This window comes from Poeciliopsis prolifica, unplaced genomic scaffold (assembly GCF_027474105.1).
Source record: "Poeciliopsis prolifica strain line A6 unplaced genomic scaffold, Auburn_PproV2 SCAFFOLD009, whole genome shotgun sequence".
NCBI lineage: Eukaryota > Metazoa > Chordata > Actinopteri > Cyprinodontiformes > Poeciliidae > Poeciliopsis > Poeciliopsis prolifica.
In genome coordinates, this window is record NW_026562384.1 from 12,979,265 (window position 1) to 13,233,776 (window position 254,512).

The 254,512-nt window shown below is 37.3% G+C and overlaps 2 protein-coding genes across 7 annotated transcripts; one reads left to right on the plus strand and one right to left on the minus strand.

Annotated features, from left to right (window-relative positions):
• Positions 1 to 31,043: 31,043 nt before the first annotated feature.
• On the minus strand, positions 31,044 to 64,029 carry tsc22d3 (TSC22 domain family, member 3). 2 transcript variants are annotated; one of them, XM_055034126.1, is made up of 3 exons: positions 63,343 to 64,029; positions 33,316 to 33,367; positions 31,044 to 32,732 (listed from the first exon to the last, which is right to left on the minus strand). In XM_055034126.1, exons 1-3 carry the CDS (start codon positions 63,681 to 63,683, stop codon positions 32,463 to 32,465), a joined length of 663 nt encoding a protein of 220 aa, XP_054890101.1. In that variant the 5' UTR covers positions 63,684 to 64,029; the 3' UTR covers positions 31,044 to 32,462. The 2 variants fall into 2 exon arrangements, with proteins under 2 accessions (XP_054890101.1, XP_054890102.1); XM_055034127.1 differs by lacking the exon at positions 63,343 to 64,029 and adding an exon at positions 33,693 to 34,063.
• Positions 64,030 to 79,756: 15,727 nt separating this feature from the next.
• On the plus strand, positions 79,757 to 220,504 carry mid2 (midline 2). Of its 5 annotated transcripts, XM_055034328.1 has the most exons (12): positions 79,757 to 80,216; positions 122,566 to 122,673; positions 152,203 to 153,083; positions 179,676 to 179,741; positions 181,106 to 181,201; positions 190,629 to 190,736; positions 195,465 to 195,613; positions 197,096 to 197,223; positions 197,949 to 198,092; positions 204,371 to 204,532; positions 216,284 to 216,491; positions 216,786 to 220,504. In XM_055034328.1, the coding sequence occupies exons 3-12, from the start codon at positions 152,259 to 152,261 to the stop codon at positions 217,201 to 217,203; spliced, it is 2,304 nt and encodes a 767-aa protein (XP_054890303.1). In that variant the 5' UTR covers positions 79,757 to 80,216; positions 122,566 to 122,673; positions 152,203 to 152,258; the 3' UTR covers positions 217,204 to 220,504. The 5 variants fall into 5 exon arrangements, with proteins under 5 accessions (XP_054890303.1, XP_054890302.1, XP_054890301.1 ...); XM_055034327.1 differs by lacking the exon at positions 122,566 to 122,673; XM_055034326.1 differs by lacking the exons at positions 79,757 to 80,216; positions 122,566 to 122,673 and adding an exon at positions 127,616 to 127,926.
• The last annotated feature ends 34,008 nt before the right edge of the window (positions 220,505 to 254,512 follow it).

A 254,512-nucleotide genomic window follows, 5' to 3' on the forward strand; every position in this document is an offset into this window, starting at 1 on the left:
TTACACCAGTTCTTCTGAATACCACTGCTGTTATTTCCTCAGGCATCTTTTTCTAATAATAGCTCATGCCTCTTCCCCTAAATAAAACGGCTACTAATGAAGAACAGATTTCCTCCTTTCCCACTCCCATACATCTTGTTAGCTGTTTGTTTTGTGCAGAGTCCTGCTGAGTAAGATAAAAGGAGGGGCTCTAAACACCAGTATTTTCCATTCACCTAAAGAGGAGTACTAAATAAATTCTCAACAAGACATTTATTATGTGAAACATTGCAGGTTTTCTGCAGAAAAAAACTATAGAGATGCTGAACAGATGTCTAGTCGGTGGTTCAAAGACCTTTTCATCTGGATGATAAAGGACGGAAGTGAACACGCTGCTTTGATATACATCAGCATTTCTTCATCTCTTCTGTAAATATGCTTTGAGGCTCACTTCCAATGAGCCCAGCTATTGTTAATTCTTCTCTACAAAGCTTTGACTTTTCTGGTCAAAATAAAACACTAGCTTCTTTTTGGTTTTAATATATATTTCTCATATTTTACTGTTTTGCAACCAGTTTACATTCTCCTATCTGAAATAAAAATCACTCACTACATTGAACTACAAATAAGGACATAAAATCTTTCAGAAGACAGGTTCTAGTAGTTCATACTAAACATTTCTGTGTCTTAAGGGATTTAGCTCTCAGAGGGAGATGAAACACAGCTTTGTTTCAAATCCTCACTGACTTGTTCACCTTGAACTATATGAATATTTGGATACAATTAAACACAGTATTTAAAGATTTAATCACAGAAGGTTTTCATCACAAAATAAAGTTTTGTGTGCAAGTCTTAGAAGGCAGTGTGGACAGAAAAGGGCAGACTCAAATATCCTTTAAAAAAATTCACAGATAACTAGAAGTGCTTCTTAAAGGTTGGGACCAACAGTGACATTTTAAACCCAAACAGTTTTAAAGATATTTGGCTCATAATTAATAAGCTTCAGTATCAACCTGCAGTATACACTGGCTTGCTGTGGGTTGTAGTTTTTTTTCTTCTTTTTTTTTTCCAGATTTAATTTTTATTGATTTTTCAATTTTTATTGAGCTACCTAAGTTTTGGGTTTTCTAAAGCCAGCAGTAATGACAGCAAATGAAACAGAATCATTTAGATGTCCCACTATTCAAAGTAATTCCTAAATAATGTGCTTGATAATGTATAAAGCACATTATCAAGCTCAGGAACGTTGAGATGAATTCACAGAAAAGTACCCACAATTCTAGCTTCTAACTTCTTTACAAAAAAAAAAAAACATCTGCAAAGTACAACTATTGGTCATTTTGCCTCTGATATTTCTTACCCTTTGAGGTTTGACTGACATAACACGGTCACTCTGTTTTTATTTATTTATTTTTTTTTATTCTTCAAATGGAAAAATGTGCTGCTAAACTTATTAAGGAAAAATATATATTTGTATGCAAATCGGTTTTCAAATAAAAGTTTGTTTGTATGCTTGGTGGAACGTATCTGTGTGCTGGGAATGAGCACCAGTTATCCATTCATTCAGTGATTCAAAGCTCTGTTAACAGGATTGGGGCTGGTCCAGCTCCAGTTCTGTTTGCCAATAGCCATCTGTCAAGGTGATTCAGCTGCCAAGTTGTCATGTCAAACATAAACTTGGGTACAGTGTGTCTCACACAGGACATTGGTCAGATTGTTAAAAGGTACCTCAATTTACAAAGTGAGAAACTTGGAAAATAAATCTTTCAGCATGTACTTTTCACCTGTGAACTGAAAGAAATCTCTGTGTCGCCTGACACAAGCTGTGTTATTAGTAGTAATCAATTGATGTGTTTGCTTTTGTTATTTAGTATTTTTCTTCCTTTTTTGTTCTTTCCCATAAATTAATTTAAATAGTCTTAGGCTTGAAATTAGCAAATTCATAATTAAAGGCTTTTCATTTTTCTAAGACATTTTTGTCTGACGGGAAGAATTGAATGTCGAGTAGATTAAGTCATAACTTTAATCCAACAGAGAATTTGGGAAAAGAGCCACAAATTAGGATGAATCGAGGCCTTTTCAGCTTCAAATACACCTCAAAACTATCACAGAAAGCATGCAAAAAGCTCATTTTCAATTATAAAAAAAGTTTAGTTGTGTACAGGGAAGAAAATAAAGAAATGTCCTCATATTGTTCAAAAAAAGATTTCCTTTTACCTTTAGGAGATGTGTGTCATTTCCCATCTGAAACAAACTCATTGGATTAATATAGATAACTTTGGATCTAAATTTGCCAAAGGTGTGAAAATTCTTGAGCATGTATAAATATTTTATTGTGCCTGGGCTTTAGTTTACAAGTCTAGCTAACAATAATGAGACTGCAATCTATTAGACATTTACTGCCACTAGTTAATGTTAAGTCATCAACCTTAAACAGTAAGGGTTTGTTGGGGTTTTTCATCACATTAACTACACCCAAGCGTTTTTTTTTTTTAAATATCTAAACGTCTACAAGTACTTGTTCCACTTTTAATTAATCCTGTCCTTTCATTTACAAAGTGTTGAGTTTGACCTACATTTTCAGCCATGGTTTGTCTCTTAAACACTCTGGCAGCTGCAACCAGCAACTAGAATCCAGACTGCAAGTTTTAGGTCCAACTTGGTGTTTTTGCCACAGTGGCAAACCAGAATACAGGGCATGAAAACCCATCATGCTGTATGTTAGTATAACACTTTTCTCTCTCTTTTTCATTTACACATGCACACAAACACATGTATGTCAGCAAGCTGGTGAATTGGTGGAAACGGGAACCCAAAAATAGAAGCACTTGAATGTCATAATTGGTTGATTCAGATAATGGAGGAAACATTGATGCCAGCGGTAAAACACGGCCATACTGTTGAGGTGAAGTCACTACTGGAAAAAAAAAATAAAAAAATAGAAACCCAAACCTTCCTCGTTCTTCAACAAATGCTTTTTTTTCTCCTTGACCTAAAAATAAAATTAAAACAGGCTGTGCTGCAGGAGGAAAAAATTTGATGTATAAATCTTCCATCCATCCATCGTTTGAACCCATTTATCCTTGCACGGGAACAGAAGCCTATCGTCAGTGGTCATTGGGCGAGTAGCCGGGTTCTGTAAACAGGTCACCTGGCCAAAAATCAGTCTTACCATTATATTTACAATTATGAAGTTTTTAAACTGGTAAACTATATTTATAGGACTTTATTTTTAGAGCTTTGTGAAATTGCATTCACATTTGTGTTTCAAAGTAAACAAACATCAAAGCTCATTTTATGGGTTGGGTGTTTTTGGAGCAGAAGTGTAAATTTCCCTCAGGGTGTACAAGGTGTACAACTTAAATGAACTGTTTAACATTCTTGTAGTGTATTTAGGTTGACTGCCTCACCTTACATACTGATGAAAAGGGTCGCTTTGGGTCTGAGGAGAGTGTGGAGCGAGCTCATGAATGAAACTCTTGTACCACGACATCTGAGTCAACAGTCGTTAACGACCCAATTGTGTTGCTTTAAGCGCCAAACATAGACACAGCATACATGACATAATGCGTTCAGTTTAGAAACTCCTCTTCTGGCTTAACCACAGTGACGACAGGGTGGCATGACATCTTCAACAGCAAATCATTTTGCATGGCTTGTGTTTTTCTACCGAGTTTGGTCGATGTGAGGAGGGCAGGGCAAGGCACTTTTTATTTTTGTGTGAAGCGGGTAAAAGAGGATCCTTGTCTTGTACTGATCAAGTCGTTTCCTGCAAAAATAACTTTTGATGCATTTGATTGAAATGAGAGTCAGATAGTTCTCACACTAGCTTTTTTTTTTTCCTCTTTGTCCGTTGTCAGTTTAGAAAGGCACATCTCGTTTCTGAGGCACTTATTTGCGTCATTTCCTCTTTTCACCCTGTTTCTATAAACTGACTGTCGCCATAGTAACCACGTAACGCTGCTAAGGACAACAAACTGCTTATGAGTAAAACTTGAAGAGTTTCAACAGAAGAGAAATGTTCCAGTTTGCACCCACTGAAAACAAACTTGCTTTTGCAAACAAACACGTCCGTCAGCTTCTCACATCTCTGCGAAATGAACTCAACGTTTTAACTGTTCAGCGTCCAGACGACCAGAATAGATTTAAGAGTACAGGGGAGGGGCTGTGGAGGATTTTAGCTGGAAAGGCTGTCTGGCTCCCTTCCTGATGGTGACTCAGACTGAGGGGGGTTTCCTCTGTCTGTCTATCCACCATGTGACTGCAGGGTTTGCTACTTCTACTAACCCTTTCTTTACATCCCACTTTTCTTTAACAATTTCATATGGACTGTTTTTGTCCTTATCTTTTCCTCTATCCCTCTGTGTGTCTACCTTATCCTTTCACTTCAGGGTGTGGAAGCAAAATGAGCATGTCCTTATAAGGTCAGGTTAGAGCGGCTGTGACAATAGGTGTGCTGTTGACAATTCCCTCTGTGATCGTGCTCTCCCTGGGGAGCAGAGTGCTAGGTATTTCCCCGAGCCTCCATCGGCAGATATCAGATATGAAGAGAAAGTAAACAGGATGCAGACTGAAAACAGCTGCTGGGCTCCCTGGGTTGTCATCAACTCCAGTTTTCAAGTTGTCTTCTGAAATTAAACAGTTTCCAAGATGTTTTGTCTGGTGGAACAGTCTGGAGGAAACTTGTTGAGGGAAAAAGTTCCCTCTCTCAGCAGGAAAAAACCTGTGTCTTTTAACACGCCATCATTGATTTTACTGCTCGACTCATGTTTGACTTGAGTTTCTTCAATTTGGGAAACAGAGTTTAATGTCTGAACGTCACTCTGTTTTAACCATGTGTGCTTTTCTCCCATGGGATTCTTTGATAAGAGTTTAGTGTGTTAAAAAATGCACTCTTATTTAACACAACAAAAGCGTATTTTTGACTTCAGTAATTACAGACCTGTTGCCTTAAGATCTAACATCATTAAAACCATGTTATTGGCACCTCTAATCAAGTGAGTCACTTTTAGGCCCCACTGCAGTTTGTGTTTTGCCTGAAGGTTGGAACCGAAGGGTCTATCATTTACCTGCTTTTGTAAGTGCACTCTGTGCTAGAGGTCAACATTCTTAGACTTCTCCTGTGAGTCTTGTGAGGCTTTATTGACACAATACCTTGCTATGTTAAAATGATGCAATATTCATCAACAAAATATTCACATACTGTCATCAAGTGACGTGAATAATTAGGTGAGTGACATCATGTATCAGACTCTGGTCATGAGGTTGGGCTGCAGTCACAGATGTAGATATACAGTATATATGTAAAAATGTTGTGTGATCAATTGTACTTTACCTTATTTGTGTATGCCTACATGCAAGTTGAAGTATTTCCATAACATTTCCACAAACTGACTCTTGACTCGCCTTCAGCAGTGGATTTTGCACGATGGATGTTTTCTGTTCTGAGGCACTGCTCCAGATGTAAAGTTAAATAACCAATCCTGTGTGGCTGCTATAAAAAAATTAAGCAAAACAAAAAAAAAAAACTGTTGCTATGGTTTCTTTTTCAAAATTCTTAATTATGATCCAGAGAGTTGTTAATAATTTATTCACCTAATTCTAAAAACTGTAAACAGTGAAAACAATGTATTCTTTCTTTCTTCACGTGAAGATGGGATAGATTTCAATTCAAATCCTGTCACCAGTCCATACTATGGAAATTGGATGAATGGAAGTACAACCTATATGATGAGGTAATCATTTCATTTATTTATTTTTTAATAGTGTTTTTGTTTTGAAAATATGACTGAGGTACAATAATATGACTAATACATGGTTTATCACCTTGACAACAGGAAAACAAGGTTCTTTAAAGCAGGAAGTGCAGTGTTTTGTTTTTTGTTTTGTTTTGTTTTGTTTTGTTTAGAAAACTTACTTCACTCATGCAAAAGAGGGATGTGTACTTTTTTCTCTTGCATAATTCTGAAATGGAGTTGGTTGTCATGCAGCTCAGTAGGTTGTGAAAAGCAGAGAGTTTGATGACGTTCTTCAGCACATTCACAATGTCTAAGTGTCTACAATCTGACTCATTCAGATTTTCTACAACAAAGGCTCATTTTTGAACCCTTCCAACAAAAAACCTCATGAAAATGTTTCAGTAGTTTTCTCCTTCAAGCTGAAATAAACATTATTTTTCTTCTAACATTTTAGTCATTCAGGATGTGCTTTAGGAAGTGTAATGTTCTCAAAATTTTGGCAAATTTCATGTAGAAGAGAATACATGTTAAAACCGGCTTCCAATGTTATTTTCAACAGTTGGAGGTGCATGTGTTTACATGTTGTCTCTCTGTTAACACTGTAGCAGTTTCTGTTTTGCCAGTTTGAGCAGCATAAAGCTGAATCTTAAAGTGAAATCTGACTTATAATCCATTATCTAATCTGATCAAGTTTCTGTTAATGACCAAAAGGTTTTTCTATTGGTGTTTGTTGAGTTTTAAATATATATATATATATGTATGAAAAATGTAAACACCAACACTAATTAGCTAATTAGCTACAAGCTAATTAGTGTTGTCATTACCCTCCATAATACAAAGCCTTTTGTAGGACCTTCTTCTTTGTTTAAGCCTAAATAAATCAGTCTTAATCCAGACACATGTTTCTGTTGTGACATAGATATTACAAAGCACAGATGGAGGTCTGCATTTTCCCTCAGGACAGTCCTTGATTCCCCTTAAGCGTCTTTCATCTGCTACTAAGGAGTAAAATGAAGTGCTAAGTTCTAGTGTGGATGAAAGGGGGTCTTAATATTTTTCTATAAATAGAAAAGTCACTGAGCAGGTTTGAGCGTTCTCTGAACATGATAGCACATTCTCCAACAGCTGATTGCACTTTCATGCTGTTCAATTCTATATTGTATAAAATGAGTAGTAAATTTAGCCCAGTTAGCCAGTTAATGCCATATGGAAAACAAAATGATGCCTCCATGGCAACTCATCTGGTCAGTAAAATAAAAATGTATCTGTTATATTTTGAGATTAATAAATTTATCTCATGACATTATGGCAGAAAGAAATGCAATACCTTTATCATTTACCTTTGGTACATTTTTTCTCTCTCTCTCAAAATAGGTCTGCACTAGCAGACGGCATAAGTCAAATCAATAAAACAGAAATAATAACGTATTCATAATATATTTGGAAAGGTGTTATGTGAAGTAACTTTAAAGACGCAAATGCTACAAACAAAAAAGGAGTAGCAGAAAGCAATGTGTCAAAAGAATAAGCAAGAAATCCAAACAGGAGAGGTGAGAATAAAAACACTTAAAAACACAGATGCAGCAGAAATGGGGTGGTTTGAAGCCGAGATCAGTGAAGAAATAAGGGTGCATGGAGTTTCTGTCTCAGGATGCAGAAGTGATATAATAATCGGGTGCTCCACTCACAGGAAGGATGCCAGTTTCTTGGAGATCGACCGTCTTGTACTTTTTTGTGGTAAACAAAGACGCCGCCTTCTATTTGCACAGTCACCTCTGGCCACCTTGTGTGTGTATACAGTTACCATAGAGTAATGTGGTGATGTTGGTAATCTGGGTTTATATGACTCATGCTGAAAGCAGCTCAGCCCATCCCTGTGCACCGACAGAGGCGGTATGAAAACGATTGATTCAGCCTCATTCTTTCAGTCACAGTTTCTAGTGTGACCCATGTTACTTAGCTACAGTTGTACTTTGCGGTTCAATACTGTTTTGCCTAAACTATGACGAGGCATGCCGATGATTCAGTTTTTTCTGGTATTTCATCATGGAATAAATACTGATTCCTGAATCTGCATAACAGAGACTAAACAACTGACAGATACTAAACAACACCAGAGCTGTGGATACACAGTGTTGCAAAAACAAACTGACCAGATCCTGAATATCAGCCAGCAGAGCTGAACAGGGTAAACAATGCCAGATGGCGCTGACAACACACCACCAGTGACAAGCATTGGGAACACTTTAAACAACGTTAGACGTGACTGGGGAATGTGCTCTGGAATACACAGGTCAACAAGTCACATTTTGTTCTTGTGCTTGCAAAGCTGCCTCCATGAGACTTTAAACACATGCTGCCGAGCTGTGCCAGCATGAGTCCACTTTTTCTTACTGTGTTTACCACCAGCTCTTGTTGGGCTGTCACTGTGCATCATTTCGAGGCAGAGGGCATGTGGTGTCTCATGTGTAAAACAAGTGGATTCACAGCAGGTGGTCTGTCTAATTTTATCCTCAGTACTGTCATTGGGGATTTGCTCAAAGGAAAGCTTTGACTTTGGTGCTTTATAATCATAAGATCTTTGCCTGATAAAGCTCTATAAAATGACTCATGCTGTTTTATGGTGTTTTATAAATGAAAAAATGGATCAAGCTGGTGATAAATAGCAAACAATATTAAGTAAGCTCCCAGGCAGGGTTGAGAAATAATTTAATCTCACTCAAAATAATTTTGGTTTTGTTTTCTAGTGAATCTATCCGAACAGTTTCCAATGAGGGAAGTTATTTTTGCGTTTGATTCATTATTATTCATTATTTGCATCCATGGATTCTTTTTATTTTGAATTAAAAAAAACACAACCAAATAATAATTTGAATTGTGTACTAGTTTGCAGTTTCTTTTTCTCTGTTGCCTTACTCATTCCTCAGATTGCACTACTTTATTAAAACCACTTTTGGCATCAACAATGAGTGTGAGATGGAGAACAGAAAAATGTAGCAACTTCTGGAAGCCGACCACTTAGCGTTCACCTAACAGCCTGTCATTCACTTTGTTTTGGTCCCATTACCCAACAACCCACATTTTCCTCCAAATCTGAAAGCACTTTAACTCCAGCCTAACTTCAAAACCTGTATTTTCTCCAGTCAAATGATCCCATTGTGTGTTTAGGGCTAGAGATCATCATGGTGTGTTTGCTTTACCATCTGTTTGCAGTCAGACACTCCACACACGCACACACAGGACGAAACCTGCTCAAGGACATGCACTTTGACAAGCGGGTCTGTTGCATAACTTAAGTGATCACTGAAGATGTTTATACTTACTGTAAGAAAATGATATTTTCCTTTGTTTGGAACCAATTTCTGTTCTAATTTTGTAAACCGGGACATTATTAAATTTTTTCAATACAAAGCTGCTATGAGCTTCAATGCTTCGTACTTGCTTGCAGGTCACTCCTTGTTATTACATCAGCTGCAGGATAAAAACTAATTATGGGATCCAGTCAGCATATAAACATTGTGATTAAAGAAACATTTGCTTATCAAAGTGCTAATGTGCTGAGACAAATTTACACAAACACATTGCATAGATGTTTAGAGAGCAACTGAGGCATGGATAAGACAGTGAATTGATTGGTAACTTAGTCGATTTATAGATTCAAATTACATTGATGCTAGTCATTACAATTAATTTTGCATGATTAGGACTGTAATTACTTCAGAATAGTTTGCCTGTTAAACATGCTTACAGATGAAAGAAGTGACTTTGTGTGAATATCAATTTAATACCCACTTTACTACACATGTACTAATTGTGGTAAAGAAAAAAAAACATTTTAGATTTTCAACACACATATTGTTCACCAGCAAAAAAAGTTGGAAATTCATTCTTAATATTTTCAGCATTTCTACCATGTAGTTTCATGCAATGTAATCTATTTTGTAAATAAATATTGGCAGATCTTCTAAAAAAGTTGAGAAAAAATTAAGATATTTGTTTAAAATAACATAAAATCAAACAAAAACTCTGATCTCATGTTTTTTTAGTCAAAAATGTCGTAAGCATGTCACAAAATCTTGACATTGCTAGTTTATTTGCACTCCGTCTAATCATCAACGTGTTCGTAGTATTCTTGTTTTCAAAGTCTACTATTTAGAAGTAATCAATCATAAAATGCTGTGTATGCTGACTGATGTTGCAAGAATGTTTGAACAACAAATGCTGATATATTAAATGACAAAGGTTTACTTTCAAAGGTTGGATGAGGATTGCTGATTCAACAAGTTATTAGTCCTGTTTCTCAGTGTGATATTTCAAACAAATACCTGGATAAGGAACTAAGGATCTAACAATTGTGTTTGTTCTTATGTCTGTGAATTATTGGAATATGTTTTTATGTTTTCTGTAACAGTCATCTTGAGAACCATGTGTAGTTGGTGCTTTTGCCTTTGACAATTTTGAGGTTAATATATGCAGTTTGTTCGCTTCTGTATGATTCTCTGCGCATAAGAGGAAAAATGGTGAGGCAAAAACACCAGGGGAAAATGTACTATCCTGGGACAAACACACACCCTGTTTTATTTTTTCTCCAGCTTCGTCCACACCCAGTTTCAGTGAGACACCAAAATGCAACATCTTTCTCAGGGTGAGGTATTAAGAGAATCATATGTAAATCCGGGATGAGTCCTTGTTTCCTTTCACTTTTCACGTCAACGCCGTCTGCAGTGTTTGTGTCAGAGCTTGCTTTCATCTCTATAGCAACAGCGGCAGAAGGAAGCCCATAATCAGAAGACAAAATCTGATGAAGAAATTCCTCCCATGTTCATGACAGAAACCCAGAATAGACGTTCTTGAGCCTGTGGGACTGGTTTGTACTTTTATGTGCTGAAAACGGAGGAGGCGATAGCTGTTGTATGATACACCACTGTTTGGATGGGGATTTATTCTACAGTTTTTCCCAGAGATTTAACTGAGAAACAAAGAAGTAAAAGAAGAAAATGGGTCATGCCCTGGTTAGCCGTAGAAATCCAACTCAGCATAGATGTGTCACCAGGAGTCCTGGCACAGCTTCTTTCAACAGAAAAGCTGGTCAAAGTCTTCTTGCATGCAGTGCCTGGTGGCTATTGTTCCAACTTTGTGTGCTGGTAAAACTAAAGTCTGGCGAAACCCTGATGCCCCCCAAAATAAACCTGTAATTCCATTTAGGCTCACTGAAAGATTATTACTGCATTAGAGTTATTATCAATAAAGCTTGCTTCAAATTGTGTTTACTCTTATGCATATGTTATGCAATAGGATTTGGGTTTATTTAATCTAATATAACCCTAAAGTATAGCTCAGAGCAGGATGATGTGTGCAGCTGTCTAAATATAGAGAGGGGCCTGAAGGAGTCTCTTTCTGAGTGCTGTTCCAGAGAGTCTGCATGAGATCTGTGTGGGAAATGATGAAAGAATTCAACAAGTTTTACATTATCATAAGTTATATGTGCATGCATGAGTTGGTCTTTGGTGAAGGAACAGTGTTTTTTTTTTTCTTTTCTCATTTTTTTTTTCAACAACACTTGCATTTAAGAGAAACAACTTTCTATGTTGTCATTATAAACATAAATGTGTGGAGTTTACTCATCTGAACAGGAAGCGTTTCCAGGAAAAGGCAGTGTTTTCGCAACAAACCCTCAAGGTAGACAGCTTATAAAACAAATGGCTAATTATGGAAAAGTAGCTCAAACCCAATTTTAAGTGTTGTTGAGGTGGCTGTAATGGCCTTTCAAACACCTTGTTAGAGAGTATGACAGGAGGAAATTCATGGTGGCCTCCACCAAAGAACTCAAATATAGATCATCACTGAATCTCTCAGTAGTATCACATTCAAAGACAAGATGCCAAATCAGCATAGAATTGATTCACCAGACGAATTCAACGCTGAATGGCGATCTGAAACCCCAGACCTAAATTCTACAGAATAAGAACCTCTGTGCTGAGTTGAAGACAAGGCACAGAGAACAAGACCAACACATTCCTCTGTAAGTGCCTGCTTGATTTCACATTTGTGGAAAATATTTCCTTTCTTAAAGAAAGGAACCTCTGAAATAATCAAAGGACCATCAAAAGCTAAGAGGGAACAGCAAAAACCTTGAGGTATGTGCAAATCTGTAAAGAAAAAGAAGAAAACATAAACTCACACTATCAGACAGGACAAATTTACCAAGGAATGGAAAATAAAACTATTTCATCGTACATATGTTATTATCCTGTATGTTTAAATCAACAAAAGCTTTATTGGTTTAAAATATGAGTAAATAGTTTGCATTTTACTGTCATAGGAGATTATTTGGGGGATTGTAAAGCCTGCAATTTGAAACAGTCAGTCTGTCATTCTTGTTTTGGACCACCAGCACTGAGAACATTTGCAACAAGTAGAATCAACTAGGAACTTAGAAAATGGTAGACTGTTGCTCGTCTCTGATTCTGCATAACTTATCAGATGTGCTCCACACCAGAAAGTGTTGAATGATCTTGTCTGCAATTAATTGTGCATTTTCTTTCATGAAGTGTGACATCATAATGAAAAACATGCATTTGGTGAACATGCTGCACTGCATACACTTTTACAGAATGATTTTGTTTTGGAAAAGATGAAGCAAAAAATAACAGTCTTTTTTTCTAAAGGCATATGAGACCAACAGTGTTTTATTTCTTAGTTGTTGTTTTTTTGTCTCCCACAGTCTGATTCCTGAAACCTCCTGAGGAGAAATAAAATGAAAACACAGCAAGACAACCTGATTTTAATGCTGTGTTTATTTGGCTATCAGGTAAAACAGTTGTGATATATTAAAGTATCTCTGCATCCCAATTTTGTTTTACTTGATTTACTCTATAAATTAGACCGTCACTGTTCTTTGGATGTACACTTAACTAGCACAACATGGAAAATCTTCTGCATGGCAAAAATTCAATGGTATAAATTTCTCTGTTGGAAGCGTTCCTCATTTCCACATTCAACAAACTAGTCTGAGTTGATTTGACTTTTGTGATATGGTGTGTTGCCATACTCAGTGTAGCCATCAGAGGATTGGTGCAATGTACTACTAAACAAATGAACATTGTCATCAAAAAAACTCATTTAAGTTGTGACTTTTAAATGAAGTTCAGTTGATCCTAAGGAAATATATCTTTACACATTGTAAAAACAAAGCATAGGATGGATCTATGCTTTGTTTTTTTCTTTGTTATTGTTGAATCCTCCTCAATTTCACAGCTTGGGGCTGATCATACCAGGCAAAGTCTTTCCAATATGTTAAGGTCCAGTTTTGTTGACCCCATGTGAATTCCAGTCTTGTTTTAATGAAGGTTTTGGTTTCTTGAAGGAAATAAAGTTGCTGGGCCATTCTAAACAGTAGAACGATTAACATGACAAGTTGTTTTACTTAATCTTGTTGACTGAAATCAGTTCATTTGTGATGTAAAATTGGTTCTGTTCGGTTTCCCACAGTGCTTCAGCAAGAGAATCTCACAATGTTCAAAGCATTTCTTCAAGCTTTTTCATTGGTCCCTTTTCTAAACTGTTTCTCGGAACAAAGCACTGTTATAACATTTATTAGTCTGTGACTCACTTTTGCCTACGCATTTAGACTGTTTTGCCCTAATTGACATCAGTGGCGCATCCCAAAGATGCTGCCTCAACCAATATAAACAATGACCCCCACTGTTGTATTATGAAAGCTCTCCTACATGGACTGAATTGGTAACATGCAATGACATTTTCCTCAAAGATGGCGTTCTCTGTTTCTGCACACTGTGGACCCACTTGTTTTCTAGGACAGTTCATCAAAATGATGTTCCCAGAGAAGTAGTTCTCATGAGGATTTCTTCCCTGCAGCTTTGTGTGTTTGTTTGATTCTAAATCTTATTTTAGATTAGTTATTTGGTGGATTGTGAAACGGTTTTAATGTGGATTAGAAATTGCAGCTTCAGTAAGACTGAGATCTAAGCTGCAAACAAATCCTCCACTCTACACACCCTGGATTCGAGGCTCATTAATTGCCTTTCTTTCGGTTCAGCAGCTGTTTTCATTGACTGGTTTTATGGGTATATAAATGGAATGCCTGTCAGTGTGTTTAGCGCTTTCAAACTTTGATAGTGGGGTGTCATATGTTAGCATCTGTTGTTTTACTCTCCTCAGCCAGTAAAGTAATTTAAAGAGAAATATAAAACTCTCTGTGGATTTTCTCTCGAATTAAATTGTAATGTTTCTGCTTTTTATGTGACATTTTTTAATGCAGCTACCACAGTAAATTTACTGCAAATGTCCTGCAGTGTACCTTTGAAATGAAAGCTAACTTTAGCTTTCTCTAATTAAAAACAAACTGAGAAGTCCTATATGAGAACAAAATAAACCACACTCCAGCGTGAACACATTTGTCTTGCTTACTTAAAGCTGCATTGGGAAAGATTAAATGTTGGGCAATAAATAATAGTTTTTTTTTTACCCATAAACTCCATCAAATTGCAAACTACATTTGAGCTCCTTGCAAAGAAGCACAAAACATCTTGAATAAAACACCGACAATAAAGATCAAGTCACAAAAGTTGTCTCATTAGTCTGAAGCAAAATTAATTTAATGTCTCATAATGGTCAGGCACACCTTAAGTGAACATGCTGTACATTTTGTAAGAACAACATATTTTACGTAATTCCAGTTGCTAGAGACATTACCTTGACACAGATTTCCTTCTTGATACACAAGAAGTATTTTGTTTACCTTTAATCTGTGGTCCTATTATGGATTTTTTTGCTTTGACAAAATAAAAATAAAATAATTGAACTGAATTAAACTTACTTGAGATGAAGTGAACCAAACTGACACACTCTATTGAGGAAACTAAAATGGGTCTTCATAGAATAAATTAGAATGGAATAGACTCAGTGGGAGTAAATTAAAATACACACTATATATAGTGTTTGGTTTTCCATTTCCATAAACAGCTTCATTGATGTATTTCTAGTTTTTCCTCCTCTCCAGGTGTAAAACTTGTAATCTCTTCTTAAGTGCAGCTGTCAACTTTAATGTTTTTCAAGTCTGCCACAAAATATATCATAAAAGTAAAATACAGCAACTCAAGTGGACAAAGAAATCAACATTAAATAACTAAAATCAAGACAAAATGGCTGTTAAGCAAATATATAAAAAGATTAATTCTGCTTAAGCCCAAACACAAAGCATTCCAGTACCTTTAAGAAAAGGAAGCAAATTAAAATGAATGTCTGTCCTGTGTGCAACTGCCCAGACGGGGTCTGATGCGACAAGAAATAAGCTGACATCTGCCCCAGTTGGATTATTTTTGTCTGATGGGCACTGTAGGCCAAGTATCAAGTCTTAATCTTAATCTTAAACATTCTTTCACATCTGAAAGAATGTTTGACCAGAACAAAAGAATAAAGGACAGAACAAAAAAATTTAAGAAAATTTAAAAATACCATATATTTATCTGCCCCCTTTTTGGTGGAAAACGTTTAATGATTCAAAACTCAAAACACTTCACTACATTGTATTTGCATACTTCCAACACACTTAACCCAATGAAGGTCAGCTAAAAATGATGTCTTCGCTATGGTTCACATGACCCAAAAAAACAAATTAAGAGAGGCAGAGATTAGATGGAGGTTAACATGCAACATGTGCATGAATATAGGTCAGTTCTTTCAACACCACAGACTCATGTGCCAAAATTCAGGACAAAATGTTAAAAGTTCTTCCAGGACTCCGGTTTGGATTCATAGTTTCTGGGGTTTACATATTAACAGTTAGACCCATCCAAATCAAGAGCAGAGTAATCTGGTTTTAGATAACGGAACAGCAACACAGTTGAAGTTGAACAAGATATCCACCAGGAAGGAGCAAATAATGGAAGGCAAAGGTAAATAACTCAGTTGTATTGATGCAGCTGAAAATGTTTGGAAAGAAATACCACAGGTCAAACCTGCAATATGCAAACCTGAAGTATTTTATCAGTACTAAGCATTGTATTTATAAATACTATTTGAAATGAAACATTTATATTTTGTTTGTTAAAGTTTGTCAGTAGAGGTGCAAGTTAGTAAAAGCATTTGAAAGAATGTGTGAAAAAAATCAGTTGACTGAATGATCTGAAAATCTGAATGATCTAAATGAATGTTAGTCAGAAAATAACTGTTCTCTTTACTGATCAAGAGTTCCAGGAAAACATTCATAGGAATGGAACAAACAAGCTAGAAAGAATGTGACGAAAGTTTTATCTCCCTCCTGTTTACCTTTAGACAGCTACTTTGAATGGACCTGTTTTTATGCTATTCACAACTTACTATATTTTGACACCAACAAATCACTTCAAAAGACATAACATTTGTATTGTTCTTCTCCTCTGACTCAAAACTATTGGACAACATATCCCACTTTCTTTTACTATAGGAACAGTCAATAAATGGAGTAGAAAATAATTTGAGCACCAAAGGCATGTGATTCTGGATGAAAACACATAAAAATATGTCTTTGAATGTGTGCAATTATTCCTTTTGGACTTAAGGGCACAATTTAGGGAGTAGCCTATTAATTATTTCCCTGCAGCTCCTCCAGAGTTTCCATGATGATCATGGCTGTTTTGCACAGAAGGGCACTGACTTGCTTGGTTTGTTGTGCCCTTTCAGATGATGAAACTGAACAGAGCTTTGTGAGACAATCACAACTTTTAATACTGTATCTTAACATTATTATGATTAGAAATTCTGCACATATTTATCCTTGGCATGTCTGCCTTTGTCTTCATGTTGTTCTATAATGTCCTCTAATAAACTGAATTCTGTTTTCAGTGGTTAGCTCCAGAAGTTATTTTTCAAAGATAAATGGATTATTTTGTGAATATATATTTTTTATTATTTTACTTAGCAATTACTTTATAATGTACTTTTCTTTCTTTTGGTCTAATTCATATGATTCTAATAAAATGTATTGCACTTGGGGATGTAGCATAAAATGGAAAAAAAAAAGATCAAGGGATGTGAATGCTGTTACATGGCAGTCAAAAAAGTCTGGACTGAAGGTTGACAAGTTTACAATAGGTTATTTTTTTCTCCTTTGCTACCTACTTTCTGAGGGACAAAGGTCAGTGGTTTCATCTTCTGATTCAGCACACAGCTGAGCCTCGGGGGCCTGGAGGCCTTTTCCCGGTGTTATAAGGGAGGCAACCCATTCTTCAGAAGTGAGCGATGCTTTGACAGCTGAGAGGAAATGACAGTGAAGTAGGTCGGTGATCCTTCCTTTCTGAGTTTCAGGCCCACAAGCCGAAGAAGAGAGAGTGAGTGTGTTTGTTTTGTCCGTAAGCCAGGACACAGCTTTCCCTCAGGAAACTCCTGAAAAATGCAGTGTCAGACCTGAATAGTGCTTTGTGTGTCCCACACCGCAGCTGAGGCAGCAGCAGGAAAAGCTAGAAGGATTTCAAGCCCTTTTCCTTGGTTTATTTGAATCTCTGTGACACCCAGAAAAACTATTGTTAGTAGACGGCTCAGGTAACAGGATATGACAGCGTTATGGAGCAGCTACAGCTTGGAGGGCACACTGATCTCAAAGTGTCCTGATTTGCACTTTTATTTCAGCACTTGATGTTGTCTTTTAGTAAATAAAGCCTTTAATTTTAGGGAATTGTCACAGCTACTTGAGTTTACGCAACAGACTCCAAGTCAGCAACTCATCAGAGTATTCACATTCACTTATGTTTTAATTTTCTATTTTATAGATAATCCAAGAATAAATGTTTTTCTTGGCTAATATGGGGCTCTGAGACAAAGAATTGGGAACTTATCCTTGACCTTGTTTGGCCATGTTAACCTTGCCCCCTAGGGAACAACTATTGTATTTTCCCATATGTTGTTTTCTCTCCACAGCCAACTGCTTCCTGTGTTTTCGCTCCAGACCTGAAGTGCTTTTTGCTCCGTCTTTTTGTGTAAAACAATCAGCCTGGACAATCAGTAACCAGAAAAACAAGTTGTTCCCTGTGCCTCACAGAAATTACAGAGTTTAAACTTTTCTCAATATCTTGATTATTCTATAAATTTTTACCATCGCACCATTTTGCAAAAAAAAAAGTATTTAAGTGAATTTAGGAAACCATGAAGTATCTTAACTATGTTTATTGTAGTGACTTACCCCTTGATTGCATGACTTCTAAAACTACAAACTTTCAATCAACTCCTGGAGGTGATAGAATGGTATTCCCCCATTTCTGACTTCAGTATCCATGGATAAACCTTTAGCATCAATAAATCACAAAGAATGAACAGCTGCAGAACACCACACTGGGTGTAACTCCTGTCAACTAAGAACAGGAAACTGAGGTTCACCAAAATTGGATACAAATGTCAACTCATCTCAAGCTGCTTTCTTGAACTTGACAATGACTTCACTGTACACCAAAGTATCTGAGAAATGACTCTCACACTGATGCTATTAAAAAGGTGTACCTAGTATTTTGGCCAGTAAGCATTGTAAACCTTTTTTAACTTCTCTTCATCTTTTCACACTTTTAGAAAGTCCTAAAAAAAACTTTTGCCATAAGTGAATCAAAAGAAGCAAAAAAAAAAAGGTTACAAATTAATCATTTTTGATGACCTTAATAATCTATTTTTTAAATAAATTAAATTACTATTCGTAGTTAGTCAGGGGAATCAGGGCAAAGTCAGCACAAGCTCTTTAGCACACACCCGATGTGTGTGTACACAAACCTTTGGCTGGAGAGTGTTGCGTGTGAAGACTGTTGAGTCTGCAGAGCGAGACAGTCTTTGCACTGATCTCTGTCTGCCTCAGAGTTATGCAACCCAGGCTTGGCTGCACCACATGCTGACTTTTGATTGGCTCTGCGGGAGTTGCTGATTTGAAGCCCTGCCCCCTAAAACGGTTTCTCTCTGGAGTCACTCTGACTGAGTGCAGGACTGTTCTCTATTTTAGAGCGGTCATGGTGGCATTTTGGCAGCTGGATCAAAGATGTTGAGCGACTAAACAAAATCGCTATTTTAGCTTGATGACGAAAGCAGGTGAAGTGAAAGAACAAAAACACATTGGAAAAAAAATCTCTACTATTAGACTAAGATATAGAAGGTCCAATAAGTCCTCAGCTATGCATCAACAAAAAAAAGATCACTTTATGATAGCTGATAAAATACATGAGACCATCAGAGATAAAATCTGCATTGAGTATTTCAAGTTGTATTTTTTTTTCTTTTTCTGAGGTAAACAAACCAGGAGCACCGATGCTTTTGGTTTTTCGAAGTTAAAGTTCATTTCAAGCATGCGATGCTTTCCATTATTAACACCCGAATGAGTCCCTACTAACAGTAGAAATCACATTACAGCACAGTCAGGCATAATTTATCATATGATCAAGTTAAATGTCACTGCTGCTTTAGCAGTAGTAATCTCAACCTAATGATCAAGAGAAATGTATTGTGAAAACTTTCTATGTACTTTCTACTTATAAAAAAAAATAAAATTCCCTTCTCACCCACCGCGGGTGGTTCATATCCTCTGAGCTCGGGTCCTCTACCAGAGGCCTGGGAGCTTGAGGGTTCTGCGCAGTATCTTGGCTGTGCCAAGGACTGCACATTTCTGGACTGAGATGTCTGATGTTGTTCCTGGGATCTTTTGTAGCCACTGCTCCAGTTTGGGGGTTACTGCCCCGAGGGCCCCGATGACCACAGGCACCACTGTGGTCTTCACCTTCCAGGCCCTCTCCAGTTCTTCCCTGAGGCCCTGGTATTTCTCCAGTTTCTCGTGCTCCTTTTTCCTGATGTTGCAGCGCTTGTTATTGCTACATCTACCACAATGGCTTTCCTCTGTTGTTTTTCCACTATGACAATGTCTGGTTGGTTCGCCATCACCATTTTGTCTGTCTGGATCTGGAAGTCCCACAGGATCTTAGCTCTGGCGTTCTCCCACCACCTTTGGGGGTGTTTCCCACTTTGATCTCGGGGTTTCCAGTCCATATTCTGCACAGATGTTTCTGTACACTATGCCTGCCACTTGGTTATGTCGCTCCATGTACGCTTTCCCTGCCAGTATCTTGCACCCTGCTGTGATGTGCTGGACTGTCTCAGGGGCCTCCTTACACAATAGCTATATATATATATATATATATATATATATATATATATATATATATATATATATATACAAATGACGATATACATATAGTCATAGTCATTTGAACAACAGCTTAATCCAAGCACATGATTAACACCGAGGGCAGTGACCTACCTGGCAGCACCCATGGTACAGTCTATCTGAGCAAATGTTGGCTGTGTTCCTGGATACATGTTTATGTGTTGATTTCTGGTGCTTCACAAAAGTCTGAGAATGCCACAAATGGAATATAGTAAAAGTCTTATACAATTTATTTTTTTCCCCCTTTGAATTTGTTTAAATAGTGATTTTGCTCCTTTTTTAAACATCAAATCTGCTGTTTTAAATGAGTCCACAGAGACGCAAAACAACTCCTTAACATGTATTTCAGTTTAAAATTACCTTAAACTCTATATCGTCTGGAAATGCTGATGTGGCATTTTGCAGGCTCAGGGAGGTTAAATGAGAATTCTGGGTTAAAAGGCTCAGTGATTATGAAGGAAGGTAAACATGTGGTTGGACAGCTAATCCACACAGGGTCATCTAGATCCAGCTTGCTTCCAACAAACACAGAGGTCTCTCAGGTGGTTGAGATTCAAATATTGGTTATCTTAATTCAGGCTTTCCCCGTAGTTTGTTTATATTTTTATAGTTTTTCATGAAGGATGCACATAAATGGATGTGATCAACTGTGCTTTTCATTTCACTGTCCACCATAATCATGCCGACTAAAAGCTTGTGAACTTGTTTTTGTCCCTGACCGGTTATCTGAGTGTGCTTGCTTAATCTGAATGTTTCTTTCACTTGAGAGCATGCAAACTAGATATAGGATACAAGTTCTGGCCTGCCATTGTTTGTCCAGTGCATTAAAGCAACACAAGAATGGTCATGTTGCAAGAACTTGTTTGCCGTATTTAAAATACTGACTGGTAATAATTTGGGAAAATGTACCTCAAGATTATAAATTAATCTTGAACGACTAATATCAATTTGTTTTTTAATCAGTAAGAATTTAAGGTTGGAACTACCATGCCACATACAAAACCTTTTGAAAGCAAGAAAAGAGGGCACTAGTTTTAATTTCTTGTTAATTTATTATAATTCACAATTGAGTCAAAATTACTTACTAGCTATTGGCAGTCAATAACATATTTGCATATTTCTATTTAATTCATCGATCTTCCTTGCTGAATTTTGGACATTCACATAAACCTAGTAGGTTTCTACCAGAAGATGATTTTGAAATGCCCAAAACTTTTGTAAGTTCTTTTGTCTTTACCATTTAAGAAAATAGTTTTCTTGTCATTGTGAGAGGGTAGCTCAAATTTTGTCTTGTTGGACCATAAATCTTTTTGAATAAATATTTTTGACTTGTCGTGCAAATTCAGTGCAGCTTGAAGGTTGTTGATTCTGGAGCAGGGCTTTTCTTCATGTTGATTTTGAACCAGCATTTTGGACAGTGGCACTGGTGTTCCAGTAGTCTCCAGCTTATGATCAGCATGAGCCTGAGAGGTTCTGTAATTCTTTCTGAATATTCAATCCATTTATTTAATCTTAGGGTAACAATTTGGAGCAAATGTTTGGAAACTTGGACACAACTGGGTGATCCCAAAACTGTCTTTGGACAAGACAGACTCAACTCACAGTGAAGTTTTGGAAAACCTAAGCCTCAACTGTGAAAGATTTGAGCCAAGAAAGTGAAGATGCAAGTCTGGAATAAAGCACATAGCCAATGGTTTTTGAATTAATCACTGCAAAATATATTTGATTTTATTGTGCTTAAGTGGTACATCAAATAATAACTTCAAACACTATAATGTACATGATCTCCAAATAAGGTTGACAGACAGACACAAAATCACATTACATTCAAATTGACATCAGCATTGCTTCTATTGTCTCTTGTCATGAAGGAATGTTTTAATCATATTAAGCTGTAATGAAGCTGGACAAGCCTACATTCTTGCTTTCTGCAATGCTTGCATGTCACCTAAAGCATTTGCCAGAAGAAAAAAAAAGAAGCTTTCTTCGCATGACAAGGCTGTGTTTTAAAATATTTGTTATGTACAGTGCAGCGCAGCATGTACGTACTTACTTTGTGCATCAAGATGTATGTCTGCAGTCTACAAACCTGTCAGTGTCCTCATAAACTGGGTATTGAGTGTACCGACAAGCTGTCATGAGCTCGGCCTTCTTTCCATCAGGGTGTCAGTTTTCTGAACACAAGCTGCAGGGAATGGTGTTTATAGACATGTCTCCCTTGCAAATTAGCAGTTTGAAGCAAATGATTCACAGATAAAAAGAGGCTGTAGACTCTCACATGACTCTGACATTAAATTGCGCTAATATTGTGAGATTAAAACATTGAAACCCAGGAGAAATCAATTTTGCAGAAATACTTGGATATGTACTCCTTTACACATACTCCACAGTCATTTTGATTGAGTTTTAGTTATTTTATGAAGACCATTAATAGGAAAACAATTCATATTTTCAAAGCTGGATGATACAACAATTATAAAACGTGGTGGTTCTGCACAGTTTTGCCTCAGGTAGTTGAAGATAAATGCACAACAATTTTAGATCTCTATTTGCCAAAATTATCTTAACCATGTATCCATCTTGTTTTACTTTGCACATATGCAGTCTTTCATTTTACGCAATCACATAAAATCCTCAAAACATATATTAAAGTTTGTAGTTTTAGTGTGAAAACGATTAAGGGTTGTAAATAGTTTTTCAAGGTAGAATTTTTTATTACTTTGTTTACACCAATACAGTCACCAGAGGAGCTTGTCACCTGATGAGAGACTTTATATGAAGGGTGTTTCTGTGATCCACAATTTCTCAGCTGGTTTTGTGTCTAGCAGTAAAATAACACTTTAATTGCTGTGCAAGATTACATGAAGCACCGCACCAAATGGTGCATTATGTCTTTATGTGTTTCAGCACACACTGCGTTGCGTGCGACTGCTTTTATTTGTGGCTCTGAATCATAAAATGTATTGTAATATAAAAGTAACTTAGCTATTTTTCTTTGCATTAAGGCTGGTCTGACTTGTATAGCATTATGACGGCTTATTTACCTATTGTAGATTACTGTTAATTCATCTAAATAAAGTGCTGAAAGCAAAAGATGTATCTCTGTCACATTCAATGACCTAAAAAAGTGAAAAGAACTACCTCCGAAATTGTTTTTAATCCATTGATCTACCAATAATCCTGGGCTTTCCTTTGACATCTCGTTTACTGTAATAATAATCCTACTAATTTTACCGTGAATTACAGTGAGTGAATGTTGGACATTGTCTATTGCCGCTTTCACCTGAAGAATCAATTATAAGGCATTAATCGTTGACGCAAATGCATAAAATAGGTCACAAAAATAGGACATCCCTGTTGGAAAACACAACACTGGGATGGGATAGTACAGAGCTCACCTGCACACAGGAGCCCTGAAAGATAAGTCATTCTGTTAGATGAAACCTGAATAAAATACACAAGTAATCCCCCCCAAACAAGATGTGCTTATATGTCAGTACAATGCTGGGTTTTTAAGTTTTTCAATAGTCACCACCATCAATATCTTTATCAATGACGAAATTTTGTGTCAAGTACTTTGGAATCCTCTGATTCTGTTCTGTTTGATAACGCACTATACAAATGCTGGCCACTAATTGTCACAATAAGCCGAGAAATATCGATCCCCACCACCCAGTGCACCTCGATTTAAAGACCAAAAAATATACATCATAGAAAATACTGCCATTTATTCAAAGTAGTAAAAGCTTTTTTTGTTTCTCATTGGGTCTTTGTTTTGTGGCACTGGCCTGCAGCTATGGATGATGTTGGTCTTTGTCTGCTAGTACAAAATTTTAATTGTAGGCATCAGAAAAATAAAGAGAGCGTGAACGGTCCTGCCCTGGCAATTAAGAAACCACTTATTTTGACTTGTTGTATAACAGTTACATAAGGTAGCGCCTTCAAATCTGGCCTGGATTTTTTTTTTTTTTGTTGTTGTTGTTGTTTTGTTTATTTTTGGGCTTTTTATCTCCTGTAAAAGCTGCTGAATTCCAGCAACAGTGCAAAGCATGCAAGCTTAGGGGGTGGCCTCTATTGTAATTGAATAAAATCATAGCCATAGCTGCCAATTGAGAAGCATAAAGATTTGGCTCACTGACAATGCTCTCTGATCTGCAATAGCTTTGCACAGCTGGGAACAGGTTAAACGGCTGTAAAGCAATCCTCATAAAGTTCACAAACCCGGAAAACCACAGGAAGGCAATAAACCATGGAAGAACATGATGTTCTGCCATCCAAAAGGAGCTCAAAGCATCCGACCTCCCAACACAATAGCAAGGTCAAGTGTGATTATTAGATCACACTTCAGATAAATTCAAAGAAACATTGTTCTTATTGTTTTTATGTAATCTTAATAAGTAATGTGGGTCCATGTTATGTAGAGTTAGTTGTTCATTAAAGCAATTTTTTTGTCTAATTCAATGTAAAAGTTGAGTATTATGCTAAAATACAATTATTTTGGCAAAATAAATAATGTAAAGTCAAACATACGAATCTGGAAAGTGTATGTATCACAATGTCAATGTCTGCTTGTTTGTTGGAATCCGAAAAAAAGAACAAAATAGCTACGTCTGTTTGTGTGTTATGATTTAGACATAGCTTATGCATACCAGGGTATGTGGTTTTCTCTGAAGAAGAGTCCAACTCTGCATTATGCCAGGTTTTGGTGTTACCAGGCAAGCTGCCTCCAATTCAGATGTAGGACATGTACTTGTTAAAGAAAGATGTCAGAGATGAGACGTCAGAGATGCAACGAGACATATTTTCTCTGTACAAAGAGTTCGTCTGCCTGTTTAACCGCTTTCTGTCTGGCACAGATCTACTCACTCAACACACATCCAATTACCAGTGAAAAACATTAACAGTAGCTGAGGCTTGTTTTGACACACATTTGAGTAACCTGAGGTGATTCACTTTTTTTTCTTTTTTTTTTTAAAGAGTTCCTAGAAAATCATCCTTAAGTCACGCAAGCATTTTAAGACAGTTGGCGATGGGGCAGACGGTGGTAGAAGTTCACCCCACAATCAGCGGGTTGCTGGTTTGATCCCCGCCCCTCCCACCGCTGTCTTAGTCAAGACAGTTCACCTGCTTTGCCTGATAATGATGGTCAGAGGCCCCGGTGGCACTGGTGCGCAGCAGTCTTGCCTCTATCAGACTGCCCCAGGGCAGCTGTGGCTACTATCCAGTAACTTACCACCATGAGTGTGTGTGTGAATGGGTGAATGACTATAGTGCTTTCTGACTCTTGTGCTTTGGGGTATTTTAGATTTGACAAGGTGTTATGCAAGTACAAAGCCATTTACCACTACTATGCCACATCTTGTATGAACTGCTGTTTTAAATTTTCTGAATTTTGCAGGTTAAGAAAATTCTGCAGAGGGGAAAAATGTGTAATCTTGAAAAGGGGGAATGCTGATTGTTTCTGCTGGGACTTTAGAGCTGCATCAGGGTTTGTTGCATAAAAATCAAACCCAGTGTATGAAAAGTGTTTCCAGAGAGAACAGTCATCTCACCTTGTAGACTGCTTTTTTTCTCAGCTCCTCCCAATTCAGACTAAAACTTTAAGTCTTACACAAAGAAAGCCTGTGCAAGATTGCTGTTTCAACATCTTCAACTTCCTCATCAGTTTTCTCAGGAGAATTTTCACATGTCACAGCAGCAATTCAAGATGAATGGATAATACCATAATTGCTGTTATATAAGTCAGTTCAGGACCCCAATGTTAAGTATAACACTTCTGTCTTTTGAATTCAAGTCATCATCAGTCACACCTTACGCTGTCATGCTTTGACAGGTTATAAATATCAAAAAGCTTTGCTGAAGACATCTTTCACATCTTCCTACCTTATTAGTGGCATGTTAGCGTGAAAAGAATTCATCGTTTCTAACATTTTACATAGGGTGGAAGAATTAAATTACATGTTACAATTTAAAAGGGAAGGAGCAATGGAGAAGATTCAGGACTGTGAATGAGCTAGTGACATTGTGCTTAACATGCATACATTTTCCTTAAATCTTACTTAATTTGACTACACATAATCAGTGAGGAAAATATTGTAAGATATACATCACTGCAGTAAAAGGCAGATTTATTTTGTCAGGGATTCTGACAGTATTGTCCGCATCCCTTTTTAGGGAACAAGATGTTCATTAGTTCTTGTGCTAATTAGCACTAATCCTATAGAAATTATTTTTTCTCCACGTTTACAAACTGTAAACCTTTCTCAAATTTTAGTCTTGTTACTTACCTCCAGCCCTCTGGCATCTTTACTTAGCTCAAAGGAGAAGAAACAGTTAAAAGATACTTACCAGACCGGTCCCATATTGGAAGCACAGCAGGAGGGGAGTTACATAATGCTTTACAACCCATGCCTCTGTCTTTATACACTGATTTAATTTTTGAAACCCTTATTATATTGCCATTATGTTGGGCTAAATGGAAGAAGTTTCCCATGTTTTATAATTGCATCACTTCTCACATCTGAAAATATATCTACCCTATCTAATTCACGTTATGCAACCATTTCTTTCTGGAACTTAAATATGCCATATTTGGAAGTGGGGGTTAGTGGAGGGTTTCGATTATGCATGTAGTCTTGCTGAGCAGTTGTTCCAGGAACAGAGGCATCAGTGTAAATTCAAAACCTATGACTCTTGACCTTTTGTCTATTTGTGTAAGATTTTCTGACCTGGCAGTGTTCCTCAAGAATCAGCATGGATACAACCAGCGGTGGGAAGAGTCCCACTCCCCCTCCCCATTCCCTTTAATTTACCCCACTATTAAATGGTCTCCCACCCCCAGTTCATCACTGCCAGATGATCTCAATGCTGAATGTCAATGTCACCTGTGCCTAATGATCCATAAAAAAAATTGATAACTATGAATGGCAACCTGTGAACTTTGTGCTTTTTAAGGCTTTTAAATCCAGGCTTTGCAGATTTCTTCAGGATTCTGATCGTACACAACAATGAGGAAGTTACTGTTTATGGAAATCTAGTTAAAAAATCTGCCCCATAGTCCTCTCATGTTCAAAATGGACATCACTTGTGATCTTTAAATGCCATTTAATCATGTTTGCAACTCATATCAGTGAGCTAATTTGAATACTCATGATTCAAGAGAGTTCAACATCCAAACTGTTGAACTTTTCTTGCATGAGAAACTGTGACTGATGCACAATTACACAGGAAAGTATTACATACATAACTAAAAGTGGGTAAATACTTCCATGACTCTTAGACCTACATAAAGTGAGAACCACTTGGAACAGATATCTGGATAAATTTGTTTAGAATTTGTTTTTTCTTTCCGTTTTTCAGGATTTGCTATGCCCCCCACATTGATGAAGAGTATCAATAAAGTTGTTGTGTATAAGCTTCTGCATCCTTGAAGATTTTGTGTGGGGGAGATCAAAAACCACATTACTTAACCATAACATAACTATGTTCAATCATTTGCGACTCTTCTGAGCAACATTTTCTAGAATTACTAGTTCATAGTGCCAGAAATGCACTGCACATTTTCAGTTGTAAAAGGTGTACCAATAAATACTTAGCAGCTGCTTTACTCTTTATTTTGACATTTTTAGCTAAACATGCAAGTTGGGAATGGAAAACAATCTGACCAAATGATTCCCCTGCATGCAAAGCCAACCACTTGGAGGCAGAGCCAGTCTTTCCCTGCACCAACCCCAAATTTCCATCTGAGACTGATGTGTATTCAGTATGCATGTGTGTGTACGTGTTGCATAACTTCAGTAATCCAGCAGAAAGTCCTCTTTTAGCTGTCTCGTTTCATGTGCCCTAAAACTTATATTCACAGTCATAAGTGAAGATTTGAGTTTCTGCACTTTTTAAGAGCATATTGGTTTGAGAGTTTAACTTACTAACAAAAGAATGCAATGTCTTCCAAAAGTATTCCCACCCCTTGATCTTGTCCATATGTTTGCACATTCCAGTCAGAAACATCTATTTATTTGAATTCAGCCGTCTTGACTCTATAAACTAAGGCATTCCCTTTTTGCTGCAGGTATAGAGGCAAGTCTTTTGGGGTCCCTTCTGTATTCATGACACTTCAAAAATGGTCGCCAGTTATTTTTTTATTATTATTATTTTTTTTTTGCAGAACAGTTTAAGCTTTGTCACGTTGGAGGGGAAGCTTTTCTAAACAAAATCTTTTAAGCCTTTATTCCAACCATCCTTGTTTGTTCTCAGATTTTCCTCCAGGATCACCCTCCATTTAGCTGCCTCCATCTTGACAAAAGAGCTCCCAAAGCATGATGCTGCCACTACCATGCTTTGATTGCTGATGTACGCTGATACTATTTGCCCGGAGCAACTTCTTGCACATGTTTCTTTTGTACCCTACATGGCTTATGACAAACTGCCAACAGAGCTTCTTAGAGCTTTCTTTCCATAATGACTTTTGTTCATCCACAAAGCCCAGACTTTTAAAGTACTAAACTGATTGTTTTTCTGTAAATAGATTCTTCCACCTGAGCTGTAGCTCTCTGGACCTTGTTTGGCTTCTATTCCAACTAATCTTCTGATCTGTCGTTGAAGGTGGACACACATTTTTCAGCAGATGTGCAGCAGTCTTGTCACCTTCATATCTCACAGTTCAGATTTTAAAAAATTGTAAAACCTTTTTTTTTTTTTTATCTTATACTTCTCAACTATGTGCCGCTTTGTGATGGTCTGTGTAGAATATCAAAATAATGCATTGATGTTTGTAGTTGTAATGTGACAAAAGGGGAAACTATTCACATGTTGTAAAGCCCTGTCAACAAGAAGATGTTCTAAACCAGGGTCCGAAAATCATATTCAATTTTGTCCACATTGAGATCGTGAGTGTCTCAAAGGAACAACTGTGGTAGAATGCATTAAAAAGGTAAACTAATAACTAAAATATTGTAACTTTCTCTGTATTCTCTCTTTATAGAATTTAACATTTAACATTGAAGTCATTTGACATTATACACATAAAAACTGATTTGATTTGACTGATAAAATAACATTTAAGCACAGTGTTGTGAAGTTTTATCAAGATTTAGTTTGCCATAAAGTCCAGAGGGCCACATAAATAGTTATGACGGCTGGATTTGCCCAGCAGGCTCTGAATTTGACACACGTTCTACACGCCACTTGGTACGATTTCTGATGAGTGTGAGAAAGTTTTCAATATTTTGGAAGGGACCATTGAATTTTGAATATTGTAGAACAAAGTTTGGGCTGATGAAGTTTTTAAGGATTTCTTTAGAGTACTTTTGCACCTCTATTTGGAGCTAGTTTTAAGAAGCTAAACTGAATTTCGCTCACCATTTACCTAATGTGTTTTCAAAAAAGCTGCAAACAGCTGTGAAACAGACATCATGGCTATGGTTAAGAGACATCTATTTTCTCAGCTGTATTTTTTGGTGTTATGTCACATATGAAGCATGCCTGGAAACTTGTCATCAATCAGTTGCAAATCAAAAGCCACTAAAATGAATCAGGAACACATTGTTTCGGAACCAGTCTTAAAATAGAACGAGAGCAAGCAAAGTACTAGCTGAAACCACAGTCCTAATTGTCTTCAGGCTTTTCCTGGCCCTCTATAGTTATTGGCATGCTGGCTCTAGAGCCAGATTGAATTTTTCCTTTGTGGTTGAAGCTGTTTTTGCTATTAACATGAGTCTGATTAAACTGGAGCACTGCTTTCTGTACATAACCCTGAAGCCTCTTTCATTGATAGACTGACCAGAAGTATTTTGTGTGAAACAGCCAATAAAGACCTGACTGTTTCCTCTTTTGTTAAATAATTAATGCAGCTCTCATTTAAAACTGCACACCCATCCTGAAAGCAGAGAATGCATTGATCTAGACCATCAGCTGCACAACCAATAAGTTATTCTGTCACAGAACACATAAAGAAGACCACGGATTTTAATCGGTGGTGATCTCAGGCCAAAAGTCACCATGTTTTCAGGAATAGATGGATACAAGTCTAGTGTTCGCATCAGGGAAGCCACAACATATCTGGTTACACACAGGCTGCCAGCTAAACTAAAAAGAAATAGCTACTAGTACAAAGTGTTTTTGCCCTCCTCTGCAGATTCCAGACCATACGCAAACTAGCCATTATTACTTCACTATCATTAGTGGTTGTGCTGTTTTTGACTTTTGGGCGGGGAAAACACTTACATAATGATTATAAACAAGGACAAAGAGTATGAAATGTGTCTTATTCAAGTCTGATGAGACGACTTCAAGTTACTTCAATCAGAGCTTGAAGTAATTTCCTCCTGCAAATTATTTTTGCAGGAGGAACCATATGGTGGTTAAAAGTATTCACACCCCTTGTACCTTTACATATTTTGTCAGAAACAGTTTTGTTTTGATATGTGAAGGATCAACACAAAGGAAACTTTGAGATGAACGAAAGTAACACATTCTTTCCAAATCGTTCAAATACAGAAAGGATGATGTGTCTTTTTTAATTGGGCACGCCAAATGTTATGAAGCTCACTGTCTTCTGAAACCACATAAAGATAATCTGCATATCATATAAAATCAGCATGAATGCAGTTGTTCAGTTTGTTCAATAGCAAACACCATTAAGACGAACCAGGAACACATTTGAAGTTTTCTGACATACATGGTATGTGTAGGATAAAACAAACACCCTGAAAACACCATGTCCAGCAACATAATGCTGTGGTTATGCTTTGGTTTATCAAGGGCAGGTGATGTAACCAAAGCAGATGGCAAGATGGATGGAGACTGGGAGAAAATAATGATAGAGGCTGTAAAAGACTTAAAATAGGCCCAAAGAAATTAACACAAGAAATTTCTTCTCTGATGTGCTTAGAAGTTTGTAAGCATTTTAAAATGTTTAAATGTTTTCTTCAAGATAAAGATTAGGGGGATTTCAGTGGATTTTACGTCTCACCCTATTAAGATTCCTCAAGCAAAAATGAGTAAAAATTTAAGCGTTAACTTACACCTAATTAGATATCATCATGATGACAAGACAAACTGAATACAATTTGTTAGCAGTTCAAAAATAATACATCATCTCATTATGATAGAATTATGAGCCAAAGACCGACAACATGATATATTATGTAAACATACGGTTTATTGCAACTGTGCAGTTGTATCCAAAAATCACAGTGGTCAACTGTTTCAGGGATACATTATAGCAACAAAATCGTAATTTTTACAAAACAAATAAAACAAAATTTAGCACTAGCTACGAAGAAGACTTCTCCCTGTGAAGTTTTACACATGGTCCTCATTTGGTTAGCTTTTGGTGCCGTGTGAAAATACGTCTTTGGTAGCTGGAAAAAAACGACAACAATAACCAAAGTCTTGTCAGAAATGCGATCATCGCTCACAGGCACTGTTGTCGTGCCATTGTTTTCAAGTTGCCATCTGAATAAGGAAAGAGACCATATACTGGACGGCACTACCTACAAACAAAAGGAGTGCATAGGCTGCTAGAAATGCAGCTGTCTGCTTCCAAACCATCCTAACATTATTTACCTCAGAGACATTTCATCTGTATGTACATTGTAGTTTTCCTGTGAGTTAAGCAAACAAAATGGCAGATATGGACGGACCTGTAACAAAGACAGCTTCTGAAAGCCTAGTACACTGCTCTTATTGTACAAAACAACTCATTTTTGTTCTGAATTTCACAAAAATAGAAGATATAGCAGAATTAATTTTACCCCCATAAGCAGCAAGCCCCGACAGCAAACAATACAAGTGTACATGTTTTATGAGATATTACAGTATTCTGTTAGTTTACTGCAGCAGTTCATCAGCTTAGATGGAGAACATTGCGTTGACCTCCACCTCTGTGGCCTTAGCTTATCCTGTGTATTTTCCTTGTTATGCTTAGGATGGACAGGAACATGGCAGCAATACACTGTCGGTAGATCAAAAGTCTGTATGTGTCTGAAATGTGTGGTTGGAAGTCCATTAAAGTATTTTGAGATGAGGTGAATCCACACCAATGGGACTTTTCTTGTTGAGACTTGGAGGACCGTCTCAGATGGGTCTCCTCTGGGTCATGAGGGAGTGAAGTCCCAGCACTTTCCAGGTTAGCGCTTGCAGGGCAAGCCCAATCAACACCTCTTTGCTCCTCCCCTTCCTCAACAGAGGAAAAAAGGACGGTGCTTTGCTGGAAGAGTTTGGCTAGGGAGGGAAATCCCCCACCCTCTGTCTAGGCTAGTCTGCCCTTTCTATGCTTAACACTCAGGCCTATGAAGAGCGACTACGACAAAGAGCTGGATGGTACACAGGATGGGCCTGACATAGCACCAGTTTTAGAGCGTCTCTAGTTCTGGTTTTGTGCTTATCAGTATCAACAGTTCATTTGAGTCCCATCAATCATTTACAGCACCGATGATTCTTCTTCGACATCCCGAAGGGGTCTCGGTGGTGGCGATTTAGTAACGCTTACGTTTTTAAAAACGAGGTCCACGACTTTTAAAGACAAAGTGGCTCTGCCCGCCCCAAGGCAGAGCCACTTATACAGCAGAGCCAGTGCTGTGGCTACAGCTCTGCTGCTGGTTCTTTTGCTGTGGTGCTGGGGTCACCCGGACGTTCTGATTATCCAAGAGCACATCTGTCGGGATGCGGGACTGGAACTTCTCCAGCTGCTCCGGACTGGCCAGGTTCTTAAGCAGATAGTTCTCCCTCTCAAGCTGGTTGTTCTTCTCTGCTAACTCCTTTATCTGCTCCTTGAGGATTTCCACTTCCTCACGCACCGCATACATCAAGTGGTTCTTGACAAGATCCTGTCATTTGAAAAACAAGAGATGGATCAGACTCAGAATAGGCATGGACAAGAAAATCTTGTAAGACAAATGAGTTTATCGCAGAACTGATGCATGCATTTGGTTCGCCTGTTGATTTTCTCCTCAGTTTTTCTGAAGGGTATTATTACAATTAAGTTTGCATATTATGAACCATGCCATTTCTAAGTATTGTTTTGTCTTTTCTCCCAGGACTCCTCTTCAACTCTGAGAGGAAAAACATGTCTGCACTTGTTGCTCACATCAGGGGATTCCCACTACTTTTATTCATAATTAGTTTTAGATATTATTTCTAGCAGACGCCAGTGATTCTAAATGTCGCAAATAATCATTCTAGGAAAAAGGTCACAAGCTTATTTACAGGGATAAACAGCCCATATGATGTGCTGAGTGAAATATCTGTTTACAAGTTATACCGAGGTCAGACTGATTGCACTGTAATGCTGTGTCCTGTATCAGGACACAGCATTATAGCCATTATAGTCTGTGCTAAAAGATGCATGAATCTACTGTATAACCTTTCTGAATGCATTAGCGTTGTGTTTGGTGTTCATTCTCTGCTTACCATGGCCTGCTCGATCTTGTTGTCAATGGCCACCACGCTAGCACCAGAGGCACTGCAGAAACAAGAAGAGAGAGCCATAAACACACTGATAACTTCACACGCACTGTTCCTTCCTGACGCAACACCTGACACAGTGGAACAAAAAGCTCCCAGAACAGAAAGGGAACGAGATCGTCGCCCTGCTGTTATCTGAGATGGCTGAGCGTGAAACTGCTCGAAGAAGTTTGTGACTCTTTTCAGTACAATGTAATAGACTCGTTGGATCGTCAGCAGCGCCACAGTTTGTAACGGAGAACAGTAACAGAGGGCGGCTAAGGGATTTACAACCAGCTCGCGTCGGTTCAGTTTCATTCAAGCACCAATCGACAAAAGTGTACCTGTTGTCAAGTTTGACCGAAACGACGTCTCCTCCGAGCAGCGAGGAGAAGAACGAGATGGAGAAGTTGTGCAGCTGGTAGACTGCCACCTCCATCGGAGTCTTAGCGAACATCTCCGTGCTCATGTTGAGGACCACACTCGTTTGGATGATGCTTCTCGCCACGATTGCGACTTGGTCGGTCACCGAAGTGAGTCAATAAGTGAGGATCCGGTTGGGAGGATTCGGCTCGTTTAGTTCGTCGAGTTAGTAGCGCTGCACTGACTCCTCTATGAAACCTTAGAGCTCAGTGCTGTGTCAGGGTTATAAGTCAAGCTTCGCCGGTTCGTTCGAGCGACTGTCTGTTGCTATTTCTGCACCCAGCCTGTATTTGTAAGACTGGGTCGTGACGCAAGCATAAATTATGCAAATTAGCTTTCAGGGCGGGAGGGAAGGAGGCAGAGCTTGTGTTGCCTTCCAGGACTGTCAGAAGAAAAAAAATCACTAATGAGCCATATTTTTGGGTTCTGATAAATACACCCCCTCCTCTGCTTTTACATAATGCAACAGGGTACACTTTGTTCTGCACGGTCCATCAAATGTCTAATTCACCACGATATCTTTTGATATGTGTATAAGCTGTTTTATGAGCATCTGTTCACAGTAGTTTTCCTTCTAATGATTGCTTAAAATGGAACAGGAACGAAATGACCACACATGATTGGATGTGAACTAGTTCAATGCTGCAGAAAGGTACTTTATAAGCATTTTTCACATTGGATAGTGGATATCTGGTGTATGTTTTATTTTTTACTCAGAAACTTCTCAGATGTTCTTGGAGAGCCAAATGATACAAGCATAATCTACTGCAATTTTCAAGTGTAATCAATGCATTATCTTATTTTATGCAACACGTCAGTTCTTACACAGAGCAACGGCTTTTTGTGAGAGACAAAATGACTACCTGGCGAATGACTCCTAATATGAGGCCTTGAACGCAGCATCTCAAGTGCCCCGCTGTTGAACTTCTGTTCTTTTTCAAACGCAGATGCATGCATTTAACCCACAGACCGAGATGTGCTCCACTTCTAACCAACCCAACATAACAAAATGAACTTTTGCATATGCGTAAACAATGTGCTGCTTTTGTAAACAAACGCTTGATTTGATCAAATGTTCCATGCACTGCGCAGTCGTCTTAATGAAATCTGATTCTCCCGTAAACCGGACAATAAAATAGAGTATTTGTTAGAAGTCCTTTAATGTTTTCGTAGATTAGATTTCTACTGATTTGCTCATGTGAGTTTCTTGTAATGGTGTTATTGATTCGCTGTGTGCAGAAATTGTTGTCAGTGTGATTCCTCAATGAGGAATTTGGTATTTGGTATAGTAATGACAATAACATGTTGTCCCCAGGCCTTGACCTACAAATTGTTTATCAAAAGGTCTTTTTCCATCCCAGCATGTGCACGCTTACACTTTATTTAGGTATTTTTTCATATCATTTGGGAAATTTCCTCAACTTAAGTCTGAAGTCGATTGCCCTCTAGTGGTAAGAAAGTAAGTTACACTATACAGTATAATGTATATAAATTGGCCCTCTTTTTTCCTTGTGGGTTTTTTCCAGTCATCCTTTGGCACCCAGTTTCAACCTGCTTTTCCTTCCTCGATTTTTAGAGCTATTAATACATTCACTTTATAATGTTTATATGTCACACTACTGGAATTATATTTCAACAAAAACATCAGGAATATTTTTAATGATGTAAATAAAGGTTATTATGTCTGCAATAATCAACCCTATAACGATGCAAACTACAAATAATCACTCAACAATCCCTGCTCCCTGTTGGATGACCTTCTGCACTTGTGGCAGCATTTTGAACTTGTTACTACATGTGACGCAATTGCACTAAGTCTCCTCCAAACAGTAATAAACAGATTATGGGCAGCAGTACATGCTGATAAAGCACACAAAATGTCAACATGTTATTTTTCACTGAGCAGCACCTGAATGTGTTGTAAGATGTGTTTATGATTGATGCAAAGTTTAACAGATTTTATGTCATTGCTTACAACCATTCAGCTGTCACTCTGTGTACGCTTTTGTTGGTGTACTTTAGTGCTACTGTATCAATTATAAGCCAGAAATATTTTTTGTTTTGGAACATCTCGAGGTCAAACATTTTGTTCTACTACACAAGGAAGAACACTCAAAGTTATTCAGTAACGTCTGTGGAATTTTTTATCTGAACTCTGAGAGCCTTCCATTTTCATTCATGTCCAATTGAACATAATCAGATTTTTAATACAATTATTTGATATTCTCTCAAATGAATCAGAAATAAAGCCCATATAGTCAGAAGAAAATGACTACATTTACAGAAATATGCATACCCTTTTAACTTATACATATAGAATGGAAAGAAAACAAACTCTGTTTTTAAATTTTGTCAACAAAAACTATTCCAAAAGAAGTGTTGTTTTATGTATTCCGCCTCCTGAATCAATATTTTGTCTCAAATTACAGCTGCAGAAACTGTACGCATCAAGAGGCCCACATCTTTGTGCCGTTCTCTTTTCAAAATACTTCAAATTTATTCTAGGTCTGAACTTTGACTGGGACATTGTAGGGCATAACTACTACTCTGCGCAGTTTCCCTGTCTTTTGAGGACAAGTATCACCATAGCTTGATGCTGCTTGTGGACAACTGCAAACTTTAACACTGTTCTATAATGGACAGATTGTCAAATTATGCAACTATTAGATGACATTTAACTAAATTCTGCCATCTGAGCAACAGATTTCTGCTACTCTGCCAGAATTGGTGTGGAGCTCCTTACAGATTCTCTGATTAATACTCTCCTTGTCTGGTTTTTTACCCTCTCTACAACTCCCATGCTAGTTTGCTGTGCTCCTTGTTTTTTGTGACGTTGTTTAGTCACCGATATTGTACAAAACACCTTTATTGGCCTTCACAGAACAGCTGTATTTCTGCCAAGAAAAAAAACTACAAACACATTGACTGTGTTACTACATAGATGACCTTATAAAGCAGCCGACTGCACAAGATTTTATTCAATGGGGACAAAATGAAAGTAATAAATACAAATGCACACAACACTTTTCAGATTATTTGTGAAAAAACATATTTAATAATTTATGTTTCTTGTACTTCAGAATTGTGATCTACTTTGTTTTGGGAAAAAATATGTTTAATTCAAGTGTGTGGTTGTAAAATGATAAAAATTAGAAAAAATGTGAAGGGCATGAATGCATGTACAAGTTCTTTTCGGCAGGAGTCACACTTAATACTTCAAGCTCGGTTGAAATTCAGTCTCCAAAACATGTCTTATATGTACTGAATACATGGTGATCAAAAATGGGAATGCATACACTTATTTTATTATTTTGCCTCGTTTTACTCTAAGTTTCAGCAAAATAGTGAAACAAATCTTGACAACAATATGTTTTTCACTGCATAAACAACTTCATTTAGCTTGCCAGCAGCCTATTTCTAAACAGTTTTTATGTGCCACAGACATAATTTTGTTCCTTCTTAGAAGCTGAAGTGGCTCATATTTCTGATAAACCATTGGTGCCTGATCACGTTTGATGCATGCCAGTATCATTCAGTGAGTCACATTACAGCCAGACCACAGTTTCCATCAGATGTCCAGAGTTCCAAAGCCAAACATGTTATAAAATATTGTTCATATGCAATAACGCCTGAAGAAGAAAGAGGGTGAGTCATGTTGCCAACTGTTAAGCTTTTGCCACAAGCAACATTTTTGAGTTTTGACACACCAATTTCAAGATGTACGCATTAGTAACTGCCAGAAACACAAACTGTTAAATCAACAGAATATGTAAGCAAACACACAAAAACAGGCACATTGTTTTGAGCTTGCTTTCTGGTTATCTTCCTTTTGTTTCCATAAATTTGTAATGTATGGCAGAGTGCAAGTGTGGTCCAACAATGTGGATAATCGCCACAGACTCCAGCCAGAGGCTACCTCAAAGGAAGCTGATCTCAAAGGAAGCTGTGCATGTGGGCAACAGCAGTAGCTGCAAACACTGAATACTGAATGGTCTCCATAAACCAGCACACCCACAGGCACTCATTACCACATCTCCTTCAGTGTCCTGAGCAACAAATAACAAAAAAGGTTTTAATTAGACGTTTTGTTAAATTTAACATGCTGTCAATATCTGTCATGTATTCAGAAATATTCTCTCTAGCAAAATGTTGTGCAGAAGATACAGAATATTTGATTAGATTCAACATGACAAGACTGGCATTAAAATTCAGTATCTTTTGCTACCAATGCTCCATAAAAAATAAATAAAAAAACGTGCACATTTGTTTTATCAATGCAGCACAATTGTAGAAATTAATAAGAGCTTCATACAGCATTCAGCATTCATTAGTGTGCAACAAATCACTTAAGGTGCAGTCATATATATGTATTTAAAAATTGATGTTACATGGAACCAAATGCGAGGAACTTTAGCAGATTTCTTTTAATGTCATAGTCTGTCACCTCTGAACTATTCAAACCTCTGTTTTGAATAGTGCATGTGCACTGGAATCAAGAGTGTGGCGTTTAGTGTTCTGCTGTGAGCGGACTCAGTTTGTTGCTTTTGCCTTTCTGTCATCATTTCTTTTTAGTGATTGTTTCATATTTTAATTTAGTTACCTAAGCCACATTTACGTCAATTCAGTTACAGTGGTGCTTACCTGTTTTGACTCTCCCTAAAAGAAACTATGACTGTTTGGCTTATTAGGTGTTCAAATTATAAGTTCTACAGGGTTAAATAATAGGGCAAAGCTGGTCTTATTCAAATAGAAGGCAGGCATCTAATATTGTCTCAGGGTACAACAATGTGCCTGATATTAGGGCTTCTTGACATTAGGAAAAACATTTGATATGTGATAATACTGGATAACATTGCAGAAGCAATATGACTTGCGATAAACATTTAATTAAAAAGCGTTAATGTCCTTCTGGTTGGGGTTCAAGAAGAACATAGACCCCAGAAAATAAGTAAATTATCCAGCAATTGGAAAAAATTGGAATCTATTCTTTCCTTCTTAACAACAAGGTGTTATTGAAAAAGTTACTCCTGCCTGGCATCTGCTGTTGTGGCAGTGAAACAACTTAACTAGTTGCTTAATGACTTGACTATCTTCCCAGATCTGTAACTTTTATGTTGCATTAAATAACTGTTACCAACAGGCTTACAGAGCTTTAATGCAAGATAGTTAAACAATTATGTTGACACCTTTGCTGTCCAATTAGTTCTTTTACCTTATCTGTAATATACGGGCAAGGTAAATATGCTGTGTACAGTGCAATACTACTTTGTATAAAGAATACTAAGTTATTTATTTTTGATGTTTAACTGGAATGAAATATATGTTGTTTTAGTAAAAAAAAAAAGACAGAAAATATCCACCCACAACTCAAGATCTCTCAGTCACTGACAAATTACATATCTTCCGCTCTATTCATGTGCTAATTTGTAATTGTCACTGTCACTCTCATGGCACCATCATGGCAAATGTCCTGCTCAAAACAAGACAAATTACTTTCCCCTCCTCTGCTGCCCTCACTTACCGGCGATCCGGCCTCTTGAAGAGACTCGGTGAGTATGGAGGAGAGTAGCTCACAGTTCTGTCTGGAAAGCTGAAAGGGAAATGGGGATGATAATAAAAGAATCTCTGAGGTGGTTCGATCACCTGAAGAGGAGTCACAATCCTTGGAGAAGGTGGCCTTGCCCCAGAAGAGGCAACTCCAGTGGGACACGTCTGGGACTGTCCCATCGTGGTGTTAGTGACTGTCAGGGCTGTGAGAGGCTCTTGGCCGTTTTCACACTGTTCTGTGGGTGTTTGTACCCGGCAACTGTGTCCTCAGGGCACAAAGAGGCAATTGAGCCATGACGATACTTCTGGCTCTGCAGCCATGGCTCTGAGTGCCATGCTCAGACTGATACTTGTATGATGTGACTCCAGTCTAGTGGAATACAATAGTCCTAGACACCCAGCGAGGGGAACAGTTCTTTGAATTGGGGCCAATTGCTTCATGTATGCAATGGTGTAGTATCTCTCTCATGCAGACAAAAGAAGATACTTTCTCAAATTTCAGCTTCAGAAAGCAATTGTCATGCTGGTCTCTCTACTGTATTTTAACAATAGTATTAAAGCTCGTTCAAAGTACATGTAAATATCGCAAGCTTATCAAGAACCTTCTGGGAAACTGAGATCGCTCAAACAAAAGCTGACACATCGACATTTGTTTGCAAGCAAAAGCAAGCTGAGACAGATTAATGACACTAATTGACTGTTATGTAACATTTCATATTATGTATGTGGTTTTAAGGAAATCCTTCAAAGTTCTGGGTTTGCACGATGCATAAATCCTCCTTTGTCATCGGGGATATACTTGTTTGGAGAGTCACTGCTGTGGAAAAAGAGCTCTAAGGAGCATTACTAAGCCAGTCTTGATTTGACAAATTGTACGCCTCTTTCCAGTTTGACAGCTTTGCATAAATATCTTGCATCTCATTTTAAGCTTAATCCTGTCTGCTGGCAAGAATGTTGTGACATTTGACATCCCAAATGCAGTGCAGATAAGTCTGGTGGTAAAAGTAGTTATGCAATGTTAAAACTGGATTTTCCTTTCCGAGGACCATTTGTCAGCATCCTGTAATAATCTTTTAAACTATTCATGATACAATTTTAGGTAATTTAAAGTTACAAACAAGATCAGTAGCATAAAGCCAACACTTTTGTTTGCTTTCATACTACTGTATGAAAGCAGAGTAATATTTTTTATTTCCTTGTGCTTACTGTCACTCGGTTCAGCCAGTTCTTGTAGAGTAGCCATCATACTGGACTCAAGTTCATATTTATTACAGCTAAACCTAACCTGCTAAGTGTGGAGATGAGTGGGGGGTATAATCATGACAAAATAAGTTGTCAATTTATATGCCCAATATTTAACAAATTTTCAGACTATTTTTTTCCCAAAGAACAACTAGTGATAGATCTGGCGACTCTTCTTTTGTGTTGTTGGAGACTTTTATGGTGACAATGCTCTGCAGCTCAGCTGCAGGAAGCCTGTGTGTCCTAAGCAAGCAGCGAGAGCAGCCAGTGACTCAGTAGCCGCCATTAGCTTCTCCTGCTTCCTCATTAATTTATCCAATATTGATAACATGCTTTTAAATGCAATATCCCTGGATATTTCAGTGTATACTGCAAGTCAGCTATCAGAGTTGTTGTGAAGGTGTCTACATCTTATTTAATCTATTTAAGCCTGCATCATTTGAGTAATGGCTCTTTCAAGCTGAATGATGCACAAAAACTAATTGAGAAGAAAACCAGTCAGTTATATGCTGCATGCTCCTAGTCACCAGGTGTTTCATTGGAAATTATGTCATCTGTTGAGTGTCAGAGAGTAATTATGATGAGCAACCTTGGTAGGTTGGCAGATGCAATTTTTTGTCCTGAAAACAAGAATCCTGGGATATGCACAATCATTTGCATTCACATGTCACCAAATGGAGATATTTTTGAACAAAAATAAATAAAAACTCTTGATGGGATCTTCTTTTTAAATCAATTTTGTTGTTTTTTGCTTTCTTTCGTGTATTTTTCTATAAATCTTTTCTCATTTAATTTTCTTTCCCATCATATCTCTTCTTATTTTTTTTTTCCTGTCATGTTTCTGGCTGAGCTTGCAGCTGTGTGACCCAAGTCACCAACAACTGGAACAACAGTGGAGCAACTCAGGCCCTTGATGAGCTGCCCCCTGGCGTGCGATTACGCGCTGAGTTCTGTTTTTGTTTTCCAGTGTGCACGCTGATGCATGGTGCTTGCCGCACTTTTGTATGCCTGCGTGGCCTGCTCATGCACGTCCCCACTTTGTCAGCAGGATCTGGATTTAACTGGATGATAGGCACCCTGCTAACGCTCACTATCAGTGTCATCCAAACACTGAGTCGTTCCCACAGACTCCTGCAGGCTCCTCTGCTGAGCCTGAAAGCTAATCCTTTGTCACCTGACGATAGAGTCGTGACTAAGTTCCCATGGATAATTCTAAGTCACTGGCGGTCATTCTGATAATACAATATCCAACAGTCATACATTTCAGCAATAAGACAATGAGCTGAAAAAAATGGATGAAATAGGAAGTTTGTCTGATGTTTTTCATTAGTTTCATGCATCGGGTGATAGAAAGCGCCACCATATTGTGTATTACCTTCTTGGACATGTAGGACAACTCACTGGAATCAGTGACTAGTTGTGGCTTCTTTTACTGTTTTTATATATTGCATGTGATGTTACATGTGAGTTGCTGGCATCTTTGCCAGCAACATACAGAGTGATATATACGTCTAACAAGACCACAGTAACTCAAATCACACAACTGGCGCTCTAAATTATGACAAAAATGACAAGTCAACATATAATCCATCAACTGAATGTGTAGAGAGTATTTTGATTTAAAAAGCTGTCAGATGCAATATGCTCATCAGGTAATATCACGTTGAACTTTTAAAAAGCGCCAGGCCGATCAGATTTGAACAGAAAGGCACAGTGAGAATCTCACTCAGAGAGGAAAGCTGAGGCCTAAGAGAATGTGATGATTGCAGTATTTCCACAGCCTGTCTGCATGTTGAGAGTCCCCCACCGGCAGGGGACAGCGTGAGACTAACAGGGACAGGGACAGATGTGAAGACTCTAAAAGGAAACATGTTGATGTAGAGCAGAGGAAAGCTGGAGGCAGCTTTGTCTACTATAAAAGACAAACTGAAATGTGTGTCCAGCTGCCGCCCACCCAGGCAGGTACAGTTTCTGAATCACATGAATATGATTGAAAATCCATTTAATCACTTTTGATATCATAAACTAGTTGCATTGGGGAAAAATCATTATTCTCTTCATAGCAAAGCTTAATATTTGATACAAACTGGATTAGAGCATATTTTACACATACATGACAAGTAGCATTGGCCTTTGGATAGAATAATTTAATCAGATCTATCTTTGCAATATGTTAAAGCTGTGACCAGAATTGATCTAGCCACAATTTGCTACCCTGCTCTGTTTCTGCACGATATGATCTACAATGTTTAGAAGAGCATCTAATGTTTGCTGCTTGTCCCTCTAACTGAACGATTCACTTTATCTCAACAAAGTCAACCCAACTAACCAATATAGGTGGTCTTAGATCCTGTTTACCTACTTAAATATCTTGAAAGAAATTCGAATTTAGACAAATGGATAACAGCATGTGTTGTAAAAGTTTGTCACATTTCAGAGAATTTATCTAGATTCAGTTAATCACGATCATTGATAAATCAATTCATTTCCTCCTTTTTCATATGATATTGAGCTGAGAGTTCCAAACATCCTGCACTTGTCGATGACATGAATCCTTGAAACACATTTAAGGATTTGCATAATTTCAGGATGAGACTGAAAAACAAAATTTGAACCTGCAGTAAGAAAATCCAACTGTCTGATATTTCCTATGGTAATGGTATGACAGTTGTGACAATCAATATATAATAGTGTTGCGCTTTCACTGTCTTGTTTGGTTTTTCTACTGCACAGTGTGTGTTGGGTTTAAGATGGCCTATGATAACAAAAACTGAGATCTGGCACACATCGAAAAGTCTTAAATTTGCTTTTATGACATCTAAAATAGTCTGGGTAAAAGAAAAACAACTATGGAAAAAGTTTGATTTTTGATTTTTTTCTTGTCGTTTCATTTTCTGAAGAGCAAAAATGGACAGTAAATGCAATGCTTTTACATTGATCTATTATTACTTAACATGCTTTATCTTTGATTTGCCTCATCAAACCCCGATGTTGAACATTTTATCATCTGACATACAAACTGAATTAATCATTTTACAAGAATTTATTACATCCTAGTCAGAATCAGCTACGAGTCATTCTGACAAAGCAAATGTGTCTGTTCGCATATGTTATCGTTTCTAATATGAGTTAGCAGTTACTGTAGGAAACATTAGAGGTGGAACCAGTTTGTCCTTTGTAATACTGCAATAATAATTTAAGTTGATGGAAAACCCTTGATATAAGAAGAATAATTTGCTGCTTTACTGTGAAAATGCTGCAAACTTAGTGATTAAAACTAGCTAAGGGCTGAAATTATGTAATTTCTTATTTGGAAATCTTTAAGCGTTTTTTCCATTGAACAAAGAGGAAATGCTGGCACTTGAAGTCGCTCACAATCGCTTACAACACGCAGGACAAACTGTCTGTAGATGCATCTTGGCTTATTTAAAACCCACACAGAGGGTAAACAAACCTGCTATCATGGTCATTTTAGGCTCTGGCTGAAGCACCTCCACCGTGTACAAAAGGTGTGCAAAGTTCACTTTTAAAACCAGGGAACTTTTAAAACCAGGGAACATTCTTTATCTGTTCTGCACGCACACTCCGTGCAGGTACACTGATCAGTCATAGCCCAGTGCAATTGAAGATGTGCATTCAGGCGTGGATGTCAGCAAGATTTCCAACAATGCATACAGGCAAAAAGTACAAGAGTGCATCATGACACAAAGACATATGTGCGTGCAAAGAATACATGGGAATGCAAATTAAAGATCAATGATGTATTCAGATGAAGCTCAGACACGCATGTAAATGCAAACAGCCCAGCCTGCCTTTTGTCTGCCCATGTTGTTTTGTGCCTAAACTTAACTTTCTGCTAAATTTTAGCTCTTCTGAAACTGTGATCTTTTTGGATCACAATAAACATCTTTAAAATATGTAATTGGTAATGTAATGATTAGTGGTAGCAGAAGTGGAAATGAAGCAAAATGGCTTCTGGAATTGTCTCTCACATCAGTCAATTAAAGAATCATAACAAAAATGAATGTGCCACCAGACAAAAATTCTGGTACAGTGAAAACTCCTTCTGACGTGACACATCTTATCAGATCTGGCACTTGAGAGAGAAAGTGTGCGTAAGAATCGCTTATTGTTTTGAAGAAGCGCAGATTTCCCCACATAAGCAGTATTTGGGAGCCAAGAAGCTGTCGTTTTTATCTCAATGCTGAAATCACCAAGATCCTGCTTTGATGTATGAGCTTCGCACTACGGTGGTAGTGTGTCTTTATTAAGCTGACACATCAAGGAAAAAGAAAAAGCCAAGGGAATTGCAAAAAATAAATAAAAAATGCAACAGCTTGTAAATAGTGATGGAAAATATGTATTTGTTAGACATGAAATGTGGAAAGAAATCATAAAATTGGAGAAAACAAGACTTAGAGAGACCGACCAGGTCAAACATGTATTACACATCAGAATGTTCATCCAGGCTTGTTCTTCTTAAATACATCGTGGAATTACTACACCCAATAAAAATACATGTGCCAGATTGTTTGTGAGCCATTATCACAAACACTAACCCTAACCCTAACCCATAACTAACCAAAGGCTGTTTTAGTTTATCAAATCTATAAAAAAAGACATAAAACTTTAAAAGTTATTACCGGTAATACTTTTGCAGGTGAAGTGTGGCACTGTTAAATATTTCACTAAATTGTTAAATAAATATTTATGTTGGAGATCGCTTAAAGGAATCTGGAAAACTATTCACTGAACAAAAAAATACATTCATTAATGTTGATTTAAATGTAATTCTGAAATTCATAATTTTTTTAAAATTAAGCAAATATTTAATTCATAAAATTGTATTTGTAAAATATGTAAAAACACACAAGTATTTTAAAAATGATACTCGTTAGTTGTATCACAAATGCTTATCTGTTAGCCTTACTCTTCAAAAACATTGGACATTGCTAGAGAGAGTGATTTCTTCGAATTTGTATCTTTGATCTACAAAGTGATAATTCATAATTCATTATTTAGTTACAAGCTAAAGCACATATATCACAACATGAAATAATTCTATTTAATTAATAACTAACTAAACTGATCTAAATTTGTTAATTAATTCCATTTTTTCATAAATGATTGCTTTAATAAATATTGATAGAGTTTGTATTTATGTGATATATGTTTAAATTGTGTTGAAATGAACACATACTTAAATAACGAACTATTTTTTTTTCTTGCCTGAATTATTGAATCTTTGCCCTCGTGTAATATGCATAAGAAATTTTAAATAAAATAATACTGAGCCCTTTAAAAAGGTTGCTTTCTGTTTGCCACTTATTTGTCATTATAACTGATTCACTCATGTACTATAAAGAAAACCAAAGTCTGTTAAGTCATTTTGAGGAACTGTGTCAAAATTTGAGGAACTAAAACAAAATCACACCTTTTACAGGTTCTTTAGTAACTCCCACATTTGCACATTTGTGTGTATGTGCACATACACACAAATGTGCATTCACGGTTAAAATTATAGGACACTGTCTTTGTTTTCTTGTCTCCCTGTGATTGATTGCTGTCTTTAATGCTTGTGGTTTTTTTGTTGTTGTTAGACTGCATTCAGTCTGGTTTCAAAGGTGTAAAAACAACCAAATGCTTCAAGGCATCTAAAAACCTTTCCAAAATAAACAATTGCAGATTACTAGGAGTGTGAACCTCTTGTTGTTTTAAATATTATTTAATTCCAAACATATTATATTTAAATCAATTTTAAAATGTGCTGCTTTTGACTTGCCATGCAACTTTTGTATCTTGCCTGCCACCTTGTGCACAACCTTTTGTCCTGCTGCCTCAGCCGTGCAGCTCTTTAGTCGGGTCTGTCTGGCTGCTTCTCTGTCTCTGTTCTCCCTTTCCGCACAGCTAACCTCCTTCTTTAACAGCTGGTATTAATATTATTCCTGTCTGTCCTCATTGTCCCTGTGCATAAAAGCCTCTCTGAGTGGCGTGCTTCAGGAAAGCCTTAAAAGCCTTACCCCCGACTTTGTCTCTTGATAATTATCCTGTCTCTGACCTGTCTCGTCATATACCTAATTGCCGCCTGCCGTACGACCCCGCCTATATTTGGCCCAGGTGTTGCTGTTATGCAATGGGAAGAACTCGCGTTAAACCTTGCATGAGGGGACACAAGGTAGGAGGGGTTACAGTGAAACGACTTCAGTCTTGTGGACAATGGACTTAGATATTTGTATTTACTCTGCAAGTGTACCATGTCAGAGCTGTGTTCCATATTAAAGGTGAACACATAAACGAGGCTGCCTGGTCATGCCCTGCTACCCTGGCATCAGAAAGTGAAAAAAAAAAAAACTAACCCCCAAACACATGAATAAACTTGTAGATTTTTGCTCAGACTAGAGTAAATGAAAAAATCCATTGCATGTATATGTGTTTCTGTGTTTTAACTAGTGAATTACATAAAAACCTTTTTTAACGCAATCGCTGATTACAAAAAAATGCTGCAAGATATGCACATTTCTTCACATCCAACGCCACTCTCTGTTTGCTTAAAAGAACACAATGCAACTCTGAGCCAACACAACTGGAAATATGTGTTTCTTAAAGTTTTGTTTTATTTCTAGTCGTGTTCCAGGTCGAGCACGGGCATGATGAGGGCAGACAACAGACGCCAAACCAGTATATCGCTTTTCATCAGAGCGCAGTTTGCAGAGAACTCTGCTCAACTATCATGAAGGTTGAGCAGAGCATGACCAAACACCAAAACAGGAAAATGCAAAAATGAGGAAGAGAAAAGATGAGGAAGAGGAGGAGGGAGGGAGGGATGAGGGAGGGCTTTCACAGCTGTTGTTTGGCGGTGTTTCCTCTGATAGGAGATGTTGGCTGTACTCCCAGTTCTTTAGGTAAACTACCAAAAAAAACATGGTTACCTAAAGGTACAAGGGGAGGGGAAACAGGGTGATGGGGTCATGCTAGTTTGTCAACATAAAAATAAAATGAGCTAAGCTCTTGAAATAAATAAAAAAGAAAAATGAATTTCGGAATGGAGTTGGCACAATCAACTAACGTATCTAAGCACTTTTTCTTGTCAGGAGGAAAAAGTGCACAGCAGCATAATTTTGAAAAATCCTGCCCTATTAGTTGTCAAGCTCTTGATCTGCAGGTGAATTTTTTTTTTTTTACTTTATGACATCTATGTTCCATGTGTACCAAGAAAGCATTATTGCACATCCTTTAGAGTAACTGTGCAGACATCTGCAAAACATGTTAGCCTCTTAACCTGGGATCAAGATGATAAGAAGAATCTAAGTCTTTAATCTGTCCCACTGGATGTCTCAATGTGTTTGTGGAAACAAGTGTCACAGCCTGTTTTAGACTGTCACTGCAGGCCGAGAGTTTGTACAATTACTCCATTCTATTCCCAAGACAATGAAGATCATGGACAATGAGTAAAACACACATCGATTCCCAGAAGTGGCCACCAGGAAGCAAACTGGTGACATTACAAAGATTCTGCTGGCATATAAGATGTGCAAGAAAAAATTACAAATTAATATATATTAAGTGCCTTACAAAATAATTCACACTCCCCAAAATGTGTTGAATTACCACTGACATTATTTTAATTTATTCCGATTTTAAGTCTAAGAAAAATACACACTAAACTAAGAAGTTTTTGTCTTCAAAGGTTTTTGTTAATAATCTTAGAAGTGCATTTGTGTTCAGCCCCTTTAATCAATACTTTACAGAACCACTTTTTGCTGCATTACCGTTGTAATTCTTCTGTGCTGTGTTCATACTGACTTTACACATGATTAAAATGAAGATTTTAACCTATTCTTCTATGTAAAATAGCTCAAAATCAGAGCCCTACACTGACCTGCTAGGAGGTGAACCTCTGCCAAAATATCCTCCAGCAGCCTGCAACAGGTTTTCTTCCAGTACTGCCCTGTAATTGACTGCATCAAATTTCCCATCAACTTTGACTAGCTTCCTTACCCCCTAAAGGGAAAAAAAAACATCCTGACAGCATACTTGATGCTGCCACCAGCAGCATCTTAAATGCTCACTCCAAGCTGAGTGTCTAATTTGACCAGCTGCGTTACTCTCAATCTGTTTCAATAAAATATTTCACAAGAAGAATATGTCTGCACAAGAAGGAGAGGAAAAGCTCTCAGAAATCGAATTGCATCCTAAGAGGTGCTCAGGGAAGCTTTTTCAGGTGCAAACAGCACTCAGCACAAGAAAGCCTTTGTCTAAATCTGATATCTCCTCCTTGCGAAACATTTAAATTTGAATAGGTGGAAGTATCTTGCTAAGCTCAAAGCTTCAGTTTTCTTTTTATGCTTCCTAACTTTGCAGAAAAGTACTGAAAAAAATACTCTCTACCCATTGATATGAGCTACAGTAACTTCCTTTCTCTGTGAACCACCAGAAAGAAAGTCTGAGGAACAAAAACAGAAGAAAACCCAAAAAACCCTTGGAAAAAAAAAGTGGTTCAAATAACACTTTCATTCAAGCTGGCTACTCAATGGGCAATATAATGAACAAAGCTGTTGAAGGGTTGTTTTGCCAACACAGTCGCACAGTTTTTCTGTGTTTGTTGTGTAACCTCCGGTGAGAACAGGACAGCCTTGGGAGCACTCTGCCATTACAGCACATCTACAGATCATTCACGGTTGGAGAGTCAGAACATTAACCACGGGTCGTCCTTATCCAAGACAATCCTCATCACTCATAGAGTGATTGCTGAAGCAGTGAGGTTTTTTTTTTTTTTTTTTTTTTTTTGGTTTGCCCACTTTTTCTCTTAACATCAATTAATCAACAGAAGCACCACCCTTTGTTCATATCATTTAATATCAACATAAAAACCAATCACAACATTCAAAGTAAGGGTCAGGCCAATCTTTGAAATTGAAAACAAAAAGTATGAACATTTTGTCACATTGAAGCCAAAGTGTGGTCAGCAGTTGTCTGAAGCACTCTGAGTCAATATTCTTTTGCGATTCCTGCATGTTTGCTGCCCAAAGCCAGCCGCTGCCTTTGCACCTCATAAAACAATCTGTGATCAGTCTTAAATAATTCAGTCCAGGTTTGTCTTGTGTTTATAGTGTTTTACTTGCTCGTCTTAACCTTAATGCTAAATAGAGATGGCTTTTTGTGAATATGTATTCGCAGTTTGAATTACTGATTTTCAAGCCCAGACCAGAGTCTTTAAAAATCTGTTAAGTTCCACTCTGAGTGCTAAAGGAGAAACTTCAGTCATAGACTTTCTTCAGCATCCTCAGCCAGCTCTGGCGTACAGCCATATTTTGTTTACAAATACACCTTGCACAAGGGTAAAACTGAGAAATTCCTTTATTCTTTTCTTATTTGACAACCCTGCTCTGCTCAGTACTGCCCTTGACAGAGAGACAACAAGCCACTATTGCTTCCTGCGTTCCTAAAGCAACAGCCTACAGTATAATACTGCCAGCACCATGTCTCAGCATAGGGGTCATGTTTTTAGGGTTCATTTTCTGTGACCTCCTAAATCACTGGTCAGTGAAGGCCACATTTATGGAGTGTTTTCCTGTCAACAGATCCACCAACCAGAACTATGCATCTGGTGGGCAGATGCATAATGTGTGGCAAAAGTCAAAGGCTATTTTCAACTTTTGCAAAGTACTGCATGCATACAACAATACTTGCTTTCTTTATTATTAAAGCCCCTTTTTCAGAACATTTTTACCAGCTTTTTACATGTTGTACAGCACAACACACCTGATATTCAAAGTGCTTAAAGCATAAGAACATGTTTTTCTCTGCACCTTGACTGAGCATTTCAGACTTTTTGCAAACATTCAACACAAAAAAGCAGGGTTTAGTAACCTCCTCTTCAGTATGTGCACTATTCCCTCCCACACCATGACCTGGCATACAAGAGTAGCCTGCAGAAGAAGCATTGCTCAGATGAAAGTTAAACAAGCCTAAGGATGATGGATCAGTTTGCACTTAAAGGTCAGATGAAGCAAGTGTGTGGAACTGACATGTAAATAGGCGATGCAAGGCAAAGAGGGAAAGACTCCTGCAGCAGATGATTATTTCCTGCTGGATTCCTGTAAATGTGGGAGAATTTAGCCACCAGTGGAAAATTACTGACAAACTGAATATGTACTGCTGGCTACATGGAACCATTTGTTTTATTTTTTTCCATTTGTGTTATTGCTCCTCTGACATGTTACAGTTGACTTGTGATATACGTCCAGCTGTGATTGCAAAGTTTCGATGAAGAAAGGGCGTAGATGCTGGTCTTCCTGTTTTGCTCAGGCGCTCCCACAACAAAAGATCCTCCCACTGACACACGGAAACCACTTGACCCCAACTAACTTCAACGAATACTGAAAGGTTGCAACCTTAAGCGTTACGTAAACGACTCTCTCTCTCTCTCTTTCCTTCCGAGGCTTCCCGTTATGTGACACCTTACATTCAGACTAGTAATAAATAGGTCTTTGTGTGCATTGTAGGCCCCTGAAAGGCTTGTGTCACGGATGTGGGTGGCAGCCTAGACGGAATCTGGGTACTTATGAGAAGAAATAGTGTTAAGTAAGAGAAAAATTGTCAACCTTTCCTTCTTCTCATCAGCCTCATGGCTGCATTTGACTGTGTTTTGTTCCAGAAACATCAACATACAGGACTACTGTTTCGCTTAATCCCAGATTGTGGACACAACAAAGAGAGCAAACATAATGATGAATCCCTGAGTCATTCATTTCCATGACACCATACTGGAAAGAATGCAGAAGGAGGGCATTTAATGTCGCTGGTATTAATTGTCCCTGATGGTGGTGGGATGGCACAAAGGGAAGGAGCGAGAGAGTCTTGTCAGATCCAACCAGTCTAAACCGCTCCTTGCTGGAGAGCGAAGCAGACAGAAGTGAGGTCACGGACAGGAAGCATCTTGTTATTTTCGCTCATTTGACTTGGCTGGTGCCTCCCACTCTCTTTCAGTCTCATCTTTTTCTCTGTCAAACAGCCAGAAACAATCACAGACAAACTGAAACTTGGCCAATATGTTCAGATTTTTCTTCACAACATATTGTTTCCCAGAAAAAGAAAAAAAAAATCTCCCAGAAAGAGTAAAGCAGAGCCAGACTGAACAGGCCTACCTGTCGACAAATATTTTCTCGTCTTCGCCCTGCCCAAACTCCCCTTCGATTTTGTTTTAGTTGCTTTCTTTTCTTTCTTTGCCAGTGGCCTTTCCAGGAGTGCAGAAACCCAGTGCATGTACAACAGATCTTGGAAATTTGGAACTGCTGCCACAAAACAGGAAACTCTATTCATGAAACCCAGAGTTTGATGGTTTATGGAGATCTGCAAGCCAGTTTTCATACAGGGCATGAATACTCTAACCTTAACTAACAATGTCAGCTAAATTGTATTCAGTGTCTGCCAAGTTTCAGTATATTCTAACTGGTAAATGAGCTTTCTTGAATAATAAAAAAAAATAATTTATTGCCGTCTTTATGAAACAAACCCATTGCACCACAGAGCGTGCAGGTTGCCCAACATGTTCTCCAGTTTCCCAGCTTCACACCTGGGTGAGGTGCATAGCTTGTTTACCTTTTTTTTCCTCAACCTATCAGCGTTGCACATTTTAAGCTTTTTCCCAGAAGCTCTCTGGGTGCCGTTGGAGCCACACGTCACATGTGAGACGTTTCAACATAAATCCTGTTTACTTCTACTTTCAAAACATCCACTGTATATAACTGTTTGTTCCACAGAGAGAAATATAAAGAGAACGCTTGTACCCATTTAATTTTGTGATGCATAACTCAATTCAAGATGGGCTGCTTGGCCAAAATTATGTTCCCCTGTTAATGCCAAAGTCATTACCGTTTAAGGCATTGCATGACAAGAAGGGTCTTGTTTAGGAAAATCAGGTCTCCCTAAATTGCATCTCCACCCCAAGAACCTAAAGCTGTTTACTAACACTTGCATTTCATCAGTGATGGCAAACTGCAGGCATCCTGTAACTTTAAGAGCAGAAAGTGGATTTGGGGTCTGATGTGGCAACTTTTGAGTCCTGATAAAAGATCCAAGACCTGCTGAAGTTTCTCTTTTCTAAGATATTAGATGTTGTGTCTGCAGAGATGCCCCGATGTTATAGGAAGCCTCAGGAGGAATTTAATTTGGAGGGTGAATTGAGCCCATCAGTCAGTTCAACTGACTGATTTTTGCCCCTTTTAAATTGCCCATGGTTAATTGTGCATTTTGTATTAATGCAAGTGGTTTAGCAGCTTTGACTGTATTTTGTTTTACTTGACCATCAGGAAAACATCACATTAGTCTATAAATTAGCACTCTTGGAAAGCTTGTCTGCAGTTATAAGAAGGTTTTTAAATCCTAAATCTAAACACTGCTGGTGACATAAATACTTTTCAGTTTTTTCATTAGGTTAACACATGACAGAAACATGTGCTTGTTCTAAATAAGAATGAAAACAGGAACATAGGACTATAACTTTCTGATTCCTTTGTAAACCAGCTATTGTGTACATGAAGTTGTTTTTTAGCTCAGATTCAAGCAGCATAAATTATTAACCTGGCTTCAAATTATAACTATGCACACATGAATATACACTATAAGTGAATATATACACTATAAGTGAAATTGTCAATTGGTCTTGTGTGAATTTCTTTGTAGCTCCAAGGCATGAGGCCCTGAGAATCTGCAAAGTTTACCTATATGCTGGGTCAATATTGCTTTAGTATATCTGATTACTAGTTACAAGGTCATCCTCCAGTTTGTATGTTTCTCTGAGCCATTATTATCCTTTTCTTAATGAAGCTGCACATATTTTTATGGTCTTTCATGTAGTTAATCTAAACATAGCTGCAGTTCTTCTGAATTTGCTTTACACCTCTCGCTCTCTCTCGCTGTGTCTTTTTCTCTCTCTCTCTCCCTTTGTGTCTGTGCAAGTGTACACTGAGAGTACATCATGTACCCAAACCTGCGTGTGAATAAAACCCAGGGAGAATAAGATAGGCTAATGATAGTCCTGCCTCAGACCTGCTTCACAAAAGCGCCGTCTGGGTGCATTGTGTGGAGCTGGCTACTGTGGTTAAACAAAAAAGAAAGTGATGCAGTGTGAGATGAAAACACTTGGGTTTATGAAACAGGCGTCTAATAGAAAGAAAAACTGTTGGAGCAACGTCAAAATTAATTTCAAATAAAGTCTGAGGATGCCAGTCTTTTAATAACAAAAAGTTATAGTTACCTCAGGATTTCAAAACATATTTTTGTTGAAAAATATTTCCTATGTTACGTTAAAGAGTTTAAGCTTTTCAAGCAACATACTTATAATATACCTGCTGAAGTGCTCAATGCTCATCAATTGTCATTTGTTTCCACTTTACATTTCACCTTCTCTTTAACTTAGCAAATAGTAGCCAGGAAGGTCAGAACATCACAACTAACACAAAGTCAGAAAACAAGAGGAATACTCCTGTTGATGATAGCAGAACATGGTGAACATTTCAGAGTCCTGCATCAGCTTCCACTCAGGCTACTATAAAGACATCATGTAACAACATGCTTTGTCACAATACAAACTCAAACTTGAATGTATTTTTGTCAGGATTTTGTATCCATACAGCACAAAATAGTTTGTTACATGGAAAAATTATGTATCATTTTTAAAGTCTTAGAGGGTTTTATTAATTTATTTATACATGCTTTTTTTTCCCCAAAACAATTTGAAATCTACATTAAACATTTAATCTTAAACCCCAACAGAAAATTCAGTCCAACAAGATGCTTAATTTATTCTCAGTAATGGTGGCAAAGGAACAGACCAGACACGGCCGTCCACCAACACTGACAGACTGCACAAAATGAACATGAAGGAGATTTTCTTGATTAGTCACCTATTAATCATGCGATACACAAATCCGTCCTTGATGAAAGAGTGTCAGAAAGAAACAAAGCTATTTCTGAAGGAAGAATGTTACAAGCATGTAGGACACGGAAAGCATGTGGAAGAAGGTGCTCTGCTCAGAAGAGGCCAAAATTAGACCATTTGACTCGCATACAAAATGTTTCAGCAGGAAAATGACATAAAACATACAACTAGAGACAAGGTGGAATGGAACACTTGTTAGATTTTAAATCTAAATGTGGATGTTTTGAAATGCTTTATCTTTCCGCTTCACAATTATATGCTACTTTATGTTGGTGAGCTTTGTGTTTGTAATGTGTCAAAATGTGCAAAGACTTGTGTCATGTGGATATTTTTGTGCAATCTTAGAGGCCATCCTTTGGGCCTTATTGCTTTCCAAACTAAATACAGTAAAACATCTATATAAATAGAGGCAGGATGACTACACTGACAATTTGGATTAGGCTGCATGCAAAGGAGAGTGTGTTGACAGGCTCTCTTATTATCTAATTAGGCACCATAGCCATGGTCCAGAAAGATAAGACAGGGAGCAACAGTCACAGCTGCTCCACCCCACCACATCACCACCTCCTCTCTGCACACTTGCATAATCCCAGAAACTGCCAATTGGAACTCAGAGAGATGTGGAGTAGCACAAAACTCAAGGAGAGAGAAAAGGCCATGTGGCAATAACGAGCGCAGGATTCTGAAGGATTTCTTCACATTTTTCAAACCACAAATTTATAGTTTCAGATGGTACATTTATAAAATCACCATATTTTCTTTTGGTTCTGGGCAATTGTTATGTTTTAAAACAACATTCTATCTCAAACAGTATTAAGAGAACATTCTGGGGTTTCTTTTACACAATCAGGCCAGTAACTCAAAACAATTTCCAGCATACATTACAGAAAGCTGTTTTATAATGGAAAGTGCCTGTCATTTTTTTCTTCTTATGTCATCCTGTCACCGTTTTATCATTGTCAATATGAAACACAGAAAAATACTATAAAAAACACAAATATATATTTTAACTCAATTTTTGGCATTCTCAAGAAAAAAAAGTGGAAAAAGGGGGGATTAGCCAAGCAAGAATTATTTTTTTTATATTTTAGGCAAAGGTGGAGTAAAGTGTCCTGCACACATGCATCCTTCCATCCCTGCATATGCTGACATACAACAAACAAACTCTTATTTCAGGTAAATATCTGGTATTTTGTGAAGTTGGGAAAGTCTTGTGAACCTTTATAACATTGGCAGAGAGCAGGAAACATACTTTTAGGAGCCACAGGGGAATCCTGCTCCTCAGATAACAAAGCAAAATACCAGCGAGTCAGACTGAGTGCTCAGGAACAATGTTGCATTTTTGACATACTGGTAGCCCAATTTCCTTTGTCCTGCAATCTGATATCTTGTTCTCCTTGCCTCCCTTTATGTTTGGGCTTGGTTGGTTGTGTCTGCTCATGCAAGGGCAGCTGACCAGGTCATTCTGGGCTTTCAGGAGGCCCAGAATATACTTGAATTGTAATGGCCAAAGTTGAGTTTGAATGCATTTGATTTTAATGGTTTGGAAAGAGCTCATGAGCAGCTCCTTGTCATAATTCTTAATTGCTTCTCTGCACAATCTGATCTTGAGGATGTGACTTCAATGACTAATGTGTTACACAGATTTTAATCCTCCTTTGGCACATACAGTATCTTCGCTCGGGACAAAAGAGCTTAGATGGATTCTGTTGTTGTGATGTGCTAATAATGCTTTGGGTCACCTCTGTATAATGAAGGAGTATTCAGGAGTGTTCCTGTGCTTTTAAAATGCCTCATGTCAGTTCAATAAAACAAGTAATAACATACCAGTTTCCAAGATTATTCCTACCATTTGGCCAATATTTGGCAGAAAATTTGCTATATTTATTTGGACCACTTAAATATGGTAATTTTGTAATATACCCTTGCTGTTTCATGCACAGAAAATATACAGATTTTTATTTTATTAAAAAGGAGATTTAATTTTTTTCAGCACATGAAGCTTCATCTAAGTCTTTCATATGAAAATGCATAATTATGTTTTGACATTCCACAGATTTAGCCTATATGTTTTTTAGGCGCTTATACTGTATTCTCTTGACAGTCTGATATAGTGCTTAGAGATTCATCATGCATTTTTTGCTCAAACTTATTTTGGTTTGATTATGGGTCCTAATCTGTCAAAAGTCAGCTGGTGCAAATGGGGATCTGAGCTAAAATTAACTTGAATACATTGTAATACAAACCTTTGCGATAAAAATATATGATTCTGTTAAGATGTAGGTGAAAAGTTATTACCATAACTCCTTTAAGAAAATCTTATGAGGACATTTTGCAAATTTTGTAGTGTTTCCAGCACCTATTGACTGGACACCCTGCATTCTTTTGGTGACAGTAAGGTAGTGAGTCTGCAATTACACCATACTATTATTATGTCTGTGCAGAAGAAAAATGTGTTAAGTGATATTGAGGCAAATAATCTTTAACAAAGTTAATGGAGAAAATGAACAGCTCTCTGCAATATATCTAATATTTGTAATGTTGCAAAGAGCAACTGAGCACAAAGTGGCAGCAGTGTCTTTTAAGAAAGAGATGTATGGCCCAGATTGCATGAACTTGTGGTCCAGGGTGTGTCTGTACATTTTATACATTGAGACATAAACACACGTGCACGCCCTTACACACACACATTCATTTCTGTGTGCACAAAAGGATCATAATAATAGTTTGCATTGTTTGTGTTTGTGCAGGTTCAGGAAGTAAAATGTGTGTATTCTTCATGTTTTGTCATTTTCTTACAGAGAGTAGACCGGATCGCGTGATGTCTGAGGCCCTTAACAGTCTGACGCAGTTATAAACTGGAACACCAACTATGTGAAGGTGGTTCCAAGAATCGTCTGGCAATGCACCAAGAACATTCCCATGCTATTCACAAAGTCACAGTACAACAAGGCAATAAAAGCCCAATTAAAAAGAAATTATTGGGCATACATTTTTAACCAGGTCCTCCAGTGAACAAAATGGTACAGTATGTGTTTCAAAGACAAACAAATACTCGCTAAATTGTTAAAGTAGTCTTTTATGCTGGACAGTGATCCCTGACCACCTCTTGTTATTGTAGAAGAAACTCTGGAAACCAAGAAGAAAAAAGACTTTTCATGAAGACTTCCTCTCTTTTTGGCACTCTGTTTGATTTATACCACAAACATCAGCACTCTGCCTATATCTAACCTCAGCTCACTATCATCAGTTCCCTATTTTTAGTTAGTCCGGACTATGTTTTGTCTTCTTTCCTGCCTCCTGTCTGACAGCCTGACTCTTTCTGAAGCTTCAACTCTCCATCCTGGCATTGCTCCTCATGGCCTTTATTTGTCAGAACCATGAATCTATTACATTCCCCCTGACATTTTTGGCCTTATTGCCCTCTGCAACTGTGTTTCAAACACAGATGCTCCAACAGCTCAGACTTTTCTTCAACAAGCACAAAAAAGTAAAGTGCAATATAAAGAGAAACTGACCAGAGTGTGCCTGCACTTTGTTCTAGGCATCAACTCAAAAGCCAGGTGTCATTAAAGACTCCATTTTAGGCTTTACTGCCTCAGTCCACAGTGTGACTAAATCTGTTTTTTATTGGCTGAAGTTGCCTTTTATTCTAAGCCAATACCCAATGCATAAAATGAAACTAGCTGTGTGCCATGTAGGACCAGGAAAAGAGCAGATTTTTGTTTTTTTTAATGGATTCTGTATCCTGGGGGATAGAGACATTTCACAGGCAGTCGAAGAGAAGGCCATCAAACATCTGCACTTCACATCATTAGATGCATTTAAGCGGGTGTGAGTTAAAAATTGAGGCTGTGTGACCTCATGTGAGCATTTGAAATGAAACGGATAGAGTTATGTCAGTTCAAAAGGAGCATAATTTATGTACAAACGCACATGTTGTGAGGTAATGGTGGTATTTTAAAATACATTTTACTTTACATGTTTTTCTTATTACTATTTAAATCAATAATGTTGTATGCATTTAGGGAACTTCTGCCATTGCATGGGTCTACTGAAAAGAGAAGTGGTGGTCGTTTTATTAAGACCAAGGTTTCAAATAATATATAAGTTTCTATTTAATTCTATATGTTCTTAAAAGCATACAAATATATAATTCTGCAAGAACATTTTTCTTTTAAGAAAAACTATTAGAAATGATAATTAGGAATGGAAATTTATGATAATTTTGGCCAAAATTGTTATCATATAATTATATTGCTTTATTGGCCAGTAATCATGATTTACGTATATTATACATGTTTACTTACATGGAAACAACATGGATTTAGCTCAGATAATAACACAAAGGAAAACAAAAAAAATTTGCTTACTGATTGAACATAATCTATTGTAAGTTGTATTTCTGTTATTTGGTGTATTGTTATTGCTTATATAATAAAGAAATGAGTAATAGAAAATATAAATCCAATTTGATTGAATAATTCATAAGTTTTTGGATCCTTTTATCCATCCATCCACTAATCATTATAGTATATTAATTCTTTATTTAGACCTTTGTGAAACACACTTTTCATCTTTGCTTTACAAGTAATAAATTGTCTTTGTGGTTTGTTTTTCATAAGAAAGCACAAATCAAGACATGTAATTAGGAAACTTTTATGGCTTATGATGATGTTTTGCCTCTAATGTGGGCAGCGCAGGGATAGCTAATAACAGTTCTGGGAACTTATTCCAGATCGTATATTGTGCCATGTCTTTACAGGATTTAAGATTCCATCGTTCTTGCACAAGAATGTCTTTGTAACATTGGAAAAGGGAATGCTATATGTGGTGCTGTGATTTTGTTCTGATCTCTGGGCTTGTTTCTGCATGCAACCTATTTGGTTTGTTAACCTGCATGCCAGAAAATACATTTTGCATTATATGGTAAGAATTTGGAAAGTGAACTCCAGACTGTTTTGAGTTGTTCCACATTAATATGATCTGCATAGAAAGGCTCTTAAGAGATGGAGTTAATACAGAATGTAATCTCAAAAGAATGGTACGTAAAGCAGTCAGACTGCACAAAGCATGGGTGAAACTGAGTGCCCATTGAGCCCTGCTTTGGTTTTCCATATGTCTGTTTCACCATTCATGCAAATCATGCCTCTTTAAAGCTGCAGAATTGTAGTTGGGTCAAGGTTCAATGATAAGAGGCACATTTTCAGGTGTGACTTGTGTATAAATTAACTAAATTGGTCACTGTCTGGGCACACCTTGGATTAAGAAGGAATTTACAGCGTCTCCTGCATATTTATAGTGATATAAAAGCAATGAGGAAGTCTTGTTGATGGTAGATTATATTGAAATTTCACCAGAGATTAGATGCACTGTAATTTCTGAATGTCACAGATTGTTCCAAGTGAACTGATATGAATTATTTGCCTTCTTCTTTATTTGCACACCTGATAAAGATGCATTAGAAAACCTTGGAATAAAGGAATATTTGCTGAAAATAGCACAATCTCTCCTGGAAAGATTTGTTCTTTCTAAGCTCTGGAAATTGTTTTTAATTTCCTCTTCATCATGCATGGTCGGAAGATTAGCTGATTTTCTCGTCCAGGCTTGCTTATTACAGTTGTTCCAGTTGTTTTAAACTTTTTAACTTCTTTGCCGATTGTAGAAATGGACAAGTTTAAGCAAGTAAGCGCAGAAGATCAACACACACCAGCCTGATGGGAATGGCATGTTGTCTTTTATTTCCAATTTGAATAGATGCTAGGAGAAATTAATGTTTGGGGTACCTTTTTCTCTACTTGTAAGGGCTTCGGTGATTAGAAAAACATCCCAGCATTAATTTATATATATTTATGAATGCTTTTGTCATGTTTGTTTTTAAAGCATACAGTTCTATAGGTGCCACAAATTGTGAAACTGTTCATTTTAAACTATAATCTCTTTGTGTTTCTAAAACACAGAACAAAATGTACTCAGATTACAGGCTGGATTTTAATTAACTTATTTATTTGACATGCTACAACATTAAAAGATGAGTGTTTCAACTGTGTTTCACACCAACTGTCAAGAAATGCGGACAAGAATGGAAGCACATTAGAAAGGCAGCATTAAAGATGAACAAATATAGATCTTCACATTAAAACTTTTGGGTAGTCTAAGCAGTATTTGAACCAAGACTTTGTGAAAGGGATTATGAAAAAGCCTAATCATGTCTTTACTCCTCTTTGAGAAGTCAGGTCATGATGTTTCCTGACCACACCCGGCAATAAACTCAAGATAAACTGGCCAACCATTTTCCATACAATAAAGTTTTCATTTTGCTGTAAACAAAACTGAAACTAAGGAAAGTCACTGTTTCTGTCCCACTTATGCTGTTTTCTGCGAACATTTAAACAGTGCTAGTGTCTGTAGTTTCTCTTAAAGAATTATTAGCCATTTATCACAACTTTCCCAAAGGAGCAGAAAAATTTAGTCTGCAGGCAAGATCTGGGAGATTAAGGTTAAATCTCATCTTCAGATGAATTATGCAACATTTGCGTGCGCTGTTTTAACAACTCACTGTTATTTCAAACCCATCACTGCTGAACATTCTCACACATAGCTGAGGCTTTCACTCCTTAAAGTGATTAAGTTTCAGACAGGAAGATGAAATTCTTCATACCTTCGCATTGCATAATTTGTTTGTTACAGACATTTGTCCTACTGTTTGCAAGTGGTGCGTGAAGGGAGCAAATTCCTTTACAGAGACTTCATAGGGAGGTTTTTATGAGGTCTTTGACACACTGTGCTGCTGTTTTGGAAGTTTTCACTCCTTTGTGTTTTGGCTGTTATTTGACTCTTTTTATGACCCTAAAGTCTGATGATCAGTCATTGTATGGTATGTGTTCACAACTCTTCAAGTTTGTCACATGATGGCACTTTTGAGACTGAAAATGAGACAAAAGTGGCGCAGCATTGCAGTCACCTGTCGTCGCCTCTAGATAAATGATATTGTTTGGTTCATTTCTGTTGAATCACAAATCCTGGTCCAATCTGGACCTTTTGGCTTTGCCTCAAACAACAATCATACCAATAAGTCCTCATAGAAACTTCCTGCAAGCGTTGTTTTATTTATAATAGAAGATTTTCTGACTGCTGCCACCATGTTATTTTTATGCAAATACAAAATATTATCCAGGCTGTGCTAAAGAATAACTGTAATTACCGCTATTGACTCCATCAGCAGGGCTCCAAATGAAACAGTGATAGTAATACTCATGCAGCCAATCAGGTGAAGACTGCAGTAAATGAGCTTTATGTCCTCTGCATGGTCTGTACTCATGCAAACTAGATCATGAGCCAAAGAGATTAGAACAGTCATACAGTCCAGCAAAGCAAAGGCTGGTTAAAGTTTAACTGGTATGGATAATCTGCATCATTACAGCTTTTATCCAGAGAACAGTTATGTTCTCTGCCTCCAAACAACTGAAAAATTTAAGAGTAACTACATTTTCCAGAGTGAAGCCTAAAAGTTATGCAAACAGTTGTACAGATTTTGTTTTATCCAAATAGTCAGCACATACAAAATGGGGTTTGTTTGACTTCTTAATATGATAAAAAGATGGCAGTGAATTTACAATTATGAGCTTTTATTTTATTTTTGTATGCTCACACAAATACACCTAATTTATTTCTATATATTTTTGTCAAGGTAATTATATGTAATAACTGAGGAACAGCAATAAAATATCCAGCTCTCTGATAACAGTGAAACAGTGATGATAAACATTAAAGAAAGCACAAGATTGTGTGAAAGCAAATATTTATAAAGAGAAAACAAACGCTGAGATAAATATCAAGAATGTCCTCAAGATTACCTGTAAAATTAAATCTATAAAAATTTCACTGCTCAACAATCCACCTTGATGTTTTTGTGTTTCGCATACTGCGTGTGAATGTTGTTGAATGGGATTTTATTTTCCTGAATATGTATTGATTTTCCTTTCTAAAATTACATCAGCCTGACCTTAACCCACAAAATTAAACAACACTGAAAACTGCAGCTTGTTAGAAAAAAACTGAAGCAACAGCAAATCAAACTTTAAATCACCAAGACCTTTTATCAAAAATGCAGTTATGAGGTTTAAATAATGTGTTATTAAAAAAATTTTAATAACACATTATTAAAATGTGTTATTAATAATTCTTCATACCTTCGCATTGCATAATTTGTTTGTTACAGACATTTGTCCTACTGTTTGCAAGTGGTGTGTGAAGGGAGCAAATTCCTTTACAGAGAGTTCATAGGGAGGTTTTTATGAGGTCTTTGACACACTGTGATGCTGTTAGAAAAAATCAGCATCACAATCTTTATCCCGAAGTTACAGATCTGACTTGCCGACTTCCCATAACTCCCTTCTAACTCCCTTCTTCCACCACTTTCAACTTTCAGTTGAAAGTGTCAAACCACAAAAGAATTATTTTAATAAATTTATCAGAAGAAATTGCTTTCTCACAATGAACTTTACTTTCTTCCCCCCCAATCTGTCCAAAAAATTGATTTATTTTCAAGGTAAGGCAAGCAATAGCCATTGCATGTAAAGACATCAGATAACTGTTTTCAATAAAATCTGAAAACAGTCTGAATGACTAAAGATAAGTTATAGCTTATTTTTCATTGATAGTTTTATGCACACTTCAACAGGTGAGAAGGCAAACTTCTTCATAAATATTCTTCAAGAACCATAAAGAATCACTTTCAGTTCAAATCAAAATTTGGTATTGTGAGAACAGACCTTCTAGATTCAGTTGCTGACTTATTAGTTAAGTATGTCTTAATCAAATCAGAATATTGAACATACCTGTGAAAGAAGAGTAGAATGGACAACATAGTCTGGTCGATTTTGCTGCTGCAGATGCCCTCATTGAGGAGAAAGCAGGGGTCCCTCACCACCGACTCCAGGGAGTCCTGCCTCATGATGTTGTTCAGCTTGTCTGTGTTCAGGTTCTGGTACATCAGCTGGCTGCGGAGCTGGCGGAAGTGGTTCACACTGGGGCTGGTGGGGCTTGGTGGCAGGGCCCCCGCAGTGCCATGGCTTCGGGTCGGACTGCTGGACAGGGAGTCATCGCACCCGTTGGCCAGGTCCAGGCAGCAGCTGCAGCAGTCCAGGCCTATGGGCGAGCGGCAGTCTTCATCTGACATCTTCGTGGGTAGGTGAGTGAGAAAAGGGTGCAGGTGCAGGAATGACAAAGACTGATGTGAGGACAAAGTGGAAGAAGTTCAGGGACAGTCTAGTGTGTCATCCTGTCCCCACGTCTGGCCTGGGCCAGTGAGGCTAAAACGTCAGGTTGAGCTCCTCCTGAGAAGTCGCCACGCACTCTGCCTGCTTCTGTCAATGAGTCTCCCCTCCTGTGGCTGTCCTGTGTTAAAGCTTTTTTGTTCCGAACCGACGTTGCTGCACTGTTTTGCTACAGTGGCAGGAAAATAGAGTTCTAAGCAAACATTCTCTCGCCCCGATTCAGCGGGAGTCCTCTTGTAAGCAAAACCCAGAAGCTGCTTGCTGCTTATCACTGTTTTCCCTGAACTTTTTTTTTTTTTTCGGTTGGCGTGCCTAGAGACACGGAGGAGGGAGCAAAAGAGGAGGGAAGGACGCACAGAGGGAGTGGAAAGACCTGTGATTGGTGAAAAGCATCACTGTTTGCAGAAACTGGTCCCTCCTTCTTTCTCCTTCAGATTACCAGAGTGAGTACAGGAGAGAGGGAGGGCACCTTGGTGAGCATGCTTGAAACATGTGCAACTGCTGACAGCCCCAGGAGTGTCTGAGAGAGAAAGTTTTGCAGCAACTCTAACCTGTGAGAAGATGTGCTAAGTTGTGAAAATAAAAGTACACAAGGGTTGCCTCAGCTAAAGGTGTCACGTTTCATTGAGAAGTCCTGCTTCTGGTTATGACTTTACACAGTTTATGGCTTTGCAAAAAAAAATCCCCGTTGCATTTTCTCCTATTTTGTCACGTTCCAGTCACTCAAATAAATGTCTTTAGAGCACAAAGTGTGATCTAAACAATTCCTTTGTAGATCTCATTGTACTTTTAGGGTTATTGGAAAACCTCTGACCTCAAGCTGAGATTTTTTGCAGCACTCCATCCATCTTCCAAACAACTGAGACCAGCTTCCAATTTTCTACTTTTCCTACTTTAAATAAGCATCTCCACAGGATGCCACCACCACATTTCACAGTAGAAATGTTGAGATCAGGTCACATAGAAAATTTTGCAGGAAGGCCAAAAAGTTCAGTTTTAGTCTCATCTGACCACTAAAAGTAAAAGAAAAGTTCAAGACTACAGAGTTTTAAATTGAGCATCTAAACAAGTTTGAGCATTTATTTTGTATTTGATTGTAACTGATGGTCTTTATCTGCATGACTTCAAGGCAGAATCTGACATTAATGAGCTTGTTTGCCAAAATAGATTCAGTGTGTATGTTCTTTTCTTTGTTTTTTGTTGTGTGCATGTGTGTGTTTGTTTGCGCGCGTTTGGCATATAAAACCATGTCAGTGAGAGCAGGGCACTCTGTGTTCTCAACTTGCACACAGCCATAATCTTATCAGGCCCCCACTGTGTTTGATAGCAGTTTTGTCAATTTTCATATCTCTTTTAAAACTGTGGAACTGTGTGTGTCATGTTCATGCCCTGCAGAAATATGCTTCACAAGCTTTAGTGCAAACCAGCACAGTGTCATTACCACCGCGCTGATGCTCCAGGATGATGGCACTGCTGACCTCGGCCGCTGACCAATGAGTGTACTGCATGTTGTCAACAGATGGATGGTCACGCAAGAACACGGCAACAAGATAATTGTACTCTGAAGTGTCAGGCTGTTTCTGCTGCAGAAAAAAATATATCACAGCACATATTGTAGGGGAGCAGGGGGATCAATTTAGCAGAGAAAATGACTGACTATTGCTTTATTGAGTGTGTAATGATGTCCTCAGGCAGCAAGGCTGCTACAGTTTGGCTGGGTGAGAGCAGAATACCAGTCTAATCTGGGTGTAGGCTGCCATCTAGTGGAAAATAGGAAGCATTGAGGAATTGCTTTAAAATTAACTGTTTCACAACAGTTTCAGCAAAAGTTTATTTCTGCTTTTACTCTTTCTAGGCTAGCTGCAGGTTGAATGATTCTGTGTGTGGTGCCTCATATTTAGCTAAACAGCTCAACTCTGCAGATAGTATTGTATGCAGCTTCACAGCTTTGGATGTTTTCAAGTAAATTATTCTAACTGCTATTTTAAGACGGTGTTTTCAGTTTAGCAAACAATGTTGCATTTATGGTTTTGCACCAGAATACACTTCATACTTCATTATTTTGCACGTAATTTGAATTATGTGTAAGTATAGGATCACTTTCATAAATTGTATAATACTTTTCAATTGAAACCTTCTACTAAAAGCATTGCTGAGTATTTCCGTATTCAGTGACTGCTTGTATGCACCATAACAGTAAAGATGTGATGGGTCCTCTGTTTGAGATCTGGTTTTCTGCTATCAGCAAGAAATCCTTTCTTTTCATAACAATTTTCATCAGGGCCCTGGTAAAAAGATCAGTTACCTGACTGGGAGGTGATATTAAAAAAAATATCCAGAAAACACTCAGAACAAAACTGATGTCCAAGTATTGTTCAGTATGTAAACAAAGAAAAATATTTATTCTGCACACATTGCATGAAAGAAGGAAATACAAACACTTGAATGGCCTGGTTTCAGTCCTAACATGTTCTCATTCGAGAGTGTGAGGAGAATTGTGAAATGAAAAATGCAAGAAAATGATTCAGTATGGCTACTCCTAAGAAGGTCTTTGAAGAAGGAATGGAACACAATAACATCAGGCAGGCTTTGCTGGGTTGGATCTTTAGTGAATTTTTGTGAGACGTAACTTTGACAAGAAGAAGAGGTGAAAGTTTTGCTGTCTTATGTTTTGTGGCTATATGCTTACAGGACAGGTACGCATGTCTAGACATTCTCCAGCATCAGAATTAACCAATCATTTGATCTAGGGTAATATGCAGGACACTTGCTCTTGAGACATAACTTTAGACACCATATGGTTCTAAATTGTGCGCTTAAAGCTGTTTTTCTTGTTTGTCTCTCTGTCACCCCCTAATGAACTGGCAACCTATCCATGCTTCCCAGGGTATTTGGGAAGCATGCAAGAAAAGAATATTACTTACTGTTGCTCAAAAGCAATAGTATTAGAAGATGCCTAAATCCTAAATGTTTAAACTGAATGAATCTTTGTCTGAAAGAAAACACACTGAAACTGACACCAAGTAATGAATGCATGTTGAGAGTTTTATCTCTGCTTGTTATCTTTTGTTTGAGGTCTTGTTTTAACTTGCTTGGACAGAAATTAAGTCTCTGGACATTTAGATTGCACCATGCCAAATGATGCAGAAAATGTGTGTAAAACATTGATTGGTGGGGAATTGCTTTTTCACAGACAGAGTCCCAAAGCTGTCTAAACTAGGTCACAGAAAGTAGGATAGTAGATGTTCTGTGTTACCGTGGCATGCTTCCAAAATCTGCTCAAATAATTCTGATAATTCAGCCCTGACATGTCCTTGCCTTTTGCTTCAAGATGCACAATTGCAAAAGCCCAGCTAGTATGACTTTATTTAAGTTTAAAATATTTGCTGTCATTTACGTTTCAGAGCAACTTAAGCTCAAAAACAGGAACAAAATGGTAAGTATAACCAGGCTTGAAATCATGAGTAAACCTAAGCTGTTTATATCTATAAAGAACATTTTATAATAGATGTTCAATATAAAACCAAGCATGTGGACAGATATATAATTTGGTCTTCACAAGTCATTTGGCTTCACCTTGCTAAGCTCTTGGATACTGAAAGACTTTCAGGAAACCTTTGTTGAGTGAAATTAGTGATTAATTTACAAAAAAGTATCATCAGGATGATTGACGTAAAATCTGCCTTAGTCCATCAGTAAAAATCTTGCAGTCTTGTATTGTGGAAGAAGATTGATAAAACACTGTTTTGTAGATATTGTAGTATGGATGTAAGACTCTCTGCCAGTGTACATTTTTTAGTGCAGAGATTGCATCCTCATATGCAGCCTGGAAAATGAGAAAAAATATTCAACTTGTGCCTAAACTGTGAAGTGTAATAATTGCATTTAAGGAACATAAAAAACACAGAACTACCTGTATTACTAAGTGAGGCTGAATATTTTCTGTTTTTGGTCAGTTAGTAATTACCACAACTATTTCTAAACATTATTAGAAATGCTGGCAATCAGAGAATTTTGCTGCATTTTGTGTTTTCAAGCACAAACAGCAGATAAAACAAGTTCACTCTGCTATGGCATTAATGTTACAAATAAACGTAAATAACACTAGAGGGCAGTAAAAGCAAACGAGTCATACAGTATGCTTTTGTGTATTACATTATACTAATTATGCATCTAAAAGGCAATACGACTTGTTTTTTTTCTGCTTAACATTTCAGAAGTTGCAGAATGTGCTCATAACTGGAGCTGGCATTTTCAATGTGGCACTTGTGTTTACATTCTAGTAGTTTTGTACATTTGGTCTCTTCATTTGAGAAATGTGCAAAAGAGCATGAAAAAAAAGATAAACAGATAATGCTGCATCATTGTTTAGAAAGCGACCCTCCTCTTAATTCATGGAATAATTTTGGAGTCCAGTTTTTTGTAGGTGAATACAGAATCAATCTATGACACTGTCTCCATCCCAGTGCATTATTTCTTTACTGCTACTCTCACCTGTGAATTTGATCCTCTGACTTGGGCTGCAATTGGTCAAGACACCAGACCCAGACAGACTCCTATCCTTGGTTGGCAAGATATGGCAAATAATCTTAAGCTTCTCATCCCCTCTAAGGATTAACTTTGCTGTCCAGTCATCTTTCAGAAATGCAGCACCTCTGGTTAGTCTTGGATTATAGAAAAAAAAGTTAAGCAGGCAATCTCCCATCACAGGAGCATACGGCACTGAACTCAAGTGGTGAGCAAGTGCTTGCCATAAAGTAGATTTAGGCCATATATTAAATCGGAGAAGTAATTGTCAGGAAACCTATATCTGAGCACATTGCCTAACATGGCTGGTTTTACTTTCTTAGTGCCCTGCTCTACCACCTTCCTCACTACTCAACTTCAGTTTTATTTACACATTTTCCTTTTTCTTTTTAAATTACACATTCCTCTATCTACCAGTTTGTCTTCCTCACTGAGGAAACATAAAATAAACTACCTTCTACAGTGTAGAATCTACACTGTTTTATCCACCCTAGTCTTTGCAGCCTGGCTTCATTGATAAAACTTCTCTGACATTTAATTATATTTTTTAATGTTAATGTGATGTGCAAGGAAAATGTTGGTGCTTGTAAGTACAATCTGTTGTCAGATAAACTATTAGTCACATGTTTAAAAAATGTGGCCTTTAAAGAAAAGACAAAACATTTGCCACAAATTACCTACACAAGAATATAGGAGAGACATCAGATGGATTACATTTGGTTAGCTTACATTAAAACAAGTGTTCGGCCACATGCAAAATATTGTGCCTTGTGTGGGGGTCAAAAAGACAATGAAACATGGAGGTGGCAGCATCATGCAGTGGGATACTTGCTTTTGCAGGGATGAGGAAGCTGGAAGCTAAATACAGATCAAAATACTTTGCTTTTCTTCAGCAGGAAAAGGGTAGAAAAGTTGATGTAGATATTCCATGTCTGTTAACATCTATTCATTAATTGTAATTGAAAATCACAGTTGTAATTGCAATGAAATATGTTTCTAAAATTAATGACTCGAGGGAGCTGAGTTGTAAAATCCACAGATCATTTCCCTTCCACTAAACCTCAGCATTTAGTGTATTGTCTGCCACATAAAATCCTATTAAAACACAATGAGTTTGTTGGTTTTAAGGGGATAAAATATATAAAAGTTCAATAAATATGAACTTCAAAGCAGTGTATAACACACAGCAAATATTCCCCACAAAGTTCTTAGATGTAATAATGCATCATAATTTTCTTGATAAGTGTTAAGTAAAAAGAACGAGAATTTCGAACAACCTTGGGATATTCCTTTTGAAGATTGAGCTTTCCCATAATTCATTTGTCCCTGCAGTCAATTTTTGAAGTGCTGCTACTTTGATTCAAATGTTTGATCTCCCCTGTATGTTTCTGCTGATTATTTGAGGTTCAAATGTTTTTTTTGCTCAGCAGGCGGTGTCCTTTCGGCAGCAGCATGTACAGTACATTTGACTTCCAACTCTCCTTCTTTGAAGGAATGATTTGTTATGCTTCTGGATTTAGTGTTGCAGTTTCTGCAATGGTAAATCACTTGAAAAGAGTCTGTTAGCCTGGATAACACTTCTGGTTTAAATTTAGGTGAGACATTTCTTTTTAAAGAAAGATGTGGGAAGAAAGACTTATGCTGATTATTCTCCAGGCTCAGCTTAAATTTTAATGGGATCCCTTTTAAATCAAACAGAATGTAACTCCAATTCTGCAAAATTGGAGTTGCGTCAACTTTTGATGATCCTCACCAGCAGATGTTAAGCAATTAAAAGCATATCTGATATTTTATTATATTTTTATGTCATGCCAAAACGATTAACCCACAGTTTGGTATCCTGACATATTGCCAGGGATAATAGGAAGATCCAGGAGAGGAAAAATTTATAATCTATAAGTAGTCAAAAATGATGAACATCAGGACCAACAATACAAGGTTTTATTCTTTGATTGATTCAAAATGTGTCTCGTTTCATGCAGGTCCACACTGCAGACAAATGTAATTTATTTCAGACTGAATATTACTAAGTGAGAGAAAAAGAAAATGGACAGCTTTAAGAAACTGATGCCTGGCTTGAATGTTCAAATTTATTTTCTATTTGAAAACCTTAGGAATCTTAAAAAGAAAGATTTTAGTGGTTTAAGACAATAAAATTATTAACAATAAAACGTTTAAAGTAGAACAAACTAACAGTTTCTCAGAAGTCATAAGAATGTGTCTGCACCCATTAAAAGCTACAATTATACTAAAATCATCAGGGTTATTGGACAGAGTTATTTCAACAGATAGAGTCCAACTAAAATGAATTACTGCAAATCTTAATTGTTTTGCAACAGATCAACAGCAGTTCAATGACGTTTTTCTTTTCTTGTCAGAAGCAATAGATTTATTTTCTCCAATATCAAATGCAAATAACAGCGGTGTCTGTGGATAAGACTAAAACAATTTGTTTTGCTGCTATTTGTTATGTTAAACCATTCGTTAATTACACTATACAGTAGTGTTTAGCATATTTTTGCAATTTTGATTATTCATATTAGGGACTACACGTGAGTTAGAGAGAGGCAGCCGTCAGTGTTTCACAGCTCTGCTGTTAAACAGGATTTTTACAATCACTTAAAAAAAAAGCCAACATTGTTACTGTTTTAGCCACTTGTGTTAGAGGTCAGCACAATCAATACAGTTATGTTTAGTATCTTTAAATATCAGCATTCATTTGTATTGAAAGAGCAAACCCTTCCTGAAAGTATGTATTTTTTAAAAGATCGTCTACAGTCCCTAATCTAGCATGTCCCTAGAAAGAAAGACAGAACTAGACCTCAAAAATATTATTATGATAAAAATCTTCCCTCGTACAAGAATGTGAAGTGGGTGGTGAGTTGAAGTGAGAGGGGATGTGTTGCTTGGTTTTATTACATTTATGTAATCCTGAGGCTGATGGTGGCACCCAGTGTTTGTCTGGTCTGTCAGACATTCCTGTGTCCTGGAGCTTACATGTGTCAAAAGTCAGACTGAGAACATCCACTAGTGTCCTCAGCAAAGTCGCAGCAAACTCTTATGTATGAAAAACCATAAAGTGTCCTTGGCTAAGCCTCCACAGTGGAAACATTGGTGCAGTGTTTTCAGATGTTTTCAACAAAACTTAAATTTAACGTTTGCCAGGGGCCTAACATAGATCAAACAAAGCAACAACTACAAGAACATCTCCCCCGGGGTTCCCATGTTGAATCTCTGGTGACAGTATTTCTAAAAGAAGAAAAATGCCACAGAAAAAAAACAAAAAAAACATTGCAGCTCCAGGGGCCTCTTCACTCACTGTTAATTAAATCCAATCAGTCGTTCCAGGGGCCAGCCTTCACTGGAATCCTGGACAGACTCTGTTACAGAGAAAGTGTTAGCAACAAATGGTATAAGGTCTGTTTGCTTTGACAAAATTTTCAAGAGGACAATGCAGATTTTCATTTTGTTGCAGCTAATAAATTGAGTTCACCAGAGGAGAAACAACATGATCCCAGTGGTTCCAAAAGCCATTTGATCTTTATTTGAACTACATTAAGAGTGTGGTCTTTCCATTTTCTTTGTGTTTGTTTATGGTCTTTTTCATGCCTGAATTAAACTAAGCTGCAATTAGGCATTTCATCTGGGGAGATCCATCTTCCAAAATCTCCAACAGAGTGTAAGACAGACCTGTTCCTTAGCTAATTAGCATTAAATGAAATGTCGCAAATTTAGTGTTACTCATTCTTTGGCAATGCAGAAGAAGAGAGAAATGTTTTTGTCAGTATGTTTCCCATATTCTGACAATTATTTGCACTTCTGTTTGCTTACTATGAATGACAGTGAATACTACATATTAACCAGCAGGGAATGTGTTTACAAAAGAGAATAAAAATAAATCAGAGGAAAACTGAGTCATTGAACCCTTTAGTCTGACAGTTTTCATGGATTTCTAATGGTCATTCATTAGTTTTATGAATCCCCATTGTATGCTGATATCTTTATAATAGGAAGCCTTTATTGGGCAGTCAATTAAGATGAAAGTAAGTGATATCAATTTGCACTGACAGGAAGCAGGATTGTTTTGTAAATACTGACTGATTTCAGTTGGTTATCTGGACTCTCTGTGCCAGCTTCTCTTCTTTGTGTTCATTATACTTAATATCCTGAGTCACTTCACTTCACAATGCATTATTTATTCTAAGTAAAGTTTTATTTTGAATAATTGTATGTGTGGGTAACTTAACTTGTCATCAGTATTGTGTGTGAGTTTCATGTCAGGATCCCCAGAAACATATTTGAAGAATATTTTTTCTCTGCTTCATCTGGTGGAGTTTTAATGTAAATAAATAAATGTGTCAAGCAGTAAGTTGATTTTTCTCAGCTTCCAGCTTTCACACAAGGATGTCTGACATTTTTAAAAATACACTTCTAATGGGGTGTTTCCAACCCAAAAAGCACTCTGCTTTTTCACTCGTCTCAAAACACAAAACTTTGTTTTTGACAGTCTACACACATTTCTCCAGAGCATAGAAGGAAAATCTACTATTTAAAACATGTCTATATGTGCTGTATGAACAGAAATCCCTCTGAAAGACAGCATGAAATCCAAAGACTTTAAATGTGTAACATACTTCTTGTTTCTTCTTCTATGGTTTAACTTGTTACTTATGCACACCTAGTTTTAGTTCTAAACACGTAGAGATCTTTTCCACATATATCTGTGATAATGGGACAGGAGTGGGACGCATCATGGGGTTGCCAGTGTTGGTACTACTGGGAAGCCATATTTCAAAGCCTTTCTAGATGAAACATCATGACAACTGTGACAGACTCCAGTCTGCTAATGCGAAATGGTATCTGGGTGACGAGTCACAGTAAATTAATCTGAGTCTATGTTAAATGTCACAGTGTACTGTTTGCAGAGTGCATGAACAGAAATCTGAGTGTTTTTGAGTGTGCTTGGGGCTTATAGATATTGAGCTGTATGTACATATGGAGGAAGTGAAGTGCTGCTGGGTCACTCAGTGTGACCGAGAAACTATCTGAGGCCTCTGACTTTGATGTCTGTCCAACAGCCCAGCAGGATGTTCTTCTGTGAGCTGCTGGTGCCGTTGGATTGGTCGCAAACAACATTTCTGTGCCGGACACTGCCATTTTATTTCTCTTCATGCTGTAATTGACAGTAACAATCAAATTAATCTTTGTCTGTTTTGTATCACAGTGCCACTTCAAACAAAAGCTCTTTTCAGTCTTACTTCTGGCTGATTCTTGAAGCTCGTGATCCAATGCTTTTTCACACATACAAAAAAAAAAAAAAAAACACAAAAGGTGTGCTTCTATAAAACACTAACAAAAATATCCTCTGAGCTATTTATTTGCCTCCTGCTATTCTGTCATTTGCTCACTTTTTTGTAACTTTTTTTGTTTTTTTTCTAAATGATGCTCAGGGGTCTAAGCGTCATCATTAAATATATATATGTCTTTTTTTCCCCCATTTTTTTCCCCATCTCAGCTTCACATCTTTCTGTGAAGCATGTCTTCCAGTCACGCCTGAAGCCAGAGGATTCTGAGGACAAATAAAAGTCAGTGTGTCCCAGAAGACCTTCAGACTAGGGGGAGTCTTATGGATCCATGCACTGGCTTTCACAACTCTCCAGGCTTGGCCCAGGAGAAATTATCGCAAGAGACAATGAGCCAAACATCCAACTGCAAGGCGCAGATTCAGTCATTCCTACTGTGGCTACAAAGCAGTATTACTATCATTGATTTTAAACAGAGAAGCATCACATTTGAATTTAGTTTTCCATATTCTATCTACTATATTCATTATCTAAGGGGCAGTCGCATGCAAAGGTAGCATTAGGTTTTCTTTCCATGGATCATTCGTGGAATGTTTGGAAAAATAACAAAGTCAAGAAGTTTGCTTCAGTAGGATGAAGACATTTTAAATAATGCACTGTTTTTATTGTAAGTAGAAGAGCAGATATCAAAGTGGAGAATTAAAGCAGCAGAACTTTAGAAGAAAGGCATGTTTTTTTTATTTGAAACTAGAGGAGAGAGTACTATTTGAAATACAAATTTCAGTTTGCACAATTAGGTCGTGCAGAACAGAGAAAGTCTGAAGTGAGAGCTTAAAAATTTTTCATTTCTGTAGTGGCTTTCAATGTCGAGTAAAAAGCCACGCAAAAGCATTTGAGCACCTTCAGCTTATACCCTCTTTGTATTACAGCCACAAACTTTGTAGTATGTTATATATTCATTAACACACTGTTGCAACCAATCTGTAAGTCAAAGAAAGCAATAATAGTTGCCTTGATCAGGATTATTTAACTCATTTGGCTCAAAGTCATCTGATTTTTGATTGATGATTCAGAAAGACACTCTGTCTTTCTGAAGAATAGATTTATATTTAAAAGAATAGAATTACATTTAAAAATCAAGTAAAAAAATGTATCATATCCAACATCCCATTTGCTTTGCTTTGTTGCCTCATTTGCGTTCATCTTTCTTTATTCTCTCTTTCTTTCTTTGTTCCTGTGTCTCCAACTGCCATCTACATTCAAGCCGTCTGTCGGTTTCATTTTCACATTTTCCTCAGTTATCTAACTCTGTCACACTGACAGCAAAAGCCTTAAACCCCATTAAACCCTCCCCAAATCAATTTCAGGACTGCTGCTCTGTTTTCCAGGCTGCTGTCAAGCTGGACTCTCGACAGGGCCGCAGGATAATCGGAGTCCCCTCCGGCTCTTCTCATCTAGCATCGCCTCCTGGCTGGCAGGAACAGATGCCTGGTTATTCGTTTGAGGATTGTGTGACACAAGACCAATTCTCAAGCTTCTACAGATAATCATCTTGACTATGCAGGACAGTGGAGAGGCGACTTAACTTTTGTTTATTCTGCTTAAAAGTAAGATGGAAAAAGAAAAACCTGAGCGCCTTAAATTGGTCTAAAACAGATTAATATTCAGGAGAGTCAGATAAGTGTTCTCTATTCTTACAAAACTTGCATAAATGTCTGGCTAATAGAACTTAGTTTAAAAATTTGTGGCATGATATATATATATATTTTAATTTAATTTAATCTTTAAACACAGAAAACTGGAAATTAATGCTGAAGAATCTGTCAACATATTTTTTATAATACAAATAATTCAAAAGTGATGTATGAACAAATAGTATTTTATTTCACAATGGGCTGCTTTTTCATGCATATCTGCCTGTTATAAATGTGCTTATAGAGTTCACCATGTTTGGGCTTTTTTTCATCCATACATATATACTCTTCACTATTGCTCTTCTTTCTTTTTAAGTATTGGTGCATCTGTGAGGCTTTAGCCGCATTTGCCTCACAGTCTGGACAGCGAGCTGTAAGAAAGCAGCTGGCAGCCTCTTTATATCAGCGCTGATCCTCAGACGCAACAGACAGCCAGACAAATAGCAGCCAAATCCTCAGAGCAGCTCAACAAAAGGAATGTGTTTAAAAACTTGCTGAAATGCTCATATACAGTTGGAGAGCAGCGATTAGTCACAGACAGTTACATAATCTGTGAAGGGCTGCATCAATGGATTCTCTGAACCTATTGTTCAGCAAAAAATAAAATGAACTAGAAAACATGTAGGGTAAGCTGTAAAGATGTAAAAGTATTAGCGTTTACTTTTAAATATCATAAAAGTAAAAGTCTAAATAAATAAATGGTTCTTCTGAGAGATTAGGCTGAACTGAGTTTGAATCTTGTTTAAGTGAAACATTCTGGAGGCTTAAAACTTGAGTTTTCCCTGTGCAACTTTCAAAATGGGTCATTTGCCTGCGCCAAAATTTAATTAAGTATCCCACACTGTCCCATCTGCACCCAGCTTCATCAATTATTACTTCCCCTAGAACCTCAAGTTACACTTTGTCCATTAAACATTCATAAGCCCCGTAATGATTAACAATATGTTTGGGCTAATCTATGCAAATTAAGGAAGCTTTGTAGGAGATAATGCATTTTGAAACTTATCTTCACACTATGCTAAATGCTTTTTTTTCTTTTTTTTTTTTTTTTGTTGATCTCCAAGATTCTAGATTAAGTCAGGGCTGATTTAAAAAGACAATATCTCATTTACTTTTCATTAGTAGGTGGAAAGCAGAAGATCAGTCCTACTGGAAAAAAATGTTCATGTAAAAAATGTTCATGTAAAACATGTAAAAATTTTCCACATTTTCAAATGGAAAATTGAAAAATTCTGTACATTTCTGGAGCCTTTACAGATCTGTGCTCTTGGAGTCAGAACTGGCTTGAAACACAGGAAAACATTAAATGCTTTCATGTTATTACTCCACTTTCATGGATACAATCTCTTAATACTTTAAGCGCCCATATCTGGAGTGTAGATAACTGCATAATCTCAATCTGGGTGCAAAAGGTTAAAATTGATAAAGGGTTTTACGGAGCAACTTAAAGACTGAACATACAAAGGTAGAAAGACAGAAGGTTTCTATAAATGTGTGTCAGTATTGAAACAAGAAGCAGCTCTGGTTCGTTCCATCCAGCACTTGATCAATTGCTAGAAAATATATGCTGGTCACATTTAAACACTTAGATGTGGAATCTAAGTATGGAATCAACAGGCTGGCACTCGAACCCGTGACAAACGCGTCGAGGCCCTCGTACATCACAGCATCACCGCCTGCTTTTAAAATGTCTTTTGGCTGCAGCTTTTGTAGAATGGGAGAGAAATTGAAAAGTTGTTTTGTTGTTGTTCAGGGATAAAACCGGGCAACAATCAAAACCAAACATCTTGATGTACATCATACATGGAAGAGAAACAGCTCTAATTTGTAGAGACATGAACAGCTTAACTCTTTTTGGGTTTGTTCACTTTTGTAGGCATAGTAAATGTAGGGGTAAATCCCAAATAGCTCTTAGTTCTTTAAAAGTCTATCTCTATAGTTTATGTGTTGATATAGAAGAGATTTAAATTTTTTTGCTCCAACTTTGTGAAATGTTAATGCTGTCTTTGCAAAAGAATAATTTACTGAGTATTTACTGTAGAGGTACCAACAACCAGTGTTTCTGTTTCAAAATACGCAAACAAAAGAAAAAGTTCTTAATTAAGGCCAGATCTTTTTGTTTCCTGATGACTAAATCGAGCTCATGCTGCCAAATGAACTTATTTTAGGGATTTTTTCACATCTTTACCAGAGGTGAAAACGTGTAAGCCTTTTGACCTTGAAGCAACTGATGTTTAAAATCAGGGGTGACAGAAATGAAATTCAGCATAAGGTTCATAAGAGGACTCCAGACAAATTGCATGTCTATAACATATACGGCAACTCCAATCTTCTGTGCATCTGTCAATGTGTATTGATAAGGCAAATGCCATGACCTGAAATATGCAAAGCTAACAGTGGCATGTCCCCTAAGGAGCAGGCTGTTTAGCAGTTCTTCCACGCCAGCACAAAGTTCCACCGTCCACTTTTGGTATTCAGTCCTGAGGACACGCTGAGCCCTGGAGTTCTACTTTAACACCTGCATACAGAGGAAGGTGGGAAGGAATCGCAGCACGCCTCCTGCCCTCAGCAGCTGCTCCACCGCTTTATTCTTCACAAGCAATTATTGAAAAAGCAAACTGGTAGGATGATTGTTGAGCTTTTCTAAATACTGTCTGCCTCCGATGATCCTCTGTCTGATTACAGGATGACCATCAACAATCCAAACAGACATTGATCCGTGAGTAGGTTGCCCTGAAAGTTCACATCGGGTAAAAGCACAACAAACATGGCGCATCTCTCAAAATCCAATCAATAATTATCTGAGTGGGGTGAAATAATGAAGGTCACTTCGTGTTGTAGGGGGGGCTGGGCGAATCTGAGCGAGAGACACAAAGACTACCTATCAGCCCTCCCCTCAGCATTAAGCTGTCCTTCTCATCTTAACCGAGCAGGCAACTTGTCACAGAGGAACTAATTAAGTTGGCAACAATCAGTGCGGCTCTGCCACAATTAGACATCGACCGCATTAGCATTTAAAATCTGCTTGAAAGCAGCAATTCAGCAGATAAATCTTTGTTCCTTATGCAGCTGAAACACACCAACATTCTCTCACCTGCAGGCAAAGAACAAGCTTCTCTCATCCTGATCCTCAAAAGTATTGGATTATCTTTATTTAAAGAAAATTAAGAAGCTAAATTGCTAAATTTATCTTGCCTGCAGTTTTAAGTAATACTGATATTAACTTCTTCTATCTATTCCTATGCATTTGTTTAAGTTTTATATTTTCTGTCTTCCTACAAGATTACATGCATAAGTATCTGCTACGTTCAGACATGTAGATAAGCATGATTTTGAAAATGTTGAGTATCCAACATTTTTTATGAATTGTATTGATTTTTTTTTGGTTCACTCAATGTTTTTAATTTAATGTATATAGCTTTGTTTATTAATTAAGGTTATCAACCAATGACTCATCAATCAATCAAAGCAAATGAAATCTTACATTGCCAGCAGTTTAAACAAAGAAAATAGCTCAGCGTCTATAGGCAACGTAGTTTGTATTTAATTTAATTAACAATAACCGTGGGGGTTATGCTAATTGCAAAGTCAGATTACAGGAAAGTACTGCAGAATATTTGAGGAACAAGTTGTGCATTTTGAAAAACTACAGGAAATTGTTGAAATAATAATTTTGGCATATTCTTTACCTACACTATGTGGAAAATATGCTCTGTAGTATTATTTTAAGATTTGGGATGTACCAATAGATATATAAACTAAAGTCATTTTTGATGCTTTAATTTTCAATCTTTAACTTTCGGTCTCCTCTAAATTTGCATTTATTATGCTCTCGTTTAACTGTAAAAGTCATGCCAACATTTAACAAAATATTATTGATCCACCTTTCTTAAGAAATGTCATATTTAGTTTTGCTCAACAGATTCTATCAGATTAAAGTTGGACCCATGTCAATGTTGCTTCCAATCAGAGAACTTTGATAAAATCAAAAGATTAAGTTTAAACTAAATCTCCAAAGGGCAAATGGGGCAAACATTTTGCAGTTCCAAAAAAGACTCAAAGTGAGATTTCAAAAATGGTACATTTGAAGGAGGACATTTTGAATCCCATGGCCAAATATTAAAGATCAGCTGAATTAGAACATGTGGAGTAAATAACCTGAACTAAAACAGATGAACAGTATAGCATAGAAATATTTGTGTAAACATATTTAGCATCAAACAAACACTTACTATTCTCACTCTACTTTAAGAATGACTTTACACTACTGGTTTTCAAATAATGCCACTTTTTCAAATTATGCTTATTAGACTGCCAATCACCAGACTAATTTTAGCAGCATCCTTTCTTGTAGAGAACGGGGGAAAAAAACAACGTACTTTTGAAGTGGAAATAAATACAAATGACAGCGACACCGTGAGGCCACAGGGGGTGAGAGGGCGGATGGAGGTGGAGGAGGAGTATGGGTGCGCACAGCGCGAGTTTGGTGCGCGGGCATGGAGCAGCGGTGAAACCGATCCCAGCTGCTGCCTTGGAGGGGAATGAGAGCTATTCCTGTCCCCCTGTGGGCTGGTCACGTGTCCTCCGGGGAGCGTTTGGCTTGGGAACCACGTCGGGAGCGAGTGGAAGCGCACCGTTGCGCACAGCTGAGTTGGAGAGCAACGACATCCTCGAGAAGCGTTAACGGTCTGACGCGGAGGAGCCACGACCAGTTTTGTTTTGGGGCGTAGTCATAATAATAATAATAATACTCACCACGGGGTCTACTCACCCGCTGCTACGACGTGGGCGATTCCTAAGTCACTGCTTCGTTAAAACTTCTCAGTGTAAGAAACTGTGATCTCCACGGCGGGCTTCTTCTCCTTCTTCCTCCTCTTCAACTCGACATCCAGAGCTGTCACGGCAAGCGGAGGTAGGATGCGCTTCTTTCCTCTGCTTTATTGTAGCGGGATGCACATAAGGACACAAACAGGCTAAATTATCTATTTTGTTTGCGCGGTGCAAACGCTGCCAGTGGGAAACCTTTGATGGTGCACAAAACAGTGAGTGCTGGAGGACAGATGAACTCTTGCATAAGCTCAGGATACTGTAATGTCTATTGGGAACACAATAGTTATCGTTTTTCCAAATGTTTCCAAAGAAACTGACTAAATTCTAATTATCTTTCCAAATATATTTAACTGGTCCTGAACTCATCAGTATTGCTTAGCAGTAGGGATGAGCTGGTATTAGAGTCTCACAAAATAAGCTTGAGTAAAAATACCTTACTATGGTATTTGCACAGATGTTAATTTGGTAGTCCTCTTTTAGTATTCACACAATGATTGAAAATACTTAAGACTGTGGAATCTACTTTGAATGGTGTAGAAGCTCTCTTTCAGCCTGCTGACTGGCAGTGCACAGCACCAGGTTGGGAGGAGGCAGAGCTGCTCACCCTTTACTTCGGATAGTTTGAGGAAACACTGGTTGCTCTAACACTTTGTTTAGATAAAAGGAGAAACTTCTATAATGTTATGACAGAAACGTTAGTATAACTCGATGTTATAGTTAGTGTGTGTAACTTTTCAATGTTAATTAATGGAATTATTTAATTAAATTTGGTAATAATTGAAAATATTTGGTTGATTTGTAGTGTTTAGTTGTGAAGAAATTGATGGGGAGGCTAAAACATTTTCTGGTTCTGACATTATGTAAATGAAATGTACCTATGTATTTTTTTAATAGATATATAAAAATATAAAGACTTCACATTGTTCATAAATATCAGTGAAAACAAGAGTGATCATTTTATTGTTAATGTTATTAATTATAACTTTGAGTGGTATTTACACCATAACTTTAAACAAAAATGTAAAATGTTGGAGTTTCATTAAGTTCCACACCATGACCTCACATTGTTATTAGTCAACTGGGGTTATTTCCAAAAAAACAATCTTTATTTTATGAATACAAGGGCAAAGTTAGTAGCATTTTTTTTCAGCCAGCTGCCAGTCTGTGTGCAGCAACAGGTGGGGAGAGGGAGAGCTGCTCTACCCTGTTGTTTAAACACAACTTGTGGTGACTTAAAGTCTATCCATGACACATTAAAAAACACACTGATAGTATTGGTAGTATAGAAAATTTCAGAAATGTTTTCACTTAATTTTTAAAATCTAGGTACATTTTGATCTAGATATTGAGATCTACTCCTAAGAAAGTCACCTTAGCTGAATCCCGTCCCACCCACTGCATCAGTCAGACAGAGAATGACATTTTGTTAGACAAAATAGATAGAAACAAGTTCAGAATGGATTCTGCACATATATTATGCACATATTTTTCTCTGACTTATGCAGAAAAATCATAAGTCAGAGAAGAGTAGTCATTATAGTAATTATTCAAAGTAAGATGAAAATGACAGGGCGACCTTTATGGATATTTCATCAGTATGGCTCTAGTTTGTTAGTATGTTGTTGAGGGCATGCTGCTGGTGACACTAGAAACCAGAAAAAGGTTTGGCGTCAAAAATGCAGAGTGTAAAATGTCAGCTCCCCATCCATTATGCATTAGACCTGAACAATACAAATATGAGGGATGATGGCGAGAAGTGTTGCTTTTCAATGTTTTAAAATTAGAGAAGAAATAATTGGTTAGTGTAAGCTCATTCTGTAAAACACAAACAGATCTGCGTCCCAGTACAGAATATGATGTTTTGTCTCTTTCACGCTAATTTGTAGTGGAATATAAAACCACATTTAATGAACTGTTGTTTCACTGTCTTATAATAAAGATGAATGAGCCCACGCTCTATGTCTTCCTTGTTACTGCCTGATCAAAGTAGTTAATGAGACAGGTCTCAGTGCATGGGGCCTGACACTCTCTGAGACGAGGCTGCTAGCTGGGTGAATTCAGCTGACACCCTCATTCATCAAACATCTACAGGGTGCTGCCTGCTTTCTCATTCTATCCAAGCTTTTCCTATTTCTCTCTCATGCTCCCCAGTTGCAGCCTCAGATGATGATAATTAAGACATTATGAAAATGATAGAAGCTATGCCTTTTCTGCTGGAAGGACGGGATATCCGCGTCTACGTGCTGGGATGATTATAGTTGTGGCAGAGAGTTGGACGGGGGTTTGGAAATTGTTGTTGCAGCTGCAATGACTTCCAAGAATAGTTAAGCAGTGTACCTGTTTGGCTTTGTAAACATTGCCCCCCACACTCACTGGTAAAGATGTGTAGAAAGCATCAGAGGAAAAGCACCATTTATTGCATTAATTTATTGTCACACAGAAAAAAGTATTACATTCATAAATCTAATTGAATATTTTATTAATTTAAGGTTGATCAACTCCATATTGGAAAAACAGTATATTTGACCAATATGACAGTTACCTTTAATTTTTCCTGTAGAGTAAAATTAAACTTTTAGCCATTTATACTTTTCCAAAATATCCAGTGTTAGCTTTCAACTCATTATTTCTGACTTTATTTTTCCAACTTTTTTAGCCAATCATCTCAATGGGAAAGAGAAGAAACTTTTTTATATATATGTTTTGACTTTCATAAAGAAATCCAAATTATCCAGCTTTATTCATCAAGTTTGCACACAAGACAAGGAATTTGACTTTGGTTCCATTTTGTTCTCAATTGAGGTATTTTAAATATGAGAATATGAGAAGGGAAATAAAAATGTTTTTTTTTTGTACTATTAAACTATTAATGACTTTTCTATTTTTCCTTTTTTGGCTGTGAGAAAATATTGGCAAAAGGTATCAACTAGTAAACAAAAATAATACACATGCTCATTAAATTTTTACTTCAGTATTTCTGGTAGGATAATTAACTTCACAGGAATGTCACATTGTTTTGTCACAGCTGATGTTGGAACTTACTCCTTATGAAATTGTGGATGCCTATTTTATCGCCTCCATTAAAGGTGAAGCACAATAAGGTATAATATGTTGAGAAATTATTTTCTATATATCTAATAGAAGTGGGAATCTTTTACCATCTCACAGTTTGATTGTCAGTGTTTGGGGCCACAATTCAAGTGAAAATCACATTTTTGATTGAAAAAGATTATTCATAATGATTTCTGCTTCAATTTATAGGTTTGCAAACTAATATTATGACCTACTATTGTCTGCCTTGCAGAGCAGAATGACAAATGGGGACATTAAAGTATCTTTTTTCACATTTATTAGGTTTTGAACATTAATCCGTTCTTAGATGGATTTACTCCCTTCCTGCATTCTCCATTTTACTTTTACAAAAAAGTCTCCTTAGTAGATGACAGGGGATATTTCTATCCAGAAGTTTATGGCCATTTCACAGTGTACTCGTAGCTTAGTGAAGAGTTATAGAAGTGTACATAATTATTTACCGCATCAGATACATGCTTCTTAAAAGGTGTATCTGTATCCATGCCTCCTGCACATCCAAAAATGCCTAGTGGAGGTAGCGAAAGTTGAAGTAAAAGGTCAACATTGCTTTCCAAGCGGTTTTCTGCATAAAACATGGTCAGAAACGTCTGACCAATCACAGAGCTCTGCACAGGAGGCTCCGCTTTACCTGGGATCAGCTGTAGTTTGACTTTGCACATTTGCAGCATTCCCAAAGCACACAGTCTTCATTTTGCAAACCATGATGAAAATCATTTCTCGGCCATTTTGTAAAAACCTAAATGAGCCCAAATGTTTGCCTTCAATGAACACAGGGGCAGTAGAATCTCTCTCTCTTTCATTTTTGTAGTTTGTTTTTGTGCTTTCCATGCGTGCGTATATTCCAGTACCAGCTGTGAAATGACATCAGGATGTCTAGTTACAAAATGGAGTATTTTATGTTGATTCTGTAAATAACAGTCATTATTCTCCTGTGAATCAATTTTTTTATCAACAGTCCTAAAAGTTAATATACTACGTGATAGAAAATTAAAGAAATTTCCATCAGAATGCATCCTGCACATAAATCTGAGGTTATCTGCTCTGCAGACTGCAGCTGCAGCCTGAACATGCTTTGTTTCTGATGTGGGTCTGCCAGTGAGGCATTATATTGCTGGGTGCAATGTTCATTCAAATGTAGGGAGGGGTTTGATGGAGTTAGAGTGGAAAAAAAATCTATGAATATATCATTATCAGGGCTGGCAGGCAGATTGAGTTGGAAAACATTAGCATATTAGGTAAAATGAAAAATCCAACATTATGCAACTTTACTTTTAATCTGATTATTTTATTGTGACCTCTTCTTCTGCTGTAGGTTAATAGACTTTGTGTTGATAATAATAACGGCTCCCTAATGTTCAGATACTCATGTTTCTCTCAGCATTTGCTGGCATCAGAGTAATGGATTCAGTAGCCAAAACCAAACACTAAAGAATGCTGTTGGCATATTTCAGTTTCAAGCCAAATAAAAAATAGTTTGTGTTCTTCTTTTCGATTTTTTCAGTTGTTTGGCACAAATGAACGAAATAAAATTTGATTGTCTTATAAGGAATACCTAAGATTGCGTTTCCTTTCACTGATGTGCCGAACCACCTGAAAGTCTGCTTACACTTATTTTAGTGTGTATGAATGTTAAATTTACTATAAGACAGGGTTTGGATATTTTCTTAGTTAATAATTTAGTTTAGTTTGACTGGGAACTGAATCATATCTAGTTTATTAGGTCATTTCCAGAGAGTTTCCTCTCTGGAAATTTGTGCCAGTCGTGATTTTTATATCCAAACAATGGGTTACCGTAGGACAGTGGGATACTGAGGTCAGTCAGTCGCTTCTTTGCCAACACAGCGGCAAAAACACATTGAAGCCTCCAGTCGACATCACACTATTTAATCTCAGCACTCATCAGGGGTTTAATATTCAATTATGAGGGTCCTCCTGTTCAAGCTGTTTTTGGATGACTGATGGAAGTCCCCACCTATCGATAAGTGGGCATCTTATCTTAATAGGCTCACAGTTTGCCCCTGAAAGAAGAAAAACAAGACAGATGGCTTATAGGACTGCTTTACTGATCCGGTCAAGAGTTATTCACAGTTTTATGTAATTAGTGCATTTATTAGATTTAGAAACAGGAGAACGTGAGGATGTGAGACCAGTAAGACCAAGTTTAAAGAGCTACCTTTAAAAAATCTTTACTTTTTATGAAAATCATGTTTAATAGAATAGAAGAAATAAAATGAATGTCCAAATGTGTTATTTCAGAGTGCTTAATGACAGATTCATTCCCCTGCCTCTTACAGAATAACTGAGTAAATCCAGCTGAGTAAAGAAGCGCAGGTCTCTCAGTGGTGGGTGGACAGAGGCAAGACAGTTCAGTTTTTGCCCTAGTAGAGTGTTGGGAGAGCAGTGTCACTCTCTTCTATCATCTTATGGCAGATAAGGCTCCTCGGCAGACAGGTATTGAGACCTTGCTGGTGGGCCATCTCTTGAGCTGAAAGCTGGACCAAGCTGTCAGTCAGATTATCACTTAGAGGCATAGATGGGCGTGCAGCTGCATGAAACACCTACAAATCCCCAACTCTGAAAATTCACAGGCATTCACAGCCTGCCCCCGAAGAACAAAGGGGCGAGATGAAGCCGACTCACGAGAGGCTGTTTTCAGATAAATCCCTCCTTTGGGAAACTACTGTGTCCTTCATGCCCTTCATGCACATGTGCATTTAGTTACACACATAAACACACATGTACACATCCTCCTCCTCCTTTTAATCGGAAGTGGAAAAACAAGGACATATGATTTACTATGCAGAGTATAGATCCCATAGATGAATTTGTCAGGAGTAAAGAAAGATCTGCATCAATGTGTCTGTCATTGTAAAACTGCCATATTTGATTGAACGAATTTGCCTTACTTTGACCTTATGAGATTGTCCCTCAGGAAACTGCTGGATGATATTTTCAATCAGTGTGAATACTGACAAACCGCTGAAATGACAACAGGCAGGAAGAAGTCAGAACACAAAGTTTGATTTAAAGAACTTTGATGGGTTCTTTATGAATTGTTTATTGCCTGATTAGTTTATCAATTTTCATATATGAGCTTCTAACAGTTTCATTAGAGTAGCTTCATAAAGATAATTGAATCATTTTTTTCTGTTGTTTACTCAATTATGTGCTCATATTGGCAGCTGCAGTTTCTCTCTGTGTTTTAACTTCATTTTAGCCAGCGATGGTTTGTTTACATATGCTCATTTCCATTAATTTCTTTCCAATACAGTGCAATAGAGGAAAGTAGTTCTTTATAAATTGATGCAATGAAGTTGCAATGAATGAGCTACTTAAGACAAAACAAAGTTAATTGGCAATCTATAACAGACTCGTGCTTGGTCAAATTAATATGGCCTTATTGTCATTTTTATGATGGCCGTGGTGTAGAACAGGAATCCATTAAGACTTGCTAAACAATGTCTGTTGGATTCTTCATTAGATGAGCTCACAACATTGCCAGAAGCATTACTTTTCTTTTCTCTTTCGGCTGATTTAAGCTTGAGAGGGCAATGCCTTGCAAAAGTATTCATACCCAGGGAGGTTTTCACAGTTTGACAACCACAAATTGTTTTAGTGGGATAGAAAAGTGACAGTTTGGACTCACAATCAAAACACATATCAAGACAAGGAGACTCAGTTGATTGTGTAAATGTTAAGCTGTAAAATGTTGCAATGTAAGTCTTTTAAACTGGAGCAGATGGTGGTAGTGTGTCCTGTGTTCAGAGGAGGGGGTGTAGTCAGCTTTGCATGACATGTGTTACACTGGGGTGAGGTTATATTCTGAACAAAAATTAGCAGCGAGCTGTGCATGAAGTGAGTGCATCAACAGTATCATTCCTGTATCGCTGAAGCATCACCACAGGGAGGAGTCAGAAGAGTTTGATGTTTTTTCACAGATTCTGCCTCATTGTGTACATAGCGACAGTTTAACAAATATGCAAAAAAGAAAACATGTTTACAAAAGTTATGTACTGCAGCTTTAATAGCAGTATTTAATTTAGTGTAAGATACTTTGCTTTTTTAGTGGCATAACAAAAGTATCCAGTTGAGGCTTTTCTGTTGAGTCAGTTCAGAGCAGAATTGAAGAAGAAAGTGTCCTCTTTGTGTCTGCTGTCACCACTTGCTACTCAGAAGCATTAAAGGTTGTGCGAGGTGCAAGGATTGGCATCTTTACCTAATTTACTGTGAAATATTATTCCTAATTTCTGTCTTGCTGACCTCTGCTGTCAGACTAAAGGTACAGATTCCTGCAGAGATACAGGCACAATCATACTCAGTTGTGTTTCTTCTCTCTTTCTAGTCCTGCTCCACCTCCTTTCAGCCTTCTTAACTTACTGTGGATTTCTCATTTAGATTTATGAGACACATCTACACCCCCTCCTACTGACAAACATGATCTAAATCTCTCCTTTGTAGTTTATAATCATCTCCCTTGCAGGGTTTATGTTGCCCGTTCAGTTCTGCCAGTTTAGAACCAGATTATTTGCTTTGTGTCCTCCACAGTGTTGGAAGGAATGTTAATTGGTGGGTTGCAGAGCATAAACTGTTTGTCATATGCATCTTGATTTAAATTAGAAGAACACACTTTTTTTAATACACCAGCAGTAATTTCAGACAATAAATTCATGCAGTGGAAGAGCTAACTCTCTTGTTTTGCTTCTGCTTTGTTTTAAGTGCATTTTGGATGTTTTGTTCTTTTGGGTTGTCTGTACCCGACACCCTAAAAATGGACCCATGAATGTGTCCAAGTTGAGAAAACCTCAACTCTGCCAGCACTGATGATCTGAAATTTAAAAACCACGTGTTTTCCAAACCATTAGTGCATTTTTTGCAAGCTCTTAGAGGTCACAGAATCAACGACACTAATATCACACATCAGTTCATGTCTTCTCTTGATTCAGACTAGAGGAAGAGAGAAGAAAACTTATAGAAAGTAACAGGAAGGTTCACATGTTACAAAAACATTGCCCTGTTTCATTAATTTATCATGAAACAAAAAAAAGGGACTACATATTGAAACTAAGGGAGCTCTTATCTTAATGTCCATCATCCACGTATACATCCATTCTGTTCATCCATCCTTCTATCACCATTACTTTGAAGAAAGGCTATTTGACTTATAGTAAAGTATTTTTTAATTGAATTGAAATAAATATTTTCAATGTAGTTTAATTATAGTACCTAAAGAGAGATCAGAATGCACATCAACTGTTCAGAGCTTTACAATAATCGGAAAATGGTAACAAATCTGTGGTTGATGGATTTCTAATTTCATGTTGCCACTTTCTAATTGGAGACGTTTACCTGAAAATATGAAGTCACTAACCAGGGACTTTTTTTTATCTGGTCAAACCATGCATCGCTATTTTATATTGAGGGTAATCTTAAATATTACCTTACTTAGATTTTTACCTTGGAAATGGTTTGGCCTGACATTGCTTCCTGAACAAAATAAAGTTTTACTTTTCTAAAATTGAGGGCACGACACCATACTTCCCTGAAGTCATAAGAGATTTTTCACATTTCCAGGTTAAACCTGAGAGTGCCGAAGGATTTAGCTCTGACCTTGGGGATCAAATCAGATACAAAACCTCCATCGACCTCAGGCTGCACTTCTCAGCTTATCACTTTTATTGCTGAAGTGCTCCCAGGCTTCACAGGCTTGACTTCTTGATGAAGAATAAGCGCTCATAAGTGTTATTTTTTTTTACAGAAAACTGTTGGACAATTGACATTTTAGAGAAAAGCTTTGCATGTGAACCGGTGAGATAACATTTTATTGTACATTCAAGCCCTAAAAGTGACATTGAATCAGCTCTCCGCGTCCAGGAGAACACTGGACATCCTCCAGCCTTCTGCTGTCCTCCTCCACCTCTGGCTTTCTCATAAAGCAAATAAAGAATTACTGTTGCAACATGGCATTTTTAGATCTCATTACAGAATTCCTCATCTCACGAGAAAGGAAACGAGCTCTTAGAAAACACCAACAAAAGCAATACTCTCATAACCCATGCAACCCAACCTCGGCCTCATGGGAAAAAGTCAGTCCTGCCCCTAATCACACTACCCCCACCGCTGCCACTCAGCAGCATTCTTCAGCTGTGTTTAGAAGGTGATCTAACATTAAAAAAAGTTCTGCAACTTTGTTTGGTTGGTGAACAGGAAAACCACCATGGTTCCCTCTGAATGTAGCTGGGAGTTGTCTTTCTGTCTTTTATTTTCGTTGAGATATGAAACTATAATGAATTTGTCTGCGTTTGAATGAGTCCGGATAATTACATCAGGACTTGATGTGAAAATGTTATCACAACGCTGCTGTTCTGAGTATCCACATTATCTCACTCTATACAAATTCACTTTTGAATTGAGCTACACAAGTGGGTTTTTGCAGGTTGTTGTTCTTTGATTTTTTTCCCTTTTCCCAAGAGATTTAATACATTCTTGCTCATTTTATGTCCTGGAGGCGGAATGATAAAAAGAAAGGTCTTTCGCTCAGGCTGAGCGGCTTTTTTCACACATGATTTAAGACCCTTTTCTTTTTGCATTGAAGAGAAAAACATTTAATTTCACTTACTTTGTTGCTGTGGTATTATGGGAATAAAGCAGTGACAGCGTAAAATAAAAATGAAAAAAGATATTGGCATGGCAAAACATAATTGAACTTGCAAATATTAACATCAGCTTTATATTGAAAATGAGACAAAAATTGCATTCAGTGTGACTTGATTATATACAAAATAACAAATATCTCACTTATTTTAACACTGGAGTGTCTTTTTGTTTCTGTTGTTGACATAGTTTCAGTTCTCTGCAACAGCGTTGTTGTCTGCAACTGGGTTTCAGAGCCACATATTTTACATTTTAGTGGATGGCACTTGTGCTACCAACAATTCAATGACTCAATCCAATGTAATAGCAAAGGAAGATGAAGCAGTTCCTGACCTGTTGTTTAGAAGGTCCACCTTGAGTCAAGCACTGCATATTATGTAGCTGGGGATGGCCCAAACCTAGATTGAATCTGAGATGAGCACCGTTGCTGTTTTAGATCAAATATCGGAATCATGTGGCAGTTTATAAGTCCTTGTGTCAAAACAAGTCAAACAACTTATGGCAGACTCGCTTATTCAGCTGACTGAAAGGTCGGTTTGGATTGTTTGAAGTGAGGCTCTGTGACGGTTTTAACGTTTATTGTTTTCTTATCTCTTGTCAAAAATGTCATCAAAGTGAGATTGTTGGAGGAGTAAAGACAAAAGGAAGATTATTTGTATTGCCCATTTCAACGACAGGACAATTCCAAGTGCTTTGCATGATGAAAACATAAAACAACAAGCTAGAAGCAATACATTGCAGTTACAAAATAAAGGGAAGCAAAGGAAAGTTGGGATACAAAATAAAATGACTATTTCAGGCAACCCTAAACAAATGAGTTTTTAGTCTTGATTAAATGGAGCTGTGAGTTTCTGCAGTTTTCTGGATGTTTGTTACAGATTATTGTTAATGACCAGATCCTGCTTCTCTATGTTTGGCCAATGTGAGGACTGAGATGATGTGCTCTAAGTAAGAATGTAATATTTACCTGGGCTCCTTTACAAGTGGCAGATGAGGACTGAGAAACACACGAAGCATGAAGTTTCTGTAGATTACTATGCAAATTTGAGGAAGGCGCTGTGAAAAAGGCCCCGATTCCAAATAAATGAGTTATATTTATAGCCAAAAGCATAACCACAGTGCTCCTGTGCACCAGAAGCATGAAATGTGAGAATTTACAGCAGGGGGAAATACTGAGGGGAAGGAGCTGCCGCACAACAACGATCAGTGAGCGAGTGAGCAGCTCATACACAAGGGTCATTGACAAAGATCTGGCTCCTGGTGGGTTCCTTCTGGTTAGGAGAAGACATAGGAGCTCTTTTTTCACAGATAAACTGTCCCATAATATACTGTCATAACATAGAGTGAGTGTTATGAACGATCTAAGAAAAAACAGTTTCCATAAAGGTATTCCTACTGTAGCTAAAACATAATTATGAAATCCCAGGAAATCTATTGAAATTGATTCGTTCACCTTCACATCCAGAAAACAACAAAGAATACAGCATTTTTTCACAGAGCAGCACCATCAGCTAAATCTATGCCAAGATGTTGGCTAATGTGGACAGGAAATCTTCACAGAGGGACACTACTTTAAAGAGAAATGGACAGAAAGGTGGGGCTAGATTTTTGTTATATTTATAAAAACCTCAAACAGTCTTTCTAAAAAAAAAATCTACCTCTTTGTGACCTTATTGGGCATTTGTAGCCATTGGGGAATTTTGCAAATTTATGATGATTTTTGCTAAGATTTAGTGCAAGTTGGATAAAAAGCAGTTGTGTTCAGTTTATTTATTTTGCACCAATTCACAACCCATAGAAAAGACCACGTAATCCAATCATACGAGTAATCATACGAGTAGATTTGTGACATACATTCTGAATGTGTTCTAAATATGTCATTGTTTTTCTTCATTTTGTGTATATATTTCCCAAGTCTGTGTTTGTTTAGAGTTAGCAACTTAGCAAATATTTGGGCAAAACTCAAAGCTTTTTAAAAGGTAGTTTTCCCCAATTGTGTATGCATGTGTATTTGCATTTTGACTTTAAAATTGCTTTTGTGTGTTGTGGGATAAAAGTGATGAAAAAAACTTTGCAAAACAAAATTTGCAGTCTTAGTGTTTTGCCTCTGGGGTAGATTTTGACATTTTTCCCTCCCAGTTTGGGCTTCTCCTGTAATCACTTAAAGTTATTCACAGCCTCCCTGGGAATATACAATTTTGATGCAATATTCAGATAATGTTTTCCCTGGGTGTGCCGAGTTACTTATATTCTCAAATTGGGTTACTTTGACAGAAATGGAAACCTATTCTCCATCTCTCACTCTGAATTTAGCTGACAATGGAGTTGCAAATAATTAATGACATGTTGGAAATCTCTTTCAAGCCCCTCTCAAAAGACTGAAAAGGGATAAAAAACAGAACCTGAAATGGCTTGAATTATTCTCAAAAACAAAAAATGCTGTCATCAAATCAGACAATATTTTACTACAAAGAATTAAAATGTGTTGTATCTGTTTCTCATCCTGTCTGCAAATAATATTTTGACCCAGTTTCCATTGAAGCCTGTTATAGATCTGGAAAGAGTTCTGAATTTAAAAAAAGTAAAATAATCTCCTTGGAGTGTTGACTTAGAAAATATATTACTCTAGAAGAAGTCACTGGTTCGCTTTTCACAGTCATTATGTCCTATTCAGTCCTGCAGATGTGCTGAAGCCTTTCCCAGATGTTACTGGGCAAAAGTCAGGTTACGTACTGGACAGGTCATCAGTCCAAATTCACAATCTGAGCACTCAATTCTACCTTCAATTTAAATTTAGCAACTTGTGTTAGAGAAAACCAGAGGGCATGGAGAGATCATTTCTATCAATTCCAGCAATTCTGTTCCTCACAAAATTGCACAAAATAAATCACAGATGTTCTTTTTAGGTGAGACTACAATGTTTTGTAGAATTCAAAAATCCTATTCATAAAACACATGTATAAGGCGTAACTTTTTGACTTGCTAGTACTGGTGATATTCTGCCTGAAGGTTGGCTGTACGAATGGAGCTTCAGGTTTGAGATACATCTCTGAAAACTGAAGAGATTCATTCTACATCTTTCTCAATCATCCTATAGGCATCTTTTTTTTTTCCCACCACGGAAGATCTAAAGAAAAAAGAAGAAATTGTAGATTTATAGAATCAAAGATTTCTATGAAAGCTCTGAAAAAATGTATCAGCTGCTTCAGCACCACATCAATTTGTAACTGCGTGATCAGACAAACTATTTGTTTGCTAAATAGTGGTAAGAACTATTTTATTAAGTCTTGGCTGATGACATGTTTCTGTCAGCAAGAATTAATTCAGCTAAAAAGCGCCAACTGTAGTCTTGTTTACAGCTGATGAAGGCGAGTGGGGCACACACTGGAGATGGATGCAGCCTGAAGGAGAAGCGAGAAGTGAAGCAGATGGAGAAACAAGCTCAGAAGTCCTGAAGCGACTCTTTTGAGGATCAGGGGAGAAAGGGAGAGTTTGTTTTATTCAGTGTGTTCGCTGTTATGGAGTACTCACTCAAATCGACACGCAAAGCCTCAGTCTTTCTGCTGTGCTTGGTAATAGATTTTACAGGACGTGGCTCCCTTCATCTGTTGTATATTGAATTTCATCAGCAACAGCAGATATATTACACTGCTATCCAATACTGCAGTAGAAATGAGGAAAGATGTAAAATTTACTGATTTTTCTGACAGAACTGTATTTTTTCCTCACTCCATGTTATATTTACATGTCACACTTTTGCTTAGTGTGTAGTTTCTGATTTTAATCTTGCCGTGGCACAAATTTGTTTCATGGTTGCTTGTATTTACATTATGCAGATGCAGTCCAGTCCTTTACTTTGTTGGATTTTTCAACTGATTTGCACTGGTTGATGAAAATATATTCGTATTATTATCAACACACTTTGTTCGTGGCTGAGTGTCAGTCATACAGTTGTGGTTTGTCAAACGATGTATCTTCACTTCGATTAACATCTTGAAACTCACAGGAGGTAAATTAAATGATTTACATTTTCCGCTCCTGTTGAGCCATCTCCTTTCTTAATCTCCAACAAGGATTTCATCTCAAGCAGAGAGCTTTAAAATATTTAAATTAGAATAAATTATCTGTGTGATTATCGTTTTGACTCGCTGATCAAATAAAAAGTCATAATCAGACTTAATGAGTTCATGATTTGATTCATAATGTAACACATATTAAATCATTTTAGTTATATGTTGTTAATTATTCATCCTCGTATGTCAGTTGCTGTGAGGACAGCTGATGGCTTTTCCTCTTTAGTTTCGGCAGCTCTTTCCTCACTTTCCTCTGATGTAAAACTCCTTTGAATTTTTGTTCTTCCGTGTCCTTTTATCATACAACATTTGTGTCAGCATTAATCATACTTGAGCTTTGCAGAGGTTGCACTAACATTAGGTTGACTTTGTCACACCTGACCTAATCTGGCTGGGATCTGGTCTGTATTCATGTGTTTTCAAGAGACACTAGATGGCACTATGGGTGTATATAATTCCCTAGAAATCCTGTTGCTTCTCTCGCCCTGATTTTCATGCACTAAACAGAAAATACAAACTGGATATTGTTATTTTGAACATGAGATAATTAGGGAGCATATTCATAAGTGCTATAAAGGGAAGCTGGATTCTATAACCATGTTTTTGTTTGTTGTCTTTTTTTTTTGACTGCATCATGCTTCCAGAGTTTTAGTTATGCCATAAGCACTGAATTTTCTATTGCGTCAGATTAATGCCTGTTTGTCTTTGTAAATATAACCAGGTAACTGTAGAGAATGCCAGGACTACCTGGCATTCTTAGCACTTTAAATGTGCTAATATTAGATGCCTACATTTTGCAAAACCCATGTTTAATCTTGTTTTCATTTGCCATGGTATTAAAAAAAGGAGGCTGTGTGAGTTTTTTATATGAAGTACTATCATGCGCTCTGCAGGATGTGTTTTTGTGTGCAATCCTTTTAAGCAGTGTTCCTTAGCTGACGGCTCTGCCTCATGAATGTGCATTTTGTGTCATGCACTTAATCTGTTCCATGTTAAGGATTACCCTTCCCATCCACACAGAGAATATAATCTCTCCTTCCCTCACCATTTATTTGCCCTCCTTGCATCGTATTTCTCCCTGCTTCTTAATATTCATATGTCATGATTATTTCCAGTGCTCCTCTCAGTCACTGTCTCATCTATTCCATAACCCCCACATCTCAGTTTCCACTTCCCTGTATCACTTCCCTCATTTCTAATCAATGCAGTCTTGCAAGCCTCACAGATTTTCCTATCCTCAGCATCAGTACTTGAGAAAGTTTTTTTGTTTCTTTGTTTTTTTGCCAAAAGACACAGGCATACAAAGCCCGGACCATAAACACTAGAGTTTATGTAATTCATTTTAATGTTTTTCTGTTTTGTTTATTGACCCATTATTTTTTGAAAAGGCTTCTGAGGGTGCTTAAGAATTCATAAAGAAATCTTCAGCTTTCAATAATCACGCATGCAGTTCGTCCAGATGTTTCCTACTATTTTGAGTTTACATCTTAAAGTTCTACATTATGTATGTTCGCCACTATCTCAACGTTCCTGTTCAGTTTTTTATTTATATTTTTAGCAACGCACTGACATTCATTTGTTATGCTTGTAGTTCTGCCTGAGGAACTGGGAGTGTTATTACTGAAAGGCCTACATTCACTCTGACCTATGAACATTTGAAATAATTCTGCTGAAGGAACTGGCTTTGTAGTTTGCTCAGGGACTTAAGATCAAAGTGTTTCATCCAATAAAATTCACTACTAGTTCCATCGTCATGAAAAATGTGTGTATTTAATGAGATTCGCTCCAATTAAATACATTTATTTAGGGCTGTACCGTTATGAAGATTTAGGCTGATATTGATATCTGATATTCATATTCCTGTTATTGCTGATAACACGTTTACTAATATTACATATGTCATACAGTTCCTATGATCTATCCACATGACATTATTGTTCTGATTTAATGAAACTCCTTTAAGTCCTTTGCTGCATCTGTATGCTGAAAAATACCGCTTTTGTTTTTTCAACAACAAAATTTGCTGCTGGTTTCTTTTTGAATTAGGTATTTGAAATTTTATAAAAGATAAAAGATATCAAGAGTATTCTGATTTATGCATAACATCATATGTACCCAATCTAGTAAATCTAATCACTGTTTTTTTCTAAACTCAAAAAAGGCCATAGAAGTATGATCAATTTATAGAAAAATAGTGGCGATTCATTTGGATGCAATTATTTGACCTGATTTTTACTAATCAGAGCCAGTCAATGGAGACAAAAGTCTAAATTCAATTTCTGGCCCATTGATGCTTACATTTCTATATAGCTGTGAATTATTGTTATTAAGAACATAAGTTATCAATTTAACATACTCACACAGTTTGCTGTAACTCCTGTAGCTCTAAAAATAAAACCACAAGAATTAAAAAAGAGACTAACTCATATTTGAAATATTAGAAATAGTTTCAAGGTTTTCAAAATCACAGTTTATGTAAAGCTATTAACATGTTGTAATATATGTCTGTTTTTTATTAAAACGGCACATATAAACTGCTATGTGGTAATATTCTAATCCAATATGCTCGTGTACCAAATAAGGAAAAAATGTTGGCTGGCTGCCAACTTTAAATCAGCTGCAGGGTGGCATTTTTCTAAACCTATAAACTCCAAAAGAAAACATTTAACATGATGCTTGAAGTAATATTGTCCTCTGCTCTGAAACCAATACAAGAAAAAATGTTGCTTCTTTCATTTAAGCAACAGAAATTCTTGAAACCACTGATGGAGTGAAAGAAATGTTATTTTAAGAATAGAAAAGTGGAAAAAATGCCAAATTAGTATTTATGATCAAACTTTTTTTTTTTTACTTGAAAACGTGGTAGCAGCTGACTGACCTGTATCTCAATATATATTATATTCACATTCTGTGCATCTTGAACTATTAGTAAAATGCACTCCTGTACTGCTATAGCATTGGAACTGAATAAATCATAAAACTGTTCTCAACATCAATCAGATTTGAAGTTGTTGCATTGCATATTTCCATAAATCAATCCGTCAGTTTTAATGATAGAGCACTTTTCATACAACTCAGATGGATGTGCAGTTTTTCTGCAGGTTTTTTCTAGGCAAGATTCTCCAGAGTTGTTGATGTTTACCTCTTTGTGACCTTTTCTCAAACCAGAACTAACAGATCAATCACGGCAGAAGCCGTATTAGCTTTAAACAAGCTCTTTGTTCAAGTCCACTGTTGATTCACACTAATTAGAACACTTCATTGTCAAGAGAGTTGCTTGGTGGTGTGTGTATGTCTGTATCAGCATGTGAGTGTACTGATAGAGCGCACAGCACGACCACTACAGTAGACCACTAGACATAGAAAAAAAGAAAAACACAAAGGCCCCTTAATCTACGTAAAGAGCTCTATTTTATTCAGTGAATGATATTAATGTCGTAAAAAATGTGCTCATTCAAAAAGTGACTTAACGAGTGTTGCAGACAGCGCCCTCTTCTGTGTTTGAGCTGTTTGGATGAACTCGCTCAACAAGGGATAGAAGTATATAAAATGCATCTTGCATTGTTGTTCCTTTTTATATATGCATTGTGTACTTTTGTTATTTAAAAAATATATATATTAGTTGCAAACTGATACAATGATCTAGTTTAGATTAAAACTGAAGCAGGTTTAATTAAATGCTGTTAATACAGAAAACTTACTGCAAAGGTCATCTCTGCATGCTTTTCAAAAAAGCTGAGTTGCATTTATTGTAGTCATTTGAGTCACAAAACTCCAACTTTGAGACTTCATAGAGCTCATTAATGTCAGCATGGCTGCTTTTCTGCATTTGTCAAATTTTGTTGAGGCATAAGAGTTTTCTCACTGTAACAATTAATCTTCTCATAAACCATAATTAATCGTGGAATTTTGTGGATCCGTCTTTTTGGACTAAACGTCTCTATCATCTGCACACACCAGTGAACATTGAAATGCTGATCAATTGAAATGCTGATCAAAAAATCTCAAATTGATAATCAATTTTCTAATTCAAATTGAATGTTGTGGTTTTTAAAATGAAACACTTAAGAATTTATTTGTTGCTATAAAACATAAAAATATTGGCCTTTACAGATTTCCTAAAACAATAAGAAACAATAAAAAACCGTGTTTGCAATATTTATTGGAACCTCTTTTTTAAACTTGTTTCTTTCTTAGATAAAAACTCAGCCACTTTCAAACCAAGTATTTATTTACTTTTTTTTTCCTTTTTTTGTTATTGTTATTGCAAGATCCTGACGGTGCATCATTCTAATTTGGAGAGTACCTATATATGAGTTTATGTATGTAGTACCATTTCACCGAAATAATTTCTTTATTGTAAAACATTTAAGAAAGCCAAAATAACTGTTTATTGTTTCATTCAGTATGAAGGAAGTGGCTCGTGAAGCAGAATGACATTGCTTTTACTGGGTATTAAATGTTTCAACATTTCATGCTGTGGCAGTGCATTAACACTGTAAGACTAACTCCACAGTGTGGAACCAAAGCTGTTGAAAACAGGCCTTCTGGGGGAATAGGTTGCTTTTTTCTTAATGTTTTGAAGCCTATATGCAATTTAGTTTTCTATTTCAGGTACTGAACCCAAAGGGGGGATTGTTCTAGTAATGTACTTTATGCAAAAACCGAGCAGCTTCCTTAGAGTAGCTTTGTAAAATGAAATGTTCACATTTTGTTCTGACAGACTGCTTTTTAATAACTGCCCAAGCCCTTTGTTCATGGTATCATCTATTTCTTTAGGTCTGTTCAGGATGTGGAGACACTCTCAATGTAATATTGGTCCTTGTATACAGTCTTTGTTTAAATTTTACCACAAGTATGTAATGGTTTTACTCAAAATTAAATAACCTATACTGATAAAAAATAAAAAATAAAATAAAAAATAAAAAAAAAGGTGCGGGTGGAGAAACATTTTGGATTGCTCTTAGAAAAAAAAAACAAAAAGGGATGTTTGGTATTTTCCTTGTAATTCTACTAGCAGATTTTCTTTGCCCTAGAAACTTTCTGAAGAGTCGTCTTTGTTCCAACACTGGGTTTGTTTTTTTTTAAAAAACTTATAATGTTCTATGATCATTTGATATATTTCTTTCCTGAGGAACCAAAACATAAAGAGCTCAATTGTTTATTTCAAAGAGACTAATGTGGATGTTGCTTACAATCTTCCAATACAGGCAACATTAGAAAGCATTTTCTTTATTTTCTGAAATGACTTGTTGATCATTTTTTGCAGATCTTTGAGGTTCCATTGACTAGCGTTCCTGCACCATGTTACATTCAGGTCTGGTCTCTTCATCATGGCTCTCGTTTTAGCCTTGGCTGAACACATCACATCACACAGAACAGACAGAAATAACCTTTTATAATGACTTTACTGCAAACATCACTAACATTATTTTGATCAACTCGACATATTACCGAATTCTGATATTCCATGTCTTCCTTTGTTTGTTTGGGCCAATTTTGAAATCCTGTTCTTGTTTTTTCAAACATGAAAATAATGTCCTAAAAATAAGGTGTGGACAGACTAAATTGCTCTTAGTTGGAGTCCAGACATTGAGATTCTCACGTTTACCAGACGGTGTTCACAACAAGCTCATGCAAATGCATGTGGAGCTTCAAGCTTCTGTAAACAAACTGCATTGGTAGAAATTAAATTTTTCCCCCCAAAAAATGTTCTTTGATAACTGATGTAAGATATCCTGCTTGGGTTGTTTGGCTGCTCTCCTCAGGCTTCAGTGAAGGACAGTGCATTTATTCATGTCTGTTCCCAGAGCCCCAGCAGCCCAGCGCCTCAACCCTCTCTCTTAGAACATGGAACAAAGGGCATATTCTGTCACAAGAGAGTGGATGGGAGAAAGGAAGTGGGTGAGTGAGGGTACATTAAATTCCAAGTGTAGAGAATATCTGCACACGATTCTAGTTGAAAAGCGCTTGTCTTTGTCCATTTTCGTATGTGTGTGTGAATGTGTGTCGTGTGTGACACCCCTCTGACTCCAGGGGAATACCCAGCAGATATTATTCGGCAGTGTTCTTTGTAAAACTTTGTTCTGCACAAAGGGCCCATTCCACGCTCAGCTCTTTAGAAGCTTATACATCAAAAATGTGACTGAGCAAGTAGAGGTGTGCATTGTGATCAATCCGCTGGGGGCTCTTTGTCCTTGGTTTGACTCATGGGAACTAGGTAGTGCCGTGACTCGAGAGTCTCATGTTTCTGGTTTCAGTCATATCGTAGTATTATTTCCCACATTATGAGCAGACCGCATGAATGTGGAGTTCTTGCAGGTTTGGCATTAGCTTTAACTGAGTTATGACCCACAGGGAAGATTTGCTTTGTAGCAAAGTCCTGGCGCTTCACTTGAAACTGTGGTCAGTTTCTTCCCTGTAGGTTCTACTGACATCACTGCACAGAAACCTTGATGCAGTCTAGCAAATATTGACTTGAAATTGAAAAATGTTAATAAAAAAGACACATTTAGACTCTTTTACAGAAAAGTCCAATTGATTTGGTCTTATCGTTGTTTCCAACTTTTTCACTTTAATTAGTGCCTCACCTGCCTTCTCTGACTGCACATCTGTGCTCCGTGGCTAAATCCCCACCTCCAACTGTCCTACCATCACCCTCTACTCCCTGTCCCTCAGCTTAGTCACCCCACCACCTCTCAGAAGAGTCTGATGGTTGCAAATTATTCTATTCATGAATGATAGACGCAAGATCCTTGAGATCTTCAAAACAACAGAGTTTTCTGCATATTTCCCCTAAGTCATGTATCAAGACAATCATATGTCGGAGGTCAACAGGTGATTCCTTTAACTTTATGCTTGGCGTTTTCACTGCACATGAACTGTCAATTGTGAGACCTAATATAGACTTATCTGTGCCTTTCCAAATAGTCTAATCAATTGAATTTACCACAGTTAAACTCTGTTTAAGCTATAGAAACATTTTAAGGATAATCAGTGAAAATGGCTCAATTTCGATCTTCATGGCAAAAGCTGCAAATACTGTGATTTCTTGGTTTTGTATTTTTGATAAGTTTAGTTTTTTTTTCCTCAAATTGTCATTCATTTAATAATTTTGAGTAAGCTGGAATCCATCAAAAGGTTCAAATTACTGGTCTCTTCAGTAATTACTGGTCTCTTCAGCGCTTCAAATAAGTGAAGCGCTGTGTAAATATTTCATAACCACCATACAGTTTTCACTGCCTTCTATTTCCAAAAACAAAAATTTCCAACAAAGGCCACAGGTGTTAACAGGTGGTTTGATTTGAACTCACTTCTGACTTGAATGATTTGTAAAAAAATATGATTTATTTCTCGCAAAAGTAGTAACAAAAATAATTACTAAAGTGTCGTACAACTTAGTCAAAATGAAAAATAATCTCAATTTGATGTTCAAAGTTTCAAAAGGTGTTCTAAAAGTGGCCAAAAAATCATTTACAACCTCCCGTCAACACACCAGACATTTACTGAACAATCAACCTCCATCAAGCACCTGGTGTGTTCTGAATTACTCAAATTAATGGGAGGGTTTAACAATTAACAACGTCATCTAAACAATTCCAAATATAAAAATTAATTAAAAATGTTGGTTCTGAATCAACTTAAATATATTCTAACTATCCAAAGAACAAAACTAAATTGGTAGAAATTACAAATCACAAAATTTAACATCAATGGCCACGACAACAGTACATGGTGACCAAGTTTTCTGTTCAGCAACTTGAGGTGTCTTGCCACACTGTCATGATTAGATTCAGGTCTGGGCTTTGACTAGGTCATTCTAACATGCAAATATGCTTTGGTTTAAACCATCATATTGTTACCCTATCTTTTTAGTGTTGTTGTCCTGCTAGAAGCAGGACCTCCTCCGCACTATCAAGCCTTTTGCAGCTTCTAATAGAGAAATTTCTGGGCTGAGCGACACCACTCAGATATGGAAGGTCCTGTATTTGAAAAAAGAAACACAAATTGATGGAATTAAAAACCTTCTTTTTATTGGATTTGTGAGAGTACAAAGAAACATTGCATTACTGACTCAACACATTGCAGGAGTTTTTATTTTGGTATGTGAATCTTTTTCAAGAAGCTCTTCAGTTTTACTCAAGGGTACCCTTTCAGTAGCCTGGCCATCGCCCGACTGTGCAATTCTACTCAAATAAAATCTGGGCTTTCTCCTCTTCACTTGTATTGCCTCTGGTAGATTTTCTATCTGAACGATGATGTCAATTTTCTGCACTTTTTAGAATTGTAGTCTGTCTGTAGTTTTATCAATGGTAGCAGTGGAAGTGAAGAAAGCCATTTTGTCGGTGTCGGCCACGCTTCAAAGTACTGAATTAACATTAACAGCCGTGTTGTTCATCTTGGCACTTCTCTCTTCACAGTGGAGGATGGTTGTTTAAGGCACAGGCAATTTTCAGGAAACTTCGCAGTATCAATCTGGTGCATTAGAGGAAAACATTAGCAAGTAAAACTTAAAACCTCAACATTGTCCAGACCTCCAGGAAGCAATTTCTTTTTAATAGCCAAAAGCCCAGAACCTCTTTACAAAGCAAATAGTGCAAGACAAAGGGTCCAAGCGAGCCTTTTATAAACCAATTCAAAAGTAAGGTTATGCAAATAGTTTGAAATAGGATGAAATTTCACTACTTTAGAAAAGGACATTTATACTAACAGTTTGCATTGCTTTGTTAATTTAGTTACTAATAGATATGTGAAGGAAAGGTGTTTTCCTTCACATATGTATTGCCAGATCTTTGATTGGTTGTGCAGTGCTTTGTGTGTGCTCTGTCTTGCTTTCTGGAAAAGACCCAGTTATTTCTGAAGGTTGTTTTTGCATTTGCAGCATTCTAATTTGTTTTCTCACTCATTCAGCTGCAGTTCATTTTTGTATGTTGCTACAAGAAACAGCAAGATGTGATTTTAAAGCTTAAATGCTGCATGTTGTTGCTTAAAAGATTCATTTTAGATTTTCAGCAAAGAGATTAACTCTATTTCACACTTTTACTTGATCTTCAAAATTCCTTCTAACTTCCCTCAATGTCCTGCTGGGATCTGAACTCCAGATGAGTTGATTTTAACTGAATTTCTGTCATTATACTTAACACAAACAGAATTTTAAATTCGCTTTTGATATTCTTTTTTTTTGTAATTTATACAGAAATGTAAACCAGGGTCATCCCGATAAAGTGACGTGCCAAAAAAGGAGAGGAAACGGTCGGGTTCACATAGTGTGATTAAAGGCAGCCTCAGCCAAAATCTTTTGTCAGGAAAGAATTGTGAGAAAGTCTTTGATTAGTGACTTTAATTTTAGGTATTGTGTGTGACCAAAGATATCTTGCAATAAATATTTTGCAATCAGATATTTTCTTGAAAATAATTATTGCCACTCCAGTGGCTGTAAGATTTTTGCTATTGAATCTGACTTCAGTAATTATCACATTCATACCCACACCCTTCGATCCTTTTATTGTTGGACTGATATCTTGATCTGTCTGAGGTGATTTTGCTGTGACAATTTATGCAGCAAAGCATCTTCCATTACACAGTTAGACACGACTTACTTTTAACATCTTTTGCTCGATCTCTTTTGAGATCAAGCTCAAGCTGACACAGTCAAGCTCTATGTTATTTTTAAATCTTTAATCACAAAGTACCCAAGACGCCTCTGAATAAATTCTGGAGGAATTGCCCAGATCCCCAAATTAGGTGGCAGAGCCTGAGGAGGAAAAGTAACAAAAATTGCCATTTGCCGTCTACAATGGCCTTGGAATACAGTAAAAAAGTAAAAGAAAGTGTTTTGATCAGATAAAAATAAGAAATAAGAAATAAAATACTAGAAATGACAAAGAGTACACAATTCTACATGATATATGAAATCATGCAATCATGTTGTGGGGAAGCTTTCTTCAACAGGGATTGGGAAGGTACTCATAGTGGATTAAAAGATGGAGATGACTTGAAACAAGTCAATCCAGAAAAAAAAAATGTCCTTGGACTTAGGCAAAAGCTCACCTTTTGCTCACCAGAACATACACCCAGAGCTGAAAGAAAATGGTTTCAATCAAAGCAGGTCGGAATGGCTCAGTCGTTATCCAGATCTCAATGTGGTGGAGAATCAGGAGCAAGATTTGAAAATTGATGTTCACAGAATGCATGTATGCTTCACTAAACATTGTTAGCCTTTCATGGGATTAGCCATGTGCAGAAGCACATTTTCTCTGCCAAGTCCATCTTCCAGCAGCTCCATGCTTCACTCTAACCCTTCACAGGACGAGTGCACACGCTCATTCCGCAGCACAAGACTAACCATCTGAAAACTCCCTCTTTGCATTGTGTTGTGGTGTGATTCCCTTTCTCCTTCATTTATCCTTCTCCCACCTCACTTGTGTCACTTTTACACTGAGTAATACACAGCAAACACCTGTCCCTCATGACTCCATGTGACATTTAGTCATTTTTCTGGAGGTTTAAACAAGCTGTTTAAATAGCTGTGACACTGAAGAGGTAGTGGAGACAATATTTTCAGCAGTCCCTCTACTCCTGCAAACTTGCAGTAAGTTCGGGGAGCTTTCAAGGACGCAAAGCAGCATTCATATTCATGTGTAGTGATCAAATGTAAATGATTACCCAAAGGATTATGGCAGCAGCAGCATTTACTCTGACTCCATTTATAGCTTTGACTAGGACTATAAGAAAACTTATAGTCCTTGTTGTGGGGAGCATGGCTTCAACATCAAAGTCGGTGTGTCATTGCTTTTTATTGAGCAACATACTACAAATTCAATAGTTTACTATACAGACACAGAAACAAACAATGTATCATTTTATTCTAGCATGTATTCATAAATGCACAGCTGCAGGGACCAGCAATAATGATGAAAATTCTCATTGTAGGGTCTTTAATAATGATACGGCCGCTGAACAAGAGCTGATGGTGCATTATTTAACAGTTTGTCTTCTTTCAAAATGTCTTCATTGCTTCTTCCTCTGTGATGAAACAGTCGATGGGGCGCTCTGCTGGAGCAGCAAATCAATGACAATATGTTTGATCAAAGTCTAGGTCACAAGCCTTAAACAACACCAGGCAACATATTAAGTATTTAGACAATGTGGAGGAAAACAGTGGGAGACCCAGATCAGAACAAAAGATAGGAGCTGCAGGAAGGACATAGAGAGAAAAGAAACATAACTCCCACTCCTCTGCTTCTCTTTGTGATGTGAATGAACTGCTCACTCAAACAGTATCCATATTTCCACTGTTGAATAATTGCATATTTCTGTCCTTTAGCCTTGACCACACAAGCATCTTCTTCAGTAAAGGCTTGTTGACCAACAAACACCAATTTATTTGTTAAAAATAAAGGGTTTTTTTTTTCAACTAATTGTCTTAACCAAAAATGCAATTTTTCTCATTTTGAATTGAATTATAAAAGTAACTTTTTGACAATATTTTAATATTTTTGTAGTAGTTTATCTTAATTTGATATTCAACTTTAAAAGATTATCCTTTACTGAACAGTTCACCTAAAATGCAAAAAAAAAAAAAAATGCATTTTTTTTTCTTGTTCCAATATGTTTCATTTAAGTCGCCTGCCTAACACTAATGCTTCATTCACGAGGTGATGAATACAAACGTGCTCCACAGTCGCGTTGCCCCACTGAGAGTTTTAGCACAGAGAATGGAGGAGTGGCTTGGAAAGCAGCTATTGTTACTGTCAGGTTGTGTGAGTCATTAAACCAGCCAAAATATGCACCTTCTGCAGTGAGGTAAATACCAGGCTATGTTTGTGGATCCTGATTATCCTTCTGTTTATTCCAAGGAACAGACAGCTGCTGATACGTTGCATATATTATCTGTTTGCTGAAGGAAGGAGCTTTTCAAATAGATGATGCTGCACGTGCCGATGCAGCAACTTGTAGAATTCCTGCAGGCTCTCCATCTGTACATTTGCAATCTGTATGAAGATGATGCATGGCTTTCACAGCCAAGTTTACATTAACACTTTTTCCCCAATCGACTGTTCAAGGTCAAATTACTATAGAGGATTTTCTCATTAGTAATAAAAGTGTGGATACTGAAAGCTGAACTGGGAATGGTTCTTTATAAATGCACCTAAGCTGTCAGTAGATGTCATAAAACATATGTAATAGTTACGATAAGTCTTTCAGGGCTCTCTTCGGCCCGTACAATGACTTTCAGCTCTGCAATAGTTTTAGCCATTTGTCAAAAGGGAGACTGCTATGAAAAGGTTGCTGTAGTCTCTGCAGCTGTGTAGATAAATCCAGCAATTAAAAAGTTTTCTCAGTGTAAGACTTTTAGTGAATTTTGTAATTTTGGAGTTCCTTAGTTAAAAGGCAAAAAATATCTACAGAGTGCAGCTATAATAGAGAGACATGGTGGTGTTAAATGTAAGCGCAAGAGGAAAAACAGTCATGAAGACCAGAGGCACAACTACTCAGGGTACTGTACAGAGGGGCCAGCCATTAAAGACTAAATCATAGAAAAAGTTGATTATTCTGGAAGCCAAAAAGTGAAGAGTCATTTAATTAAATCCAGAAGACCTTTATAATATAAGCCAATACAAGTAGGAAACTAAAAATGTTGTATGTGAATCCTGGACCCTCATCCTCCAGTTAAGTAGTTGACAAATTAGAAATAAAGTTTTTGCTACTGCTTTAACGCAAGCTGTTTTTTAGTTAGACTAGTTAGAGTTGCTGTTTTTGACTGGCTGTTATTTTTCAAACCACATTTCAGTGTCTAAACGTATAAGTCTGTGTCCGTATAAGTCTGTATGTTGTAAAAACAATGCAGAGTTTTTATGTCACTCTGCATTGTCCTACTCCTACTTAAGTGGATTTACTCAATATATGTCCTTTTAAAAGGCAAATATAAAGTTTCATTGCCAACCGCCTTGAGTCTCCCAAAAATCTAGAATATATAAGGAAATAAATCCTAATCAGCCTCTATATTGTAGAGAAATTTGAAAAACTACAGAGCATGTTTGCCTGTTCTTGTGACCACAAAGGATCACTTTTTTTAACCCATACTTAAAAAAAGTAAAAATTGTTTTTATTAGAAGATACTTGGAGGCTTTAACCTTAACTGCCTCCCTGAAAATGCTTACATGTCATCCAGTAGAACAACAATGTTCACGTGACACAGTTAAATGCTCCAATCAAAAACACTTCATAGCTTGTGGAGGTGTTTTAACTGAGAGATTTCTTACTACTGACCTCATGCTGGGAAAAAGTGTTGATGGTTGATGGATGTGGAGACTCCATCGTGTTGTGAATGAGGTCATTCTTGGAAACATTACAGGAAGCAAAAATGTGTGAATTGTTTGTAGTCCAAAGAGTGATTTGTTTAATGCTGATAATTGACATTTATGCAAAACTTGTGTGCATGTTCAGCCATATGAAACATGCAGCCAAACAAAATGTTCAAGTTACATGGGTTGTTACCTTGTCAACTTTATTTTGAGCTTCTCTGAGAAACATTGATTCTGTTTTACAAAATCTACAGACTGCTGACAAAAGGAAGATGAAACACAAAAGACCCAACAAGGCAGATGACCTGAAGGCAGCTGTCAATGTAGTCTGAGCTTCTAATGCACCTACTCAGTGCCACAGCCTGCTCACCTCTTTGCCACAGAGCATTGATGCAGTAATTCATGCAAGAGGGGACCCAACCAAGTACTGAGTGCTAATGTACACACTTTTCAACAGTAGAAAATTAGTGCATAAAGCACTCTTTTTCTTTTTGATCTAATCCGATATTCTTATTTTCCGATACACAAAATTTTGGCTTTTCTTGACTCGTACGCCATAGTTAATAAAAATGAAATTGTTTTACTTTATGTACAATAATTTATAATCTCTAAATAATGATAGCTTCACTTTTAGGGAAGACTGGCTGGAAATACTGCACTTTTGCACAAAAATGTATTTTTTTTTTTTAGCTGAACCTGTAAATGACTATTAAGAGACAGGACATAATACCTGAGTTATTTTTTTTTCTTTTTCTTCTGTGGGTGTCCTCTTGATTAGCTTCCTCTCGGACTCCCACAGGAAGACTCTGGCGGACTAATACCACCACATTTCTCAGCAGCTTTTGAACATTTAGGCGAAAGAGGAACGTGATGGAAAAATGTGGAGGCTGGCAAGACAGGAAGTCATGCTGTTATGCTGTTCTCATGTTGATGACAGACCTGTTTCCAAGTAAAAATTTTCCCTTTACATGGGAAGAACTTCTTTCATAAAGCCTTGTTTTTCTAGCCACACCTGTTTCTCTTGTGAGAAGCACTTAACTATACTTCAGTAAAAACACATTAAGATGATTCACTTCACCCCACCTTTCATTTGACAATGAGATATGTTTTTATATTTTATAGTCTTGAAGGTTCTTGTAGGTTAGGAATAGAAGCCAAGCACACTGAAAAAGTGAATAACTAATGTGCTTCAAAATTCAGCTTTGATATGACAAGAAATATTGGGGGAAAAGGAACAGCTGTGTTAACCAGCTGCCAACTGGGCAAATGGAAATGTATGGATGGCATCAATCAGCAATGAACCCCATGGGTTAGCTTCTAGTTTAAAAAAATTATCATATTGATTGTGCTAGAGAGTCTTTCCTAAATCTTTTTAGAATCCTTTTTACACCTATTTATTGCAGTTTTGAGGTTTGTTTGATGAGCCTTATGGAAAAAGGATATACATTTTTTTTAAATGGCTAACTCCTTGTCAACCTAATTACATCTGTTTTCTTTTTTTCAGACATCACTTTAAATCTGTTTCTAGACTGAGAACAGAGTACCTTCATCAGTGTTGGGTGGGAGGATGTATTGCGAGGTCTAATCATGTTTCTTTTGCTGAATATATTAGAGATTGGAGAAAATGTCATATCAGAAATCACAGGAATAGCATACACAAAATGTTGCAATTTTAGTTCATTTTGACAATCTGTCATAAGCTACATGAGATTTACCAAAAAAGATTCACTAAATATATTGTAAGTTGATCAATAAAAACCTTTGAAGCAAAATTTTAGTTCTAATATTCAAAAAAAAAATGCACTGATCAAGTATCTCATTGTTTCGAACCTAACCAGTAGCATTGCTTATTTCGTCACAAGAAAAAAACGGAATATAAACTGCAAAATAATTACATTTCAGAGGAAAGTGATAGACAACAAAACTGAGAAAAGACTTGTAGTAAGCAGCCATTTTGTCAGTAAATCACCAGGCTTCATTAAGTGCACCCCTTGTTAAATTGTTCTGCTAAATAATAAGCTGTACTGAAAATTAATTAATTCTTTCCAGACTGTTCAATGCAGACAATTCATTATGCAGTCTGCAGAAAAGAAACCTAATGGAGAAAAAGTGAACGTAAATGTGGTCACTTTGTTCTTCAAATAATTTGAGCTAATTCTCTTTATGCAAGTGCCACAATGAGATAATAAAATATTTCAGGAAACCTGGATAAATTCTCAGAAGTAGGAAATTGTTGAATGACATGTGGTACTTTTGCTTTATCAAGTTAATTTGCAATTGTGAAAAAACATTTGGTGTGAAGAGGAATCGTTTCTCTGTTTAATAGGCAACAATAGATTGTCCATCACCAAATATGCCAAACTCTACCAGAGAAACCTACATCAATTTGAAGATTTTCCCTACAAAATGAATATAAAATATTGTGAACAGTGGAGTCAGGGAGTCAGTAAGAAAGTCCAGAAGTTAGGAGATATGTAATTGCACTCAACCTGCCATGTTATAGTAATCTGTACAACCACATGGGTTCAGTGGCAAGACCACTGCTGCACAGGGACATGTTAAACTAAAAAGTGCTTCAAGGTACACACTTGACTTGAATGGAAAATATTGCTGTTTGAACAGAACAAGATCTCATACCATGATCTGTCTTCTTACCCAAATTTGCTTAATGCTGTATTCGTTTAGCTTTTATTCTATATTACTTCCAATAAGTTAAGCATGATTTTGTAGGTAAGTTCAGTTGCAAATAACTACTAAATAGAAAAAGGATATTGTGCAATAATTATGTTAATCTGTGACTTAAACTGAACCAAACTGAAATATCTGTCAAAACTTCAGAGGCTATAAAGATTGCATCATGCAGAACTATAATGTATTGCACTGAGTGGCAATTTCTATATAAACATAGTTGCTACAAATAATATTTATTGACCTAACCTCTACAAACTTGTCTTACCGAGCAACCATATGTGTCTCAGTGTGAATGTGTGTATGCGTGTTTGAGAGAGAGTGTGCGTGCCCATTCGGCATGTGTATCTGTCACACTCTGTTGGTAGTTACTGCTCCCATCCACAGCCTACTGTGAAATTACCATTTGTTTTGGACTCAAACATGGGCTTTCATGCTAATCTGACTTGTTTCTTTTTTTCACTGCCTCCCCCAGCTCCTCCTCTTCCTGCTCATTCAGTCTTTCATCTGATATTTGCCTCGCTTGATGCTTTATTTCGTTTTTTTTTTCTCATTTGTCACCATTCCTCCCTCCTCTCTGTTGGCCTCTCTTGGTCTTTTGCATTTTCTCACTCTGTCTCCCTTTGCAGGCCATCAGTGCCCAGGGTGGTCCTGCTCACTACTAACTAGGCTGCATCCAAGACCACAGGTACACCTCCTCCTCCTCCTCCTCCTCCTCCTCCTCCTCCCTTTCCTCCTCAACCCATCCTCCACGTCTTGCTCTATTTTTAACTCCACTCTCAAAGATCTTTCTCCTTGATTTTCAATCTCCAATCCAAGCCCTCATCTGTCGCCAGCCTTTGTATCTCTCCAGCCAACTATCTGAAGAGTGTAGGCCAACACCTGTTTAGTAATTTATACCCATTCATTATTTTTATTCCTTTGTTGTCAGAAAAATTATGCCTGAATTTCACTTTGACTTACTGAAAACAAGTATTTGAAGCTTACATTTCTTCATAAAAATATCAGTACTATTTTCAGTGTATGGCAGCTTCCTCTTTTTCCTTATTAATAAAATGTTTGAAATAAGTCTGAGAATTACCTATTCCTGGGAAATCTCTGACCTGATCCGAGTCAATTTGCTTTTTGCTGGTTTAAGGAAATGTTCCAAAGGCAGATATGAACTGATGTCCTCTGGCGGATATTTTATGACTATACATGAAAAAGTCAGGTGTGAAGTGATCAAAACTACAAATGTATTAGATGGCAAAGTATCAAAATGACCAGTAACAGACAGCCAATATTTCTGTAAAGATAGTTTCCTTTTCAATAGCATCTCACAATTTTTGTCCTTCCTCTGTTAGTCTAAATGTTAGTCTTCTCCCTATTGTAACACCTTCCTCACCAAAGGTTGATGCTGTTAAAGAGACCTGGTAATGTTTAAACATGGTGTGTTTACTGACTGAAAAACAATCACATCATCACCTCCTTGAATCAGGAATCAAACCCCTGACGGTATCTGGACAAACACCACAAAATCTGCTTAAAGCCTTTTCGACTTAAACCCCTGATTACATCTGACAATGTGTCTTCAGGGGATTTGTTCATTCATGTCTTAAATGGTTTGCCTTGTAAGACTGCCACCGTGCCTTGCAGCCTGGCAGCTATATGAAGCCCCCTGCAGAGTTGAAACATAATGCACTTGTTGGTCTGTGTGGCTGAATTCCAGGTCGTTGTCAGCTTCCTTCCTCGGCCTTGCGATCATTTGCCATCTCAGTGCATAATCTCATGGGAAAACGTAGCGGCACATAACCTTCACAGCTGGATATTTGCTATAATCTCTGATTTGTATTGTTTGTGAGAGGAAAGCAAGTTGACATCACAGAATAGGTTTTCCAATTAAATTGTTGGAAAAAGAACTAAATCATAAGCTAGATAGCAAGACTTTCCAACAAGAGATTTTCTGTCTTATTTCTGAATGTGCTTTGATAACCAAATCAACGACCAGTTTCCTTAGCAGTGTCCTTCACCATCCTTGTGACCATCTCATGGGCATCTGTTAACTGAGCAAGATGCCCATGAGATGGGCAACACAATAGTTTACTGACCCAACCTGAAAGGACATTTAGATATTTTGAGTTAATTAGGTGATTAGGACATGACGCCATGATCATCTAAATTATGATATTCTCCGTGAATAACGAATCTGTATTTAACTTTCTGAAATAAACAACAAAAAATTTAATTTTTTAAAATATTCTCATTTTTTGAGATGTACTGGCAAAATACCTACTGTAGCAGTTAAACAAATTAGATTCAATTTCATTTAATCATCTTTAAATGACTGTTAGTTTTTAGAAAAAGTGGAAATGTTTTAGAAATACAGAAGTCTGCTTTTCAAATAACTTATTAAAATTAGTAAAATGTATGTTATGTAGTTTTGAGCGGTGAAAAAAATTAATTCTATATCATCAATATCATATATACATCATAATATCAAAGACATATTTTAACATACATATAGCCCTTCAAGTGAAAATCATTTCTAAAAATGTAAAACATAAATGGAATAAACTGAAATGTAAAAATTGGTTATTTAACTGCCTGTTTCCAAGTTCAACGGGTAATTGTGTTTTAATATTAACCCCCATAATCATGACTATTGTTATTTTTTTCATAAACCAGCTCTAGATGGAATCAGCTGATTCCATACTTGGCAATTAGTAATCAGTGCTCATCTCTGAGAACTCATTTTCTACAGATGGCTTCTGTGGAAAACATTTCAGTTGAAATACCCGCTCACTTCACAGACAAGTTCCCATTTTCTCCCATTTGATGCAGACAGTGGAAAATACGAGCTGTGCCGAAAGTAAACAGCATTTTGTCAACCTTAAACGGTCTGACTCCATAATAATCCTTGTCTGAGTTCCCAGACGTGGCATTTAGGACTAAGGACAGACCTGCCTGGCAGCGTTGCTGCCTGAATGCCCCGTGCAGGAGCAGGTAGACAGCTCTGGGACAATCCATTTATCAAGCTAACAGACTTTCACTGCTATAGACAGCAGCTGTCAATGGGGCACTTTTGAGTTATTATGTTCTTTATGGGAGAAAACGTGTCAATTTTTTAAAAAAGGGCTTTTAAAAGCAGTTAAAAGTCATTGTCGTAGTGGATAAACAACAGAGAAAAGCCGTTGTGGTAGATGTAGCAATACCAAGTGATTGCAACATCAGGAAAAAGGAGCACGAGAAACTGGAGAAATACCAGGGCCTCAGGGAGGAACTGGAGAGGGCCTGGAAGGTGAAGACCACAGTGGTGCCTCACCGTGGGTGAGAAGGGATATATATATATATATATATATATATATATATATATATATATATATATATATATATATATATATATATATGTAAGCTTGTAATAAGCTTACAATGATGTCAGAAGTTTTCAGAAGTTTTCTACCCACTGATTGGTCAGCCTCAGGCCCATAGCAGCCTAAAACTTTGCTGCAAACATTAATGTTTGTGAATTCATTTTTATTTCATGCCCACAATGACTGACATGGTAGGAGAAATTGATTTGGTCCCATGAGTTATTATTTGTATCTTTGAACAAGCCAGAATTTATCTCTAATTCTGGTCATGACTACACTCACATCCACCGCAAAACGGTTACTGCCATCCGGTGAATAAAAAGAACGTATGTCTATCTCACTGTCACACATGACTTGAGTCAATTTAATAGACTTGTTCACCTTTAATATTTTACCCTTCACAAAAGCTTTAATCTGCAGCAGATATAAGAGGTTAACCACTGCCATGCTGAGATAACAATTGTAATATTGGGGTACAAAAAACAGACAAAATTCTGAATGAACTGAAATTGCTTTAATGAGGTCCTATACTCTGTCATAGTGCAGATTATGGGTTGTACTGCGCACAATGCATGACTAAATGTCTTTCAGAAAAGCGTGAGTTTGGAATGTTGAAAACGTTGTCAATCAGCAGCAACACTTAACATAACAAGACACTTCATTAAATAAGGCCATTAGTTTCTATACAGATGCTGAGGGCCAGCGCAATGTTTTTACCACAACTTTTTACCATCTAAGTCTCTCACCAAAAGGTGGATTATAGTCTGGGCTTTTCTCTTCCTTTGCTTTTGTCATGCCCTCTTCTGTGTCCTCTGTATTTAAACGTTTATCCTCTGTAATGATACCATGAAGAACGCACAAACTTTGTTGGTTTAGTGGTAGAAAAACCTGTTTCCTTGTGTCATGCTGGCAAAAAGTGTGTCATATTCTACCGACTAAAAGTCACACAGCGTTTGAAAAAGGATTCAGTACTCTAACTCACATTTGTTAATTTTGATATAAAATTCATACTACCACAGTTTTCTGTGTAGTTTTTACTTTTTCTATCTTTTAGTAGAACCGTACCTATATAGACATACATAACTAAGTATATAATTTGTTTTTATACATGTTTCCTCAGTAACAACTTTCACACTGATGAGTGTTGTTGCTTATGCTACCTGGTGGCTCACTGATGCTGTATGGATTCTACTTTTATTTATCTGATAATTAATCAGCCAATTTCTCAACACGTTTCTGTTTTTTTCCCTTGGAGAAGACTCATTCTACTTTGAGACTTGCGTCCTTTTATCATTCTGCTCCACTTTTTGCTTTCCTCTTCTCGTTTCTGCCTCTTTTTTTCTCTGATGTCTCTTATTTATCGTTGTTTACGTCTCCCTTTCAGGGCTCAGTGAAAATATAAATAGGTTATTAATACTGAAGAAACTTTTTTTTCCTACTTCGCTTTTTTGCTCTTTGCATTTTTATTTCCTTTCTCTACTTTTTTGTCCAATCTCTGGTGAAATGCCTCCTGACAGCAGAGCTACCCTGCAGCCTTCGTTGGCCAGGTGCAGCACGATAAATGAAAGGTTTACTGCCAGATCTCTGTTTCAAAGATGCCTTCTGCTGCATCTCAGCTCTCCTTGGACAGCCTCTTGCCCACATCAGGCAGATAGAATGAAAACAGGGCAGGAGAAAGATAAGGAATGGCGAAAGACAAAGATTGGAGTAAAGGCTGCAAGACACAAACAGCAATAGACAATAGCGTCTTGCCCCTTTTTCAAATGTAAAGTTGTATCTTGCCTTAGAACAGCATCTCATCAAAGAGGCTTGACATCCAGGTGAGCGCAGCTGAGGGAGACGCCATTTCTCTTCATTCACTCTGCCTCCAGTTTGAAGCTCCTCTTACTCGGTCTGACGGCCGCTGAGGGACATGAAGGGGGTTTTGGACATGTTTTTGGGCCGGGTAAATCATCAGATGTCTTGGACTCAGGCAAAGACTTGAGTTCAGGTAAAGAACATTGTATGCCCTAAAAAAAATCCATCAAACTGTTTCTCTTAAGGCTCCACTTTTAGTGTCCAGTCATGTCAGGATGAATGTGATTATGTGGTTTCAAGCTTGAAATTGTTTGAAAGTAAGCTTTCTTTCAAAAATTCCTTCTTTCACCTGGAACATAACCCCATATCAAGTTGACAAGGACTGATTCTCAAGTTACTAGAAATGTAAGTAGAACAAAGGCCACAATTCATTGCAAAACAGGCATTAAGATGATCACCCTGTTACAGCTCATGTCAGCCCTAAATTAATGTCATTTCTATGATTTCTTATAACTTTAACATACTCTGATACTAATATTTGTAAACCTATATGTCCTTGTAAATGTTGAGGATCACACACAGAAACAAGTAAAGTTTTCTTATTGCTTTTGTTGGTGCATTTACATCATCCTTGCTTTTGAGAGCTTTAGTTTTTTTATAGGATAACTGAACATAATTAAGACTGAAAGAAGCAAAACAAATCACAGCTAATTGTGCAATTGTGAAATATTTATATGATAAGAACTTACATGCACCATAGAAAAGTCTTAACCCAGATATGTTTCATCCCATAATCATTGTGTCTTTACCCACATAGACAGCCCAGAAGCATTACTGTTGTCTTTGGGGGGTAGCAAGCAGAGAACAGCTTGGATGCCACAATAGTTCAACAACAATATAATAGAAGACAGAAAACATTAATATTTAATGTCTACTTTTATGTTTTCACTGAGAGAATAAACATGTCCCTTTAGGCTCCAGATGCAGCAAACTAGAAAGAAAAACTTGGATGCTATTTCAAGGAATAAGAAAATATAAGCCAGAGATGTGTGACAGTATCTTTTTGGGTTTTTGTAAGATGTTCATATGATATAACAATCTTAGGTGATTCTGAATTCCTTTTAAGGACTATTGTAAATGGAGAAGAATATATATACATCTATCTGACCAGCAGCTGTCAATAGTTATTTATAGAAGGATCAGAGGTGTACCTTTGTTTGTGACAAAGCAGTCCCTGACTGACAAGATGCTCATATTTTAAAACAAAGTTACACAGTTAGCATGGAAGTTTGTGTGTATTCCCTAGAGAATGTAAATCCTAAAATCAAGTCTGAGATTTCCAAATGGTTTCCAACATTTTAGATTTAAATATGTTCCATTGTTATCCAGCAAGGTTTGGTTTAAAACCTGAAATGGCAACAGAAAGAGCAACTTTGTGATTCTCCTCACTATCTGCTGCAATCATTGCATTCGACATCTTGCCTTTTATCTAATGGCTAACTGGATTAGTTTTTAAAAGACTTCCTTTATATAGAAAACAATTTACTTTGAGTCTCTCTTTTTCTTTTTTTTTTTTTGCACAATAACTATGGTAATTGTGCATTTACTGATTGGATAAATATTGGACTTCATCAGATGGAAATCTGATCACAACATTTCTGTGGCCACAGTCGATATGCTTTATATTTTTCTAATAAAGCTTTCTGTCTGTTATTAGTTGTTTTGGGATGAGCTCGGACTTTACCTTTTCATAATCGATAGAAAGTACAAATCTTTCATCTGAAAATGAAATAATCTGAAGCACTCAGGAAACATATCATGTCAGTACTTTCATATCTTTTCATTTGGAGGGTAGATTCTCAGTTGGTTTAAAATCTTCTCAAAAACTGAGATATCAGCTATTTTTTCAATGCAGACTCAAATCCCTGAACAACTTTATTACAAAAGAAATGTGCAGTTGTATAAAATTATTTGCTACCCTGAAACATCCATACACGAAGGTAATCTCAGCAGAGATTACAGGGGAGACGGGAAGGTTCTGCATTATACCCACATAAATTTTATTGGAAGACAAGCGGAATAATGCACTGTAGGTCTGAGTTAAGAGATTTAACTCCTAGATGCTGCAGCTGCAGAATATAGAGAGGGCAGGCAGTAAAACAACTGACAGTTGGTCATTACGAGAGATGCAGGTGGGCCAAAAATCAATCATGCCAAGACTGGCCTGGACTGTGACAGATGCCTGACATCTGCCTGATGAAGAGCTCTGCTGTTGCTCTGACTGAGCAGAGAGGGGAACGGGACACGCGATGTGGAAATAGAGAGGAGGACTTGAGATGAGGTGACGATAAATTGTGAAGACAAGAAACCAGAATCATCAGGAAAGAACAGAAAAGGATCAGATGGATTGGACAATGAATGATTTATTTATTTAATTTTTTGGGGGAAGAAAAGTCAGTGATGTCTAAAATTCAAAGTGTAATGAAAAAAAGCTGAACAGTCCACAAAAAAACATTTAAGATATATTATTTTTCATTACCTGGATTGTGGCTTTTATTTCCTGTGGCTACTGTTATTGTAACAGCATGTTAACAGTCCTCTATTAGAGGCAGCCACAGGCAGTGTTATGACTACACTTTTAGTACCTATTTCATGCTGTTTGGTCTAACAGCAGCGGGAAATATGTCAAGTGTGAAATGGCAATGCACTACCTGTAAAACTTGGTTTAATTTGGCTGTCAGTTTCTTGCTTATTAAAAAGAAATATCTTTCTGCTAGAACTAAAACATATCTGTCTATCAGCTGCTGCGTTAACAGAAAACAACTTGCATCTTCTCCAACTCTGTCGCTGTCTTCAAGACAGAGAAAAGAAAGAGAAGCAGAGCTATCCGTTCATGTCAGCAATCATTAGCCCAGTTCACTTTTTCCGACTCTTTTACAGTGTGCGAAGTATGTGTACCATGGTGTAAACAAATTTCTGCCTGAGGGAGGTGGAGTTTTTCTGAGATGTATTTTTCTTGTGTTTTTCAGCATCTAATGGGGAGCATACATGGTTTAATTTCTTTTATAAATGGAAGTCAGAAAAGTGTAGCCAGCATTTGTGCTCAGTTCTCTTTACTTTGAAACTCCCAAATAATCTGGCGTAACTGATTTTGTGTTAGGGTTCACAGGAGGTCTCCATTCAAACCAGCAGAGCCTAAGCCACTTTTCACAGGGAAACTTGGAAAAAAAAAACTTGTTTCGAGATGCATAAAGGCCAATGGACAATTCACGATACATGCATTAAAAGTTGCACATATAGAGCATTGACATGTTGCACTCTTCACGTTTTCATTCAGAAAAAAAAGCATGACTCATATTACTTCTACCACTTATAAGTCAAATAAATACATTAAAATGTATCTTTATTGTAGGTATCATCAACTTGTGTACTATGAATCCTTATAAACAGAGTTTATAGCTCAGCAAGCCATTTAGCTTTGCTTTTGCCAAACCATGGTCTCACTTACAACTCCCACTCTTTGTTTGCCCTCTAGTCCAGCTGATCCTGAACACAGTTTTATTAATATCTGCACACATGGATGCATTGAGCGCTTTCAGCAATATGTTGCTTGGCATGCTCTTGCAGAAGTATCATAAAACGAAGCCAAGCCTATCTCAAAGTAAAAACTCAATTTCTTGTCATGTTTTTCTTCCGGTAAACATGGAACCTGGTTCACATAAGCAGAACACCACTGACAGGAAAATGTATAAACCTTTTACTCCTAAACCAGAAAATATGAGTCTGAAAAAAATGAGAGATGCATTTAGCCAATGGAGATTAATGAGCCTTATTTCAGTTTTCATATCCTTTTATTGGCATCACTTTTCTAATAGATTTTGCAGCCTATTGAACTTCCAATCTAAAGAATGATATAATTACATGCATAAATTTCAATACCTTATGTTTATGATTATCTATATTAAGTTGTAATATTAAGTTACCATCTCTACAGCAAGCTTAAGCTTCTGCTTATTTTAACTTATTGCTCCTTCAGTGCATTACAGTGCCTTTGCTCACATAAATGAACTACTCAGATAACATGTATTATACAATGAATTTTCATGCACATTGTTTCTCAATTGCTACTTATTTCCTCTCAATTTGACTATTATCTACCTCTGGCGTCCTATATTTCCTTTCCCTCCCTCTTACCTCCATCTCCATCCTCTACCTTTCTTCTTTCATCTCCTGTTTTAATCGGGCATCTGATCACAGGCCCAGGAGGATGGAGGGGGGATAATGAGATTAGCCTGTACATGTTTACACGTTCTCATTTACATTGAGCTCTCACTGTCTTTCTCTGTCTGACCCATATTGCTCTATATCCCTCCTCTTCCTTTTGGCTTTTTCTGTCTTCACTCTTCCCCTGGTTTTCTCCTGCTCTCTTACCTCAGTGGCCTGCCTTCTGCAACGGGATGTGCAAGCTTTGTTAAACAGTAATCAGTAATAGCATATGCTGTAAAACCAGCGAGACTTTAATTTCCTCTCCATTGCCTCTGATCTATATGCAGAAACTGATTATCATGTCAGTGATCTGTGATCAAAAGTACCCTCAGTGATTCCTGCCCTTCTTGTGATTTACCAGTCTGAGAACCGGCAGCTCGCTTAGATTTTGCCCAGTGGAGCTATCCAAATAGAAAGAAAATGTCATTGAGACTACAGCCAGTCCAATGTACCGACTTATCGGTTTGAGCAGGCAATCTTTCAGAGGATGCATAAGGTTTATACCGTGGGAGAAATGAAATGCGCCCAGCAGCGGGGGCTGTATTGATCCACTGTGACTGAGATAAGGGATGATTTCAAATGCCTGTAATCATAAACAACATGCACCATGTCTGGGAAATGTGAGCAACACAGTCTGCATAATATACCATATCTGCAGCAGTCCGAGTGGAACTTAACATCATGTCTTTCAAAGACTTGCTGGAGAAAGTTCAACAACAGCCACAGAAACCTGTTAGGAACTCAGATGTGCCAGAATGCCTGACTAATACAATTTGAATGTTTGTTTTTTTTTACTGTTTTGGCAGAACTGAAACTATTAATAGTAGCTTTTTTTGACCAGGAATCATCACACATAAATTACATACATTAAAGAAACGTTAAAATTGGGTTTGACTCTAAAGTTCTGTGTAAAGTCTCAGAGGACATTAAAGTGAGAGATTGTCCGGTGAAGTTAGAAATGTCTCAAAATTTGCTGCATGAAACAGTGTCTTGTCTGGCAAAAATGACATTTTTAGAAATACCATGGCATGAAAACATTATAATCCACAATGTGTCTAATTGTGACAGAAGTCCCATACAAAAATCACATCCTGTTTATTCAGTGTCTATAATAATATGTGTTTCAAATCTCTCTGCCTCTGATATTCAGTTCTTAAAAACATATCTGCCAATTGATCCAAAGGCTTTGCTCAAGATTTGGTCAAAATTCTTTAATGACCACATTAAACATAAATTCAGACAAGCTACTGATTAGAAAATGTCTTTAGTTGTAGCAAATTATCAATAATTTACCATATTATACTTTTCTGGCTTTAGACTCATTTTCTGCAGTGTTTAAAGTCAGATTTTTGTATAACTACCAATATTATCCTTAGATCTAATTATGTTTGAAAGAAAGTAATTCAGTGACTAATATAGATTTGCAGCAGTGAAACATTTCTCTTTTCAAAGTCAAAAATGAGCTGTTCAACCTCCCAGTTTTAATCTCCACAATTTGTTTGACCTTTCTATCCTTTAATATCCATCCTGATTATTTTTTCTTTCTTTTTTTGTAGTGATAAAGCAATGGTTGTGTTGCTAAATTCAACATAAGACAGGAGCAAATTCATTTTAAAACTTGTTTGTAAAACACAAAATTCTGTAGCTATGGTCTTTTAGCCCTATCGTAGCAATGTCCCTTCAGGCGTATTGTACAGCTTTTGGCAAACTCCATCGTTGAACAGTTAACATGACCACAATATTCAAATTACATTAATTAAATGGAGAAAGTTGTGCAGATTTTCTATGAATTGATATGTGATTTGGTCTGCAGAAGTATGTAATATTTTGCATAGTGACATTGTGACCAAAGCATCTTACTTCTGTTAGAAACGGGACATCAAGCCAACTTGTTGACATCTTGACTTTTAAAGGAATGCAATGTTATTAAATCTCTCTGAACTTTCCATGAGATAGCAAAATTGATACCAAGCCTTCGATAATGTGATCTTTTTATCAGAACATAGTTTGCTTCTGATCATTCTCCTTTTTCCTTTGTGCATGTTTCTTTACACATTCGTCTGTTATTGTGGGGAATGACAAACGACGGCGCAGAGCATGGGTCAGTGGGATATCCATCCAAATGACCCCATAAAGAATGTGTTTCTCTCTCCATTGGCAGCAGCCATCAGTCCTCAGACTTTGCCGTATATCTCCAGAAGTAGTCTGTCTTTTTCGGCTCCAAGCTGTCTTGGTGTGGAGCCAAAGGGTGAAGAAGGCAATGCAACTGTGATAAGAAAGTCGAGGCACTGTCTCTGTTGACAACACATGTTCATGCAGCTGTTGCCATTCATTGAACATGGATTTTTTTGATCAGACTCCAGTCTCTTGGTCTTAATTCTCTGCCAGATCACATCTAATCTTTCTGTATCAATCAGATCTGACCCCGTCCCCACTGCGGCTCTAATCTAAATCTGGCTAAATCTATTTGGTGTGCATGCTAGAGTAAGTGCGAGAGTATGCAAAAATTAATGGATTCAGCTTTTCTACTTCAGGCTGTATGTCTGTGTTCATTAACTGCAACCTTTCCCACTTTCTAACAACAGTACAGCTCACAAAACCAGAGGCTGCAATCTGTGCAGTTTATGATTGTTTTCTATGGGTAGATCCTCCTCTATCTGTACCATTAATGTCAGAATGCCATCATTCAGAAACTCCTCATTTTCACTTGAAAAACTTTCTACATGTGTATTTTCTGCATTGATTGCAAGCTAAGTATTTGCAGCCTTTGTTGGTGAGACTTAGCGAGACTAATGGAAATCTGTTTTTAGCTACTCGCTTTTTACACTTTCTCAGTTTTTATTGATCTGTTTATACTTTCACAATTTTATATAGCAAATAAAAAGGTGCAAAGATACCCCTTTTAATTTAATGTGGAATCACAAATCTGTTGTTGTTAGAATGCTGATGCCTCTGTTAACAACAGAAATTGATCAAAATGTTCACTGCAGTGTTTCACATCAAAGTAAACAAATATATGTTAAATTTCCACGACGCTACCAAAATGTGTCATGCTTCCAAATCTATGCATTCAGATGTTTTAGACACTTCAATAGCCACATGAGTATAAAATAAAACTCCAACATGGTATAATGACAGGATTCCTCCTGTCTATTTTATCACAACAAAAAAAACCCTGTGTTTTTCTTGATCACCTTATTTTTCAGCACACAGACAGACGAGTACAATGAGTCTCTGATGAGCAGTGGGCTTTGGGAGAGGAAAGAGGAAAGAGAGGAGCTGATGCATATCCTCTGGACTCACGCTGTTTGATGGTACTGGTCATTTTTCATGGCAGCATGCATGTTGACGTCCAGGAACGTGTTTTTTTTCTCTGTGTGTTTGTGCATGTTGTGAGCTGGCACACATCCTCACATACACACACACTCAAAGAAGTGTTGTTAAGCTGATGGTAATTTGATATGTGCTTTGCCCCAATGCCTGGGCCACAGCACCACAATGGCGAGGCCAAGTCTCCGTCGTCCAACGGGTTTACTGTCAACAGCAGCCTCACTCCTTCAGCTTGTCCTCATTCTGTCACTTACCCTTCGTCCTTCATATGAATTCATCACTCTTTTCCTAATGCCAGTGTTAGCTGAAAGAGCCTCTTTTATATAAATACCATCAAACATGAGCTGCTTCTGTGAACTTGTGCAGATATGAAAGGTATACATTCACTTCTGTTGTTGATTAAAAGCATTTCATTAGTCAGAAGGTTGTTGGTTCAGTTCCTTCTTCTCCCCTGCAAACAATTATTATTGTTGATGGACAAGAGACTGAACAATCCTCCCACCTTCCACACACACACACGCGCGCACACACACACCCACACACCCTCCTTGCTGTCACTTGTGCATGATGGAAATATGTGCCTCATGTATAAGTTATAAGCTTCATGGATTTGTCAGTAAATGTAAATATTGCAATAAAACTTGGGAAATGGTCCATCAAAGCTCAAACAGTACTGCACAATTTTGTGTAAATATCATTCCAGGTCTGGTGATTGTCGATATAGATCTTATTAATTTTTATTAATTAATGTTATTATTAATTAAGACATCACAACATTGCTTTTCTAATTGAAGTCTGCCTTGATTTGCACTATGTAACCGCAGTATCAGTGGAAGCTTGTATTAAAACATCCGAGAAGAAGGTAAGTATTAATCTTGACACCTTTTGAGGCAGCATTTTGGGTATTCATTGTTGTCTGACTTAACCTCATTCTAATAGCAAGTTGACCAACCATTGAGATTCCCTAATTTTTATGCTGTTCATCACTAATAGCAAAACACAGTTATGGATTATAGTTCTACAAAAACGCTTTGTCATTCAGGCATTTTTGTGGATTTTTCTGGGATGTGGCCTTACACATGCAGCATTCATCTAGTGTGCAGGATTTTCTCTAGTGCTGAGCTCATTGTCTCAATCTTTATACAGGCCCACTCTTAAAGTAAGTCTACTTGAAGTTCTTTAGATACCAGGCAAGTTGTTGTGCATCACCCTCAGCATGTCTTGTCTGCTTCAGATTCTGCTAATCGACATGTTTCTTACATCAGATGGACGCTGGATTCTGATGTCACTTCTCTGTGTGGATAAGCAAACTTCTGGTGCTGCAGCAACTGGATCAATTGCTTTCTACTACATGAAACTCATTCCATGATATCAGGTTATTGTGTCATAGTTAATAGTGATTATGAAAATAATGTCGACTGCCTTCAATCCTTCATTCCATGTTGTGACCTTTCAGTTGATTGTGAAGCATATTAAATTCATGTAGATTATGTAAGTATGACTTAAAAAGGCTAATGTACGTCTCTGTGTTTTAGGCATTCACCCAGAAAAAGGTTGTAAAATGCTATGTTTGATAGTAGTCACCTTTTAGACTTGCAACTTTTGATTTTGATATGTGGCAGCCATATTTGCTCTGCCTAACAACTCTCAACTCAAACTAGAAAAGTGGACAAGCTGACTTGTAGAGAATGCGCTACAGCAAGAAGGTAACCAGTTCATATTAACTACTTTTTACCTTCAGGACCAACATAGACAAGCACAAAATCCATATATATAGTCTAGTCAAATATAGAATAAATTATTCTCCACCGATTATAGACTCTTTAAAACACTTTTCATTTGTTAAGGCAAACCATTGGTAGTCGTAGTTTGCTCTTTTAAGCCCAATATCATGTCTTGTTTTGCCTCATGCTGCTACATCCCTAATATGACAAATGATTCTGCTTCATCATTTGCCATCAGTAAGCTCAGCATGAATCAAGAGAAGTAGTACGATATCCGCCAACTTTCTCTGCATACATTTCCAGTCTGCCCAAGCCAAAAGGTTTCTTTGTTAGTGAGAATCTTAAGACTGTAATCCATTGCTATCAGCCGTTTATTTGCTAATATGGTTGCTGTAATCACACGGGTGTTACAGCATAATTGGAAGTGAGTCTCAGTGGCTCAGAATGAAAAAGAGAGAGATTAAAAAAGAAACTGGCTTCAAACACAAACAAAATGTCAATAGTAATCCTGTGACCAATTGCTGCAGTAAAGAAAGGAGTTGCTTTCAACACACAGTGAGTAAACATACATTAGTGCTCACCAACCCACAAAACACTGACTTCATTTCGAGTGCCGGATGCTAAAAGCTTCTGCCCAGTACTGCTCACTGACTGGCTCAGAAAACTCAGTTGTCCATGTGGTCAGTAAGTGAAGACAGCTCTGGATGGTGCCTCGGGCTGAATCCAGGCTTAGTTTGCACAGTCAATCAGCCAGGCATTCTTTCAGGCTCAAAGGGCAAAAGACCTATTAAAACTCAAAATACCTCCTGCCGGGAATAGGCACGAAATTCACTCGCAACTTGGTCTTACTGTGTACTCAGTGCAGCATGTTATTTTTGTAACTTCACTTACAAAAAAAGTTTAAATAGGAAGGTGAAGAAGAAGATAAGGGACAGTCTCTATTTTATCACAACAAAAGTCTTAAAGTTGCTGATCTAAAGCCGAAGTGGAAACTTTAGTCAGTCGCTTTGGTTCATAAGGCTGTGCATAACTTTTCTTATCATTTGATCGGACTGAAGTTCTTGTCAACCTGTTTGTCCGGTAGGACGACTACAGCTCTTTAATATATGTAACAAAAGAGCCAAGCAAATAGAAGTAACCTGATATGGTCAACTCACAGTACAGCTGTTCAGCTAATTGTTCTCACGGTTGCAGAGATTTTGAAGTTATACAGATGGGCAAATATGGCGAGTTGTGAACTTAAAGATTGTGAGCATTCTGCCAGACACCTAGCATGGGTACATCTTGTTGAAAGTCTGAGGACACATCTTGTCTGGCACTGTTCAGCTCACAACAGTCTCCCTGTTGTGTTGTAGAAGCAGAAATCTAAGTCTAACCTTTGTCCCAGTCAGCAAATAACACTGCTTAATTAATCAGACCTTTGCACCAATGGCTCTATTCACGTTGCTGCTGTTGAAACAATGGTACATGACTATTTTTCTGACACATTTTTCAGTACAATAGTTTTATGTTCATGGTAAAATAATAAGTGATGTCTGCACTATTGAATGTATATTATATTGTGCTGGTGTTTATTTTGAAAGGGTGACCTCACTGCAAAAGCAGCAACAAAGCATCAGACAACGCACACAAAAAAGAAATACGTGCCACGCTGTTATAGGTCAGACAGGTGCAGGTCACGACAGGCAAAAGGCAGCAACTTGTCAGGCCAGTCTGCCTCTTAACCCCTGCATTGTTTCCAATTAAACACACATGTTCAAGTGGCAGAACAAACATCGAAAGCTGATCAGAAGAACAAAGTTCAAAGAAAGCCCTGGGATGTAGTTTTTTGTGAAACTGTTTATACCTCCTGAACTTTCTGCGTGTTCTATCAAACACAAACTGAATGTTTGATGATAGATCAATAGAAAGTAGCACATAGCTATGAAGAGAATGGAAAGGTACTCCTGGTTTTCAAAATTTTGTGCAATTAAAAAAACCCTAAATTGTATTTCATCCCACTGAGTCATAGCTTTGTAGGACCAACACTTTGACTGGAAGAGATTGTTTTTGTTGTTGCTTTGCTTCGCCAGATAAAACGGAAAGAATCCGTGAATATATATTCACGCCGAGCTGCTTCCCTTCCTCTGCTGAAGTAAAGCATCCTGTCAACACCCACCACTGCTAAATGGGCCATATTATGACTTTCCGTCAACAAAAACTTAATTTTTGAAACATTCAGTCGAACCACGCAGCTTTTCCGGAGTAACCAGTCATTTTTTGTTGCTTTATTAATTCCATTGTCCTGTCTGTCAGTTCATGGAAACAGTTTTGCATTTGTGTTGTTCAATACTCCCCCCACTTTCAGAAAATGGACTGTACAATCCTCTGTAAGATGTTCACAAGCTGGGATTTTGTGTTATGCGCTTCAAACATTTCCAGAGCTTCAGCCCTGATCTGTCTGCTGTGTTGCTTGGTCTTCATGATGCTCTTTGCTCACTGATGTTCTCCAGCAAACCTCTGAGGCCTTCACAGAACAGCTATAGATGTAAACGCTATTTCACAACTGGATTATTTATACTCATTAGGTGACTTCAGGTGGTAACTGGATTTTATTCAGGGGCATCACAGTACATGGGGCTGTGTACAAATGCACAACAAATGTCTCTGATTTTATTTTTATATGTAGAAATGCCATGCATCCTTCCCCTTCTAGGTCGCAATGATGGTTAAAGTGTTATGTTGCTGTTATTATGAACAGCTTAAGTCTAGATCTATTAATATTTTAACTGATGTCCCCGGGCCATTTAGAATTTAAGGCCCCAATTTCTCTAGTTTCCTGCTTTACTAAATGATAATAATGAAAATTCGATGATGTTTAATTACAAATCTGCATTTATTGCCCAGGGTTACATCATTTTCCAAAATAAGAAAGTGGAAAAAGAAAATGTGGCCACATTTGTCACCCTTAGTGGAAAACAGCTCCATGAAGGTGAATTAACCCTATGTGACCTCAATGTCTGACTCCTCGAAATTCTTTAAATAAATCCGCTCCAAACTGTGACCTGCAGTTTGCTGCTAAAGCACACATTCAATGAGTTAACTAGGCGTTAACACTTTGTGCTCCGCAGTTCAGGCGGGGCGCGCTGAAACCCTCTATCTGCTTGCTTCTGCGTTTTGTATTGAGAGGGTAGGAGGAGCCGCTTTTCCTGTGATTGTCCGCCTCCCTCCCTTCCTCCTCTTGCTCTCTTTCCTTCTCTCGTTTTTTCCAAAGTTGAACATTTCGCTTTGCCTGGGAGCTTTCGCCGGCGGAGCAGCGCAGCTGACTTGCTCTGAGTCTGGCCGACAGACGGAGCGCTCCGGGGGCTGTCGCTTTGGAGTTCTTTACGCGGGGTCTCCAACAGAAGGACATGAGCCATTTGCTGTACCCAGACTAGCTCTTTAACCGAGTTCTGTATTTTTTTCCCCCTCCCTAAATCATATCGGGATACTTCCAAGATGTCACAGGAACAGAGCGCCGGGCACGTAAAGCTGGTAGGTGTCTGAAACCCCTCCCCTCGTTCCTTGGAGGTGTCTGACTCGGTCTCGGTGTGAAGTGAGGCTCAGCTCTGTGGCTGCGCTCTCACACACACAGCAGGCGGAGAGACGCCCGGGAATAGAAACGGGAGCCGGTGGTTATGTTTTTTCCCACTGTCAGCGGGGATTTTTCTTCAACTTGACGCGTCTGGCTTTGTGCTTTTCTCGTGAGTGGACGCGAGTCGATAGCGTATGATCATGTCTGAGGTAGGCTGATGGTAATTACTGATGAAACTTAAAAGACTGATTGTTTCCCCTTTTATTTGAGAAAACAATTGAAAGGAACACCATTTGAATTGAGATGCTTGCTGTTTATGTAATAGTTTATCAAAGTGCGCAACGGAGTTGTCGGATCCCACTCGTTTTGGTGATGACAGTGACAGAAAGAGACGCATGAAAGCCGGTCAGGATCCAGTGGCTGAACTGTTGACAGCTGGTCTTTTTGTCGGGTTCTTAGATCTCAATGAAAATTAATTCGTCGGCTGTCTGCTTCTTAAATGACACTGTATGGCTGTCACCCCTTTTCTAATATATATAATTTAACACATCTTTTTCTGAGTCGCTAAACCAGAATAATTAACACAAACCCCTGATTCTGTAAGTCAAATCTAAAGTGGTTTGCAAAAGTTTTCCTTTCCCTTAACTTTCTTCCCATTTTGTTACATGTTACAACAACTTCAGTCAATTTAATTTACATTTTATGGGATAGATCAACACAAAGTTATGCATGATTGAGAAGTTCTTTGTGAGAACTTCCCTTTGCTTCAATTAGAGCCACACGTTTTTTGGAGTGTTGTTCTGCAGGCTCTGCATGTCTTGAGTGGGCTACAGACAGACATTTTTCTCCTTTGCAGATCATTTGACATTCAGCCAGGCTGCATAAAATAACACAGATTCTCAGTTAGATTTAGTTCTGGACTTTGACTGGGCCATGGCTGTACATTCGGAGCCATTGTCCTGCAGAAAAGTGAACCTCCGCCCAGAATTAAGCAGCAGCCTGGAGCATTGATTCTGCTCTTTTCTCTTTTTGCTGGGAGCATCCATGATGTGCTGATGTGTAATCAATCTGATTACACAAACTCTGCTTAACTTAAACTGATGTAGAAAAGCATCTCCACAGCATGATGCTGCTGCTGTTGAATTAGGATGGAGATGGTGAGGTAGGGGTCATGTGTAAAGTTAATTTTCTGCCACATAATGCTTCATAGGACATATAGACACTCATTGGTCAGAGCACCTTCATTTAACATGTTTGTTGTTCCCTACAACGTGACTTCTTTTATCAGCAATGATTTTCTTCTTGCCACTCTATAGAGGATTGTACTTACTTTATTTATTGATTCTCCCAATGAGGTGTTGGTTTTTGTAGTTCATCCCAAGTTACCATTATTGTATGTACACCACACTTTTACACCATATATTTGTTTGGGCTATCACACCAAATGCTTAAAAAATCCACGCATTTAATGTTTTAGTTCTCTTGATAAACTTTAAAAGGGGTTCTAGAGATAAGAAAACTTCTGCAATACCTTCTCTGCAACAGTGAAATGAGCTGTGCTCCCTCAAAATTAAGGCTGTGTCAAATTGTGATAAAATGCACAAAGTTGTCAGAGACGTGTCACCTATAATTTATCTGTGGCTTGTGCTGAATGCCAAACAGAAAACTCAGCTGAGCTCTGCTAATCCTGCTGAGCTCAGCTGACAGTGTGAGGGAACATGATTGCTGTTCATGCTGCTTTGAGTCCCTTTGTATGTGCTGCACGGCAGGAAGCATTAACCTCTCATGTTATTTTGATATCGTTGGCCTTGTAAAAAGTCTGGCTTTTTGTTGGCAGCCACCTTTGTCTGAATCAATAACTCATCTATTTTCTCTTTCTCATTGCATCTGTGGCACTTGCTTGAGCGCAATGTGCTAAAGATGTTCTAAGACACAAACCCAATCATCCTAGTGTATGCTCTGTCAGTACACTGGGACGGAGATGCACCACAATCAGGCAGCCAGAGATTGGCTCGAGCCTCTCTGGTCGATGTTAACACTACCTCTGTCAAAGAACCTGATGCATATTTAGTCCTTGAGATAAAACATCAGATGCAATTTAAATCAGAACTGGTGTGTCAGATTGCAGCGTAAAACTTGAGTTTTGGTATCAGCTGGAATAATCACGATCAGTGCATTTCTACTTCTGTTTTTCTGAAGGTCTGGAAGCTTACTGTCTCATTCCATTACACAACACGTCTCATCAGACTGATTACACATCAGCACACTCATGGATGCTCCCAGCTCAAAGGGACAAGAGCAGAATCAATGCTCCAGGCTGCTGCTTAATCCTTCAAATGCCATACATTTGCTTTGCTGACCATCTTTCTATCTATAGGCTTGTTTCCTGTGGTCCCTTTCCTCTCCTCCTCCCTTCCTCTCTCCTGTCTCATTCTATCCATCTCTCTTTACCCTAAGGAAAATTGGGTGTTGTTTCCTGTTAGAGCCCCCAAGGTATCTTCACACTTGCAATAGTTTTAAAAACAACATATTTGGTTTTTCCTTCTATACATTAATGCTCATATGTCCACTCAGAATGAAAAGTGAATCATGACCTTCTGAACTGGTTTATAATTGTCTTTAAGATCTTGAATCTATAAAATTAAAAGAAAATTTTTCGAAAGGTCATATGCCTAAACTTCTTGCCCTGATCTGTCACTAAATCCTGTTTTAGAAAAACTCAGAACAGACTGTTTTGGTGTTGATATATTTGCATCTTATGTTAGTGATCTATATAGTTTATTGTAAAAAAAAAAAAATACTCTTTGTGTGACCTTAAGAGAAAGTAGCAGCCTATTGATCAGATTTCTAGTACGCTTCCATCATTTCAAAATTGAACATCTGCAATGACAAGCATGGCTTAGAACCTCAAAAGTATGAAACAGAGTAATTAAACTTTTCGTTCAACCTTCCTGTTATCTGCTGGACATCTTTTTCTCTCTTGATTTCTCTTGGTCCGATTGACTCACATGTCTCAACATGTGGTAGAAAATACAATTTCCATTTAACAAGTCTTTTTATTCTTAGTCTTCTCTCTGTAACTGAGTGAAAAGTGTTTCTGTTCATCATAGTCTGGTAGCTCTTACATTTTACGTGCTCACTGAACAAAGATCAGATTTTCACGAGCGAGGACAGCTGATTATTGGTCATAGTCAACCAAACAAAAGATAGGCCGATGCCTGTACCCGGTGGACGTCTTTGTACATTTCTATAACAAAGGATCAGAAAATAATGAGATAGTGAAAAGTCAGTTTCAAAGCAGTACGTCTTTACTCTTCACAGTGTCGGCTGTCAAATATTTCTCTGATTTCCCTCTTTGTTCTGTTAAATAATTTATGCCATGTATCGTAGTTTGGCATTCTGTCTTCAGGTTTCTGTCAGATCATAAATCAAGTTGTCTTTTTCATACATAATTATGTCCTCAAATGTCCTTGCACGCAAAATCTGAATCTTCTACATTAATTAATTCAAGTTATGCCATCTTTTCTCTGACAAGACCTTTTTCATCTTGATTTCGGGTATAACGTGAGTCTAATCTCTAATTCCATCCGACATTAAAACGTCCTTCCCCCAAAAAAATCGTCCCTTTTCCATGGAGGAAACTTCCAGGTGGCCGTTCAGCTACGTTCCAGGAATATCTTAACAAGAACATAATATTCAAACATCACGGCAGGAGCAACTGGGACCCAAATACAGTTAATCTGTGTGGGTGGACAGTTTTATGCAGTCAAGGCACATACCAGTAGAAGTTATGCATTCAAACTCCTTGTGGTTTTAAATCATTGCCCTCTGCTCCACACCTTGCCATTAGTGACATTATTCCAGCTTTGTGCAACAAATCTAGAAAGGAGAAATGTCACCAGTTCTTCTCAGCAGGTCTGCTAAATCATCTCAGTCAGCTGGCACCGGTCCGTTAGAAGACTTTTGACCGTTTTTTTTTTTTCCTTTGTGTTATTCTTTATACACATATATATGGAATATAAAATCAGAAAAATAGGGATTTAAAAACAAAATCAGCTTGGGAAGCTGATGGTTTTAAATTGTTGTGGTAAAACTCAATCTTTGCAACAAGATTAAAAATCTTTTTGTCTGTTTTATATTTGCAATGAAGCCCGAATTTATTTATGTATTTTTTAAACTAGAATGTTTACATTCTTCATATTGAGAATGCAAGCATTTTAAAGCTTCTGGGCAAGAAAACAGGGACTGTCAAATAGGGTGTAACTATTCTTTATAAAAGCCCAAAGTGATTGAGTTTAGGCCTTCAGCTGGTAAACAATCATCTTATTTTAGCTGTTTCTAGAGCTACAAAAACAGATGTCTCCATATAGTGATGTAGTGTATCTCAGAGAATGCCAAAATGCTGCCAACTTTTCCAAAATTATCTTCTTCCATCACCGACTGAGGATGAAGATGAGCAGCTTTTCTGTAATCCCGTTATGCCTTCCTGTTATCTGGTGAAATACACTCTCTCACAGCTAGTATGAACCACAGACATGCCTCAACATGCCAAACAAATAGCTTGCTACACTTTTATAGTTCTGCCCAGCACCAGCTAAGATTGCACTTCGCATTGTTTGTAAAAAGATCACATTTGGGAGTTTCAAACTTGCCAGTGACCTGGATGATTGAAACGTTTATCATCTGCCTCCTATCACCAGCCATTTGTATTAAAAGGAAAGTGTCAAAGTCGACTTCAGAGATGAGTAAAGGAATACGTTTGCACCCTAGTTGTACACATCAGGTGATCCCTTTACACCATCCAAATTATTAAAAGCCAGATTCATTAAGAAACAAAATAGTCTAAACTGTATATTGAGGAGAAGTTGCACATTCTATGATGGAAAGCTGGCTGTAGTAAATTATGAAAACAAAAAAAGGAAAACTCCAAATTCATTCAATAAAGGAGATGGTTTCAATCTGAAGCACTGATCAAGGGGATAGCTGTGGGAGTTCAAACCCACGCAGCATGGAGATATACGGTGCGGTAGACGCCCACATATTCCTGTTCTGATGCTTTCATTGTACAGTGAACGTCCATAACAAGGGGCATTTCTGGACCACCAGAGTTATAGGGGATTCACTGCATGCATTAGGAAATTATTAAGCACTGCACAAACATCCCAGCACTCTAAAACCAGTGTCATCTGCATTTTTTCTCAAATCAAATCTTTCTTTGGAAAGGTTAGTCTTTCCCTTTTTGGTTGAAAGTATAATGGTTGTAAATGTTTTTTTGTTTTTTTTTTAATATGAACTACTCTGTTAAATGTACATCTTTGATAGTTAAGCACTGAGAGTTTGTTTTTCTTCCCACTGGTTGCATCTAAAAGGACAAAGAGTAATCTTGTGACGGAGAGTTCAAAATCGGGTCTAGAAAGTTACAAAAGTTTTCCACTCAAAAGCTTTCTACTTTTCTTCAGTGCAGATCAGATTGTTTCTTTGACTTTCATCTGACAATTTCAAACTTTTGAACCTGAATTTTAAAGCAATTCTGCATTAAAAAAAATCTCTCTGATGACTAATGAATAGTGAGTGTTACTTCTGAGATGGTAAAGTAGAACAATGGAGCACCAGTTTCTCCGTCCAACAGGTATATTTTCAAAAAGCGTTCCCTCATTATACAGCATGCTTTATTTTTAGCAATAAAAATTTGTTTATCTTTTGAATGGTTGAAATAGTTTTAAAAAATTTCTTCTTATTCTTATCAAAAATGTTCTAAAAATATATTTTTAGAAATATATTTTCTAAAAATAGAAAATATTTTATATTCTATTTTTTTTTTCTTTTCTGCAGCCTTTACTATGTCAATAATATGCAATATTAAATCATATCACTTTGTTTTACCATAATTTTACAGACATAATTTACAAAAACAAAAGAAAATTCACATGGAGCATTGTATGATTCCAACTGAAAGAGGATCTGTAATAAAATATTAATGTAATTCTTTTACATCAAACTATGTTTTGTCCAAAGGGGTAATTTTTTTAGTTTTTTATGTTGCAGGCTTAGGACAACAGTCTCAGCCTCAAGTTCAACTTTACGACAGAAATCGTCTTAGCGAGGCAATAAATTTAAAACTATAAGTTATTCTTATTCAGTGCTCTACTGTGCAAAGGCCTGCAGTTGCTTCATCAACTCAGATTTTTTTCCCCACGTTTCTCTCCTTTTCTCATCTTATTTTCTTGCTTTATAAACGGCAGGGTACAATGTGGAATTAAACTACTGTTCATTTTTTGCAGTATTTAACTGGTCAAAGCTGCAATTTGAACGTTGTGCACATGGGTATCAACATATAATTCACTTCTTTCACCCTCTTTATTGATCTGACTTCTAGTGGTTTCTCTCTCTGGATCCTTAGTAGATATTTTGTGGATAAATAGAGCAAAAAATTCGCTTCCAAGGTTTTAACTGGCTTCGCTGTCAACAATGGAAAAATGGCAGAAGCAAAGCTGATTTATGTCTCTTTTTAGGAGAGAACATGCAATCCTAGAAATAGATTGTATAATACAAGCCAAAAGTGTTCCTGAAAATTAAGTGCTATTGGCCCATCATTACTCAAATCACATCTTCTATCAATATTGCATAGATGAATGTTATTTTTATTTCACAGGGAAAAAGGTTTTCAAATGGAATATGATGAGGAATACGTATTTAGACTTGATGTGGGGTCTTTTTTATGTTCAAAAATCAATAGTAATGTTCCAGGTGATTGTAGCTCCCACAATTTTATGTTGTTGATTTTTCTCACCTTTTCTGTTGCTTTTCAGTCCATTCCATTGGCCATCTTTTTTTATATAATTTCCAAACCACTGACTGTTTAGCAATCTTATCCCTATATACTTGTTCATTATGTTAAATTATTGTTTTCAGAGTAAGTGTAACAAAAGTGACCTTGACATAATAACAAACTTTCTCTTCATCTTCTGACCTTATCTCTGGTTTTCTCTTGGCTGCATCCAGCTCCTCTCTCTTTTTTCTAGAGTCATCTCTCTCTGTCTGTTCTGCCAACTGAGGAAAAAAACATCAAAAAAACAAGCAGAGATTTATAGCCTAATCATTATTGTAAATTCAAGCACCTAAGGCAAGCTGAGGCAGCAGCGGTAGACAATCAGTGTTCACCACCCATCACCATCATCTCACAGCCTTGTTTTTGTTTTGCGAGACATGCAGTGTAGTCTCCTAGTCAAAGATTTTGCAAATATGAGCCACTGCTTCCTGGAGTTCAACTCTACCCATCTGCTTCATATTTAGAGCAGGGAGTAGTCACAGACTTTGCTCCCATAATATTCGATGAGAAATGTAGCAGTAAATGGTGATAATTAAAACTCCTTAATAAAGTGAACATCAGGAATTATGATCATCTCCTTACACGCAATCTTGGTGGATTGCTGGTCTGGAGAACCTAGATGTGGCTTAACAGATATTGTAGCCTTACAGAAGTAATTGTTCTCTAACTACTAAGAATAGTAAGTGTCTATTAAAATTATCTGAAGTCAATAATCTGTTCTAACAATTATTCATAGGTGGAAACAATTTGAGACTGCTGGCAGTCTTCTCGGGTCTAGTTATCCCAACTGGTTTACCACAAAGTCAGTGCTCAGGAAAACTTTATCATGTGCTTAACACTGCATATAGTTATTCACTCCGTCACACACACATTTGCACGCTGACGGTGAGAAGCTACCGGATTGTAGCCTCAGCTGTCCTGGGGCAGTCTGTCAAAAGCTGTCATTACCTTATTAAAATTCTGGGGTGGGACTTGGGATAGCAAAAGATAAATGGATCATTGAAGACCGTCAAAACTTAATGAACTCCAGCAATGTTGTAAAGAAGGTTGGACCAGGATTACTCTGAAACATGAGACTGATAAAGTCCAAAAGAGAACAACTACCTCAAGTTTTTGCTTCCGAATGTAGTTCGTGAAGTTACTGAATTATAGGGTGCACCTATTTTTTTACATGACTATAAAGACAATACAGGACGCTTTAGTTTTCCCATGACTGCAGCAGTGGAAGCCAGTAAAGTGAAAACATTTCTCAGCTCCAATCCACCAGGAGTCAGGGATAAAGTTTTCATACCATACCCAGAGGCCTTTCTGTTGGTTGCACCTCACCGTCTTCTTCTTCCAAAAATATGACGTTCTGATATTCTCATGAGATCCTCTTCTGTGTTGTTTTATAATTCCTGGAGGAGGTTATATTTTATTTCTGTCAGCCAGCTAAAATATGACGTTCTTCAACTATGCTTCACTTTTTCCATGAAGATGGATTGTGAATTTAACAAATCAGTTGAACCTGCCTGTTGGAGAATAAATCTATCTTCCTGTGGCTGGACTGCAGTGAGTTTATTTGGCTTTTAAGTCTTTAGATCATCTCAGGTCAGTACTGATGAGGCAGTAAACATTGTTGACCTTCACCATTATACTCTTTGGTTTTGCTCAGCCCCGGGGAACAGCTATTTTTAAAATCTAGGCAAGGCCGGGCAGCTATTGTTAAACTAACTAGCTATTGATTTGTGTTGACCTCAGTTGCAGGGCCACACTGACAATACTAAATATGTGTGTGCTTGTTTGTTTGTTTGTTTTCCCACGTATCCCAGAATATTTTGGAGATTTTATGCCCAACAAAATTTGTTTTTTATACTGACTTTCATTTACTGTTTTACACAATATGTGCAGCATATTTAGTTTACACAATATGTGTAGCATATTGTGGTGTTAAAAATACTTAAATGCAACACCTTATAAGTTAATCTCGGCATAAATACAGCTGTTCTAAGAAAACGTAGATGTCGATTTAAGATAAAAATCACCATTAATTACTAATAAGACAAGCACTTGAAGGTACAAATGAACAAATTAGCCTCTTTGTATTGCACTTTTTCCTCATGCATTTCTGAGCAGATGTCAGGAATGTGTGATTATTATTATGTTGTGGGTCAGCAAGAACAGCTTTGCCACTTGCGGGAGAAATATCTGATCCCTATCATTTTTAAAATGCTGCTTAGTCTGAGATTATTTTTTTGAGTAATACTGTCCAAGAAATAAAGGAAAAAGTTAAAAGTGACTCAAAAAAGAGAAGTGAAGTTTTCATAAAAATGGAAAAAGTTGTAGAAGAGTATTAAACAATATCCTGCGATCTGAAGATTTCATGAAGCATAGTCCAATCCTTGCATTCACCCAAACTCTGGAGGAGTAGCAGTCAACCACAACTAAACTGTGAGAGTAAACCTCACCATTAACATGGTGAGAAACTGTTAGGTATTGCAAACTCTTGAAACTGGAGCAGAGGAATGGCTAATCAGCACTTCTATGTCAAAATGGACCAATCGATGTCCAGAACTAAATCCAATTTAGAATCAGGTGAAAAACCTAAAATTGCTGTTCATTGTTGCTTTTGATCTAATTTTACTGAGCTTGAGTTATTTTTTTTTTATAAAGAAGTTTGAGGAGAAATTCAGTCACCAAATTTGTGAAACTGTTAGAAAACTGAACACAAATGAAATGCAAAGTTTTAAACTTTATTTTAACCATTTGAAAATTATGTCTTTTTTTTTTTTACTTCACAAATATTCCCTACTTTGGACAAAGTATCACACAAAATACATTAAAGTTTGCAGTTGAAATAGCTCAAAAATGTGAAAGAGGCATAGATGCTTCCCTAGTTGCCTTCTTATAAATTAATCATCTGTCTTTTTGGACTGCATAGCACTTTTCAGACTTTTGGAAATATTTTTCCTGTCTGTTTTGTGTCCTAATGCTGTGCGCTCAGCTGACTATAGTTCATACAAAAGGCACATATGGTGACCTTTATAGCTTTGAAGCTTTCTCAGCTTGAGTAGAACCATGTGTGACACATCTGTGCATTGTCTGGACAGAAAGAAATACAGATCCAGACACCATAAGTCTACCTGGAGTTGTCCCTCGAGACAACATAATGATGGTCTCTAATACTGTTTCAAAATCAGATGAATTGATCTAAGATGATGCCAGGAGGTAGTCTCTTCTTCCTTTTAATTGGTCTATAATCCTTAAATTTATCCCTCCACTTGTTTGACTTCTATATCAATGTTTAGCAATGTTACACATTTATGCTCTCCTGCAACTAAGTCTCCTCTCCTTGTTGCCCTTTAAGGGCCTTTAGAACTACTTTGTGAGAATTATTATATGCTAATGGGTTTCAATAATAACAAAAAATACATAAACTTTGGCTGGCAAAGAGCATAATTGCCTTATTACCTTTTTGTTTTTCTTTTTTTCTGGGTTTATAAAGAATTGGCTCATTACAACAGTAATGTTTTTTTGCTGCTTAAAAGAAGAGGTACAGCTTGGCACTGCAGATTAGCTTACTATTGTATGTTACAATTACAGCTTTATGTTTGCTGCAGTTGCCATAAGCAAACTCAGATCTGTCACATACTGTAATAATTGTGCTGTTACCTGTAGCATGTTGTATATTAGCATCCTACAACAGATGGAGGGGGTAGCTCAGTTCATCAAATTCCTATTTGAGCTCATTGGCTCTTGCCCAAATCCCTGAATCCACTCTTTGCTTCACCACAGACAAGATTTCCCATCATAAGAAAGAACAAACAATATTTTCTCACTGATAAATAAAGCTAATCGAGCAAATAGAGCCACAAGCTGCTGACATTTCAGCACATGGAGCCAATCGAACAGAAGCCAAAGAAAACAATGGCCATAACCTCCCCCGTTGAAGGAAATGCCAAACATTACAGCGATGTATAAATAGAAAGGCTCTGACTTTGCAGAGCGAGATAGAGGACAGGAACCCCCTCCCTGGGGACACACTGATGCCGAAGTCTCCCACCTTTTCTTCCCACTCCACTTTCCCAGAGCATGATCTATATTTTGTAGCCGATTTCTCTTGACCTCCTTTTGCTTTACCTCTGTATTTTTAAGTTGTTGTTTTTTTCTACTGGACAGCCAGCCACAGTGAATAACCGAATGGCCTAGTAACACCTTATGAAGGCCTCATGCTTTATTAATGGTACCATCTACTAAAGCTGAACTGGTAAATAGATTTTTTGGATAGAAATGGTGCAGATTTTAACCCAGCGTGAATCAGGGCTGCTTTGTAGATATGTCCCTTTACTCATGGTCACGAACGTCCCACACAACATGCAGCTTGAGGCGTTTTCACCAAAAGCACCCAGCAGAATAGGAAAATTCATCCAGGATTTAACTTGATAAATAATCTATTTATTTTCTCATTTCACACTATTATTCTTTCTCTGTCTCCTGTGAAAAGGGAAGGTGAGATTAAGACAGTCATCCACAAAACAAGGTTAGTGTCTCTGTGCTTTGATATTGTGGGTGATTCAGTCGAGACGACTGACAAGTCTTTAATTTGTGTTATCGTTCCTATCTGTTGTGTAATGTTGCTTCCCTAACCTCGAAGACTGGACTGTTTGACAGACTGAACCCCAGTTGCTGCTGTAAAGAGATTTAGGAAACTATGTGGATTAGGTAAAATTCAGAAAAACACAACTATTCCCCAAAAAAAACAAACCCTGAGATGTTCGTTTTGGGCAAAGATAGCAAATTGAGGTATTTCTTATACAAAACATTAATACCTGTGAAACCCTAATCATGTCCACCATCCTGTTATTCACTAATTCAGCTTCAGCATCCAACTTTACCTCCTTATCCTTCGGGGTCACCAGGGACTGGCGCCTGTCTCATTGTGCTGAAGGGTTCGCCCCTGGATAGGTCACCAGTAAATCACAGAGTTACAAACAAACAGGACAATAGCTGTTCATATTTTTGAAGGACGTGAAGAGAATCCTAACATGTAAAGTATCTCCAAGCTAACGGATCCACAGTCCAGTGTTTGAACATGGAACATTTTTGTTGCAAATCAACAGCAATGGCTAAAGCCACCATATTTGATAGTGGTTAACCATTATCTGTTTTCTTTTTTTTCTTCTTCTTCTTCTTTTTTTCATCAAGATTCAAACATTTTTATGAATTTCTTGTTGGTCTTCCAACATCAAAAATTTGTCTTATGACTGGTAAACACTTCATACTGTACATGTACAGGAAGTGAAAATACAATTTCTTTCCAAGAGGCCCTTTGTTAGTTAGCAGAGTGTACTGTTTATGCATTGTGTAAAATGCTTTCTCAGATAACTTGGAGCACATTTGCATATTTATAGAAAATTTCAGGTACAGGTATGCCATCAACTTGGCACCATGCTCCAGTGCTCTTATGTGAAATGTATTAATAGGATGGAAAAATGAGGCTACACTGGTGTCAAGTATCAGTAAAGAAGTTTTTGTTTTTATTTATTTTTTTTTTTCTGGGAGGAAGTACGTTACCTAAGTTTTGCTGGATGAACTTTTTTAGCTCATTTGTTTAGCTTTTTTCAAACAAATTTTTAGCTTCATGTGTGAAAGTAGAGAACAGTTTGATCCACAGTATTTGGGACTCTTAAGAAAAAATTAGTCAAGTCAAAGAACATTTGCTTAGAAAATATGTTGATCTCAGAATAAAAAGTGAAGAACGTGAGAAAAGAAGTACAAGATGCCTGTTGCTTGGTGATAGTGTTCTCATATTCCAGTTTAGAGCTGCCCTTGGGTAAAAAAAAAAGAATCCTTTTTGTCCATGTTGTCTTTCATCAGACAGAACTGCAAATATATTAGAGTAAATATCTACCACAAATACTGCATCACTGAATGGATGAATAAAACTGGTTCAACTCTATTATATATGCAGAACAAAAATTAATGGTTAATAATTTCCTGCTAAAATATTGACCAGTTCATACAATGTATTTGTAAGATTATTGCTGATTTCTCTTTAGAAAGTCATATTCAGAGTGTAAGAACAACATTTTATAGCCTTGGTCTAATCAGCGATCCTGAACTATTTATACTTCAATGTGAGAGAAAATTGTAAAGCCTTTTGCAAGACAAGAGAAATGATTAGATTTGTTTTGAAACTGAAAAGCTTTTTAAGATTAGCACAGATAGAACTGTAACAGTAGTCACCAATATTTCCAAATCCAATGTGTTCAATGAGAAATTGAAAACTCAAAAGGACAAAACAGGACAAATTCACTGTATTCTGTTTAACCCTCATGTTATCTACTGAAAGCCTTAATCTTTCACTTTTAAGTAATTCTATAACTCACTCTGAGAGAAACCCACCTTTTAAATCCTTTTTACACAGAAACAGTTTCTCCACTGCAGGACTTTTATGTGTGGTTCTTTGTGTGGAAAATAGTTGTTTGTTTTTTGGTGTTGGCCTCTTAAACTTGAACATAATATGTGCTCCTAATATTAACAAATGACAAAAACCAGACTAATTGCAGTGTTTGTTTGTAGAACGTCACAATGTCTGTCGCGGCCATCACACATGGAGTATTTAACAAACTATATCTTTTACAGTGGCAATTATGTAGAGTTAAGTTAATTGTCCCATATAAAAGAGAAACAATTTTTTTAGTCCTCTGCACCATAAAAGAACTGAAAATAAACAAACTATTTATAGATTTATATAGAGAGAATTTATTTTATGTATCACATCAAGATTTTTTATAGCTTTAAACTATTTTTTATAGAAATAGGATAGTAAATAAGGGCACAATTGGTTTACGACATTTCTCTGTGCATCCATTTTTCTAATTTCCTTACGGATATTTAGCTACAGTTGTTAATAAACCACATGTACGTTTGCTCTTTTTTTGTTTAATTTGTAAAGAAAGTCTGTAATCACTTGTTTTTGTCCACTTGACCTCAGACTGTAATGAGGCTGACAGACAGAAACAGGGTTGAAAGTATAAATAAATTTGAAGCCTCTTTACAGATAATTTGCTTTGGTACATGTTAGCTCTACTTTATTCCCCCCTCTGTTCATCCCTTGTTCACCCCAGCATGCACGGCTGCGTCTAAATGTCTCATAAGCCGTTCTGCCAACTTCTGATCCCGACTTTGTTCTCACCTGGGCAAAAGCACATGAATAATGGAAGCTGCACGAAGTGAGGCCGGGGCATAGTGTTCTGTTGAGGCCTGATAAGGCGCTCCACCGCAGGAACAGAACCGCACAGAGCTGACGAGACACCCAGTGACAGTATTAACTTTATTACCCACAGGCTGTCAAGCTGCTAACAGACAGAAGTATTAAGTCGATGGGAACTGAGAGGAGGTGCATTCTATTCACTGTCACAACTCTGTTGAAATTAAATTTTGCTCTGTTTTCATGTATAAATGCATATAGCTAATTAGCAACTCTGATTTGGCCATAAGCTAGACAAGAATTGATTGCTTATTTTATTTTCCATTGTCTTGCATCAGCAAATGTCCTTCACACATGGCGGAGCCTTCATCAGCGCTACAGATGAGCAGAGAAACAATACTGTCTCCTGCACCGTGTAAAAGGGCTCAGTCTTGTCAAAATTATTTGATTTTATTTTGAAGCAATGTGTATTTGCGTCCATGAAATTAAATCAATTCAATACATCTTTAATTATTTTTTTTAAACACAGCTATTCAAACCCTAAAGATAAATGTAGTGTGAAAAACAACCAACCTGTGTATCCTAAAGGTTGAGGGGTTTTAGGTCAACATCTAATGATTTAAAGGATCTGGGATGTTGTTGACACAAGATTCTCACATAACATTGGCTTGAAAAGTTTTCAAGCTATCTCTACTTTCCCATCTTTTTTTCATGTCACAACCACATGTTCAATACGCATACACAAAATTAAGATTTTGTGTGTAGCAAATACTTTGAAAGAGGAAGGACATCGATTGTGTTTCAAAGACTCTTACAAATAAAATTTCAGAAGCTTCATTTGCTCTAAATATGTGTTAATAAAATTTGGTGCAAAAGTCTTCAGAGAATCAACCATTGTTCGGACATGCACTTCATTTTAGGGGTGTATTAATAGTATAGAAAGAAGAAAACCAGCCAAATAAAATAGCTTTTAGCCTTTGATTTAAACAATGTAAGGAGAATGTCAAAGAAGTTCATCGTCAAGGTTTAAGACTGAACTTTCTGGTTTACATGCTACGTGCGGCCGAAAACTAACACCATATATCAGCCCGAACATTTCACGACTATCCCCGATATCAAATGTGGTGGCAGCAGCATCATGCTGTGGCTCAATATGATTATCATGCATGGGAAATTGAATTGAGCTAAATACTCTGTAATCTTGGAAGAAACTTTGTTAAAAACTGCTAGAGACTTGTTGATGGGATGGAGGTTCACTTTCCAACAACATTGCAAACCAAAACATCCAACCAGCTATGAGTTATTATATTAAGGCATGTTCATGAGTTAGATTGGTGCTGTCCACTCGAGGCTGAAATCCAACAGAATTTGAATATTGCTATTCAGAGATTGTCTCCATCCAATTTGCCTGAGTGTCAGTGATTTTGGGATGAAGGTGCAAATATATCAATCTCCAGATGGACAAGGCAAGAAGAGACATACTTCAAAGAACTTCTAGCTACAAAAGAGCGTGATGTTTATCATTTTATTAAAAAGCAAAAGCTTTAATTTGTTTATTTGTAAGAACCCTGTACCCATTTCCTTCTACTTCCTCGCTAAAATCCTTGTAAAACACAGATGCTTCTATAACTTTGAAAAATGTGAAAAAGTTCAAGAGAGGTGTGAATTCTGTGACATTGTTCCGTGTATTCTTTTAAAATCTTATTTAGAATCCCAGTTTCCCCTGAAACAGTGACGAGAGGGTTAAGCATTCAGCCAATACTCTCATTTGTGTTAAAAGTGAAATGGAAACACCAGCTTGTCTGCAGAAGCGTTTACATTCTATGAATAGGAATTTCTGAAACCAGCCTTCTCGGAAATCTGTGGCAGATAGGAAAGACTGATCCACTGGAGGGAAAAAGATTGAGAACAGAGGAAGAGGAAAGAAAACTATGGAGGAAAATATTAGGAATAGAGGTGGTGACCAAAGGAAGCCTAACTCATTTATCATGGACTAAACTGTTACTTTATCCCATAAATAAACATTAAATCACAAGCTACATCAGAGTGTGTAATTATGCCCACATTTTTGTTCCACTTTATATTAAAGTTTTGTATGCTAATTGTTTTCTCAACTTCCATCTTGCTGCGCTTTAAATTACTATAGACTCTTTGTGTGTGGCACAACTCTGCTGCAAAAATCTTTTTGGTATTTTCAACCCCACTGGTTTAAATGAATTGCCATCCAAATGTCAGCAGAGAGAAATGTCAAGCATTCAGTCCAGTAATGACACTGGATTCCAGTGATTCCATTCAAACAATGTGTCGCTTCTGTTTGGTCTAAACCCTCAGCTGCGGTATTAAAACCGTAGGAAGAGTGCTTAGAAATTTTGTTGATTCTGAAAACATTCATACAGCAGTTATACATAAGGCTGCTTAAATGAACCCTTATGAGTACCTATTGAATCAGGATGTGTCTAGGTGGTTAAACATTGTAGAAACAAGTGAGCCTCTTTCTCTGGAGACGTGTTGGTTACAGCTGCAATGTTTGGTGGAGCCATTAATGCATGAATGGAAGCTCCTTGTTTCAGTGAGAAATCCACTTTAAGATACAAATACAGATAACAAAGCACCATATTGTGCCACTTGGTTCGTTTTTTCCAACCAAGTGAATAATTAATGACGTTTCTGTTGAACAAGCAAGGCAAGAAATCTTTTTAATTTGTTTTCAGCATATTTAACCTTTTACCTGATGAGAAGATGCTGGTGAAATCTGAATGACAATGAAACCACAGCAGATTGAGGTCAGAGACTGCAGGCTTGACAGCTGAACAGCATGTGGCTTTGTTTAACCTGCAGAATCAGCTGACAGCTAACAACCATTGTGCTACTCCAGAATGGCGTTAAGTTAGAAAGGCGACATTTTTATCCACACTGAATGAAGCATCCCTGGTGTTAATAGGTTATTCGTAGGCTCAGTTATTTCTGAAAAAAGCAACAATTTGTTGCAAATTTATTTGAGTATTTACTGCTTCTTTGAAGCAAAATTACCCAACACTATTGTAGGGGAAGTTTGTTTTAAATTTGCAAAGTCTACACTGTCAAGAAAGTAAGAACAAAATGTCCATGTACTGATTAAAACATTGTGAGGATTGGAAACTAAATGGAAAGGGGACAGAGTAACATACTAATAAGTTCAGATGTTTTTATGTTCCTTCCAAAGATTTCAAATGTAATGTGTGGTTATGTCAAAAACTTTCTGAAATATATTTCTAGGTTGACTTTTTTAAAAATAGGAACCTTGGAATTGGTGATATGTTTATGTTATGTATGTTAATATTGGTGTAGATATTCTTGTTCTTTCTTAAACACCATCTCCTCTTCTGTGTGTTAGAGCCTAAAAAACATGTCTGCAATGTTGGACATGTTTAAGTTAACATTTGTAAGTTCTTTTTTTAATCAGTAAATAAATTTAAATACTAAATAAATTCAGAGTGTGTGAAGAGAATGTTTCAATGCCAATTTCAAAGGACTTCTGAGTGGCACTCACACATGTTTCTCATATTAAGCTCCTTCAGAAGCTTCTTTATTGCTCAACCTTCTCCACCATTAAATCTGTTTAAGCGATCCAGAGATCTGCTATGTTGACAGAAAGATACCAAAATGGCTCAGTGGGGTACGCCTTTTTAACAAGAACTTCTTTTTTAAGCTTCGTCTTTGATTTGGTAATGAAATTTTGTGTCCTATCCGGCTGAGTGGAACTCTGTCATAATCTCTGATTATAATTTCAGGAACACCCTTCTTCTATTTCATTAACATACTTCTGTTGTTACAAAGACTTTAGATGCTGCAAGCTTTTATTCTCCTGTCTTCTTCTCAAGTATAGAAGTTGGAGTTAAACACGCACAATTTAGTTTACACACATAGGTTGAAGGTTTCTGTCACTCTGGTTTAAGGTGCACTCCAGTGACCGTTACTCAATTTGTAAAAAAATAAAAAAATAAATAGTTCAGGAGAGAAGCTGTGCCACAAAGTCATGTTTAACTAGACTATACTAGGTGAGAAATTGTAAAAAAAACACAGGCTGGTAGCAGAGAAATCGCTTTTAGCTTGGTCTCTGCTGTCTCGGCTGCTCATTTGTCTTCCTGTGCACTTTGTGTGCTGCCTCATTTTAAAACTTTGTTAAACAGTGTTAAAAGTCTCTTGATGACTTTATCTTTACTCTGTCTTTAGTTTCAAAGGTGAGCTACTATACAATGTTTCCACAGGTGAATACAATTTCCTGTGTTCCTAAAGTAATCAGTGTCTAGTAAAAATACAGTTAAACTTTATTATCTGAGAGTTTTCATATTGTCTGTTTATCACTTTTGTTTGTAGCTGATTTATGGAGTCAAACGAGACAAAAGCATTCTTCTGCTCTATTTTGTGGAAATTACCTTTTCTGAGATGTCTTAATTCAGACACAAAGCTCTTTAGGTTTGCCACAGCATTCACCAACTAACTTACACAACCACATTATAGCTAGATAGAGACATAGAGCGATGGATTAAAAAAATAATAATTAGAATCTTCTCTTTAAAGATTATAAAGGCCTTTTTCTCTGGTGTCTCAAGAGGAAAGGGGAAGTTTGTCTCAAAGTTTGGTTTATATTTAGATAACAACAGCACTCTTCATGTGTTCTTTCTAAAGTTTCCCACCACACTCCTGCTGCTAGATTTTTTTTTTTCGTTTCTGTATTCTCCAAAAGCTCAGTCATGTGATTTTCTGCTTCTGCTCCTTTACTAAAATAAGGCTATCATTTGCGGCTTCCAGTGTGATGGATGGACTCAACTACCACAGATAGATTAACGCTACTCCTTGCACTTGTAAAGAGCACTGTGAATACAGATGGAGGGATTGCATGGGGGGCTGTTGTGCCAGAGGACTGATATGCTATACACACCCAGAATCGGACAGTAAAATGTGGAGGCTGTTTATTGTAACCATGGTGTGTCATAGTCAGTTGTAACTGATTCTTGACTTATGGCAAAGAGCTCAAAGTAAATCCCCGGTTGTAGGCTTGAATGTGTGTGAAGAGCTACAGTATATTTCAGCTGTTGGGTTCACAGTAGCCTTGCCAACTACACAATCCATTTCCATCCTTGTTATGTAATGTTGTAAAGTACTTGTGGTTGTGTACTAGCGCAGTAGTTCATGTTAGTAGCTTAGCCAAGTGACCCAGATAAATTTCATATTTGTTTTGAAATAGTTTGGAAAATTAAAAGCATTTGCATTATCAGAGGTAGGAAATGTTAATAATGTCATATGGTCTTAAATGCTGATTGAGCCAGATCTGCACTTTGTGATATTATTTGTTGTGCTTCAGTTTTTGCTTGCATTAATTCATCGGGTGGGTTTCAATGCACATCAATCACGCACTACCTAATACTGATTTTGGATTAACTTCAGCTGATGTCGCACTGTTTCTTATCTTGCCATGTATGTTGCCATTTATTGAAAAATATCTAACAGTGCAAACAAAGTTTATTCAACCTGGTCAGTAGGTTTGAATTCACAGTGTCCCTCTCTGGTTTCCTACTGCTTCGTTTTTGCTCTTTCATCCCCAATTAGATGGACAATTTACAGGCTAGATAAATCAATGTTAGAGGTTTCAGTTTCAAGCTTCCAACATGCTGCAAGGGAGTGAAGTATCAGCATTCTGTTGTGTAAAACTAAGTGATGTTGAAATTGTTGCAAAATATTACTGCTTTGTTAAACCCATTGCACTGGAGAAAGTGTAGTTCTTTTTTAAGAGTTGTGATGGTTGTGTGGCAAGCTTACTGATCAAACTGCACATGCTAAGCTAATAAATGCACATGACTGCAATATGGGAATGTCATTTGAGATGTTGGCACTGAGACAAAAGGCAGATACAAAATATTTTATATATTTTTGAAAACTGCCACTATGTCATTACATGAGACAGCTGGTCCTTGGAAAAACATCAAACATTTGCAATATAAGGACAATTTTAGCAAATATGTTAAATATTTATATAATGTTCATGAAATTTACATATTACAGCTTTAAAGGTCAAATCTGAAGATTTCCTCTTTTGACCATTTCAGATGAATGACTTTTAACATATTCAAATTGTCACCTTTGTTTTACGTATTTGTTACAATAGCTTATTCAACTTCTAAGAATTTGCAATTGAGTAGGATAATTTAAAAGATTAGATTACATTACATTAGATTAGATTAGATTAGATGAGATGAGATTAGAGGATATCAGACCATCACAGGGGAAAAATATACCTCTATGTTCCCTAAGATAAACATGCCTACATGTTGCCTTAGAACACTATACTTAGTTTCTTGCAGGAATATGACATTTGTGATTTGAAAGTCATAATTTTAAATAAAAATGTCACAGCTACTGAGTCTTCCCCCAAAGGTCAAAGTGTGGTGCTTTGTTTCAATGTTCCTGCTTCATCAAGTGTCCATCAGCCACCCCCTCATGGCCTGCAGCTGTATGATTAAAGTTCATTGGGGAACAATTTGGTTTTCGCCAGCGGATTGTTTACTCAGGGATAATCATCTTTGTTTCATGAGTCTCGCTGCTTGTGACGAATGCATGCATTGCAGCAGTGAATTCAGACTCATACATACACACAGCCAAGGGACTGTGAATGTGAGCTTGTAGATAAACAGCTTCTTTTATGCTTTTATTATTTGCAAGATTACAAAGCAGCAGAAAGAACAACATGAATATCTTCTTTTCTGGAGCATTCCCTAGGGTTATGTCTTGCAAACCAGGAGTGGATATGAAAGCCTATGCAGAGAGGAAGTGTGAAAATGTCTGACTTTAAAAGTCGGCCTTATGTCAAGGAAAACATTGATCTATTTAGATTTCTCTCTATGATATCTGTAACATTTTCCCATAGTGGCAAAACCTCATTATAACAACAAATGAATGAACAACACTGCTTTTGTTTGTAAATATTGTAGTTTTATAAAGTGTTGTCCGTGCCACATAGACCCCAGAGCAGACTTTCTGTCTAGCATGAGGCTTGTGATTCAGCCCCTAAGTGGCTCCCATCATAGCCCATACCATTTCCCCAGGGTGACATAGCTGAAGCCTAATGGGCTCTGTGATGGTGTGTTAAAGCTTGGTGTTAATTATAACACCATGCTCCGTTAAACACAGTCACATTAACATCAGAAGGCCCAGAAAACTTGATTCAGTTAACCTTGGAACTGTAAAGTGGTCGTTTGCTCTCTGTTGATCTGATGGCCGTTATGATTCATCTTTAGCTTCCTTGGCACAGATTTACTGCAAAATGTGTAATTGTTTGAAAGCAGTTTTCAGATTGATCAAATTCTAGTTAGCAAAAAATTAAATAGGCCCACAATACGCATTTAATTGGTGATATACTGTTTGTTGCAAACAGCTTTTCCTAATAATAAACTTCACTTGATTTAATAATGTTCTGCATGAGCTGGCGTTTAGTGGCACTTAATGAATGCCACTTTTGTGTCTTCTTATTGCAGACAGGTCACTCAAATGGGAGTCATATGCAGATGAGCTGTTGCAGTCATCCTCATAAAAATAGTGACCTCAATGTATTTTTTTTTAGCATTTGTTATGGAATTAGCATAAGAGAAAGTTGCGATACTTGAAATCAGTTAGATATCCTTATTTTAGGTTGTGTAGCAAAAGTTTCTATCAACCAGTGGATGTTCCTGGATTACTCGCACCCCAGATTCACCATTTCTCTTAAATTGCATACAACCCACACCTGCCAACCATAAAGCCTGTTCTGCAACAAACAATAACTTTTGACATGTAACTTGCTGATCTATTACAAAATAAACAACAGCCAATGGCAATATGCCTACAGTGTTTATGTGAGTTTTCTTTAGGATCCTGCCTGTCACTCTCTCAGCATTTGTGTTTATCTATTCAGTATCCAAAATGTTGCACTATCTGTCGAGTAAAAAAGCCATTGGAAAGTTGCTGACACATTGCTGACAGAACTAACGCATTTTACAAGTGCTTGCTCTTGAAGCCCAACACTTTATGATGTCCTTGGTGACAAGCCATATCGCCTTTATCAAAAACTCTCATTAGTCTTCACATAATATGCTTTGCAAACTTATTTTTTATTAATAAAAAAAGAAACATTATGCAGTTCAAATTAAGTTAATTTTACAAGTTGTTTCTAGTGTTACGACTAAAACCTTCATGTGGACATACAGTGTTGCACAAGTTACTTGCTTTGAAAGGTTGTGCTGACATGACATTGCCTCTGTCTTCATATCTAACTCCTCTGATTATTTCATTTTGTCTGCCTCTGGTTATCAGCTGTCTGATAAACTACAGACAAATTAGACCTTTTGTTGGGATGAGCCGAACCTTATGCTGACTCTGTTAGTGGAGGTCGGCTCCTGAACCTTCACTTTCATTGTGCCAAACAGAGTCAGCCTCTTGATAACAATCACATTAAGCATCTGATAAAATGCAGCCAAGGTGAATACTGGAGGAGGATATTGTGTGTCTGCAAAGACAGCAAAATAAAAAATATACAGGGACCTTTAGCTTCCGTGCAACTTCAAACACAAATAGTCGTATCTGCACAAGGACGGTGCTCTTTCTCCTTTATTACCATAATATATCCATGATTTTCAAAACATTATAAGCATAAACAAATCATGTTCACTCTTACAGTTTAAAGTTTAGAGTCTCTTTCTTGTATGGCAGAAGGAGACTTCAGTTAATACAAATGAGTCTTGGCATATTCAGCTCTGTTTCTGTCTTTATGCAAACTGGTCTTCAGCAGTTCCTTTCTCCGGTTCCTGAGTATATTTGTGTTTAGAAATTCAGTGAAATCACTGGGCTGCAAATGGGCCACTGCAGGAAATCCATCACTTCTCAGTATGGAAAACAAAATAGAAGACAAGGACAATGCAGATGTGTGGAAAACAAGCTGGGAATTTGATTATGCATTCCTGTCAGCACATGAAGTCATTTTAACTGCACAATAAACAATATGTGCAATACAAAGCTACATTTAACTCAGTAAAACAATAAATGAATGTCAAAAATGTGTGTGAATGGGCATATTTATTTAATAATACATTCAAATGAAATGCTTTAATATGTAAAATAGTGGTTTAGTGGTTGTTTAAAGTGTTAAAATTGATTGACTATTTTAAAGCATCTTAAATGATGACTTACTGAAATTAAACATTTGTTTTAACCTGTCAACTTTTTGTGCATCTGTTTTCCTTCTCTATCACAACCTTAAAACATGTTTTGGTTTTTCAGTTATGCAACTGAAAAGCAACTCAAGGGTGAATTCGTCACAAGCCTGACAGATGCTATCATTAATTTAGAAATATAATGAAATTGTCACTATCTTTCATCTGGTTTATTACTGCTGTTTCACGGTGCCTGCTTGGTTTCTTTTAAAAGATAGAGCAGGGCCACAAACTGCTCACCCATGGCCTTAAATCAGCAAGGTGGCAATGTTGGGGAAAGGAGTTATTACTGATTTCACATGTCAGTGATTTTTAAGGCCACCTTGAGGGCATGGCGGCTTGATATGCAGGCTAGAAGGTGCTGAGAAATCTTGGAGATTTAGGGAAAAGTTGTGGAATCAATTTTCCTGCTGAGTTCAGACCTTGTGTTTGTTCAGTTGCTCTGTTTGAATTTGTTGTTGTAATCTTGCTTTTGATAGTTTCATTTTCCATGCAGCTAAATGCTTATTGCTCAATAAGTCAAGCTGATTTCACTTGTAGATATGTAATCTGTAGAGAGAGGGTGTTAAAGAAAGGCAAATGTTCTATACGTCTCTGTTCCTTCGACTGCTGACAACGTATCTCTCCTTTTCTCTTTTGTTTTCCTCTGTATTGATTTTTATTTCTCTTCTAACATGTGCCAACTTCTATCCTTTTTCTCCCTGTTGGTTCAGCCATTGCTTTTCATACAGCTCTAAAACAAGAATCACACAAAAAAGGTTTGAACAAATAATCTGGGTCCACAGAAGGACTTACCTATACATGAAAGTGCAAATGTTAGCTGTGCGAAGTCCTCACTTCTTTGCTAGTCACAAAGAAGAACAGAAAATCAATGTAATGCATAAACAAATTCCAAACAACATATTCAAACCTACAAACTAGTTAATAAAGACACCAGAAAATTAATCTTCATAACAACACTAGCAGTAAATCTCTCCTCTCTTGTTTTTTGTAGGTAACTGGCCAGCTTCCGTGGGATTTGATGTCACCTTTAGATTGGTTTAACTGAAGATGGAAACACTGGAGTCTGAGCTGACGTGCCCGATCTGCCTGGAGTTGTTTGAAGATCCTCTGCTCTTGCCCTGTGCCCACAGCCTTTGCTTTAACTGTGCCCACCGCATCCTGGTGTCTCATTGCTCCACCAGCAAACCCCTCGAGTCCATCTCCGCCTTTCAGTGTCCCACGTGTCGTTACGTCATCACGCTGAATCACCGCGGCCTGGAGGGCCTTAAGCGCAATGTGACGTTGCAAAACATCATTGACCGCTTTCAAAAGGCCTCCCTCAGCGGCCCCAACTCCCCCACTGAGAACCGGCGGCTGCAGACGCAGCGGCCCTACACCGCCACCATTAGTGGCACGATAGCTGGAACGATTGGTGGCGGCGGCAGTGGAACAGGTGGAGGAAGTGCCCGTGGCAGCCCAGCCACGTCCAGCCACTCCCACCCGCACGCCAACCACACCAATCACGCCAACCACACAAACGCAAACCACAGCCCAGCTGTTGTGGCGAAGATGGATCCAAGGATCAGCTGCCAGTTCTGTGAACAGGATCCGCCTCGCGAGGCTGTTAAGACGTGTGTTACGTGTGAGGTGTCGTACTGCGACCGATGCCTGCGTGCAACACACCCGAACAAAAAGCCCTTCACCAGCCACCGCCTGGTGGAGCCGGTGCCAGACACTCACCTCCGGGGCCTGACATGCCTGGAACACGAGAACGAGAAGGTCAACATGTACTGCTTGGTGGATGACCAGCTTATCTGTGCCCTCTGCAAGTTGGTGGGTCGTCATAGAGACCACCAGGTGTCCTCGCTCACAGATCGCTTTGACAAGCTCAAGGTCAGTCCTTCAGAATACCCTTTAGTGTGCAGAACCCCCTCCCCTATTATGCAATCTTTATCTTTGTGTTAGGATGGTACAGTAAGTCACAATTGTTTTGCTTTCACAACAGTTTTTTTCTGTAAGCAAGACAGACGGATCACAAACAGAGAATCAAAAGAGATAATTTGGATGGTTTACTTGCTGGGAGAGGAAAGAGAGATAGAGACCAACAGGGAGGGCCCTCATAATGACAGCCGCATTCCCTGTAGCCGCTGAGCTTTCACATGTAAAAACCGGGACTGCTGAATCAGGCTGAAAAACAACAGAGGAAGGCAACAGCAAGAGCTAATTCCACCACTGAAGGCCTAAAGCAGTGAGCTGGCACCGACCAACTTTTATCTTTAGTGTTTGCAGAGTGTATGAACGCTCTGTATGGGTGACTGGCTTTGTTTGCGCTTCGACTTTGAATATCTTTTTAAGAACTGCTTTATGCATCTTTAAAATTTTGAAACAGCAACCAAAAATAAGACATTAAAATTGTGTTGCTAATGTTATCCAGAACAAATTTGTGTATTAAGGCAAATTTGACTGGTTTTATCAGATGTACAAGAACAAGCAGTGGATCTATGTTCTCATAATGGCTTTAAAATTGTGTTCATGGAAGGATAACCAGATCAGGGTCTTAGTACATTAAAATATAATCAAGTTGAACATCATCTACATATTTACAAAGTACTATAACTAAGCGAGTGGAAGGAAAAAAATTATTGAAATGATGCTCAAGCAGCATGGATAATTGTAATCGTAAGAGAATTTTGAAGCAACGTTCATTCAAGAATCTTCAGAAAATTTTCTGCAGCTGGAGTTGGTCCTTCAACAAGCTCAGACATTTGTTTGAGAATCTGTTTCGTTTTTTTTATAACTTATTAATTTTGTAGCATCTCTTTCTCCCTCTCTGTCTTTGTCCCTCCATCTAAAGAAAGTATTTACATGTTTTTATTTGACAAAGTTAAGTGGCTCAATTATTTCCACTGAAGGGGATTGTGTTGTGAAAAAAATCACAAATGGACACCTTCTGAGGGCAGAGATACATGGGTTGTTTCACTCATAAAATCACATCTGTTGTTTAATTGTCAGAACTTTTGACATTATTCAGCTTGAGAGGTATAAAATCTTGATCATTTTTACATTGTTAATGCTCAGCATGGAACAAAACTCCACTGGGCTTCAGGGGTGAACACAGCAGCTGTAATCTTGCCGACGTTTCAGAGCATCTTTTTCATTTTGGTGAAAATGCGCTCCCACATCTTGTATTATTGATGCAACTAGAACTGCAGATGTCACCTTCAGTTTTGTCAGCAAAACTCTTGCTCAGCACCTCTGAGCACAGGGCTTATTTTCCCTGCTGTTAGCCACCTCGTTCTCTGCAGGCTGAGGGATGGGTTGCTGTAAGTTGTTTGCGGTTCCCCTCATTTTCCCTCAACTTCCTTGGCTGGCTGTGGTTCTTTTGAACATTGCCCAGCCTCGGGCTTTGAACTTCCCAGACTTTGAATCTGCCCCAAATCTAGGAGGAGAGCTATCCAAGCCAAAGCTTCAGTTAACTCACCAGTGGCATTTGGAGCTATTTTTTAACTTTCTGACTCATACCAGTGCAAGTGTTTCTTCCTTCTCTACTTTTATGACTGACAGAGGTTCAAAGATTCAAAGAATAAAACAGAGCACTTTTACTGCTCCATCCTGCCTTCCTATTATCTGCTTAAAATCTTGCTCTCTTGCAGCCTAGATGGTACTAATATTAGTCAACTGTGAATCTGGTGATCACTCAAGATTGATCAAACTGCAAATTGTCCGATTCCAGTCCTTTGCTGACTTCTTATTTTATCACTGATTAGAAAAATAGATTTGCTCTTCCGCCTATTTGACTCCTGACTCATGCTGATTAATCTTTGACTTCTTGGTCACCCTTCAACTTTGGAGTTTCCTTTCAGCCACACTGTCACTATGATTTTACTCACATTAAAGGAAAAGGTAAGCTTCCCTGAGGCAGAAGCGGATGTTTCAGGAGCAAAAATATCAACAAGTGCTAAATGGCAGCTCATAATGTAGGAAGGCGAGTTCTTCCCATACTCAGCTGATAAGCAGATTCTCTCTTTACACATGCAGATGAATTAGTCTTATGTATTTTGGAGACTTCTGTCTTAGTATTTCACTTTGATATAGTAAAATAAATGTAGCTTTAATGAGCTGCTACCAAGATTGTTTGGTTGTTTTTAGAAAATCAAGTGCATTAAAGTCACTCCCACTAAAGATTTGGAGTAGGAGAGAATATCTCATCACTGCTTCTTTGAAAGTGCCTGATGCATCATCAAAACGTCATTTGCATCAATTTGGGGGCAGCTTAACTACCCCTTTTGGAGGTCGGTTATACAAAATCAAGAAGCTGATTGTGTGTGAGAGTAAGTTTAAAATTCTTTTTATCAATATGAATATTCATAAATAACTGAGTGTAGCATATCAGTATTAAGGATGAGCGAACTGGAGCTTTCATAGCTGGGTCTGATTTTCATTTTACTATCTCCCAAGTTTTGAATTTATTTGTTTATTTATTTTTAAAAGTACATAAACACATGTATTTTTTATATTTTGCCACAAACCTCAGGGTAATTTGGGGGGATTTAATGTGACAAGAGAACAAAAAGTTGTGCAAGCATGAGTATGAGACTCTAAAACCATCAAATCTGACACATTTTTCTTCTGCTCTCTGAGTAGAATCACATTTTGCTGCCATTCCAATCAGCAAAATGTTTAATGTTACATGCAGCTGGAGTATCATCTTCTACATGTGTTGTATCCTCTACACGACTCATGGCAAGTTGCATACAAGTCTCCTCTACTTTTTTTAATTATTGAGTTCTGATTGCTACTTTGTGGAGTTAACTAATAGTTGTCTTGTCACTAGATTGTCCTACCGGAGCTGTTCCAGAGTAAACATGAGCTTCTGTGCGTCTTCTGAGATTTGAGTTGGCTGATCTGTGAGTTTAAGTGGATTGCCATTTACTGGCAGGTTTCTATAGGTCCTGCCCTATACTTCCAATTTTTTAATGATGATATAAACAGAACTCCATGAGGTGTTTATTGATTGTGATGTCATTTTATAACCTAAACCTGCTTTAAACTGCTTCATCTTGTTGTGTCTGACCTGTCTTCTCTGTCTATTGCTCTTCATAATGCTGATTATTCACAATGGTTCCTACCAAACCTTTGACAACTTCAAATAAAGGCTTTATTTATTAGTATCAGAAAAAAGATGCACATCAAATGTTTTAGTTTTTTATTCATAAGAACCTTGTACCTGTCTTCCTTCAACTACATATTTGTGTAGTAGGAGGTTTACTTATATTATTGAGATACTGTAAAAAGAAAAACATTAAAGTTGTAATATTAATGTAAAAAATTTGGCAGAAATTTGAAGAGTGATAATACTGAAACATTTTCCTGATGGAAAATCCCACAACTCTGAAGTAATTATCCTGAAATGACATTACAACAAATTCAACACAGACATAATCTGATTGCTTCGCTGCCGTCCTGTTATGCTAAGAGATGAAGTTGATTTGTGACTGAGAACTTAAATTACTTTGGTTTTTCAATGTCTCATAGGCAGGCAGATGTGTTCAAGTGATTGGTAATCAATCTGAAAAGAAATGAGATAGTAAGAGCTAAGAAAAAAGTGGCAAATGTGAGAAGTAATGACAAATAAATCAGAAGTTCTTGGTGCTCTTTTGTGCTGCTTGCTGTTCATTTTGCTCTGACTCACAAACTCCAGAGGGCTTTAAAGTGAGTACGTGTCACAGCATCAAGTGGTAATGAGCTGATGTAGTGGAAGAGCTTATTTCAGAGCTGTCAGTCAGAGTGACAGATGAACCTTATGGTTTAGGATTCTCAGCTGTCCCAATGTACAGTAGTAGGACTGTGTGTAGGTGTGTATGTGTCCATAATTTGTTGACAGGTCTCTAAGTCTTCCTGCTTCAACCAGCCATGTTATGCAAATAAAAAGTTCTAAAGAAAATTCAAAGCTCTTTCCAGTGATCCTGGGATTAATTTCTGTTAAGACAGAAACAAGTCCCTGCATATTATCAGCTACCCCACCCTTCCTCATCCTCTCTTGTCCTCCATCGCTTCATTTCCTTCATTGCCTCCAGTCTTGCTTTTTCTCCTTTTTTTTCTGTTGTTTTCTTCATTCACTCCTTCCCCTCACTACTCATATTTTATCCTCTCCACCCTCCCTCCTAAGCTCCTTGAGGCTCTGTCTAACTTTTTTAGTGTGGTGGCTGCTTCATGTCTGCTGCTGCTGCTGACTCCGCTGCTGCTGTATTTACACTCGTTCTGCTTTGCTAAATCCTGAGGCAAGCTTATGCAGATCTTCACGGGGAGAGGCACACTTGCAGAGCCATACAAACCTTTATTACTTTAAGACCTGCAAGCGGACCACCGGTTCACTGGCGCTTAAGGCTGAGCAAACCTGATCTGATTGTGCACCAAACACTGAGTGAATGCATTCGCTCTTTTCTCTTTATTTCTAATAAACCCGCATATTCTTTATTACATTTCCATCATTACCACATTTCCACTATATTCATCACTGTCACTACATTACTCCCACTCCTCTGTTCTTGCATAGAAGCAGACAAACGTCTCCCATCCCACATGCCCACATGCTTTCTGCCACCGTGTGTTTGTCACACCTCCCTTTGCCTCATTTGGCCCCCGGTCAGTCTGCCTTGCTTTGCCTCCCTTCTCTTCTGCCCTCAGTCACCCACAAACCCACTCACGCTGCTGCAGCATGTAGCTGGTGAAGGCGGATCTGCAGCCCTCCTTTGTGGCTGTGTGCATGAGCTTTATGTGATTGCATTCAAATATGTGATTGCATTCAAATATGTGCACCTAGGAGCAGTTACAGGTTTGCGTGAGTGCCTACGAGCAGATGTAGGTGTGCATGTGTCTCAGAGCGGTTGATATAATTTTGAACATGTGAGGAATGACTGCAGGCTTAGTGGTATGTTGCCTTCAGAAATCAAAGCTCTATCTGGAGAACAGAGTGAGACGGAGCATTCTCGCTCACACTGACGGAGAAACCAAAGATGGAGCACAGAGCTTTTAGTTTGCTCCGTGCATCATTCCTCTGCCTACACACATTAGCGTCGCTATATGTTTAGAGGCTTTACTTTTGCACACACACAAGATGGGTTCAGGGTTCCTACGCAGCCTTTAAAAGGTTGACAAAGTATAGAAAATACTGTCATGAATTTTTGACGTTTAGATAAGTTAAAAAAAAGAATCAAAAGTATCAAAAACGGTTCTTCTTGTTCAGTTTTAGTCTATTATTTTTTTAGTGACCTAATTATCAGTTTAAAATTGATTGATTGGTTTTGCACATCACCAGTTGAACATCATTAGTGTTCTTATTTTCACTCTCTCAGTGGCTTGTACTTGTGAAGCACTTTGTCAAATCCAGAGAACTCAAAAGTTCTGCATTGTTGTGGTTCCTGATCTTACCGACTGTCCTTTAGAATTTCATAATCTGGAATAAAGCTGATCTAAGATGGCTGAGATTCCACATTAAGCAGTGGCCCAAAGCCTAAATTCACTAAATTCAATGCACTGCGGATAGGTTTTGGATCACTATTCAAGAAAGTTCTGACATTATATATACACAAATGTCCAAACTTTATAACGTGCTGAAAAAAGATTCAATTTGAGTCTGGAAAATTTGTGAGAAAGGATGTGAATGAACCTCGCTGGTTCATGCATTACACGTAGTCATGGACTAGTAAAAAAGATTTGTCAAATCACTGGATGCCACTCAGTTAACATAGCACAGATGAAGAAAGTAACTGGAACGCTTGAAAAGCATTAAAACTAGGCAAAGAAAATCTTAGTTGCATTTATATTTAGGAGTGAAAGCAGTGTAAAAATGCATCAATTCAGTGTTTCCATTATATCCATTTTGTGAGAGCAGTCTTCAGCTTGTGTTGCTGGATCATTAATCTCCCGGCAGGCTGCTATCCTCACACTTGCAATGATTACAACAGCTGACAGGTAAAAGTGAGTAACACTGCTCAGCTTGATCCAGTGCAATGATCTGCTAGGAACACAAACATCATAAAATGTATGTTCTTTTTGACACCTATCAAAACATTTTGGTAAACCAGTCACCTGAGACGTTAACACACACTTCTCCCACCCACGGATGAGCAATCTATATGATCGTATCAAAGTGCACTCTGTAACATAATAGCCTTAGTACTTTTTCTTTCATATTTCCTTGGTTCATTGACTTTTCTATTTCTGATGTAATACTAAAATATAACATATCTTCTATGGAGTAGCTTGTTGTTTAACTGTGCACAATCAGCATGTTGCTGACAGTTGAACGCTTATACATGATAAAACAACACAGACAGTTCTTTTTTGTTGAAGTTTAATTTCTTTTTGATTGCTGATATCCGCTGGAACCGAGGCCCCACACTTACTGGGGGCTGTTTTATTGGAATCCAGTTTTCCACACCTATATTGTTCTGACTCCTGCCAACTAAAAGTGAATTACTTTCTGCAAATATCTAGCTCACAAAATAACATTTGATTTTTTTTTCCCTTCAATTACTGTGAGCTTTCAAATAAGTATGCAATGAGTTGTGCTTTTTCAACAAATGTCATATCAAGACTCTTGACAAGACAAATACAATAAAAACAAATTGTGTCAATGCAGTTACAGACACTCTAATTCAATTATATTTCCTATACACTACAGTCAAAACCTATTGATCATCTAGTAATAGCTGACAAATTGGTTATCAAAGTGTATAAAACAGGACTTGACCATTGTTTTAATTCTAATTCTGTACATTTTTAAACTAGCTATTTGGGGCCCGACATTCCTGCTTCTTCGTCTTCTATTTTGCTGCCTTCTTATTTTAAAGTTACAAGGCTTAGTCTTGGTAGGCACATGAAGGCTTGACTGTATTTTAGGGTAAAGCTGTAAGAAGCTGACAACATTGCAGAGCTTAGCTGAGCTTCTGACATTTTGACACTTAAAGAAAATCATTTTAACTGTGGATGTTCTAAATACCACTTTTGAATTTATATGAGTTATACTGACGAGAAAAGAAACTTAGAATGCATAAGTTTTTTTTAGCACACGCTCTCTGCTATAATAATAATAATAATAACCTTATTTTGTTTCATTAGGCTCTGCTAAAGTGCTAATATTTTTGACGTATTTACATTTTGTCACATAACCAAAACAGTTCAACATATTTTGAATGATTGTATGTAAAAGAGCTACAGAAAATCATACATATTTGTTAAGATGACGAAAAATGATCCATGTTTTTCAAAATATTTTTCCAATCAACATCGGAAATGTGTAGTATGCATTTGTATTCAGCCTCACTAAGACAACAATTTGCAAAGTGACCTTACTTAATAGCTTGTGCTTATTAGAAAACATTTACATATTTACAGTATCCCTTGTATATATATGTGACTTGTGCTTAGAGCTCGAAGAAAGCCGTAGCATCAAATCCACCTTTGTGATGCCGCTGAGCAGGAGGTGTGAGGGGCAGATTGGGACAGTGTTCTTTAGGCATGTTAATAGGTCTTCACATTCTTTTAGCCAAAAGCCAGACAGTACAGAGAACATGCCGATAAGGTAAATGTCATGTACATTTTGGATAGTGAGAAACCTATTTGAAGCTTTTTCCTATGCAATGTGTTCTATGGAGGATTTTGTATTGTACAGCTGAAGGTTGACATTTTGGGTAATTTCAAAATGTGTTTATGCAAATTTACTACAAAAGCTGCACTCTTTAAATAGATCAATGTCTCATTAGTTACTAGAAGGTCAGGTTGTTGAATGATGATACATCCTATGTATGAACATTATCATGAAGCTTGATTTAGAAGTTAAATTTATTCATACTGACAGGTTTTATTCCAACAAATCTTTCTAAGTCTATCCTTTAAGCAATTGGTTTCCGGGATCTTCACAGACAATGGACAGGACAACATAGCATAACAGGAATATTTGTCCTAAATCTGGAAATTCTTCTCTCCTCACACTGACATATTTTGGTCAACACACGTAAAGGAACCTTGAGTCAGTGCCTGTTGTGGTCTGTTTGTGCAAAGTTTTACATCTGCCTGCACACTTCCTTCTCCTGTGCTCTGTATGCGTGAGGAAAACAGCGTGCTGCCCTGTGAGGCGGCTGCCAGGCAGGAACAGCGTGTTGGCGTGGGAAGATGCTTAGTGTAAATGAATGACTCCAGTGTGCGATGAACAGCACGTCTTCACCCGCACGGGAGTGGAGACCTCTAATTTAAACTGCAAATAGCAGTCTTGATTAGTAGCTTCACATTGTGAACAATGATCATAGTTTTAATAACAGATTTAACTGGCTCTATTATCTGGTGAACTGGACTGGTTGTTTTGTCTGTATGATAGTAATTTTTCTATGTTTTGTTCCATGTTTTCCTTACCTTTAGATTGTATTATTTTATGATGAATATTCTTTTGTTATCAGTTGTTATGGCAGCTCAAATAAATGTAGTTATAACTCCTAATGACAAATGGCTACTTTTTAAACCCACATACGATGCCAATTAATTCTATAAATATTACCGAAAGTTTCTTACATAGTGGAAAATGTTGTAAAAGCCTGTTTGATCAAAGCAAGACCAAGACTTCATGACAAGAGGTTGAAAGTCTTCATTTAGATCTCTTGATTTAGTCATATTTATATGGAGACTTCTTCACACGAGTTTTCCCTTTAAAGAAGGTGCTAATCCATAAAGGATATCAACAAGATCTCTTTCACAGATGCTAAACAAACTGTTGGCACTTTTAGCAAAAATGTGTAAAAAGCATTAAAATAAATTCAACTTCCACCGCAACAAAATAATCACACTTTGAAAAAAATCCTGGCTTGGATGTGTGAATTTATTCAGAGTGGGGAAAAAATGCCATATTAAGAAATGAATGTTTGCAGAGAGTGTTATTCTTTCTATTTTCTACATAAATGCTATATCATCCTAATAATTTTTGTCTCATTATTCTGGTTAAGCGCTCACTGATGACCCATTTTCAGTTTTTTGTCAGATCCTAGCTGAGTGCTGTATTTCAGGCTACTTGAATTTTTACTCCAACAAGATTCCTAAGATCTGTGAAAGCAAAGCAGACACTCAGCATCATCCTTCATTTCAGAAGCACCTGGAGCTTTTTTTTAAGACACAAAGTTATTCTCATCTGTGCCTTGTTTCTACGGGGCAGTACGTCACGGGTCGGTGTGATTCAGTGAATAATTCTGTCTGTCTCCACTGTGAAAGCATCCCATGCAACTGACTCGTATTACACTATTCGTATTCCGCCTTCAGTTGTATCTCTAGGGCAGTTAGGGTGGAGTTGCTGGTGTCACTCTGCAAAATCCATTGATTGGAGACAGAAAAACATCACTACTTGTGGCAATAACTTTGCTTTCTTGTTCTACTGGTATGACGCAATATTAGCCGTTTGGGGTTAACCCGCCCTGTGAGAGACAAACTGTCCATGGAAACACACCCCTGAATTCACCAGACCATAAAATAACATAACAAACTGCACTAACCCATGCCTTTCTGCAAAGTGGAAAAGAGGCATTTGCTAACGCCAAGATGCAACTTTTTGCTGCTGTAAACTTTGAATACTTTCCGACTTCCTTTACAGTCCTATATTGGTGTGGTGGCTAGATAAAGATGGCTCCATTCTGGTGGCCAATGGTTAAAAGAAATGAGCCTCTGTGTAAAGTCATTTTCCCACCAGGGAAACAAAAGCGAGATGACTAATTTCTGTAAATTCTGGTTGACTTCAAAAGCTGAAGAATGAATCTCAAAAATACTTCCATAATAATTTATTTTTATCACAATTAATTTTTCATAGTCTTGGAATTTTTACCCGCTGAAGAAATATGCCAAAATTTTTCTCTTGAGTGTTAGTTTCTGGAACAGCAATCAAAAGCGATTTGATTTAAATCCTTCTTTCACATATTTAGCAAGGATACTAACAAAATTGTTAAAAGCTGTTGTTTCTCAGACTCTTCTTCCTATTCATAATGTCAATAGAAATTGATTCCAGTCACAAAATGAGTAGTTTTCAGCTTGGGATAGAAGTTGAAATTTGGTTTCCTTTTTTGCTGCTTCACTGCTGCATCTGCTTGCAAAGTAAAACACATAATCTCCCTTTGATCAGGGAGCTGAACAGTCCAATGGCTCCTGCTTTTGATTGGCTGTAAGCCATGTTACACATGGCCGCTCAAGTTAGTGAGAGATCAACCTTGCCTGTTTTTCATTTGCAGTTTTCTTTCCTTGTTCTTAACTCCCTGAAGAGAAGTTTTCTTTGCTTCTACCACAAGGCCATGCACTGCTACAGACCTAAAAAAAAAAAGTCTGATGGAAGTGACAAAGAAAAATGAGTTCACTGTAGAGGCTAGGCCTTCAGAAATTAGTCATTTTAGAGAAGATTTATGAAACCAAGGAGGTAGAACCGAACAAAAAGGTGAAACTGACAAGTTTTCTGATGAATTCTTTGTAAGTCTTTTAACTTCCCCTTAGATTCACTTCCAGATTTTCTCTCAGAAGTTATAGACTACCTGTTGATTTTGCAATGTAGTGTGCATTACCTTTTGTATTAAAAATAAATAAATTTGGGAAATTTGTGACATGTCCGTTATAGTTTGAAATAAAGTACATCTCTTCAGTCCCTTTCATTTGGATATCAGAAACACCAACATCTGGCTTTTGTCTTCAGTTGGCTGTGATGGAAACATGACATACATCAGTCATTTCTCCCATTCCCAGTATGAATGTTATAGTTTTTATTTCAGTCTGATTATTACAATCAGTCATCAATATTATTTGGAATGAATAATCTTCAAAAAAACATATCTTTAGAATGTTTTTTGTTTCAAATTTATAACACGTTAGATGTCCATAAAAAAAAAAAAATCACCAAAGCTGGTTCATCTTTTCAGCAAGTTTGGTTTCTTCTGAAAAGGTTGCATGTCTTAATATTTGCTAAACATAATGTTACATAATATTCTCTCCACATTTATTCAGTCATAAATTTGCAAAAGAGGGCAAAACATTATTTTGTTATGTATTTCACAAGGCAAAGTAAAAACCAAAAAATACATCTGACAGTTGGAGCCAATTGAAGCATCTGTCATTCAGACAGACAGTTTGCACAGTGTAGTATAATATCTACAATATATTTCCATGTTACCCTTTTTATCGAGTCTAGTGGTAATAAAACTGAGAATGGTTGCACAGATGTGTGGTTTGTGAGAGAGGGGGGAGACATGTGGCTTGACCAGGACTCGAATCCAGGACTTGAACTGTCTGCGTTGAGGACTGAGCCCTTTCTACACGGGTCGCCCAACCGCAGCTCCCCACCAGTTTTGTTTTAATGCCTCCATACCTTCTATGATGCTGGTTAAGCTTAGCTAGATGTGATGCCATTTAATCTTTCTGACATCAGGTCTCCATTTTCATGTCTGTCCATCATAAATGGAAGTGTTTTTCAGTAAAGTTTGTAGTATTTATCTTACTTTAGGTTATGTTTGACTATTTTCAATAAATATGCTTTTTTTGTCAGGAAGAAGTTTAATATCACTAAGGATGAAATTTCTTTTTAAGTCCACCCTCAGTGGCTGTTCACCACAGTGAAAGTACGGCTATGCTTTGAACAAGTCCATGAATCGACTGGGAAAACTTGTGTTCCCACTGAGGTTGTTGATTTCACTAGACAGAGAGATTGGGAACACAAGTTAACGGCACTGTGCCCCCAATGTCCTCCTTCTGAAGCCGATAAGAAAGGAGGGCGCTGATGCATGCTTAATAGCATGCAGGGACCCTTTTATGGCTTCTAAAAAGGGACACATCACCTTTCCTTTCTGAGGCAATGGTGGTGACAGCAGCAGCTAGCACCATGTTCGCTGAGGCTGCCATCCAATGGAAACATGAAGATATACTCAATTTATTCAGATATAGTGTGCAATGTTTAAAATATGTTCTTGTGTTTATTAGCAGCAGGATCCCCTAAATATATAATTTGTATGTAGGTGTATGCAGATGAAACATATAAATTAACTGTCCACACACCTTCAAAAGCTGATTGCAGAAGAGTCTATTTTGGATTATGCATGCTGTTTTCTCTGTTTTATTTTGAGATTTTTCTTTAGGATGTTCAGGTATTAGCACTGAAAAATCTACTGAAATCCACTTTCCTTTAGATCGGCTTTTAATAGGAATCTGTGTGAAATCGTACATGAGTTCTGTGGCTTTTTATCGCCCATTTTCCAGCTGACAATATTAAGTCACACTGAACTATTTGATTAGTTCAGTGTGTAACAAAACAAGTACAACAGCAAGCAAAAATAACTTATACTTAATAGTAATTAAATAAATAGGACCCATCATCTTGTTACAATTGCAGACCATAAGTAATAAAACTAGTTCTCATGCTACAGTAATACATCACTTTGTTGAAAGATGTGACAGCAACACTTAGCTTTATAAGCGTTGCTTATAAAGCTCAGATATTAGTTCATGTTCAGTTCAAAGAGATCCCATCAGTTCCACGTAGACTGGATCTCAGCTGTCAACAAAGTTCAGAACTTATTTTTTCTACAGATTAGGAACATTGGCAGCTAAATTTATTAATCTGTCATCATCAACACCATCACTCCAAGCTTATTTGTTTGGAGTCAGACAGAGGAAGTTTAGTTCCCCTGAGGAGTCACATGAAGAGGAATGTCTTGCAGATGCAAGCAGTGGAAAGAAGACCCACCAAGAAATGCAGAAACCAAGGGGCTGTCTCTCTCATATCAGCTGCTATCCCTCTGGAGACCCTGAGCCGTGATTTCTCACAGTGCACATCACACACATGAAACCACATGGAACCACAGCAAGAGTTATGAGTTTATTGCTTTTTCCCTTTAGTTAAGTGTTTAAAAAGAAAAAAAAACTCTTACCCAGGCTGTAAAAAGTTAAATACAAGATCACAGGAACAACAATCTACCACTTATTGAAGTGTGTGACCCAGAATGCAGGGCTAGTGTGTGAAAAGCTGCTTACACCCTTTCATTTAAGATAATGTAAAACCACATTTAGCAGCAATAACTGGGAGTAACAGCACTCTGATTGGCCATGTCTGGTTCTCACATTGTTAGGAAGGAACTCTTTCTACAGTGTTGCCAAAGTTCATTGAGGTTTGTGGCCATCCACTTTGCACATCTCTTGAAGGTCTCGCCACACCATTTTAATTGGCTTGAGGTCTGGAATTGACTGAACCAGTACAACTTGATTCCTTTTTGCAGCATTTTATCTGAATATTACACTATGTGACTTTATTATGAACTTCCTGGAAAGGTCATTTCTAACACAATTGGCTGCTGTCTCAGAGCAAGAACTACTGATATTTTAAAATATCTTCATAATCCTCTCCAGATTGATATAAAAGAACAAGAATGATCTTTCAGAAACAATTTGCAATTTGTGTTAACTAGACAAGTTGATGTTAACGCCAAAACTATTCTACACTTTGTTTTTGTTTTTTTAATAAATACATGATTGCCTTTTTCATCAAATATTTTTCCGGAAAAATGCAGACATTTAAAGATTGTGAGTGTGTCATCCTACTAAACAAGTTTGAACAGATTTTCTGTCTGACATCGTTCACCATTTTCTTTTTATTACACTTTTCAGCACTGAATCGTCTCTAAGATCAGAATAAAGCAAACCAAAAACGGCAGAGAAAGATGCAACATTCTTGTGAATATCAGCGACTTTAATTCTTTTGTTTGCAAACTTTTGCCCAGTGGTCCTGCAGATATTCTGGACTTATGATACTTCAGCTTAGCCAAACCTTCTCGCTTTCTATCTACCAAGTCATTTCAGTTTTTTCTTACTTCTGGTGCTGATTGTGATGGTGAGGCTACACGCTGTAATGAAGTTGGTGGTTCAGTGCTATTCACTGGTAGTATTTAGCCGTTATAAGTGAATGAGGCAACAATTCTAACAGGAAGCATCATCGAGTCTCAAAAGATAATCTCAATGAAAGATACTTATAAGGTCAAGTAGTATTTTTGCGGCATCTTTGCTCTAAAATGATGACTGAGGATCTGGGAGAGAGACGTCTTGCTATTCATTTCCACCTTCGTCAACTTATATTGTTGCAAGATTTTTCTGTGTGTGTTCTCAAATATTTGCTCAAAGAATACATGATAGCATTTTTAAAAAAGAAATTTGATTTAAAGTCATGTGATGGCTTGTTTAACAATTTACCGCCCGCTCTACATTCCTACACTTATCTATGGTCACATGCGCTGGGCAGTGACTGAAAGAATGAGATCGCAGATACATGCAGCTGAAATGACTTGTAAAGGCTCTCCCATCTACATATGGATGGATGGACGGACGGACGGACGGACGGACGGACGGACGGACGGACAATTTCCAAAAAGTATAATCTGAAAGCACTTTTCAAAAAAAGAAAAGCATTGCGGGTGACTTTAATTATTTTGCAGTACAATTATGACAGTAATGACACTTTTATTAAGCTACCATCAGGAAAATAAATATATGTAGGTGTTGCTATCAGCACAAGACTCAAATTACTTCCCCTATAAATATGTGACGATCTGCTTCCAAAACCAAATCCCTTACCAGGAAACAGTTCAGCTGAGATGGAGTAAATCACTTTAAAACATTTTAAAAGAAGGAATTTGAAGTTGAAGATTGTCATCAAGCTGCATTGTTGGTCGAGATCATGAATGAAGGGGAAAAGCCTGGGATTGGATTTTGTTATCTTTGTCCATCACCAAGTGCAACATTGTTGAAATGTGGGTCTTTATCAGAATCATGATCTTCATCAGTTTTACATTTGAATTCCTGCTGAGCCCTTAGACATGTTGTTAGCCAAGACAACATTTTTGAGACAGTCATCAGGCCATGTCTCAAACTAGTATAATGATGGTATTGTCTACTTTCATATTCAGGACAGCAGCAAACATCCGTGTACAATGTCTTTAATCAAACCTATTTTTCCTATTTATATTTACTTCCCTGGAAACTCAGGCCTAAAGTAAACAATAAACAAAATAGTTTTTTTAAGGAAGAGGAAAGAATATCATTAATATGGAACAAAAATGTCGGTGCAATCATCTAAAAAAGGCACAAAGAACCAAACATGTTAGGGGTTTACAGTATGATGTAACTGCCTCAAATTATGCCAGCATGAAAATCACTATATTAGTGTTTTCCTAAATTGCTATATTTTTGTTTCACATTGATGATAGACAAATATTATCTGACCTGAAGAGCATGAGGTCATTGTGTATGTTTCATACAGGAAGATTACTGGTGCAGAACTGCCTCCTATCAGCATTTTCTATGTAAATATCCACCATTATCTGTGCAAATAAACGTCCAATACAAAGTGACAATAACTTAAAGTTTTCTAAAATAGTGTTCACCTGAATTAATTTCTGCTTTTGTTGTGTCCCTTTCAGACCAGCCGTCACCTTCAGCCTCCAGCTCTAACTAATCTTTATTCTTAATAAATGAGCGTGCCCAAATGTTATCGACTGCAGAGTAAAATTAACTGGTCGTAACCTTTTACCAAAACCTTGTACAACTCCTTTTCATTTAGAGACAAACATTTTATTTTCTCAAACTGTGTCCTTTCAATATCTGGAAATAATCCTGAGCTTAAGTGTAATAGACTGGCATTGCAAACATGGCAACAGTTTGAAAGTTCATAAAGGTTTATAAAACTTTGAAGTTTATACAAGTTTTTAAAGTGGACAGTTTCTGGAAAAGTACATTTTAGGCTTGTGAAATGTTACTATGAATGTCAAGTACATAATTCCTTAGATAAAATTATGGAGTGTCCTGGTAATTAGCAGTGTCCTGGTATTAAACAAAAAAGCTCTTTATTTTTTATCTTTCTACTTTTTTAAACTTATTATTGAGGGCACCAGACTAGTTTGCTTTGAGAAAATTAGTTAATGATGGCATTTAAACCCTCAGGTAAATAAAATAATAATGATCAGTTTCCAGAGTTGGTCTTTTGCAAATCCCTCTGTTACAAAAACCAGGATCCGTTTCGAGTTCCTTAATCACAAGAGATCATTGTTTCTGCTGAGTAACTAAAGGTTTAAAAACGTGACACGTACAGCACCTTTAGGATTACAGATGAAAGACTCTACAGAGAGAAAAGATTAATACGTAGCCCTTAAATAATTAAAGGTCAGATGAAAAATGTCACTTCAAATTCAGCCTGCTGCAGTTTTCTCTGTGGCTGCTGAAATTCCCTGTGTCGTGTCTGCTATCTCTCTTAAGGCAACTGTCATAATCAAGCCTGTTAAACTTAAAAGGCCGGGTCAGCATTGAGCAATCAGAACACGGGTTTTGTTGTCACTGTTTTTCCATTCTTACAGACCAAAAAAGAGGTCATAAAAATAACTATCAAGATTAGGGTTGACATGAGAACATGACAAAAGCATCTGAACAGAAGCAGTGGAAATGTTACTCTAGAAATCAGAGGCGTCATAGAAGGAAAAATGCAGAAGGAGAAGAAAGGAAATGAAACGATAATGGGACTCAGCAGTGGCAACATTGACGGGTCTTCATTTATCATTGTTCAAGGTTTGATAGGCAAGTCCTCGTTTGCACCAGTCAGGGCTTCAACAAACCCACAACTTGGGCTTCAGCTGTCAGTGCAGCCCATTTTATCGGAGCTTTTTTGTTTTTAATCTCAGAAGATCCATCCCACTTACAAGGAGTAATTGTTTACGTCCTAGATTTAAAGTATTCACTTGACAAGCTTGTTATCTGGGATAAACAATCAGACATTCAATGCGAGGATTAAAATGATCCTTCAGCCAATAAAGAAAAGGTGACACATTTCAGTCACTAAATTATGCATCACAGCAGCTTCGAAAATTGCTTTTGCACTTAATAAGAGGTTGCCTGTAGCAATTTCAATTACTTTGTTTTTTTTTTCCTTTTGTGTAAACATCCTTACGTGATCCTGTGTCAGATCAGAACTTGTGATAACAATAGTTAGCACAAGGACAATAAAATTATTTTTGACATTTCAAATATAGTATGCAGTGTCTTGTAAAAGTAGTTTTACTCTTTAAATTTTTCTCACATGTCATATAGTAACTAGACATCAACAACAAAAGATGCTGTGAATCAATTTGTACTTTTTACTATTTATATAGAAACAATAAAAAGCATGAATACTCTTGCAAACCCCTAAAAGGAAAATATGGATACACTGAAATCCTTCTTAAATGCTGTTTTGTTTGTTTTTTGGAAGAGGGCACTGAAGAAAATCTAAATCAGCTGGCAGTGGCTCTGTTCATTTTTTGCACCAAAGGACAGATTGCCAAAATGATCATAATGGAAGGGAGAACCCTCTTGGACAAAAATTTACTTCACTTTTGCCTCCAGCCTGAATCCCTTGCTGCTTCCATTTAGCTTCCCTTCAGATGGGGGAAATGGATTGGAGTTGTGCACCAACTCAACCAGAAAGCCCTGCACATGCAAAATTTGTGAAATGCACATGAATTTTCTAGGAGCGTAAATGTACTACGGTCGGTGCGTCGTAAGTGAAACTATCTGATACGTTACTTTGCCCAGAGCGATATGGTAAAACACCGCAGAGGACTCTCAAAAGCCGCAGAGCAGCTGAGAGAAACCTCTCAGCTGCCATGTCACTTACTCATTGTTTTCACAGCCAAAGAGTGCTAAGCTTTCAATCTCGATTTCTCAGGGTAGTGAAAATACAGCTGTTCCATCTCAGTATTTCCCAGCTGCTTTTATTAACTGTGTCGCTCAGACATCAAATCTAACAAGTATTAGCAAGCATAACATGTAAGTGACAAACAAGAGAAGACCAAGTCGGATGTTAACCAAAGGAGACAGAAAGTGGGAAATATTTGGGCTTGAAAGTTTACAGCTTTTTTAAATAGACGGACAGAATATATTAGTGTTTTATAATCATCTCTACCACTCAAAACGCTTTCCACATTGACCCAGTTGCATTCACGATGGCACACATCCACACACTGATATGAAGTTTGGTAGGCAGCTTGAACTGAAGCTGCCTACTGAAGAGCCTTGAACTGAGGTAACAACATCGTTTGGCAGGTGGAAGCCGGACTCAAACCTGCAACTTCAATTGCAAGAGAACTGCTGAGCCACAGTCTCCCCATATTTAGGCTTTCAACCCACAAATTATCTCTGTCTCTTTCATACATTACATGATATTATTTACATATTTATTATTGACAAAATCAAGAAAATAGTTGTGTATTCTTAGATAAGGAGGCCAGAATATTTTTGAGAACATAGAAGATTTTAGAACTCAATTGCAGAAAATGTTACAATGAAGGACTGGAGTCAGCAAGACACAACATTACCAATTTGTCTTCTGCAATACCCATTTTTCAAAAGGGCAGTGTATTTTCATGCCTGTATGAGTTGGTCAATTATAATAATGGAATCATTGACTTTCCCGGCTGCTGTATCAACTTTAAAAGAAGCCATACTTTATTGGTAGGAAAGTTTAGCTCAGTGTCTCCAGAAATGATAGAAATGGGAATACATCGCATGATATTTTCAAAGAGCTCCTATATTCATCTTTCTCTTGTTATCATCTTCTCCATCTTTTAAGTGAACATTGACCTTTGAGTCAGAGGCACTCAGCATGAGGGTCAGAAAGTTCTGACTACTGTCAGACCAAAGCTGGAACTGAAAGATGACATGGTGACATTTCTGTTATTAGGCAAGAATAGCTTCATGACTTGTCATGTTCTTAGTCAACTATCTTCTCCACTTAAATGCAACTCTATTGACATGTCCACACTCTTCTACTTCTTGATATGGTTGGATGTTTTTCTGCTTAGAGGCTTACAGGAGATTTAGTGAGAGCAACACCTGGGTTTCAGTCCAGCATTCTTCTGGATTAGCTAGCCAGCCACTGTTGACGGCTGTGGTTATCTCGCTTCTGTGATCATTTTTGTTCGGTCCTCAAGCTCAAAAGGGATTATAACAGGCCACCTAATCAGAAGCACAACCTGACTGATGATGTTTGGTTGCAGAGCAGATTTTTTTAGGATAAATTTCTTATGAAATTAGAGATAACATTCATTTCCCACCCGAACACCCATGCAAGGCATCTTATTTTGCAGCAGCCAGCTGATTCTGTCACTTTTAGTTGTTGCTTTGCTCCAAAGAGCCTCAGTAATGTGTATTTTGCTCATATTCAGGTGATTTTCCAACATGTGCAAAGTTCTTTGAGTAAGCTGCTTAGGTTTAATCAAAGAAACAAGCAAATAAAAAAAATCCAGTCAAAACAAGAAGACCCACCAGAATATAGTAAAAAAAAAACAAATGCTTAGAAAGTTGTGATTATTGAGTACTTTCGTTATCAACAAGAAAAAGAATGAATGAGTGAATTGAAGTGGAAAAAAAATATTTTGCAGATAATTTCTTGATTATTCCCTTCAGACCTGAAATTCATTTCTAAAACTGACATATTGGTAGCTCGTTAAAATCCTGCTGCCAATTTATTCGAACTATGCGACAAACTCATCTCTATAAACCTCACAGGTTTTGGATAATATGGTCTTTTTCCAGGAGTCACACTGGTTAGGCATCACTGAAATCTTTAAAACATCAACATTCCTTGCGTGTCCCTCAGCTGGTCACTCTAATCTGATGGTATCATCCAGTGAGAACAGGGTGGATGCAGACAACAAAGACCTGCAGTGTTGGGCACAACATCCAGCTCAGCTGATGAATCATGCTCAGCAATTCTGTCAAACCTGCAAGTTGTTAAGATGCTGCAATTTCTGGTATTAGTGGAACGGACAACTTGTAGCTACTGGGAACTGGAAGAGACGCACAAAGATCGAATTAAAGCTGAAAGAACTTCAGTCATACTTCAGTCTAGACACAGCCCTCTTCGATTTCTGTCCGTTTTTTATTAATTGCATGTTTTGGTTTTCGTAGCCATTAGATTGACTTAATGTTAATTTTTCTTCTTTGTTCTATCATTTGCTCTATCTGGGAAGCCATCCATCTTCGTCCTTTAGTGGGAGACGAGCTGTTGGAAGTGATCCCAGTGGGTGTATTGAATTTGTCATCACATAACTAACCCAGAGTGACAGACAGCTCTGCTTGCTCACTGTCACACCTACAGGCAAATTTGGATTCCGCAGTTAACCCAACACAAAAAATGTGTTTCCACTGTGGTTAAAAGCAAGTGTACTGGGGAAAACCACTGGGAGAAAAGAACCCAGAAAGCACTCAGCAACACAGAATCTTAAACCATCGCCTTTTTCAACTAATTAACGAGGGCAGCATCACTGTATGCTGGGACCTCAAGTTTAAAAAAGGAAACACGGTTGGCACTCTCATTATTTGCTAAAATGTGAAATTTCAGAATTTTATAACTACTTCTCCTCTTTTGACTAGCAAAATCTAAACCTCTTGCAGCCCATTCCTAAAGCATTTTAACCCTCTGCACAAAGCCACTCATTTTCATGCATTTCTAGCAGGAGCAATCTTTTTCCTAATAGATTCCACTGGGAATCTATTAGGAAATCTTATTCACTCAAAAGATGAGTGAATAAGTGGCTCATCTTTTGTGAGCCACTCATTGACTCTGGTCTTTGAACCTTTTTCGTTGGGTGTATTATTCAGATACAACAGAAATATTGATGCAACAAAAAGTGCTCATATTAATAATTGGGGTTAACCATTTTTGATTTAAGTACGAATGAAAATTGACAAAAATTTTCTTATACTGTTTTTTCTTCTTTTGTAATACTCTTGTCAATTTGTTGCATATGTGCCTTGTATTCATGGCTTTAAGTAAATAAATCATCATAACCTTTCTACACATCAGATATTATTGCATATTTAATATCTGAACAAGCCAAATTACTGTAGAAGTTAAAAAAAGGTTTGCAACTCAGACACAACATATATTTTGCCATTGCGATAAAATGCATGCAGGAGCACCTTTATTTACATCGAGACCATTTTTAGATGCACAAACATATAGCAGGATAAGAAAGAGCATTCAACAAAGGGAGCAGGAGACGCCTTTTTTCTTTCAAAGAAAGTATTGATTATTTGGAACACCAATCAAGCCACTTGAGTGGTTTTTGTATTCCTCCATTTTTAATCTGTTAATACGGAATTGCGTTTCTCCTCCAAGAATTCATTGCAGGCTGATTGAAATAAAACAGGGATCCCTTTAAGCCCATTCAACCGTATAACTGTTTTCCTCTAGCCTATTTTATCTCAGCCCAGGCACCTCTCACAATGCCCAAATTTCCCATCTTCTTATACTTCAAATGCCTTGATATCATTTGTCTGTAAACAGCTCATAAAGGATAGAGTATCTGAATATGGCCAAGGTAATGCCTGTGCTTTGTATAAAGTCTTTTTTTTTTTCGTTTCATTTTTATTCTCTCCGTGCTTCGATTGGTCCTCAGGAGTCCTAGGTTATACTGTTGCAGACCTTAACAAATAATTGGGAAGCTAAAAGCACAGACACCCCCATGAATATCAAATAGTCTTATAAACAAATTTAAATGCCAGACCTCCTCACTGGTGCTCGGTGGTTATGACATTAACTACACAGTCATTATTCCCTTTCAAATTAAGTGAGAAATGGCTTGACCTTAATCCCCTCATGAGGCTAAAAACTTACATTTTTTATTGGATTTGTGTCCATTTAAGGAACCATCCTCCAATAATAAGTGTTTAGGGATGAAGGCAGCTGGGAACCATGGTAAAAGCTTTTGAAAGTTTTTCCTCTTTTTTTCCATCCTGTCTTTTTTAGCTTTTTCCAACAAGTCTGTGGAAATACGTGAACATGTCTGCTTTTAACTTTAATGTAGTCATATTAGTATTTCTTTTTTTGCAACGCATTTCTTAGCAGAAACCTCTTGTTTTAATAGATTTGGTACAGGAGCCCCTATAGTCTAATATTCTGCTTTTTTAAAGTAAGACACAAGAAAAATGTGTTTATATTTTCACTAGGTTTTTGCATCCCTATTGGCCTCATTAATTGAGCTCCATGCTTGAAGGTTGTGTGACAAGCATGACTTGTTTAAAATAAGCTCCTACAATTTGTTGTGCTCAAGGATTTTATTCTATGAAATATCATCATCCTTAGAAAAAAAACAGTGTTTCCCAGGAGGCTTGAGTTACGACACGTCCAGATTCTGACAAGCCTTCTTAACTTTTGTAAAGTGAGCTTGTTCAGCTAAAACTCTTGCTTTCATTTCTGGATCTCTTAGTGTCTTGTTTCTCTTGTGGATAGGGAAAAGTATTGATTAAATTATAAGAAAAGACTTTGAACATAGAATCTTGACCTTAGGGAGTTGTGTTCCGTCTGTGTTGTGGTTTCTCTTGGACTTTTGCTGTTACGATTCTTGTAATGGCTGGCGAGTGTCATTTAATAAAACAGGGGCAGGGTTCAGCATGAAATTGCATCCTCTGGGACAAAAAGTGGAAATTCGTAAGATGTTATCTTTTGCTGTTTCTAAATGAGTGCTGCAAAACCACTCATACTAAGACTCTCTTGGCCTTTTACACTTTTGACTGTCTGTACAGCAAACACTGATAAAGATGTTTATCTTTGCTTCCACTTATGAATTCATTGAATTTTTTTTCAGGGGATTTAACTTAATTTAATTTAGTTTAATTTCATTAAAAGTCAATTTTAATTTACATTACCTTAGGATGTTTTTCACTTTTCCATCCTCATGTTGCCATTTTTTATTTGATATGTTTGTCCTGTATTTGTTCAACAAACAACAGTTCTGCAATCAATGAATGCAAATTGTTCTAGACTAATTGTTCAATTGCTTTGGATGAGGTGTAATTCAAACCTCATCTAAAATAAGTTCAGTGGCCATTGTATTAGGATTAGCATAATAATATTTCACTGAAATCTAAATAATAACTCATAATTACTGTCAAAGTTTCCGTGATGCACAGCCCAGATGATGTAATTCTGCGTGATTTTGTCAGTAAGCAGCACTTTGAAGTGAACAAACTCTAGACTGTGAATAAAACAGTGAATTGTGACATTTGTAAAAATGGACAACCAAGAGCTGTCCATTTTTACAGCTATTATCCCTCTCTTCTCTCTCTCTGAGTATTGTAACATAAATAGGGATCATTTCTTACTAGACATGGATCATCTGTAAGGAAATGAAGCCCAGAAGCCCCTAAACACAATGATGTCATGTGCAGGCGGCTGATGTAACCCAAGTTGAGGGGCTGTCAGCAGTTGCGGATGTACTTGTGCTGCAGGCAGACAGAATAAGGACTGAAGCAACCATACACAGGTTGAAGAGCTCCAAAAATCGTACTATATAAGGAAAAGTGTAACCCAGTGAATGGCAGGAAGACGAATAATAATAGAAAAGAAGAGAGAAGAAGTGACGGAAAGACGACCGGGTGGAAGGGGAGCCAGACGGGAACTACTCAGCCAAGCTGCTCCTCACAGCAGGGGGCTCAGACCTATTTCCATCTCATCAACCCCCTCCATCTCAGTGGCCTTCTCTGTATTCGCTGTCATAAGATGCCATGTCCAGAGCTGAATCAGAGGATGACTGATATTGCCCCATGGCTGAAACCATCCATTCAACACTTGGTTGGTTGCAACCTCCCCTTGTTTTTGTTCTATCGATATTTCCTTTTTCTATTTATGTTCTTTTTTCTGCTTCAGCTCACTGTCTCTGGGTGGTGTTAGCTATCTCTGACGCCTGTTGGGTGCTGTAATGATTTTTCTTGTTGAGGTTTGCTCCTGCTGCACTCTTTCTGTCACCTATCTTCCCTATCAGTCAGATCCTATAAGTTCCTGACAGTGGAAGTCAGTATCTACGTAAAGAAATTTAAAATATCCTGGATGACAAGATAAAACAAATCCGTGTATTTGTTGGGTTTTTTTTTAACTAAATCACCTTGCAAAATTTAATATCACTTGAAGCTTCTCGCAAATTATCACATTATGAACTTCCGGTTACTGGTCAAAGTTAGTGGAAAAGTTAGTGCTTTTCGACAAACTTTGATCATTCAGACACTAAATAAAATACAAAATAGGTCTGCCTTATAAAATCCCAATGAAATAAATAAAAACTGTAAATTTTTTAAATGTGAAAATGAAGGGATTTTGGAATAGTTTTGAAAGGTACTACATATTACTTTCTCTCTCATGCTTGTCTTTTTTTCACTGACTTGAAAAATCAGATTGATCCAAATTACTATGCAAATTGGATATAAGTTTGTACACCGTGTTTCAAATTATTATTCAAATTGGATTTAAACGTCATAAAAATAACATTTTTTGTAGTGCTAATAAATTTATAGATGGTATTGCATGTCAGAGCTCTTCGAATCACTATTTAAGAGAGCTGGATTGATTAGTTTGTCTGGTGAGCTCAATTAAAAGAAATCTACTTAAGGATGTTCCACATTATTAAGCAGGCCACAGGTTTCAAGCAGTATGGGAAAGAGAAAGGATCTCTGCTGACCAACATCATCAGATAGTGTAGTGCCATCTGACAAGATATGAAAACATTTATTTAATGTAAACTGGAGAGTTATCGTACTGTGAAGAGATTTGTGGCTGATTCAGAACAAAGATGGGTTTGATTGAAATAGCTTTTGATTTTAGTACATGTGACCACTTAATGATGCACATTCAAAGAATGACCGTTTGCAATTCTTTATAATCCATAAAATGTTTAGAAAATCTCCTGTGCATAATAATTGGAACAGTGCATTGTGAGTTTTTCATTTTTGAAAAGAATACTGTTCTCATTGGGAGCTTTGCTCAGTAAAATGATTTATACTGTAATAGTTTACAATTTGAAAATTACACTGACCATCATTTGCATTGACCATTTAAAAAATCTGAGAAAATATCACTTGCATAATAATTTGGAACATGGTATATATAAATCAGCATCTCTCCCAACTGCTGTGATTTCGTTTAACTGTTGTAATACTTGTCTTTGGGGTTTATTTCTGCAGCTTTGATCACATAGACATGCATAAATTACTGTATTACTCACTGACCAGCACTGGCTATGGCTGCAGCCCAGATGCTATTCAAGTCAGCAAGTCTTGCCTCTTCTAAGTCCTTTTTGAGACTACGCCTAGTCATTTTCATCTGACTCACACAGCGTTCTACTCCTGCTTGACCACTGTTGTTTTTGAAACAATCTTATTCAGATTATTGGAGGGATTTTTTTCTATTTTTGTAGCTCTCTGAGATCTTTGTCCACTGTCCTTTTTGAATCAGTCTACAGAGTTGTGTTTACTTTCGAGATGAGAGAGGTTTCAGATCAGACCTTTGATTATTTCTTTTTAGAAGTTGATTGTTTTGTTGCTTTGCTAAAACACTCATGTATGGGAGGCTAAGTCACTGAATTTGTTCATGACTTACACTGTTTTGTTTGAAGTGGGAAAAAAAATGTTTGTTTCTTTCTCTGAACTGTTGAAATTATGGTCACATGATGCACTGATCAGAATTTGAAAGGATGGCAACATTTTCCAAACATGTCCCATGAGATACAGAGGATGAAGGCTCCACATGACTGAACCGGGCATTTTTGTTAAACTCCATTCACCCAGACAGTTATCTACTAAAGTCCAAGTCTCTTTCACTTTTGCAGCCTGTATTAATCTTTAACATGTCTTGTCATAAAAAGTACAGATTCCTGTTAAATAACTTTTGTTCTTCAAAGCTAAACTGATATTGAAACTAGTTAACCGAGTTTACAGGACTGAAGAGTGTTGCTCTTAGAGTGATCTGGTAGCTGTCAAGTATTGCGTCTTCATTGTTTTGAAAAAGAGTTTTAAGATCATAGCCTGCCAGTTCTGGTCATCAGTCGACTTCTTGATGTATTTAATGCTGCAAGTTGGATGTTATGTCAGTGCTAGAAAACACTTTGGGTTTTTCAATGTGGTCACCTTCTAATGTGCTGGCGTTTTGTGGAATAAACCTGGATGGAAGTCCATCTCTTGTGATATTCAGACATATATTTGTAGCAAAGAAACACCCCTGAGTCACATACATAAACCATGACATACATACATGTATGAAGGTCTGTTGCGGACAGAGGAATTTACTTCCCTGCAGTCTCAGGTGGGGCAGCTGTGTTCTGATGTATTAATCATCTTGGTCCCCAGTTTGCTAATTAATGACCCATCTGTTCCCGCTCACCGTGGCTCCACTTCAGGCTCCCTGAGACAGCCCAACACTCTCTCTCTCATGATCTAAGCTCAGCGCTGGTTCTGAGGGAACAAATGTCAACAGCCAGCCTAAACGACTCTGTCTCATCTGCATTGAACTTTCTCTGGAGCGTCTCTCCTCGGTTGCTGTGCATTAAGCTTGCAGATGTTGTGCGATCAGGCTTGTCTGTGTGTGTGTTTATGTGTGCACTTATGTAGGTGTATGTGTGTGTGTTGTAGGCTTATCAGGTGAGCCCGGGCAGAGTGTCAGATGCAGTAATGGAGGCTTCAAAGACAAGTGCTGCGGTGAGTTCCCCGGCTGCCTTTTTACCAGAACCCTAAAACCCCTGTGCCCATCCACACACCCTCCCCTTTCCTTCGCTATTCCCACAGCGCAACAATAAGGCACACAGGTAGACACTTGGCCGGATAAGGAAAGGATGCAGAAAGGAAGATAAGGAATCGGATAGGTAATTAAGTGGCCACAAAGTCGAACAGACAACAGATAGACAGAGTATATCAGGCTGACTGACAGGTTGAGGAGATACTGGAAACCACTAAGGATCCCTGACTGAGGGGGGAACAGATAGAGCTTCAGTCAGGCAAACAACCTACAGACCAGGTGTTCATCCAGATCCACTCCCCCTCTTCACTTGCATGAGTAGAGACACTTCAAATGCCCGCCGCTTGTCTGCTGCTTTGTTCCACTGTTTTCTTTGCAGCTGCAAATGTTGTGTTTGATGACACCACCATTGATTTGCTTCTTTTTGAATGGCAGCTCCTTTTTGTGCCTTCTCATTTGCTTATCTCCATTTTTTATCTTTTGTACTGTTCTGAGTGAGTTTATTTTTCTGTGAGATCGTCTTTTGTCTGGCATTGGTTAAACAGCCACGGTCAATGGGCTGTAACTGAGTGTTTGATCATTAAAATGATCAGTGCAGGCTGATTATATTCAGAGATCACAGTGTTCTTTCCGTGGCTTTGATGTAACATGAAATAAGGTTAGCCAGTTAAATCACAAGTGGACGTTTGTTGGCTCTTGCATCATCTCCTGTTTTGGTTGCTGCATTTATTTGCACTAATAGAGATTTATTGTGGGAGTGTGCAGAATGAACCTGACAAGATAACATAATCAGAAGAAAAACATCCTTCCATTTAAGCAAACATTCAGAGATTTTTATTTTATGATTATTATTGAATAATTGAAAAAACAGGTTTCCATTTTCTACATCTACTTACCGAAGAACAACTCTAACTGTGAAAAGATATTTGTTTGATAAGCAAATAGAAAGCCTTAACCTGATACAATCCAAGGCAAAGTTGTTAATTGGGAGGGTTTTATTTACTTTACCATAAGATACATCATGGGTCAGGGCTGCTTTGGCAGTGAAAAGTGTCACCAACACACTAATTGGCAGCATTAGGTCAAAATGTTATGCCGGTTTGGTGTTTATGACTTAGAAAACTCTACAGCTCAGATATATTACCATCTTACTACTGAGTAAATTAAAATACATTTTATTTATCTTCACATTACACACCAATTAAAAAATTCATCATGTAGAATTCTCAGAAAATCTGGCACTCAGACACACATCGTCAGTGATCTCTTCCTCTCTCTCTCATTCCCCTTTTCTTCCTTGTGTTCCCCTCCTTGTCCCTTCAAACAGCAAACTCTGGAGAACAACCTGACCAACCTGGTGAAGAGGAACAGTGAACTGGAGAATCAAATGGCCAAGCTCATTCAGATCTGCCAGCAGGTTGAGGTACGTCATATGTATTCATGCTGTTAACTTCAGTGAGATTAGACTGCTCATCCTTTCCCGTGCTCTAATAGAAAACCTCGGTTCCAAGATCGCAGGCTTTAAGCGCTCATGTAATTTTAATTGTATTTTTTTTTGCCAGCAAACGTAAAACCCAATCAGCTGACTGACCAAATCTGTCTATCTTACCATATTACTGAGGCTTACCCTAGATTTTAGTTAAAGCTCCTCTTAATATCTCCCCCCCTCCCTCCCTGCTCCTGTGTTATAACCCCCACTGTGATCATATTAAAGTAAGAACTCGTTTTTTTTAGCTGCTTTGATTCTTTTTAGTGTCTAATATGAAATTATGTGTTTTTGGGGGGCTTTTTTATTTTTAAAAAGTATTTTTACTACAATTATAAAGTCCTTCAAAACATTAAAGCTATTGACAAGAAAGTATCATTAATTATTGTAAAAGAAAGAAGTGAAATTTATCTCTCCCCTGGCAATCATGTGTAATATTTGACATGTTCTGGTAACCTTAAGGTTTGACTTTACTTTTCAATTAGCGTAATCAGCCACTGCTACTTAAATGAATAATTTAAACTGGTTCCAAATCATGACCCTCAGCTTTCAACAATTGTGTATTGCAGTTTATTGTAACTAATTATTCATGAGAACTAGTTGCTGTTGTCTCAGATGTTGCTTGATTCTTATCTATGAGCTCCATCATAAGACTCAATGGGTCTGGAAGACGCCAAGCTGGCAGCAATGGATGGGAAAGACAAGGCGGCTGCCTGTAATGTTTTACTGGTAAAGATTATTGTCTCCAGAAACCCGTGAAGCTGCACTCTAACTCCAGTTTTCAGTAAATCTCACCCTGGAAGAGCTCGTTTTTAAAATGAAGCGGCGTTTTAACACTCAGCGGTTTAATTTGCTCTGGAACCATCCACACAGGCAAATAATGGTCCCTGTGAAGTTAAATAAGATTATATGTCAAATGGCATATATCTCTGGAGCTTGTCACAAACTTTTTCAGTAATATGTCACATCTTACTCCGATGCAGGTTTGTGACAAGCTCACAGGACTATTTCACAGCCGGTTGTCCTCATCTATACCTGGAGCTGCCTGCCGGTTTCTGTCATTTGAGCTCAAGCTGTGATTTAACAACGACATTCAGAGAATGTTAATATTCACCCGCTGCTTGTTCGCTCTTCTCCGTACAGTAGTGTAGAGTCACACACATATGAGCACATATTTTCCGTATGCACAATCACTTTTAATAAATGTCGTCATTTCTCTGAGAGATTTGACATTAATGGCTGGTGAGGACAAATGCATTTCAGTGGTGCCATCTTTCTCCACATAGTATGTTTCTTGTTAGCAGGGTATGACTCCATTTTCTCTGAGTCACTCTGAGATCTCTGAGCACAAACTCTTGCAATCCAATCAAAATTTAAATGATCGCTGTGTGATTTATTGAGTACAGACAAAATGCTCATCAACAGCGAGAAAACGAGCGCCTTCTTGTTTTCTCACTTGCTGAAATATTTATACTAACTATTCAAAACCATACAATAGTTGAAAAAGATATATTAAAGAAACCCCCCTAAAGCTGCTATTTGAAGTGATCTTAGTGGCAAGAGGTCAAGATATTAATTATTTACTAGGCGAAACCGCATTAAAGCACAGAGGTTGTTAAAGTGTAATGGGAAGGGAAGAGAAAGGGGAAGTGAGGACTAATGAGGAGAAGAAAATGGAGAATCCAAATATAGAAGAAAAGCTGCGAGTGAAAACAGGACGATAAAAGGAAAACAAAAAACAAGGGTCAGCATGGCAAACAGAGCAAAGGGTAAAAAGGCCATACTCTGAATGTTAGCGTGACTACCAATGATTGCCAGAACAGACAGAGGCACTATGCAGAGGAAAATGCTCAGTAATAATGCAGTGCAACACAAAAAGGGAATAAGGAAATGGGAGTTTTAGCGGCGTGAGACAACTGTGTGCAAAATAAGAAATCTTTGAAGGGCTTTGAGCGTGACCTGGATTTCTCTGCTCTCTGTTTGCAAGCGTACTGTATTGGCACCAAAGACATGATCAAACATAGTGCGAATTCTCTTCTAGTGTGTCAGCACACACAGCAGCGAGGGCTTCTCATTGGGGAATTAGCTTTTCTTAAGTTGTAGAAAGGATGTGCTGACTTGACTGTGAGTAGACTGGCTGTGTCCTCAGGGACATCTAGCTTTAACGCAATATTTGCTGTTTTTCTCCCAGCTTAATGGCATTCTGAGTTGAGTTCAGGGTTTCTTTCAAATGGATGGTGAGTTTGTTTAAAATAATACATATCAGCTGGATTTGTTCAGTGTTTGAATTATTTTTTTATAGCACTTGATCTTTTTCAGATTGAGTTCATGCATATTATTGGGCGAGTGTATTTATGATGTGTGTTTTAAAATAATATTTAAAATGGAAAAACCTAACAAAAAACCTGAGCCACATCTGTCCAATGTATCTGCTTTAACCTTCTTCAAAGGATTATCCCTGATGTTTCTAGTGATATTTGTATTTCATGAGGCAGGTAAAACTTTGAGGCCTCCTACAGAATAAAGTCTGAATATTGGGCATTGCATGCAATTGTACACCATAATTTTTATGTATTTATTGATAAAGAATAGGAAAAAATCTTAAACCATTTTCTTTTCACTTTATAATTAAGCATAATTATGTTGGTGTTTTATATAAACTCCTAACATGATTATTTGGCTGTGCTCTGTATTGGTCAAAATGGAGATGCTCAATTAAGTCAGGCTAAAAACTAGAAAAACCCTCATAATTTATATTATAGGACTTTCTTTTAAATTTTTGAAGTTGATTTCTTGATTTTCAAATATAACAACCGCAGTTAACTGGTTTTGATATGGAATAACTAAATAAAAGCTATTACTTTTCCTAATCAAAAATGAGCTCAGTTTTTATAATATTGTTGAATTCACAGTGAGCCTTCACTCTTATACAATATTCAATGGCTATTCCTCCAAAATGTTAAAACCTGGTTGTGATTTACATTTTAGCATCCCTCACATACAGTTTATCTTCTAAGACCACAGTTTATGCTTACGAGGGGCCAAAGCTTTAAGAAGTGGAAACATTTTAATCATGTGTTAATTACATGGAAGCTTCTCTCAGACAAAAGCTATTGTGGAGTAAGCTTTTTATCTGGAAAGCAGAAAAGGCTGGAAAGCAGAAAAGGCAGCAGACAGTGTTTCTAACCCTAAGTTTTCCAGTTAAAGTTTCATGTGAGCTTTTAGAGCTAATGGAGGAAAAAAAGTGAAAGAAACACATCAGGCAGGAGCTTACTAGGTTTAAACGCTCAGACTTGTATGTCGACCGATTAAGCAGCGAGCTGCAAGTCATTAGTCGAGGCCTGTCTGGGTGTGTGTACACTGAAAGTGATCCCACTGTGTGCAGAATATGAATCAGCAGTGGAAGATGGCTGCAGTGCTGCCTGATATTTTGTTTCAGGTCTCAGATACGGTCTGTAACCTTTCCACAGGAGCATTGGGGAGATCTGCCTGCCAGCAATATGTGTCATTAGCAGCTCCTCTATTAGCAGAGTGTAACAATACAATTGCAACAGGAAAATGTCACATAATAAAACATTCATGTTTTTAAAAGTTACTTTAGTTTTAGTAGGTAGTCAAATTGTACTTTTGTGTTTGACCATTGTGTTCTCAGTTAAGCCAATTTCTTAATTTTTCATTTAAACATAAGTGTGATTATAATAATTAGGTGTTATTGTAACGTTTTACTAATTTACACATTTCTGTATCGTGATATCTGAGTTTTTTAATACAGCAAGCACATTGTGAAAATATTCATGCAGCTTGAACAATTCTCCTTTTTGACATTCTTACACTTCAAACTTCAGTATTTCACTGGGATTTTGTTGGGATAGACCAACAGCCAAATAAATTACTGTTACCAACGTTCTTCAGAAGTCACTTCTAGATTTGTTAGAATATTAGTCAATAACCTGCCTTTTGAAAACCAAAGAACACAGGAAACGTGAGAGCTAGGGCAGTCAGGCATATAAAGTAGTGATGGGTATAAAATAAAATCTCAACTTTTAAACAGTTCAGAGTTGTTCATCATCTGAAAATGGAGAGAGTAAGCAATAACAAGAGATTTAACAAGACATGGTTGTCCATCTAAATCGATAGTTCGGGAAAGAAGAGCATTAATCTGAGAAAATTACAAGAAGTATGTTGCACATTTATTCTAAGTGTGCAATCAACCTGGAAGAAGATTTTCAGCTGAAATTACAGTGGGAGGCAGTTCTACAAAGTTAGGTTTTTGTGGGGCTGTATCCAATTGCCAACTTGTCAAAATTAAATTTCTAAAATTAAATTGAAAACAATGATCCATCGTCCTCACACCTCATAATTTTGCACTACTTTGTGTTAGTTTGTCACAGAGAAATCCTACAAATACACATTTAAGATGTTGGTTGTAAGGTCACAAATGTCAAAAAGGCTTAAGGGGTTTGAGTGCTTTTGCAAGATACTGTATGTGCAATGGTTGAACTTAAGAGAGTATAATTTCAGCTGAATGTCATGAGAAAGATTCTGTACTTGACTTTAAAAATGCCAACTTGCTTATGGCAATTAAAAGAAACCGGATCAACAAACTTGTGGCAGTTTAACATCTGCAAGCACTTACTGTATTGTAGTGCTTACACAGTGCTTATATTTATGGTAATAAAAAAATAAAATACTGATTCATTTTAAAATATAATATTAATGCGGTAAGAAAGATGTAAAAGAAGACTTGCTTTAAAAAAGTTGAATATAGTTCTGTGGTGTGCTATAAAAGAAACTCTATGACTCCTGAAAGTCTTTCAGTTTTTAAAGAGGGAAATCAATGACAGAAAGTCAGAAACGTAAAAAAGTGTTAGTTCTTTGAATAAGCAGAAAGACCATAGAGAAGATTGTTTATGTAACAAGTGATGTGAATCAAAACAGTTTATTTGTTCAGCTATAATTACCAACCTTTTACCTATCAGATCTCTGATTGTCATAATAATCATATTTCTGTGGTCTTTTGTAAAGAAAGTGTTTTTATTTTTATTTTAGATTTATGAAGTAAGGCATTTATTAAAAATCCCTGAAAAGATTCTAGCAGCTTGTGACTCAGTTTTAGAGTGAAGTTCAGGATTAGGTTTTAGCTGGGGTCAAACATTTAGGAAAGCTGTAGGAAGGGCTCTGTTTGTTTCAGTGAGTGTCCTTACAAAGATTGTAATAAGAGGTGTGTGTGTGTGTGTGTGTTTATGTGAATAGCTGTGAATAAAGAGGCTTAAGTGGATTGCTGGGTAATAATGAGCTTTGTGGAGCGATGAGTGCAACTTGGTTGTTACAGTAAGTAGTTTCATAAGCTCCTTTCAGACTTCAACCGAGGGTGTCAGTGTCAGGTCTCCATAAGCACCCAGTCAGCAACGTCCCATGACGGCAATCTAATGTGGTCAGACTATGTGATAATTACATATCACTTTCAGTGAACTAGCTGAACTGCAGGCAGACATATTAATAAAGGCTGATAAAGTTTATTTCTCCTTGACTGAATTGGGCATTTTTATATATATATTTGTGAGTATTCCATGGTACACAATTTTAAAAGATCTCAAAGCCATTCTGGTGCAAACCATCCACAGGTGATTTAATTCTGCAGAAAAGTGTGTCAAAAATGTGTTTTATCATCATCATGTCAACAGGCAGAACAAGATAGTCTGTTATATTTCAAAATGCATCCATGCTCTTCATGGATGCAGCCAATATATGTGGCCTCTTTCTGTAATGGATGCCAACATTATGGTTTAGATGATAATAGCCAAAACAGTCAAACACACAGAAAGTGCTCAAAATAACATGATATGAGAAGAGTGAAAGGAGCAATTAAAATGGCATTTTCTTAAAATGTGAATTTAACGTTTTACTGCAACTTTTTGACAAAGCAGGAAGAGAAAAATGTTAGAAAATTCCAGCTATGGCAGAGCGGTTTTTCATATTGTTTATTGTTTTGTTAATACCTGTTCAGCAAAGAAAACCCTGTTGCGTAAATGAGGCTTTACAGGCAGCTGTGGGGAGAACAGTCATTTTGTCTTGACTTTGAAACTGTTGCAGAGCTTTTGTGTTGGCTGTACAGAGGTTTACAACTCACTAAAGGGAAAAACTTTATGGGCCACCTTTAAAACACTCAGCACCTATTATTCCAGCAAATAATTACACACAGAAAAGTAAAAGATGTGTGAGATATTTACTTTAGACAATCATTTACTTTTCTTTTGCTTCTTCAATCTGCTCTCTAAACTGGAGTCTATTTGAACGTTCAACCGTACAAATACACATATAAGCATTTTAAATGTTTATAACTGTAATTCCAGACAGATTTAAATGTTTCAGGAATTTATTTATTTTAACAATAATGCTTAATGACTTTTGAAATATCAGAATTCAATTTTTCTGAAAATTTAAAGATTATGAAGACCAATGTGAAAGGAATGTTGAATATAAAAATGCTTGCCTTAAACGGTTCAGTGTTTGCACTCGATTCTTGGTCTGGGCTTTTTTTGCACGAATTACTGCATCAATGAGGCATGTGATAGAAGAGATGAGTTCATGGCTCTGTTGAGCTTTTTTCCTTGCTGCTTTATTGGCCTTCAGCTCATTTGCATTGTTCTGGTGTTTCTCATCTTCCTCCTGACAACAGCCTATAACCTCTGAAGTTTGGGTCAGGTGGTCAGTCAGCCTAGTAAATCCATTCTAATTAGAACCAGGAACTGTTCGTTTTGGCAGCGAGGTCAGGTGGAACATGCTGCTGGAAAAACAAAACAGGATCTTCAGAAAGCTTGTCAGCAGAACGAGGCATCCAATGCATTTTTTAAATTGAGCAAACACAGTGGACCAACACCAACACATGAAATCTTCCCTGACTGTAGAAATTGACTGTAGAAACTTCAGTCAGCAAAGAGCTCACTGACTGCACCCCTACACTATTCCTCTATACTCTAAGACTTTTTTCCTAAAGAAATTCAAGATTTGCTTTCATCATAAGAGGCGTCAGGTCAGCTTAGCTCAGCTGAGATGTTTCTGATGTTGTCTCTTGTTCTGGAACGACTCAAAATAATGAATATGACAGTTGCAGCCAATGTATGCAGCCAACATATTCTAGTTGCAGTGTGTCTCTGGGAAATCTGCCCCAAACATTTGAATTAACTTTGTTTCTAACTTCCCCCCAGGTTGCACTTATCAGTTGTTTGTGCAAACATTTTCTACCACACTTTTTTCTTCCACTAAACTTTACATGCTTTTGGTTACATTACTTTCTGAACAGCTAGCTTTTCTAGCAATGTTGGAGCATAACAAGGAATTTCTCTATTAAAATACATTTTGTTGGTCTTAGTTGCTATTTTAGGTGTCTGAGAAACACAATTTCATGTTTCTGTTATCTGTAAGTGATAATCTTAAAAAATAAGTGATTGATTAATTTAACATTGTAATGAATAAAAATGAGCTTACCATTTTGAAATGAATGACTAAATCACTTCAGTTATTTTCAGTTTTTTTTCTAATATCCACTTGAAGATAAACAATTGCAAAAAAATAAATGCAAATAATTTTATCACATTGTAAATATCTAAAACTAACCTGACCGGATAAGTCTTTGCACTTTAACAGCGTACCTCTGGTCCCCTTCATTTAATTGTCACATTTTATGTTTTTTATTCCATCTTGGTTAAAAATGGAAGGTTTTCTCCAATGTTGTATGTTATTTTGAATTGGTGCACAGCAGAATAGCCTCACGCATGGCTTGTTTTGACAACAAATACTCTAGGACTCAGTCAAGCAGTTAAAGCAACAATGTGCTTTGTGGATGTTGTGGCATTGCAGAACATCTTTGATGGCACACTTATTTGCGAGGGAAAGTTTTATGCTGCTTGTCGGCATTTTTTTTGAACAGCTCTGAATGTGGCTGTTTAAACGGTTAAAGCCTCTATCTCTCACTGAACCGGGTTGCTTTGTTTCCCAAGTGTTCTTGAGGAAACTTTGTAATTTCTCTATACAGTCCTACTAACAGAATGTGGGTCTCTGGTCGTCAAGAGGTAAAGCCCTTGAGTTGCACACAGCGAACATCTCAGCAGGGCTCAGTGCAAGAGAAGATGAGTGCAGCTTTTTATTTTTGCTTTATTGCAAGTACAGTTTCCACATCTATGCACTTATGCTGTGTTGTACAGTGTATAGTTTGAATTGTTTAGTGTAATACAAAATGAAATTTATGCAGGAGACAGAGCAGAAATCAGATACAGTCTCATTCAGTCATGTTTTGCTTCTCAGAGGAGATAGATGCAGATTTGTACAATTTTTAGTACATTTTAAGAACCTGATATCTTTGACAGAATCCTTACCACTATGCCTCACATTAGAAAAAGACAGGTGTAACAGTCGCAGCTCAGTTTCTCATCTCCATTCCTCAGCCGTACAGTTACATCCGTCCTTTATTTTTTTATTTAAAGTCCTGCCGTAAGTGTTTCTGAAGCTTTCAGTGTAATTATATTATGTAGTTGGCAGACCTTTTGCTGGGGGCTCATTGTTGCAACTCAGCAAAAACACTTTTACAGTTGGCTGTTTAAACTGTGTTGGACTCATACAGGGAAGTGATGCTGAGATGCCTCGGCAGCTTTGGCCCAAATATAATCACAGAATATATTAAATTGGCACCATGAAAGCATATTTTGCCAGCAAATCCCAGATCGCTATCTGTGGGATTGTTCTTCTTCCAGTGAAGATAGCAGGATTCCAAATAACCAGTCTCTTTTTTTCCCCCTAAAAGTAGATTTCTTTGGAAAAACTTTGGAGTTTTGGAATACTTTTTCATGTTTCATAAAAGAACATCACTGTAACGATTTGGGAAAACTATAAACATTTTCTTCCACAACTAGCTGTACATTTTACGAGCTTAATAGAACAAGTTTGTCTACACTGACCTGTCCTTTTTCTCTCCCCATCACGTCCGATGTACTCCAAGTTATAAACGTAATGCTCCAATGCTCTTTTTTCCCCCTGGACTAACATCAGTTTTGCAATATAATGATTTATGATCATTCCTGTGAAAACAATTAGTGAGTTAAATCAGCTATTGTTGCTGCATTTGTCTGAAGTATTTCCATACCAGGTGCATTATGTTGCTGGAGGCATCCGTTCCAGGTGTACAGGTTGCATAATGCAAAAGATAAATTAATGAAACCGTTGAAGATTTAGAATGATAGAAAAACAGCTTTATTATTATGATTATTATTTATTTTATTATTATTATTTCTGACAGTGTAAAGCAATGCAAGATGTTTTAAAGACGTCATAATTTTTTAATAAAGTTTATTACCCTTTTTTTGTTCAGGTAAATACAGCCATGCATGAAGCCAAGCTGGTGGAGGAGTGTGATGAGCTGGTGGAAATCATCCGCCAGAGAAAACAGGTCATCGCTGTCAAGATCAAAGAGTCCAAGGTACGTTTTATTAGAATATCGGAATATAAATTAGAAAATTTAAGTTGTATGTATTTCAGAACATTGTGCTGTAGGGGTTTAGGAAAATGCATCTTTAGTTGTGTTTTATGTTTACATGTCAGTATGAATAGACTAGAAATTGAGAGTTTCACACTATTTAAAAAGTTGTGCTTGCAGACTAGGGCACTAGCAGTCCTAGTCTGCAAGCACATTTTGATTTTATACAAGAGAGTGCATAATAAACCAGAACTGCTGTGGACTGAATATATTTGTCAGGCTTCTTCTTTAGTATTCTACCGCTGAGATGCAGGCAACTGACCTAAATGTAGAAAACTTCTGAACTTTACTCTTGGGTTTCAAAGAGAAGTCTAGGATTTAAAAAGAAATGTCTGTGGTCTAACCCTAACCCATGTATAACACGGCTGCTTTTTCTGCCTGAGCGTTTAGGGATTCATGACAGAGACTCTCCCAGAGGATATATGCCCGCTGATGGTTGGAGTATTTTTAAGATGGCAGAGAAGTTATTATATTCCTCCGCATTGAACATCAGCAGAGAACTGGCTTGTTGGTGTGTGTGGTTCGAAGAATAAAGAAGCGTGTCAGTGTATTCCTGGAGATTGCAGACAAAAGGCAGAGCTTCTTCTCCCAAGAGTCTCAGTCAGTCTGGCAGAGGACCGGAAAGGGAGGATGATAAGATATAGGTCAAAAACAAAGAAAATGTAAAACATCAGAAAATACCTGGAAGGGTCACGAAAAGGAATGAAATGTGCAAAGTGAATATGCCACATGACCAAGCATTATCAGGGAAACAGTTAGTCTTACATATTTGAACAAACCACTGATGCAGTTTTCTGTTGTAGGCAGTAACATCGGATACTCGAGTCCTTCTAATGGGCTCTGGATCTCACGAGGGTTACTAAGCTGTCACAGTCACAACTTGTCAAAATAAAACACACATTCTCATCGTCTAATTTGTGTGCTTGAATAGTCTCACTGGCTGTCTGCCAGGCATCCTCTCTTCCTGTTTTTAATGATTCCTAGAACATTAAAACCAGGGAAGTCCCAATGCCGAGTTTTTGTCCCTGATACTGACCCAAGTCACTTAAAACTCAAATAATATTGAGACCTGGTCCAAGATATCATTAAAATCAATGCTATTTAGGCTATGTGGTTAAGAAAACTGCTATCGTGTTAAAAATGTCTTGTATAGCTGTTCACTTGATTACGAATCTGATTCATCCACATTTAGTCTTCATTAAACTCATTTCCAGCTCCAGAAAAGCAAAAGGTTTTTCAAGCCTTTTTCAATTTTTCCACTAGTGTAAAGGTAGTGCCTCCACGTTTACTGTTTTGTTGAAATATCAGTTATTGATTATCATGACTTCAGTCTGGTTTTTCTTTGTCATCTATTGATAAAACTTGCAGAAAACATTCTTCATAAAGTTAGCTCCTTGTATTAATTATGAAACAGTGTGCTCTGTGCATCTCTTGGCCAGCAGGGGATATGGTCCAGAATTTTATTTTGAAGGTCACTGCAGATTCTCCGATTTCTCTGCCTGGGTGGTTAAATTAGTGTTTTCATTTGTGCATGAATGTTTGCTCATGCTGAAACGATACATACAAGTAATTTAGAGTTTTAATAGAATGCACCTTCAAGTAAGTAACACAGGTCACGGAGAGTTGGAAGAAGTAAAATACCAATTAAGTTTTCTAATATTGTGCAGCCACATTCCTAAGTATTTATTTGCTAAAGTAAAAGGGCAAATACTTAATTATCACAAGATAATAAAACGTTTCAATTCTCAAAATTGGCAGGTTAGATTTTATTTACCTGCCAGAACTACTGTTAGAAGCTGCCTCTAAGAATCGTTTTTAAAGTTTATTCTCACGGTTTTAATGGGTTTTGCCAATATTCTGGAAATGAACAACAATCAAGTTTCATGCGAGCCTTTCAAATAATTAATAGGATATATGTTGTAGACCAGCAACAGGAATTGACTTCCCTCCTTCCGATATCAATCATTACCAATAAGGGCTCAGACCTTACTGGTCGTGGTCTGAACCCTGGCTCCGTCCCTGATATGCGATTATGACATCCTATTTATTCATATTTGAATCAATAAACACTATTACATTTTATGAAGAAGAGAGAACAAAATATGCAGCTCTTTCAGAAGCATATAATTCATTGATTCAGAACAACAAAGCAGTGTCTCTGCAAATAAACAGCAGCTCATGAATCATCTACATCCATTTATAAAATCAACTAAGGAGTGAAACACCTGTCTCATGCACCTTATAGTGTATCGACTTTTTCTCCAGGGCACTACTGTTTATTCCTCTTTATTTGAACAACTCAAATCCAATAAATAACTTGAGATTTCAATCTAAATATAAAATGTGGGATTATGAATTATTTATTTTGAGTAAAAGTAAGTAAGATTTAAAGGAAGGCATGTGGAGGTGAATATACTGAACTTGACTGGAAGACTTTCGTTTAAACTATAATATAAATGTTTATTTTCCATGTTTGTTTGCTTATTTATCTGCTGATCTAACAGTCCAGAAGTGGAAAGCTGTTAGTGAAACAAAGACAAACCTTAGCATTAGTTCGGCAACAAAATAGAAACATTTCAATATATTAATACAGTGAAATTAGAACAGCATTGTGCAATGTAATAATTGTGTGACCTTATATGGTCGATGTTTTTGAATACACAAATGCATAGTATGAATAATACTAAGAAAATTTGTAAAAAAAAAAAAAACTATTTCTGATAATCAATATAATAAATATTTACTTGTTTAAATCAATCAGACATTGAGAATATTGCAGTAATGAACAACATTCCACTTGTGTGTGTGTTTTTTTTCTGACACATAGATTCATCTGTTTAAATAAAACAGATGTTCGTACAGAAACACTCTCAGCCTGGATTATATTGTCTATTATTCTGAGCGAGAGGAATAATCACCTCTAAAATTGTTGTTCGCAGCAGATGTTGCCAAATAATATCCCATCATTAAGGCCATCTTGCTTGTTTCCAGTCACCAACCAGCTCAAATATTGTTCATGAGGGCCAAAGAGAAAGACTAACTGAGACAGTAAAACTAAAACACCCCGTTAAGTCTTGAGCTTTAAAACTTGACACTCAGCACCTTTTATCACCTGCAGGATAAAGGTGGGTTATGATTCACTTCATTTCAGATTTATGTTTCCGACACCGAAGTTGAAGGGAAACATTTCACAGTGAGAGCATTTATGCAAACATGGAGATGTTGCCTTAAATGCTAAAGTCTTACCATGTATGACTCAAAATGCCAGAGTGAATTGGTTCTTAGCTTTTCATTGAAATTACAACATTTTCCATGGCAATGTCCGATGGGAACAGACTTGGTCCTGCATGAGTTTTTAATCTTCTCCTAACTAATCATGGTTACAGTGGGAAAGTCCCATAAAGAAAACACTGTATTTGTGTATCTCTCATGTTGTTTACTCTAACTGTTGAACAGCCTTTGGTTCACATCCAGAGTCAGGATATAAGCCTGAATGAAGATAAACAGATTACTTTAATTTCAAATAAAGCTTGAATGGTTTCCTTATTCTCAATGGGAAATCACATTACAGCTGTTGAATGAAACGGCATTACAAGCTGCAGTAGCCTTTCTTGAACTCTGGTATGTCTCTTGGTGGACAGGAAGTTCAGATTTTCTGAACGTGAATAGTGATTGTCTATAATCACATGTTTCCTACCTTTAGTATTTTCATGGGCATCTGAATCCTGCAGACCATTGCTGTTGACGCTGGTCAAAGATAAGAAAATTATCTTTTCTTAACATTACTAGGTTACAACCACAAAAAATCTATTTTATGTGAGATTTAATTTGCCACAAACTAGCATAAAATTGTGACGTGGAAGAAACACGGTGCATAAGTTTCAGGCTATTTGACCAAAAAAATATTTTCTCTGATAGTGCAACCTGTTTCTTTTAGAAGCCACCAAAGTGAATTTTAATCTCAATATAGATACATCTCTTCTGTGAAGATGATGATCCTTACAAAGAAGGAACACATCACATAGGTCAGAGACGAAGCTTTAGAAAAGTGTAAAATATTGTTAAAATAAGATTTGTTAAAAGATAAATAACCTTTTAATTTGTCTTTACACCCCTGTATTGAGAAAATGTAACTGTATAGCGGAATAAAAGTATATTTTATGTTTGTGATTTTACATTTGGATAGAGAAGATTCACTGGCAACTGGTTCCAATTACATGTAAAGAAAAGGAAATATTTTCCTCATGTTCTTCAATGGATTTATAAAGTGCAACATATGTAAATGACTGTTTAAGAAATTAATATCAGTTATTATTATAACTAGAAGTATGATAAAAGTACTTGAAACATATGTTTTATGCTTGACGCTTCTTTGATGTACCCCGCATGGTCCTTTGAAATGCTTCTGCAAGCATGAATGGTTCCTCCACAATGACAACACTAAAATCAACTTGAAAGACAGATTGTGTACAGCTGAAGCTCCGAGGCAACGCACTATAAAGTCGCCATTGTTGTCTGTGTTTTCAGCATGGAAGAAAAACCACAGTCTTGTTATTGTAACTGTGATCATAACAGAAATTAATCTTGGCAAGGTTCAGTTTGTGCAAATGAACATAAATCTGTGACTGTGTCAGAATGTTGCAACTTTAGCTGTGCTCATGCTTGTCTCAGGTGATGAAACTGCGTAAGTTGGCTCAGCAGATTGCAAACTGTCGCCAGTGCTTGGAGCGCTCCAGTGCCCTCATCACCCAGGCTGAGCAGAGCCTGAAGGAGAACGACCATGCACGCTTCCTTCAGTCTGCCAGGAACGTGGCAGAGAGGTGGGTCATGACACAGAAACTCTGCACTCACAGGAAGGTGGAAAAAGTAATAAATATTTATCTGCCACAAGCAAATGGAAGATTCAATATGTGGCCAGCTTGAAAGCAGCTCAGACCTTGCTGAGATTTTTTTTTTTTTTAAGTGATCGTGAATATATCAATAACAATACTGAGCACATAAGCCACTACTTATGGGAATAATACTTGTTCTTTAAATCAACCAACTAATTAATGCAACTCGAGTTCTCAGTAGTGCATGTAAAACCATGTCCGTTCTCATACTGTTGTGACCAGTCATTCAAGAAAAACAAGAAGCCTCTGATACTTGGCATCTCCCGGTGGTTCAAGACTCACATTAGGCCATGTTGAGGTCTGAACCAATCAGAAAATAGTTAAAGATTACTGGATTAATTAATTATTTGCCAGTCAATATTGTCTTTATGGAAAGTGATGAGAAAAAGAACTAAGACTGTAAAAATGCTACGTTAAATCCCTTGGTAGTAACCAGTGTGACCAGTGCTCCAAACTAAAAGTTAGTCTCGACACCTAGTTACAGAAAAGAATTTGTAAATTAAAGATAAAAGGTGAGAAGGAACTTTATTCAAGTCATCCGGGAGTTTTTTTACGTACATTCGTTGCTCTTGAGCGGATTTAGTTTGGAATTTTCCCAAAAGACTAATTGATAATGTATCTGAAAATAGAAGTTGTTCTTTTACTTTTTAAATCAAATCTTTCACTCCACAGTAGCTTCTCCTTTATTCAATTTTTACTTCTGAAATCCAGCTGAAGGGCTGCTGGTAAACTCACCATCGTATCAAACATACCTGGCTCCTCCAATCAATGTCAAGCCTCTGCTGAGAATCATCCATCATTTAAGAGCCGGCTCTGTCTTCATTACCCACATCCTTTCCTCCCACCTTGAGCTGAGGCATTTTTTACTCTGTCTGACAGACAAAGATCTTGTCGAGAAGTCTTCACCCAGAGTTGCATGTTTTATGTTGCTCAGTCTTGTTGAACCCTCACAAACTTCACAGAAACTTGTGAATTTGAAGGCCGAGAACTGCTTCATGCTTTGCTCTATAGTCTGCTGCGTAACTCTGCTGCAACTCTGGTCTGTGCCACGAGCTGCTCACTCATCTTCAAAGCAATCGTACCTTTCTGTCGAGCTGCAGAGTTGTGAGAGGTTTCAGTATGTGCTGAGCCTCACGTCTGTATCGAAACACAGCGATGGAGACATACAGAACGTATTGCAGAGGTCTTCTTCGTGGCTTTTTCCACACCTGTTCTTGTGTCTACCATCTCTCCCCTCTCGTCACCTCACTTCTTTCACTCCACTGCTTCACAGCCACCTCCGCCACCTTTCATCTTTTCACACTCCTCTTCTCTCCTCCATTTATGCACCCATGTGACCTCCTGAACTTTTGTTTTTTTTTGCCCCTTTTGCTGATTTGTCCCCTTTCTTCTGTCACAATCATTTTACAGGGTAGCGATGGCGACAGCCTCCTCCCAGGTACTCATCCCTGATGTGAACTTGAATGAAGCATTTGATAACTTTGCTCTTGACTTTTCCCGAGAGAAGAAGATATTAGAGGGTCTAGATTACCTAACAGGTAAGGCTTACAGATTTAATCTAAAAACATTATTATTTTTTGTCGTCAGTATAAGTTTCATTACAGGAATGTTCTACTTACTATAAACATTCTTCACAGTGATGCTGCAAAATGCAGGGTGAATCTCTGTGAGATGCAATGTTTGTTAACCGCATTAGCTGGGCCAAAAACTGAACGGAAAATGTTCTAATACATGTTTGTTTGTGGCAAAACCACAAACAGAGCTGATTAGATGTCTTCTTATAGCTTTCTTGTTTCTAATCTGACCTGGGAGGCACAGATAAGTTCAAAGCTATTAGTTTTTGTGTCAACTTGTTCTCCCACTTGATCTCTGCAAGCTCCTCCAAAGTAATCATTGGCCTCTCGGGAGCTTCTCTGATAAATGCTCTCCTTCTGAACTTTGCACTGAGCAGGTTGCACTAAATATAAGATTATGCAACATTTTGAGCCATATATCCTTTCACTTACATTTTTCAACCACTTGTTGGTCTATAATATAAATTCCCTGTAAAATAGATATACATTTGTAGTTATGATAGCTCAGTGGGTATGAATACATTTTTATGGGATTGTCCAGTTCAGAGCAACTCTTACACACAGCCGTCAGAGACTTCCTAAGTATCAGTAAATATCTTCAACCTATTCCTTTGTCTTTTTGATCTTTTAAATAGAAGCATCACTTAGAAGTGACTCCTGATTTATTTATTTTTTCTCTCCACATGTAGCGCCCAACCCGCCGTCCATCAGGGATGAGCTGTGCACCGCCTCCCATGACACCATCACCGTTCACTGGACATCAGAAGACGAGTTCAGCGTCACCTCCTATGAGCTGCAGTACACCATCTACACTGGCCAGACAAATTTCATCAGTGAGTCTAAAGCACGCTCTCAAACACAACCGCAATCAGACAAACGGTTTTGTTGAAGAGAACATATTTAGATCGTAGAGTCTATAATTGACTACGCTGCAAACCTGAAAATGTTTCATGGTCTGATAATGTTATGGCTGAGGAGATGTTCTCAAATGACAGGAAGAGCTTATATTTCATAATAGTAGCACTTTTTGTATAGCTTACAAATTCCAGGGATCCTGCAATTTAAATAAAGAAAAAAGAAAAAGGCTCAGTTATCACAAACCGATGTTGCAAAAATCAAATCAAAGCCCTCACCTGGGTCCTGAGCTCCTCCAAGATTAGTGTCTAATTCCACTGCCATAAATACATTATAAACTGTACATTTGAATCTTTTTTATTTGCACTTCTGAGAGTTTATAAGACATCAGTCCAGTGGCTCACACAGGACTGTTCACAACCTCTAGATGTGAAAATGCTGCTTCAGTGTTTGAGTGTCTAAATCAATAGAAGTGAGTTTTTTTATCAATATGCATTGCTAATAGAAGAGAGCTTGGTCTCTGGCCATAGCAATTAGCAGATCCCACTGGTGTTCTGACTTGTAACTGCAGCCCATTCATCATGGGAGAGGCGTCATTCCCAGATTGGAGTTTCGACTTCCCAGGCAAGTGAAGCACACTGTTAGGCTGCAGGTTTCCCTCAACAGTGTTTAAAACCAAGGGAAGTTTTATTATGCAAGTACCTGTGAGATAGCGTACAAAATTCAAAGTAAATTTCTTTATCAAATACACAAACGTATTTCTCAATTTTCCCAACAAACATTGCCAAATGCTAAATTAAAGGTCCATATGGACATATACAGATTTTTTTTCAATGACAGTCTTACAGTCCTCCCAAATAAATATCTTATTCAGCCTTGATGATTGAAGAAGAAAACAATCACAAACTGCTTTACAAACACTGTGCATGTTTTATTTACAGGGGATTCTGGTAGAAATTAAGTAGATTCTTCTAAAATGAGTCCCTACAAAACCCTGGACAAGCAGCGATATGTAATTCTGATTTTCTATGACTAAGCTAAAGTGCAAAAGCAGAAAAGCTTACTGTAGAGGAGTAAATATGTGGGAAACCCCCAGGTGCTGCTAATCAGAAGCTCCTAATTAACTAATCATCAGCAGGTGTGAGTTCATTTACAAAAGCAGGAGACGGGGTTTTGCCTTCTGAAGTATCTGGGTATGTTAATATAGTGCTATGGAAGAATGCCAGCAATGCTTTAGCTGGTGTTTCTGAGTGGTTGATAAGATTCAGTGGTTTAGATCTAATACAGCTGACCATGTGTTAGGAGATGGTCCACCTGCAAGTTCACTCCAAAGTGTGCCTGAGCGATGCTTAGAGATAGTCCAATAAACCTGAGTGAAATCTCAGGGTATGCATGTCTCATTTTAAGTGTTATATTATTTGTAAGGGTTGTTGAAGAGAAAACGTTAGCACATACTAGTTTTGAAAAAGAAAAACTCCCAGAAAAAAGACTGATAAAGGCAAAAAATAATCTCCTTTAGGACGATTTTTTTTTCAATATGGAGCCATATGGTTGTCTTACAAAGTGAAAACCAAATATATCTGCACAAAAATCCTTTACTGGTTACTTTAGAAAGCTATTTAATGGTGATTTATGACACAGTTTCCAATATCTCAATCTTTCCAAGTAGTCTTGCAGTTAAGAGCCATCGTGCTTTTTTCTTTCCCTAAAGGTTTTCATACCTCATGGGATGGAGAAGTTGGGTCATGGTGTCTTATGAACTGTGCCTTTCGCAGGATCATCCAGGCATAGCAGTAGAAAATAGAGCTGGCAATTAAGGTCAGATTTCAAGGAAAGCTGTAGGCAGTGTCAAGATCCCCCCCAAAAAACCCAAAGATTTTTTTCTCTGTAAACTTTAGCCTCTGCATGTGGTATGCCACAGTTCAACAACCGTTTGCCTCTTTGTGAGGAACGGAGGCGGGGATGGGGGTCAAAGTTGATCTACCACTGACAAACCAACAGACAGGTGTGTATGAAGCCAGACAGCACAGTGAAAACAAACCCGATCCAAATACTGATGCTGTTGTCACTCAACTGATAACACAACACCGGGATGGTATTTACAGGGATGACAAGCAAAGCAAAGGTGATATACAGCACAACAGCTGTGTGAAAATAGACTTGTCTTTCTGACTCATTCATTTATCTGCAGCTGTCATCTGGGATCATTAAACATTTTCAAAAGTTTCAGTTTGATGTGGAGCACCAGTAATTAGGATTCATTTTACAGCCACAAGAGCTGGACACCTTCCAGTAATTATGCTGATCATGAACTCCTCCTCACACCAGAGAACTGTAAGTTTAAATGTGAGACCATCTGCTGAAAGCTGTTAATGGGATTGTAATATCATATAATTTCTAATAAAAGAGAATTAATTACAATCTGTTAATGCAAAGTGTATTTTCAGGTGTCCTAAGATCCTGATCCTGATGTTTTTCACACAAAGATTCCACTTTGGTATTACTAGTATTAAATATTAATGGCACAGTTACTGGCCTGTTTGAACAAAGATGAATAAAGCAACAGAACCTATTGCTCAGCCATTTTGTTTACATGCTAAATGTTTCATACAAATTAAACATTTCTGTCCAACTTCTTGATTTACAGTATCTCCTAAAAGTTATGTTGAAACTTAATGCAGCATAATGGATAAAGTTTCATTTTAAATAATTTGGCAATTTTTTAAAATAAAGATACTCTTTATCCCAAATAAAGGAATCTCAGAGCCAATCAGAGTCATTAGCCATATTTCCTCACAGTGCTTCGCAATACAACAAAATGGGTTTCCTGACGAACAGGCATGTAAATAAAATGTATTCTGAGCAAAATAACGTTACTTATTTCCCCCTCTGGAGTGCTTGTGCCTTCCCTCCACTCAATACCACCTGTGGGCAAATCAAAAAACTGCATTTGGAACAGAAACTATGTTCTAAACTTGTTCTGAAACAAATCCAGCCTTTGTACTGCTCTCCCAAACAAGCAGTTTATGATGCCCTTCAGTGCTTTTATAAAGTGCAGATTATAAACCAAATCTAAATCAGTAGAGCTGCCGGCATGAAGCAACACGCTGGGCCTTCATTAGATCATCAACATTAAAGTTGGTTTGCTTTCAGAACTTCTGTGGGCAGAAATATAAGAATCTGCTGTGGGGGAGGAAACAAATACGAGACCAGGGGAAAATAATGGATCTATAGGGCTGGAGAAAATGACCACTTACCAATATGAGGAGGCTGTCATTAATGTACATAAATATGCACATTCATGCATGCCCCCCCCCCCCCCACACACACACACACCTGTGCCTCTTTATTCTTTGATCCTTTCATCGTCTCTTACACTCTTCTGCTCTGTAGCCTGACATTTCTCCATCTAACCAGGCAACTCAAGTGCCCTCGCCATTTGAAACATCAGGATATATTTCAGCCATGATACTCTGAGTGACTCAGAAATTCAGCGCTTTGCTGCCACAGAGTCCTCTGAGATTCAGAGTGGAAACTGAGAAAGAGAGAAACCCATTAAGTCTGCCATGCCACTTGAGTTCTCCAATAGAGCTTTTTTCTTAAACTTTCCAAGTGGCTAAATGCTCCCAGCTGATGTCCATCCACAATCCCCTTGCCCCAGGCTTCAGCTCCTCAAGGGAGGTTGGAGTTGAGTCAATGTGTCAAAACATCATTTTACAGGATCATCCAGGCACAGTAGAGAATAAGGTCAAAGAAAAGAAAATGTTATATCTGTAATCTTTAGTAAACACACACACGCTCATTCCCAAGGACCGTTTAGAGAGACTAGTCAACCCGACAGTGTCTTCAGGAGGAAGCCGGAGTACCTGGGGAGAGCGTTCGCATCTGAGAAGAGAACATGCAAATTCCATGCAGAAACACCCCAGGCTTGTTTTCAAACCTGGGGCCTTCTTTACCCAAGGGGAACATTTGTAAAATGTCAAGCGGTCTTTCTATTTCTGCAAGCTGCTGTAGCATAAAAAGAAGAATAACTAAGTTATGCTGTGTTGCTTCTAACTGGTCTGTGAAACGTGGAGTATTGTGTGGGCTCTCAGGAAGAAGCAGGGGTAGAAAGGGAGTTGAGGTTTTCGTAGCTCAAAATGATAATGCTGTTATCACTTAGTGGCAAACACCAGTACGTATCTGAAAGGCATGACAAGCAAGACAACGGTGGCACACGGTGCAAAAGCTTTGGGAAAACAGGTTCATGTCTTGCTGAGTCATTCTTTTTTTTTTTTTTTTTTTTTTGCCAGAAGATATTTTGGTTTATTATCATCAATTAAAATCTCACTTTATGAAATATTTCTCACTAACCTAGGGGACTATAATGAGGCGGTGTTAATGGCCTAGTGAGTTAGGCGTATGTTCTCCATGTTTCATGTGTTGTCAGAGTCCATGGATTTGTTAAATTATTAACACAATTACCAGTGGAGAAAATCTGAATCACTGTGGCCAAGCAAGCGCAGTGTTTTCTTCCAAAAGGAAGTGGAAAGTGTGACACGTCCACGCTCACATGCAGGCACACTGTGCCACTATTAACTCTGTGTTGCATCATCAAAGAAAATCCCACTTCCTTTCCCAGGATACTTTGTGCTGCAGTTCCCTCCTCACAGGCACACACACATATACAGTACTGGAAAAGTACACGTGCTTGGTGTTTGGATGCACATTGCTCCTTTTTTTTCTCTATTTTCTCTTTTCTTCTTTATTTCTGCACATTGCTTTCAAGTACAGCTTTCTCTAAAGGGGGAGAACTTCAGTCAGGAAACCTCCTTGGTGTCTTCTGACCTCATTTAGCAAAAATAGAAACTTTTGAAATCAGAAGTGTTAACAAAGTGTTCAAACATTTAATCGTTCCTCTGTACTCCATTCTCTTATCTTTTGAAGGTCTACATAACACTATCTGTAGGAGTTGCTGAGAAATGATAAAGTGTTCTCTGTGGGAAGGAGCAAACTGTAAAACTTCCGTGCATCGTTCAAGTTTGACATTGCATCTTTATTTTCTTCCTCTATCATCTCTAAGGAAGATGAAAATCCCTGCATCCTTCTTTGCCCAGATAAAAGTGTAGTTTTAAGGGCCCCTCACCCCGCTTCTCATTCATTCTTAAAGCCGGCTAACTTTTAAAGGCCTTATTTGCGTCCCATGAAGTATGTATATTTACAAGCAGACTCTCTGCCATTACTTATGCATGATATTTCCATCTGGTTCAATAATTCACAACACATCCTACCCAGAGGGGACAAAGTAAGTATGGTCCTGAGAGCCGTACCCCTCTCAGAGTTTATATTTCTCTGTAATTGTGCAGGAGAAAAGAAAGGAGACAGTTATCTGGTAGTTATTTCACTTTTCGACTGCTAAAGTCTAAATGATCTTCGTGTGTCTGTTGACACACGAAGCTGTCGAGAGTTTACTGGACACATGAAGCTGCATAAAGCACTATTTTGAATAAAAAACGCTCCAGAACAAATTGACATTATGGCAGAAAATCATCTTTTATGAACAAGAGTAGTCTGTCGCATAACAGTGCATCAGTGAGATGTGAAATATTTTCCCTTACATTTCACCAAACGACATGGAACAGGAGCAACCCTTTAAAAGTTACATTTCTCCTTAGCTCTGAGATCAGATTTCTTTTTCTACTTAAAAAGGTTCACATCTCAGACACCAAAAGGACTGTATGTAACAGGTGGATGTGGAGCTAACCCCTGATTACTGACCCTTCACTTTGAATGAAAGCGTCCACCACTATAGTCATGTTGTTATTAGCCCTGCTCTCATACATTTAAGCATTAAAGGGTATCACACGCTGTTGCCTGGAGGTGACTACTTATCGTACCTTTGATACGTTGAACAGATTGTTTCTTTTGTCGTGTGGTTTCAGCTTAGTGAACGCACCGGATTGGCTCCTGGGTACTTGTTTCAATAACTCTGTTAGAATTGTAATGGAATATATCTGTAGGTGCACATAAATGTTGCATAACTTGTAGGAATCACCTCTTCGTGTGCAATAACTAAGTCGGTTTTCAGAAACAAAATATCGCTCTGTTCCAGTTGGATTTGTGGGAAAATGTTTCTATTGTTGTAACCATCAGTAGAAAATTATTTTCAGCAAGAAAATAATTTTCTTGCTGAAAGCTTTGTGCAGAAAACACACAAAATTGTCTGCACAAAACTTTAATACTTATCCACTCTGCGTGTGTGTGTGGCCTCCACCAGGTCTGTACAACTCAGCAGACAGCTGGATGATTGTACCAAACATCAAGCAGAACCACTACACGGTGCATGGCCTGCAGAGTGGCACCCGTTATATCTTCTTCGTCAAGGCCATCAACCAGGCAGGAAGCCGCAACAGTGAGCCGGCCCGCCTCAAAACTAACAGTAAGTAGGAGCACGTGTGACACTTCTTTGGGTTTTCTATGAATATTTACAAGCCTTGTTAATTTTGTTTTGGATTACTACGCCCGCCGCACGTAGGGAGCAGTTAACATGAAAATCACTTTTTTGATTTTCATGTTTTTTGTTTGGCATTAATTGGACCTAGCAGCAATGTCTGTCATTGGTGTGTAATAACCTGCAGATGCTCACTAGCATTTCTCAGAGATTCGTTTGATTAATGATGAGTTTGGAGACGTTTTGGATCAAGTCGGTCCTCAACAGATCATTCTTGAATCTTTTGCTGAGATACTTGGTAGTTGCTATGAAGGAGTGGCATGTGTCCAGTTTGATGGGATCAGACACATAATAGTGAAGTTTGTGATGTTTTGTGATTATACAAGAACCAGTATTTTTTAAAAGTGGTATGTAGTAATCTTGTGTTTCCTCCATTTGAGCACTTTTTTGATTTTTATGTTTTTTGTTTGGGCATTAATTGGACCTAGCAGCAATGCAAAACATGCTAAGCAGAAACATCAAGAAACGAGTGCATACAGAGTACCATATTCAGTTTTTCTTTTCTATCACACCGCTGTGGATGTTGCAGGATCCACAATGGTGCTGTGTTACACAAACAGCTCCTCAGTATTTATTCTTTCTGCAAAAAAGGCTGCTGCATTTTAACATTGAATCAGACGAAGTTGTCTTTGCAGCATTATCTATTTCTTTTTGTACCGGCACATAATATGGGACAGATATTTTCTTTCTAACATAAATGTTTTTATTGATGTAACAGCTGCTCCCCTGTAAATTGCGGATGTGTTTTTGGTTGTTCTTTTATCTTTTTCTCCCAAAAGCTGTTTTGCTTCCTGCAGAATCATGATGCCTTTGCATTGAACTTTTACTTTATACTTTGTTCTGTGCCCACTGCTTGTTATCAGTTTGCAGGATGAAAGACTGAAGAACCAAAGAAAGTAAGATCTCACACACTGTAGGTCAATAATGTGCATAAATTCAGAAATACTAACAGCCTTTTGGGTGTAGTACAGATGGAAATCTTGTTGGGCTTCGGTATAAGAAATCCTTGAAAATTACAATATGATAACTTGAGCAAAGTATAAGAAGAAAAAAATATTTCTGATGTGCAAGAAAACCCTCCTCATCACTTCTCTTTAATTACAGTGAAATAGCTGTTCATGACACAATTTTAGCTAATATTAGTGTTCATGCATTCTGCCTATGAAACCCAATGTAAAAATGGATGTATATATGTCAGAAAGGTAAAAGCCAAACGTGCTTCTGTCAGGAGCCTTGTGGCATTTAGGATTAACTGCAGTGGGAAAATGCTCAGCTTTGTGAAATGGGTGTGTTGAAAACTGTCAAAGTGAAGGCAGGTTTTCTTCCTCCTCCTCTGACAAATAATCTTTCTTTCCTAACCAACTCTGTATATATATATATATATATATATATATATATATATATATATATATATATATATATATATATATATATATATTATTATATATATATATTTATATATATATATATATATATATATATATATATATATATATATATATATATATATATATATATATATATATATATATATATATATGTGTGTGTGTGTGTGGTCCTCACCTGGAAGGTGAAGACCACAGTGGTGCCTGTGGTCATCGGGGCCCTCGGGGCAGTAACCCCCAAACTGGAGCAGTGGCTACAACAGATCCCAGGAACAACATCAGACATCTCAGTCCAGAAATGTGCAGCAGTCCTTGGCACAGCCAAGATACTGCGCAGAACCCTCAAGCTCCCAGGCCTCTGGTAGAGGACCCGAGCTCAGAGGATAAGAACCACCCGCGGTGGGTGAGAAGGGAATTTTATTTTAAATATATATATATATATATATAGATAGATAGATAGATAGATAGATAGATAGATAGATAGATAGATAGATAGATAGATAGATAGATAGATAGATAGATAGATAGATAGATAGATAGATAGATAGATAGATAGATAGATAGATAGATAGATAGATAGATAGATAGATAGATAGATAGATAGATAGATAGATAGATAGATAGATAGATAGATAGATAGATAGATAGATAGATAGATAGATAGATAGATAGATAGATAGATAGATAGATAGATAGATAGATAGATAGATAGATAGATAGATAGGTACATCAACTCAACAAAGTAGAAAAGAAGGGGTGTTTATCACAGTAATGGTTGCAGATAATTAAGCCTGTTTCAGAGCAAAAACTCAATTTCTCAAAGGGATCGTCAAGGTCTTTTTTGGCAGTGGAAAATATTATTTCTTTCTACCATCTGTTTTTTTTTCTCAATGCATCTGGACCCTTTGAGTTTGCTCTATGTTTACTTTTTCTGCTTTGATATGTAAGATATCTGGAATTTATCATGCTGCAGATAATTTTCACAAACATATAGCGCTTCATTTTATGTCTTAGGTTGATTTTATTTGATAAAAAACTGCCAAGAATTTCTGACAGAGTTCACATGTATTTATTTTTTCATTTAGTTTTTTGTCCAGAGCAACAAAGGGTGTTGATAAATGTTATGACAAAAACTTTTCAGAAACAAAATTACTCTCATCTGGCTTGATAAAAGATGTTTGTGCAATTACAGATGTAAAACATGAGCAGCGATTGTCCTTCAGATCTATTGTCCTTCTAGAACAAGCCAGTGGAAAATCACTCTCTACGTCGCAGACGGCTTACAAAAGCAAATATATTTGTACCACAAAATGTTTTTATTTTATATCTTTCAAGAGAAATATGTTTGTTCTATAAATGCTTTACTTAATGTAAATTCATTCTGCTTAAGAAACAAAAGATTTGCTTAATAGTTGAAAAAAAAATTATGCTTTTGGTAGGAGTCTAATAGTGAAGGAAAATAAATGGCACAAGGGACAAAAATTTATTTAAAAAAAAACTAGTCAAGACATGTATCAATAGTACACTAAAGTTACTGAAAAAATATTTACCATATGGTTATATAATATCCAGCAGTAATATGGCACAGTGCTGATGGATAATTCCCACTCCGCACTTCTTCTTGTACTCAGTGATGTGAAGGGAAAGCTTGTCCACCCACAGCCAACGTGAGTCGAGATTATGAGCCTGTGATTGTCAAACAGCTTTTTCCCAAAGCTGTGATGATTTAGACAAGCCATCAAAATAACAGCAAAAAATAAAAACATGCATATTTTTATCCTCAAGATTTTACAGTTTGTTTCCATCTCCTCACGTTTCTTTTTTTTTTCCTGTTTTCTTTTCAACTCTCTCCTATTTTATCACAGTATTAAGATTAAACAGCTTTAGCCATCTGTTCATATAAAAGCTGAGCTTGGATTAAAACAGGTCATAAAGGTCATAAACGTCTCACTTGCGCACCTTGCTGCTTCGCAGGTTCTGCTGTAATAGCAGGTTTATTTTCCCTCATCTTCTCTGCAGCCTGATTGGGAGGATTAGCTGCCTCAGGAAGCCTTCAGCCTAAGCTCTTCATTATTTAGCTAAAAGATGCAAAGCAAACAATATTGTGACATGACGCACTGCTACACCCTGAACAGCCGCGCATCATCACAGTCCTGTCTTTTCAGAGCAGCAACTGAGTGTTTTAAAATGATGTGGCAAAAGTATCAACACAGCAAACTGAGATATTATGCTACCATAAAGCTAGCACAATTGTGACTTTTCCAACACACTATGCAACTGTCCAAAAAACAGGAAGAGTACTTATTTAGTGTAAATATGTTTTTTAGAGAGTATTTCTGTTTAAATGGATGAGGCTTTTTGTCAGATGAAAATGGATCACAAGGTTATATTGAGGTCTTAACATATAACATTTGGTGATAACTTGGTCTATGTAATTTTCTCATAAAAATGTGCATGTATTAAGGACAGTACAGTAATGATCTGTTTCAGTTTAAGAAAAATACTATATATACTGGACGAATATTATTGGTACGCAGCGCTCTTAAATCTTCCTTTTTACCTTCTGTCAATTTATCACCAGTAATTCAGAATTACTGATGAGAAAAAGCCTTCTCTTTTATTTTTAACAGATTATTTTTGTTATTTTAGATAGAACACACACTTAATGCTTAACCAGAGCTCCTGCAAAACACAGAACCAATTAAATGTTTAGTTTGATCATTTTATCTCAAATAATTTACTAAACTGTCAAACAAAATGTATTATGGTTAAAAAGAAATGATGGAAATTGAAGCAGAAGATTTAATGTGAAATTTACTACTCATTCACAAAGACATACTTATCCAATTTACACTTTTGAAGTCGTTTTTTAGATGGTGGCATTCAAATCGATACTGTTGTCACTGAATCCTATTTCATACCTGAATATTACATTAGTACACAACACTAGCCAACAAAATTTAAGACTTTATGACAAGCACATGAAATCCAAGAGCATTAAATTAGACCCGGTAAAATTCTGCACCCCTGAGTTTATTTACTGGTCTTTTGAGTACAAAGGCAGGCGCTTCTGAATAAAAACTGATAAATTACATCTGGTGATGTCTGAAAACAGCAGGATGTGCAGCTTAGCATTTAAATCAAGAACAAGGATTATATTGTAGAAAAATTAAACATTGGAATTAGATTTCACCGCTTTATGTTCTGCATTTTATAAAAAGGAAAAGAACGGCTCTAACTGGGAGCTTCTTTTGTTTTTTTTTTTTTTTGTTTTGAAAATCCTCTGGAGTCACTGAATCCCATCACGTGGGATTCAGTGACTGATTGAAACATTTACAATCATGTCTGGGTGTGCTCTGCAGCTTTTTGGGTCAGTCACAGCAGCCACTGGTTGGACTCTGAGAGGCTGAAAGTGAGCAGTGGCTCTAATGCCGTCCTTTAGAGGAAGTATCAGTGAGCCACTAGGTGCTCACGGTCAACATGTAAAGTAACTCTCAGTTTTCCTGAAAAACACATGAATAACGCATGATGAATAAGAATGCAGGAGAGACGAGGGTCCACACATGCATGTCCACACATCCACACATACATGGTAGCGTGTGACCTTTTATCAGCGCGCCTGCACTCTTGCATTTACCTCAGAGTGAACCGTGACCAGTTTTCTACATCGCTGTCTTTAGAAATGAGCTGAGAGAGCTATAAAGAGCCTGAAAGAGGGAGTATGAAAGAGGATAAAAAAATGTGAGAAAAAGAGAGCGTTGAGTGAATAAAAGACAGCAAATAGCTCTTTGCACAGATGTGGGTTTGGAGAGTTCAGGACCATCACTGCGCTGCTTTTTAGCCATTTGCAAAATCCGGGAATTTACAAAAAGGTAAAAGGTTATACTTAAGCAAATCTTTATTTTAAAATAAACATTTAAATAATTTGTTGACTGTTTATACCATGTTTTACATGTTTCACTCCATCAACTTTGATTTAAATTAATTCAGATAAATGTATAAAAATCCATTCAATGAAAGATTAGAGAAGGAACGTGTGCCACCGCTCTTTCTTAAAAAAAAAAAAAAGCAAAGCCAATCTGATAACAATCATAAGTTTGTTATTAAAGCACCATATTGTTTTGCACTCATAAGCATGAAATTGAATTAAACTTGTAAATGAATTCGGTCAGACCTTATTAAGGCAGCAGCTGAGAAAACAACACACATTATTCAAAATGGCTTTTATTAATTTGCGTTTTGCCTGTGCTTTTTACCTTATCATCTGTGTGAGTAATTAATTATATCAAGAGCTAGTATATATACACAGCATCCACTGAAAAGCCTTTCCCTTGTTAGCTGGATACATACTCTGCCCTTCACATATAATAATAAAAATATAAACGTCTAGGAACTGGGACACATTTCCATTTCCTGTTCAAAACGACGCTGATTGGTCAGGAAGTTAGCTGTATTTTTTTATACTGATTGAACTTTGATAACCTTTTCACATTTCCCAACTTATAGCTGTAACTTTCATTCACTTGTCAGGTGACTTTTTCTTTAGGCGTGAAGGCTGACAATGTAAACTTGAGAAAAGGAGTCATCTTATAGAGAAGTTGGATATTAGTTAGGAATGTGTTCAAGTCTGATGTGGTAACCTTAAACCATAGAGAAACGTTAACAGTCACCTCAGTTTTCAACGTTTTTTCTATCAGGCTGTATTAAAAGTATTTCTAATGTTTTTTTTCTAGCAGTGCTCCCTAACGACACCTTCCTAGACTGTTACAGAGTCCAGCTGAAGAGGAACATAATAACGATGGACAGCTGTCTTCGCTTGATGCTTCTCAGTGGGTTTTCTTTCGTATCAGACAGAAAAATACATAATTTAGCAGTAAAATGTGAGAAAATGTGATAGATAAACTCAGATCCCCTGGAAGTTTCCTAATCACACCCATCCTGTACCTTGTTCTACAACTGATTAATTTATAATCTCACTAGAGTGCAGCTACGTTTCATCAGGAGCGCCTCTGGATTACATACCACGTTACATATGAATTAGGTAGACAGAAGACAACTGGCAGGCAGCCATACATTTTAATTACATGAATGGATTTGTGAGTTCAGCAGGGATTCAGGAACCAGTGTGAGGTTGCACGTGTCAAGAGAATACTCCGAATTCCTCCTGCTGCTGTTTCTGCTGCAGCGACTGTTTAGTTATGCAGTAAAATTGATCGTTTATTTCAATCTCGGCCTTGTTAGTTGCAGCTTAACCTATCCCTTAGCAAAAATGCAAGGAAGGAAAATTGCACCGATGAAATAGTTGGTTACTAATAGGATGTCCCACTGCAAGATTTCCAGCATGTTCCCAGCAGAATGAGGCTGGAATGGAATTACAGCAGGAACGCGTTTCTTCAGCTGTGGCCCCTTTCGGCTCATATCTCTTCCTTTCCGTCGATGTCTCTTCTTTTTTGTGTGTGTTTGACAAGCTTCCATTTAGGATTTCTGAGTCTTTAACAATGCAGGGCTCCAAGACAGTATAACAGAGTTGTTATCACCTCTGCAGACAGCCAGATATACTTCTAATTACTGCTGTATTACTGCAAAGTGGAACCAGACTAATGACAGTGCATGAACAAACGTCCAGATTGTAGAATATGCTGTTCCAAATTCCCATCTTATCTTTATTGTTTTTGTTCCAAATTCTGAGCAAAAGTTGTGCAGCAGGATGATTGATTCGCTTGTGTTGCTATCAGCACCAATTCGCTTTCTACGGAGGAAATATGTGGTTGTTGTTTACAATGAAAAGAGTATTTGAAAGGGGTTTGGAATCATTTTTTTTTAACATCCACTGAGTTTCTACTAGTCTTCTCTAATATGCTGTATATCTCCACTCATGCCCTCTTTGTGCCTCCAGCCATGTAGCACACCAGAGGAAATCACATTCGGCATGTTCTCCGGGTGCTGCTTGCAAACACCAGCATCCTCCCTGCGAGTTTGGATCTGTTCATTTCATGGCAGCTCTGCAGATATGAAGGCGTCCCGGTGACATAAGAAGCAGTCAGAATCATAGAAATGCACATTTATTGCAACAAGTCCAGCACTCGGCTCAAAGCAAAAGAAACAAGGTTCCTATACAGTCTGGAAAACTCTCGCACTTGATATGATAATTTTTCAAGTCCGGATGACGATGGAACAAGTTATACCTGTTAGACTTTAGCCTTTTTATAATTATGTTGGAGCATAAGTTGCACATTATACACCCAAAGTAACGTAAAGAAAAACCATTAAAACAGAAACGCAGACAATAAAACAGATAGACAGGCAAAAATAAATACCAGATACTGTTTTATTCGGTATAGTTTCAGGTATGACTTGTAAGTAGGAAGGGAAAGAATGGCAAATAATCTAATTAACCTTTTGAGATAATAAGTGAAGTTCAAGTCTGTTTTCTCATAAGAATCAGTGGGAACTTCGGTGTTGCTTGATAGCAGAGCTGAGAGACTGAGCTTGTTGAACATGCAGCCTTGAGCCTTCTCAGGGCTTAAGATAACTTTATGTTTGTCACAACACTCTGATATCATCTGGGTGCTTCGAATCAGACACAATATACTACAAGTCACCAAAGGCCACGACAGAGGAGAATCTGGCGGTGTCTCAGCATTGGGAGCATTTGACACAAGATTAACGACAGATTGTGACCAGTCAGTTTAAGATGGCATCAGTTAGACGTTTTCAACATCAACATCTTTGCACTCTTTGTGCATCTTGCTTCTGTGTTTTTGTCTCCCCTTCCTTGCTCAAACCCAAAGTAAGTGCAACTCGTTATTGTTTCTATGTGAAAGAAGCCTATTGCTGTCAGAGATGGGACAGATGAATTTTGATCAGGAAGAAAAAATGTTTCCACTCTTGACTGCTTTCTTTTTCAGCACCAATGAGAAGAGAATTTGTGGGCATGCAACAATTACAAAGTGAAATCCTTTTTCTTAATCCTAATTTCTTGTCAATACTGAGTAACACAAAATCCAAATCTTTTATTTCATTTTTTAATGCCCTTATGATGCGAAAATACAGGAGAACATTTAATAAACTAAATATCCATGTTTTTATTATGTTCACTGCTGGACGTGAGTTTCCACTTTCGATTTTACATCAAGCTGGTTCCTAACATTTCCCATTGGGAATTTTCTATACTGTCTACATACATTTGCACATAGTTGATGTTGTGTGCATGCGTGTGTCTGCTTGTCCTCTAATGTCATGTGCGTCTCCCCTTACCCAACCTCAGGGCCAGCCTGAGCTCTCAGGAGTCATCCCCTGGAAAGGCATGACAGAGCCCCAGTGTTTGGAAATGACTGCGCTGGCAGCGATAAGCAGTTCAAAGAAGAGAGCGCATTAATGTAATTGGGTGCCAGCAGCACATTGGCCTCATCGTCTCATATGCACACTCGGTGACACACACTCACCACGCAGATTATTGGAGAAGAGTGTCTGAGAGTGGTGAGAGGATAGAAAGGATGAGAAGGAAAGAATTGGAAAGAGAGCGAGAGAGAAACAGAGAGAGAGGAGGAGGGAAGGGCAGATAGTGAGAGGAGAGGAGGAGTCGGGGTCTTCATTGTGTTGCTCATTAAGCCATGGGAGACTCTGAGAGGCTGAGAGATGAGACGAGAGGTGTCGAGTTAAATGTCAGGACTGGTCGGGATGTGACTGACTTAGTTGAAGCCACATACACACACTGACACAGACACCGAGAGGTAGCTCAGTGGGGCTCCTCTGTCGCTTCCACAGACTCCTATTATCCCCTCAGCTTCCTCTCTCTCCCTCACTCTTTACTCTCCTTTTCTCTGCCACTCACCTAGTTTGGCCCCCCTCAATTTTTCCACCCATTACACCCAAATTACTGGTGTCATTGCAAACTGAATACTTACAGCCGGATAGAAGCGTTTCCACTGAATTGCAGCAGTTCCTACCGACTGCGGTGGAAGTAAAGGCCATTTCCTTCAGCTAATTTCCAAGTCTGTGTGATTGGAGGAACAGAAGGAGATGCCGGGTGACTTCCTTCTCTGTTCTGAAATGTTTTCACCAAAGGCAGCGCGGGCCTTTGAAGTTTCGACTCTCTCGCCCTTGTAATTCAAACAGTCTCCTCTTCAGTTTCTCCCTGTGAGTTCTCTGCACGCACTTCTCACCCTACTTTTTGTTTATTCACTTCTGCTGCTGGCGCTGCTGCTCCAGCTTAAATTCCTCTTCTTGTTTCTATTTTGGTTCATGGCTCTTTCTCTTTCTGGCCCTTTTTAACTCTGCAATCTTGGTCGACCCGGTGCTTAAAAGAGCACAGACAAAATAATTAAAGTATAAGAGCTGAAGGAGTTTGATGTGTTATTGCCTAAAAGGGATCAGAAAAGTAATTTCTGAATAGTTAACCACTGCTATTTCTGCTACTAGTAACTACTACTACTTTGAAACACATGGTCTTCAAAATAATTTCGCTTTGGTCTCAGCTAAGTGTAGGTTATCCTCTCTTTTTGCCAGTTCACAAATTTACAGGATTCTGTTTATTATTATTTATTGGAGCCAAATCTCCAATATTTGGATATTGATTGTCAAAAGAAATAGTAACCAACGCATATGAAACATCCAGCTGTTGACAGCATTTTTATAAATCCCTAAAAGTACAAAACTATGCAGTTGTGATCTGCCGAGAATGACCAGAACTTTCTAAAATATAAAGAGCACAAATGTAAAAACAATTCATAAGATCCTAAAAACATCTATTGTCAACATCTGAGAAATGTACACAATTTTAGCATCGTCAGTGTATAAACAGATGGAGTTGTACAGCATAAATGCATTTTGTAGATGTATTATTTGCTTAAAATTCTCTCATGCAGGCTTTCTCTGGGAATTTTGATCACTGTACTAATCTGTAGATTAATATTTGGCCCAGGGGCCCAACATTATTCTTTTCTTGTCTGTCTTTCTATATGGCTAAATATTGGATTTCTTTTGAGTTCCTTCGTAACTAAAAGACTGTGTCTCGTTGCACAGTTCATGTTGTATTTAGCATCCTTCAAAGCTTTTTCTAAGCTTCTTGTTCTGCTTCTGTTTGAAGACCTCTGAATTCCTCAGAGAAGCTCTGTCGGCTTCTCTCTGGCTCCTTTTTAAAGAGTTTGGAAATCTCCCTTGTAACAAAGAAAATGGACAGGAAGGATGTCCGGTTGTTTCCACCTGTCCCAAGTGCTACTGATACAGTGCAGCTGACAGAAATGGTCAAGGAAACGAGAAATGTCCTCCTCTGGGACGAGGCACTGGATATATCTGATGACATTTTGCTTCTCCTGCTAACATTGCAGGTCTGGTGTCGGTCATTAAAGTTGCTTTTTCAATAGTGCACTGGCATCAAATAATTTCAACTGCTGATGGTGATTTTTTTTGTACCACTAACATATTTTATTTTTATTTACAATGACAAAATGTCAGTGTATTTTATTGGGATTTTATGTGATTGCCCAGAGCAAGGCAATGCATATTTATAAAGTGGAAGGGCAATGATTCATGCCTTTCATATATTTCTTTAAAAACAGCCTGAACAATGTACTCAGCACGCTTTCACTCTGATAGTCCCAAATAAAATGTGTTGTTGCTTCCAGTTATGTTGAGGCTTTTGCAAAGAAGGCGCTTTATAGCAATATTTTGGATTAAGTTTATTGGAGACATCAAATAAAATTTCAAAAACCAAATTAAAAACGAAGGGCAGTTAATGTTCAAATAAATTTGCACTGACACATTATGAATATTATTTATAATTTCGACATATGTATTAGAACTTTAATGAAAATTGCATGGATTTATTATATCCATTCATTTTCTAACACCTTTGTCCCTAGTGAAGCCAGGACGGGTGCTGGTGCCCATTTCCAGCTAACGATCTGGGCGAGAGGCGAGTCGCCAGTCTGTCGCATATTTATTCAAATCCAAATAGTTATTTTTTTGTTGTTGTTTTTTTAAAACCTTAAGCAGCTTGTCTTCATTGGATTGTAAAATCTGTAAACCAGATTAGGAAATATAAGCTGAAGTCAATGTAAATTTGTAAATGCAGTGAAAATAGAAAGAATAATTAACATAAAAATACAAAAGCTAATCTAAAAAGCCCAAAAAGATGTGGCAAAAAAATTTGAATCAAATCTTTTGCCACATACTGTCACAATCCTGATCATTTAATAAAAAAAAAAAATTCTTATTTTGCTGAAATATTCTGAGTCGTCTTGTTCTTGTTGTGTAACAACCCTTTTACTGAGCAGCGTCTCTGTCTCTCCAGGTCAGCCATTCAAGTTAGACCCAAAGACCGCCCACAAGAAGCTTCGCCTGTCCAACGACTGCCTGACCATGGAGAAGGACGAAAGCTCGCTGAAGAAGAGCCACACGCCAGAACGGTTCAGCGGCACCGGCTCGTATGGAGCTGCCGGGAACGTCTTCATCGACAGCGGTTGCCACTACTGGGAGGTGTTGCTGGGAGCATCCACATGGTGAGAGACACGCTCTGGAACGAGAGCATTATATAAGCCTGCAAGTAGGCTCAGTAAACTAAGGCATCTTTGGGGAGTTTAAATCTAGTCTATTATGCAAACTCCTCACTAAAAAACAGAGCCTAACACAGAGAGTGCATGCTCTTGTAAATATATGCATCTCTAACTAATTGGCTGTGAAGGAAAGGTCTTCTCTATGTTCTATGTCCTGAGATTAAGTGCAAGTAAAGTCAGCAAAAGGAAACCACTTAATTCTAATCTGTTTTCAAATTAAAAAAACTTTTTTTCTTCCAGGTATGCCATCGGCGTTGCTTACAAATCAGCTCCGAAAAATGAGTGGAGCGGCAAGAACTCGTCCTCGTGGGTGTTCTCGCGCTGCAACAACAACTTCATGGTGCGGCACGACGGTAAGGAGATGCTGGTGGAGGCGAGCCTGCAGCTGCGGCGGCTCGGCGTCCTCCTGGACTATGACAACAATTCGCTGTCCTTCTACGATGCCATGAATTCCCAGCACATTCATACTTTCGAAATCTCCTTCCTCCTGCCTGTTGTACCCACTTTTATGATCTGGAACAAGTCAGTCATGATTCTCTCAGGACTACCTGTCCCAGATTTTGTCGATGGGGTGGCTACAGATCTCCAAGAGCAGCAGCAAATGGGTCTGTGTCGACAGGAATCGCCGTACTTGACGGGGATGAAAACCTGCCACTGACTAAGCTTGTGACAGAAGAGTGGATTAGTTTCTGACAGACACTGACGGCTTGACTGAGCTTTGCTCTGATCCTCAAGAAGGAATGGGTTACTGTCTGAAAGCGTTGGAAAAATGTTACTCCTGTTAGTTTGTAGCCACTCTGTGTTTTGCATATTCATTTAGTTTATAGGAAAGGTCTGTTTGACTGAAAAGATCAATGTGTGTTAAGTTCATCATATGCCCTGCAGTCATTGTCAAAGACAGTGACTGCAAAGACACTGTCAAAGCTTGAGCAGGGCGGGATTTCTGGTTTTCAGGACCATTTTAGGTCTGTCTGTTTTTATTTATTTTTCTTCCTTTGAGCCCCTAGGCAGGAGATCAAGGTGAAAATCGTTCAAGTTTAAAGTTGCAAGATAGAACTAGTGGGATTAAGTCTCATGAATTTAATCATGAAAAGTCTTACTTTTAAATTGTGAGGGGTTTTTTCGTGCAGCAGGAGCAAATACATCGGCATACCACAAACAGGTGCATCTTAGTAAATTATAACACCACTCTTTAAAAACTTAAAAATGATTCTGGACACATAAATGTCAGCCTCCTCCTGGAGCAGTGAGTGGCATGAAATGGATGCTGTGCACATGAAGGCTGCAGATTTCTTCCCCATTCTCAATCTGCCCATTTTCTCTCATTGCTGCAGATATTGAGAGCATAATCTTTAATAGATTTTATAAATATATATTTTTGGTCTCCTGAGTAGAAATGTATTGTATTACATATTTGAACTCAGCTCATGTGTGTTGTTGGGCCTGATATTTATCATCTTCCTCTAAACCTAAAGCCATCAGAAAGAAAGTCGTTTGGATTTCAAATTTTGCTCATCCACCAAATCATCACTGTAAAGCTTTAGAGATGACCTCAGTGAAACTTCACTTATGATTTCAGATTTCCATTTTAAAAATGTCACTTCAAGATTTTATTTTTTGATTTAAATTACTGGAATAAATTCCCCAACATCACTTATAACACTAATGTTATAATTCACTGAGACACACCTGTATAGTACAGCTTCCAGAAAAATAAGCATATTCTTCCACATCTTAGTCCAAAACTGCAAAAAGATTCAAATTTTTTGTTTGTTTGGTTGTTTGTTTTAATACAGGATTTGGGTGCAAATTTATAACACTGACTTGAATAAGTGATTGCAATTTACTTGTAAATACTTGTTTTCTGTGTCCTTGATAACTGTAACTTAGCTTTCCTAAAGCCTTCTCCTCGTTCTTCCTCCTAGATTTTTCCCATCAGCCCTGTTTGTGTGGGTGGGTCCAAACTTCCAGGTTCCAGGAGGCTTTAACGTTGCTCCCTGATTTTGTTTCTACAACATCACAGGGAGCAGATTTGCATCATGTGACTACTCTATTTGTATGATAAGAGACTTATTGGACACAAGAAAACAAAAGTAGTATTTATAGAAAGGAAGATGGTTTAACTTTATTTTAACTTTACAAAATATTCATGATGCACTTTTTGAACTTGACATCATTTGCCCTCTGTGTTGTAAAGTAGAGCTAGAAGTGAGTGGCATGATATAATGGGGAGGATAAGTGAAAGAAAACACTGTGTTAAATTATGTTTACCATTAAAATGAGTGTTTTGCAGCAAAAATGCTGACAACTTTGCAGGTAACTCTTATTGTTGCCCAGAGCAAAATATAACAATGAAAATATTTTTAATTCCTCATTGCACTTTGAAACAGCATACGGCAAAGTTAGCTTTCTTTGGAAAAGGGATGTGATTTTTATCTAAATGGTGATAAATTAACAATTTTTTTTTACTCTGATATTCAATTTTCAGGGCTGAAGATGGTTAACACTTTCTGTTTGTTGCAGTGTCACGGCATGACTGCGTTTTCCTCCACATATGTGCATATTTTAACGCCACATAAGTTATTGAGTCACAAACAATGCATGCAGCATTATCAGATCATAGGAGCTCACTGGGAAGTTCACTACATATTGTTTCATTGTTCATCGTACAGCAGATTAACTCCAGTCATTTTTTGCTATTTACATTTAGTTAAAGCTCGAGGTGTTCATAAGTTTTTTTTGTTTGTTTGTTTTTTTTTGATTGTATGTTTAGGTTTTAAGGCTTAGTGTGGGTGACTGTTTTCTCTGGTTTGACATTCAGGTAGCAGTGCTAACCCAGACAATCAATGTGTATTATACTGTAGTTTAGGCAGATCAAAGAGGTTGCACGGAAGGAAAACCTGACAAAAAAACTGACACTGGATGTTGGGTAAATGACAAAATATATGTATGTATGTAGTCTTTAAAAACTGATCAAACCATATGAGAATTTTGCATTGACTCTCACAAATCATTTCTATTCTGGCAACTTTTGATGTCGTTGTGTCCAAAAGTCTGTGAGGTAAGAAAACATTGGTTTAAATTTTGTTCCATCTCATGTGTTAAAAAGGATTTTAGGTGATTTTATGGAACCACAAACATCCAGCAGTTTACCTCAAAGCTGTGCAAGAGTTGTCAGAATTGCACTGGATCAGCGATCATTTAAAGAAGGCCTTGATGGTCAGAGACGACCCACTTTGCATGCAGCAGAGTGGGAAGTCTGTCAGGCTTCTGCTAAGTTTCTTTTGATTTTCAAATATCCATCCGTCTTGTTGAATAATGTCCGTCACAGACTTGACCGCGCATTGATTTGGGAGGACGAGCTCAGTGTGTGTACTTGGCCAGGTTACTGCATGAATATGTGACCTTGTTGAAGGTTCAGAAAACTTTTCCTATGAAATCAAACATTCAATCTTTGTTTATTGTTTTCTTATGTTCTTACGGAAAAAAGAAACGAGACAACTACACAAAGCTCTCATTGCCGTGCATATCAGATTGTTTGCAGTGCTTCTTTTTTGTGTCACAAGTCAGTACAGTAAAATATATTTACGGTGAATGACTTTCAATAGCTTCCCACTCCTCGTGGTGCCGTGTTTATACCCTAGAAACAATGCAATAGATTCTTCTTTTTGCTTTCCTTTTCAGTAGCTTTGGGACTTTTTTTTGTTTTTTCTTTTATACAATGGAAAAGAAAAGTGCTCCTCTCCTTCGTGGCACTGGGACCTTAAAAGCAGCACAAACAGAGTGGCTTTGCCTTCATGCAATGCTTTCTGTTTCCATAGATATAACTGAAATACTTTTAGCCAGAGAGGAATGTAAATCAGAGGGGGAAATATATATTATATAAAGTTGTATAATGTACAAAATATATATGAACCAATGTTATTTATGTGAATTTGAGTCCAATAAAAAGTCTGATCCCAAAAATCTTCTTGTCTTTTGTCCTTTATGTTGAGTCTTAACAAAAACAGTGTTCCCTAAGTGCATTATTTCCATATTTAATCATAAGCAAGACAAATTATGAAGTATTTCTGTAGAATACTAATCGCCAGAACTCAAAATCTACAACGCGGCAACTTTTTTTTCCTATCACAACTTTTGCTGTTTCTGAGTTTGTTGTGATTTTAGAGTAACACAAAGTAGCATCTAATTTTTAAGTTATTGATTTTTTTTTCCTTCCTGATAAAGAAAAAGCTCATCGCGATTCTGCCGTGCTTGGCCATGTAGATGTATTTATGCTGATATCCAGTGCTTGTGTTTCTTTTCACATAGTGTTTTGCATTTAAATCCCGGTTTTCACTTCCACAAACAAGCCTCTGGGGAATTTACAGAATATCTGCAATATATAGATTAATTACACACAAGTGAATTGGATTTACTACTTATGTGCAGAGATTTTTTTTTACTCAAGTAAAAGTAAAAAACTAATCGTTCAAGAAATTATTCATGAGTGAGAAAGTATTCCATAAAAGTAGCTATAACTGAGTAAATATAAATAGTTACTATCCACCTCTTATTATGTGACTATCATTTTTTAGGGGCATCAGAGAAAACATGCTGGTTACAAATTGATTTGAGCTGTAATATGACTAAATGTGAAACCGTTTATGGGCTTTGAGCTCACAAACTAATGTCTTATAACTCTGTGATGACATTGATAAGTTTAAATGTTTCAAAGCACAGATTCTAAAGGCCACAAGGTTGCCAGACTCTGGCAGGTCATCTAAAGCTCGAGGTTGAGTTCGAGGGAATATATCCGCTTAGCTCATCTTCTGCCATCACTATGCGGCCTGATTCCCAACAGTGCCTGCAGGCGTGGAACACAGTGACATTGACCCAGGGCTGATAAGCAATATGCTCACTGTTTTTGCAGTTAATGTGCATTAAGGAATTAAATATATTCTAGCTGTATCATGATTTTCAGAAATGTGATGTTTTTGATTTGATCCTTAGCAAAGATCGAAGTGTGTAGTTTGTTTTCTGAAGAGTCTAACAGTATCCTGTATCCTGGCAGGCAATGCTTTCAAAAATACAGAATTTTTATACAGCTATCAGCAGCAAAATTCAACAACACAGGCAAACTAATGTTTTCATAGCATATTTCAAACATAAATTAGGAGCTACCTACAAAAGGTAAATGCTTCATAAAAGCTTCACAAGATCTGCGCTTAAAAACATATTTTACTTGCAGATTCTGGGATTTAAATTAACTATATTACATGTGTAGGAGGCAGCAGAATGATTTTGCACAGAGAATGAAAAAAAAGTAAATTAGTTTGGCATCTCGTGACACAGCTGCTGCTTTAACTCCTGCTGGCTGACAAACGCCAGAGTGGACCAGAAGGATGATTTTAGCTTTTGTGGATATTTGATGACTGGTTATTACCAAAATGATGGGACTGTGAGGATGAGTCCAACCCTGCAGCAATGATGCCTTTTATTTATGCCCCCTACATTCCTAATGCAGCTACAAGGGAACTGTTGTGCAACGGATTGCGCTGCTGCTAAAACATAAAATCAGTCTGCAGACAGACGGTTACATATTTCAGAGGTATGTGACCTTTGTGATCCTATGATACAGAATTCAATTATCTGGTTCTGCTCTTGCTGAAAGAACTTGGTTTTCTTTTGAGAAAGAAATATTTCATGGAATTTCTGAAGGTATTCCCTGTTGTATTACTTCTAAGATCCTACTCATGATTATCCACCTGTTCAACAACAGTTCCGTTCATTACTGTCATTTCATCAAGGGGCACTGACTTAATAAAGTCATTTACCATGTCCTTAGTTGTCAGTGTGTTGGTCTTTACAAATGACTTATGACTCCATGAAACAAATTCATCCACAACAGACAATTCACCACGAAGAAGACTTCCAACAACCGAATCATCACCATATTTAATGACATACTGTGGACAGCGAAAGTCATCAGTATGCAAAATATTGAATAGGAATAGGGGAGAGAAACAACACCCCTAGGTGAAGCAGCAGAAGAAATTAGCTGACTGGATAAACAGCCATTGACTCTCACACACTGAGATCTATAAGTTGAAAGCCTTCCGACAAAATTAAAGCAAGTTTGAATTGGTTAAGAAGCTTATCAGATAAAAGATGTGATTGTGTAGTATTAAAAGCTGAAGAAAAGTCAATAAATAGGAGAAAAATTAGCAAAGTGACCACAGCAACTTCAACGGTCCTACCAGGCCGATATGCAAATTGCAGCAGATCAATAAATGTTTCGACTTGCAGCAGAATATCTTTCCTAATGGGCTTTTGAAATGACTTCATCTCTAGAGATGTTAAAGGAGATGTTAAGCCCTGCATTTAGTGATGCAGGGCTGATAGAATTTGAAATTGGAGCAATAATTTACTTTTTTCATACCTCAGAAACCCTCTGTTGTTGTGCTGAGCATAATTGCTTAGCACACATTTTTAGCACCTTACCATGTATTATCGGGCCCTGGAGTTTTAAACTTTTAAAATTATAAATATTGTACACCCTTCTTTCAATAAAGAACGAAGTCTGCAGGTATCAGGGGGAGCCCTTGTTTTCCTCTTTTAGTTCACTCAATATATCACTAAAGTTGATACATTGAGTACTATTCACGTAAGAGTCATATGATCTAACACCAAAGTTAGATCAGCATTAAGCGTTTAAATGTCTTTTTGTGTGTCTGTGTAGATTTATTATGTTTTGATGTTTTTGGGGATCCAAATGCAGAGGCGAGGAAAGTGGTAGAATGTTGAAAAGAATCATTTAATAAACAGAGCAAATCAAAGAAAAAGAAAAAGGACAACTGAAGATCTGACATGGAGTAAATGAACCAGAGTATTTATACTAGAGACTTTTATTACAGAATGTCACACAAAGAAGTAAATCAGCTGGTTGAAAACAGCTGAACATGAGAAACTGAGATGCTGATGTAAAAGGAACAGTAGTAACCTACAACATAGAGTGAAAAAGACAAAAATAAAATGCTACAATGGAGCAAAAATAATAAAACTAGACATAAAGTTCAACAGAATAATAGTATTTGCTTAAAAACAAGCAATGCATTTTTATAGCCCTAACTTTCTTCTTCACACTCTGGTAAATCCATCCACAAAGATTAGATGACATACAGAATAAACTGGCTCAATACCACCTTACAGACAGCTTTGATTTTCTCTGAGGGAAGACGAGCCTGAGCAGCTCTCCTCCATCCAGTTCATTAGACTTATTCTTAGTGGCGGGCCTGTGATTGGAGCCTTGTCTACCTTTCCATGTGTAGCAGATTAGCTGGCAGTGAAGTGTTATACTCACGCTACATCTGCTTCCTCGCAAAGCTAGCCAGCTAGCAAGTAGGCTGTTGAAGTAACTTGTAATTACATTTCTAATTGCAGAATAATTAGGACTCCCTGTGTAGCTCATTAAGTCATTTGTCACCAAAGCTGTCAACCTGGCTCACATCGAGACCTTAATTACAAATGCAGCTATAGGTTGATAATCCTAGACATCTTGTTTTTATTCAATTATTTATTTCTTTACATTTGTGGTTTGGATATATATTATGTAGATGTGCCACATCAGAAGAGTTGGTGACTGCACATCTGGTTACAGTTTTCTAGTATTTTAAAAATGTTTGTTGACTTGATTTATTGCTTCTGATTTACAATTAAAACACACAAACTCTAACGTGTGCAGTTATTGTAGTTTACATGCAACTCTGCATCCAAAGGTGTTTTGTGATTTTGTGACAATATAGACAATCATGTCCATATAACTCGCCAGTTTGAAGTTTCAGCGTTTTTTATGAATGGGACAAAGACGGTAGGAGCTGAGACAAAATGTGATTTTCAAATCACAGAAAAAAACAAAACAAAACAAGGGACAAAACAAATCTGTGGTGGTGACGCTGAGTCGTTTTCTCTAATGGACCGATCAATCGAGCCTCCGACTCCTGAAAGCTTATTTGAAAGAAAGACCCATAAAGTGCTCGGTAAAACCTTTGTGGATAAAAGAACATTCAGTGTCAAAAACAAAAGACAGTTGCACATGCCTGAAGTACGTATATGTAGTGTAATGTGTTCACTACAAGAACATAAAAATAATCAAGACGTAAAAAGGCATTTTCTTTTTATGTTGAGATTTACAGACTACCTCCGACTGCAGGGCCATAAGCTTTGTTTTTAAAGATATGGCCTTGAACATCTGTGACTAAAGATGATAAATTATATTGATCATTATCATTTGGAATGATAAAATCTTGTGAAAAGTACAGTTTAATCAAAGTTATAAAACTACTTCAAACTGTGTATGTCAATATAGTGTAAAATATGACTGGATATTTGAAAACAACTAGAAGTTATGATTATTAATGTTGTACTCTTTTTTTGGTATATTTACATCAGTGGAAAACTAAAGACATTTAACACTTTTTTAATGAAATCCTGTCACAATGATGTATGTGTGTTGCTCATGTTTGCATTTTGCATCGTTTTAAAACATTCAAAACACAGTCTGCTCCCGCATTAGGAAAGACTAGGTTGTTTTTTTGTTGTTTGTTGTTGTGAGATTAATGACTTTTATTTATTCTTCCTCCATGCCTAATGATCCTTTGACCATGTGGGGATGAACATTAAATGGTCCATACTAAGGCTATCAGTGGCCCCAAGAGACCAAGCAATTACTTTCCGAATTAATCAGAAAATAGGTTGAGCTGCTCTCAGTTGGGGCCACTTTAAGAATTCAGCAAGGTAAATTAATCTTCCTATGTGCAGACAGAGCATATGCATAGAGCAGCACAAGCTTAAGGGTTACTTCTTTATCCTTGTTATGACATTTCCATAGCATTTACATAATATCTGCATCATTGATATTCGGGCATCTTGATTCATCTGGAGGTCAGACTGTGTATCCTGCAGTGTCAAATGTGTACAATAGAGAGATGCCGGGGCATTTTATACATAAAACCACATATCTTCACACAGTGTTCAAAAGCAAGTCATAAATAAAATAGAGTAAAGGATGCTTTTCACTGATAGGCACCTAAAACCTTTCCAGAGATTTATAGTAAGACAATAATTGTGTCAAACTATTGTGGTGTAAACAAATAATAATTTTTTTTTGTGATCAGGATTCTGTGAATTCATCAGAATGTGGTTAAAGCAGTAAGTTCCAGTTACCACACCAATAAAAAGGGCTTGTGAGAAAGCCCTGCTGCTTTTTCACATTTTACCTCATAAAATTGCATGAAAATAATATAATTTCTAACATTCCACCTTTTTTGTCAATATTTAACAATATTTAACTTCTCATGGAAGCTTTTCATCTCGCAGCTCTGTAAATACCACAAATGTTGATCACACACAAATAAAGCTACCATTTCTTCAGCATTAATCCTACCAGCATTCCCACTAATAACCCAATAAATTGTGCAAACAATAATTAGCAGAGCTAATGCACACCCACAGTCAAGAAGTCTCCATTAGCATTTTTTATTACTTTCCTGATTTTTTTGATGCACAACTCCCTTGGCTGATCTTAATGCAAATCGCCCCAAGCACTGCAGCATTTTCAGGAAACCAGCCCTTTATTTTTAGTGTTGAAATAAGATATATGCATTCAGTTAATCCCAACTCTTGACGAGACGCAGTGAGATATGTCAGCCTCTGTGAGTGGCCATGTGTGTGTCAGATTTGTGTCGTTGGGGTTCAGGTTTGTCACTGCGAAAACTGTGCAGCTGGACGTAATGAAGCAAAAATCTGCATGAAGCCCTGAGCACAGATTCTCCGTCACACACACATCTGGTCTCGGTGCTCCCACAGCACCTTTCGAGGTTTACTGATGTCCGCGCAAAACGTGGTAATTTCATTACTATCTGCTTAGCAGAGAGGCAGCCACTCTATTTAAATCTGGCTGATTCAGAGACTGATCTGTTCTCGCATGGGAGAGTTTGACAGAGGGAGTGGGAGTTGAAGTGTGCCAACTCCTTAGTCTAATTCTGTGGTGCCTGCTTGTCTGTGGGTGGCTGCTTGTGTTTGATAATAAGGTTGTTTTTATTTTCCCTACTTCATTTTCAGATGCTTCACCTTTACTCAGAAACACTTGTTCCTTTTTACTGAACAAACAGACCATGTGAACGTTATAAGTAGTAGTTCAAACTGATATAATAAATATGAGCTGCTTTACGACCTGCTGAGACAGACAGTGGCTATTTTAATCTCCGTAATGGAGATGCATAGCTCGTCACAGAGAAATGTGTGCAATCTCTTAGCAGCTTGATAAGGAGTGATGATCCTCAGGAAATGAGGATCTATGCAGGTTGTGGACCACCCAACCCCACTGCCTCTGTTTCTATCAGAGCAGATGCAGTGAGAGCGCAGAGTCTGAGCTGTCTCTCACACTCCATCACTACCTAGATGAACCTCTAAAGGTGGAATCAATCACCGCTCCCCACTGTCATTTCAAGGAACCCTGGAGGTTTGGCTGTCCTCCTGAATGAAAGCGATACGTCCTGGTGCTTCAGAGGAATCTCTGCTGAAATCTAAATCTTTCTATCTGAACTCCTGAAGGAGACAGGCTGTTAGTTTTGTAGAGATATCGTTACAGGTGCTTCTCAACAGTGTTGGCTGTAAATCTAAAGAAAACTTGAACTGGATTAGAGTTTCACCTTTCTTTGAGAGTTATCTAACACTGATAATCTTCTGTCACAAGCACACACTCTGTCCAGGAATCTTCACACAATTTTGAATCATAAATCTCGACTCTAATTGGCTAAAATCAAAGTCCACTGGGACTTTGATTTTAAGAAAGAACAATTTAAAAAAGACATTTCCAAAAATGTATTGATCAGACCCATCTGAAACATTAAAGGAATAAGTTCCTACTGACCTATTTCCAAATACAGCAGATATTTCTAGGTGTTTGGTTTAAAAGCCACTTGTTCCAGCTCTTCCGGGGGAATCCCAAGGCTGGATTATACTCAGTGAAAATATCAACCTTTTTCAAGACACTGTTGTAGTTTCATTTGTACACAACTTGGATGCTCTACTTAAATCACATAAAAGTATTAGTAATAGTTCATAATTGCTTGTAAAAAGCATTTAAAGCCCCCCTGAGATGTATGTTTTATCTTTTATTTAATTTCTGACAGGTTTTTTGGCTACAGCTTTACTTCTTATGTGCTCAATTATGGTTTATTTTCTCTTTTTTCTGAAGAAAATTTAATTAAGCAAGTTTAAATGGAGGAGGATGGCAGCAGATAAGCAAGCATATTTGTGGAGCCAATTGATGACAAGTTTATTTTGCAAGCTTATATTGTTAGAGTATAAAAGAGAGAAATCAAGAAACAACTTCAGAAAATGCAAACTTAGCAAAATAAAATCCAGTTTGTGAGTTTAACAGATGCTGATTAAGACTTTTGATTACTGTTTACATAATTAAAATTGAAAGTCAGTTGGAGACAGCATGTTTGGTGTTTATGCTGATGACCTTAATTTACAAAATAAATGTAAAAAATTGCCATAACCCTGAGAAGCTGTAAGGATCATCAGCACAGATGTTTATGGGAGTATAGTGAGTCATGCACTTCACAAATCTGACTGTTATGTCAAAGAAAGAACAAAAACATTGATGATGAAACCATCAAAACCATTGCTCCAGTTTGTAACAATTCACGTTACACACATATCGAATATAAACTTGACTCCAAGGAAGATGTTCATTCTAAAAATACCTCCAAAACAAAAAGGCCCAATTGAAATCAAAGTACATTCTTGCATAAAAATGTGCAGAACTAAATCCAACTGAGAATCTGTAGCTAGACTTGAGCTCTAATGTTTACAGGTGCTCCACTTTCACTATTGAAGAATCCATACTTCTGCATGCCACAGTATTTAAAGGGCTCAGATGATATCAGTATCTGAAAAAGATAAAAGATTTCACTTACCCAACTTTTTAATCTATGTGCCATGAAAAGTTCTCTAAAATGGTGTTCAGAGATTGAAGTGAGAATGTGAGAGTCTGAGAGTTTTTTTTTTCCCTCCATCATCCCTACACTCACTTTTACAATAAGCAACTAAATACCCTCAGGACTTTCTAACATATTAGTCCAAAGTTGCTTTTTATACAACACTTTAAAACCAATAGTGGGAGAAAAAGAGAATCAGTATTTGTGCACTTATTCCAGTATATTAACACAAATGCATACTTGCAGAAGTGTAATAAAGCTATTCGGTTTCAAGTAGTTCATGCACCACTCCAACTGAAAGCGACAGAAACTCGGAGGCAGTTGCAAACAATCTTTTTAACTATAATATCCGCAACCATTGTAGAACGAGCAGAAAATGTGAACTGACATCAAAAAGTCTGGTGCAGAAATAGGCATTGCAGGGTGAAGGTAATGTGGAGAACCCCCCTATGGACATGTAAGTGCTATAAACAGGCAACACAGCATAAGTGGCTGCTTATTTATTATCCAAGTCATCAACATGACTCTTTCCCCGGGAGAGATGCTAAAAGCACCTTAATAATTTTGTTTAGTGAACCATGACAACACTTTGAGGCACACATGGTTGATGGAGGAGGCAAAGAACATTCGCCATTTAAATGATGCATTCTGTTTTCATTAACATCCAGCCGTCTGTATCTTATTTATTAAGGTATCCTTCATACCGATGGAAACTCATTACATGTCGAGGTTCACAGCTTGACATGTTGACTTCATTAGCTAGAAGACATGACAGCTGTTCTTGGTGCTCATGTTTCACTTATGTGTGTGAAAGATGATCACTGACAAGGAAGTGCAGTGAGACGAGGAATAAAACACTCAAGAATTACAGCGTTGTGAGATAAAACAAAATGTAATTTCGTACTTTTGCTATTTTTACAGCATGATCTGCTTTTCTTTCAGATTTTATAACCTTGCAAAAGTCTTTTTTTGTTTTTGTTTTTTTTTACGTAAAAACAATTAAAAACTTCATAAAAATCTACATTTTAAAAAATGTAGACATCTACAAGAAAAACAGTTTCACTGTAAAGAGAAAATGTTTTGAAAGCACAAAGAAAAGAATCTTCAGGAAGCCATAAAAAGCAATTAAGGCAGCTGAAATATGTCAGAAGAAAATTTTCTTTGAATTTGGTGAATTAAAAATAAAATCTGGAAAACACTTATTTCAAATGAATGAAAAAAATATCTGCATAAGTGAATCAAGAGCTGCATGTCTGTGTCAGGTGGTGATTAATGTTATTTCAAAAGTCACTGCATCCAAGCATGTGATTCCATTTCCACCCGGAAAGATATTTTTTAAAGTCAGTCCAAGTTTGCATGGAATTGCCACTTCTTGCTCAGTCTCTTAACAACCTGAGAGCACATTGGTGAATGATGTGTGGTTAACATCCACTGGTCAACTAAGCAGCACTGCAGAAAAGGTGACAGTAGTCACATCAATAGTAGGGATTTAGAAAGGGGCAGGGTGAGATTGAACTCTGAAGCAGCAGCGTTGAGAGAAAGTCCTAAAGATTCTGATTTTCAAGTCAAAGGATTGCAGCTGTTGCACTTCACTAATTACACACCAGGCTGGGGGAAGGAAAGTGAGGGGAATACCTGCCATTGTGTTTAAGTTTTCAAACTATTGAAACCTAAATTAAATGTTAATGCCTGGCCATTTCCATCGAATTTCTGAGAACCTTGTAAATACCTATGAACAGATGTTTGCTTGAACTTCCAAGGCAATTCACATGACAAAATTCCAATTTTTGAATGTCTGTGGCCTCCAGCAGTTCCTCTTACACAACAAAACTAATTCCATATCAATGACTGGAGACTGGGGGCTTGAGAGGAATGCATGACCTTGCTCTGAGATTTCAGCAGATTGAAACATTTCCCGTCGATTCCTGACTATTCTCATTTGATTCCTGAGAAGTTTGCAAACTGACTTTAACAATCTTTTGCCTGAACGTCCGTTGCAATTCACATGACAAAAATCCCACTATCATGAAGTGGTTCAATAAATATGACCCTTTGTGTTTTCCCTTTATTTTTGATCAAAGATCAAAAATGAGTTTTCTGAAAAACTTACCTTGTTAGGAGATCAAACAAGCTTTGCTCAAAAACAACTCAGCCTTTCTGGTTGCTTTAAACCCCACAAACATGTCACAAAGAATAGAAACAACTTGCATGATGTTGATACTGTTTGTGTTTCTGTTGATGTTTCCACAGGCTGTTGCTAACAAAATTCAACATTTGCCAGTTTATTTCTACAGGCATCCAAGATCTTTTGGCCGGCTGCCTCTTTTCAAACAGCATGGTGATTCATCCTGGTCATGTTACTTTGGCAAGTGAATCACAGATCTCGTGGATGGTCCAAAACTTTTATAAAAATCCTTAACCATACTGGTAGTGCTGCTCTATGATGCCCTCGCCCTGTTTTTATCCTCTCCATCTCTTCCAAGGCATGAACAGCAGGATCCCTGGGAGAGGGGATGATATTGTTATCCTGGAGGCTGCAACGCTCCACGGAGCTATGCATCAATATCTCCCATCTGCCTTTGATGTTCTATAAATAGACAAACCTTTCTCTGTGATAATGAACCTGGAATTGAAGATGTTTCCTGCCTGCTGCATCTTTGTCTGTAGGCTGACTTGGACAGGGCAGAAAAACGGTGGGCAGCTGTTAGGAAGCTTCTTTCAGAACATTGCCTCAGTGGGATAATACCTTATCAGAGGAGGATTAACAGGTAGTATTTCTTATAGTTGTAAATACAACTATAAGAAATATAGTTATGTCTACAACTACATTTGCTGCAAATCCAACAACTCCTGCTGTTGGATTTGCAGTCACAGGCATGAACACTCGCCACTTTACTCAGTTAACTGACATTTTACAGCTGCCAAAATTGAAATGTCACCATGTGAGGCTTTGCAATTCATGTTTTAGTTATATTTTATAGTCTGGCATAACAGCAACTGGTCCATCCGTTCTCTACAGTGAAGTTCATCAAACTAAAGATAGAAGGAAAAAGGGATAAACAGTGACTAAATTATTTGGGCTGCTGTAATCATAGTTATTAGCCATAAGCATAAAAAAAAGCTACGGACACTTGAACTGCATCACTGTGTGAGATAAATCTATACATCTGAGTTCGACTTTATAAATAGAATCATAATGATAATCATGAGAGTTATTAATTGCATTCTTAATTATCGAGATGCATCAGCATTTAGAGAATAACTTTGAAGACTGATATTTTTAGTTGTGGCAGAGCTCTGTCATGACTTGGACAAAAACATAATAGGTCAATGCCGTAGTTCATTTCAGATGGTTTTATTGTGAAAAATGTTGAAGAAACTGTGCAGCATATTTACAATAGACATCCAGGCAGGTTAAAAAACATGCAGCAGTACCTTCATTGCAGCTCAAAAGTCCATCTTCTTCAATACGACCTGTTCCAAGTCTAAACTGACTCCCTGTCAGAACCCTAATCACAGGCTTCACCCACAAGTAGAAAAAATAAATCATTACTTCTAACTCAAGTAAATTCTTATCAAAGTATATAACATGAATAAAATAGTCATAATTATAAAAAATAAACATGTGACCAAAAATGCAATATTCAATTTAATAAAAGTCATTCAATTAATGTGTCCTGATGATATCATGATTCCCTCCCGGTGCGCTTTAGTCCAGAAGTAGCTTTGTTTGAATATCTGAACCGGGAAAATGTTTGACACTGAAAATTACAAGCGAGCATAGATACGACAACTGAGGCAGGAACATCCCGTGTGCATCCACCACTGACTGTGCCAGTTTGAGCTGAAAGCAAAATGTGAGTCACGTCGAATGTGCATGCTTATCTGCTGTGTGCTTGCATGTCATCATGGATTTTACTGTAGAATTACTCCCAGTCCCTGATGGCTCCTCTGTCACACTATTATCAAATTAATAAGGAAATATACACAAGACCAAAACGTTAGATTTTCTAAGGAATGACCCTCTGAGATAATCCCTTTGCTTATCAGAAATGATTTAGACCTTTGTTCTTAACAAAGGTTGATCTTCTCAAAAGGATTACATTTCAATGGACAGTTAATATATCATTAGTTAATAATACATACACATACTTTATGTGCGCTGCATCTCTCCCTTTCAAAAAAAACTCAAATTATGCACCAGTCCTTAACAATTTAACACGAGGAACACGACAACTCTCACTCACCAAGGCACTAGGGAGCATTTGGTTTACCTCTGCCCACTCTAGCTATTTAAGATACCTTTTATCCCAGCAGACAACAACAATACTGGCTCATATTGACACACCTATATTATGCTGCATATGTATAATTGAAAATCCAACTTTATTTTGTGCATTGCAGCTGGCTGACCAAAAGTTGCACAGAGTTTCTAAATACAAGCACCACTATCAGAGATCATGTGCTGCTTGTTCCTGACGTTAAGCAACTGTGTTTATACAGTTTACCTATGTATCTAAATGTATGCTCATGTCAATGTGATTGTCTGCATTGATGTGTGTATAAGTGTATTATTTTGTACCGTACATGCCTTCTTTAAAGAGCAAAGTAACAGATGAGTCCTTTTAAAAGGACAGAGGCATTCAAATCCCACTGTACATTATGATGCATTATGCAGACTAGCTATGTGAGGCTCTGGGTCTATGCAGCTCTCTGCACACACATCAACCAGATGTAAAAGGCATTTCAAAATAGGTCAGACGAAAGGCAATTCCACAAGGAGACAAAATTCCTGAAGGGGTTGGTGATGATGATGAGTACATGAAAGCTGGGGAAAGAAGAAACATCTCTTTCAGTCATGGAAATATACTACAGTGTTGACATTGCCAGAGAAAATCTTCCCTTTAAGTACAGATACAGTCAACAAGACTATTTAAATGTGGTATTTTAGTTTTCATTCGTTTCTTTGATGGAATCTTACAAGACGACGACAAGCCAGATGTGCACAAATATTTCAACAATAAATCGGGGATTCAGTGTTCTTACGTTTTTCAACAGCATGAAACATTAAATTTTTATGAAAGAATTGTCACAATTCACATGTTTGTGATTTGATTTTTACCTGTATTTGTATTTAGGTCTTTTCAGTGGCGTTTCTTTGCATTAAGTCATTATTTGAGATGAATCCCTTAGTTCTTTCCTGTGTCCTGCTCTGTGCATTTTGATTTCATATGTTAGCATTAGCTTTTGGTTAATCAGATCCTCTGTTTCCATTCATTTTCTCCTGCACCCATTATCAATCTTTCACTTGGTTTCATGCTCAGATTCCCGTCCCATCTGCTCTGCAATCTGTTGATTATGCTCACCTGGTTTCCATATCACTCATCACATCACGTTATTTAAGCTCCATGGTTTCTTCATCTGATTGCAGGATTTTACAGTCTTCTGCTGCAAGGAAGCACTTTTTGAGCAGGAGCTAGAAAGATGGTCTGAATTATGAAGTTAAATACAATGGTTTATGGGGTAAAGCAGCTATTAGAGGCTGCAAAAGAATTGGGATAGTTGTTCACATTCTACTTCAATGACTATAAACATACAGAGACTGTGATAACAGCAGGGAAATATGGCTCTACAAAGTACTAACTCAGGCAGGCTAAGTACCAAAAAACACTTTCCAGACTATCAGTTTAGAAGAGGGCAGAAACTTAGAAAAGCAAATATACATTTAAAAAAAGAAAGTAAGAAAGAAAGAAAGTTTAAAGTGATACAAGAAAGTTTCTGCATCAACAAACAAAATTTTATAATTGTTGTAAGTAACAATCTGTGTTTACATAATTTTACATCACATCTGACCAGGAAAAATTAGCTCCATCCATTCACAAATAGTTTGTGCTAAAATTCTCTATTTAATATCTATTTCTGTCAATAGACTTATCTTTGCAAACTAGTCTGATACCATTCGGATGCTTGTGTGTATTCATGTACATCTGCTGTTTATGTAATGATCCAGTAATCAAATGTAACAAGATGTCAGTCAGTGCTTTTGAGCTGGGCTATTTTGAAACATTGCAGATTCAGATGCACTTTGATAAATTACTGATTCTGTGTCAAGTAAACTGACAGCATCTGCATAAAATGAAACTATGCCATTTCAAAGAAACACTTGCATACTTATACATAATAAAACTCAATGCAACAAATAGTCACAAGGAAAAATGTACAGATACAGTCAACAAGAATATTTAAATGTGGCATTTAATGGTATTTAATGTGGAATATTTAAATACCACACTTAAACCATTTTAGACCATTTTTTATTTTTTTATACAGAGACAATGTATAACATTGCAGTGACCTTTTTTAAAGAAAGGTGCATGGTACCAGGTTGTAGCAAAAATCTGCTAATTTTCACTGGCTGTTCCTGGACAGGTTGATGGCAGCCAAATATAATGCAACATTAGATGGTGAATTAATGAAAAAAACAGTATGAAACATAATTACATATCTTTGCATTCCAGACATGTCCAAAAGACCATGACTCCTATCTCACTAAAACCAATCGAACCTTTTACAGTACAATCCTACTCACACAAAGTTATTCCTCTACCAAAATTATACTTTCATCTTCAGTGAGTACTTCTAGCCACCTCTAGAGGCCGCTCTAGTCGTTCTAGCTACAAGTTCTATGTGCTCAATGTGAGACGCTGCTAAGAGCCTGAGCAGCAAAATCATGGAGGATTTTGTAAACAGATGTTTGTACAAAGTATCAGATTTTCTAAACTAAAAAAATCATATTTGAAAAGTATATGAGTGGGACTTAGTTCTGCTATATCTCCCAGAGCTTTTAAAAAAAATTGCATTTAAAAATATCAACCTGCATGTTGGGAACTTGTTTATAAAATACACGGTAATGGTCCAATCTCTTTCAAAATGCTGTGTAGTTTTCTTCCCAGCATTTTGAAGTTATAAAGGTTTGTATGTTAGCTGCTGTAAGTGGTGGGATATCCCAATTGATTATTCTCCAGCAGTTGAACTTTACCAAAAACATTAAAACTGTATTTTCTGATGTTTATATTGTTTACATTAGGTTTTTTTTTCTAAAAAACTTGTGAAAATTTATGAAAATATGTCCAAATATGTTGGATATATTCTACATGTTATTGAAGGGATTTATAAGCTTTTCACCTGGATGTATGGAGGATATGAAGGAAGATCCATCTGTGAATATATTATACAGCTTAAAATAGATGGGAGGTATTTTTAGGCTATAATTAAGTTGACATATCGTGTCGCATCAACTTTGCCTGAGTTCAATTCCCTGAATTAAATTGGGATAGTTGAGCATTTTTATTCTACATGTGTCACAGTGATGTGATTAATACTGATCACATTTCAAGAACAAAGTCAGAGGTATATGGAAAACATCTATGTAAACAAGGCTATTTTTATGTACAGGCATGTGTCTGTTGTGTGATTTCAGCTATATATCCCACTCGGTCCCTGACACACAAAATAAAGGAGAAACTGATAAATGAGTCTGGAAAACACAGACAGCACGCAACATTAGTTTGGAGAATAACAGTTTATTTTTGCTCCAGAAGCCTCAAATAATGATTTATTGAAACACTCTGCAAACGTCTGCAAGCATGGCTGGAAAACTGGGGGCTTTAGTGATTTGTTTGTTTGATCCAGATGAAATCAACTGCTTTTTTTTTTAACGTCAGTTATAAAATTATCGCGGCTTGTCACAAGCTACAAACAATTAATGCATCACTGAGCAATTATTGTTTAATTTATGAGAAATTTATGAAAGCTTTTTGAACCATTGCATGGCCCCATCATGTTTGCGTGTGTGTGTGTGTGTGTGTTGTGTATCCATGCCTTGGGCTTATCGATGTTCTGTCTCGCTTGTGAGCAGCACATGTCAGATAGAAAAAGTGCATTTTTAACCATAGTTGTCCAAGCGTGGCGACTGCCACAGGCCAGAAGACGTATACAGTATCACCATCTACCAAAAGCAGATGATTATTGGAATCTATCATGGAAAATGGTATTATGAGAAATGACAGTGGTAGGAAAAAAATATGGAAAAAAGAGCAACAAAATGCTAACCAAAGTAATCCAAAATATGTAGGACAAAGACTTATTTCTTTGCCATCTTCTCTAAAGTCCTTTGCAAACATATTCTTAAAATATGTGCATTTTGTCGCAGTACATCGACAAACAATGTATTATTCAGAGGATCCCAGGATTTATGGAGGCTAGGAATCACAACTGCCAATGAATAGCTGAAGTCTGTGATTAGTCCTGTGTACTGAAACTTACAGACCAGGCAAGAGCAGCTTTACTCTGAGAAACAGTCCACTCCAGAGAAAATCTGGAGAAGCTGCTGAGATTCACAGCTGAAGTGGGCGAGAGTCAGCTGACAGGACAGCTATTTGTTTTGGACTAGACAAATCTGACTTTACTGGAAAAGTGACAGGAAAAAGAAAACTAATAGAAACCTTGTTTAAAGCCTGTTAAATGTCATATGAAGCTTCAGCAAACACACAGAAGGAGGTCTACGTTTGTAAGGACCAAACCTGGACTTTTTAACATCATGTGGGACAGAAAATAACTCTGTACTTCACCTCAGCCACAGAGACTTTTGGTGGTTGCGTTTTGAGTAGATGCTTTAATTCAGAAGATGGAGGGGAAGTGGTGAGAGTTGTTAGGAATGTGAGATTTCAAAATATTTTTGTTTCCTTCCATCATCTCACAGAGAGGGTTGACTTCTGCATAAGAAATCCAGTTTAAAGCTTTAAATGAAATGAAAACAAATCAGACAAAACTCTTTGAAAACACAAAGTCCTATTAGTAATTAAGTAATTTATTTTTTATCTAACTATATGCTTTAATTTTTCATCATATTTTTATCTTAAATTACACACTGCCACACTGACTAATTGAATTCTGTTTACTCTGTGGCGTGAACATTAAATGAGCTCAGTTGACTGTGGTAAAGGTCATGTTATATGCTTCAATTATCTCTCATGGTTTAGTTCTCAGGCAACTCTAGTGCAGCGGTTCTGAACTGCAGCATGTCACCATTTTGTGGTTCATCAAACTATAACAAGCAGATGATCATATCGCAGCAACAACACATGAACAAGCACTTCGTCAACCAGCAAATAAGGCGACATTTAGGTGATAAAGGGACGTCAGAGGAATGAGTGAATATTCAAAAACCACTGTTTGCCCAGATTTTCCACAAAGACAATATTCTCTTACCAAACAAGCTCAGAGAGATTGGGCTCTTCGCTGAGAATGAATGATGTGATGCCAGTCGATTGATGAATGAATTAGGAGTAACAACTTAGTAATGTTGATAAGCTAATTGATCCTTGACGATTCTATGAGCACCAAGGTCCCACAATGCTCAAGAAATGATGTGTTTGAGCTGAGCTCCAAGACACATGGTGAAAAAATGAGCCCCACAGGGCTGCGTGTTTGTCACTCTGCTATTGTCCCTTTTTAAACATGCCTGCAAATTCCTGAAATCATAGCAAATCTTGCAGCGGATACCACTGAGATAGTTTGGATTTAGTTTGGATTTCTAATAAAACAACCAAAAGGTTGCTAAGAACTTGTCACACTTGAGGCAAGACAATACCCTTGCTTTCAACTTAAAGAAAACAGGAACTGTTTCAGCTGTGGAAAATATGTTCTGCAAATAATCAGTTTTTAGGAAAAAGATGTTTTCAAAATATATGGTTTCTTAATCAGCAAGGTACTGTCCTGATCTAAAGGAGTGATTCTGAGCCACCTAAACACTGGTCCTGGGTTCCAAATGGCATGTTCTCTTGTCTTTCCCTTTTTTTAAAAAAAGACTTAAGTTAAATTTACTTCAGCTGAAATTGGTGGGGAAACAAATATTAGATGATATTGATGTCTATTCACATAGGATTCTCACCAGAATCCACATTTTCAGATCAAAGGTTGGATATTTTTGTAAGGTTTTAAGTCTAACAAATCCTAAATGCATTAAATATTTTAACGCCTTTTATCCACATTTACCAGTGGTGGCAATACTTGCTGAGGGTTCTTATGTTTGAACTGCAATCTCCAGCTAACATACACATATTGCTTGACACCAACCATATGTTTCTGTTTTGCTGATATACAACAGTGTATAAAAGGCTGCAGAGGTATAGATGTGGCTTTCTATAACACTCTGGCTGCTGGGAGAAAAATGGTCTCATCATGAAAAATAAAAAAAAATCTTCAGATGAAATGTTACGTTTGAGGCAAAGTGATGATGAAGGCTTTTATGGTGCTGTCCAATTATGATTTTTTTAAAGAAGCTCTAAGTGATTTACAGGCCTTGCTGCAATGCTGTTGCACTGTGTACCTGTGTGACCTGAAAGCAGCTCCGGTTTGGCAATGAAATGGACAAAAGCAGAGCCGACATGAGTTTATGACCAGAGTTTGCTTTGAGCATTTTGAAATGATCTGGACTCCAGATAGAGTGAACACACTGTCTTGCAGTAAAAAGGCTTAATGTACACGTCCCTACACCCATTACTCTGTGCAGACGCAGCTGTCCTCCCAACCTAATAGATTCGCTAAGGTTGCTCTGCGTTCGTTCCAGTTAAAAGTACTGTTTAAAGTACTCGCTGCCTACATGACAAGAAGTTAATCCCGGTATGTTTTGACACGTTTCATAAATGCTTCAGCCTGTTTTGATGTTTATATAACTCTCAGATGAGCCCCTCTGATTTATACTAAACTGTCATTTCCATCAGCCATGGGAGGCCCTGACCAGGATTTGTTGTTTGAAATGTCAGAGTAAAAACAGGCCAGCTTGTAGGACTGTTGTTGGTTGAGCAGTGGAGGCAGACAGGAAGCCCCCTCAAGGGTGCTCATACCTGAGCTGATGGAAGAATAAAAATAATTACTTAGGGGTTTTTGATTTACACTGACAGGCAGGCTTGAGGGCATGCCTTTACTGTGCTTCAGTGTCTGATTCAGTGTGCCATTATCCCCTGGTCTAAGTCTGCAGGTGTCAGCTTAGGTGTGAAGAAAAGCTGCGGTGCATTGTGTCAGGGAGGAGAAGCACAAACTCCATCTATCCTCCGAGCTTCAGCTTTCAATGCTGAAAAAATATAATTGAGCTCCACACTAACTTGTTGAGCACTTATAATTTTACCATCACCTCTTTTCAAACCATTGAGCTATAGTTGCAGTAAATGTAATGTTAATAGAAGAATGTTAGTATCAAGCTAAATTAGGTTTAAAATGGATAATCAGTTAAAGGTTTTTAGCCAGTTTCAATCTTTTCTTCTTAATTCTGGAAAACAACCTGAATGTGGAAGAGATACACTTAACTTAAATATTTGTTTGATATCCTGTTAATTAGCCTGTACATAATCTAAGACAACACATAATAAATCTGACACCCAAAACAAATTAAATTTCTAATTTGATTCATATGAAAGTCAGAACATTATCCTGTTTTGAACAAAAACAGGATAATGTTTTTGATAAAAACAGAGGACTTGACTTGGAGCCCTGTCCTTCAAATGGACAGGTAGCACCAGATATGCTAGATGCTGATGTAGTAAAAATAGCTATGCCATCTGGAACCCTACCACAGTTCCTGGCAGTGAAGAGAAAAATGTTTTATTAAAAAAATAACTTTTTAGCAGGAAGTTGAATGGATGTGTGACCACTTGTTTGTGACAAAAAAAGGATGGAGAGAGCATTCTCATATCCACAGGTCCTATATTCACACAGTGAGGATGAGTTTTACGAAAGTAAACAGGTGAAGAAGACAGATTTCTGCTCACCCATCAAAGCTCTCTCCTTTGGAAAAGTGTTTTTGTCCCAAATTGTGTAATAATAAGAACTTACAATCAAGAGAGCCAAAAACCCAAAGCACAAGAATGGGAACACCACAGAGGTTCTGCTTCAGGTTTCTTCCTGTTAAAGGGGATTTCTATGTCACTGTCACCACTGGCTTTTTTAGTATAAAGCATTGCTGCAACGATAGACTCTCTGTAAGCAGCTGAGCTTCCTTTGATTCACAAAAAAATAGTAATAATAAACATACTTTAAAATACTTTTTCAGAGCTTGCATATCTTTTGCTATCATAAAGTGGATCTTTCTGTGAACGATTTCTATGTTTGTGTAAAGGTTTCTGTTGCAACAGACCTGGTTCTGATATACCAGAAATCTAAAAAAAATGTAAATTAAAAAAATCAACTTAGGTTCAAAAAAGAAATTAAAAACATATGTTCATCTGAACCTAAAACAACATGGAAGTATGATGCAAAAGACTGGTTACTATGTCTCCTCTAAATATTTGCATTTTTTTGAGTGCACATTTGATTCTTTCATTCAGTAATGATTTTTAGAAAACACTGCCCTCAATTCATCTTAAGCTGTGTGACTATAGAGGTAGAAACAGTTTTTAAAAGATTGTTCTTGCTCAGTGTGACCACTGCGGCTAAAACCTCTGCCTTACTCTACACTTCCAACTCTTGAAATGGATAAAAGTTTCTAAAGAGCTAAGCCTATGAATTATGTTAAAGCCTTGTAATTCAGTAGCCTTTTGGGAGAAGAAGTGATTACAATGCAGTCTAATAAATCCTGAAAGCTTTCATACACTCCAAAGATTGATCTTTCACATAAAACAAGAGATTGAGTGTGGTCTACCGTTTCAAAAATGAGAAATCAATCAAACATGGTTTTACATTTGTCTGCGTACCAAACCTTTTGAAACCATGATTAAAAAAAGACTAAATAATATTTAAGAAATATCAGCAGAAAGTTTTTATTCTTCTTGTGAAATATATGTTTTTTCTTCTCCCAATGTTATTGACATAAGTATATCAAGATGTATGAGACAAGGCTGGGAATATAAACACTGAACCACAGGGAGCTGATGGTGCAGAAAAAACTTTTATATTGAAAGTAAGACAAAAATAAAAAAGTATTTGGTCAGCTGCAGCAAACTAGATTATCTAAAGTCTAAAAATAATTGTATAGCTTTGATTATGTGACACAATTGTTACATCAAATATGTGTTGCACCCAACATTATTTGGTTTTCCTGATAATGATGAGACTATTCTGAGCATCAATGTAATTTAATAACCAGTCAAACATATGGATTTTATATGAGAGACCAACACAAGCTGGTGCACAGCTTTAAATAAAAATGAAAATAAACTATTTTTAGAAATAAAAAATTGGAAAGTGTGACTGACATGCATTTGTATTCAGTCTCTGAACACTTTGTAAAATAACCTTTCTCTGAGGCTACCACTGTTAAGTCTGTTGGGGTATGTTTCTCCCAGCTTTGCACATCTGAAGATCTAAAAATATTTATACATTTTCCTAGCAATGCTACATTTTTAACTGCCAGAGTTGAGAAATAAATTTAGAAGCAGCGTCTCTTCGTAATGAGAAATTTTCCTCTCTTTAGCAAGATATTAAAATGCGTTCCTCTGACACATAATCTCTTCATTAAGAGGCATAAAGGATCTCCCTTTGATCCCCCGTCTTATCCATGTTGTGTTGCCGTTTTACCGTCACAATATTTCTCATTTAAACAAGGACATATTTTGGTTTTATTGAATTATGAATCTCATTATAATTGAAAAGTTTCTCATTGTAACAACAAAATTTAGAATTTTTGAAAATTGAAACTCTTGGTATCACAAGAAACTTTATCCTCCTGAATTAATTTCCGAACTCTGGCAGATAAATCTAATATAGATATAAATCAGCATGACCATAAATTTTCAACTGTAGTTTTGCACTTTGACTGAGCCATTCTTTTGCAATACATTTTAATTTAAACCTGTCTTTTGCAATGTGTTTCAAACAATCACCAAACATACCAATAATAAAATGCACTAACTATAAAAGTAAACGACAAACATCTCTTTTTAGTTTTGGTACTACAAGCCTTAGTTGTCGTTATTCTTACAAGCACTTGCCATATTGTGAGGTTTGTTCATTCCTATCCATCAGTCCCCAAGCATGCTTCCTGGTTCCATATTTTTTTTCCACACAGTGTTTTCTTAGTCAATAAGAGCGACTTCAGTAAAATGTCAAATCTTATCCACTCCACCATCATTCTTTGTCACATATCAGTTTGTTGTTGACTGTGATTGTTTGCAAGGGCATCTGAAATCAATCACGTTAAGAACAGCGTCTCTCATTACCGATCACATTTCCACACTTTGACAGTCAGCTGCTTGCAAAGCCCGATGAGGGGTGCAGGGACACACAAACCCTCTCTCACACACACATGCACACACACACACCTCTCAAGGTCCCCTTCATGTCTGAGGGACCACAGAAATTATGTGCTGATGACACCTCCACAGATTGTGTAATTACTTTTGCCCCAGTGGCCCTGGCCTGTAAAAGAGATTTTCAAGTTTTAAAGCTGGTAATTGCAGATCCAGATTTGTAGTGTTTGTGCAAAATTGGTCGCAGCTGACTTTTACGATTAGATGCAATATGAATATAGATTCAAGTCTGAGTTGCACCCAGTGGGGGGGAAAGGGACTTGCTGGGGTTATGTCCCGTTTCACCAAAGGTAATGGTATAGGTGGAATGAAAAGCACAAGTAGGACTCGTTTTTGCTCAGGGCTTTAAAAAACTCATTGACCACATGATGTAATAAAGTTCTGAAGCAAAAATTACTATATGTCTTGTTTTAGGTACAAGTTTGTGAGTTGTGTGTCTAATGCATCATAGTTTTGCTTGTTTTTCAATAATTCAGCTTCACTGGTTATCAGGGCATTGCTGAATATAGAGTTGGTGGCAAATTGACAAGCAGGACAGCTTGATCTAAGAAAATGGAAATAATAAGGTTTAAAAACACAACTAGCAAGACTAGCATGAAGCCAGGCTTTGGTCTGAGACTTAAACAGCTGGTGAATGCAAGAAGCTTGGCAAAAGTCAAGGGAAAATCCTCAGAAGATTTACTGCTTGCTAATGAGTCTGATAAGGATCAGGCGTGTCAGGAGGGTCTGTTGGGATTTAGAGGCCACACCTGCAGCAGCACAGAGAGGAAAAGACAGACAAGGAACACAGACAGGGAAAAATGAGGAGAGCAAAAGTTAACTTCCTGGCAAAATATTAACAAGAGCAGCTTGAAAACAAATGATTCTTCTGAGTCAGTTACAAAAGAGAATAGAATATTGATTTATATATTCATCCAAGGGAATTTTTCAAATTGATAGATTTGTTAATCTTAATAGCTTATTGAAGTTATTAACTGGGTTGTGAATGGGGTTAGCGTGCCACAAGGCATGTGAATTTCTCCTTCGCTGTTAACCAACAAGAGAAAATGACTGTGTACTCCTATTTACTGTCAAGCCAATGTAAACTGTGCAAGTATTTTTTATTAAACTTACTGAAGTTTAGCATCAGGGTCAAACACTATGGAGTTAATATTCCATGTAAGCTAAAATATTATGAGTTGACTTTCAAAACTTTGCTTTTTTGGCACTATTTCTTTTTTAGGAGATATAGAAACACGATGTTTTCAGGGAATACATGTTAGATTTACTTCCTGCTTTGGCTGATGCATCTATGTAAATACGCTGAGAAAGATGTTGCACACTTTTCAAGTCTGGTGTCTGCATTTCTACAGACATGGCTTAATAACACACTCTTTTCTAATTTACTAATTAGCTCATTTGTTGTCATCTTTGTCTATATTAGTTTTTGCTTCAGGCATGTTGTGCCCTCAGGCACTTTCAGAAAAAAAAAAAAAACAGATTTGTTTTCCAAATGTCCAGCAGATCCAGAAACAAAGGAAACATTCAAGAACCACCAGGGTAGATACATGAAATCAGCTGACGCTTTATCTTTTCATATGTTCATTTTGGAATACTTCTTTACTATTATTGCAGCATTGCAAGAAGAATGTTCTTTGAGAGAAATCCAGCAATTTCAAGGGAAAGATAAATCACAAAAAAAATATTTTTATCCTTTACTTCGCTTCTGATCTTACTAAACTTTTAACGGAAATTGAGATGACTGATCGAATTTGAGTTCAGGGTGAAACTCCACTATCAGATGAATCTCCTCTCAAGAGGACGGACAAACTGATCTTTCAGTAAAACAGGGAATGTTGCTGATGCAGCTACTCCCGCAGAGATTAAAAGAGAAAAGGAAGTAAACCTTTATAACATATTTAATAACTGATTTATTCTGAGAATCAAATACCTCTGGCAATTCTATATTTCAGATACATAATACAGGTTAGTTTAAGAGGTTCATACTGCCATCTGTTGTACAGTTGTATGTATCTTACTAATTCATTCATTCAATATTTAGTGTGCAGTTTTCCTTGTCTATTGATTTTTTTATATGTATATATTAGACATGTAAGTGATGGCAACATTTGCATTTCTTAAGTAAATTGTTTTGCCATACATATGACATAAAATCCCTTCATTAGCAGCAATGTATTTACACTTTAAGCTAATATAGCAGATTTTTCTATTTCCTGTACTTTAAACACTCTGCATTGATTCACATGTCACTGCAGCTGAGTGACTGTTTGATCCTGTGGAGAACAGAGCATGTTCTGTACTGTATGTACCGCGTTTGAGGCTGAAAGGTTTTCACGTTGACTTACTCCTTGAAGATTACACTGAGGACAAAGTATCAAACCAAAGTAAAACATATGTACGGGCAAATGTAAATTGGTAAAGAAATATAGCGGTCGACATGTGCTAAACCACATATTTGCATGCATTATCTAAAACGACACAATAAATCAGACTAAGGCTTGTGGCTATGTTATAAATCCTAAAGTAATATTGCATATATTTCCACAGTATCTGGTTGAATGGCCTTTAACTTCTATGACTTGGATTTGGTTTTCTGTATCCTTCTATAAACCTTTCACAATAGTAGCTCGTTCTCTTCTGCAGGAAGAAAGGCTGACTTCTTCACACACACGCACACACACACACACACACACACACCCACACACACACACACACACACACACACACACACACACACACACACCCCCACACACACCCACACACACACACACACACACACACACACACACACACACACACACACACACACACACACTTTTTCAGCTCTGCTCACACATTTCCACATGACTCAGGCTCTATAATGACCACTACAACAATGACTTCATTGTTTTTAAACCACTTTGCAGTAGAATTGGTGATATGCTCAGGTTTATCTTGAAACCCATTAACATCCTGCCACATATTTTGAGATGTTGCTTCAACATCCTTTATTTTCCCATGATTCAACTTATTTCGTTAAACAACAAACCAGCCCACAGCAAGATACTGCCACATTCGTATTTCACAGATTGGATGGTGTTCTCAAGCTTACAAGAATCTCCTGTTTTTCTGCAGATTTAACTAAATATTCACAATGTTTCCTCCAGATTTTATTTTCTAACCTTTGCAAAAAAAACATCAACAATTGTGCCTCCATTTAAATTAGACACTATAAAGCTTAGAAAGTCATGACATTAAATTCTTAGCTTTCCCAAACTATTTAATTGTGTATTGTTGTCATTATCAGTGGACCTCTAAACAACAGGTATGACAATAAAATCAAAAGGGTTTCTCTCATTATCTGGCAATTGTGTATAAACAACTAATTTTGGTCCTAATTGATTCTGACTTCCTTCAACTATCCAAAAACATGACTGTCTTCAGACAAGCAGGTTACATAAATCTTTTCCTCTGATAAACAAAATTTATACAATGAAATCTCAAAAGTAACAAAACAGCAATTAGTTCAACGTATAAAAAAGAATAAATCGATAATCCAGAAACTACCTAGAGCTCTCCAATGGAATAGAATAATATTCCCTTTCATTTTTTTGTTGGTAAATTAACATCACACTAAGAAAACAAATACAAAGTACTGTTTTATAAACCCATAATTTGCCCAAAAAAGAAAAATCTTACATCTTACATTTTCACCTGAACAGTTTTAGCCCTGGCTCTGTTTTTTATTATTATTATTCTGCTATTAAAAATAACCATTGCTAAAACAATTCTTGCAAAATTCACTACCGTACAGAGACATTTACTGCATATCGTTGACATTTTTAAGTGCAGAATGAATAGTATTATTTGTTTGTTTGAGGTCTGTTGTTTCTTTTGATTACAGCCATGGCATTAAACTGTCTCTATAACTTTCTGCCAGCACAACTAGATGCTCTTTATATGGAATCACGCTCACATAGTGTACCGGTTTCCTGAGGGACGGGGAAAAAGTCCAGCAACTTTCCTCTGCTATGTAACATGAACCTTTTGTCACCGTGATTTCTTAACAACCTCACACGCTTCGATGGCACCTCTCAGGTGGCTTCAGCATACATTTTTCAGATGTCCCAGCTGCAGACACATAAAATCTACACCAGAGAGGTTTTTTTTATTGCATTTTTCAAAGTTTTTCCTCCTACATAGCCGTAGGTGTTCTGAATTATTTATATTTTCTATCCAGCATGTTTCCAGTATCTGAGGACAGGGACCAAACCTGAAGTTTTTGTTGGGTGCAGCAATCCTTCATAAAGGTCAGATGACGAACTAAGATTGTTTTGGGATTAATTATGAATTCTTTAGCGTTTCAGCTGAGCTCAGATTTTTTATTCTAAAATTCAGATCCTGCACACACTCAGGGAATTCATGTTTACCTTACTCAGAGAGGGTTTTCTGTTTTTGACATTTTACTTTTAGCACACATTATTTACTGGTTATTTACAAAGCTACCTCATGTTTTAACATCTTATAAAATGTATTTTATTGTTTCAAATGCAAACATATCTTCCTGTTTTGCTAGAATAATTGAAAAGCTGGAAGTTGCAAATTACAGCTGATATAAATCTGCCGTATATGTACATATAAAACTGATATGTTTTAATAGTTGCAATGCTGTGGTTTGCAATCCTACTATCTAAAAAAAAATTTTTTTTTATGCATGAAAGATGAATGTTTCAAAATAGAAATCAAATAATAACCAAGACCTATAGACCAAGTCTAGAAGTACTGCTTTCTTCTCTTACAAAGGATTTTTCTAAAGTTCAATATTTGGTTTCTGTCAGTTTTCTCAAGTTTGCAGAAATGTTCTTGCTGAACTATCATTTATCTATTTATCTCTCAACAAATTATTAACTCATAAAAATCTACTCTGTTTCTTTAGAAAAATCTAATTAGTGGAGCCAATGACCACAAGTCAAACAATTTTAGTTTGAAATTTTCACACATGTGAGCGCTAAAAAGCACAGACACACAAACTACTTAATATATGAAATCCCAAGTACAACACAAAGTGTTTATGTTTTATTGACTATGTGTGTTGCTTTCAAGTGACATCAATTGAATAATAAAAAAGCTATCTTGGAAGGTTCTAACTTATTCAACTTACTGAATATTGCAAGAATTTTGAAGAAAGGATGACCCATATCTTGTTCTTGTTGCTTAATTAACAAAAAGTCAGTTTTAGACAAAGAAAAAGCTAATATTTAGAACATTGCCTTTCATTTAATACTGCACATATGATTTTCAACATTCAGCGCTGCCATGATTTAGAAATCCCCTTTATACAAAAATCAGACCAATTTGTTTTGCTAAAATATTCCATACTTAGTTTATTGCATGTGAAAATGTTTTTTTTTACAATGAAACGTTTTATTTGAACATTTTTGCTCACATGGGAGAGAGAACGATTAGTCAGTTGACCTTCTAACACTAATGAGTTATTTTTGTAAGGAGCAGATTGTATCAAATCATTAAACAAAAGATAACAAGAGATGGATCTATTATAACCCTACAAGTGACGCACACATTAATAATTTGAAAAACTTAAATCAAGTCTCCATTCCGCTGATCCATCATGATCCCAAGATCAAGCATTCATCAGTACTTAATGTTATTTCTGTCCATTTTGAACTCATTGTATCTCCCATGCAGATAGAGGACTCAGAGGAAACCAACATAATAGAAAAATCCTGGGTTTTCTTTTTCCTTTAATAAATGGGCATTGTGACATAAACTCTGAAAGCTGTTGTGGTTCAGGAGGATCTGTTTACAACCTCTGTGTCTTGACACAACTACTGGTACTTGACAGGTGAGAAAAATGTTGGATTCAATGAAGCTGTGCAGCGAATTCAGTCAGTTCAGGATTCAAACGGAGATGGATGAAGAAGAAATGGATGTACAGACAGAAGAAATATTTCAGAAAATACATATATCTACCACATTATATGTAGTATGATATCTTGAATGTTTTCCTTGACGTTTCCCTGGAGAATCTGCAAATGTGGAACAACTAAGCGTAGTTTGTGAGATTTCCAATGAATCTTTAAAGCTAAAATACTTTTTCTCTGCCTCTCTCCGATGATGGCTTCTGAACACTCGCGTCCAAATGAAGAGCAATTACTTGATTGTCTCCTGGGGACCGAGCACATCCAATACATCTCAGGTAATTTTCCATTTTTCACGGGGAAATGCAAATGTTTGCTTTATTCAGCTCTGCATGTGTAATAGCAGCAGCACCTGTCTCTCTCTGTTAGGAGCAGCCGTAAGAGAAACGAACAAAGATGCTTTTTCTGTCCCAAGACATACTAATTCTAGAGCTCTGTAAACAAAACATCTCTACATCAAAGGCCTTGTGAATATTTATGAGACGTACCTTGGACTGTTATTATCATCACACCTTGTTTCAGACTGCAAATGTTGCTGCAGCTCAATAAATCAAAGATCTGCTCAATTTCATCTTTAATATCTTAGTTATTTTTTTCTCAACAGCAGCTATGACGCTGGTGTTGTCATGTTAAAGAACACAAAACATTGGAGGTCTTTTTTTATTGATGTGTGTGTGTGTGTTTTTTTTAATTTATCATATTGATTTGCAATAAATGTATGTATGATGTTTGCTGCTTAACTAAAGCAGAACCAAAAAATGAGAAATGTTCAATAAACGTGTATTTTTTTTAAGTTGCATTATTATTTGGTTTAAATGTTCCTCAACTAATGTGTAGTTAATTTGTCTTCATTCAATTTATGACATAAACTATAAAGAACTTATTATGAAGTTTCATCTGCAAGGAAAATGTTTGTTTTTTTATGTGTAAAAATAATATTTTATATATTAAGCTAAATAATGTCTGGTTTCTGAAAGGTAATAATTTTGCATAACGATGCCTCAGCATCTTAACCTACAATTTGTTTGATTTCATTCACATGTTCAAGAGATATACTGACATCTAGTGGCCTAAGATGAGACTGCTCTAAGTTGAATACATCAAATTATGTCAGAAAAAAAATGTAATAAGGTCTGAGCTTTGGTCTGTTTGTGTGATTTTAGATGCAAAGAACATATAAATTTAAGTTTATGTTTTTCTAGTTAAAGAAAAGATTTAAAAGGATGTGTCTTGTAGATATTATAGATTTTCTTCTTGTCAGTTGTTTATTGACATGGCATGGTTAAAAACAAATAACAATAAAAAACACACTTAACTAAATCTAAAATGTATTCAGACTGTTACTGTTTCTCTTCATTGATGTCTAAGATAAAATGAATAAATACATCAGTGTTATTTAAGCATTTAAGCTGAGAGAAGTGGCAGGTTCCAGTAAAGAGCTTGCATGGTTTCTGTTTCTCTGAGATTTCCCGTTAAAAATCTCAGTATGATAACTCTGAGCCATCTTGAGACGTTGCAGGCTGAATGTAGCAATGAAGGTCATCTGAGGTTATCAGCCTACACACACACACACACACACACACACACACGCAGAGAGAGACAGCAGTGCAGAAAGAATACTTGGAAATTCACCCAGAGACAGACACAGTTCAAAGGTCAGGCTGAAGCACAATAGATTTTCTCATCATCATTAGTCATACTAAGAAGAAATATAAATCTTTAACACAGTCGATCCATATTTTCTAACTACTCCAAGCAAGCAGATTTTTAAATTGAACTACATTCATTTTTATTTAATTTTAAGTAATGTTTTAACCAATTTGTAACGTGTCTTTGACTTTTTTCTCCTTTGTTTATATCTAGGTTTGACTGATATATTAGCAGTAAAACCTAATATATGTATTAGGTTTTTATGTATAATATGTACATAATGTATACATGTATATATTATATACCTCCTGTATCTATCTTTTTTTTTTCTTGCCACGTTGATCCTAATTATAACACAATTTCATCAAATTCATCAGAACAGCTGAGCTGATCCTGAGTAAGCATGGAGCAACAGTGGGGAGGAACCATCCTCTGGAAGCGTGAAGTAACCTCCAGCAGAACCAGGGTTAGTTTGGGTGCTTATCTTCCACAATCAACAACGAAGAGAATAGATCAGGCATTTAATTAGCAAATAACTACATCCAGGAAAAAGAAACAGCCGGATGCAGTATTTTGGGAAGCAATACCAAAAACAAAGTCAAGAAAATTTAAGTGAGTGTAAGAATTTATAACATTCATCATTTATAAGATGGCCTCATCATTTACAGGTTCAGAATGTCATGAAGCAATAAATGTTTTTACTTATTTGAATACAGCATTCATGTTAGATTGCTTATAAACTCATGCATGAAACTTTAAACTTAAAACTTACACTTACCTTATTCAGTGAGTTCAAACATAATCTGTGCTGTGAAAGTAAGTCAAAACCAAACTAAGTATTGATCAAATCTCTTTTCATCAACCCTCTTTTCATAGAAATACAAGCAGTGACCACTGAATGACTGTCAGTCTGAACTTAACTGGAGCCAGCAGGTTGGTACAGTGAGATTTCACTGCACTAAAACAAACACACTTACATAAGTTATCCAGGAGGGCTGTAAGCTATAAACTCCACAATTCACGATTCCTCACTAAAAGAGAAATGGTCAGGTTATAAACTTGTGGAAACAAATTGTATACAGTAAAATCTAGTGTTTTTTTTTTTAATTTTGTGAAAAGTGAAAAGAGTGAAAATAATGTTTTGTAATATCAATTAATGAATTCTAATTTCTTAGACAAAAATTTATTAAATTATTCCAGGCTCAGGGACACAGGAACCTAAATAAATAAAAACTAATGAAAATAATTTGCAACACAAAATAGTTCACATGCGAAAACCAGAAGCAAGACACAGAGATGTTTTTTTTGTTCTAAAATTTTCATAAAAAACATTTATTATCATGTTAGAAACAGTTTTCACAGGATCAATATCACTCTGTATGTGCCGTATCATCCTCGTTAGGAACAAAATAGTTTATACACATTTTTGTTCTGAATTATGAACAAAGGATTTAAGTCACTGTTCTCTTAAAAGTAGGCCAGTACACGTCTCATGGTATGACTGTCTTATCTGCTCTCCACAAAGCATGACAGAAAGACAACAATGACAAAGTTCAAAACTAAACTCACTCTCAGTGGGTCAAAGTTCAGACTGGACTTATATCACAGTGAAAAACCTGGCAAAAAAACAGTCGGAATTAAAGCACGGATAGCTAATAATAAGTCTAGAAATGTGAAACATTTACAGCTATGTTCAAACAAACAACTGTGAGCTGGGGAAAAAATTATCACAGCACCTGCACTGCAGATAACTGTGGCACCTTAAAATACTTTCTTCTCTCACCGCTGCATCCAAATGTTCCTAGTTTTTCCAAACTCAGACACAATGAAGTATTCATGAACTGTAGCTTGAACTCTTCCACATTTTGTGACATTACAAACACAAACATATTTTGAAAATCCATGTGACCAACATGTAATTTAACCATAGTATCTGCTCAAGAAAATCCTCTGAGATTCTTTTTTTTTGAAAAACTGGTGAACAAATCATTTCATAAAGAGGAACATGTCATACATGTTCAAAGATGTTCAAAGCAGAATTCAATATCAAAAGCTTTGAACATCCGGGTTTGAAAGCTCATGTGGGGTTGAACAACTTCCAGTGGCTATAGCGTTAGCATTAAAAGGCTAGGAACAAAGCTCAGCCTCGGCGCAGTTGTTTTTGTTCGGTCCCTGGTTGTTCATGTGGGGCAAGAAAACAACCTTATCTGTCATATCATGCGTTCCCGACGGAGCCGGACCAACGGAGGCAGTGGATCCAGGCGATCCGAAGAGACGAAGGTCCGGACTTTTGCATAAAGACGGGGAGCACTTTCGTATGTAGCCGCCACTTCACACCGGAGGATTTTGTTAGCGGATCCACCACCAGCCGCCTTAGAAGTGGAGCTGTTCCTTCCCTGTTTGCCTGGAATAACTTTACTGCACCGGCAATGAGAAAGTCTGCTTTCGAGAGGGCTAAGAAACGGCAGTTTGTCCTCTCAGAAAGCTAGCCAGGCTGGAGATGCTACTGCAGACCATGACAACAAGGCACATCCACCCGCAGGGGCCGAGGCGGTTGTGCGCATGCGCGAGGCCAGGTCAGTTGTGCGCATGCGCGGGGCTGGGGCGGTTGTGCGCATGCGCGGGGCATGGGTGGTTGTGCGCATGCGCGGGTCTGGGGCGGTTGTGCGCATGCGCGGGGCATGGGTGGTTGTGCGCATGCGCGGGGCCGGGGCGGATGTGGGTTTGGACAACTTCCGGTGGCTATAGCGTTAGCATTAAAAGGCTAGGAAAATGGCTCAGTCTCGGCGCAGTTGTTTTTGTTCGGTCCCTGGTTGTTCATATGGGGCAAGAAAACAGCATTTTTCGGTCATATCATGCGTTGCCGAAGGACCCGGACTAACGGAGGCAGTGGATCCAGGCGATCCGAAGAGATGAAGGTCCGGACTTTTGCATAAAGACGGGGAGCACTTTCGTATGTAGCCGCCACTTCACACCGGAGGATTTTGTTAGCGGATTCACCACCAGCCGCCTTAAAAGTGGAACTGTTTCTTCCCTGTTTGCCTGGAATAACTTCACTGCACCGACAATGAGAGAGTCTGCTTTCGACAGGAAGAACGGCAGTTTGTCCTCTCAGAAAGCTAACCAGGCTGAAGATGCTACTGCGGATAATGACAACACGGCACATCCACCCGCAGGTAAAAGATAGTATATTGTACATATTTTCCATGTAAGAGAATTTTAGTAAAATATAACTGTTGCTATAATCATTATTAATAAAATTATGAGATTATGTGGTTATGTATTTTGTGGAGAGATTAAGTCAATGGCTGTATACATACATGCTCCGACTCACAACATGTATTGATCTTTACAGAAGTAATGTTTCCAGTATATAAGTAAAATTTGTTGCTAAACGTATGTTTTGCTATTTTATTTTGTGGTTTTAAAGGTGCATTTGATGAAGCTCTGGATTATGTTAATCCAGAGCTTCAAAAAGTGGATTTGTCTGCCACGCTACAGTGCCTCTGATGACCAGATCCGGCTCTACGCCAAATCTCCATCTGAATGTGTGTTCTGGATCTTCTGGGAGTCCATTGCACCCTCTGCATCACGCCTGGTTTACTGGATCAGAGCACAGAAACTTGGAGCCAGCCCTGCCTGCTGCATGCCTCTGATTGATGAGTTCCTGATGTCCTCATTCAGGGTAGCAGTGGGCATGAAGGAGCAGCTCATTGCTGACATGTTTCATAGCTACTGTCAGCCGAGTGACCATCACCTGGGCCAACTACCTCTTCATTGTGTTCTCTTCCATCAACCTGTGGATTAGTCGTGAGAAGGTAAAAGCCAGTATGCCTCAGAAATTTCTGAAGTTCTCTCCAATGTCCTTGTCATCTTGAACTGCACAGAAGTTGCTCTGGAAATGCCATCATCCCTCACCTTACAGTCTGAAACGTTCTCTGCCTACAAGAACCACACCACTCTGAAAGGGCTGATTGGAGTTGCTCCCTGTGGGTTGGTGACATTTATTTCAGCGTTGTACACAGGCTGCATCTCAACGAGTCAACCAGCTACAGGCTCTGAGTTGAAATTGACAAAAGTGTCCAAATGATCCGCGGTTCTGAACT

What these genes read in the sequence shown, in the direction of transcription:
- tsc22d3 (XM_055034126.1), bottom strand. Translation starts at nt 63,683, where the DNA reads ATGTCAGATGAAGACTGCCGCTCGCCCATAGGCCTGGACTGCTGCAGC. An exon ending in ATTCTACTCTTCTTTCACAG is followed by an intron (nt 33,368 to 63,342) that starts GTATGTTCAATA and finishes TTGTTTCTGCAG; the next exon opens with TGCCTCTGGTGCTAGCGTGG. An exon ending in ACAAGATCGAGCAGGCCATG is followed by an intron (nt 32,733 to 33,315) that starts GTAAGCAGAGAA and finishes TTCAAATGACAG; the next exon opens with GATCTTGTCAAGAACCACTT.
- mid2 (XM_055034328.1), top strand. Translation starts at nt 152,259, where the DNA reads ATGGAAACACTGGAGTCTGAGCTGACGTGCCCGATCTGCCTGGAGTTG. An exon ending in TCAAGATCAAAGAGTCCAAG is followed by an intron (nt 190,737 to 195,464) that starts GTACGTTTTATT and finishes TGCTTGTCTCAG; the next exon opens with GTGATGAAACTGCGTAAGTT. An exon ending in GGCCCGCCTCAAAACTAACA is followed by an intron (nt 204,533 to 216,283) that starts GTAAGTAGGAGC and finishes CTGTCTCTCCAG; the next exon opens with GTCAGCCATTCAAGTTAGAC.